This window comes from Saimiri boliviensis, chromosome 1 (assembly GCF_048565385.1).
Source record: "Saimiri boliviensis isolate mSaiBol1 chromosome 1, mSaiBol1.pri, whole genome shotgun sequence".
In the NCBI taxonomy this organism is placed as follows: Eukaryota; Metazoa; Chordata; class Mammalia; order Primates; family Cebidae; genus Saimiri; species Saimiri boliviensis.
This window is the reverse complement of record NC_133449.1, coordinates 128,597,565-128,841,357: the sequence shown is the minus strand read 5'-3', so window position 1 is coordinate 128,841,357 and position 243,793 is coordinate 128,597,565. Positions and strand designations below refer to the sequence as shown.

Sequence of the window (243,793 nt, the reverse complement as noted above, 5' to 3'; positions counted from 1 at the left end):
ATAGGAACCTGACAAATGTTGCCTGTCGAATAAATGTTCAATCGTTCTCTCACAGTTTGAGTGAACAGAACAATTCACATCAGTTTGAAAACGATTGGTTGAGTTGCAGCATCCTGACCATTAAGACCCCCATACCTAGAAGGACTCATAGCCCCGCTAACTGAGAGCAGAAAGATAAGTATTCTTCACATTCAACAATGCTTTAAATGTGTTATTAACACTTTCTTCCTCCAGTACATGTACGGACAGCCCCAGCCTCCACCTACTCTCTTTTACCTAACTTATAATTCTTTCTTAACTTCTTAATCTCCCTTTCTTGAACTTTCTTATTGCACTTAGCCTGGAAGCCCAGGTAAGTGGCTCTACTCATCCTGTAGTGAAGTGGGTCATGGGCACGATAGTCTGTGTGTTTCTAAGGCCTGCCTCAGGGCAGTTAGACTCCTGCAATATCCCTTATTCAGGAGCCGTTCTGACTGCAGTGTTCATGGTGGTGGAGCAGACCCTCCATGGGTCACTTTCCTGAGAGTCAAGCGGGGAATCATCCATTGGCTCAGAACAAAGGCTAGAGGCTGTGCCATGGCAGTCTGTTCTACAAGCAGGAAGGCAGGCAGGGCAGAAGTGAATGCCAGTGGACTGTGCAGACCTCAGCTTGGGGAGGGCATGTTCTCCTGGGAGTGGAGGTTGTTGTTTCATTGCCAGGGAGCTGGAAAGTTGCCTGTGGCTTTGTCTTCCCATTTCCCATACAGCTGCCTTGCACCTTTCTTCACTTGGTGGATGTGGGGAAGGATTGCGTGCAGACTGAGAAACTTGCTACGCTTATGGAAGGACCCAGACCAGACTTCTCTCTCTCCTCAGGGCAATGTACTTTGCCTGTTTCGAGAATGTCCTTTCCATTTCCTGCACAATGCGCTTCCTCTCTTCCTCTGGTCATAAGCCTGAAGAAAGATACTCTCTCCTAGAAGAAGTTTTTATCCCAGGCTAAATCCTTTTTTCCCATATCCTTTGCAATTGGATGTCCCAGAGCAGGAGGCCACACTTGCATCCGTTTGTCGGAAGTGGGATTGGAGTAAGGAGCCAAGTTCACCTGTCATGACCATGTGGCATAGTGGTTTGAGATCATGTGCCATATTGGTATGGGGATCATGTGACATTGGAATGGGGAACAAAGAGCAGGAGACTCAGCATTTCAGGTAAATAACCAATTCAAGAATAACAATTGCTAGTATTTCCTGTTATCTTTTTAAAGCAAATTATCTGCTTTTTATTCACAAATTTAGAAGCTGTTTGGCATAATTTTAGATACCTAGAAACAATCTATCAAAATATGCCTCCTCAGCAACCTGGGGGTTCATTAGGTTAATTAATTAATAGTGGTTAATAAACTCTTTGAAATCCTCTTATTAATGGGGTCACCTAAGTCCAAAGTACTATTATAACCAGGCCTAATGAGGTCAGTGGTTTAAAGAGAGGGTTTTAAACCATATATAAAGCTCCTCTAATGATCGTTGGTACAAGACGAAGGTTAGAAAAGTCAGGTGAGTCTTCATGCTGTTCTTTAAAAGTTTCCTCAACAGCAGTAGAACCCCATTGATATCTACTCAGCTGAAGCCAGGTGCGCAGTGATCTACTGACTAATGGATTCTCCAATTGTTAAACCTGTGTTATAGGACAAAGGCCACTGCTTTGTGAAAGCTTGAAGTGCAGTTTGCTGCTGAGTACAGAAGACCTTTGCAGACAGAGAGGAGGGATTTTCTCTGTAAGGTTGCAAACAAGGTTAGTGCTGGCTTTCTTATATCTTGTGAAACTTAAAAGCTACCATTTCAATGAGACCAAGAATAGACTTGACTGAGGAAGAAATGGAAAACAGGAAACCTCCTCTAAGTTATGTTCTCTGATGCTCCTGTTGTTATTTTATTTTGTTTTCCTTATGGAGACCCCAGTATGAGAATGGGAACACTCAGGCATGGTGGCATGCACATGTGGCCCCCAGCTACTCGGGAGGCTGAGATGGGAGGACTGCTTGAGCCCAGGAGCTTGAGGCCATAGTGAGCTATGATTATACCACTGCACTCCAGCCTGGGTGACAGAGCAAGATCCCATCTCTAAACAAACAAATAAAAAACCAAAACTCATCCTTGAAGGCAAAGGTAGGGCAAGTAACTAGAATGAAAGGATCAGTATTTTTTTTTTAAAGAAAGGGAACAAAATTGTGGGGTCACCAAGCTTAGAGATGGGATAGAAGTGTATATTTGGTTGCATAAGTAAGAAGAAATGCATAGCCCGTGTCAATGTGAAATTGGATTGAAGAGAGCTGGGAGTTTATACTTAGGAAAGAGCGTGATCCAACAAACCATGTACTGAGCCTGTGAGAATACTATCTTGAAACTGGAAAATGAGTATTGAATTGGAAATAACTCTGCATTTTTTAAAATATGAAAGCAAATTTTTCTTTAGGAAACTTTCAAGTTTTAAAATTAACCAGTTTCTATGTCAAATCAGAACAGGTCCTGGAAGATAAGATTCCCCACCATGCTGTCCTCTGTGGTGTTCTGGGGACTAATTGCCCTCATTGGTAAGTCATTGGCTGAGATTCAGCATTGTTCACAGGGTGTCCACGAAAACCTCCAGCACAATCATGAATCAGAAAGAGCAATGAAAGTGGGCTCTCTTTCTGACCAGCTTGGCCATTAATCAACTATTATTTCTATAATTAACAGCATGTTCTGCTTGCTAAGCAGGTGAAAAACAGGATCAAATAATCCTGTGGGAATTTCAAATAATCTCGTATTTATTGATCTGCTTACTTCCTGTCTGACAATATACCTATCAGGCTTGATATCTTACTGAGAGCTATCTGGAACAGGGCCTTGGAAGCAAAACACATGAAGAGAAAATTATCAATGCCAAGCAGTGGATGAGAGTTAAATGTGAACAGGCGGGAAAAAAGCACTAGCCTGGGAGGAGTTTGGGAGGAAGAGCTCACATCCAGCTAGGATACTTAGACATGAAAGGCTTTTTGGGGGGATGTGTCAGTTGAAGAATGCTTGGTGATTTAATAAGAAAAGAGAAGAAGCCGGGCGCGGTGGCTCAAGCCTGTAATCCCAGCACTTTGGGAGGCCGAGGCAGGTGGATCACAAGGTCGAGAGATTGAGACCAACCTGGTCAACATGGTGAAACCCCGTCTCTACTAAAAATACAAAAAATTAGCTGGGCATGGTGGCGTGTGCCTATAATCCCAGCTACTCAGGAGGCTGAGGCAGGAGAATTGCCTGAACCCAGGAGGTGGAGGTTGCGGTGAGCCGAGATCGCGCCATTGCACTCCAGCCTGGGTAACAAGAGCAAAACACCGTCTCAAAAAAAAAAAAAAAAAAAGAGAGAAAAGAGAAGAGCCTGCTGGAGAGGAAGAATGACTTCAGGAAAAGAGCAGAGGCAGAAATGAATGAAAAGTCTTTGGGTTAGTGTGGCCAGGGACAGAAGAGGGGATTTCTGGGGGGAAGGCTGGAAAGTTAGGTTGGTGAGTTGGTAAAGGATCTTGAATAAGAAAATGTTAAAGCTTTGACTTAAGCAAAATGAAAAGCCATTATGAGCAATGTTCAAGTTGTCTTTAATTATAGAATAATGACTGAAAAGAAAGTGTTTCTAAAATGTTTAATTCTAAATTTGGAAAAACAAGGCTACCCAAAACTAATTTCCAGTTACTTATGGTCAAAAGCAGGGCAACATAGTTTTAAATTTTTGCTCCTTTTAAAATTCCCAGGTGAGAGCAGAGTTAAATAGCCAGCAGATTGATTATGAGCTACCATATTAGCTGTGTATAGCTGAAAGGTGACTCTAATTTAAAAAGCACCTGTGTGCTTATAATGCCTGCACAGGCAGTGTAGGGCCCATGGTCATATTCCATTTCCCTTAAAGCAGTGGTTCATAAACTTATCTGTAAGAGTCAACTGGGAATGCTGGTTAAAGTGCAGGTTCTTTGGCCTTATACTGCAAGATTCTGGTTCAGTAGATCTGGTGTGAAGAGCCCAGTGATAAGCATTTTTAATAAGCATCCTGGGTAGCTTGGATGCCTGTGGTCTGTGGGCCACTCAGTGAGCCTGGCAAAGACTGCCTCCCAGTGAAAGGATATTGAACCTGTCAATATATGGACACTTGATCCAGATAATTTGATAATTTAAACAACCCCTTTCTGACTCATTCCTTCATCCATCCAACTATCCATTCATCCATTCAGCAAATGTTTATTGAATGTCTACTTTGTGCCAAGCATTGTTACAGGTGCTGAGGAGGATATAGCAAAGAAAAACATCTAGTATCTGACCTAATGAAATTTATCTTCTAGTGAGATGAATTGGCAGAAAGAGAGTGAGAGGAAAAAAGGGAGAGGGAAAAAATGAGAGGAAGGAAGGAAGATAAAAACATTTCACCTGTAAAAAGTTTTTATGTGTTTCTAACATATAAGGACCAGCTCTAGCACAAAAAATTGTTCCTGGTTCATCTTGAACGTTTCCTGCCCCAGGCCAGCAATCAGCCATTATCCTGAGGAGCACTGGTTCCTCTTAGCAGACAATGGCATTTAGAAACCACAGTATGAGAAGTAGGAGTGCTCCATTGCTATGGAGTTGTAATTTCTTTCAGATGTTTTCAGTGGCAGGAAATAGAAAATACATATTTAAAAAATAAAAACAATTATGCATTAAGATATTTCACATTTATATTAAGGAATGCAAACATTTTACATCAGTTTTATATTTGTACTTCTGCTATCTTACACTAAAAATCCTGTGAGAATACTATCTTGAAACTGGAAAATGAATATGACATTAGCATTGTTACTCATTTACATATAGTAGTGTCTAATGACATTAGACATTAGCATTATTTACATATGCAATTTGTGAATAATGCTAATTTACATAAGTAAATTACTTATTTACATACAATAGTGTCAAAATAACTATGACAGTATTATCAATCAATAATGAGATAGTCAATATAATTTAAGATTTTCTTGTGAGTATTTATGTTCATAGGATGTATTTCTATGTAGCATTATACATGTGGATATATTTTAAAGTCACATGAGATAATTATGCTCTATGTGTTTATTAATCTTTTAATTTGATATGGAGTTATGTTCATTTGTTTTTCTTTTTTGATTCCTTTTTCCCTATTTCATTTAATTTTTAAATGTATGAGAACATTTACATGGTTCCAAAATAAAACTTTAAAAAAGATACAATTAGTCTATCCTCTATCCCTTTTCCCTCTAACTTCCTCTTTCCCTCCCCATAACTAACAATTTTTATTAGTTTCCTGTTCATCCTTGTATTGTTCCTTTTGAAGATATGAGCAATTCACACAAAATAGACAATTGTATTTTCTCCCCTTTCTTACACAAAGAGTCCAGTTCTATAAATAGTATTCTGTCCCTGGAGAGAATTTTACAGGAGTATATCCAGGTCTTACTCATTCCTTTCACAGCTGCATAGTACTCCACTATGGATGTAGCTTCACTTACTCAACCAGTCCCTACATCGATGACATTTGTGTTGTTTGCAGTCCTTTGCTGTTATAAACGGTGCTGAAATGAGCAGCCTATCACAAAACTGTGTTCCACAGCAGTGCATGAGACAGTCTATTTCCTCACAACCTCTCCCACAGCGCATATTGCCAAAGCTTTGAACTCTTGCCAACTAAAGAGTTGTAAAATGCTGTCATAATGTTTTCATGTGACCTTTCTCTTCTTTTGAGTGTGGTTTAACATCTTTTATATCTTTAAAAACCATTTTCATTTTTTGTCTATAAACTGTTTACATATTCTGCTGATAAGGTGATACTTGGACAGAGACCTGAAGGCAGACTCATGTAGATACCTGAAGGAATAGCATTCTAGGCAAAAGGAAGCACAAACATAAAGGCTTCAAGGCTGAAACGTGCCTGGTATGTTGAGGGATAAGTGCAAAGAAGAATGTGGCTGGAGGAGAGTGGGTAAAGGGAAGAAGTGGGAACAGGAGCAGAGGGCTAGATCTAGTAGGTATTGGAGGCTGCAGGATGGACTTGACTGTTCCCTAAAGAGGGAGAAAGCCACTGGAAGGTTAAGAGAGAAGACTGATAGCAGCCCATGCATATCCCATAGGGTCATTCTGTCTACTAGGTAGAGGATGGGCTGCAAGAGTGAAGCAGTGAGGTCAGTTAGGGGGCTGTTAGGAGAGTCCAGATGAGCAGTGATGCTGGTCTGGACCATGGCAGTCACAGAGGTGGGAGAAGTGGCTAGATTCTATTTTTTTAAATGTCAAACATTTTAACTATATATATATATATATATATATATATATATATATATATATATATATATATTAGATTTGAGACAGGGTCTTGTTCTATTGCCCAGGCTGGAATGCAGTGACACCATCAAAGCTCACTGCAACCTCGACCTCCTGGGCTCAATCAATCTTCCTGTCTCAGCCTCCTGAGCAGCTGGAATTACAGGCATATGCCACCACATCAGGCTACATTTTGTGTTTTTTGTAGAAATGAGTTTTGCCATTTGACCTAAGCAAAATGAAAAGCCGTTATGCTTTTCATTTTGCAAAAGCCTGGGCTCAAGCAATTCTCCTGCCTCAGCCTCTCAAAGTGCTGGGATTCTAGGCATGAGCCACCACATCCAGTCCAAAGTACTGTCTAATAACAAATATTTGGATTCTTAAGGTTCAAGTTAACAGTCCTCAAAGCCATTAGAATGAGCTTTTCAGTATTACAGAAAATAACCTTGTATCTCCTTTGGCAAAAGCTCTACCTCTCCTTTAACAGGGAGACTGGGACAGAAACATGTGCTGCCTCCTGCACTGCACAGGGGTTTAAGGACCTAAGAGGGAACAGTAGGGGATAAGGAAAGACACAGACACAGACAGAGAGATATAAAAACCTGGACCAGGCGGTCCGGGAGGTGAGGATGTCAGTCTGTCTGGCCCTGACCTAGCTCAGCATACTTTATTTTATATGTTCACAAAGCACATAGCAGAGGGAGGGTGCCGTTACTTAGAACAGCCTGTGGTTATTATTCTCCTACTTCAGTTAACATACTTCAGCTAAAAACTATGTTGCAGCAAGGTCAGCGAAAGCTAGTTATCTCTCTAGGTCCTTCTGTTCTTCTCTGAGACATACACATCCTCCTATTGTGGTTTCACTTCCCTGAAGTTCAACCAAAGTTCACAGCAGCCGTGAGGGGGTGTGCTACTCCAGCTCCCTACAGAAATCATTTTTTTTTTTTTTTTTTTTTTTTTGAGATGGAGTTTCGCTCTTGTTACCCAGGCTGGAGTGCAATGGCGCGATCTCAGCTCACCGCAACCTCCGCCTCCTGGGTTCAGGCAATTCTCCTGCCTCAGCCTCCTGAGTAGCTGGGATTATAGGCACGCGCCACCATGCCCAGCTAATTTTTTGTATTTTTAGTAGAGATGGGGTTTCACCATGTTGACCAGGATGGTCTCGATCTCTCGACCTCGTGATCCACCTGCCTCAGCCTCCCAAAGTGCTGGGATTACAGGCTTGAGCCACCGCGCCCAGCCTAGAAACTCATTTTTTAATGACAGAACAAAAAACAAGAATAGATTGGACTTAAATTATTTTGGCAAATTCAATTTTTACTTCTAATTTTATTAAATAGACATACATAGGAACTCAGCTTCATGGTAAATGATATAAAATAAGAATATATTTAAATTGCTATGGCACCCTTCTTTCTTATTTTTCTAAACAAAGGCAAATTGTTAATCCAGATGTTCACATCCCCTGAAACATTTGTGTCAGAAGTGTTTTAAAATTCCTCTCAAAACAAGGTGGGCGTGGTGGCTCACACCTGTAATTCCAGCACTTTGGAAGACTGAGGCTTTTGGTCAAGAGATTGAAAAACAACACATACCGGGGATTCTAAAAGGAGAGAGGGAGGGAGGAAGGGAAGGAGGGAGGGAGGGAGGCAAGGAATGAAAAACTACCCAAGAGGTACTGTGTTCACTATTTGGGTGAAAGATCAGTAGAAGGCCAATCCTCAGTATTATACAATAGGCCCAAATAACAAACCTGCACATGTACCCCCTAAATCTTAAAAAAGAAAGAAAGAAAAAAGGCCAAAAACAAAACTCTCAAGGTTCCTGCTGAAAAACCTTCTGTCAGTTTTAATACTGAGTGAGACTATAGCATGGTATGACTACAGTGCCTATAATCCCAGCACTTTGGGAGGCCAAGAAGAGAGGATTGCTTGAGCCCAGGAGTTTGAGACTAGCTTGGGCAACATAGCAAAAACCCATCTCTACAAAAAGATAAAATAAGCCAGGCATGATGGTGTGTTCCTGTGGTTCCAGCTACTCAGGAAGCTGGGGTTCTCAGCAAATGTTTGAGCCCAGGTACTGGGGGCTGCTGTGAGCTATGATCATGCCACTGCACTGGCTTGCGCCTGTAATCCCGCTACTTGGGAGGCTGAGGCAGGAGAATTACTTGAACCTGGGATGCAGAGGTTGCGGTGAGCCGAGATCATGCCATTGCACTCCAGCCTGGGCAACAAGAGCGAAACTCTGTCTCAAAAAAAAAAAAAAAGAGAGATGAATGTCCTAATATTTTGCATAGTGTTTTAGTATTAAGTGCTGTGTTGATACAAAACAAAACAAAAGATCGGAGTAGAGTGGATATTGGGGAACTTCTCTCTGATGAACAAATAATGGCAACAAGGGAGTTGGGCAGTTCTGTCTGTGGCCTTCACCTTTGGTTTAGTGATGTTCATTGCAGCTACCCAAGCAGTATCTTCTCACAGGCTTCATGTGAGTTACGCTTCTGCCTCCTAGGCACTTCCAGGGGCTCGTACCCCTTCACTCACTCAATGAACCCTCACCTACATCCGCGCCTTTACCACGGCTGCTACGGGGACATCATGACCATGAAGACCTCTGGAGCCACCTGTGATGCAAACAGTGTGATGAACTGTGGTAAGCGAAAAGCAAAGCAAACGTTTGGCTTTCCCCCTTTGATCATTTGCAGATTCTTTCTTAGGAACTGACTTAATTTTGAAAAGGTATCATCATCATTATGACAATAGTATCAAAATTAAAAATGAACAAAAAACACAATCCTGACCAACCTAACAATCCGTTTCTTTTCATTTTCCACCCCTATTCTTTCCAAACCTTGTTCAGCTGTGTTTATTTCCACATATTGAAACTACTGCTTGAATAAACTACTGCTTGACTCTGGCTTTGTTTTCTGGGTGGTGCTACTGTGTTTGCTTCATGTTACAGCAGGCATATCTGAAGGAAGCCAGGATGCTCTTCACAACTCCCCTCTTCTGTAATCCTGTTCCAAAGTCTTCTTCATCATGTTACCCTGATTTTAGGGTGTTGGAGCTGGCAGCAACCACAAGATCACATCAGACCCCAACCCCTTGATTTTACAGATCAGAGCCCAGAGATTCAGCAAGAAGGGGAGACTTCCCAGTAGCATAGAACCAGGTAGTGGCAGAGCCAGGCTAAAACATACATTGGCTGACTCCTAGTCCAACAGGTTTCCCAGTGCATCAGTGTGGCAGATTTTATTTTATTTATTTATTTATTTTTTGAGATGGAGTCTTGCTTTGTCACATAGGCTGGAAAGTGATGGCACGCTCTTGGCTCACTGCAACCTCCACCTCCCAGGTTCAAGTGATTCTTCTGCCTCAGCCTCCTGAGTAGCTGGGGTTACAGGCACCTACCACCATGTCTGGTGAATGTTTGTATTTTTAGTAGAGATGTGGTTTCACCATGTTCGCCAGGCTGGTCTCAAACTCCTGAGCTCAGGTGATCCACCTGCCTCAGCCTCCCAAAGTGCTGGGATTACAGGTGTGAGCAATTTGAAGGAGGAACAGAGCACAAGCGGCACCTGTTGGAGGTTGTGGACCTGTTTCTGCAGTCAGAGATCAAAAGGATGTCTTAGAATAGTTGTCCCAAGCCACTAGCAGTGATCAGAGGCTGTGGCTAACTTAGCAAATTTTTAAAAATGGTTTTCTTCTCAAGTAGAAGAAACAGTTTCTTTTCTTTTTTTAATTTTAAATTCTTTTTTTTTTAAAGATGGGTTCTCACTATGATGCCCAGGCTGGTTCCTAACTCCTCCTGGGCTCAAGTGATCCTCCTGTTTCAGCCTCCTGAGTAGAAGGGACTCACTTCAGGCACCCACTCATGCCCAGAAAAACAGTTTCTTTTCTATTTACGTAGGGATCCGTGGTTCTGAAATGTTTGCTGAGATGGATTTGAGGGCCATAAAACCTTACCAGACTCTGATCAAGGAAGTCGGGCAGAAACACTGTGTGGACCCTGCTATCATCGCAGCCATTATCTCCAGGGAAAGCCATGGTGGAGCTGTCCTGCAAGATGGCTGGGACCACAGGGGGCTTAAATTTGGCTTGATGCAGGTATTTAGCTAGAAACTCTCTATCCACCCCACTTCATCCCTCCTCAGAAGCTCAACCCCAACTAGAAATCCATCTGCAGTGCTTCCAAGCCCCAAAATACCCTGCTACCTGGCTACAGGTACTCCAGCATAATTTTTTTTTTTTTTTTTTTTTTTAAGACAGTTTCATTCTTGTTGCCCAGGCTGGAGTGCAATGGCATGATCTCGGTTCACTGCAACCTCCACTCCCGGGTTCAAGTGATTCTCCTGCCTCAGCCTCCTGAGTAGCTGGGATTACAGACATGCACCACCACCCCCAGCTAAATTTTTGTGTTTTTAGTAGAGATGGGATTTCATCTTGTTGGCCAGGCTGGTCTCAGCTTCCTGACTTCAGGTGATCCACCCTCCTCGGCCTCCCAGAGTGCTGGGATTACAGATGTGAGCCTCTGTGCCAGGCCACTCCAGAATAATTTGATCTGAGACTTCTGTAACACATCTTTATATTTCATTCAAGGCTTATTCTTTATTAGATATCTTTTAAAAAGTATTTTAGGAGTTTCATACCTACCATTCTGCAATAAATAATACGTAATATACTAAAACTGAGAAAGTCTTATAAACAGCATTATTGTTACAAGTATTCTCTTGGGGTTCATGAAGTAGTAAATTTCATCCATGTGGATCAAAAAGACTATACAATTAAGCCCTACTTGAAACAACTTGTTCCTCTGGGCAAACTGGAAGAAAGGGATCCAAATTATCTGGATATTTGCTTCCAGGATGGATTTTAAATTGTCTGTAGAAATACAGACTTCTAGTCTTCCCAGTTAGAAGCAAATTTTTAACTGAATTAGCTAAATAATTATTTCTTACTATAAAAGTCATAAATGTCTAGACCAGGCATCCTCAAACTTTTTACGCAGGGGGCCAGTTCACTGTCCCTCAGACCGTTGGAGGGCTGCCACATACTGTGCTCCTCTCACTAACCACCAATGAAAGAGGTGCCCCTTCCTGAAGTGCGGCAGGGGGCCGGATAAATGGCCTAAGGGGGCCGCATGCGGCCCGCGGGCCCGGCCGTAGTTTGGGGACGCCTGGTCTAGACTTTGGGTGTTGTTTTAAAACAACTTTTTGGGCCGGGAGCGGTGGCTCAAGCCTGTAATCCCAGCACTTTGGGAGGCCGAGGCGGGTGGATCACGAGGTCAAGAGATCGAGACCATCCTGGTCAACATGGTGAAACCCCGTCTCTACTAAAAATACAAAAAATTAGCTGGGCATGGTGGCATGTGCCTGTAATCCCAGCTACTCAGGAGGCTGAGGCGGGAGAATTGCCTGAACCCAGGAGGCGGAGGTTGCGGTGAGCCAAGATTGCGCCATTGCACTCCAGCCTGAGTAACAAGAGTGAAACTCCGCCTCAAAAAAAAAAAAAAACAACAACTTTTAAATTCTTTTTTTGTATATTAGAATGTTCAGTTAAAACTGTGCCATGTCCATTTCTCCCAAACCTTACTTCATTTCTCTAACTCTCATCTCTATGAAAGAAAGAACAGTAGAATTGACTCTTTGGGAGTAAAGGCTGGTATCTATGACTTGAATATAAGGAGAGGAAATTAGGAATGGCAGAAAAATATGTTACCTCATCCAGATGCTGACTTTATTATCTGAATTTTCTAGCTTGACAAACAAAAGTACTCCCCTGTTGGTACCTGGGACAGCAAAGAACACCTGTCACAGGCTGCTGGGATTCTAACAGATGGAATTAAGGCAATCCAGAAAAAATTCCCCATGTGGAGTGTGGCTCAGCACCTCAAAGGTAGGCTGTATTCTAAGTACTCTGTTTAAATGAGCAATGAATGAGACCACTGAAGTGTGACCCGAGACTCCTTGGAAGCATTTCCACAGGGTCAGCAGTAGGCCTGGGAGGAGATGTCTAGAGGCTGCATTTGCATTTTCTGAACCACTGAGTTACTTTGAGTGGCCCTCCATCCCCAACCTCCATTTCCCCTTCTGCAGAATGTTGGGGTTCTTATTCATTGTTTATTGAGCCATTGAATGATACCTTGAAACATAGTGAGACCCTGTTTCTACAAAAAAAAAAAAAAAAAAAATAGCTGGGCATGGTGACACACTCCAGTAGTTCCAGCTACTCAGGAGGCTGAGGCAGGAGGATTGCTTGTGCCTGGGAGGTTGAGAGGCTGCAGTGAGCATTAATTATATCACTGCACTCCAGCCCAGAAGACAGAATGAGACCCTCCCCCTCCAAAAAAAAAAAAAAAAAAAAAACAGAAAAAAAAAAAAAGAATATGTTTGTCTACCTCTCATAGTTTTTTTCCTGTAATAAGAAACTGTCGGGCCGGGCGCGGTAGCTCAAGCCTGTAATCCCAGCACTTTGGGAGGTTGAGGCAGGTGGATCATGAGATCAAGAGATCGAGACCATCCTGGTCAACAAGGTGAAAACCCATCTTTACTAAAAATACAAAAAATTAGCTGGGCATGGTGGTGCATGCCTGTAATCCCAGCTACTCAGGAGGCTGAGACAGGAGAATTGCCTGAACCCAGGAGGTGGAGGTTGCAGTGAGCCGAGATCGCGCCATTGCACTCCAGCCTGGGTAACAAGAGCGAAACTCCGTCTCAAAAAAAAAAAAAAAAAAAAAAGAAAAAAAAGAAACTGTCAACAACTTTCCAAATTGTCTGAACAAACTTTTGCTCTGTGAGTATTCTCAGGACTTCAGGTACTATATATTCAAGCGGAAATCTCTGCTTGGCTGACCACAGGTCCCATTAAGGTCAGCATCTCCCAGATGGAATTAACTCACTAGCCTCCCACTATAAATTTGTTCTTTCTTCTGCATTTTAGGTGTCTTTCAGGCACCATAATATAGTCAGTCATCCCAGCCAGAAAACCAGATTGCTTTCTTAGGCTCTCTGGTTCCTTCTCTCTTCATACCCAACCACATCAATTCCTATTACATTTACCTCCGATTGGCCCATGTTATGCCCTCCACACTCTAATGGCTTAATCAGAACTGTGTCTGTTCTCTATTTCAAGGTCCTTGAAGGCAGGAATCAGGACCAGGCATCTTTTTTTCTGGGTATGAGAGCAGAGCACAATTATGTTAAATATATACCTAAGTACTAAAGATAAAATTCTAGGGTAAAACAGCACACACATGCATATGTACACATACCCAAAGAAATAGGTGTGTCTTGGGTACCTTGCAGTCAGTGTGGCACCTCTCCTGGCACACAGTAGGTGGCTTGAAAACATTTCCTGAATGAATGAGTGAGTGAATAAATGAGTGAATTATTCAATAAATGAGAGAATGTTACAAGCATTCTCAGCAGAGGATAACTGGAGGTCTAGTTCTGCCAGGCCTGGATTACATAAAAAAGCAAATCTGATTTTTGCAACAAGAAAAACAAAAGACTTTGGAAAAAGAGAAAGAAAGCAATCTGGAATTTTCCCAGTGATTCTTGGGGTAGCATGTCCTTTCAGAAAATGAGAAAAGGAGGAGGATTTGGGATTGCCTGCTTTGGAAGATTTGCCTGGAGAGCTAACATCTTGGCAATGCTCATTGCTTATTTCTGCTGAAAGTTAACATTTGAGCCTAACTCTCTGTGTTTCATTTTAGGTGGTCTCTCAGCTTTTAAGTCAGGAGTTGAAGCAATTGCCACTCCGGCAGACATAGACAATGACTTCGTCAATGATATCGTTGCCCGAGCTAAGTTCTATAAACGACAAAGCTTCTAGGCAAAGCTCTGCAGGTGGGCCAGGTTGGCAGAGTGCTCAGATGGCCACGTTTGGGAGTTTTATATCAATGTGTTATACTCAACACTGGCAAAGAAATGATTAAAATCATAAAAGAAAATTCATTTCCCGATTTTCTGAATGAAAGTAAGAATTGAAAAAAGGAAAGAAAAATAAATAGATCCACCCAGTTCACAATACGGTTCCCAGGAAGTGTACATATACATACACACACACACACACACACACACACACACACATAATTACTTTGTAGTAAATGTGAATGTCATGGCAAGTGGCATCTACGTATTTCAGTGAGGCTTCATTTTAGCCCATGATTCCAATGCCCACCTACTCCCTGTGGACCACAATTGCTAACAAGTTAAATAAGCCTTACTCAAGCTTTCATCCTTTTCCCAGTATCTGCCCAAACTACTCGGGCTTTGCTTATGAGAAGCTCCTGGCTTGAAAGCCAGCCAACTCATGAGACAATGAAGGAAATAGGGATGGAATTCTAGTTTCATAGGAAACTGAGAGCCAGCTGAGGTGAAGCTGTCATTTAAATCAGGTACACCAAGTCCTTCAAACCCACAGCAGCATCCTGTGTTTTTTATTGTTTGGGAAGATCCAGGGACTGGCTTTTCTTATTTTCAGCAGTTGCTGCCGCTCACTTTCTTTCATGGGGTCCACCCCTCACAAAACATGGCTGAAGATTAGCATGTAGGACGCAAATCAATTACGGTTCTTTGGTTGCAAGCAAAGTAACCACTTATAGAAATTTTAAGCAATAAAAGAAAATTACTGGAAGGCTAACAAAGCCAAGTGAGAAGGTCAAGGAGATGAAGAGATACCAGACAACTTTGGGGTCTGGATAGCCGGAGTGGGTTAACCATATTTTACAGCATCCCCAGTAAGAGAATGAATTAGCACCCTCACCAGTACTCACACATGTACTCCAAACACCTTTTTCTGATTATTTCATCATTCTGCGTCACTTTCATAGTGCCAGGAGAGGTTCGGAGCTGTTTATCTTGGGTCACATATGCACCTACGCCTTGGCTATTTTGCCCACACTACCCATAGCGGAGAAGAGACAACTCTCTAGAAGGAAACCATGTACTATTTGTGGCCTTTACTTCCACAGTCAGGAGAGGACACAAGCACTAACATGTTGGAGTATAAAGTGGACATGTGATGGTGTGGCCCTGCTGGGCTTCTAATTCCCTTTGGAGATGTCCGATGAATGTCTCAGACGGTCACTTTTGTTTCTGAAAAGGATTCAAAATCATGCGCATCTGCTGCTGAGCTCCCTTGGAGAAAGCCAAGTAAATCCTTCTTTGCCCACTGATCTCTCAACCCAGCCTGAAGATCTGACCCAGGCAGAACCAGAAATCCTTGTTTCACTGGGCAGGGCAATGGTCAGTTGGTGTGGCAGCCCCTCAGCGTGTAGGCTGATAGCTTCTATGACAGGTTGAGGCCCATGTTGTACCAGGTGTTAAGTATTTTTATTATCCTCCCTGCATGTGAGTCACCCAGGATGTTCTTCAGATACTCACTTTGCTCAGGAATGATTTCTTTTGGGCTTTCCCTCATATGCATGAATTTCATCTAATCACTAGCCCTTTCGATGTCACTACTTCAACAATAAAGTACATCTAGATGAGATCACTTTCAAGTAATTTGAAAAACAAGAAATGGGACGCTCACGTGTTTCCCAAGCGTATTCCCCTAGTATTCTCTTGGTGACTAGGATGCCAAGAGATATCCCATGAGAGACCTCATATTCAAGTTGTCTTAGTTTGGTTTCCCAGAAGCAGAACTTAAGGCAAGGATTCAAGTGTGGCTAGTTGGTTTTGGAACACTGGTATGAGATGGCTCGATTATACAGGAACAGTAAGACAGCCAATAAAACACGTCATCAAGCCAGCTACCATAGTGGGCACCTGAGCTCAGCCTTGCAGGAAAACTGCTAGGAATAGTGCAACACCCACACCACAGAATTATTCTGCCCAAGGTACAAGGAGTTGGGGCATTTATACATCAACTCTTGAAAGCCATTGCTTTAGGGATCTGCCTGTAGGGCTTTGGGGGAAAGTGTTAATTCTTTGGTACTCTGGTTTGCCTTGCAAAAAAGCAGCACACATTTCTGAATTTCCAAGGAAAAGGGGCTGCAGGCACAGAGGTACAAATACTGGCAGTTGGAAATCAACTGAAAATTCTGAAAGACCTAGTGATATCGGAGGGTGCTAACAGCATCGACTTTACCAGGGTTAGGTACACCTGGAGGTAGGGAATATCCTTTAAACATTGCTTGTTTTCATCTATGATTTAACAATATGGTAAGAACAATCTGAAAATACCACACAAGCTTCTTTATGTCTGGTAATTTTCATGCCAAGATTCTCCACGACCCTTTAGAATTAATAATTAGTTATGATACAGCTATCCCAGTCCTTATCCTCTTCCCATCTCCATCTAGCTCAACAGCTGATTCCCAGGGAATGGCTGAGAACAATGTCAAAGATGTTAGATGCAAATGTGGCACCATTAGATATGCTATCCAGTCATCCTCAATTTTCTTTATATTTTTTGCCTGTGCCCCTTTCAGGCATTATGAATTATTATGTATCTACATTCTATTATGTAAAATAGTGCTTCTTTTATAGTTGTCCAAAACTAGGTTCTTAGGCCAGGTGTGGTGGCTCACACCTGTAATCCCAGCACTTTGGGAGGCCAATGCAGGGGGATTACTTGAGCCCAGGAGTCGCTTGAGCCCTGGAGTTCAAGACCAGCCTGGGCAACATGGCAAAAGCCTATCTCTACAAAAAAATACAAAAATTACCCAGGCCTGATAGCACATGCCTGCAGTCCCAGCTGCTTGGGAGGTTGAGGCTCGAGAATCACCTGAGCCTGGTGAGGTCGAGGCTGCATGAAGTCAGTCATGATTGCAGCATTTCACTTCAGCCCAGGCAACAAAGTAAAACCTTGTCTCAAACAAACAAAAAATTCAAAAAACCAAAACAAAACAAACAAAAAAATGAGGTTCTTACTGCAGGATGAAGAAAAGTTGTCTTATAAATAGTTTTTTTTTTTTTAGATTTTGAAGGGAAGGCGAGGGTTAAAGTAAGACACAAAGAGAGAGAGTGGTGGCTCTATAGCAAGTGCAGGCTTTATGTCCAACGTAAGCCCTTCAGAGGTGGGGACCAGCTTAATCCCGGTGCCCACCGCTGCTTGCAGTCTGGGGCAATTACAGGCTGGGCGGAAGTGGTCTGGAAGGGGTGGGGCATGGCCTGCTGCCTGGGAAAATGTTAACATGTTCCCATGATTAGGCACTTTGGTGCTTGTTCTGGTGAAGTGTGATGTTCCTTACACTTTCTTCCAGCAGAATATAATAAGAGAGTCAGGAGGTTGGGCAGGCTGTTTCTTACAACCTGAACCCCTGCAGAATGTTTCACTTTGACCAAGGTCTGCGAAATGACAGGGGCAGGGAGGGGGGCCTACAGAATGGTACAGTTTGGACTAACAATTTTCAAAGCAAAAAAAAAAAAAACAAAACTGAAAATATTTTCCTTGCTGGACTTATGACTATATTCTCATCATTTCTTTTTCTTGGCCATTAATTCCTCACTTGCTAAGAGAACTGTGACGTAATAAGAAATACATGTTTGGTCTCTGCAGCGTGGTGCAGGGGAAGCAAGGGGAGGAAGTCTCTGCTTCCACACCTGTGACCTCTAAGAACGCTCTCCACCCTGATGATTGAAGTACTGTGTGCTGCGATGCCTTCTATTTTACAATACTAGGTAGGGGAAACATTCCCCAGGCAGACACAATATCCATTCCCACAATACAACCAGGCAAAGATGCAGCAACCACTTCTCATGAAGCCTGTTGAAAAACACTAGTTCGCCTACAAATTTTAATTCCATCAACCACTACATTCTGAACTGTGGCCTCCATTAGGACTTAATTAACAGGTTTTGGTGTTACAATACTAGGTATTAAGAAGTGTTAGGCTGGGTGTGGTGGCTCATGCTTGTAATCCCAGCACTTTGGGAGGCCGAGGCAGGTGGATCACCTGAGATCAGGAGTTCAAGATTAGCCTAGCCAACATGGTGAAATCTCGTCTCTACCAAAAATACAAAAATTAGCTGGGTTCAAGTGATTCTTGTGCCTCAGCCTCCCAAGTACCTGGGACTCCAGGCATGTGGCACCACACCTGGCTAATTTTTGTATTTTTAGTAGAGATGGGATCTTGCCATATTGGCCAGGCAGTTCTCAAACTCCTGGCCTTATGTGATCCACCCACCTCAGCCTCCCAAAGACCTGGAATTACAAGTGTGAGCCACCACACCTGGCCAGATTTTGATTCTTTTTTAATTTTGTGAGGCTTGCTTTATGGCTGATGTGGTTGATCTTAAGAGTATGTTCTGTGTGTAAATAAGAAAAGTGTATATTCTGTGATTTTTGGGACAGAGTATTCTCTAGATTGTTGTTCGGTCCAATTGGTCAAGTGTAGTTTTAAGTCCAGAATTTCTTTGTTAGTTTTGCCTGTTCTATGAATACAGTCATAAAGTTTATGCTGTTTTGTTCCTGGATTCTTTTGTTTAACATAATGCCTGTGAGATGCATGCTATTGGATGGATCAGTGGTTGGTTCATTTTTATGATTGAGTAGTATTCCATTGCATGAACACAGTACAATTTGTTTATGCCTTAGGTTGACAGACATTTTTTTGTTTTTATCCCATAGGCTGATATTTTTTTGTTTTTATAAATAAAGCTAGTATGAACATTTTACTACAAGTCTTTTTGTAGATACATGCTTTTATTTCTCTTGAGTAAATTTGCAGGAATAGAATTGTTGGGTCATAGGGTAGATGTCTGTTTAACTTTATAAGAAACTGCCAGACTGGGCACAGTGGCTCGCTCATGCTTATATTCCCAGCACTTTGGGAGGCCTAGGTAGGTGGCTCACCTAAGGTCAGGAGTTCGAGACTAGCCTGGTCAACATGGTGAAACCCTGTCTCTACTAAAAATACAAAAATTAGGCAGGCATGGTGGCGGGTGCCTGTAATCCCAGCTACTTGGGAGGCTGAGGCAGGAGAATTGCTTGAACCCAGTAGGCAGAGGTTGTAGCTCACTGAGGTCATGCCACTGTGCTCCAGCCTGGGTGACGAGATACATCTCAAAATAACGAGATACATCTCAAAATAATTTTAAAAAAGAAACCACCAAAAATTTTCCTATGTGGTCTTAGCAGTTTACACTCCTCCTAACAAAGTATGAAGAGTTCTAGTTGCTTCATACTTCTCCAACAGTTGCTATTGTCAGTCTTAGTTTTAGTTGTTAGTTTTACTTATTTAGCTATTAGTCTCAGTCTTAGTTTTAGTTATTAGTTTCGGTTATTGGCCATTTGGGGATCCTCTTTTGTTTTGTGCCTTTAAAATCTTTTACCAAGTTTTAGTGGTTTATTTGTCTTTTTCTTATTGCTTTTTAGGATTACTTTATATATTCTGGAAATGAATTCCTTATCTAATAAGTTACATACCTTGTAACTATCTTTTCTCGGCCTGGGATTTGCTTTTTATCTTGCATGTGCCTTGAAATGAACGTACATTCTGTGGTTGCTGGATGTAGTGCCCTGGGTAAGTAAAAATAGAACAGTTGACTAATTATATCATCTTCATCTTTTATTTTTACTAAATGTTTGTCTAAAATGTGTTAAGAGGAGGATATTAAGGTTTCCAACTATAATTTTTAAAGTTTCTATTCCCCCATTTAGTTCTGGTAACTTTTGGGTTCTATATTTCAAAGTTATGATATTAAGGGAAGGATTCTGATTCTGGATAACGTGGAGCAAACACTTTTCTCTTGCACTGAGTACCACTATAAAATCTGGACAAATGCATGGGCAGCTATTTAAAACCTCCAAAAGATAAATATGAGCAGGATTATCAGGGAAGAGCATCAGAATCTGATATGAGACTACCACCAAACTGATGAAGAGTTTGCCCTTATTCTTCCTTCTAGTATCCCCCTGCATGTACTGTAAGCAGCTCAAACCCCAGAAGTGAGAACTGAGTAGAGACAGAGAAACACTGAGGAAAAACTTTCTAGATCTGAATTGAGGGGCCAAATAGAAAAATGCCACAGATAAATATCCCACATATTTTGGTTCTACTTTTTCTCCATTGTCTCATGCCCTGGTCGATAGAAAACCCTTGGCAGGGGTGATGACAACAGCAAAAGCAGTCAGCAAAAACAAAATCACTGGAGTAAGGGAATTCCCTTTTAATTTTGTGGCGCTGCAGCTCTAAGAGAGTGGAACGAAACCCCATTGTTCTTTTACTCTCTCTGTTCTCCTGACATTGAGGCACCAGACATACCTCAGTTGCTGAATTAGTTGGTTTCTGGCCAGAGACCCTAACTGCTTCCAGAGTCTCCAAGCCAACAAACTTCAATAAGATTTATTTATCTGTTTTATTTTTATTTATTTATTTATTTGTTTTTGAGATGCAGTCTAGCTCTGTCATTCAGGCTAAAGTGCAGTGGCATGATCTTGGCTCACTGCAGCCTCTGCCTCCTGGGTTCCAGCAATTCTCATACCTCAGCCTCCCGAGTAGCTGAGATTATAGGCACCCACCATGATGCCCAGTTAATATTTGTATTGTTTTTTTGTTTGTTTGTTTTTGTTTTTGTTTTTTTTTTTTTGAGACGGAGTTTCGCTCTTGTTACCCAGGCTGGAGTGCAATGGCGCGATCTCGGCTCACTGCAACCTCCGCCTCCTGGGTTCAGGCAATTCTCCTGCCTCAGCCTCCTGAGTAGCTGGGATTACAGGCACGCACCACCATGCCCAGCTAATTTTTTTGTATTTTTAGTAGAGACGGGGCTTCACCATGTTGGCCAGGATGGTCTCGATCTCTTGACCTCGTGATCCACCTGCCTTGGCCTCCCAAAGTGCTGGGATTACAGGCTTGAGCCACCGCGCCCGGCCCAAATGAATTCTATAAGGCCAGTATTACCCTGATACCAAAACCAGACAAAGACATACCAAAAAAGAAAAATACAGGGCAATACCTCTGATGAACATAGATGCAAAAATTCTCAATAAAACACAAGCAAACTGAATTCGACAACACATTAAAGTGGCTACTCACCATGACCAAGGGAAATTTATCCCAGGGATGCCAGGATGGCCCAACATATGAAAGATTTCTACAGTAAAAACTAAAAAACACTTATGAAAGAAATGGAAGAAGACACACAAAAGATGAAAAGATAGGCCAAGCATGATGGCTCATGCCTGTAATCCCAGAACTTTGGAAGGCTGAATTGGGTTGATCACCTGAGGTCAGGAGTTAGAGATCAGTCTGACTAACATGGTGAAACCCCATCTCTATTAAAAATACAAAATATTGTCCAGGCATGGTGACACGTGCCTGTAATCCCAGCTACCCCTGGAGGCTGAGGCAGGAGAGTCACTTGCATCCGGGAAGTGGAGGTTGCAGTGAGCTAAGATCGCGCCATTACACTCCAGTCTGGGCAACAAGAGAGAAACTCTGTCTTAAAGAAAAAAAAAAAAAAAAAAAGGAAAGATATTCCAAGTCCATTGATCGAAAGAATCAATGTTAAAATGTTCATGTTGCCTAAACATACAAGGCAATCCCTATCAAAATACCAATAACATTCTTCACAGAAATAGAAAAAATAATCCTAAAATTTATATGGAACCACAAAAGATCCAGAAGAGCCAAATCCATCCAGAACAAAACTGAAATAATACATTATCTAACTCTGAAGTTTACTGTAAAACTATAGTAACCGAAACAGCATAGTACTGGCATAAAAACAGACACATAGACCAATGTAACAGTAGAGAATCCAGAAATAAATCCACACATGTACAATGAACTCACTTTTTACAAAGTTACCAAGAATATACATTGGGGAAAGAACAGTCTTTTCAATAAACGGTGCTGGGAAAACTGGGTATCTATATGCAGAAGAATGAAACTAGACCCCTATCTCTTGCCATATACAAAAATAAAATCAAAGTGGATTAAAGACTTAAATCTGATACGTGAAACTATAAAACTACTAAAAGAGAGCATTGGAAATTCATGACCAGCCTGGGAAACACAGTAAGACCTTGTCTCTACAGAAATAAAATAAAAATAGGCAGGTATGGTGGCTAACACCTATAGTCCCAGCTACTCAGGTGCCTGAGATAGGAGAATCACTTGAGCCCAGGAGTCCAAGGTTGCAGTGAGGTATGAATGCATCACTGTACTCCAGCCTGGGAGATGGAGGGATACCTTGTTGAAAGAAAGAAAAAGAGTAATAAATAAATAAAAGAAAAGAAGAGAAGAGAAAAGACAAGATATTAGGGAAATGTTACAAGACATCAATCTGGGTAAAGACTTCTTGTGTAGTACCTCAAAAGAACAGGCAACTAAAGCAAATACGGATAATTGGGATCACTTCAAGCTAAAAAGCTTCTGCATAGCAAAAGAAACAATTGAGAAAGTGAAGAGATAACCCACAGAATGGGAGAAAATATTTTTAAACTACCCATCTGAAAAGGGATTAATAACCAGAACATATAGAGAGCTTAAACAACCCAACGGGAAAAAATAAAATAATCCAATTTTAAATGGCAAAATATTTGATTAGATATTTCTCAAAAAAAGAAAAGACATATGAAAGGCCAACAGGTAGGTGAAAAAATGTTCAACATCATTAATCATCAGAAAAATACAAATTAAAACTACAATGAGATAATATCTCACTCTAGTTAAAATAACTTTTATCCAAAAGACAGGCAATAATGAATGCCGGCAAAGATGTGGAGGAAGAGGAACCCTTGTACACTGTTGGTAGGAATGTAAATTAGTGCAGCCACTATGGAGAACATTGTGGAGGTTCCTCAAAAAACCAAAAATAGAGCTACGATATTATCCAGTAACGTCATTGTTAAGCATATATCCAGAAGAAAGACCAGTATATTGAAGAGATCTCTGCACTTCATGTTTATTGCATGGAGTGCAGATTTACGTTTACACTGCACAATAGCCAAGATTTGGAATCAGGTTAAGTGTCTATCAGTGGATGAATGGATAAAGATAATGTACATATACATAATGGAATATTATTCAGCCATAAAAATGGAATCTTGTCATTTGCAACAATATGGATGGAACTGTAGGACATTAGGTCAAGTGAAATAACCCAGGCACAAAAAGACAAATGTTGCATGTTCTCACTCATGTGCAAAAATTAAAACAATTGAGATCATAGAGATAGACAGTAGAATGATGCTTACCAGAAACTGGGAAGGGTAGTGGGGATGTGGGAAACTATAGGGGGTTAATGGGTGCAAAAATATAGTTAGATAAAAATGAATAAGCTCTAGTATTAGCACAACAGGGTGACTATAGTCACCTGATGACAGAGAAAACCCTGGTGGCCAAGATGAGGAAGCACATGGTAGAGGTCAGAGGGATGGTGACGAGGACACAGTGGCTTGAGACTCTGGAGCAGAGGTGATAAGGCCATCGGTGGGAGTGAGAAAATGTCAGTGAGAACAGCTGGAGCAACAGGCGAGAAGGCTGTGCTGGCAGAAGGAAAGCCAGGGATGGGGTGGAAAAGAGTGTGGTGGGGCAGGGACCACTGATCAGGAGGAGACAGTGAAGGATAATTGCTGGGAGCCTCGATGAGGGACAGAGTGGGCAGACGGACCTGTGTGAGGCACTCCAGCAGGGATGTGACAAACAGGCCTGGTAGGATCCACTGAGAAGTGAAGGCCAGTGCTCATTGCAGTGAGGAGAATCACATCATGTCCCCATGTGGGGCAGCCCAGGAAAGGGGTTTGGAAAGGATTTGGGCTTTCATCAGATGATTCTTGTGAGTATTCCAAGAAGCAGGGTTTGCTGTGGATTGGATGCTGTCAGGAAAAAGATAATGCTATGATTAGTCTCTTAATTAATGTTATCTAGAAGGAGGGAGAAATGAAATGAAGCTCAAGCTGTAATTGGCAAAGCAGCAGTGACCCGCATTAGCCAGAGTAGGTGGATGCTTGGTTATTTTTGTGACTTGAAACACATTCATGCTTTGGTCTGTGCTCAGAAATGACTATAGAGTGGTCTTAGTTTTGCCTTGAACCATTACATTCAGAGTGGCTTTATCTGATGTTGATGTCCTGTGAAATTGCTTATGTTCAACAGAAGAACAACGCCTGTGAGGCCAGGCCAGCTCCTGGAAACACCAAAGCCTGAGGGTTCCAGGCCACTTCCTGGCTATCAGAAGTTACTTTTTCTCTTCCTCAATCCCCCTCTTTGGTCAAGGGCAGGTGAAATCAGCCCACAGAATCCATGACATGTAGATTTTCACCACCATCAAGACCAGGAGGATGTCCAGGAAGCATTGTCTGCAGTTGGGCTATAGCTAATCCCTCCTCCTATCGCGGGATGAGCTGTTGAGACCTTTGACTTGACAATGGGTACAGAGTAGCATTTCAGATTTTGGACAGCGTATTATCAACCAACTGTACCACAGGCCATTATTGGAAACAAAAGGATGATGAATCTTATGAAGGGTCTTAATGACAGGATCCCAAATTATAAAACCCAGGTGAAGAACCATGTTCCAGAATCCCGATGGGTCTTTTAGGGAGACAGATGGGTTTTTGTTTGTCCTAATATTTGCTGTTTTGCTTGCCCAGTAATGTGTAAGTGCAGCAAGAAATGTTTGTGATAGTATCAACTCCTCCTTGGCTAGCTGACAGAAAATCACCGTGTTCAATGGGCCTCAAGATTCCTAGGCCCTGTCATAACAATCTCATCAGGATTATGTCACTGGCAGGGAGGACACACACTGGAAACATCCTTAGCAATATTCTTAAGTTACCCTATCAACGTTGGTTCAATACTTTTGACAATTCTTCTCTGCTGTTGTGGGTAATATCACAAAATGGTTTTGCTAATTTCCATTTTTAATATGGTCACCTCCTTCCATAGTAGCAAAGCATGTCAGGATTCTTTAATTGTCAATTCTACAAGGGTTCCTGTAGCAATTGGGTGATATTTTTGTTGCTGTTTCTAAAGTATTGCAAAGTCATTCACTACCCCAACATCAAATACCTCCTGTTGTGTCAGTATATTTACTTTTGTAGCTTGGCAGATCTGGGAGGGAACAATTAATTTAGCCCAACTAAATGAATACAATTTCTTAGAAAAGCTTTGACTATGATAAGATAGCCTAAAAAGCTTTTTTTTTTTTTTTTTTTTTTTTTTAGTGGAGTCTGTCTGCCAGGCTGTAGTGCAGTGGCTCAATCATTGCTCACTACAGCCTTGAACTCCCAGGCTGAAGCAATCTTCCCAATTTAGTCGCCTGAGCAGCTGCGACTACAGGCATGTGCCACCACACCCAGCTAAGGTAAAAATTTTTTGTATGTTTTAGATGTGGGGTCCCTCTATGTTGCCCAGGCTGGTCTCAAGCCATCTCCCTGCCTCAGTCTCCCAAGTTGCTGGGGTTACAGGCATGAGCCACCATGCCTGACTATACTTGATAATTTTTAGTTTTACTTTTTAAGTGTGAATAATCTACAACCACAATTAAATCAGTTCTTTAAGGGAATCTTGTGCAGGGTATGGATAGTTCCCTCAGAGGGATAAGCAGTTATGGGCTGTTGCTTTTTTGGGTGAAGGAAGAAAATGGCTGGTTTTAGGGTGTCGCAATATAGGCCAGCAACAATAAAGCAAAGCAACAATAATTCATGAGAGACTAGGTAAATAGCTGAAAAGTGCTGAGAGTTTATTGTCAGTAGAAGACTCTGTATAACACAGCATGGGAAGCCAATAAGTTTAGTGGAAAACCTGGAACTAAATCAACTGAAGTTTTCGCTTTTGTTGCCGCTGCCATAGTTCTCAGATGAGGTGACTATGTCTTGGCTATTGGATCTTGTGAATTAAGCAATGGACCCTGGTGATTTCCACTTAGTTGAATCAGTACCCTAGTGACTGGTCAGCTTTATAATAAAAAGAAAAGAGGTACGGAGGACGTGTGAATCTAGAATAATGGAAATAATCCTTTGAGAGTTAGTTGTTGTACCACTCTTTTTCAATATTTCTCTTTCTTTGTGAGACAGGACTTGGCCCTGTCACCCAGGCTGGAGTGCAGTGGTGCAGTCATAGTTCACCACAGCCTCAAACTTCCAGACTCAAGCGATCCTTCTATCTTGACATCCCAAAGCGCTAGGATTACAGGAATGGGAGTGGGGCAGGGGAGGGGGGCGCAATTCCCTGCTGTTTATGTTATCTTTAAAGTAATCAACAAATTTTCTTTTTCTTAGATAATAAAGAAAACTAGAGAACAGGAAATGAATTGTTTACTTTTCTTCTTGAGCACTTATTTCATGTCTTTTTAATAATTTTGAGGCAAAAAATAAATAATATCCAAATATCCAAATACATTTTCATAGTTTGTTAATTTATTACCATTCTGACACATAAAGGTAAGAATTTTAGGGACCAGTTTATTGTATCTGACTCTTATTTTAGAATTTCCAGTCTTCCAAGGATTCCTTATTAATTATTTACCTCAGGTCTTGAGAGGAAAATTTTGATGTAGAAAAGCAGATTTTGATAGATATACATGAAGAGTGGCAAATGGTTCAGACAGTAATTTGGACTCTTGAAAATTTTAACAAACTGCATGATAAAAAAGCCAGCAATTATTAATCCTCAAAGTATGGAAAGGAAGGAAGGGATATTACCTATGTTAAGTAAAACTATCTCATTTTGAGAAAAACAAGACAATTTCCCTTTCTTTGCTTTTTAAGGTACCTCCCAAAGAAGCAATCTTGTTCATGTCAAAACTCCCTAAAATGGCCTGTGCAACTCCAAACTGTCCTTGGTGAAATTTTGCCAGTTGGATAATAGGCATTCAAGTTTGCATTCTTATGAAAAAAAAAAAAAAATGAAGAAAACAGGCATTTGGGCTGAAACAGGTACAAGTTTAGATTGAGGAGAACCTAAGAGAATTGCAGTGGTCCTTAAGGGTAGTGTTTGGATAACTTGTATTGTTGGGCTTGACCAAAGGCCATGGTCACCACGAGATGCCAGGCAAAACCTCCTGAAAGAAGGCAGGTCACAATAAACAAAGCAATATTCAGAGACACAAAGTCAAGACTGAGGGACACACCCTTATAAGGTTTTGAAATGATGGTATGAGGCAAAGGAATGCCAATCTGAAGAAACTTTCTTAACTACAGTCACCATGATAAGCTCTAGGATCAATTATCAGGCTTGGCTGGCTGACTTGAAGGAGGCCTCCATGAGCCCTGCCTCCTGGTGGTCACACTTTGTGTAATTCCTCCCTTCCTTGAGTGTAGGTAGGAACTGCGACTTGTTCTTAATGCACGGAATGCAAAAAAAGTGATGTGAGATACATGATTGCATTTATTTGATTACTTCAGAGTGTAGTGCCCATCTTGCTAGTCTCTCTCCAATGCTGGTTTTGAAGAAGCAACTTGCCATGAATCCTACATGTAGGGGTCTGACCCACACACCCCGACCCAGCGATGAATGAACAATTCACTCAAACACAAATCTCCAGTGAAAGAGTGGGCTAGGGCCATCTGTGGCCACTCACTGATACTCCTGAGAGAGATAGCAGCCACAGCCCAACCAGGCATTTATTCAGTATACATTTAACAGCAGAGGCTGAGTCAACACACTTGTGGATACTAGTTAAAGGCCAGGTTCCGAGGCCTAAAGCAAACACCTTTTGTGGGTAATAAGCTTCTGCCAACCTCCAAGTAGGAGGCAGTGAATTGTGGATGGGCAAAGGTTGGTCTTAGGACAAGCCATTTAGATAAATTCCTTTGCGTTCTCCTGTTAACTGCCCTATGCTTCAAGTCTCAAGATAAAAGAACTAGCTGCTTTCGGCCCATTCTTTCCTGGTTTTACAAAACCTCCCGGTCTTCCAAGGTTTGCGATTATTCTATAATGTTTACAGTTTTGCCAACAACCCTGATCAATCCCCCATACCTACAGCCATAAGGAAATTCTGTCAACAACCTGAGAGTGCTTGGGAGTAGATCCTTTACCTGTCAAGGATATGATGCGCACCTGGCCTGGGCAGACATGTTTTCCAGCACTGAGATCCTAAGCAGACTTACCCAGCTAAAGCCATGCCCAGACTTCTGACCCACAGACATTGTGAGACAGTAAGTGTGTGTTGTTTTCAGCAGCTAAGTTTGTGGTAATTTGTTCTGCAGCAATAGAAAACTAATGCCACTGGCCTATGCCCATATTCTCACAAAAGACTTTTCTTCTTGTAGACAATTTCATTTCTAAATACTCAACGTTCAGATCCCCTCTTCTAGCTATGTGCTGTTGAGGTTAAAATGTTACTCAAACTTCGAGTAAAAATTGACCATGGTATTTTCCCCAATTTACACAATGTTAATATTAGCATAGTAAGGCCAGGTGTGGTGGCTCATACCTTTATTCCCAGCACTTTGGGAAGCTGAGGCAGGAGAATCATTTGAGATTAGGAGTGCTAGATCAGCATGGGCAACACAGCAAGACCTTGCCTCTACGAAAAAAAATTTTTTTAAGTACTGCCTGGGAGTGGTGGCACGCATCTGTAGTCCTAGCTACTCAGGAGCCTTAGGTGGGAGGATTACTTGAACCTAAGGTTACAGTGAGCTGTGATCATACCATTGCCCTGGAAGCCTGGGTGACAGAGTGAGACCCTGTCTCCAAAGGCAAAAAAAAGTAAGCACAGTAAAAGAGACGGCACTAAATTAGCAGAGGCTGCTTTTGTTTACACAGACATCTTCAACCCCACATAGGCAAGGACACCGTATATTGTGGCATACAGGTTTCTTTCCAACTAGACTGAGCTCTTAGAAGTTAGTGTCCTTTGGCTTTATATTCCCTCCAGGCCTTATACATGCTGGATATTCAATAACTATGGAATGAAAACCACAATTGCCTTTATTTATTAATGGGATCTGGTTTCACTGCGGGTACTACTTCCATTTTGATGCAATGATCAAAACCATTAAGATCTATGACAGGATGAATATTGGACAATAAGCATGACAATGTCATTGTTGCCAAGCCAAATTTTTTAAGAGGCAAAGGAAAGCAAAGGGTGACTAGAATGCAGAGGTTCTTCATCATCTTCTTCAATCAGCTGTCACAGGACTTCCCACTATTAAAACTCCCTTACAATTCTTACTTCTCCCCACCCCCAGGTATCTAAAATAAACAAAAAAGGAAATAAAATAATTCTCCCTGAGAGATTTCTGCCTCCTTTTTTCTTTTCAATAGTAACCTCAACTGTTGACAGAGGTTCCTTAGAATTCAAAGAACAATTCTGAAGCTGAAAACAGAATAGTCTGTTTTTGAATAAATCCTAATACATTTTTATTTCATACCCTTGTGCCATGAGGAAAAAATTTATATAGAGATGAATATGTTTTGTTCAGGCAGTGTGCAATAATAAAGTTTAGGCCAAATTAGATTTATCATTAGAAAATAAATGCTGGTTTTGGTATTAAATTTAGGGATAAAATGAACCCATATTCACATATGTACTTACAGACATTAAAGCACAAAACAGATAATCTAGCCGGCATCCAGTGTTTCTCAACTTTGGATGAATCTCTGTTCCCCAGAACAGACTGTAAGTTCCAAAAGGTGGGGACCATGTTTTGGTCAGCTTTGCATTTCTCTAACACATAGCACAGTGTTCATGTAAAGAGTCACTCACAGAAAGTGTTGAATTCTCTTAAAAAAACAATTTTGACTGAGTACAGTGGCTCATGCCTGCAATCCCAGCACTTTGGGAGGCTGAGGCAGGAGGATGGCTTGAACTCAGAAGTTTGAGACCAGCTTGGGCAACGCAATGAGTCTCTATCTTTAAAAAAGCTTTTAAAAATTAGCTGGGTGTGGTGGCACACTGCCTGTAGTCCCAGCTACTCTGGAGGCTGAGGTGGGAGGATCACTTGAGCCTGGGAGGTCGAGGTTGCAGTGAACTGAAATCATGCCACTGTATTCCAGTTTGGGTGATAGAGCAAGACCCTGTCTCAAAAACAACAGCACCACAATTTTTATAAAATAGTTAATAACACTTGCTAAGGTGGCAGTAGACCCGAAGCTAGATGTTCAAACAATGCCATTCTTACCAGTTTTGGAGTGAAAAAGTGAAAGGGAAAGGACAGAGATTCAACCAAATTACACTAAAATCTTCAAGTCTGTAGTAAAAAAGAATTGTAGCAGGTTTAGTCAGTGAAAACAGTTTTTAAAACATATTTTAATGAAAAGACTTTCTCACTATCTTTCAATAAAAACAATTTGGATTTTACAACTGGAAGCTGCTTGGTCACTAGGCCTCATCTGCTTTCTGCTCCACAGGTTTCAGATGCCACTGCACTACTAATTCCCCAGTGCTTTTGAGGCACGTGTTAGACATGTTCTCCTCTGTTGGAAGTCCTTGTGGCAACCTCAAGGGCTTGATTCTGTGACACAAGAAAATGTCTTTAGATAGTAGGAATAAGTTCTAGTGTGCTGTACCCTACAAGGTAACTACGGTTAACAATAACACATAGTTTCAAATAGCTAGGAGGAGGACATTGAATGCTTCCAACACGAAGAAATGATAAATGCCTGAGACAATGGATATACCAATTACCCTGATTGGAACACTGTATTATATATTGAAACGTCACTATGCACCCCATAAATATGTAAGATTATTACCTGTCAATTAAAAAAACAAAATTTTAGTCTTTAAAGAAGTTTTTGGCCGGGAATCTCAGCACTTTGGGATGCCAAGGTGGGCGGATCACCTGAGGTCAGGAGTTTGAGACCAGCCTGACCAACATGGTGAAACCCCGTCTCTACTAAAAATACAAAAAATTAGCTGGGCATGGTGGCAGGGGCCTGTAATCCCAGCTAGTCGGGAGGCTGAGGCAGGAGAATCACTTGAACCCAAGAGGCAGAGGTTGCAGTGAGCTGAGATCACACCACTGCACTCCAGCCTCGGCAATAGAGCAACACTCTGTCTCAAAAAAAAAAAAAAAAAAAAAAAAAGAATTACACTAGGCAATACATTTTAAAAACAGCTAAGAAGAAACAACAAACCTTATCAAATGCTTAACCACTTTCAATTTTGCATTCACTGAAGGGATATTCTTGTGAACTTGAGGGGTATGTGCCTGTGAACAACAACAACAAATCAATGTTATAAATCAACGTGAAAAGCAGATAGTTCCATGTTTCAGTAAAATGTTAAACTGAAGGCTCATTCTAAGTCAAATTTATAAATATGTTACCCTAAGTAATATACAAGAAACAATATCTTAAAGTTTTAAAAGTATAAAATTTAAAGCAAATGTAAACAACATTAAAGATGATTAAAATAATTGCATACTTTTTCTAATTTAAGCATCTTTATTGTATCTTTTTCCCAATATGGACGTCTTCTTGTACTTTTTATTCTGGTAACAATATGCAGTTTATGAGGGTTCTGTGGATCCCCACCATATTTTTCATGATCTTCAGGTGAGGCCTGAAACACCTAGAAAGGAAGAATTATAAATGGTGAATTTTCAACTTACACAGTTTCTGTGTACCTCCCATTTTTTCTTAAAAGACACATACACATACACAACTACATAATTATCTCATCCTTAATCATTATGTAATCCTCAACCTCAAATAGAACATTTCTATCAGTTTGATTACTCAGATAGATGGAGTTTAACCTGTAGAACAGAGCAGGGGCAACCAGATGACATTAAATAAAGTAAACGCCAGGAGAATCTATAAGCACTGCTGTGAGGTGGGCACTGGGCTACATTCTCTTCCCTCCCTATTCTCAGGTGAAGGGCTGACTGTCAAATGGGAGAACAAACATGTAAGATAAAAATGAAAATAAAACATAAGTATTTTAAAAAGAATCTACAAAGTATTATGAGAATACAAATGACTAATGAACTCTGCCTATGATGTATCAGAAACAGTGCCACAGAGCTAATATTTGAATTAATTATCTAAGAATCAAAAGGTTCTAAGAAGCTATCCCACAGAAACACTCCTCTAAGTACACAAAATGTACCAAATAAGGATGTGTATTCTAACACTATTTGTAATACTCAAAAATTTAAAGGCAACCTATGCTCCTCACTAGGATAATTACATTATGGTGCCTCCATTCTAAATAAAATGATTAATAATAGAACTAAGTAAAATGATGCAAATACACAAATTTTTTTTTTTTTTTTTGACATGGAGTATCATTCTATGGCACGGGCTGGAGTGCAATGGTGCAATCTCGGCTCACTGCAACCTCTGCCCCCCAGGTTCAAGTGATTCTCTTGCCTCAGCCTCTGGAGTAGCTGGGATTACAGGCACACGCCACCATGCCCAGCTAATTTTTGTATTTTTAGTACAGATGGGATTTCACCATGTTGGCCAGGCTGGTCTCACACTCCTAACCTCAAGTGATCCACCTGCCTTGGCCTCCCAAAGTGCTGGGATTACAGGCGTGAGCCACCACACCTGGTGCAAATATACAAGTTCTTTTTTTTTTTTTTTTTTTTTGAGACGGAGTTTCGCTGTTGTTACCCAGGCTGGAGTGCAATGGCGCGATCTTGGCTCACCGCAACCTCCGCCTCCTGGGTTCAGGCAATTCTCCTGCCTCAGCCTCCTGAGTAGCTGGGATTACAGGCACGCACCACCACGCCCAGCTAGTTTTTTGTATTTTTAGTAGAGACGGGGTTTCACCATGTTGACCAGGATGGTCTCGATCTCTCGACCTCGTGATCCACCAGCCTCGGCCTCCCAAAGTGCTGGGATTACAGGCTTGAGCCACCGCGCCCGGCCGCAAATATACAAATTCTAATGTATCCTATAGGATACAATATTACCATTAAAATGAATGAGGTTTTATTATCTTTGCAGGTCCTCACATTGAATGATGGCCATAATATATTCTTAGGCAAAAAAACAAAAAGAAATGTCCACACAATTATGTGTTGTAAGATGCTATGTTCATCTGTACAAAATATGCAACTGTGCATATGTAATATATTCTATAAATACTGTTTCTAAGACTCATATATATATAAAGGTCTCAAAGACATTAGATCAAGAGTCACACATCTGAGGAATCAAACTGAGAAAAAAAATCGACCCCCCAAAAGATGGTATTTTTAATAAAAAAGAATATTATTCAAAGATTAAAAATAGTATTGTAGAAATGTATACAGTGTAAAAGTGTTCCTATTTCTCCACAGGCTCACCAGTATCTATTGTTTCTTAACTTCTTAATAATCATCATTCTGACTGGCATGAGATGGTATCTCATTGTGGTTTTGATTTGCATTTCTCTAATGATCAGTGATAATGAGCTCTTTTTTCATGTTTCTTGGCCACATAAATGTCTTCTTTTGAGAAGTGTCTGTTCATATCCTTTGCTCACTTTTTGATAGGGTTGTTTTTTCTAGTAAATTTGTTTAAGTTCCTTGTAGATTCTGGATATCAGACCTTTATCAGATGAGTAGACCGCAAAACTTTTCTCCCATTCTGTAGGTTGCCTGTTTGCTCTGATGCTAGTTTCTTTTGCAGTGCAGAAGCTCTTTAGTTTAAGCAGATCCCATTTGTCAATTTTGGCTTTTGTTGCAATTGCTTTTGGTGTTTTAGTCATGAAGTCTTTGCCCATGCCTATATCCTGAACGGTATTGCCTATGTTTTCTTCTAAGGTTTTCATCGTTTTACACTGTTGGTGGGAATGTACATTAGTTTTGCTTGTTTATATTTTTCTAGGGATTTTGAAGAGATTAGGATGAGAAGGATGGTGGAGATCGGAGGAAGGGGTAAGTGCATTAAAGAATGGTGAGACTATTTAAAGGAACGTATGAAGGAACACAAGATATTTTGGAAAAGCAAGTGGTTCAGGGTGGCTAATAGAGAAAAGAGCATGAAAAGTCACAGGGGAATCAAGTTAAGCTATTCACAACTATGTTGAGCCTTTACAATGACTTGAAAAATAAAAATATTTCATTATTTTGTTTTGAGACAGGGTCTCACTGTGTTGCCCAGGTTGGAGTGTACCAATGTGACCATGGCTCACTACAGCCTTGACCTCTTGGGCTAAAGTGATCCTCTCATCTCAGACCCCCGAGTAGTTGGGACTACAGACATGCACCACCACACCTAGTTTATTTTTAATTTTTTTTTTGTAGATATGGAGTCATACTATGCTGCCCAGGCTGGTCCTGAATTCCTGGACTCAAACGATCCTCCAGCCCCAGCCTCCTAAAGTGCTAGCAATACAGGCATGAGCCATTGTACCTGGATGAGATTTCTGATAAAAGAACACCAATCACATTAAAGGTATCAAAGTAGTCAATGGTAATACTGTTTTATCTTTTAAGGAAATCAATGGAGAATGATAGTCCCCAAGAGCTAGGGAGAGGGGAAAATGGGGATCTCGCTCCATTGGCCAGGCTGGAGTGCAGCGGCACAATTATAGGTCACTGCAGCTTTAACCACCTGACATTAAGCAGTCCTCCCCACTCAGCCTCCTGAGTAGCTAGGACTACAGGTGTGTACCACAACACCCATCTAATTTTTTTTTTTTAGACTGAGTCTCCCTGTGTTCTCTAGGTTGGCAATTATTACTTAGCAGATATAGAGTTTCAGTTTTGCAAGACAAAAGTAGTTCTGGAGATGGCTGGTCGTGACGACAGTTGCACAGCAATGTCAATGTACTTAATGTCACTGAATAGTACACTTCAAAGTGGTTAAGATGGTAATTATTATATGTATATTTTACCACAATAAAAAATATTGGGAACGCCCTGTCCAAAACAAATAAACAAAAAACGGGCTTTACAAAGCTAAACATAGTCTTTACCATACAATCCAGCAATTGTGCTCTTAGGTATTTGCCCGATAAGTTAGAAATTTATATTCACACAAAAATCTATACATTAATGTTTATGGCAGCTTTGTTCATTACTGCCCAAAACTGGAAGCAATCAAGATGTTTTTCCATAGGTGAATGCAGAAATAAACTGTATGCCCATACAATGGGATATTATTGAGCAATAAAAATAAGCGAGCAAGCCACAAAAAGACATGGAGGAACCTTATAGGTATATTGCTAAGAGAAAGAAGCCAGTTTGAAAGGGCCATATATCATATGATTTCTGGAAAAGGTAAAACTATAGATATAGTAAAAAGATCAGTGGTGGCCAGAGGTTGGGAGTTGGGAGGATAAACAGGTGAAGCACAGGTGATACTTAGGGCAGTGAAACTATTCTGTATAATACTGTAATAGTGGATACATGACATTATCCATTTGTGAAAACCTACAGAATTTCACAACATAAAGAGTGAAAGCTAGTGTAAACTATGGTGTTTAGTTAATGTGTCCTGTTGGTTCATCAGTTGTGGGGGACACTGTGTATGCTGGGAGTAAGGAACATATAGGAACTCTCCATACTTCACAATCAATGTTTCTGCAAACCTAAACCTGCTCTAAGAAATAAAGTCTATTAATTAAAAAACAAACAAAAATAGGCAGGGGGCCTGTAATCCTAGTACTTTGGGAGGCCAAGCTGGGTGGATCACTTGAGATCAGGAGTTTAAGACCAGCCTGGACAACATGATGAAACCCCATCTCTACTAAAAATATGAAAATTAGCCAGGTGCCATGGCAAGGGCCTGTCGTCCCAGCTACTCACGAGGCTGAGGCACAATAATTGTTTGAACCCGGGAGATGGAGGTTGCAGTGAGCCGAGATTGCACCACTGCACTCCAGCCTGGGCAACAAAACAAGACCCTCTTTTAAAAAAATTTTCAACAAAAGTAAATGGAGGGCTTAGTATTATCTAAAAGAATAATAGGTGCACATAAATCAAACAGAAAAAGCTGAAAGATCCAAAGTAGCAATGATTAATACAGAAAGTGAAAATGAAGACTGACATAGTGAGAGCCTGAGTAGGAAGACCCACTGTTTCCTCAGGACAATGGTGAGGTACAAACACATATATACAAACCATAAGCAGTAATAAATAGATATAAATAACAAAAACCCACTACTGTGAAGGCCAGTGACACAAGTGACAGAACAATTTTATTTTTAATAATCACCATTTACATAAATCCCACTATGCTTTAAACTCTGTACCACCACCTACATCCACATATCATTTAATGTAACATCTTTCAATATTATGAAAATAGGTACCACTTAAAACGTATTTTTTTTAAAACAATGCTAACATTAAAAACAACAAAAATCTCCGTTCTTACTTTATCTGGAATTCTTGATTTGGTGAATTTGTGACGAATCCAATCTGTACAAATAAGAGACTCCACACCTTTTGTCACGGTCTAAAATATGATATAAATCATTTGTTTTTTAACAATTCTGTCTAGTACAGAAATCCATACCCACCAATCTTTAGGTAGCAGAAATCTGTTCCAACCTACCTTATAATTATTAAAGGTATATCACAGCTCCCCAGCTAAGTGAATGCATCCCATCTAAGCACTAACATAATATAAAGCTAAAGGCATATAAATTTAGACTTTTAGAGCATGAATTGGTAACTGTTTTCTGTAAAGGACCAGATAGTAAATATTTCCAGCTCTAAAGCTATGTAGCCTCCATTGCCAAAACTCAGCTTGGCCATTATAGAGTAAAAGCAGTCAGACAATATGCAATCAGGTGTGGCTATTTTTCAATAAAATTGTATTTACAAAAAATAGGTGGCAGGCTGAATTTGACCTAGAGGCCATAGTTTATCAACTCTTGCTCTAGACAATGTGCAATAATTCACATTTAACAAGACAATATAAAAGAAATCCAAAATGAGTTTCTAGTTTCCTTTCTAGTCCTAACAATGTCATCACTCCCAGTTCCCATCTCTTGTTCCTGCTCTACATTCCTCCAGTCCCATTTCTCTCAGGTTACTGAAGAAGAAGGATTCACTGCCAACCTTTCATACCAGGATACTGCTCTAGGAATGGGCAACAGTCATTCCCCTCATTCCCTCCCAGCCTTTCCTGCATTGCAGAGGTGGTATAAACCGCTAGAAGAGAGGCACTGGGCTGAGTTCTGCTGCCTACTAGCTGTGAGACATGAGACACTTACCCTCTCAGAGGGTCAGTTTCCTCAGCTCTAAAAAGTAATAATCTTGACCTCACAGGATTAATCTGAGGTTAAGGTAATATATATAAAGCCCCTTACATTATTGTCATCTACAGCCAGGAGCAGGTCTATAGGCGCATCTACGGTCTGGCCCTTATGAGTAGATTAGACTGCACCAGTGCACTTTCTAAAAGCAAGTGTAGAAGGAGATACATGAAAATACTAACACTAATGGTCTCTTAGAGATTATTTATCTTCCTTCTGATTTTCTATAATTTTCTAACATTTTATTATTGAAAATGCATTCCTTCCATAATTGAAGGGAAGAAAACCTAAAACTTTAAGATAGGCCAAGGGGAATCAATGATAGCCATTTTTTATTGGCAGCTTTTCCAGAAAAAGATCTTTTTTGATTCTAGATCTTTAGGGATAAAACAGCAGATAAACCATAAATAAGCAAGATTTACTTCCAACATGTCAAAAATTTCAAAAAAGAACTGGTAAAAGAACTTAACTTGCCTATACGTTTTGTAATGACAAAGAAAAAAATTCATAAGGGGTAGAAAAAGAAGAAGTCGTCAAAAGAAATACTTACCTGTAGTCTGCCTGGGGGCCTCTGAGCAACTAAACGCAAAATCCCAGCCATAAGTGTAGTGATTGCTCTCTTTAGAGGCTGCGAGAAGTAAGAAGCAGACCCATCAGTCTTGGAAATGAACAGGTTTCCCCTTCTCTAGTAATAAAAAACTAAGCAGCAAATTAATTGTAAACGTGACTGAAGTTTAACAGTAAATTAATAATGCCCTTATTTTAATAAGGGCAAGAATTGATTTAGAAATAATGTTTCATTCGACCACAGGTAGTAATTATACCCAACATTAACCCATTTTCATCAAATGAGTCAGACCTGGATTGATTCCACAAAACTGGGAAATGAGAATTTACTATCATTTAAAGTATCTTCTTCAACAATGAAGCCAGATAAAGAATGCCTTGTTATAGAATCACAGAAAATTAAAGACCTAGAAAGGACTGAAGAAATCCCAACTCCTATAATTAGAACTGACTGCCCATACCCTTAACTTTATGAATGAGGATCATGAATTCCAGAAAGTTCAATAATTTATGTAAGAGCATCCAGTTATCAACAGAGTAAGTAGTCTAGAACCCCATTCTCCTAATTCCTAGGCAAGTGCATTTTCACTAAATCATAACACGTTTCTGTTAAAAAATAGAACTTTTTTGCTTATTTGTATTTTTTTAAACTATTTTCAATGCACATGCATTGCATCTAAAACCTAGAAAGGTCATATTTATTTAATTAGACATGAAAAAACTATAGCCTTCTATACTGTCTTATACTGAAAGCAGAAAGATTAAGTTCATGAACTACATGTATATCTCAGACAGGTTAATTAATTTGTGTTACAACTTTTCCCTCAGAAAAGAGAAAATACCTGTCTTGCAGCTGAGTTATTCTACAAAGCACCTAAAACAGCACCTGGCATGTGGGAAGCCCTTAATAAATGGTAACTTTATTATGAAATTATTACAAAGCTAATAAGAATACTCTTAACACTGCGGTCCCCAACCTTTTTGGCAATGGACCAGTTTTGTGGAAGACAATTTTTCCATGAATAGGGAGGGGTGGTGGGGAAGGATTCAGGATGAAACTGTTCCACCTCAGATCATCAGGCATTAGATTCTCAAAAGCAGCAGGCAACCTGATCCCTTGCATGCATAGTACACAATAGCATTCATGTTCCTATGAGAATCTAATGCTGCACTGCTCTGACAAGAGGCAGAGCTCAGGTGGTAATGCTCACTCAACCTCAGCTTGCTGGCTGCTGTGCCACCTGGTTCCTAATGGGCCACCAAGTGGTCTGGGTCTGAGGCCTGGGGGTTTGGAGACTTCTGCTCTAACACATTAAAATAGGTTAAGTGTTGTAATTCAGTGTCCCGCAGATTCTAGCTCATTCAAGTTCTGCAAGTCTTTCCTGTGATGTGGAAAAGCAATGGGAACTCTGAGAATCAATGCAAGATGTCTCCTGTAAAGAGCCAGACCTCAGAAACATTCCTCAGCAACTGAACCTATCTAATGCTAAATTATTTTACCATACTTCCTCCTCTCAAGGTTAGCATTATGTATTAATCCAACTTATTTAGCTTCACACTCTAAAAAATCTTTTTTATCACTTAAGTCTCAACAAAATCCTAACTGAACTTCTGCTTTTATCCCAATTCCCCTAATATCTCTTTTGTATATCAGCAGTAAATCATCTTATTAAATCTTAGATTATGTCATTCTGCTCAAAAAATCTTCCAGAGAGCCAGGATTCTCACTGTTGAAGTGGGAGGTTACACATAAGGAAAAGGGAAAGGATACAGAGATCCTTATATACTAGATTGGCATTGGAACTCATGTTTAGCTTAATATAGATATTGAGGAGTATAGGAATAATTATAGATATGCATGTATATATGGGCTAGTTCTGTTAGCTGACAGGATGTAAAGCAATAGCAGTTAGTAGCAATGAGCACACCCAGAGCCAGATCTGTAATCTGGCTCAAATCTCACCTTTTCAATGAGGTTTACCCAGGTCACTTCGTTTAACATTTTCACCCACACCCCAACTGTCAACACTCCTAATTCCATCTTACTTTTCTTTCTATTGTGTTTATCTTCTAACCTAACTTAATTATCTGCTAGGTTTGTTGTTTAGTGCATGTCCATTCAATAGCATGCTAATTCCATAGGACAAGCGTTTTTAGATCCTGTTGTTTTTGGTCTGTTATATTCACAGAAGTATCCCAAGCATCTACATAAAGCGGTGTCTACCCTATAGTTGCCACATAATATATTTTTGCAGAATAACAAAAGTTTAAATATTTACAGACTTTAGAAGGTGTGACAATCAAAAGTTACAAGTTTTTAGAGACAGAGTCTTGCTGTATTCCTGGCATTGAACTCTTAGCCTCAAGCAATCCTCAATTTTCCCAGTAATTAGAGCTAGGTGTGTGTCACCACGTTTTACTCAAGGAATACGTTTTAATAAAGTAAAAGTTATTATTAATTAGGCACCTGACTCTTGGACCCTGAAGCAATTATAGTCTTCTACTGTAAAAATAGGAAAATATCAGGCATCACATGAGAAGTATGATCCCATTTCTACTTTTTTTAAATGTCTGCGAATGTGTGTATTCACAGAAAAACTCTGGAAGGTCGTCAGAATAACATTAACTCACTCCTGGGGGTATGAAAAAAGGCATTTTTCCTCTCCCCCTCCACCAACGGGTAGTTCTTTTTGTCTTTTTACAATGACCATGCATGCAACAGTAATGTTAAAAAGCGATTTGTTTTTCTAAACTGACAATGTATGTAATTATTAAAGGGGGAAAAACACTTCTGAAATGCAAAACACAGAATCACTCTTGCAGGGATACCAAAGATCTCTGAAGGCTGGAAGCGTGTCTCTTCTCTGAACCCCTAGTCCCTAACAAGTAGTAGGCAGTCCTCATTACTGCCTCTTGGCCAAAAGGGCAGAACAAACAGCTTTCGGTAGGTCTCCATCAAAATGGTAACAAATGAGTTTTTAATAAAATGGCAAATATTCTAACTGTCAACTCTGGAATGTTTGCATTATAAAATGAAGCAATACAAAAATAAAGGCAATTTTTCTGTCTTCATTAAAAAAGGAAAAGTAATCCTAATTCCCAATGGTAACCCTAAGTTATGAATAAAGCAGAAGCACAGAAAAATGCTGCTTAGGTCCCCTTTCCAAAGCTGTCCAGGCTCGGTGGCTCAGTCCTTGAGCTCCAAGAGTCTAGGCACAACAAACCGCGTGGCCCTGGATTCTGCGAATCGGGAAACAGCAAAATGCAGACCAAGGGCCTTTCGGGAGCCAATGTGACGGGATCAGTCGCAGATCCATTAAGGTCGCTGTAACCTGCCAACTCAGAACGCGATAGGGAAAATCAATTAGGTCTGCAGAGGGTTCCCGGATACATACACCTGGCGAAGAATGCAGTACTTTCGGCCACTCATTCCCCACTCACCAGCACCTACTGAACATTCAGCCCGGAAGTTTTCCACCAAAGGGAAGCAGAGCAGAGGAAGAACTACCAAGTGCTACACCCAAAGCCTGCCGTTGCAGTCAGCGCGACCTGCGAACCAGAGCACTTCTATTCCGGCGAAATCTCTCCCTCTCAGGAAACGCCCTAGAAAGAGAGCGCAGGCGCGTGGCTGTCACATGACCACTTCCCGGAAGCGCAGCAGACCCGCCCAACTTCAGCCTGGGTTGAGGAGGAGGAGAGTTCCAGGAATTATGGCGAAGTCTGGGATGGCGCAGGATCCGGAGAGCACAGCTGCAGTCACTGTGCTAAAGCGGGCGGTAGAACTAGATTCCGAGTCGCGGTATCCGCAGGCTCTGGTGTGTTACCAAGAGGGGATTGATCTGCTCCTGCAGGTTCTGAAAGGTGAGCAATGAGGCAAGGCGGGGAGGACCTGAGGAAAAGGAGCTGGTTCCTGCTGTGTCTGGGACGTGAAGGAGTTAAAAACAATTCTTCCACACCACAAAGAAGCAGTTAAATGCAGAAGGTGGGATATTCTACAGGATAACTCGGTCTCTTTGTGTGTGTGTGTGTGTGTATTTTTTTTTAAATTGCTCTTCAGGTTCTGGGGTACATGTGAAGAATATGCAGGATTGTTGCATAGGTACATACATGGCACTGTAGTTTGCTGCCTCCATCTCCATCACCTATATCTGGCATTTCTACCCATGTTATCCCTCCCCAACTCCCTACCCGTCCCACTGTCCCTCCTGTAGTCCCCCCAACAGACCCCAGTGTGTGATGCTCCACCTCCCTGTGTCCATGTGTTCTTATTGTTCAACGCCCACCTATGAATGAGGACATGCAGTGTTTCATTTTCTGTTCTTGTGTCAGTTTGCTGAGAATGATGGTTTCCAGATTCATCCGTGTCCCTACAAAGGACATGAACTCATCATTCTTTATGGCTGTGTAGTATCCCATGGTGTATATGTGCCACATTTTCCCTGTCCAGTCTGTAATCAACGGGCATTTGGGTTGGTTCCAGGTCTTTGCTATTGTAAACAGTGCCGCAATGAACATATGTGTGCATGTGTCTTTATAATAGAACAACTTATAACCCTTTGGATATATACCCAGTAATGGGATTGCTGGGTTAAATGGTATTTCTATATCTAGATCCTTGAGGAATCGCCACACTTGTCTTCTACAGTGGTTGAGCTAATTTACACTCCCACCAACAGTGTAAACGTGTTCCTATTTCTCCACATCCTCTCCAGCATCTGTCGTCTCCAGATTTTTTAATGATTGCCATTCTAACTGGCATGAGATGATATCTCAATGTGGTTTTGATTTCCATTTCTCTAATGACCAGTGATGATGAGCATTTTTTTCATGTGTTTTTTGGCCTTATGTATGCCTTCTTTTGAAAAATATCTGTTCATATCCTTCTCCCACTTTTGAATGGGTTTGTTTTTTTCTTGTAAATGTGTTTTAGTTCTTTGTAGATTCTGGATATCAGCCCTTTGTCAGATGAGTAGATTGCAAAAAATTTTTCCCATTCTGTTGGTTGCCACTTCACTCTAATGATTGTTTCTTTTTTCTGTGCAGAAGCTCTGGAGTTTAATTTGACCCCATTTGTCTGTTTTGGCTTTTGTTGTTTTAGTCATGAAGTCCTTGCTTATGCCTAGGTCCTGAATGGTTTTGCCTAGATTATCTTCTAGGGTTTTTATGGTGTTAGGTCTTATGTTTAAGTCTTTAATTCATCTGGAGTTAATTTTAGTGTAAGGTGTCAGGAAGGGGTCAAGTTTCTCTTTTCTGCACATGGCTAGCCAGTTTTCCCAACACCATTTGTTAAACAGGGAATCCTTTCCCCATTGCTTCTTTTTGTCAGATCTGTCAAAGACCAGTTGGTTATAGATGTGTGGCGTTGCTTCCAAGGCCTCTGTTCTGTTCTCTTGGTCTATATCTCTGTTTTGGTACCAGTACCATGCTGTTTTGATTACTGTAGCCTTGTAGTATAGTTTGAAGTCAGGTAGCATGATGCCTCCAGCTTTGTTCTTTTTGCTTAGAACTGACTTGGCTATGCAGGCTCTTTTGGTTCCATATGAAGTTTAATGTGGCATTTTCCAGTTCTGTGAAGAGGGTCATAAGTAGCTTGATGGGGATAGTGCTGAATCTATAAATTACTTTGGGAAGTATGGCCATTTTCACAATATTAATTCTTCATAACCATGAGCGTGGAATGTTTTTCCATCTGTTTGTGTCCTCTCTTATTTCCTTGAGCAGTGGTTTGTGGTTCTCCTTGAAGAGGTCCTTTACATCCTTTGTTAGTTGTATTCGTAGGTATTTTATTCTCTTTGTAGCAATTGTGAATGGCAGTTTGTTCTTGATTGGCTGTCTTTAAGTCTGTTATTGGTGTATAGGAATGCTTGTGATTTCTGCACATTGATTTTGTATCCTGAGACTTTGCTGAAGTTGCTTATCACTTTCAGGGGATTTTGGGCTGAGAAGATGGGGTCTTCTAAATATACAATCATATCGTCTGCAAATAGAGACAATTTGACTTCCTCCTTTCCTAATCGAATACCCTTTATTTCTTTTTCTTGCCTGATTGTTCTGGCTAGAACTTTCAATACTATATTGAATAGGAGTGGTGAAGGAGGGCATCCTTTTCTAGTGCCAGATTTCAAAGGGAATGCTTCCAGTTTTTGCCCATTCAGTATGATATTGGCTGTGGGTTTGTTGTAAATGGCTTTTATTATTTTGAGATATGTTCCGTCAATACCTAGTTTTTTGAGAGTTTTTAGCATATAGCACTGTTGAATTTTGTCGAAGGCCTTTTCTGCATCCACTGAGATAATTATGTGGTTTTTGTCTTTGGTTCTGTTTATGTGGTGAATTGCGTTTATAGACTTGCCTATGTTGAACCAGCCTTGTGTCCCCAGGATGAAGCCTACTTGATCATGGTGGATAAGCTTTTTGATGTGCTGTTCCAATAGGTTTGCCAGTATGTTATTGAAGATTTTTACATCTATGTTCATCATGGATATTGGCCTGAAGTTTTCTTTTCTTATTCAGTCTCTGCCAGGTTTTGGTATCAGGATGATATTGGTCTCATAAAATGATTTGGGTAGGATTCCCGCTTTTTGTATTGTTTGGAATAGTTTCAGAAGGAGTGGTACCAGCTCCTCTTTGTATGTCTGGTAGAATTCGGCTGTGAACCCATCTGGCCCTGGGGTTTTTTTTTTTTTTTTTGATTGGTAGGCTATTAACTGCTGCCTCAACATCAGCCCTTGTTATTGGTCTATTCAGGTTTTCGACTTCTTCCTGGTTTAGACTTGGGAGGATGCAAGTGTCCAGGAATTTATCCATTTCTTCCAAGTTTACTGGTTTATGTGCATAGAGGTTGTTTGTAGTAATCTCTGAGGGTAGTTTGTATTTCTGTGGAATTGGTGGTGATATCCCCTTTATCATTTTTTATTGCATCTATTTGATTCTTCTCTCTTTTCTTTTTTATTAATATGGCTAGTGGTATACTTTGTTGATCTTTTCAAAAAGCCAGCTCCTGGATTTACTAATTTTTTTAAAGGGTTTTTTTGTGTCTCTCTTTCCTTCAGTTCTGCTCTGATCTTACTTATTTCTTGTCTTCTGCTATCTTTTGAGTTTTTTTGATCTTGCTCCTCTAGCTTTTTCAATTTTGATGATAGGGTGTCCATTTTAGATCTTTTCTTTCTTCTCATGTGGGCATATATAAATTTTCCTCTAGACACTGCTTTAAATGTGTCCCATAGATTCTGGTACGTTGTGTCTTCGTTCTTGTAGATTTTGAAGAACATCTTTATTTCTGCCTTCATTTCATTGTTTATCCAGTCAACATTGAAGAGTCAGTTGTTGAATTTCCATGAAGTTGTGTGGTTCTGAGTTAGTTTCTTAATTCAGAGTTCTAATTTGATTGCACTCTGGTCTGAGAAACTATTTGTTATGATTTCTGTTCTTTTGCATTTGCTGAGGAGTGATTTACTTCCAATTATGTGGTCAGTTTTTGAGTAGGTGTGATGTGGTACTGAGAAGAATGTATATTCTGCGGAGTTGGGGTGGAGAGTTCTGTAAATGCCTCTTAGGTCTGCTTGGTCCAGATCTGAGTTCATGTCCTGGATACCCTTGTTAATTTTCTGTCTCCTTGATCTGTCTAATATTGACAGTGGAGTGTTAAAAGTCTCACACTATTATTGTGTGGGAGTCTAAGTCTCTTTGTAGGTCTTCAAGAACTTGATTTATGTATCTGGGTGCTCCTGTATTGGGTGCATTTATATTTAAGATCATTAGCTCTTCTTGTTGCATTGATCCTTTTACCATTATGTAATGCCCTTCTTTGTCTCTTTTGATCTTTGTTGATTTAAAGTCTATTTTATCAGAGACTAGGATTGCAACTCCTGCTCTTTTTTGCTCTCCATTTGCTTGGTAAATCTTCCTCTATCCCTTTATTTTGAGTCTATCCTTGCATGTGAGATGGGTTTCCTGGATACAGCACACTGATGGGTTTTGACTTTTTATCCAATTTGCCAGTGTGTGTCTTTTAATTGGGGCATTCAGCCCATTTACATTTAAGGTTAATATTGTTATGTGTGAATTTGATCCTGCCATTTTGATGCCAGCTGGTTGTTTTGCCTGTTAGTTGACGCAGTTTCTTCATTGTGTCGATGCTCTTTACCATTTGGTACATTTTTGGAGTGGCTAGTACTGGTTGTTCCTTTCTATGTTTAGTGCTTCTTTCAGGAGCTCTTGTAAGCAGGCCTGGTGGTGATGAACTCTCTGAACAATAGCTTGTTTGTAAAGGATTTTATTTCTCCTTCACTTATGAAGGTTAGTTTGGCTGGATATGAAATTCTAGGTTGAAAGTCCTTTTCTTTAAGGATGTTGAATATTGGCCCCCACTCTCTTCTCGCTTGCAGGGTTTCTACCAAGAGATCCACTGTGAGTCTGATGGGCTTCCGTTTGTGGGTAACCCAACCTTTCTGTCTGGCTGCCCTTAGCATTTTTTTCCCTTCATTTCAACTGACAATTATGTGCCTTGGGGTTGCTCTTCTTGAGGAATATCTCTGTGGTGGTCTCTGTATTTCCTGGACTTGAATATTGGTCTGCCTTGCTAGGTTGGGGAAGTTCTCCTGGATAATACCCTGAAGAGTATTTTCCAGCTTGGATTCATTCTCTCCATCACATTCAAGTACACCTATCAAATGTAGATTAGGTCTTTTCATATAATCCCATATTTCTTGGAGGCTTTGTTCATTTCTTTTTACTCTTTTTTCTCTAATTTTGCCTTCTTGTTTTATTTCATTGAGTTGATCTTCAATCTCTGATATCCTTTCTTCTGCTTGGTTGATTCGGCTATTGAAACTTGTGTATGCTTCGTGAAGTTTTCATCTTGTGCTTTTCAGCTCCATCAATTCATTTATATTCTTCCCTAGGCTGTTTATTCTCATTAGCATTTCATCAAACCTTTTTTCAGTGTTCTTAGTTTCTTTGCATTGGGTTAGAACCTTTTTTCAAGGTTCTTAGTTTCTTTGCATTGCAATAGGATATGTTCTATTAGCTCAGAGAAGTTTGTTATTACCCACTTTCTGAAGCCTGTTTCTGTCAGTTCATCTCAGATTCATTCTCCATCCAGCCTTGTTCCCTTGTTGATGAGGAGCTGTGATCCATTGGAGGTGGAGAGGCATTCTGGTTTTGGTTGTTTTCATCCTTTTTGCACTGGTTTCTTCCCATCTTTGTGGATTTATCTACCTGTGGTGTTTGTAGTTGGTGACTTTCGGATGGGATCTCTGAGTGGACGTTCTTTTTGTTCATGATGAAGTTATTTCTTTCTGTTTTTTAGTTTTCCTTCTAACAGTCAGGCCCTTCTGCTGTAGGACTGCTGGCGGTCCACTCCACATCCTGCTTGCATGGGGATCACCTGCGGCAGCCTCTGTGTTCTTGCTGGGCACTGTACTACAGAGCTGTTCCTATTTGGCCTTCTTGGCTCTTTTAGATCTTTAACAGATTGATGTCATTTTTTAGGCAATATGGTTTTTTTTTTTGAAAACTACCTTTAATTTTTAGAGATGCATACCAAAGTGTTTTTGAAAGAGATGCCATGATGTCTTTAATTTTCCTTAAGCAAAAGTTAATTTTCCTTAAGCAAAAAATTTTTAAAATTGAAGCAAATAGAGCAAAAATGCTAATTTAAAAAATCAAGGTGATGGGTAATAGGGATTTTTATTATACAATTATTTTTAATTTTCTGTTTAAACATTTGCATTTAAAGCAAGTCAAAGTAAAATACAGCAATAGAAGAAAAAAATTTTTCTTTAATGGATGAAGTTCATTGTGAAAATGCACAGGGTTGTGTAGGGGACAGTGAGACTTTTCCTAATATGTAGTTATTCAATGTTGAGAAATACCCAAATATCCTTAACATCCAGTACAGCCTTGGCCCACAGTAGACACTCAATATTTATGTATTAAATTGATAAGATGCCCTGGCACTGATGATCTGGACTAAGATCGCTTCCTCTGTGCTTTCTGGTTTAAGCTTGTTATAATTAAAGTGTTACAGAAGCTTTGAGGCAGCAGAGGGAGTCCTTCATGGTTTGGTGCCTTAGTCAGTACTATAAACATTGCCTGGGGCATTATTTCATGATAATGATTACAACAGCAATAAGTGTAGCCATCACATTTCAGTGCTGAGTGCCAGGTACCGCAGAGAACATTACAAGCATGATCTTGTTTCATCCGTACCAATTGCTCTATCAAGTAGGAGTTGATGGTATTCTCATTTTACAGCATAAAAAGTATTGTAAGCTTTCAAGTTCTGCCACTAGGAGGTGGTAGAGTCACAGCTGGAGCAGGTGGTAGAGTCTTAGTTGGAGCCCAAGGCCTCAATGACTGGTATACTGAATCCCCAAAGAGAGATGGTGTACTGTGTTGGTCAGGCAGAACACTGCTCAAGTTTTGGCTGTTCTAGGAACCTCAAGCAGGAGAATCACAGTTCTGCTCCAGTGTGCTTCACTGATCCCATAGAAGTTACAGAGACAGTGACATGACATAGATGGGTTAAGACCCAAAATGCAAATAACGCTAATACGTAAGTGCCAGGAGAGAGATATCTATAGGTAAGTGCAATGAGGATTTAAACAGTTAAAGGTCATGTGATGGTGGAAAGGTAGAGGTGGAGTTTGATTGGGGCTTTGGAGGAAAAAGAATTTCAGAAGTCAGAAATTCATCTAAGAGTCTTCAAATTTTGCCTGTCTTACCAAATAAGTAGTTAAGTTTGGTTGAGCATGTGTCTGAAGAGGAAGAATGAGAAGTAAAGTTTAAAGGTAGATAAGGGCTTGGGCCACATTGTGGATGGCCTTGACTACCAGGAGATTTTAACTCATTCCACAGGTAAGGAGAAACCATTTAAAGTTTTTATGAAGAAGTAACATAATTTGAGTTGCATTTCAGGGCTGGTCTCTTTCAGGAATATGCTCTTTCTCACAAATATTTGCACAACATATTCTCTCTTCTACTTCAGGCCTTTACACAAATGTCACCTTCTTTGTGAAGCCTTCCTAGATCTCCAGTATAAAATTATAACTCCATCCCAGCACTCCCTGTCATCTTTCATGACTTCATTTAATAGCACTTATTTCAATCTAATATACATCTTTCACCAATTTATTTTTATTGTTCTCTTTCTTCCTACTTGAACAATAGAGGAGAATTGTGTCTGTTTTATTAACCACTATATCTACAGCACTTAGAACAATGCCTGGCATGTTGTTAGTTCTCAATAAGTATTTCTTGAATAAAGGACTGAATATGGCAAGGATGTAAAGTAGACATTAACCTGTAGAGACTGAAGTTAAGCAGATCAATTAAGGAGCTCCTGCTGGGATCTAAATAAGAGGTGAGTATAGCCAGTATAGAAAACGTATGGAGATTCCTCAAAAAACTAAAAAGAGAGCTCCCATCAATCCCATTACTGGGTATATATCCAAAGGAAATGAAATCATTATGTCAAGGAGATATTTGTACTCCCATGTTTACTACAGCACTATTCATAATAGCAAGATATGGAATCAACCCAAGTGTCTATCAATAGATGAATGGATAAAGAAAACGTGGTACATATACGTAGTGGAATACTGTTCAGCCATATAAAATGAAATCCTGTAATTTGAGATACGGACGAACTTGTAGGAAATTGTTAAGTGAAACAAACCGACACAGAAAGACAAATACCACATGATCTCACTCATATGTGGAATCTAAAAAAGTTGATACCATAGAAGTAGAGAGTAGAATGATGGTTACCAGAAGCTGTGAAGAGTTGAGGTGGTAAGAGGAATGGGGAAAGGTTGGTCAAAGGGTATATAATTACAGTTAGAGGCCAGGTACAGTGGTTCACACCTGTAATCCCAGTACTTTGGGAGGCTGAAGTGGGCAGATTACTTGAGGTCAGGAGTTTGAGACCAGCCTGGCTAACATGGTGAAACCCTGTCTCTCTCTCTAAAAAAAAAAAAAAAAATACAGTTAAATAGGAAGAATAAATTCTGGTGTCCTATTACACAATAGGGTGACTATAGTTAATAATATGTTGTATGTTTCAACATAGCTAGAATGATTTTCAATGTTCTTACCACAAAGAAACAGTAAATATTTGAGATAACAGATATGCTAATTACCCTGATTTGATCATTACACAATGTTTACATGTATCAAAATATCACATTGTACCCCATTAATATGTATAATTATCATGTGCCAATTAAAATTACATAAAACCTTTAGAAAAAAAGATGAGATGTGATAAAGGCCTGATTGAACCAGAGAGATGATACCAATATTAAGATAAGGAGGGGGTACTGGCATATGATTAGATATGGGAGTAAGGTTAATGGGAATCAAAGATGGCTGTAAGGTTCCAAGCCTGAGAAAATGTGGCATAATGATTGAAGGATGGGTCTATGTGTGAGACATTGCCAGCTGATAAGGACAATGACTAAGACTACTACATAGTTTAAAGCCTAGCAAAGTTGAGGAAAGGTTATGCTTTGCTTTTATTTGGGCAGGAGAGGGATTGGGGAAAGCTAGAATGAGCTCTGTGGAATCAAAGTTATCAGCATGAACTTAGGGTTTTTAATATTTATACGATGGATAGAAACAAATATAGATGTATGTATGAGTTAACCTACATATACTTCCTAGCTGTATTGACTGAGAGGGTCTAGAAGTAGTGGTGGGACTTCCCCAGTAGCAATGAACACACCTGGCACTCAGATTTTGGTTTCTCAATACCACTCTTCAATAAATGTGACTGAGGCTGCTTGGAAAAGTATATTTCAGGGTTGGGGGAAAAAATAAACAAGATGAGTTTTAACAAATCTTTTGGATTCCCTGGGCCACATTGGAAAAAGAATTGTTGCGGACTACATATAAAATACACTAACACAAACGACAGCTGATGAGCTAACACATACACACACACACACACACACACACACCCCGCCTCATAATGTTTTCATAGAGTTTACGAATTTGTGTTGGGCCTTGTTCAAAGCTGTCCTGGGCCGCATGCAAGGGTTGGACAAGTTTGGTTTAAAACATCTTGTGGCTGTGCATGGTGGCTCATGCTTGCAATCCCAGCACTTTGGGAGGCCTAGGCAGCTGGATTGCCTGAACCCAGGAGTTCGGGACCAGCCTGAGCAACATGATGATACTCTGTCTCTACAGGAAATGGAAAAGAAATACAAAAATTAGCCAGGCATGGTAGTGTGTGCCTGTAGTCTCAGCTACTTGGGAGGCTGAGGTGGGAGGATTCCTTGTGCTTGGAAGGCAGAGGTTACAGTGAGCCGAGATCATGTTGCTGCACTCCAGCCTGGGTGATAGAGCCAGACCCTATCTCAACAAAACAAAACAAAAACAAAAAAATCTTGCATGAAAATGTAAGGACATATTCAATAGCAATGGGAGCTTGACAAAAGGACACAGAAACCAACATGAAGGAGATATCAAAGCCAAAACTGATACAATTTGAGCAGGAAAATGTAGTATTGTATTATGACTCATAGAATAAAATAAATATTCATGAGCCCATACTCTTTAATTGAATAAACAGATTGAGAAGGAATTACGGAAATAGAAAACCACCATTTTGCAAACATCAAAGTCACAGTTGTTGCAGGCAAGGACCATCAATAGATGTTAAAATTAGTGGGAGAAAGAGTAATGAGAAGCATGATATCTTTCCATAAGGTACTTATAAATTACAAAAAAGAAAATAGTGATTTTACAGTGGAGAAATCTGAACTACATCTTTACCAAGTGGTCAAAGTTAATGTTATCAATAGTAAGACATATCAACATCATGTACTCACTGAGCAAGGCACATCACTTCTGTGATTTTCTTACCAAAAATGCATAAACCAAGTCTAATCATAACATCAGACCATCCAAAATGAGAGACATTTCACAAAAATAACTGACCAATATTATTCTTAAAGGTCAAGGTCATAGACGGCAGAGAAAGATTAAGGAACTATCACAGCTTGGAGGAGACTAAGGAGACATAACTAAATGCAATGTGAGATCCTGGACCAGAAAACAAACTTTCATTAATGGGAAAATTGGTGAAATTCAGATAAGGTTTGTAGACGAGTTCATAGTATTGTATCAGTGTTAATTTCTTAGCTCTGATACTTACAGTATGGTTTGTAATATGTTAACATTAGGGGGATCTAGGTGAAGGTTATCTGTGCCATTTTTGCAACTTTTCTGTAAATATAACGAACTCAAAATGCTTTTTAAAGTGAGTGATTAAAATGAAATTATTATGGAAAATATAAGCGATGTTGAAAGGAAGGAAGGGAAGGAACAAGAAGTGATTTGGTGACTGATTTGGCAGGAGGAATGGTTGGGATAAAACTTTATGATCATGTGTATTCAAAAATAACACTTTTGGGGTAGCTGGAAAAATGACTGTGCATTAACTATAATGAGGAGGTCTGGAAGAAAAGCTGGTTTTGTGGAAAATAAATACTCTTTGCTAACTTTTAGTTATGCTAAAACTTCAAACTTATGGTAATTAGGATAAAATAGTGCTCAGACATGAATTCGACATGTAATAAGACATTTTCATCCCACCAGATTTGGTGTCCCAGAGATGAGACACAGTGTCAGGAGTTTCCACTCCTAAACTAAGCTACATCACATGCTTAGTGTAAAAATGAAGGTCTTGTATGTTCAAGACAAATTTGAACTTATTGTGTGTATTTGACTGGCAAACCATACTAAAGGATAGGCAATTTATAGAAAACTTGAGAAACTGAAAATAATGCCTGAATTAAACAGAAAAACCGTTTTGATAACTGATGATATATGTATTTTTAACTTATAGGTACCAAAGATAATACTAAGAGATGTAATCTTAGAGAAAGAATTTCCAAATACATGGACAGAGCGGAAAACATAAAGAAGTACTTGGACCAAGAAAAAGAGGGTAAAGAGGCTGTTTTAGTAAACATGTCCGTAAACTACAGTGACCGTCCGTCCGTTCACCCAGTGTTTCCAGCTCCTGCCCTTTGGAGCTCTGCGTGGTCTGGACCAGTTGTCCCTGGGAGCTTACAGGATTTACTCTGCCTTTCCACTCCCATACAGGAGTTGTTTTTAATCTTTTTTTTTTTTTTTTAGTTGGGGGCGGGGATGTCAGAACCCCTTTGAACGTCTGATGAAAGCTATACATACTGCAGAATGTTACATGCCATTTTTAAGGAGTTCACAGATCCCTATGATGCTTATGTGTACCCTATGTTAAGAAATACCACAGAGGAATACTGAATGTAAATTGTGTATTTTATTTATATTTCCCTTTATGAAATGAACAAAATCATGAAAGAAGCTAAAGAAACTCTTGGGATTTCTCTCAGATTTTGTTGTGAATCAAAACACCTCAGGAATTAAGTATTCCTAATGATTAGAGGTGAGGTAGGTATTGTTCCCTATTGATTATTAGTTACTACTCCTAAGCATCCAGTTTGCAAATGTCTGTAAATGGCCATTTCCACTCTTACCTGAGTGCACACTACTGCTGCTTGTCTATGGCCAAAGGTACTGCTGCCCTCAAAAGCCAGTGCCCGCAGACCCCAGCTGTTCTTACTCTGTGTACTTTCTACACCCCTTTCCCCATCTCTTCCCACTATTCTCTATCAATACATACCCTGGGGACCGCCACTGAGCTCCTTTGTTCTGTGGGGATAACATTTATGTTTCCTTCACTCCAATTTGAAATCTAGAATGAAATTTTACTCCAAAACTTTGATGAAATACAGTGCCATCAGCATTGTGGTTTGAATACATGGAATTAAATTAGCCTTTGTGTGGCTAGCTTGGCTTAAAAAATAAGGCATTGTTGCCAACATTATCTCTGTGGAACTATTTGGAACAGAATCCAAACTACTGATTTTTAAACAAAGTGTGTAGTACAATTTAGAGGATACCATATAATTTAGGGACTACCATTAGGGGACATATTTTTTTAAAACCTTAAAGGTTTCTGATAACTTATTCAGTATTCATTTTGAATTAACAAAAGCAATAGATCTATCCTACTGATCCTGTGACATCCCAGTCTTCAGCTTGGGTTATTAAGTACTATAAATTTCTGTTTAAAACTCTACATATGCCAAGAAAGACTTCAGAGCTCCATATTATACTGTACTCATGTTTTCTTTCTTTTTTTTTGAGGCAGAGTCTCACTCTGTCACCCAGGCTGGAGTGCTGCAGTGGCGTAATCTTAGCTCCCTGGAACCTCCACCTCTCGGGTTCAAGTGATTCTCCTGCCTTGGCCTCCCAAGTAGCTGAGACTACATGTGCTTGACAACATGCCTGACTAATTTTTGTATTTTTGGTAGAGGTGGGGTTTCACCATGTTGGCCAGGCTGGACTCAAACTCCTGACCTCAAATGATCTACCCACCTTGGCCTCCAAAAATGCTGGGATTACAGGCGTGAGCCATTGCTCCTGACCCTGCATTCATGTTTAATATTCACTTCAGTAATTTGATTGCAAGACATAAAAAAACAAGTCTGAAGAGAAGGGCCAGATCGCTACTGAGTTATATAGCATGTGGTGCTACCCATGGTGACAGGAAGTTACTGGATACCTTTATGCATACACTACTCCTTCAACAAACTGCCTGGTCTTTAGGATCCGGCTCAAGGACTTGTTCTAGGAAACCTCATTGGATTTTCCCTATTGCCTAGCCTCTGTGAAGGCAGAAATCACTAATGGAGTGGTTTGCCTTAAATACCTTTGCATGTGTAACATCCTGCAATGTGTATGATATTTAGTAGGCATTCAATAAATATTTGCTCAATGAATAAATTTAAAAATTAATATGTACCTGATGATTAATCACTATATATAAAATACAAAATGTGTAAAAAATGGTCACTGGTTTTATTGTTGAAGCTTGTGTTTTATAGATGGAAAATATCACAAGCAAATTAAAATAGAAGAGAATGCAACAGGTTTCAGTTATGAGTCACTTTTTCGCGAATACCTCAATGAGACAGTTACAGAAGTTTGGATAGAAGATCCTTATATTAGACATACTCATCAGGTATGTGAATATACTAAAATGTAATGAAATATTAATTTCAATGTACTAAGTTAGTAATAATCCATTCTAATGTCTTTTAGCTGTATAACTTTCTTCGATTTTGTGAGATGCTTATTAAGAGACCATGTAAAGTAAAAACTATTCACCTTCTCACCTCTCTGGATGAAGTAGGTATCTGAAAGCACTTACTCTTTCTTAATAACTTTATTCACTTACAAGATGTAGTCCAGTCAAGGAAAACACAGATGCAGTGCTTAAGCTAAATTATTTCCTTGGGAATTAATTTATTATCTAACAGTATGCATAGCATGTCCTGAAAAAAAAGTTACTGATTTTAGGATGCTGATTTTGTATTTGGCCACTTTGCTAAATGCCCTTATTCAAATAGTTTGTTAGTTTAGTCTCTTGGGTGTTCTAGGAGGCGGTCACATTGTCTGCGTTATGGATAATTTTGTTTCTTTACCCATTATTTTATCTGGGGGATGGTAGCATGATATGGTAGTGGGCATCTCTATCTTGGTTTTGACTTCAAACAGGAATGCTTCTAAATAATTATGATATCTATGATTGATTTCCAAAGAAGCCCACTCCACCTGGATGACAAACTATTCTAAACTACATTTAAGGAGACAGGATGGAGTTACATTCACATTAGAAAAAAAAAACAAAACAATTATCTTGATTAAAAACAGTTGCTCTTTAAACTATCTCACATTGGTTGCTTCTTTGAGATAATAGAGACTGAAACTAGTATAGAACATTTCCATCTTAATCTACCTATGATATTCATTAGATAGCTTAGGGATAATCTAAGATATCAATAATAACTGAGGCAGATAATCATAATTTTGCTGTTAACAGGGCAGTGAGCAGGTGCAGCAAAGTAGGGGCCTGAAAGAAATAGAAGAGTCACTCAGGAGTCATGGAGTGCTGTTGGAAGTACAATACTCTTCTTCAATACATGACCGAGAAATTAGGTTAGTCTACAATAATGTTTCAATTTTTATTCAGTCTTTGATACATACTTTAAAAATGTCTCAATGTTTTATATAATTTCATATAAATATTTAATATTTATAAATATTTAAAATTTAAATAAAACTCCATTAAGTAATTTTTCACTTTTGAGAAGAAAAAAAACAGTTTGCTTACTTTGTCCAAAACTAAGCCAAGTGTTTTGTGTGTGAGTTTAATATTTCCTAATGGAATACTATTTATATGTTCTGTGTCATGTAGAAAGAGAATAGTTTTCTGTCTACTCAACTGTATATATAGTGTTACGATATTAGGATAATTTATTTTTTAGTGAACTTAATATTTAATGTGGTTTTACTTTTTATAGGTTATTAAATATTCTAGTAGGCATGACAATTTGCTGAGTCTATAAAAAAACAATATATGAAGTTATTTTAGTGATGTCTTCCTTTTGTTTAGCACAGTGGTTATATGTTTATAGCAAGGGAACTCAGTTTGAATTTAAAAAATCACAAACTAAATATGCAAAATGGATGAAAATGCAGCTGCTATAGCAGAGGCCAGGGTCCAGAGCTCTTCCTGCACATTCCCCATCTCTAGGTAGGGGAACTCTTGAAACACTACCAGTTTCCCTGAATACACTTTGCCACCACTTGTTAGCAGAACATGAAAAAGTTTTATCAACAAGCTGAAATTCAAGATTAAATTTTAATTGTTAAACTATCAGATAATTAAATCAACTGATGTTTCTATGACTGTTTTCATTGTGAACACAGTTCATAATGAACCCCAGGTTTGATTCAATTCATACCACTGGTGGAAGTGGTTTACTTTGTTAGGGGGAATTTTGCTGACAGTTAACTGCAATTTTATTAATGGTCTGACTTAAATGTCTTGAATATAATGCTATATACTAATTTCAACAGGTTCAACAATGGATGGATGATTAAGATTGGAAGAGGACTTGATTATTTTAAGAAACCACAGGTAGGATTTAATCTTATGAGTAAATGTGTAGCACTGTCTTTGTATCATTTTTAATGATACTCTTTTCTTCTCTTCTCAGAGTCGTTTTTCTCTTGGATATTGTGATTTTGATTTAAGACCATGTCATGAAACAACGGTGGACATTTTTCATAAGAAGCATACAAAAAATATATGACGGGCAGTAGCCTAATTTATATTATTTCTACTTTAAGTGAATATTGGATTTTTTTTAACAGATCACTTTATAATGTATGAATTTAACAATAAACTTTTATATTTCTACTAATTAATAGATCCATTGTTCAGTTGTGGGAACAATCCTAAATATTTTTGTAAATACATTACCGAGTAGATTTACAATGTTTCTTTCAAGTAATACAGCTAATTTAAACATTTTACCAGCTTTTCTGTTATTTGGCTGTGGGATCATGTCAATAAATTATGAGCAACTATTAGGAAGATAAATTAGTTCTTAACCTTGCCTGTGGGAGTTTTGAGTCCAGGAGGGAAAGATACCATGAATTAGGGTGCTTTTAAAGAGACAAATGGAGCAACCTGTTTCTGGGCAACCTGTTTCTGCAAAAAAAAAATCAAACTGCGTCCCAGCTACTTGGAAGGCTGAGGCGGAAGGATCACTTGAACCTAGGATGAGGCTGCAGCACTACACTCTAGCCTGAATGATAGAGCCAGACCCTGTCTCAAAAAAGAAAAAGGAAAAAAAACAGAAAAAAAAACAAACAAACAAACAAAAAAAACCCAGATGGGCTTGGGGTCTAATAAACAGGAAAAAAATAAAATGTTAATTTTGTCACAACTAAGGTAATTGTCTTTAGTAAACATTTACCATCTTGCAGTTGCCCTCCAAAGAGGCAAATCAACCCATTCAGTCATCTAAATGTATTTTGCAGCTTATTCACTTTGGCTGGCACATTTGTAAGGCCCTGTGGTGGAGAATCAACTGTTCTGGGTAAGCTTTTCATCCAGATGCCAGTTGTGTGGTTGGAGACAGATTAGATTCCATGGAGACAGGCTGGAAGAGGGGATGTATGCTAGAGATAGTGGGCAGTCCACAGCTTAAAGAAAAAGCTAAGCTAACGTATGTAAGAGGAAAATTACAGTACCAGTGTTCAGTATTGGAGAGTGCACATATAAATGTCACCTCTGAGGACTATTCAACAGAGTTAAACAGTGTGGAGGACCAAAGATAGAGACCATGGGAATAAGGTTGGACGGAGTGGTCTTGTGCAAGCCTTGGACACCGTTTTGCTTTTGTGGGACAGCTGATAGGTACAAGATAGAGCTGGCATAAAAGGACAGGAAGGGCTTCCAGAACAGTTCCTGATTTTGTTTTTTTTTTTATGTTTTCAGGTTTAGGTGCTGATAATACGGAATCTGAATTTAGATTCTTGCTAAGCTTTATCATACGGAAATTCAGAGTCTCAGGAAAACACCTGAACAAGTGTTGGCCTGATCCAAAGTTCCTTTCTGTGGAGTATCTTAGCTTATATTGCCTGGTACCCAATGCCATGTGGAAATGAAGCAGCTATTAATTAAGGTGAGAACAAGTGTTAGGCCTCTTTACCTTCATGTTGAAATAACAATTCTGATCTAAAGCATATGAATCTGTTACTATGGAGAATTAGCAATCCACAACCCCATGTAATTAACTTTTATCCAACTCCTATTAAAGTCCTGGATAAGATAGTGATATTTAAAGAAAATAGTCTACAGACATGCTATCCATTCTAGATATTTGGAGTTCTATCCCCAGAGCTAATTAGCGCACCAGAAGCCTACCAGGTGCAGTTTAAATATATCAAATGTATAAGAACTATTTGAACAACTATAAACTTTATGGAAGGATATAAAAGAAAATTAGGGTAACTAGAAAGATAAATTATATTTCTGAATGGGAAGACTTAATGTCAGTTCTCTCTAACTTAATTTATAAATTAAATGACAAAAGACACTGATGCTAGACTTGCTTGACCAGCTGTAAAGACACAGCTACAATAATTTTCTAAAAAATGTATGGGCATAGGCATGGGCAAAGAAATCAGTGGGATAGAATAAAAGAATCCAGAAACACATTTGAAAGAGAGAAAGTAAATGTGTATGAATGGATATTTAATATATAATAAAGGTAACATTTCAAATTAGTGGAGATATTAAATGGTTGGAAGAAATAACATTAAGCCCACAATCTCACTCCACATACAGAAATTTTTCTATAATGATGTTGACATATAAAGAAATAATTCTAAATGTACTATAGAGCTAATTAATGTTATATATATGTGTGTGTATATATATATATATATATATATACACACACATATATATTAAAATCCCACTTAATGAACTGAGTATAACAGAAGGCCCCAGAACTATTAAGGAAAGAGCAAAAGACTTGATCATGTAAATATATTAAACTTGAGTGAAAGGAACCATAAACTAAGTTAAAAAAAAAAAAAAAGAGAGAGATCAAATTGTAAAATTAGAAAGAGTCAATATTCCTAATATATAAGGATGATGGCCACATTTTTGGCAGTGACCTTGACCTGACCTCGTTTAGCCTCCCACAAGGACTTGGTCCTTAGAGCAATCTCTCCTGCTGTACTGCATCATTCCTATCAGTACACACATCTTGAGCCAGATGCCACCCAATTTTTTCGTTCTTCATGAACAAACTTCTTGAAAGAGTGCTCTCTGTATGCGTTTTTTGTTTGTTTGTTTGTTTGTTTTTAATTTCCTTACCACCTATTCACTTTAACTTACTTCAGTCTGGCTACTGCCCCAGTCACTCCGCTGAAATCATTTTTGCTAAGGTCAGCAGTGATCTCTATACCATCATATCCAATGGGCACTTTAAATCTTTTGTATTATGTGACGTTTCAGAAGCATTTGACCCAGTTGGCTACTGCCTTCTTGAAACTCTTGACTTGCATGAAACATCCTTTCTTCCTCCATTCTTCTTACCTTTTAAATACTGAAGTTCTCCCAAGCTAGGTATTAGGTAGTAACCTCTTTTTTTTTTCTTTTTAATTCACACTCTTTCCCTAAGTGATTACATAGTAAGTATTCCTAGTAAAAAGCAACAAAAACTGCTCCTACCTGATGCGAGCAAAAAAGGGATTTATTATCAGAATAGTAGGTAGTTGAGGTATGGACAGAGACATAGAGGTTTTGCAGTGAAAAATCGCATCTAGAATCGCCACCCAGAATGGATCAGATGACACCCCTGCCGACACTGATGCAAGGGCTGGATGCAGCAGCCTACATCACTGGCATCACCAGCACAGACACTACCACTGCCAGCCTCATTGCCTTTGTTACCCCAGAAATTTTGGCTCCTGTCGCAACTTCCAGAGAAGGGTTCTTATCATTCCAGATTTTCTGCATCACTAGTGTCTAATTCGAAGTATGGAGCAGGTGCATCTGATTGGCAGAGTAAGTCATGTGCCCACACCTGTGCTTCAAGCAAGGCCAGGAAAGAGTATAGTAATCTTTTGTTTCCATGGCAGGAAACAGGCTCTACCTCCTACCAGGTCTTATAAGGTAGAGAAGTCCCCAAACTATAAGGGGACTCATGCTGAATATTTAGTTTAAAATTTAAACTTTAGATTATAAAAGTCCCAAATTATTCTCATGACTTCAAATACTTTTTATATGCTCTCAGCCCTCAGATTTACAAATTAAGCCAAGACTTCTCCTTGGAGTTCTTATTCAGCTGCCTATATGACATCTCAGAAGCACACAAACATCTCACAAGCACACATACCCCAATTGAACTTTTTTATATACTCCCCTACTCCCCATGTAAACTCCCATCCATCCAATCTCAAATAAGAAATCTAGGCATAAAGGCCGGGTGCAGTGGCTCACACCTGTAATCCTAGCACTTTGGGAAGCTGAGGCAGGCAGATAACCTGAGGTCAGGAGTTCAAGAACAGCCTGACCAACATAGTAAAACCCATCTTTACTCAAAATACAAAAATTAGTGGGGCATGGTGGTGCAGGCCTGTAGTCTTAGCTACTTGGGAGGCTGAGGTGGGAAGATCACTTGAACCTGGGAGGCAGAGGTTGCAATGAGCTGAGATCACATTTCTACATTCCAGCCTAGGCGACAAGAGTGAGACTCTGTCTCAAAAAATAAATAAAATTATATATATATATGAGCCATTACATATATATGTGTGTGTATACACACACACACACACACACACACACACACACACACCCCATTTTGACTCATCTCTCTCATCCCCATATGCAGACATTCAGAAATCTGGAACTCGAAGCTCTTAATACCCATCACCTGATGATATCCTCTCTGGAGAAACAAATGATATTACTGCGGTAAAGCACATCATATGAAGATTTTTGACCTTTTTCAGAAAATAATTTTCACATGTGGCAACAAGTGCAATATGCCCATGAGAAATCTCTTCAAAGCTGTGTTTGCTTGGTATTTAATATTGCTTCTAAATAACAAAAGGAACTGCCCATTAAACCTGCTAAACTGCCACTCGTGTTTGTCCCAAGAACAACTTGAAAAGTAAAATCACATACCCCACCCCCACTCTGAGATAATCAGTGGTAAGCAAAACCCTGTGTCCATGCCTGCTCTTCCTAAAAATAAAAAAAGGGCCTGGAACTGAGATATATTAAAAGAAATAACTCATAAAAAAAAAAAAAAGAGGGAGCTGGGCATGGTGTTGAGCACCTGTAGTTCCAGCTACTCCAGAACCTGAAGCAAGAGGATCACTTGAGCCCAGGAGTTCAAGGCAGTCGTGAGCTGTGAGCATGCCACTGCATTCCAGCCTGGGTAAGGGTAAGACCCTGTCTTGAAAGAATAGAAGGGGAGGGGAAAAGGGAGGACAGGGGTCACAGCAGGTGGAGGGGATCATTTCTGAAGGCCTCAACTCTCACCAAATTATGAATAAAGGTTTGTGACAAGATAAGAGTAGTGGAATTCTGAGCTTGAGAAGAGTGGAAACATTTAGGAGTTAAGTCCCCTCAAGAATGAGTGGTACTCAACCAGAGATGAATTATATCTGACATCAGCAGAAAGATACGTAAGTTGAAAATTATATATACCAAACTGGGCTATCTCCAATGATTATATGATCTTTGCCCCTAGCATCACTGCCAAAAAGAGTAGAAAACCAATAGTTTAGACTAAAAAAGTGGCTATGGTAGAAGGTCAAAGGAGAGAAGCAAATGAGAATACTGGTAAGAAAGCACAATATAAAGCAAATTTCAGGCTGGGATAGAAGGGAAATGATGCAAGGAGGGATTGGGGAAGGGTTAAGAGCTTAGAAAAGTGCAACGGCCTTGATTTTTAGTGGGAGAGAATAAAAGATAAGAAAATATAACTAAAAGGGAAAATTTTAGAGTTAGAGATATAAGGAGAGGAGGCAAGAAATCTGGGTTATATCCCTGAGAGGTAAGAAAAACAGAGAAGTAATTCTGAGGTCACAGTGTCCAATATTGTATATATCCTCAAGACAGTAAAAGCAGCAGCAGCTGACATATAAATATGTGCCAGATATTAAAATCAGTGAACAGACAGAGCATGGTGGTTCATGCCTGTAATCCCAGCACTTTGGGAGGCTGAGGCCGTCAGATCATTTGAGGCCAAGAGTTCGAGACTAGCCTGGCCAACACAGTGAAACCCCATCTCTACTAAAAATAGAAGTGGTGGCACAAGCCTGTAGTCTCAACTACTCGGGAGGCTGAGGCATGAGACTCATTTGAACTCAGGAGATAAAGGTTGCAGTGGGCCAAGATTGCGCCACTGTACTCCAGCCTGGGTGACAGAGTGAGACTCTGTCTCAAAATAAATAAAATAAAATCAATGAAAAAAGAAAGAGAAGAAAGAGGATCCTAGAGGTCAAAAGAAATACACAGGGCCGGGCATGGTGGCTCACGTCTGTAATTCCAGCACTTTGGGAGGCCGAGGCGGGTGGATCACGAGGTCAAGAGATGGAGACCATCCTGGTCAACATGGTGAAACCCCGTCTCTACTAAAAATACAAAAAATTAGCTGGCCATGGTGGCACATGCCCATAATCCCAGCTACTCGGGAGGCTGAGGCAGGAGGATTGCCTGGACCCAGGAGGCGGAGGTTGTGGTGAGCCTAGATCGCGCCATTGCACTCCAGTCTGGGTAACAAGAGTGATACTCCGTCTCAAAAAAAAAACAAAACAAACAAAAAAAGAAGTACAGAGATCAGAGATAGGGATAGGTTATAAATAATTTCAGATGGAGAGAAGTTACTGAGAGACTAGGCTTTTTTTTTTTTTTTAAAGAGACATAACAATGTGCATGTATGAGACATTTTATTTTCTAACTTAACTGTATTAAGAAATGTAGTTGGAATCACATTATTCCTTTAATTTTTTCACAGAGAATATTCCATTTACTGTGTAGTTTGTGGTCTTGTGGACATGTTCTAAGTAATATATTTGTTAGCATGGTAGTTTCAGTTGGACAAAACTTACTGCCAACAAGACTTGAATTTAATTTGTCAAGTATTTCTAATGGCAACCAATGATCAGGTGCTTCAATATTACAGATTTCAATTCTTCCATTCTTTATGTCTATGAATACTTTAATGTTCAAGTGTGACTGCTCATATAACACATTAAAGGAAGTATTTATACTAAACTTTGGAGTTTTGCCATATATCCACTCCCAGGTTTGTAGTTCCTTGGCTTTGCTATTTATCCCAGGAAACAGTGTCTCATCCGCTGGGTTTATTAGGTGAATGTGATTATCAGTTTGATGATAAGCAGCATACTCTGTAGCGACAGCATTGATTAGTACTTCACAGGTCAGAGTGGGATCCTTTTCCAAAAGATTTTTCACTAAGGAAGGTATGCTAGCAGTGGCATTGCTCCTGATCCCTTGGTAAGGGCTCTTTAGCAAAGAAGACAAGAACGTCCCATCAGTACTACATAATAAAGTGCAATGGTGATAGGCAGTAGTCCGGCCAATCTTAGAAGCTGTTCCTGAGATTTTAAACTGTCCATCAAGTAAAAGGTCAAACCTTTTGGTAGCCTGCACATCCAGCTGAGGATGGACAGCATTCAGAGCTCTCACAATTAGTTTCAGATTTTCCATTCTATCATACTTTTTTTTGGTTGTAAAGAAAGTCAAATTGATATTACCCATATCATGGTAGACTGCTCCTCCTCCACTTCTTCTCCGAGCCAGTTTTATACCTTCTTCTCTCATTAGATTCAGGTTACATTCCTGCCAAGGATTCTGATGCCTACCAATTACAACAGAGGGAGAATTCCGCCAAAAGAATAGAATTGGTTTGTCTTCTAGATTCATATGGTCATGGATCCAGTCTTCTACAGCCAGATTTTGATAGACATCATTGGAAATTGAATGTATAATGAGTCCATTTTTTACTGTTTTCTTAAAGCCAGCTGCTGGGACCTGGTGGTTATAAAGTAACTGGAAGCAATTCTTCATTGAAAATGGGATCAGCATGCTTTTAAAAATGGAAGACAAATAAATTACTTCATCAAAAAAAGGAACATTAAATTCTATTTTCTAGCTATCAATTATTGGTTATTCAATCCAAACTTATCTCTAAGTATCCAGTGCAGTTGCTTTTGGCTTTTAGCTTTATAATTAGTCTTCAGCAATGCTATAACCGAGTATTCAAAAGAAATAAAGACAAATTTCAAATAATTGCAGTTGAAATAGTTTTACAGTTTTCGAACAGTAAGTCTGCTGCAAATACATTATGTAATATATCTTTTTTTCTCTTAGAGACAGGATTTCACCATGTTGTCCAGGCTGATCTTGAACTCCTGGGCTCAACTGATCCTCCTACCTTGGCCTCCCAAAGTGCTGGGATTACAGGCGTCAGCCACTGCACTCAGCCACATAACGTATATCTTTTTTTTTTTTTTTTTTTTGAGACAGAGTTTCACTCTCGTTGCCCAGGCTGGAGTGCAATGGGAGGAGCAGATTCCAGGCATACACAAAGACAAAGAGTCATCTAATAGTAAGGTTTTGGGGATTCCCTTCTAAGATAAAGAGTTACACTACTGGTCTTCGAGTTCCACTAAAGCCTATGGCTATACTGTCCTAGGAAGCCTCTGCACTGAGACTGCATTACTTCGGTTAACCTCTTTGTTCTTGGTTCTGTTTGACTGACTTTGATACAGTACCACATTCATTCAACAAATATTTATGGAGTGCCTACTAGGTACAAGGGAATAAGGAGATAGAAAATGGGAGGAGATAGATTCATGTAAATAACTACAATATTTGGACTTTTTAAAAGGCAGCTAAGCTCCACTGCAGTTTTAAGCAGGAATTGTTCAGTCAGCCATTATACAAATCTGCCTCTGCGGGTTGAGCATGGATTAAAGAAAGGATGGACTAGGGACAGGATGAACAGTTAACGGACTAAGGCAGTTGTCCAAGCTAGAGATAATGGGGGCCTAAAGTACAGCAGTAGAGAAAGAGAGAGGCAGAGAGAGAAGGGGATGGATATGAGTGATATTAAGAAGGTGAACTGGTCCTTGCCTACAAGAAACAAGTATCTCCATAATCTAGTGGAAGATACTAAAAAACAAGTAAGGCAATAATTAAAATACAGTGTACAAAATGCTGTGATAGGTGTTAAGTACATTAGGGGCCATCTGACGCTCTAATTAGTGGATGTGACATTGAAGCTGAGACATAAAAGGGGTAAAGAAAAGAATTCTAACAATGTGCAACAGCTTAGTGGAAAAGGAGACAGGACCCATAGAAATAATTTAATTCTACTTGCTATTACTTAGGAATACAAGGATGGGAGTTAAAAATAAGGCAAGAGAAGATTATAAAGAGCCTTAAATCCATGTTAAATGCTTGAACTTTACCCTGAGAATCATGGGGGAGGTGTTGAAGTTTTGTTTTGTTTTTTGTTTCACGCTTTTGCCCAGACTGGAGCCGACCTCCTGGGTTCAAGCAATCCTCCCACCTTAGCCAGTATGTGCCACCATGCCTGGCTGTTTTTTTTTTTTACGGTAGAAATGAAGTCTCACTCTGTTGTCCAGGCTGGTCTCAAACTCCTGGGCTCAAATAGTCCTCCCCCTTGGCATCCCAAAGTGCTGGGATTACAGGCATGAGGGCCTAGCCAAGTGCTGGTTTTAAACAAATGGAAGATTGGATTTATACTTCAGAGATGTTGCCCAGAGATTTAAGCATGGAGAATATACAATACTCGGTAACTGGTTGAATTAGGCTAAGAGAAAGAGAAGAATCATGTCCTTTATGATATACTGATTACAAGCTCAAACCAGACTGCCTTCATTGAAATCCCAACTCTAGCCTTTATCCATTGAATGACCTAAGGCAGATTACTTTTCTATGCCTCAGATGTGTTATTTAATGTATGGATAATGATGGTACTCATCTCATATCAGGCTGAGTCTGATGAGCTAATACATATAAAGTGGTTAGAAGAGTGCCTGGCAATGAAGAAAGTACACAATATGTGTTAACTATTTTATTAATATTATGCCCTGATTTCTGGCCTGGCAAAAAGGTGGAAAGAGGTGAAATTTCCTAGAACAGATTTTATAGGAAGAAGTATGGGGTTAAGATAATTGGTTCACTTTGATTGTGTTGAACTAGCTGCCAATGGCATAGAGCTCAATGGATGGTAACTCAGGCCGTAGGAAGATGATTCAGTGAGAAGATTTAAGGGCCTGTGACATAACCCTGAAGAGCAGCAACATTTAAGGGACATACAGAAGATGGAGGGAGAACTGCCAAAGGAAGCTAAGCATAGAAAAAAAGGGAGAAAATTTTAAAATATGTTATTATGAAAGTTTCAAGGAGACAAGATGGTTAATGGTGCCAAATGCCAAAGACTGAGCAAATAAGATGAGGGTTGAAAGGATCTATTACAATTAACAGTATCAAGAAGGTTATCAGTGATCTTGGTAAGAATCATATGTACTGAGTAAACAGGAGGCCCAAGGTGGATACAATGAATGTATTCTAGTTGTGAAGTGGAAAAGCTAGGGCAGTAGTTAGAAAGCAATGTGGAATTAGGAGAGGATTTAAGATGCAAAAGATCTGAGCTTGTTCAGATGCTGGTAGGGGAGTCAAGAGGGCAACATTGGAGAAGGGAGTTTCCTTCGGAAAGTGGTGGTGTTGGGATCCAGAGTTCAGGTTGGGGGAGCCTTAAAGGTGAAAGTATCAAAGACGAGTGGTGGACACTAATAAACTGGATGGTGTCTATGAATACAGAGATTGTCAAAGATCTTGTGAAATATCTTTTCCTAAGGTTAAGGCTCTCACTCTTGTCTGCATATGCAGAGTGTGGCAGGATAACAAAGTAGTTAAGAACTTACATTTTTTTATCCTGGCTCTGACACTTAGCTGAATGACTTTAGGAAACGGTTTAACCCTCTAGCTGCTTCAAGGGCCGCAGACCTCATAAAATGGTTGAGAGAATGTGTTCATATGCATAAGCCATTCATGTTTGGCAAACACAGGGTTCCCCCTTTCCTATCTCTATTCTGTGCTTACTGTTCCTATTATATAACATGTATTCCCTCAGTTGAACAAGGATTCCTAACCAAAACACATCAAAGTGGCATTTACCTTGATAAATTAACTGTAGTCCAAGATTTTGACTTTAGCCAAAATATGATCTTGTTAAGGCTGCAGATTTGATCCAATTCATGTATTGGGCCAATGCATGTATTTTAATAGTGCTCAAAATATCTCTAGTCATCAGGTATTGTATATACAGTGTGAATGAAACACAACAAAGGTATTAATTCAACAAAGTTTTCTTCAATTACATGACAGACATTCCTAGCACTGGAATTCATCAGTGAGTCAAACGAATAAAGGTGATAAAAAGGGCTATTAAAAAAAGTAGATGACTGGGCGCTGTGGCTCACGCCAGTAATCCCAGCACTTTGGGAAGCCGAGGCGGATCACGAGGTCAGGAATTGGAGACTAGCCTGGCCAACATGGTGAAATCCCGTCTCTACCGAAAATACAAAAATTAGCTGGGCCTGGTGGTGGGCGCCAGTAATCCCAGCTCCTCGGGAGGCTGAGGCAGAAGAATCGCTTGAACCCAGAGGTTGTAGTGAGCCTAGATCGAGCCACTGCATTCCAGCCTGAGCAACAGAGCGACTCAGTCTCAAAAAAACCCCACAGTATTTCAGGATATTTCACAGTCGTCGGGATAGTGTCAAGTCTTTGAAGGTCTGGGTAAATTTTGTTCCTTCAACATCACTTTGCATCTCTCGACTCTCACCCTTTAATGGCCAATTTTATAAAGTTTTTCCTCAGAAGACTTCCTTAACTTCCACGTTCTTGGGACACTTCGCGACCTCTGCACTGCCAAACACGCCTCCCCATCACTGAACTGAAAGTGAAAACAGCACCATCTCATTTATCTTTCTAGGCAGGCGCAGCTTCTTCTTAAAACTTTGCCAAGAACCAATTATTTTGCCCCTCTCTGATAATATATAACTTACTCAGAATCTCATTATGATCGTGTTCATGTTTTATTTCGCCCTTTTGGCTCTCAGGAGACGTGCACACAGCTGGCGCGTCCCTCTTCCTGTGTTCATGATCAACAGTTCCTAACAGTGAAATCAGGTCGTCCCAAGCGCTGAGGGGAAAGTGTGCAGACAAGAGCCTTCAGCACCGGCGGCGGCGACCTGCAGGTCCTGGCTCACCGCCAGAAACCCCGCGCACGCACGAGGGCCCACACCCGCCCACGCGCCACGGCCCGCAGCATCCCGATTAGAAGCGCTTCCGCTTCACCCACCTGCTGCTTCCGGTCTTTCTCACGGCCTTGCGATGGCTCGAGCTGGAGAAGGCGCTTCCGATCCCGAGCACCCGGCAGGCCTTGCGCACGACCACGTCCCGCCCCCTCAGCGCCAGCACCCGGAAGCGCCGGAGAAGGCGGGGCGCGCAGGGATGACGCTGGGCTTCTTCGTCTGTGGGGTCGTGGGGTCCAGGCATCCCGCAGAGGTGTTAAGTAAGGGTCCTTCAAGGCAGGAACTGTGTTCCATGCAGGGACGTAGCCCACGTTCAAATAAAAGTACCGAAAATCATAAGGCCCCAGTTCCCAGTTCAGATGGGAGTTACCCGCGTGACGCACAGAGATAACGGCCATCCCTGGGTGAAGGTAGGAGAGCGGGTGTGCCAGGATGGAGAGGGCATTTCGTGGAGCGAGTTTAGGGGGAGCCCTCAGAAGCCCAGAGCAGCCAGGTCACAGGCCGGGGAGGAAGAAGTACCAGCAAATGTTTTTTACTGAGGATACAGGCATTACGCTGGGTCTTTACCTATCGCCTCCAAATAGGTGACTCAAAATGGCAGGTAACTCCACTTGAAAGGTGAGGACATTCAAGTCAGTTTTGAAAGACACATTGCATTTAAAGGAATAAAGGGCATTTGCAGTATAGAGATGACAACAGAGGATGGAGTGGATCAGAAAACACACAGGCCAGTGATCATCATTCCCATTTGCCAACTCATTGCAGTCGGCAAGAAAACCCTGTGGCTCCATGAGATGAGAAATTACCCCAGCAGCCAAGGTAGCAAGGTAATAGTTTTAGCTAAGTACTGCTGCATGACGAACTGCCTCAAACAGTGGTTTATGTCTCTAACTTGTGGGCAAAGTCGGAGATTCCTCTGCTGGTTTCTCTTAGGCTTATGCATGTGGCTTCATTCAGTACAGGTTGGCTATGCTGGGTGGTCCAAGATAGCTTTATTCACCCTCTGGCAGGTGGTGCCTGGCTGCTGGGGGACCTCAGTTCAGGCCTCATCTTGGAAGCAGGGCCTCAGCCACATTCCGTTGGTCAAAACAACAACAAAGCCAGCCCAGAGTTAAGGGGTACTGGACTTTACCTCTTGATGAGAGAAGCCCAAAGAATTGATGGTCACCTTTTTCATTCTTGCACAGAAACTAATCTCTCCTTCAGTTAAAATAGAAACCACTAAGACTTGTCTCTTGGAGTAAAAATCATTAAGTGTTCAGTTTGGTGACACTGATAACAGTAAATGACCAGGGCTTCATATAACGCTACAATGAAGACATAATGATATCTCATTTCTTTATGATTACACCTTTTTCTAAGGTCACTCTGAGTTAAGTCTATTTTGTATTATGCAGGTGGGAATGAATTCTGTTCAGAGTTAACTCCAGTAGGAATTTTCCTTGTTATTAAAAACACAGAATATTGTTGCTCTTTACTTACATACTTCCTTCTAAATTCTCTTTCTCTGAAATCTGAGATGGTAGAGTTTGGGTTTTTTTTTCCCCCTAGTTTCTTGCTCAAGGTGTTTTAATTAAGAATCCCATTGCCTCCTCCCTGCTCCAAGACTTCTGTCCCTTGGTTATTCTTACCTTTACCTACTTCTTTAGCTTCGCCACTGGAACCTTCCAGTGACACTCAAAGTTGTGTGAGCCTCTTTAACAATCCTCCAATGACCTCATTTCTCTTTCCACTTTTCATCCCATCTATTACCCTTCTAAGCCAAAACTTCTTGGAAAAACTGCTACACATCAGAATCTACTTCTTCACTTCCCATTCATTATTTCAACATACCCTAAAATGGCTTCCCCCATTATTCCAGCAAAAGTGCTTTTGCTAAGGTCATTGGTGACATTCATATTGCTAGATCCAGTGGACTTTTCAGTCCTCATGTAACTGTTCATTTGGCTATTTCAATCTGGAAAGATTCCTGTGGACAACTGACATTACCCTGTAAACTCCTCAGTCCCCTTTGCCAGCTACCCTGATCTAGTCAGCCCCTAAATGTTGTAGTTCCTCAGATCTTTATCTCACACTACATTCTGCTTAAGCAATTTCATTCATTCTATGGCTTTAAGTACCATTTCTGTATACAACTTCAAAATTTACACTTTCTACTTCCATGGATACAACTACCTTGTAAACCTGGTAAGCCGAAAAACCATGCTCCTGAACTCACTCTTTTTCCTCAGGGATCCTGCATGCATCTAGCCTTTTTTTTTTTTTTTTTTTTTTGCTAGAAACCCTTTCTTCCTCCTCATGTTCCACTTCCAAACTGTGACTACATTCTGTCAGACTTCACCTGGACTCTGTCCCCTTCTCTCCATTTTTATGATTATCACCATAAATGTCCATGGAGTAACCATTCTGTGGTTTCTTTACTTTCTTAATAAACTAGCTTTGAAAAATGTCCTGACATACGCTTTCCCATTTCCCACAGTTAAAATCAAGTTTATGGCCCAGCAGGAGGATCATCTGAGGCCAGGAGTTTGAGACTAGTCTGGGTAACATTGTGAGTCTCTGCCTCTAAAAAAAAAAAATAGAAAAACATGCTGGGTGTGGTGGCACATGCCTGCAATCCTAACTATTAGGAGGCTGAGGCAGGAATTCCACTTAAGAACAGGAATTCGACACTGCAGTGAGCTGTTATTGCTCCACTGCCCTCCAGCCTGGGCAACACAGTGAGACCATCTTAAAAAAACAAAACAAAAACACCCAGCTTTATGTGGTATGTCTTGAGTGTGCTGTGTCTCTCTGCATGCTATACTTTTTCTTCATGTCATATCACAATTTGTATCTTAGATAAGTACTGTATAATGTCCTGTCTTTCCTAGTAGACAGGCACAAAACTCTATAAGGCAGTTACTATTGTATTCACTACTGTATCTCTAGCGCCAAGCACAGTGCCAGGCTGGGTGAACAAATGAATGATTTGTGTATTTTTTTTTTTTTTTTTTTTGCCTCCCAAAGAATTATGTTTCTTAGATGATAAAAAGCATTGTCTTTTTGGCTTATGTCCCATTCAACATTTTTTTTTCACTCTTAATATTCCCTACAAACTCATTTATTTAGTATTTTTCTGATTAATAAAATATAGCTTCCCTCTGGAAAAGATGCCCTTTCCTCTTTTAAAATGAATATTAAAGAGATTTCCAACTACCAGATATTTTAATAGCTGATATACAAAACAAAGTTTTTAAACTCCAGGTGGTTTTTCTCATACTAAATATTGGTGACATAAAATGGTACTATGTGCAAGATAACTATTAACACTTGGAAAGAACTCTTTTTCTAACTCAAATGGATTCTATGTTGGGGAAAAAAGCAGTTTTAAAGTCACAATTCAAAATGTGAGATGCTTCTGAAGACAAACAATTTATTGGTCTTTTGCAGTTTATCTGCAGTGATCTTTTACAGAACAGAAATGCAAAATGTAAAAAGTAAAGTATCCTAAAGCAGAATCTCAAAATGGAAATGTAATATACAAAACTGGTACATCAGAAATAGTGTGAAATACAGAGGTTACATTGCTTGGCACTTTTTTGTTTGTTTTTTGAGACAGAGTTTCGCTCTTGTTGCCCAGGCTGAAGTGCAATGGTGCAATCTTGGCTCACTGCAACCTCCATCTCCCAGGTTCAAGTGATTCTCCTGCCTCAGTCTCCCAAGTAGCTGGGATTATAGGTGCCTGCCACCACGTCTGGCTAATTTTTTTGTATTTTCAGTAGAGATGGGATTTCACCATGTTGACAAGGCTGGTTGTGAACTCCTGACCTCAGGTGATCCACCCGCCTCAGCCTCCCAAAGTGCTAGGATTACAGGTGTATGCCACCGTGCCTGGCTGCCTGGACACTTTTTTTTAACCACTTTTTTTTTTTTTGAGACAGAGTTTCGCTCTTGTTACTCAGGCTGGAGTGCAATGGCGCGATCTCGGCTCACCGTAACCTCCGCCTCCTGGGTTCAGACAATTCTCCTGCCTCAGCCTCCTGAGTAGCTGGGATTACAGGCACCCACCACCATGCCCAGCTGATTTTTTGTATTTTTAGTAGAGACGGGGTTTCACCATGTTGACCAGGATGGTCTTGATCTCTTGACCTCGTGATCCACCCGCCTTGGCCTCCCAAAGTGCTGGGATTACAGGCGTGAGCCACCGTGCCCGGCCTTAACCACTTGTTAAAGAAATACATTAAAATGAAAATGTTTTGGTGCCATTCAGATAGTGTTACTAAAAAACTCTCATTTTTAAGAAAGATAGAATATCAGAGAAATCTGCTTTGAATTTGGAAGGCTTTTTCTCCCTAAAGCAACTGCCTTTTGAATAGGCATCATCAAAAAATGCAGGGTAAGATGACTGATAAATAGTGAAAAATAAAGCAATAGTCTTCCATCATTTTGTTAGGGTTTCCTAATAAGATTAAGTTCTCTTTCAATACCCCGTTAATAAAAGGCAATATGTACAAATTGGTAATATGTACACATGGCTTCATTCCACATCTGTCACTTCTAGTCCATCATTTTCTTTGACGTATACCACTGAACCCAAGGCTTTCTCAGAAAGAGATCCTGTGCCAGTCCCTTCAATCCTTGTAACGTTTTCTTGATTTGTGTCTTCTAATCCTATTTTCTTGGTGTTTTGAAATAACCGAGTCATTGGTTCCAGCCTGCTTTTTTCAGTCCCTCGTAGTAGGTGATCATCCACTTTTGAATCCATATGCATAGCAGATACCTGAGTAGCAGATTTACTAAGTGAAAATCCCATTGGGATAGCTGAATAAATATGAAAGTAATTTGGAGGCACCTTTTTAAGTAGTGGAAACGTTTCTTCAACTTGATTGCTGAAAAAAATGTGACAAGTGAATGCAGCAGGCATTTTTCTAACTTCATGGCAATGTTTGTTTGAATAAAATGCCATGGTGATATTAGATATATAAAGTAAAATTGCCTCCCACCTTTCAGTGTTTACATTTTCTTTGTGGAAGGGTTTGCAGGTTCTAAAGATTTCTTTGAAAGTCTTTAAAAAGGAATCAGATTTTATGTTTTATTACCTTTCAGAAATTAGTAGAACTTCTCTTAATCCTTTCTTTCATTCTTGCTAGCAAAACTTTTTAATTCATTACTAATGGGCTAAAGAAATCTAGCAGGCCAAGTACTCTGCTAGATGTTCTGCAAAAAATGAAGATGTCCTATAAAGATACTTGTGATTGGCTGGGTACAGTGGCTCACGCCTGTAATCCAGCACTTTGGGAGGCTGAAGCCGGTGGATCACTGGAGGTCAGGAATTTGAGACCAGCCTGGCCAACATGGTAAAATCCTGTCTCTAGTAAAAATACAAAAATTAGCTGGGCATAGTGGCCTGCACCTGTAATCCCAGCAACTCAGGAGGGCTGAGGCAAGACAATCACTTGAACCCAGATGACAAGAGGTTGCAGTGAGCCGAGATCGTGCCATTGCACTACAGCCTGGGTGACAAGTGAGACTCTGTCTCCAAAAAAAAGAAAGAAAAAGAAGAAAAAGATACTTGTGATTAAGGATGCCCAGTCTGTTAAGAGAGATGATCATGCAGCATGGAGGGAGGCCTTGGGAAGTTTCCCAAAGGAGGGGAGCCTAGGTCAGGGTTGCGCTTTCAAAGATGGGCAGGAATCTGGTAGGCAGAGTTGACTAGGATGGCAGAAGGGACAGGCTTCTTGCACAGTAAAGGTTAGGGAAAGCCCAGGGCTTACTGGAGAAGGGTGATCTACCCAGGATGCTCTAGTAGCAACCTGAGATGTGGAGCAGATTCCATGGCTTTGAGTGAAAGCACTCACCCACTTTTTTTTTTTTGAGACAGAGTTTTGTTCTTTTTGCCCAGGGGGGTGTGATCTGCCTCAATCTCGGCTCACTGCAACCTCTGCCCTCCAGGTTCAAGCGATTCTCCTGCCTCAGCTTCTGGAGTAGCTGGAATAGATGCCTGCCACCATGCCCAGCTAATGTTTGTATTTTCTTTTCTTTTTTTTTTTTTTTTTTGAGACAAGGTCTTGCTCTGTTGTCCAGGCTAGAGTGCAGTGATGCAATCTCAGCTCACTGCAACCTCTGTACCCCAGGTTCAAGTGATTCTCCGGCCTCAGCCTCTCAAGTAGCTGGAATTACAGATGTGTGTTATCATGCCCAGCTAATTTTTGTATTTTTAGTAGAGACAGGGTTTCACCATGTCGGCCAGGCTGGTCCTGAACTCCTGACCACAGGTGATCCACCCTCCTCAGCCTTCCAATGTATTAGGATTATAGGTGTCAGCCACCACACCCAGCCTCACCCACATTTTAGAATGTGTTATGTCTTTCATATTTAGCTACTATATCTTTGGTAATTTACAATCCATACTCATCAAGCTCTAATTACAATCATCTTGAAACCCTCTTTATCCATATTTGTAACTGAATATCAGTGTTTGTAATAAAACAGAGTCCTAGGCCTACTGTAGTAGCCTAAATATAGTAGTTACTCAAATGTTAATATAACAATTAGGTAAATAGTATATATTTGGCTTTCTGGGAATCAAATACAATGTAGCTAAATTTTTAAAGATTTCTTGATGAAATTCTGAAATATGGGTATACTTGTTTCTTAGATTTGGAACCTGAAGATGAATTTTTCTTCCTCATCAAAGGAATATCTAATACTGCCTTCAAATTAATAAAATTGAGTTTATTCTAGTCTTTGGTTTCTCTTTTTGTTAGAAAGGAACTACTACTGTCAAATGCATAACTTGAATCTAAACATGAGGAAAAAATTAGATAAACCCAAACAGAGATATCTTCTATGAAACAAATAGCTTCTAACTAGAAATGTCAATGTTATGAAAGACACAGAGAGGCTGAGCAACTGTTTCAGATTAAAGAAGGCTAAAGATACATGATTTCAAATGCAACCCATGCTCTTGAATTGAGAAGGGGATGGAATATACTACAAAGATCATTACTTTGATAACTGCAACATTTGGATATGGGAGATTTATTAGATACTAATATTGGATCAATGTGATAAATGCCTTGAATATGATAATTGTATTGGGGTTATATAAGTTAATGTCCTTGTTCTTAGGAAATACATACTGAAATAGGGGTGAAAAATCATATTTGCAACATGCCCTCAAAATTGTTTAGTAATAGATAGGTAGCTAGATAGATACAGCAAGAGAGTTAAAATATGCAAAATGCTAACAACTGATAAATCTAGGATATAAAGCATTAAAAAATGGTTCTACCTATTATTATTATTACATTTCTGTAGGTTTAAAACTTTTTTGAAAAACAAAATTGAAAAAAGTTTTTAAAAAACAAAACTCTATCAAACATTGCATTTGAAAATCAACAAATGTAAAATAACTTACATAATTATCAAGTTGCATATTAAACTTCATTCGGATAAAGGGACTGAGGAGGAACCAAATACAATAGGGTAGACTTGGTGCCCTGTGAGTCCCACCTTAAATTCCTCAGAGTTGAGGACATGAAGGGCGAACAAGTCTATTGGGGCCTCTTTGGCATTTAGGTTGCCATTCAGGAAGAAATCTGGAATATATATATATAAGAATAAAGGTACATACAGAGATAAATCAATCTGGACAAAAAGAACAAAGAGGCTTTCTTTACTAGATATTAAGATATGCTTCTGTGCTACTGAAATGAAAAAATATATATATATGCTACACAGCTGGGCACAATGGCTTATGCCTGTAATTCCAGCACTGTGGAAGCCAAGTTGGGAGGATCTCTTGAGTCCAGCAGTTTGAGACCAGCCTGGGCAACATAGGGAGACCTTGTCTCTATCAGAAAAAATTTTTAAAAAAAATATGCCACAAAGTGAAAGTAATAAAAATAACCTTGTACAGGTACAGGAACAAATAATCAGTAGAATATGACAGAGCTGCAACTTGGACTTAGGTTCAGGAACTTCACATATGTTACAGGTGGCACTATCAGGCAAAGGAGATAGAACAGACTAAGTTTAGTATGATAGTATTGTGAATGCTGGCTCACTATGAAGACAAAAGTAAAGCAGGATCTTAAATACAGAAGTGGAGTGCAAATGCATTAACGACCTAAATGTGAATGGCAGAACTGTAAATGCAGTAGAAGAAAATGAAAGACAATATATCTGTTACCTTGGGGTGAAGTAGGATTTCCTGAACAAGACCTAAAAAGCTTAAACAATAAGGGGGGAAAATAGGTGAGTCCGATTACTCATAATTGAGAATTTCTATTCAATGAAAACAATATAAACAGTGGCGTGATCTCTGCTCACTGTAACTTCTGCCTCCCACATTCAAGTGATTCTCTACCACAGCCTTACCAGTAGCTGGGATTACAGATGTGCACCACCACACCTGGCTAATTTTTGTATTTTAAGTAGACATGGGCTTTCACTGTGTTGGCCAGGCTGGTCTTGAACTCCCGACCTCGGGTGATCCGTCCACGTCAGTCTCCCAAAGTGCTAAGATTACAGGCATGAGGCACCCTGCCACAGAGGGAAGGAAATTTTTACTTTCTCGGGTTAGGGGAGAAAGTCAACAGTCCTTGGTAGGAAAAAAAAGAGTCTTTTCACCCTCTTCACCTTAAAATGATCATTTCCCTACATTCCAAAGAATCTTCAGTACCATCTAGGTGGCATACATAAGTGCTTAAATTTTTCTTATTCTTTCCGTAAGGGAAGTTTCCTATTTCCTATATTAATAATCTCCCCACCCCCTCAAGTCTTCAACTCCAACTGATAGTTTTAAACTTAGAACATTCTTTCCTATTTGTTTTTTAATAATGCTAGATAATGTATTCAAAATAATCTTAGTATCTGAAGAGGAAATGAGATTGTCTGTTATTCCGTCTAACACAACCTCTCAGTTTGTTATTTTGTCAACTAAAAATATTTCAGAGGATATGTGCTCCTTGTGTTCTCCAACCTCTTAATCTAAAGTAACAGGGACACTTAATTTTTTTTGGTATCTAATTAAACTTACAAAATATATGCTATCCGAAAATAAATGTGACAAAATATATGACTGTGATAACGATGAAGAGAGATTAGAAAAACAAAGCACTTATATTAAATGTATTTTTATGACTAAATTTGTTCTAACATAAAAGTTTATCCCTGCCAATGATATCTTGTGGGGAAAAAAATGAGTACTCACCTGGCAAAAACAGGAATTGTTAGTCTCCTCAAATGAGAGCCTACTTTTGAAATACACAGCGTTCTACCATATCAAGGTCATCAGAGAATTGCTGTAAAAACCTGGTATCTATATCATCTGTAGGAAAAGGAGATAAAGTCACCATTATTATCCAGAAACTCTTGGGTTATTTAAGAAGGGACATGGTAGATATTAAGAAATATTAAGAAGAATTTCTTTTTCCATGCTGGGCTCCAAAAAAAAAAAAAAAAAAAAAAAAGGTAGAAGAATGCAGCCCTCTTTCTTTTTCACCAAAAAGCTCACTTGTGCACTTCAAGGTAACGGGATTTGGAAAAGGACTGGCATGTGGAAAAGGAATATCGGTCAGGAATCTAGACTTTCGTTGCAGTTCTGCTACTTTCTGATTCAGCCCAGATCGTGCAGAGCTAACTGAGACGGTGGTCCCCAGGCTCCCCTAACTGCAGGCTGCCCGTGCTCACCCGGACAGGTCGGCTTGCTACCAGCAGGCTGCAGCGGGAGGACTGGACCTGGAAGGCTCCCTCAAAATGGACCCTGGCTGCAGTTCTGGGAGTAACCGGTTCACCGAACGTGGGTCCAGAATGACGTCCAAGCCCTGGGAAAAGTGGCACAAAGCCACTGCCGCAAAGCAGCAGGTGTTCCAAGCTGAAGGTAGGAGGCGCAGCGACAGACAGCCTTGCGCATGCGCGTTCTATCCAGGTGCGGCCGCCACAGGCAGGGAATAAAAAATGAATCTCGGAAAAGGGGGCTCGCGACTGGTTACTAGGAGACGGAACGCTCGGGTCGGGCGTCTAGGCGCTGCGTGGGCGTGCGCCTGCGCGGCGCGGACAGGCCAGGAAGAAGCCCCCCAAGACGCCTTGTAAGGCAGGCAGGTGGACGTACGCGTCGCTCTGTGCGTAGGTGCGCGCACACGGCCTGTAGTCAGCGCGAGAGGGAAGATCGAGCCAGGTACGCGTGCGCACGGAACCTAGGGGCGCGTGGGACGGAAGCAAAGCTGGGGCGCCGGGGAGGTGGAAGACGAGCCCCACTCCGGTACAGAGCGTGAGGGCGGGGCCACGGCGGCGCCGGCTGGCGCTAACCGCCCCCTCCTCCTTCCCTCAGGCTCCCTCCTTCCTCCGACTCCGCTGGGGTGGGGCCAAGACGACTTGGGGGTGGGAAGGAAGAAGAAAGGGGCGGAGGATGGAGACGGGGCGGTTCTGGTATCCCCGGCGGAGGCCGAGAGCTGGCAGTCGCGGGGATGAGCTCTGGGGAGGACAGCGGGCCACGGAGCTCGGGGAGGGACCCGGAGCTCCAGGTAGAAGCTGCGGAGATGCGCAGGGTGGGGAGAGCTGCTCCTGCGCCGGAAGGTCTCGGAAAAGCAGGCTGCAAGCGGGCGGGAGTGGCGGGTGCGGGGCCTTGGCGGGCGGAGGTGGGCGGGAGCCGGGGGAGCCGCTGTGAGGGGCGGCGGCGGGCCGGAAGCCCGGCAGCACGAGTTGCCCCTGTTTCTTGGGAAGTTAGGTTGAAGCCCAGTTCCTATGGTCACCGCTTTGCGTCCTGCCGCAGCTTTCCGCTTGGTTGTTGGGGGTACTGTTTTATTTAGAAACGCTCTGGAAGCTCTGGTGGAGCGAGGAATTTGGAAATCACAGATTTGGGAGTTAAACCTGACTCCTGATCGCTCACTTCTGAGCCCCTTTCTAGACTTGGGGTGGTGAAAGACCGAGATTACGTAGGCATTTGCATGGAAATCTCAGATAAATTTCAGGAAGAGTTGTACACAGTAAAGGCAGGGAAAGCTGGCTTTTGTTGAAAACATATTTGAGACTTCAGTTGGATAACTAGGTGATCATGGACTTGATACCTAAAAACTCACAGAAATAAGTACATTTTTTCACTTTTTTTTTTTTTTTTTGAGGCTTCAGGAAAGTTTGCATAGATGACAGTGTCTCAGCGTTTTCCTTCTTCCATTCCAGTCCTTTATATCCTAGGAGATTTTCTTGTTTAAAATTTTCTCTACTGGTTTTCAGCGTTTCAAATATGCTTTGTTTACGTGTAAGGACATAAATAGAATAACAATCGGTTTGTAAGTAGGAAAAAAACAGACTAGTTATAAATATGTAAGTAGAATGTCTCTTTCGAATCTGCCTCCAGGATAAAACAGATTGTTTGTCTTTTAATTGATTAGCCAAACTCTTCAGTCGTTATTAGTGATAAATAACTAGGAAGGTACATTAATGAAATATTAATTTTAAATAATAAACTTCGGCATTATTTAATGGCAGCTTCCAGAATATTTCACGCATTGTTTACCTTCTGAAGAAAAATCACTGCTTGTAGCCCAGAATATAATCAGGTGTAGAGTTTCACTGGGGTCTCTATTCTGTCTTCTTTTTCAGTTGCTTAGACTAGTTTGTTTAGGACCATTTGGTTTTGAAGTCCTCCCTACACAGAGGCAGTTAGAGGTATTACTATATATCACCTTTTCAGATTACATGTTCCTTTCCCTCCCCAGAGATAGCTACTTCCTCGATTTTCCTTAATGTTTCACATCATTGTGTGTGAACATGCACATTATAGTTTGGCTTGTTTTTGAACTTCCTATAAATGGAATTGTACTAAGTATTCATTTACATCTTGCTTCTCTACTCAACATTTTGTTAAGATTAATCTTTATCGTTGCCTGCAGCATTTAGTTTGCTGATTGTTTCCCAAAATATCTCACTCTGTTGCCCAGGCTGGAGTGCAGTGGTGAGATTATGACTCACTGCATCCTTGACCTTCTGGGCTCAAGTTATTCTCGTACCTCAGACTCCCAAGTAGCTGGGACCACAGGTGGGTGCCACGAGGCCTGGCTAATTTATTTTTCATTTTTTTTTTGTGGAGACAGGGACTCACTATGTTGTCCAGGCTGGTCTCCAATTCCTGGGCTCAAGTGATTCTATGGCCTTGGCCTCCCAAAGTGCTGGGATATTGAGATTACAGGTGTCTAAATCTTCATGTATCCTTGCTTTTTCTTGTCTCAGGGCAATACATCTTTAATTCTGAAAGAGGATCCTTATGTAAAGAGAATGAAGGAGCAAGTTTTTCTCCTTTTGTAATGACCTTTCCATAACCTTGGTCGTCTACCACCTTTTGCTATACCTCTCTTCCTCTCACAATCATGTTTCCTAAAAGAAGTTTACATTTATTTATAAATTAGTCCTCTTCAGATTTGTTTTCACCCATCATTGAAACTGCTTTGTTTCAATCATTAAAATTTCTTATTTTGGAAATGTTTTATTGAGTTTCAACTTTGTGCTGGGCACTTGTAAGGCAATAGGGATATAGCAGAAGACAAAAGCCTAGGGCTCTTGAATTTTATACGCCAGTAGGGGGAGACAGACAGTAAACAAGTGAGCAAATAAAATGGTACCATTTCAAGAAGTGATAAGTGCAAATAACTTAACACTTATTTGAGAGAGCGACTGGGAGAGAGGCTACTTTAGGTAAGAAGTCAGGGAAGACTTTCTGACATTTCAGCCAAAGAGTTGAGTGTGAGAAGATAGCCATGTGAAAGGCTGGATAGAAAGGGTTCCTGAGAGGAAAAGCAAGAGTAGAGGACTTGAAGGCGAATGCTATTGGCACATACCTTAGTCCTTTCAGGTGCTATAATGAAATATATAAGCAACATTAATTTAATTCTTATAGTTCTGGAGACTAGGAATTCTAAGATAAGTTGCCAGCAGAATCAGTGTCTGGTGAGGGCCTGTTTTTTTGTTCATAAATGATACTTCAGACTGTGTCCTCATACATTAGAAGGGGTGAGGAAGCTTTCTGGGGACTATAATATACGGGCAACTCATCATGATCTAATCACCCTCTAAAGACTATGCCTTTTTTTTTTTTTTGGGGGGGTGGGGGATGGAGTCTCACTCTATCTCCCAGGCTGGAGTGCAGTGGTGCGATCTTGGCTCGCTGCAACCTTTGCCTCCTGGGCTCAAGCTGTTCTCCTGCCTCAGCCTTCCAAGTAGCTGGGATTACAGGCCCACCACCATGCCCAGCTAGTTTTTGTATTTTTAGTAGAGGGGGTATTTCACCATGTTGGCCAGGCTAGTCTCGAACTCCTGACCTCAGGTGATCCACCCACCTCGGCCTCCCAAAGTTCTGGGATTATAGGTGTAAGCCACCATGCCCAGCCAAGACTGTGCCTCTTAATGTGATCACTTTAGGGGTTAGGATTTCAACTTAAGAATTTTTTGAGGACACAGACATTCAGACTGAAGCAGCACATTAGAGGAACAGAAAGAAAAAGTTAGTGGGTGAACAAAGAAGGGAGTACTAGATCTTGACAGTGAAGACAAGGGCCAAATCATTTAAGGCCTTGAAAAGTTTGGATTTTATTCTTAATTGCAGTGGGAAGCCACTGGCATATTTTTGAGCCAGTATCATCTTACTGTAATTTTCTTTTTTGTTTGTTTCTGTTTCCCTCTCTTCTCCCCTCCCACAGGATTTCATTATTTTGAAGTGATTGATTTGATTTCAGTGTGGTGAATAGGTTGTAGAGAGCAATAGTAGAAGCAGAAAGACAGTAAGGAATGGTTGCAGTGTTCTAGGTGGGAAATGATGGTGACTTGGACTAGAGAGGTGATAACAAAAATATAGAGAAGTTGATGGATTTAGGATATATATTTGAAGGTAGAATCAACAAGATTTGCTAATCAATTAAATGGGAATCAGGGAAAGAGAAAACTCAAAAACAACTCCTCAGCTTTTTACCTGGGGCAAGTGCCTACACAAAAGATGGTACCATTTGACGTGATGAAGGCAGGGAAGGAACACAAGGGAGGCAGAACAGAGATCAAAGGTGCAGGTGGGGAAATTAAGAAGTCTGTTTTAGACATGTTAAAGTAGCCATGACTTGGACATCCCATAAAAGTAATATAATGTGTTAAGTGCTCCAGTAAGGATATGTTCATAGTTCTTATGGAATGGGGAGTAGATCCTAAGTCTTTTTTGAAGAAGTAAAAGTCAGAAATACTTTTTTTGTAACCTCTTTCTCAATGTTACCTTATTATCTATATGTATTACTCTGATATAGCAGTAATCATGCTGTGCTGTAATTTTTGATTCGTTGTGGACTTTTCTAGATTCATTTAGGGTTGAAATTCTAGAGTTCTATTTGTCTTACATCTTTTTATTCCCAGAAACATGTATCTGGTTCATTTTTATTCTAGCTATTTATAAGTTTACTTGTAAAGTGAATACATGTGACTGCTACAGTCTGAAAACATGAGCTAAAACAGTGATAGTAGGGATGGAAGAAATGTTGCTGAGAATTTTTATTGAAAAGATCAGTAGGACTTGATAGCCAATTAAATAAGTTGACTCAGTGAGAGGAATTAATAATAATAGTAAATAATATATGTAGTGCTTATCGTGTGCCAGGCACTATTCTAAGTGCTAAAGTTAAAACATATATTAATTCATTTAATCCTCATGTAACTCTGTGGTGCAGACACTTATTATCCCCCCTGTTTTGTAAATGAGGAAGCCATAGAAAAGTAACCAGGTCACCCAACGTCACACAGCTAAGATGTGGCAGAACTAGGATAATGAATGTAGGTGGGCTGATGCCAAAATACATGCTGTTAACCACTCTGCTGTGTGACGTCCTAATTGAGAATGAAGGTTCTTCCTTATTTTAGACTTCACCTTGAAAAAAATAAAAAAATAATAAATTAAAAATAGTTTTTTAAAAAAGAAAAGTTCTTTTACTTGCCTTCTCTAAGAACTATATAGGAACACAGGTTCCATTCTAATTGATGTTAGAGATTGCAGCAAGGTGGAAGATATTCAGGTGGCCTGAGCTGGGGAAACTGGCAAGCTAGGCATAGGAATTTCAGATACACTGATGTTTTTTTCCCCCAGTAATACTGCCTCCAAAGCTGGTAGAAGGAGGGTAGCAACTCCAACATGATTGCTTAGGGTTGTCAGGTGGACTTATGGTCTCTCCCTATTTTCAGTTCCTAGCCGGGCCTGATAGATAATTTTGCAAAAGCCTCACTTTATTCGGTTTACCAAGGAGAAGGAAGAAAGTTTAATTTTTTCTGCTTTATCACACTGCTTTATTTAACCAATCTCAACAAATTTTTATTACATAAATAACTGCAGGTTTAATGGGGATATAGAGAGCTTTTGGACATTGCTCGTTCTTAAGATTCCAATAAATGTGTGAGGAAGACATCCAGAAAAGTTTAGAACATAAATTGTTCTCTCTATATGAATATCAATGAAGGCATGATCATTATGCAATGGAGAAGACAGAGAAAACCTAGAGAATGTGGAATTCAAACTGAGCCTTGGGAATGTCTTAAGTTAAGTGGAGAAAAGACTGAGGTCAAGGCTCATTGAGCAGATGACAAAATGCTTTTGAGTATATGTATTAATAATGTGTTGGCTGGGTGTGGTGGCTCATGCCTATAATCCCAGGGAGACCTAGGTGGGAGGATCTCTTGAGCCCAGGAGTTCAAGACCAGCCAGGGCAACATAGGGAGACCCTGTTTCTACAAAATTTAAATCAATTAGCCAGTTGTGGTGGGACGTGCCTGTGGTCCCAGCTATTTGGAAGGCTAAGGTGGGAGGATTGCTTGAGCCTGGGAGGTCGAGGCTGCAGTGAGATGTGATTATGGCAACCTGGGTGACAGAGTGAGACCCTCTAAAAAAAAAGTGTTGCATAGATTGTCTTTCATAGAGGGGTTCTTGGAGGTGTCAAGTAAGAGATAAGTTTGGACAAGTAGGAAGAGACTAAATTACAAAAGTACTCTGAGTTTAGACTTTAATTAAATAGATTTTTGCTATTTAAATAAATCAGAATTTACAGCACACCATGATTCAGCATGTAGTCTCTGTACTAACCAAATTGGGATCTCCAAGCAGCTTTTTAGAAATGTCAAATCTCAGCTTGTGAATAAGAATCTGCGTTCACACAGCATTCCCAGATGATTCTTAACATTCAATAAAAATTAGAAAGTACTGCTCTAGTGAGGAGTCATTTCACTCTGTTATTCTAAATCAAATGTTTATAACTAGGAATACATTTTTCAGCAGAAACTATGTAAGAAATGGGTTAAACCTCAGCTCCTAGGGGTTTAAATGCTTCATAATTTGAAATATTCTGTGAGATCTAATGCTGAGGTTCCAGGTGGGGCAGTAACTGCTGCAATGAAGAACAATTGGGTCTTGTTTAGGGAAGATAAAAAAAAAAAAGGAAATAAATCTACCCGCCTGTTTAGGTGCTGAGTTACACAGAGTGCAACATAAGGTCAGTGACTGGGGAGATCCTGATTCTGTAATTCCCTAGGTGGGACTTTGGAGAAAAGAAGCTGTGTTTTGAGGAAAGATCTGAGATGCTCATAACAAATTTTGTTTTAACACAACGATAGCCTTGATTCAAGGAAAGAAAAATTATTTTCCTAAGTTACACAATCTCTAAGATAGGTTGTCAAGTAAAACAGCATGATGCAGAGTAGTATGTATAGTATGCTAAAGTGAAAAGTCTCTAACATTTGTTCTTTTGCATATGTGTATGTATGTGTTTCTGTAGTATAAATTCCTAGAAATGAGATTATTTGAACAGAAGCTATGTGCATTTGTCATGTTGATAGATTTTTTATAATTGTTCTCCATAAATACTGTGTCAATTTACACATTGGTGATGTGTAAGGATGCTAGGTTATATATACAACTTACTGATCTTTGCTGTGTGATGGTTAAAAGGGGTATCTCAGTGTTATTTTAATTTGTGTCACTAAAGGTTGAGATTGAACATCTTAAAATATATTTAAAAGCCATTTCTGTAAATGTTCACATTCTTTGCCAATTTTCCTATTAGAGTATTTCTTTATCTTTTTTATTTCTAGAAATTATTTATATATTAGGAGAATTTTGTGATATGAATTGCAAACCTTTTGCTTATATAGAGTAGCAACGGCAAATGTAGCTAGCTAGTAGCTATTTTGGACAACACAAGCCTCTAGAGGTAGACTGCTTAATTTGCTACTGACCCATATTTCTGTAGAACCATGATTACCAAAAGGATAGGGTGGGGAATATCTTTGAAAACATGTTCAGTACCATTTGGACAACACACAGAAAAAGCTTTATAAATTTTAGGAAGGTCAAGTTTGATGAAATCCTCTTAGCTAATGGGAAATGGCTAAAAACCTATCTAAGAATATTATTATTTTTCAAAATTTACTGATGTGGGAAATCACAGAGCTGTTTTAAATCAAATGCCTCCATATTATTTCCCATTCTTTCTACTAGGTTACCACCAAAGAACATGATTTTGGTCTAGGGGCTCCAGTTTCTGAAGCTGAAAACTACCAGAATACTCTCCATCTAGAACGAGAAGTGAGAAACCAAGACAGATTCATCTCGACACTGAAATTACAGGTTGCATTTAGTTACAACATGTTTTCCTGAGTCAATTTGGGATGGGAACCTATTTTGAAACAAGAAGATAGAGAATAAATAACTACTAATTCAGAGCTTGTTTAAATGTTATGGGTCTAAAATCATTCAATTTTTAGCTTAACTATTTTGATAAACGTAAGAGTCAGAGTCAGTGAGTACAAACTATGTGCCAAGTGTTGTGTTAGGTGTTTTCAGGTACACAGTTTTTACTTAATCAGGTGTTTTCAGGTACACAGTTTTTACTTAATCATCTCCAACTTGTGAAAAAGTGATGCTGTCTCCATTTATAGATGTGGAAGCTGACATTCTAAGAGGTTAAATAATTATGACATCTGAGTAGTAAGTGACAGAACTGGGATTTCTCCGAACTCCCATGTTAGCTAGGATTTGAACTCAATTCTCTGAACTCCAAGTTTAGTATTGTTCCTGTTCTACTGATGCTTGACATGTGGTATGGCTATTAGTAAAGAGATTTCTTTTTCCAGGAAGATAGACTTACTTTTTCTTATTCCTTCTGCTAAGTACAGCAAAAACTCTGAACATTATGTATAAAACAATTTAAGACTTTGAAAGGTGGAGACTGGCAACTGGAATTAAAAATGGGTACAAAAGAAAGAGCCAAGAAAAACCATCCCTCCCTAGGCAAAGGACCAGGAAAGGAGCGGCCTATCAAGGCAGATAACTTTTTTTTTTTTTTTTTGGTACAGAGTGTTGTCCAGGCTGGAGTGCAGTGGCATGATCTCAGCTCACTGCAACCTCTGCGTTCAGGGTTCAAGCGATTCTCCTGCCTCAGCCTCCTGAGTAGCTGGCATTACAGGCGCATGCCACCACGCCCGGCTGATTTTTATATTTTTAGTAGAGACGGGGTTTCACTATGTTGGCCAGGCTGGTCTTAAACTCCTGAACTCAGGTGATCCACTTGCCTTGGCCTCCCGAAGTGTTGTTACAGGTGGGAGCCACTGCACTTGGCCTTGACAGACAACTTTTAAAACAATAACTGTCCACTCCAAGCAAATACCTCAGAAAAAGCTATAGCCCCATTTCACATTTCTTTATGGCACAGGCCAAATAAAGTGCCTAGGCTTTCCACGCTAACAGACTGTAACAAGGAGCCCCACTTGTGCCTCAACCCCTTTTCTTCTCTCCTCACTCGTCCCACACCAGGGTGATATCAGAGAAGGCTAAGTGGAAAACTAGGACTTCTATCCTCACCAGGGGATAAAGAGGCCCTGAACCCCATGATGTCAGCAGAGACAACATGAGAAGCCAAGCCATCTACTCCCACCTTGATAGTACTCGTTCTTGCTGTGGTGGTGTCAGAGGAGACCTGAACTTTTACCACCAATCAGCAGTGAAGGCCACCCACCCGTTGTGTCAGTGGGAGACACATGGGGAACAGTAATGAGGCGCCTCTGGGATTCCTCCCAGGCTGGTGATAATGGCAGAGACCTAGTGGGGAGTCTGAACACTCTTGCTTAGCACTGTCTAGAAGCACTACCCTTTCCGGGTATCAACAGATGACAAATAGAGGAACTGGACTTCTACTTTGACCTAGCAGAAATAAGCCAACGTCCCCGCTCCTTTTTAGTTGGAGCAATGTCACAGGAGGTTTACTAAAACGTAAGATCCAGAGTCTTATAATGCTAGGTCTCAATTTTTAAAAAAGGCATTGTCATCCGAAGAATCAGGAAGATTTGAGAAAAGACAGTTAAGAGAAGCCAACACTGAAATGGAATGGATGTTGCAATTATCTGGCAAGGACTTTAAAGCAGTCATAAAAATCCTTCTGCAAGCAATTATGATCATGCTAGAAATGAATGAAGAAAAGTCATCTCAGGAAAAAATAAGAGATATAGGAAGAATCAAATGGAAATTTTGGAACTAAAAAATAACTGGTTCACATAAAAATCAGCATGTGAATGTTTATAGCAGCTTTATTAAAATTGCCAAAAACTTAGAAGCAACCAAGATGTCCTTCAATAGGTGAATGGATAAGCAAACTGTTGTACACCCATACAATGGAGTACTATTCAGTGTCTTTTAAAAATGAGCAATGTAGCCATGAAAAGACACAGTGGAACCTTGAAAGCATGTTGCAAACCTGTAAAGGCTGTGAAATGCATGATTCCAACTACTTGAAGATTATACAACTATAGAAACCATAAAAAGAGCAGTAGTTACCAGGAATTGGAGGGAGAGGGGATGAATAGGTGGAGCACAGGATTTTTGGGGCAGTGAAACTATTCTGTATGATACACTAGTAGTGGATACGTGTGACCCTATGTATGTCAAAACTTACAGAATGAATAACACCAAGAGTGAATCCTAATGTGAACTATAGACATTAGTTATTAATAGTGTAACTATATTGTTTCATCAATTGTGACACATATACCACATTAATACAAAATGTAAATAATAGAGGAAACTATGTGTTGAGGGAGAGAGGAGTATGTGGGAACTCTTAGTACTTCCTAATCAATTTTTTGTAAGCCTAAAACTACTCTAAAAACTTAGTCTATTGACTACATGAGAGCAAATATTTCTAAATTACCTATCTGAAAAGGGCTTAATATCCAGAATATACAAAGGACTTCTACAACTAGCCCCTTTTCCCCAAAAAACTGTGATTCAAAAATGGGCAAAGGACTTGAACAGACGTTTCTCCAAAGAAGATATACAAATGTCAATAAATACATGAAAAAGATGCTCAACATCACCAACCATTATAGAAATGCAAATCAAAACCATGAGATACCACTTCATCCCCATTAGGATGGTTGTTATAATGGAAAATAACAAGTGTTGGTGAGGATGTGAAGAAACTGGAAAACTTGTGCATTGCTGATGGGAATGTAAAATGGTGTCACCATGGTGAAAAATCTTTTGATAGTTTCTCAAAATTTTAAAGACAGACTAACCGTATGATCCAGCAATTCCACTCCCAGGTATACACCCTAAAGAATTGAAAACATAGACTCCAGTAGATACTTATATATAAATGTTCATAGCAGCATTACTTACAATAGCCAAGAGGTAGAAAAAACCCAAATGTCTATCAACAAATGAATGGATAAACAAAATATGGTATGTGCTTACAAAAAGGAATCACATTCTGATAAATGCTGCAAAATGAATGAACCTCAGAAACATTATGTTAAGTACAATAAGCCAGACATGGGAAGACAACTAATGTTTGATTCTGCCTATACGTATGATAGGCAAATTCAAGGAGATAGAATTATTGTTTAATCAATACTGAGTTTTTTGGTTGAAGGGAATGAAAAAATTCTTTAAATAGATAGTAGTGATTGTACAACATTGTGAATATACTTAATGCCACTGAATTATATACTTAAAGTGAAAATTATGTATATATATTTTATGACAAAACAAGTTTTAAAAATGGAGTAACTGAGAATAAAAACTCAGTGTTCTCAATAGAATGGAGGAGAGAAATGAATCAATGAATATGAGAATAGAAAAATAATTACCTGATGTGAGCATCAGAGAGAAAATAAATTGACAAAAATGTGAGTAGAGCTTCAGAGACAGGTAAAACTGTTCGACAAAAAAGTGAGAGAAGGTGGTACTGAAAAAATATTTGAAGAGATAATGGCTGAATATCCCACAAATTTGGCACAAAGACATAAAGCAGATTAAAGAAGGTGAGTGAATATCTAACAGGGGTCACCAAAAAAAAAAAAAAAAAATCCATGCCAAGACACTTCATAATTAGACTTTTGAAAAGTAAGCTAAAAAAAAAAAATCCCAAAAGAAACCATGCATTGTCTATAGAGGAACACCAATTCAAGTGCCAACAGATATTTTTCATCTGAAAGATTGAAGGTAAGAAAGTGGCACAACATTTTTCAAGTGCTAGAAACAAACAAACAAAGCTGTCAACCCAGAATTTTATATCCAGAGAAAGTAGCCTTGAAGGATGAAGGGAAAGTAAAGACACTCTCAGACAAAGGAAAATTAAGATAATGTGTTGCCAGCTGAAAGAATAGCTAAAAGAATTTTTCGAACCAGAAAGGAAATGATAAAAGAAGTAATCTTGGAGTAGTAGGAAGAACAATATGTAGAGCAAAAAATATAGGTAAATGAAATAGATTTTCTTTTTTTGGAGACAGGATCTTGCTTCATCACTCATGCTGTCATACAGTAGTATGATCTCTGCTTACTGCAGCCTTGGCCTCCTGGGCTCAAGCAGTCCTCCTGCCTCAGCCTTTCAAGTAGCTGGGACTGCAGGCATACACATCTATTCTGGGCTGATTTTTGCATTTTTTTGTAGAGTTTGGGTTTCGCCATGTTTCCCAGGCTGTCTCGAACTTCCAGACTCAAGTGATCCACCTGCCTTAGCCTCCCAGAGTCCTGAGATTACAGACTTGAGCCACTACTCCCAGCCAAATTTTTTTTTAAGTTTTCAGAATTATATTTAACTGTTGAATGTGGTTCTAAATGCATGTAGAGGAAATATTTAAGACAATTATTTTATTGATAGGGAGAGTAAAGGGATCTAAAAGAGGTAAAGTTTCTGTACTTTAACTTGAACTGTTAAAATATAGGCTATGATAAGATATGTATATATAACGTAATGCCTAGGACAACCAGTAGAAAAAGATCAAACAAGAGTTACACACAAAAACACTATAAATCAACACAGAATTCTAAAAAAATGTTGGGGTAATCCACAGGAAGGCAGCAAAAACAAAACTCTCCATTATTTCAACACTTAGTACTGCAGTAATCAAGACTGTGATGTTGATGGAGGGATAGATACATACATGAATGGTACCGAACGGAGAATCTGCAGATAGTCCTGTACAAGTACAGCCAAATGATTTTTTGACGGAGATCAAGATGCAGTTCAACGGAAGATAGTCTTTTCTTGTTTTTATTTTTTTTATATTTATTTATTTATTTATTTATTTTTTGAGACAGAGTCTTGGTCTGTTGCCAGGCTGGTGTGCAGTGGTGTGATCTCAGCTCACTGCAACCTCTGCCTCCTGGGTTCAAGCAGTTCCTCTGCCTCAGCCTCCCGAGTAGCTGGGACTACAGGCGTGCATCACCATGTCCGACTAATTTTTTTTTTTTTTTTTTTTGCATTTTAGTAGAGACAGGATTTCACCGTGTTGGCCAGGATGGTCTCGATCTCCTGACCTCGTGATCTGCCCACCTCGCCTCCCAAAGTGCTAGGATTACAGGCGTGAGCCGCCGCTCCCAGTATAAGACAGTCTTCAACAAGTGGTGGTGGAACAATTAGATACAGGGAAAACAGTTACCCTCCACGTAAACCTCACACAGCATAAAAAATTAACTAATGGACCACAGATTTAAATGTAAAACATAAGACTGAGTCTTTTAGGAGGTAACATAGGAGAAAATTTGCAGGATGTTAGACTTGGGTGGAGCGTTCTTAGATATGATACCAAAAGTATGACTCATAAAAGGAGAAATTGCTAATACGGACTTAATCAAAATTGAAGTTTTTGTCCAGCTGTGGTGGCTCATGGCTGTAACCCACACACTTTGGTAGGCGGGTAGATCACATGAGGCCAGGAGTTTAAGACCAGCCTGACCAACATGGCAAGACCCCATCTCTACTAAATATGACAGAAATTAGCTAGGCATGGTGGTGCATGCCTGCAGTCCCAGCTACTCAAAAGGCTGAGTTGGGTGGATCATGTGAACCCAGGAGGCAGAGGTTGCAGTGAGCTGAGATTGCACCACTGCACTCCATCCTGGATAAAAATGACACTCTGTTTAAAAAAAAAAAAAAAAGTTTTTGCTTTGCAGAAAACCCTGCTAAGATGATGAAAAGACAAGCTGCAAACCATACATTTGCTAAAGGATTCATATCTGTTGTATCAAATGAAGAACTCTTAAAATTTAATAATAAAAAAATTCAATTAGAAAATGAGCAAAAGACATGAAGAGATAACTTCACAGAAGGATGTGTGGTATAGAAAAAGATGTTCAGCCTCTGTAAACACCAGGGGAATGCACATTAAGGCCATGATGAAATAATACAGTTCTAGGAATGACTAAAATAAAAAATAGTGAAAATACCAAATGCCGGCAAGGATGAGGAGAAACTGGATCACCCATTCATTCCATTCATTTCATAAGAATATGAAATGGTATAGCCAGTCTGGAAAATAATTTGGTACTTTTTGGTAAGACTAAGCATACATTTACTATATAACCCAGCAGTTGCACTCCTGGGCATTTGTTGCAGAGAAATGAAAACTTGTATCTACACAAAACTTACATCCTACTCAGTTGTTCATAGTAGCTTTGTTATATTCCCAAACTGTAAACAACCTAAAATGTGGCATTCCATATATTATTTAGCGATAAATACGAATGAACCTATTTGATTCAGATAACAACTTGGGTGGATCTAAAGGATGTTGTGCTGAGTGAAAAAAAAAATCTTAAAAGATTACATGCTGTATGCCTTTATTTAGATAATGTTCTCAAAATGACAAAATTGTACGCATTGGTTGCTAAGAATTGAGGTGGGGAATGAGAACATAAAGGAGCAGCAAGAGATTAGTCTTGTGGTAATGGAACAGTTCTGCATCTTGAGGTGGTAGTTATAGAGATCTGCAAGTTTCAGAAAAATGATATAGAACACCACGCACATGGTATATCTGGGTTCGATACTGACTATGTTGTTTATGACCCAACTGTAAGTGGAAAATGAGTAAAGGATGTATGAGACTTCTCTGTACTACATTTGCTTCCTGTTACTTAAAAATTAAAAAAAATACTGAGTACTTACACTGGAAATTGTACTTGAGCTCTTATATAATGTCTAATGACAATTCTGCAAATTGTAGGCATTCTGTCCATTTAACAGAAGAAACTCGCGAGACTCCCATTTTTTTTTTTTTTTTTTTCTGGAGTCAGATGCATTTCCTAGGATCACGAAAATAGGGTAAATTGCCCAGTTACATAACTGGTAAAGAACTACAACAGGATTTAAACCTAACTCTGCCGAAGTCCAAAGCCCACATCCTTTGTATTGCTCTAGACTGCCTCTTCTAAAGTTCTTTTGTCTTGGAATTGAGTAAAAGTAGAGTTTCATGAGAGAAGTGAGGGGAGTGTTCATTTATATTACTGATAATTTATTTGCTTAAAAATTTGAGGATTATGTGAGATACATAATAAATGATGTAGAAATGAGTGATACATTGATACATAAATGAGACATACAGCCCTTTAAGTTGTTTAGAATTTAGTGGAAGGGAAAGGGAAATAAATGATTTTAATGCATCTTATAAAATATTGAGATAAACTTATATAAAAGGCTTTATGGGCATACATACTGGAAAGGAGAAGCATTTAACATCTCCTGGTGCATGGGAAGTTAACAGACATTTTTAGTGTGCTCTTGTTGCTGAGAAACATGGCATAGGAGAAGCCATGAACAAAGGTGAAAAACATAACTTGGACTTTATGCGTTTGCTTCACATACTATAGCTTGTTTTAAAAGAAGGTAACTGAAATAATAAGGGTAGGATAAAATAAGGAAACGGTGATGGCCTGCGATGACAACAAACATCATTGTACATAGTTTCAGTACAAGTTGCTAGAGGTGGGCTTTAGATTTAGCTTTAAAATTTCTAAAGGCAAAGACAAATGGAAATATTAGTTAAATAATTAATGAGCATTAGGGTAAGAACGAACCAGGTATCCAAAAAAAGGCATATATTTCCCTGAAATTGAAGCCTAAGCAGGGTTTTTCTTGAAGATTCTCAGAGGGTTCTGTGATAACCTTTCAATTTCAAATGTGTGCATTTCAGTAAGTCCCCTAAAATAAGTTTTTAATGAGATTGTTTTTTATAGTGTGTCTGGTGGTGGGAAGTTAGGCCAGACAGGTAAGTAGAGTTGCGATCATAAATGGCATTTAAAAAATTTTATTCTTAATGTCATGAGGCAACAAAAGATTATAGGAATGACCTCAAATTTGCATTTTCAAAGAATTTTTAAGAGTAGATGGGAAAAGGCCAAGAGAGAAGAAGAGAGTAGGAGATACTGGATTAAAATAACAACTTTAATTATGCTTTTTTTTTTTTTTTTTTGAGACGGAGTTTCCCTCTTGTTACCCAGGCTGGAGTGCAGTGGCGCGATCTCGGCTCACCGCAACCTCCACCTCCTGGGTTCAGGCAGTTCTCCTGCCTCAGCCTCCTGAGTAGCTGGGATTACAGGCACGAACCACCATGCCCAGCTAATTTTTTGTATTTTTAGTAGAGACGGGGTTTCACCATGTTGACCAGTATGGTCTCGATCTCTCAACCTCGTGGTCCACCCGCCTCGGCCTCCCAAAGTGCTGGGATTACAGGCTTGAGCCACCGCGCCCGGCCCCTAATTATGCTTCTTGATGTGCTGTTTACTGCATACAAGTAAATGGCATTTTCGCATTTTAAAAATGATTCATGACTTTTTTTTTTTTTTTTTTTTTTTTGAGACAGAGTCTTGTTCTGTTGTCCAGACTGGAGTGCAGTGGCACAATCTTGGTTCACTGCAATCTCCACCTCCCGGGTTCAATCAATTCCCTGCCTTGGCGTCCTGAGTAGTTGAGATTACATGCCAGGCTGAATTTTGTATTTTCAGTAGAGATGGGGTTTTACCATCTTGACCAGACTGTTCTGACCTTGTGATCTACCCGCCGTGGCCTCTCAAAGTGTTGGGATTACAGGCGTGAGCCACGGCGCCCAGCCAATTCATGACTTTTAGGATATTTTTTACGTAGTGACAACTTACAAAGTTTTTTGAAGACAGCTGTTTATTTTGATGGTTTGGAAGATGATACCTCTGTAGCTATTTGAAAAGGGCAACCTCAGGGCAAGAATAATGCTAGAACTAAGAGGTCAGGGATTTGCAGTTTCAGATGCTCCTTACAGACTGAAACTTCTGTGTGTGAGTATGGTTTTTGTTTTGTTTTGTTTTGTTTTTGCATCTGCTACAGCATACCAACACAGTATCTTAAACACAGTAGGTGCTCAATAAATATTTGTTAAATACACAATGAGAGACAAGTACTATGGAAAAGTATTTGTACCACAACTTTACCTCATAATTATTTTTGTTATTGTACTTAACATATTATATTTGTATTTCCTCAAATAAATAACAGATTCCTTGAGGGCAGGTATCTAACCTATCTTTATATCTTTGGAATTTAATACAGTTCCTGACATAATCATTGGTCAATAGGTCTAATTTTTTTTTTTTTCCTTTAAAGGCATTTGGATACCTTCGTGATAGAAAAGGCCCTTTTCTTCATCCATTGATGGTTTGATAGTGGGCTGGGAAGGAAAGCTGTGGTCCTCCACATTAGGCAGCAAATACTTGATTGATTTGGTATTTAGCTTAGTCAAGTAAGTTACTGATACATTCAAATGGACTTTTTAAAAAAGAGTTAATAATATATATATACATATATATGTATGTACTTTTTTTTTTTTTTTTTTTTTTTAGATGGAGTCTTGCTCTGTCACCCTGGCTGGAGTGCTGTGGCAGGATTTGGGCTCACTGTAACCTCTGCCTCTCAGGTTCAAGCAATTCTTGTGCCTCAGCCTCCCTAGTAGTTGGGACTACAGGTGCATGCCACCATACCCAGCTGATTTTTGTATTTTTGGTAGAGATGGGGTTTCACCATGTTAGCCAGGCTGGTTTCAAACTCCTGACCTCAGGTGATCTGCCCACCTCAGCCTGCCAAAATGCTGGGATTACAGGTATGAGTCACCATGCCTGGCTTAAAAGAGTTAATATATTTTAATAACAATAATTGGAAATTTAATTATAAAGAACTCTTAATGGTAGTAAAACTAATTTCAAAAGTATTGAAGTTTCTTTATTGCAGATATGAATATTTGGCCATTTTTCTAATAGACTGGTTAAAAATCAACAACAAGTTCTTTTTAAAAGAAACTATAAGTTGAAAGACATCGCTATAAAATTTAAAATTTTTATTTAACATATTTTTTCAAAAAAGTAGAACATTCACATGGTACAAAATTCATAAGGCACAAAAAGGTATACAGTTAAGTTTCCTTGGCAGGGAAGCAAATCTCCCTTCCTAATTGCAGTCACATAGTTATTATTTTCTTTCTAATCATAACAGATTGAAGATCTCAAACAGACAAATCATGGCTTGGAAGAATATGTTAGGAAACTCTTGGATAGTAAGGAAGTGGTAAGCAGTCAAGTAAATGATTTAACCAGCCACAATGAGCATCTTTGTAAAGAACTGATTAAAATTGACCAACTTGCAGAGCAACTCCAAAAAGAGAAAAATTTTGTGGTGGATACCGCCAACAAGGAACTTGAAGAAGCCAAGGTACCAGATTTACCACTGATCAGGATTTTAATTCTACTTTAAATATCACGTAATTATTAAATACAATGGAAAAAGTAGCATTCTCATTTGTATAATTTGGGAGCTTTTTAGATTTGACAGTATGTATATTTATATGTTCTAAGGATTGAATTGTTTCTCACATTTTACTTCTTTTAAAAAATTTTACTCAAAACATTTTGTAAGTAATGTGTAGTCATTGCAAAAAAAATTCAAAGCAACAGAAATACTCTGTGATCCGAATGCAATTTCCCCTTCCCAGTTCCTCTCTACTCCGCAGAGATATTTATAAACTAATAGATTTATTTTCATCTATTTTCACATATATGACTGATTTGAATACCCTTTGAAAAATAGTTTTTACCAAACTAAAAGCAGAACTGCCATATGATCCAGCAATCCCACAGCCGAGTATACATCCAAAAGAAAGGAAATCAGTATGTCACAGAGGAATCTGTACTTTCATGTTTATGGCAGCACTATTAACAACAGCTAAGATATGAATCAATCTAAGTGTCCATTAACCTATGAGTGAATAAAGAAAATGATGTATATATATGCAGTAGAATGTCATTCAGCCATAAATAAGGATAAAACTCTGTCATTGCAGCAACATTAATGAGCCTGGAGGACATTATGTTAAGTGAAATAAGCCAGACACAGGAAGACAAATATTGCATGTTCTCACTCATATGTGGAATATGAAGAAATCGATCTCATGGAGATAGAGCATAGATTGATGGTTACCAGAGGCTAAAAGGAAGCAGGCAGGAGAGGATGAAGAGAGACTGGTTAATTGGTACAAAAATACAGTTAGAGAGAGGGTATAAATACTAGTCTTTGATAGCATGGGTGACGGTTGTTAACAATTTATTGCATATTTCAAAATAGCTAAAAGAGAAGATTTGGAATATTCTCAGAACAAAGAAATCTGTAAGGTAATGGATATTCCCATTACCCTAATTTGATCATTATACATTGTATGCATGTATTAAAATATCACATGTACCACATAAATATGTCCAATTATTATGTATCAGGAAGTCAATTTTAAGTGTTTTTTTTTAAACTAAAATTTTAAAATTTGCCAATCCTTTTTTTTTTTCTTACTGATTTCTGAGTTTTGGTTCTCGTTCAGGAAGGTTTTTTTCACCTCAAGAATTACAGATATACTTTCTAAAGTTTTCTTTTAATAGTTTTTTAAGTTTTGCTACTTTTAATACTGGCAGAGTTTCTTTTTGTTCTAATAGGAGATAGGGTCTAGTCCTTTCTTTCTCTACTGATTTGAAGTATCATTTTAACAGGTATTAAATTCTAAGATATCTGTTAACTATGTATATTTCTGGACTATTTGTTTTCATTGATCAATTTGCATTTTCCTGTGCCAGCACCACATTGTTTTAGTTACTGTAGCTTTGTGATCTTTTAATCAACATTTTATTTCTTGTTTGAGTACTCTGTTATGAAACTTAGAAACTAGAGATTTACATACAATTATAAAATGACAATTTCACTTCTCATTGCTGCCTAATGGCTTATAAGCGAGATAGAGCATATTTAAAGGCCAAAAAACAACCTGTTGACTTCTAAAATGATAACGTGTTAACATGCTTACTTGTCTTGATTTTATTAATCACCAAATTAGTAAATTGTTTCTGTAATAATTTCCCAAAGCTAATTGTTACTACATGTTATTTCTTTGCTTTGCTTTTCCCTTCCTTTATTTTCTTTTCTTCTTTTTGATGGAGTCTCGCTCTTTCGCCAGGTTGGAGTGCAGTGGCTCAATCTTGGCTCACTGGAACCTCCACCTTCTGGGTTCAAGCAATTCTCCTGCCTCAGCCTCCCGAGTAGCTGGAACTACAGGCACATGCCACCACACCTAGCTATTTTTTTAAAAGTATTTTTATATTTTCCTCTTTTGTTTTTTATTATACTTTAAGTTTTGGGATACATGTGCAGATCTTGCAGGATTGTTACATAGATACACACATGCCATGGTGGTTTACTGCCTCCACCCTGCCATCACCTACATTATTAGGTATTTCTCCTAATGTTATCTCTCCCCAAACTCCCCACCCCCTGCTATCCCCCCCCAGCACCCCACCCCTTAACAGACCCCAGTGTGTTATGTTCCCTTCCCTCCCTCCATGTGTCCATGTATTCTTATTGTTCAACTCCCACTTATGAGTGAGAACATTCAGTATTTGGTTTTCTGTTCTTGTGTCAGTGTGTTGAAAATGATGGTTTCCAGCTTCATCCATGTCCCTGCAAAGGACATGAACTCATTCTTTTTTATGGCTGCATAGTATTCCATGTGCCACATATTCTCTATCCGGTCTATCATTGATGGGTATTTGGGTTGGTTCCAAGTCTTTGCTATTGTAAACAGTGCTGCAGTGAGCATATGTGTGCATGTGTCTTTATAATAGAACAATTTGTAACCCTTTGGGTATATACCCAGTAATGGGATTGCTGGGTCAAATGATATTTCTATTTCTAGATCCTTGAGGAATCACCACACTGTCTTCCACAATGGTTGAACTAATTTACACTCCCACCAACAGTGTAAAAGTGTTCCTATTTCTCCACATCCTCTCCAGCATCTGTTGTCTCCAGATTTTTTAATGATTGCATTCTAACTGGCATGAGGTGATATCTCATTGTGGTTTTGATTTGCATTTCTCTAATGATCAGTGACAATGAGCATTTTTTTATTGCATTTTAGGTTTTGGGGTACATGTGAAGAACATGCAAGATTGTTGCATAAGTACCCATGTGGCAGTGTGATTTGCTGCCTTTTTCCCCTTCACCTCTATCTGGATTTCTCCCCATGGACAATGAGCATTTTTTCATGTGTTTGTTGGCCACATAGATATCTTCTTTTGAAAACTACCTGTTCATATCCTTTTGCCTGCTTTTTGATGATCTTGTTTGTTTTTTTCTTGTAAGTCTGTTTTAGTTCTTTGTCGATTCTGGATATTAGCCCTTTGTCAGATTGGTAGCTTGCCAAAAATTTTTTCCATTCTGTTGGTTGCCAGTTCACTCTGATGATTGTTTCTTTGTTGTGCAAAAGCCCTTTAGTTTAATTAGATCCCATTTGTCTATTTTGGCTTTTGTTGCCATTGCTTTTGGTGTTTTAGTCATGAAGTCCTTGCCTATGCCTATGTCCTAAATGGTTTTGCCTAGGTTTTCTTCTAGGGATTTTATAGTATTAGGTCTTATGTTTAAATCTTTAATCCATCTGGAGTTAATTTTAGTGTAAGGTGTAAGGAATGGGTCCAGTTTCAGCTTTCTGCACGTTGCTAGGCAGTTTTCCCAACACTATTTATTAAACAAGTAATCCTTTCCCCATTGCTCATTTTTCTTCGGTTTGTCAAAGATCAGATGGTTGTAGGTGTGTAGTGTTACTTTTGAGGCCTCTGTTTTGTTCCATTGGTCTGTATCTCTGTTTTGGTATCAGTACCATGCTGTTTTGATTACTGTAGCCTTGTAGTATAGTTTGAAGTCAGGTAGTGTGATGCCTCCAGCTTTGTTCTTTTTGCTTGATTGTCTTGGCTATGCAGGCTCTTTTTTGGTTTCAAATGAAGTTTAAGGTGGTGATGCCTCCAGCTTTGTTCTTTTTGCTTGATTGTCTTAGCTATGCAGGCTCTTTTTTGGTTTCAAATGAAATTTTTTCCAGTTCTGTGAAGAAGATCAGTTGTAGCTTGATGGGGATAGCATTAACTCTATAAATTACTTTGGGCAATATGGCCATTTTCATGATACTGATTTTTTTAAACCATGAGCATGGAATGTTTTCCCATCTATTTGTGTCCTCTGTTATTTCCTTGAGCAGTGGTTTGTAGTTCTCCTTGAAGAGATTCTTCACATCCCTTGTTAGTTGTATTCCTGTGGCAGGTGTGAGTGGGAGTTTGCTCATGATTTGGCTCTGTTTTTCTGTTATTGATGTATAGGAATGCTTGTGATTTTTGCACACTGATTTTGTATCCTGAGACTTTGCTGAAGTTGCTTATCAGCTTCAGGAGATTTTGAGCTGAGATGATGGGGTCTTCTAAATATACAATCATGTCATCTGCAAATAGAGACAATTTGACTTCCTCTTTTCCTAACTGAATACGTTTTATTTCTTTTCCTTGCCTGATTGCTCTGGCTAGAACTTCCAATACTATGTTGAATAGGAATGGTGAGAGAGGGCACCCTTGTCTAGTGTGTTTTCAAAGGGAATGCTTCCGGTTTTTACCCATTCAGTATGATAAGGCTGTGGGTTTGTCATAGATAGCTTTTATTATTTTGTGATACATTTTATTGATACCTAGTTTATTGAGACTTTTTAGCATAAAGCGTTGTTGAATTTTGTCAGAGGCCTTCTCTGCATCTATTGAGATTATCATGTGGTTTTTGTCTTTGGTTCTGTTTATTTGATGGATTACATTTATAGATTTGCATATGTTGAACCAACCTTGCATCCTCGGAATGAAGCCTACTTGATGATGATGAATAAGCTTTTTGATGTACTGTTGCATTTGGTTTGCCTGTATTTTATTGAAGATTTTTACATCAATGATCATCATGGATATTGGTCTGAAATTTTCTTTTTTAGTTATGTCTCTCCCAGGTTTTGGTATCAGGATGATGTTGGTCTCATAAAATGAGTTAGGGATTCTTCCTCTTTTTGTATTGTTCGGAATAGTTTCAGAAGGAATGGTACCAGCTCCTCTTTGTATGTCTGGTAGAATTTGGCTGTGAACCCCTCTGGACCTTGACTTTTTTTGGTTGGTAGGCTATTAATTGCTGCCTCAACTTTAGACCTTGTTATTGGTCTCTTCAGGGATTCAGCTTCTTCCTGTTTTAGACTTGGAAGGGTGTAAGTTTCCAGGAATTTATCCATTTCTTCTAGATTTACCGGTTCATGTTGCATAGAGTTGTTTGTAATAATCTCTGATGTTAGTTTGTATTTCTGTGGAATCGGTAATGATATCCCCTTTATCATTTTTATTGCATCTATTCTATTCTTTCTTTTCTTTTTTGTTAGTCTGGCTATCGGGCTATTTTGTTGACATTTTCAGAAAACCAGCTCTTTGATTTATTGATTTTTTTGAAGGGTTTTTTGTGTCTCTATCTGCTTCAGTTTTGTGCTGATCTTAGTTATTTCTTGTCTTCTGCTAGCTTTTGAATTTGTTTGATCTTGCTCCTCAGTTCTTTTAATTTTGATGATAAGGTGTCGATTTTAGATCTTTCCTGACTTCTCATGAGGACATTTAGTACTATAAATTTTCCTCTAGACACTGCTTTAAATGTGTCCCAGAGATTTTGGTATGTTGTGTCTTCATTCTTGTTGGTTTTGAAGAACATCTTTATTTCTGCCTTCATTTCATTATTTATCCAGTAGTCATTCAGGAGCAGGTTGTTCAGTTTCCATATAGTTGTGTGGTTTTGAGTGAGTTTCTTAATCCTGAGTTCTAATTTGATTGCACTGTGGTCTGGGAGACTGGTTGTTAGATTTCCATTCTTTTGCATTTGCTGAGGAGTGATTTCCTTCTAATTATGTGATCAATTTTAGAGTAAATGCAATGTGGTACTGAGAAGAATGTGTATTCTGTGGATTTGGGGTGGAGAGTTCTGTAGATGTCTATTAGGTCTGTTTGGTCCAGATCTGAGTTCACATCCTGGATATCCTTGTTAATTTTCTGTCTCCTTGATCTGTCTTATATTGACAGTGGGGTGTTAAATTCTCCCACTATTATTGTGCTGGAGTCTGTCTCTTTGTAGGTCATTATGAACTTGCTTTATATAACTGGGTGCTCCTGTATTGGGTGCATATATATTTCGGATAGTTAGCTCTTCTTGTGGCATTGATCTCTTTATCATTATGTAATGCCCTCTTGTATCTTTGTTGGTTTAAAGTCCATTTTATCAGAGACTAGGATTGCAACTCCTGCTTTTTTTTGCTCTCCATTTGCTTGGCAAATCTTCCTTCATTCCTTTATTTTGAGTCTATGTGTGTCTTTGGACGTGAGATGGGTCTCCTGAATCACAGCACACTGATGGGTCTTCATTTTTTATCCTATTTGCCAATCTGTGTCTTCTGATTGGGGCATTTAGTCCTTTTACATTTATGGATAATATTGTTATGTGTGAATTTGATCCTGCCATTTTGATACTACCTGGTTTTGCCCGTTAGTTGACACAGTTTCTTCATCGTGTTGATGGTCTTTACCATTGGCTATATATTTGCAGTGGCTTGTACTGGTTGTTGTATCCCATGTTTTGTGCTGCTTTCAGGAGCTCAGTAGCCCTTGTAAGGCAGTCCTGGTGGTGACGAAATCTCTCAGCAATTGCTTGTCCATAAAGGATTTTATTTTTCCTTGGCTTATGAAGCTTAGTTTGGCTGGATGTGAAATTCTAGGTTGAAAGTTCTTTTCTTTAAGGATGTTGAATTTTGGCCCCCTCTCTCTTCTGGCTTGTAGGGTTTCTGCTGAGAGACCTGCTATGAGTCTGATGGGCTTCCCTTTATGGGTTACCCGACCTTTCTTTCTGGCTGCCCTTAGTATTTTTTCATTCATTTCAATCCTGGGGAATCTGATGATTATGTGTCTTGGTGTTGCTCTTCTTGAGGAGCATCTCTGTGGTGTTCTCTGTATTTCCTGGATTTGAATATTGGCCTGCCTTGCTAGGTTGTGAAAGTTCTAGATAATATCCTGAAGAGTATTTTCCAGTTTGGATTCATTCTCTCTGTCACATTCAGGTACACCAGTCAAACGTAGATTAGGTCTTTTCATATAATCCCATATTTCTTGGAGGCTTTGTTTATTTCTTTTCTCTGTTTTTTCTCCAGTCTTGCCTTCTTGTTTTGTTTCATTGAGTTGATCTTCAATCTCTGACATCCTTTCTTCTGCTTGACTGATTTGGCTATTGAAACTTGTGTATGCGTCACAAAGTTCTTGTGCTGTTTTTTCAGCTTCATCATTAATTTATGTTGTTCTCTAAGCTAGTTATTCTAGTTAGCATTTGTTTAACCTTTTTTCAAGGTTTTTAGATTTCTTGGCATTGGGTTAGAACATGTTCCTTTAGCTCAGAAAAGTCTGTTATTACTCACCTTCTGAAGCCTGCTTCTGTCAATTCATCAAACTCATTCGCCATCCAGTTTTGTTCCTGTGCTGGTGAGGAGTTGTGATCCTTGGAGAAGGAAAGACATTCTGGTTTTTGGTGTTTTCATCCTTTTTGCGCTGGTTTCTTTCCATCTTCATGGATTTATCTACCTTTGATCTTTGAAGTTGGTGATTTTTGGATGGGGTCTCCGAGTGGACTTCTTTTTTGTTGATGTTGAGACTCTTTCTGTTTTTTTTTTTTTTTTTTTTTTTTTTTTTAGTTTTCCTTCTAATAGGCCTTTCTGCTGCAGGACTGCTGGAGGTCCACTCCAGACCCTGCTTGCCTGGGAATCACCTGCAGGGGCTGCAGAACAGCAAGGATTGCTGCCTTTTCCTTCCTGTGGTAGCTTCATCCCAGAAGAGTTACCTGCCAGATGTCAACCAGAGCTCTCCTGTATGTGGTGACTCTTTGGATATACAGAGATCAGGGAGCCTCTTGAAGAGTCAGTCTGTTCCTTGTTAGAGCTCAAGTGTTGTGCTGGGAGCTCCGTTTCTCCCTTCAGAGCTGCTGGGCAGGGACATTTAAGTCTGTTGCAGCAGAACTCAAAATGACTCCTTTTCCCAGGTGCTCTGTTCCAGGAAGCTGTGGCTTTATTTTTAAGTCCCTGATGGGCTGCTGCCTTTTTCAGAGATTCCCTCTCCAGCAAGGAGGGAGTCTAGTCACAGTATGCTTGCAGAGGTGTTGTTGAGCTGCTGTGGGCTACCCCCAGCTGCTCTGTAAACTTCTTTGAGCTTTTGTTTACATAGGTAAGATTAGAGTTGCTTCAGTAATGGCGGACACCCCTCCCCACACTGAGCTAGACCGTCCAGGGTTCAGCTCAAACTGCAATGCTAGCTGTGAAAATTTCAAGCCAGTGGGTTTCAGTTTGCTGGTCTCGGTGGGGATGGGACCCACGGGGCCACATCTTCTGGCTCCCCACCTTCAGCCCCCTTTCTCTTAGAGGTATGGGCAATTTTGTCTTGCAGGCACTCTAGGTGCCAGTCAAAACTGCTGCTCAGATTTGTGTTGGGAACTCACAGCCCTGGCTGAATTGGCCGCCTAGATTTGCCCTGGAAACCCATGGTGCCTGTTGGTATGTGGGGATCTCCTGATCTGTGGGCTCCAAAGGTGCGGAAGAAGTACAGCATCTGAACGGGAGCTGTGGAGTGGCCGGAAATGTCCCTGATGGCCTCCACTGGGTAGGAGGAAGGGCCCTCCAGCCTGCTGCACCTCCCGGGTGAGGTAGTGCCCCACCTTGCCTTGGTTTGCCCTCCTTGGGCTACACTCACTGTCCAACCAGTCCCATTGAGATGAACCTGGTACCTCAGTTGGAAATGTGGAAATCACTTGCCTTCTGCATCGCTCTCGCTGGGAACTGCGCTCCGGAGCTGTTCCTATTCAGCCATCTTGGTGGAAGTCCTATTTTTTGTATTTTTAGTAGAGACAGGGTTTTATCATGTTGGCCAGGATGGTCTCGATCTCTTGTGATCTACCTGCCTTGGCCTCCCAAAGTGCTGGGATTACAGGTGTGAGCCACCTTGCACAGCCTACATGTTATTTCTTAAATATTATTTTAATATAACAAGACTCCTGTAACGTGTAATAAAACAATTCAGTAAATGATCGGAATGAGAATGTTACTGAAGGCATTGTTAGAGTAATTTGAAATTTGAGTCCAATTGTTGAACTCTAGGAGTGTATGTATTTTTATGCAGTAACCTCTCATTTAGACCTTTAAAGGATAAATTCAAATCAGTGGAAAGTCAAATAATACAACTTTTTTTTGTTGGTGGTGAGACAGAGTTTCCCTCTGTTACCCAGGCTGGAGTGCAGTGGCATGATCTCGGCTCACTGCAACCTCTACCTCCTGAAGCAATTTCCTGCCTCAATCTCATGAGTAGCTGGCATTACAAGCACCCGCCACCATGCCCAGCTAATTTTCATATTTTTAGTAGAGACAGGGTTTCAGCATGTTGTACAGGCTGGTCTCGGACTCCTGACCTGAAGTGATCTGCTGGTCTTGACCTCCCAGAGTGCTGAGATTACAGGCGTGAGCCACCGTGCCTGGCCATAGTAATGCAGTATTTAAATACATGAGTTTATTACTTTGAGGATACAGTCTTCTCTAACTATGTTGTCTGAAACAGGTCCTTAGAAGTACTTGAAATCCTAGATAAGAATGGTTTGGTTTTGACTTTTGAATTATTTATCTTCAAATGAATGCTGTTAAAGTATTTGAAGGATATTGAAAAGTAGCTTGAATATTTTAAACATTTTTCAATGCACCTTTGAATTGTTAACTTCTTTAAAAATTTTTTTAACTTATTTTTTTAATGCTACTTCAGGTAGAATGTATTGTTATTTTTTTAAAGACTAATTATCCTTCATTTGCATTTTAATCATAAATTGAGCTCAATCTGTCTTAACAATTATCAAAATTGGGCAAGGCATGGTGGTTTATGCCTATATTCCCAGCACTTTGGCAGGCCCAGGTGGTGGATTGCTTGAGGTCAGGAGTTCAAGACCAGCCTAGTGAACATGACAAAACCCAGACTCTACTGACATACAAAAAAATAGCCAGGCATAGTGTCATACACCTGTAATCCCAACTACATGGGAGGCTGAGACACAAGAATAAAGAGGCAGAGGTTGCAGTGAGCCGAGATCGTGTCACGCTCCAGCCTGGGTAAAAGAGTGAGACTCAGTCTCAAAAAAAAAAATTATCAAAATTGAAGAATTTTATGTCTTCCTTGTTTTTGTCTTCAGATTAAAAATTAACTGCATTCCTTTCCAGACTGAGGGAAACCAAGCCTTGTTTAGAAGTCATCACTTTTAAAGGGTTGTTAGGGTTTATCTTCTAGAGAGAGTAGGTAGATTCTCTGCTATCAAAAGGGAGAATTTGGGGAATGGAAAACATCTAAAATATGAGAGCTAGGATTTACCTAAAACTGTATTAAATTTACAGATGGAATTTTGCTGAGCATAGCAGAGTATTTAGAAATAGATATCCATAAATAATGTGGAATGCTGAGTGTTTTTGAGAATTGGAAAGCTATTGGGTAAAAAAGAGGTAAGCAGCAGTCTTGGAGTGGAGATACCATTGCTGACACAGGGAAAACATGGGAAACTTAATAAAGAGAGAACAAAATGGAAATAAGGCCTTTGGGATGGTAGAATGCCCTGAAATGAGGAAATCACCAACCTCAGTGAATGTCCCAGAGTAGAATAGGGAATAGAATAGAAAGGTGCATAACCAACACTGGGGATATGAACTTCAATGAGTGTTGTCATCATCCTAAGAATGCATTTTAGGTTTATATTTATGGGGGAGAGATTCCTTGCCTAATTGTGGGGTAGCACTTGAAATGAGATTTCTAATTTGGTTGCTGAGAAAAGAATGGGTTTTTAGTGTTTGAGATTATACTCTAGATATACAGAGGTAGAGTCTGAGGCTAAGGGTACTGTTAGTTTGTCTGGAATTGAGATAGTATTAAATGTATTCACTGAGAGTTATTTACTTTTAGTCTTATTTTTAAAGGTCAATAGTAACTTTCATCATTTACTTCATTAAAATGTTTTCATTATTAACTATTGGCTATTGCTATGTAATAAATTACTTCGAAATCTTAATAGCTTCGAACAACAAATATTGGTATCTCACAGGCTTTTGGGTTGGGAATTCAAGAGTGGCCTAGCTGGGTTGTTCTGGTTCACTATTTCTCAGGAAATTGTAATCAAGATAATGGCCAGGGCTGGTAGCTTACTCCTGAAATTCCAGTACTTTGGAAGGCTGAGGTGGGCAGATCACTTCAGGTCAGGAGTTCAAGACCAGCCTGGCCAATATGATGAAACCCTGTCTCTACTAAAAATACAAAAAATTAGCCGGGCATGGTGGAGGGCACCTGTAATCCCAGCTATCTGGGAGGCTAAGGCAGGATAATTGCTTTATCCCGGGAGGCAGAGGTTGCAGTGAGCAGAGATCACACCACTGCACTCCAGCCTGGGTGACAAATTGAGACTCAGTCTCAGAAGACAAAAAAGATAATGGCCACAGCATGGCTTGACTGCTACTGGAGGATTTACTTCTGAGGTGGCTCACTCAGATGGCTTTTGTCTATTGGAAGCAGGCCTGTTCCTTGCCAGGTAGATCTGTCTCTAGGGTTGCTCCATGTATTCTTTGTGGAAGCTTGTTCTCCCTCCACCCTCTCTCCCAGCCAACAATCCAAGAGATAATAAGGAGGATCTGCAGTGCTTAGTATGACCCAGTCTCAAAAGTTATATCTCGTCAGTTCCTCCATATTCTCATCTTTAAAAGTGAGTCAATAAGTATAACCCACACTCTAGGGGAGGGAAATTAAGCTCCAGCTTTTGAAGGAAGGAGTATTAGAATTTGTGGATGTACATTAAAACCACCTCAACTATATGCCTCTGTTGATTCTCTCTTCTTGAGTTATCATTCATGCATTACTATGGTGTTTACCAGATAATTGAACATGATATTTTGAAATGTGAAGCAGAATTACAATTTTACCATTATTAGTTTCTTCATACAATTTATATTTTTAATGGACATAGGGGCTATATCATTGTACTGAATCTCTGATAGTCCTTATTATTGTTAATTTTTTATGTGATTCAATAAAAAAATTTCAGAGCCTGCTGTGTGGAAGACATTGTGTAAAGTCTTTTTTTGTCCCCCACTCCCATCCTCCCCATTTTCTGCACACACTCCCTATCTTTCTCCCATGCTTTATTTTTCTCTGTAGCACTTTGCTGTTCCTTTCTCCTTTCCTCACTATGTTCCAGCCATGCCCGTCTCCATACATAGAACCTACCAGACATTCTTTTGCCTTAGGACCTTTGCTATAGTTGTAACTTTTGCCTGCAGTGGTGTTCTCCCAAATTTTCACGTTTGACTTCCTTTCCTCTTAAGTTTTTGGTCAAAGGTCACCTTTCAATGAGGACTTCTTGACCACCCTATGTAAAATTCCAACCTGTTCCTACATAAATATTCCCAGTATCCTTAACTCTGCTCTTCTTTTTCTAGCATACTATATAGTTTATTTGTTAGGTTTATTATTGTTGATTCTAGCTGGAATGTAAGATTCCCCAAAGGCAGAAATCTTTATTTTGTTTACTTACCTCAAGTACCTAGAATGCAAATGCTTGTTATATTATTTTTTGAGGGGTGCAATCACTAACATATATTTAAACTATTATCTTTTTTTTTTTTTTTAGCTAGAATGTAAACTCCATGAGGGCAGAGATTTTTGTCTATTTTATTCATTGCTTTACCCAGCACATAACACAATGTCAGGCATGTAGTAGGCATTCATTAATTGTTAAGTAAATGAAAACACTGGGTTAGCAGTTTTTCATTTGGGCCAGTTATTTTGTTTTTCAGAGTGGAATCAACATTTTTTTTATCTTTGTAAAATTAATACATGTTTATTATGTAAAATTTTAGTCCATATAGAAAAGTAAATGAAGAAAATGACATCTACCCTAATGATACCTTGTTATACCTAGACATAATCTTCAGTTTATGTATTATTGGTTATGTTTATATGTCGGATGTCTGGGTATAAATTTATTTTTTATAAGAATGTGTCATACTAGATATTCTGTTTTGCAGAGTGAATTTTTATACTTAATGTGGAAATCTTAACACATTCAAAGTAGAACCATGTCTTTTTAGTGTCTACTTAGCAGTATGTATTAAAACATTGAAAATTGTCTATTCAAAACTATAAAGTTATCCAAACTGTACATAGGTCATATTCTATTCCTAAGTATTTTACTTATGAGAAAAATGTTCCAAATAATAGCACACCTTAATATTTCATAAACTTTAAAATATGACTGTTAGAAAAATCATGCAAGAGAACTTTGGTCTAAAGAGCAAATGAAGTATAATAATTCCAGAAAATTCAAATTTAAAATGTAGGCAAGATCAGGATGAAGTTTAGAATAATGAGGGAAAGGTTGATGAACTGCAAAATATATTAAGTGAATATTCTATTGGCAAAGAAATTTACTACTTTGAATAAAAACTTAGTAATTGTCCTATAGAATATGTAATGTAGTCATATGCTAAATATATGACTATAGGTAGCTATCCTATGAAACTTTGTATGTTCACTGTCATAAGTTGATTTGAAAAGTATTTTGTGGCCTAAATTGAACTAAGCTATTAAATGAGTTCAGAAGAGGAAGCAATCTTCCTGAATGGGATAATTTGGGTCAACTTATTTTATTCTAGTCATTCTTTTATTGCTTTCCTATTATCTTCAGAATTATAATTAGTATTAATATTTTCCAGTTTATGGGGAATAATTTGGTAAAACATTACCAATTAACATTTTATACAAAACTTTGGGTAATTTAAGGGAATTGCCATTATTTCATCCTGGGTAAATCATATTTTATCTTTTACCATTGAAGGTAGCTAAACATAAGAGATAGGTTATTTCTTCTTTAAAATATTCATTGTCTCCATGTTTTTAATTTGAATGGTTTCTTTTTTTTTTTTATGTTCTTTCCCCAATTGGTTTAAGCATCTTTAAATACTTTTTTAAACTTTTTCTTCAGATTGAACTCATTTGCCAGCAAAATAATATTATAGTATTGGAAGATACAATAAAAAGACTTAAATCTGTAAGTATATTTTTCATAAATATATGTTGAGGAATTATTATTTGATCAGTAAAGTATAAAAAATTGTATCTTTTTGTGAGCAATAAAATGTTTGTTTTCTAAAATCTGCACCAGCTGCTAGGGACACATCTGTAAGAGTGACTTTTTTTGCTTCTTTCATCACTATTCTTTTTTTTCCTAGAGGCAGAGGACAACTTTTGGTTGGCTTTATTAATGTCTGTATCTGTTAATTGATTTAAAATGACTGAATAATTCTCAAAATATAAAGTATATTTGTTTACACATTAACTTTTATCCCCTTTAGTAATAAATATTTTTAAGCTATACACTTTGTTACATAATTCCAAACAATGTTTTATTTATCTAACAATGTGAAATGGAAAGTGCTCTGTTTAAACATTTTAATGTTATTTAAAATATTTAAAACCATCTGTTTGTAATTATATCTATAATTTTCTCCCAATAAAGTATTGTTAAGTAAATGTCAAAGAAGTGTTTCTAACTATATTAAAGTGAATGGAAATTCGTGGGAATGCTTACAAATATGGAATATCCAGCCTTCACTTAATTTATTCATTCATCAAACAATATTAGACAAAACTTTCATGCTATAACAGATGCTTTAATAATAGCATGTGTTTGTCTAAAGCAAATCCATTCCATTTGTAGGATGTTTGCTAGGCCTGTGGACATTTCTGGCCTTTCTAAAATATCTTTACCATTTTTTTGTCCAAAATTATTGAGCAAATTTAAGGGTGGGTGCTTTTAGTTAAAATGTAGCATACTCAGAAATGCTGAAAAAGGAAGATAACTTAAGTGCTTTTTAAAAATTATGGCTATATAATTTTTTTAATGTTCTATTTTAAAAATACCAAATTAAATGTTCTTAAGGATCCTATTTGTATTCAATTTTACTTAGAAAATGATGCTATAGTTTAGCTTGAAATAATGGCCTAATTTTTTCTTCCTTGGCAAGATAATTTTAGAGACGGAAAAAGCACAAAATAAATCTCCTTCTAGACTTGATTCCTTTGTCAAGACTTTGGAAGCAGACAGAGATTACTATAAGAGTGAAGCTCAAAATTTAAGAAAGATGATGAGAAGTAGGTCTAAAAGTCCAAGACGCCTGTCACCAACTGCCCGGGTAGGTTTTAGAAACTTACAAATATTTTGGAGTTTGTTGCTCAGACACTAGCTTTTATTCTTTGTTTTACCTAATCTGGAAATAATTCATTTTGATTTGGTGTGAATTGCTATATCAAAGGGGTTGAGGGACAGAGATCTCTTCGATGGCACAGTAGACTGCTGATACTGGTTCTTTATCCTCAGCATAAGTAGTGCTTGGGTGGTAATCAGACAAATTTGGGATGAAACTTTTAAAAAGGTGTGGTTTTTAAGCTTATTTTTTATAATTTCCCTTCATTATGTAGTCTTGTTTTCTTAAATAGAAATCGTGCATTGCCATCAGTGCACCTTTCTGTCAGTGTACCTTTCTATATCAGCACCTTTCTATCAATACTATATATCAAAGAAGAATTTCAAATTCCTTACTTAATTGTAGGGTACAAACTGTGATGTAGAACTTTTGAAGACAACAACCAGAGATCGTGAAGAACTTAAATGCATGCTGGAAAAATATGAGCGCCATTTGGCAGAAATTCAGGGTAATGTCAAGGTTCTTACATCTGAGAGAGACAAGACCTTCCTTCTTTATGAACAGGTAAACTTATAATAAACAAATTATATAAGTAATAACATTGAATTCTAGAGGTATGTAATTCTTCTTTGAGATCTATGAGAGTGCTTAAACCTGCCAATCAAATTAGTCCGACATTTGGGAATTATATGTTTTTAAGATATTCTTAAAGAAATGTAATACATTTCCAATACAGGAGGTATGTGAGTACACACATTTGTTGTCCCCATAACCAAAAAAAGATCACACACATGCATAAGAATAGTCTTATTTTTGGAATAAGATACGGAGAAAGCATTACATGATAGGGTGTGGTGAGTTCAAAAACTCACCACACCTTATCACTTTGGGAACTTAACTTTCGAGAATAAAATAAGTGTGTAGTTTATCTCTGCTTTCTAGCTTAAAATTTTATAGGTTTTATTAATCAAATAGCTTCTTTATCTAACAAGTATTAAATCGTATAAATCATCCATATAACTTCTTTTAAAAGTATCACAAGTTTTTAATGAATTATTGCTACTGTATACAGGGCTCTAGGCTTACTACTCTAAGGAATAGAAAAATGATAAGATGCTGACCATGTTTTTCTGTGAATTTACAGTCTAGTTGGGAAGATAAAGTATATTGTATTTATTGATTTTTTTTTCTTTTTTTTTTTGAGGTGGAGTTTCGCTCTTGTTACCCAGGCTGGAGTGCAATGGCGCGATCTTGGCTCACCGCAACCTCCGCCTCCTGGGTTCAGGCAATTGTCCTGCCTCAGGCTCCTGAGTAGCTGGGATTACATGCCGACCATGCCCAGCTAATTTTTTTTTGTATTTTTTTTTTTTATTAGAGACGGGGTTTCACCATGTTGACCAGGATGGTTTCGATCTCTTGACCTTGTGATCCATCCGCCTCGGCCTCCCAAAGTGCTGGGATTACAGGCTTGAGCCACCGCACCCAGCCTGTATTTATTGATTTTTATTACTAAAGTAGTCTAGAATATATTGTAAGAAACAAAAGAAGTGGGCATTTTTAGATACGGTGATCAAGGAAATCTTTGTTTGAAGATACGAAGTTTGAGCCCTGAAAAACCAGTGAAGTTTCTATTATCCTAAAAGGGGCTAAAAGGAACATTCCAGACTAAAGGAATGGTATGAGGCAAAGAACAAAGGCAGGAAAATCAACAGATAAATAAATTGGTTTAAGACTAGAATAGAGGGTATGTGTCAGTGGAGTAGGAGAGAGCTAAGACTTGAAAGGTAGATTGCACTAGAGCAGGAATCAATATACTTTTTCTGTAACACCCAGACAAAAAATACTTTCTGCTTTGCCGGCCATGGGGTCTCTGTTGTGACTATTAAGCACGATTGTTGTAGGGTGAAAGCAACTTTGGATAATACATGAATGAATAACTTTGACTGTATTACAGTAAAACTTTATGGATACTGAAATTTGAATTTCACATTATTTTTACTTGTTATAAAATATTCTTTTGATATTTTCCCCAGCCATTTAAAAATGCAAAAATATTTCTCCACTTACAAACTTACGAAATCAGGAGGCAGGATAGAGATGGCCTGTGAGTTATATATAGTTTGCCGACTTCTGGACTAAATGGTGGAGCCTGTTCTGTGGGACTTACATGGAGTTTGTATTTTGCTTTGTAAGCAGCAATCTTTTTTTTTTTTTTATTTAAGGCAGGAAAAATATGACCAAAGTAGTATTTTTACAATTTTAACCTTGTGGCAATTTTTTATTTCTCACATAATCCTTCTATATTATCTTTTTATATAATAATTTCTCCTTTGAGAGAATTAGAGGAGAGTGAGACCATGGACTCCTCCTTAGAAGACTGTTACAGTAGTGTACATATAAGGCATTAAGGAACTAAGCAAGGGTGCTTTCAATGGAAATAAATATAGGGACAGATGCAAAAGACACTGTGAAGAAAGATTTGACGTGATTTGATTTTAGGAAGAAGGAGGATTGAATGGCAATTACTAAAATTCTGTCTTGAATGACTCAGCATTGTGGTAGTAAAAGGAGAAATAGAAGAGTCATTGGTGGTTTGAAGGAAGAGATGTGAGTTTGTTTTCAGACAGATACAGTAAGATGATGGTAGCACATTCAGATGATAATTGCCATCAGGCAGTAAGAAATGTGGGCCTGGAGTAGAGAGAGGCAAGAGTTAAATAGGTAGCTTTGGAAGTCATCTGCTTAGAGGTGAGTTTTGAGCATTCAGAGTGGATGAAGTCTCTGAATGAGAAAGCTGTACATAGAAGAGCAGAAGAGTCAATATATAATATTCAAGAGGCAGAGGGAACCTTTGAAAGAGACAAAGATGACAGAGCTAGGGAGGAACAGTGTTAAAAGGGAGGAAGGAATCTCAAGAAGAAGGATGTTGTAAATAGCAATAGATACCACTGAAATCTCAAGGAGAACAGGAACTGAAAAAAAGGCCATTATATTTGGTTAGGTCTTTAGTTGAAATTCCACAGAGGGTAGGAGGGTGGGAGCCAGGTTATTCTGGGATGATAGAGTAGATGGTAAGGAACTATTGGCAATAGTTACAGACCATGGGACTTTTTTTTTAATGTGTCAAAAGGAAGAAGAGACATAGGTTGGTAAATGGGTCAGCAGGTCAAGTGACAGGTTTTCAAGATAAGGGAGCCCTGTACATGACAGAAGGCAGGGGAGAAAGTGCCAGTGGAGAGGGCACTATTCTAGATGAGAAGAAGTAATTATAATTGAGTCAGGGAGATCATAGAAGACGTTTTAGGAGCTGAGGCTTGGGCTTCTGGTGAAGGCTTAGCTATGTAAATTGAGAAGTAATGTATTCTCCTCTGAGGCTTAGAGACTATCTAAATAGACAGTGATCAAAATCAAGAGAAGGAAGATAAGGAGATGTGTGCAGCAAACTAGGATATTAAATAATCTGCAGGTGTGGAATAGATTTGGGACCCAAGGATGGTTGAACAGATGTGCAGAGAGTATGTTGGTTTATCAGTAAGGATTGGTGGACCTTTCTGTCAGGGTAAAAGTAATCAAGACATAGAAATGGCATATACATTTATATTTAGAAAGACTGAAACACTATGATAATATTCATTAAACCGGGCCGGGTGCTGTGGCTCAAGCCTGTAATACCAGCACTTTGGGAGGCCGAGGCGGGTGGATCACGAGGTCAAGAGATCGAGACCATCTTGGTCAACATGGTGAAACCCCATCTCTACTAAAAATACAAAAAACTAGCTGGGCGTGGTGGCACGTACCTGTAATCCCAGCTACTCAGGAGGCTGAGGCAGGAGAATTGCCTGAGCCCAGGAGGCGGAGGTTGTGGTGAGCCGAGATCGCGCCATTGCACTCCAGCCTGGGTAACAAGAGCGAAACTCCGTCTCAAAAAAAAAAAAAAAAAAAAAAAAAATTCATTAAACCAGTAGTCTGCCTAAATTGTGCTGAATTTAAATTTATACCACAAAATGAATAAATAGAGTATACCAAATATATTTCTTAGCAAAACATTCTCTGTTGCAATGACTTCTTCCAAATTAATTTTAGTTTAAACTTTTGGCAAAGATATTGTAACATGAACTTCTATTTAAATAAATTCATTTTCATATATTTGTATAAACTCATTTTAAAATTTATACCATTACCCTGCTGCATGCATGTTGATATAGGTTTGCCTTTTTACTGCCTAGATATAAGATAGCTATATTTATGTTTTCTAAAGCTTGTTAAACCAAATTCTATGATTTCAATAATAGGCACAGGAAGAAATTGCCCGACTTCGACGAGAAATGATGAAAAGCTGTAAGAATCCTAAATCAACAACAGCACATGCTATTCTTCGGCGAGTGGAGACTGAAAGAGATGTAGCCTTCACTGATTTACGAAGAATGACCACAGAACGAGATAGTCTAAGGGAAAGGCTAAAGGTTGGAAAGGATTTTATTTATGTGAACATATGTGAAACACAAATGCAGGGATATTGAATTCACTTTATTTTTGCTTTTTAAACAGATTGCTCAAGAGACAGCATTTAATGAGAAGGCTCACCTGGAACAAAGGATAGAGGAGCTGGAGTGTACAGTTCATAATGTAAAAAAAAAAAAAAAAAACTCTTCTGGCTATAAACACTCAATGGCTTTCCCCTTTCCCCGCTTTCTGTGTTCAGAGAAGTTTTTTTTATTTCTCTAAGATAGTGTTTATAGTCCTAAAATACTTAAGGTATTTTATGGTGTAAATTGTCACTTTTTTACTTGCTTATTTCCTTCTAAAAATGTGAGTAAATTTTTTTTGTTGTTAGGTTGCAAAGTATGTACTTAAAAAAATCATTAGGAATTAATTTTCAGGGATCTTAGCAACCTTCTCATCTCCATATTTTGTTAAAGATAATATTGCCAGATGTAAAGAAAATGGTTTTTTCTACCTAAAGAGTGGATAAGGTAGAGAAAATTATGAAGTAAAAATTATAAGCAAAATATATTAAAACTGAGTTTAAATGTGAAACATCACATTTTTCCTAAAGATTTTATATGCTATGAATATGTATTGATGATATTGTCACTATATAAACATAATTAAGGGAATTTAACTTTCTATTAACAAATAGAATATATTTATAAATTAATCATTCATTATATTTATAATGAATAAAAAGCACTAGACAGGGACTGGACGTGGTGGCTCATGCCTGTAATCCCAGCACTTAGGGAAAGCCAGGGCAAGTGGATCACCTAAGGTCAAGAGTTTGAAACCAGCCTGACTAATATGGTGAAACCCTGTCTTTACTAAAAATAGGAAAATTAGCCAGGCATAGTGGCATGTGCCTATAGTCCCAGCTACTTGGGAGGCTGAGACAGGAGAATTGCTTGAACCTGGGAGGTGGAGGTTGCAGTGGGCCAGGATTGCGCCACTGCACTCCAGCCTGGGCAAGAGAGCAAGACTACATTTCAAAAAAAAGAAAAATACTAGACAAGAGAAAACATTTTTTATTTTTATAATCCTACATGATAATGTACAATTATGTAATCCTACATAATTTATTAATATTGGGCAAAAAATCCTTTTGCAAATAGGATATGTATACTATAGTAAAATTGAACCAGACTGAAAAATACAGACTGATAGACTGTGGTAAGCTTTATAGAAAAGCTTTGCAGTGGCTTCTTCTTGGTCCTACTTCGCAACAGCTTATCCATAAAACCTACAGCAGTTAGGTCTAACCTGATCATCTCATGTCAATCTTGCCATAAACCAATTTGTACAGAGGGAGTATGTCCCTTTAGGAAGATTACTAAGGCGTTTTTCGTGATGTCAGTAACCTTGTCATTCTACTTGTATAGCTTGATGATGAACGTATGGAGCAAATGTCAAATATGACTTTGATGAAGGAAACCATAGGCACTGTGGAAAAAGAAATGAAATCACTAGCAAGAAAGGCAATGGATACTGAAAGTGAACTCGGCAGACAAAAAGCAGAGAATAACTCTTTGAGGTAAACTAAATTACCTTTAAACAACCAACAGTTTATTATAGCTACAGCTCTGCTGCTTATAGTATATTTTATAATGAAAATTATTTGTTAAGTTCAGTTTCTCAGAGGGTTATTGCTAAGCAGTTGTAGGAACCTCAACATGCAGTAAACAATTCCTGAGTTCAGTCACAGACTGGCAATGCTACACTTAACTAGGAATCACTCTTTTAGTATTCTTACCTTACATTTGCAAAAAAACTTCAACTTTTAACTGAAATAGCTTTTACAGAGCTCTTCTGGGTATGGAATATATTTGACTTTGATTTACCTTTATAACTTTAAATTCTATTCTTGGATATGAACAGTATAAGAAAACACAAAGCACAGGTTTGGCAGTTGCTTAGAAAAAGGGTGATTTTGAATATAATGAAAGGCCATAACAGAGAAATAGGAGCATGTGGTGGAACATCTGTTAATTGAATGCTTAGTACTATAGTTAGCCTTTCTTATGTACTTATTTGGTAGCCGAAGATAGCAGTTGAAGCAGCCTACAGCAGTAAGCTTGGGAGAATGAGTTTTTGAAGACCTGTTCGTTAGTGGTTTTACTTTTAGTATCTGTTGATGTGAGAAACAGAGGTTCTACAGATTCAGTAAGGTTGAATTTCATTGCATCTATGAACATTGAAAAATAATAAAAGCTTAATACCTAGGTGATAGGTTGATCTGTGTGGCAAACCACCATGGCACATGTTTACCCATGTAACAAACCTGCACATCCTGCACTTGTACCCTGGAACTTAAAGAAAAAAGAAAAATGGTAGTTCACACTTAATATTAATGCTGAGATTATGGGTGTGAACCACCCGGCCTGGCCTCTCTTAACAAATTTTTAAGTGTATAAACTGGTATTGTTAAGTAAAAGAACAGTGTTGTAAAGCAGATCTCTGGAGTTTTTTTATATTACATAACTGAACCTCTGTATCCTTTGAACAGCATTCCCTATTTCTCCCTCTAGTCTGCCCCTGGCATCTACCATTTTACTTTCTGTTTCTGAATTTAACTATTAAGAGACGTAAGTGGAGTACTGAGTAGTATTTGACCTTCTCTGGTTGTGTTATTTCACTTAGCATAATGCCAGTGTTGGTCCATGTTGTAGCATATGACAGGATTTCTTCCTTTCTTGAGGATGAATAACATTTCATTGTATTTATATAACATTTTCTTTATATCTTCATGTGTTTATAGACATTTGTTTCCATCTCGTGGCTATTATGAATAATGCTACAGTGAACATGGGAGTGCAGATCTCTCCTCTAGGTCCTGATTTCAATTCTATTGGATAAATACACTGCAGTGGGATTGCTGGATCATGTGATAATTCTGTTTTTAATTTAAAAAAAAAAAATCTTTTTAAAAATTTGTCAAGGTAGAATTGATGAATAATAATTATATGTATTCAAGATGTACAACATTATATTTTGATATATATATAGTGAAATGATTACCACAAGCAAGCTAATTGTTATATCCATCACTTTACAGAGTTACTTTTTTTGTGTGATAATATTTAAAATAAAATCTACTCTCTTAGAAAATTTCAAATGTACAATACATTATTATTAACTGTACATCAGGTCTCTAGAACTTACTTCTCTTATAACTGCAAGTTTGTATTCTTTTGCCAACTTCTCCCCATTTTCCCTGATATGTAGTAACCACCCTTCTACTATGTTTCTCTGAGTTTGACTTTTTAGATTCCACACATAAGTGGATATCATGCAGTATTTGTCTTTCCATGTCTATCTTATTTCACTTCTTCCAGGTTCATCCATGTGTCACAGATGGCAATATTTCCTCTATTTTTATGACTGAATAATATTCAATTGTGTATATACCACAATTTATTTATTCATTTATCAATTGATAGTTACAGGTTGCTTCCATATCTTGCTTGTTGTGAATAATGCTGCAATGAACATGAGAGTGCAGTATCTCTCTGAGATAGTGATTATATTTCTTTTGCATATATACCCAGAAGTGGGGTTGCTAGATCATATGGCAGTTCTATTTTTAATTTTTTGAGGAACTTCCTTACCCTTCTCCATAATGACCGCACCAATTTACATACCTGCCAGCATTGTGTAAAGGTTTCCTTTTTGCCACATCCCTGTTAATATTCTCTTTTGTCTTTTTGATAATAGCTGTCCTTAAAGGTATGTGGTGATATCTCATTGTGGTTTTGATTTTCATTTCCCTGGTGTTTAGTGATGTTGAACATCTTTTCATATATCTGTTAGCAGTTTGAATGTCTTCCTTGGAAAAATGTCTCTTCAGGTCCTTTGCCCATTTTTTAATCAGGTAATTTGTATACGTATTAAATTGCATAAATTCTTCATATATTTTTTATATTAACCTCTTATCAGAAATCCATTTTGCAAATATTTTCTTCCATTTGTGGGTCATCTTTTCATTTGCTGTTTCCATTGCTATGCAGAAACCTTTTAGTTTAATGTAGGCCTCCTTGTTTGTTTTTGTTTCCTGTGCTTTTGGTACCATATGCAAAAAAAAAAATATTACCAAGATCAGTGTCATGGAGTTTCCTTCTGTTTTGTTTTTGGTGTTTTATAGTTTTAGGTCTTACATTTGATTTGTTAATCCATTTTGGATGGACTTTTGTGTGTATGGTATAAGTTAAGGATCTAATTATTATTTCTTCTTCTTTTTCTTTCTTCTTCTTCTTCTTCTTCTTCCAGCTTTTCCAGCTGCATTTTTCCTAATAATCAAAAGATACCACATACCAAGTGTTGGTGAGACTATGTAAATATTGAAACACTAATGCAGTGCTGGTGCAAAACTATGCTATTTTGATTATTTTAGCTTTGTTAATAAAATTTGAAATAAGGAAGCATGATGTCTGTAGCCTTGTTCTTTTTGCCCAAGGTTGTTTTTTCTACATGGGATCTTTTGAGGTTCCATATGAATTAATGCTTTTTTTCTATTTCTGTGAAAAATTCCATTGGAATTTTAATGGAAATTATACTGAATTTGTAGATTGCTTTGGGTAGTTTGTAAATTTTAACAATACTGATTCGTCTGATTAAAGAACAGTATGCCTTTCCATTTATTTGTGTCTTCAGTTTCTTTCATCAATAGTTTATATGGTTTTCAGTGTCCAGATCTTTTACTTTTAGGTTAAATTCCTAGGTATTTTGTTCTTTTTGATTCTGTTATAAATGGGATTTTTTTCTTAATTTCTTTTTCATATGGTTTGCTGTTATTGTATAGAAATGTGACTGATTTCTGTTTGTCGATTTTGTATTTTGAAACTTTTTGAATTTGTTTCTTAGTTGTATAATATTTTGGTGTAGCTTTTAGAGTTGTCTAAGAGTATATCACCTGCCAGCAGAGACAATTTTACTTCTTTTTTTTTTTATATTAGGATGCCTTTATAAAAAATGCATAATATTATAATTATAACCACATACTTTAAATGCTATATGAATGTGATCTCTCTCTTTTCAGTTGACTGTGATGAGTAACTGAAACAACAGAAAGAGAAACCACGGATAACACAGATGCCTTTTATTTCTTTTTCTTGCCTAAGTGCTCTTGCTAGGACTTCCAGTACTATATTGAATAAAAATTAGAGTGGACATCCTTGTTCCTGATCTTAGAGGAAAAGATTTTAGCTTTTCACTAATGTGTTACCTATGGCCTTGTGATATATGGCATTTATTTTTGCTCTGATTTTTGTTATTTCCTTTTACTAACTTTAGGTTTGATTTTATTTTAATTGTTTTTAAAAATTATGGCTGGTATATAAAATTGATTTTTGTATTTCGGTGTGGTATCCAACAGTCTTGCTAACTTTTCATTAATGTTAATAACCCATCTACAGAAGATTTTTTTCCATTTGTTTACATAGAATCATGTTATCTGCAAGTATTATTTTTTCAGCCTCTGTAATTCTCATACATTTTATTTTTCTTGTCTTGTTATATTGTGAATTACTTCTAATTAACTATTTAATATATTTTTTGTTTTTTCGATAACTATGTAATGTTAGATTCAACAACATTTTCTTCTATTTTTATTTTGCCCAAGTATTAAAAAAATCATACGTGAATGTTGAAATTGATCTGATAATTTTTATTCATATATTTAAATGGTTACATTATTTTTCTCCTTTATTTTGTTAAAATGTGAACTTACACTGGTAATACTAAACCAACCTTACAGAGTAGAATAAATACAGATTGGTCATGCTATATTATGCTTGTTACTTATTATTGGTCTATGTTAACTACTATTTTTGCTTTGTATATTTATATCTATTTTTTATAATTGACATTGGATGATAATTTACCTTATGGCTTTTTTAAATCAGATTTTGATATCAAGGTAATGTAAACCCACACTATAATATTCTTTTTAATTCATTTTGTCTTCTGTCATTTTGTGGAACACTTTGTATAAGATTGGAGGTGTAGAACTTACCAATAAAGTCATTTAGATCTCATCTTTTAAGGGAAGGTTTTATTTCATTTGTTTAATTTTAAAAATTAGAATTTTCTTCTTATGCCAGTAAGTATATATATATGTAAGCATTTATTATTTTGTCTAAATTTAAAAAGATGTTTGTGTTATTTATAATATCCTATAAATATTTTAATGTACATAGAGTCTGTGGTTATTTCCTGTTTTTCTACTCTGGAATTAGTGGTTATCATTAGTTTTTTCCAAAGACCAACATTTTGCTTTGGTTATGATCCTCTCTATTTTTTTTTTTTTTTATTATTTCATTAACTTTTGTTCTTATTATTTCCTTTCCTCTATTTTCTTTAGATTTCTTTTTTTCCTGAATTTTCTTCAGATGAATACTTACATTTTTACTTTTTTCTGCATTTTTTTCAATAGAAACATGTAAAGCCATAAATTGTCCTCAAAATACTTCTTTAGATATATTCTAAAGATTTTAATATTTACTATTTTCTGTATAAAAATTTTTCTAATTTCAACTATGATTACTTTCATCTATTTGTTATTTATCGTGATTTTAAATGTTTAAAACTATAATCAATTTCTAATTATCTTTTTGTGACTGATATTTTGCTTATTTACATTGTTTTGCAGAACATAATGTTATATTTCATTTTTCTGACATTTGGTGACCTTTATTATATGTTCAGTTTCTGGTAGTGATCTGTGCATTTTTGAGAAATTATGAAGTCGTTGGGAGCAGTGTTTTTTGTTTATTAAGTTTGTAACTATGTTATTCAAATATTCTATATTCATACTGTATTTTATATCTATTACTGACATGTATTAAAGTTTTCTGCTATGATTGTAGATTTTTTTTGTAGAACTGTCAACTTTTTCATTATATATTTTGATGGTATGTTATTAGGTGCATATAATAGAATTTTTCTATTACTAAGTGACTTTCTTTACTCATGTTTTCTTACCTCTTTTGTGTGATATTAACATAGCCATACAAGTTTCTTTTGGTATTCATTTTCATGAGCTTCAAGTAAGGTCAAATCCTTCTCCGGTGGTCTGGACCTTCAGGTTCCCCAGTGAAGGTGTGTGTTTGGGAGTGGATGATCCTCCTTTCCCACTTTCACACTTTGGGCACTCAGAGTATTTGGGCTGTTTCTCGGGTCCTGCAGGAGCAATCACCTTTCTTCAAAGGGTCTGTGGATTCTCTTGGCTTCCCTGGTATGTTCCTGCAGTAGTTCTTGGAGCAAAAGTTCACACTGTGTATCTCCACACACTGCTCTGTTTGTCTGAGTGGGAGCTTTAAATTAGTCCTGCCTACTATCTACCATTTTCCTACCCCCAATCTTTTTTTTTTTTTTTAATTGCGAAGTAGTAGTCCGTAGTATAGATAAACCACATGTTTTTATTAATATTTTATTGATAGATATTTGGATTAGTTACCCACTTTTAGCTGTAATTAATGAGTAAGACTGCTGTAAAATTTTTGCATATGCCTTTTTATGGACATGTTTTTATTCTCTTGAATAAAAAAAGAGTAGAATTATTGGGTTACATGGTAAGCATGTGTTTTAATTTCATAAGGAATGATCAGTTTTCCACTATGACTGTGTGATTTTACAGTCCAAGTAACAATTTATAATGTAGCCCTTTAAAATCAGGCCTTTGAGAGAATTGAGTTGTAATTTGCTAAGATACCTTTGTATGTATAGTAGTCCCCTCTTATCAATGGGGGATGTGTTCCAAGACCCACAGTGGTTGCCTAAAACCACAGATATTAATAGTACTGAACCCTATATGTACTATTGTCTTTTTTCCTAAATATATATACCTATGATAATGTTTAATTTATAAATTAGGTATAGTAGGAGATTAACAACAATAACTAATAATAAAATAGGATAATTATAACCGCATATTTTAAACACTATATGAATGTGGTCTCTTTTCAATTGACTGTGGTGGGTAACTGAAACCACAGAAAGAGAAACCACAGATAACACAGATAAGAGGGGATTACTACACTGAATTATCATCTCTTCTAGATTCACAGGAATCTAGAATCGTACTAGCTTTGGGCTATCCTTGAGAGAACTGAGAAAATAGTCACTGAATTAATTTTATCTAGTTTTTTTCCCCAAAGAACCCCACTTGAGAAAGGTTGTATAAGAGTTTAAATTGTTCCACCCATGTCCTTGGCAACATTTAGTGTTTTCAGTCTCTGATTTTAGCCATTTTGCTGGATGTGAGGAGGTATCATTGTGTGGTTTTAATCTGTATTTTCTTGATTCCTAATGATGTTGAGTGCTTTTTGTATGTGCCATTTGTAGATACAGAGTCTTGCTATGTTGCCCAGGGTGGTCTTGAACATCTAGCCTCAGTTTTGGTAGATTTTATAAGATTTCCTATGTAGATTATTATGTCATCTGTGAACAAAGAGTTTCACTTGTTTTCTAATCTTAATTCCTTGTGTTTCTTTTTCTTTCCTTATTTACTTGATAGAACCTCTGGTACAGTGCTGAACAGAAGAATGAGAACAGTCATCCTTGTTTTGTTCCTGATTTTGGAAGGAAAGCAATTCAGCCTTTCGTCTTTGTAATGTTAGCTATAGGCTTTTCGTAGATGCCTATTATGAGATTGGAAAAATTGTCTTCTGTTTGTAATTTCTGAGTGTTCTTTGTCAAAGTGGAATTTGTCAAATGCTTATACTGCATCTGTTAATGTGATCATAATTTTTTTCTTTTTCAGTCTGTTAATATGATGAGTTATTATTGATTAGTTTTCAAATTGTAAACCAACCTGGCATTCCTGGGTAAACACCACGTGGTCATAGTAGATTCTGACTTTGTTGGATTTGATTACTAGGATTGGTTAAAACTTTTAGCATATTTGTTCATGCTTTCTCCAAAAGCATTGTAATTTTACATTATGGTTAGGTTTTGTGTATGGCGTCATGTAGTGGTCAGAGTTCTTTTTTTTTTTTTTTTGTCTACACAACAATACAATTGTTTTTTTTTTGTTGTTGTTCATTTTATTTTATTTTTCAACTTTTGAGTTCAGGGGTACACGTATAGGTTTGTTATGTAGGTGAAACCCTGTCATGGGTGTTTGTTGTACAGAATATTTTGTTACTCAGGGCAATGCAGTTGTTTTAGCATTAATTGTTTCCTTTCCCCACTGGATTACTTTGATATGTTTATTAAAAAATGACCATATATCTGTGGTCTATTTCTGTTCTCTGTATTCTGCTTTATTAGTCTAATGTGTTGATACTTACACTAATGTCATACCATCTTGAATACTGTAGTAAGTCTCAAAGTCAGCTTGGTAAGTCCTTAATTTATTTCATGTTTCTATTTCTATTTATTTAATGTTTCGTTTTTCTGAAATTTCTTCAGTTTGATTGTCAGTGTGCTAATTCATTTATCAGGTGTATCCATTCTCCTATTTACACCATATATTTTTTTAACTTCATCTACATTTCTCAAGACTGTTATTTGTGCTTTTTCCTTGTCTTTTTTCATACTGTTAATATCTAGCACTTTTATTTAGTTTTAAAAATTGTTTTCTAGAACCTCCAGAAAAAAATACTACTTTTTAATAATTTTTTATTTGAGACTGATCACACTATTGCCCAGGCTGGAGTATAGTGGCACAATCACAGCTCACTGCAGCCTTGACCTCCCAGGTGCAAGTGATTCTCTTGCCTCAGCCTCCCAAGTAGCTGGGACCACAGATACGTGCCACTTTGCCAGGCTAATTTTTAAAATTTTTTTTGTAGAGACAGAGTCTCCCTATGTTGCCCAGGATGGTCTTGATCTCCCAGCCTCAAATGATCCTCCCACATTGGCCTCCCAAAGTGCTGGGATTACAGACATGAACCACCATGCCTGGCTTCTCCTTTATTTTAATGTTTTTTTTGGGGCTAATTTTTTGGATACATTTATTCTAATATACCTGCTTCTGCTTGATTTTATAATCAGTGTGTTTTGTTTTTAAATGACTGGCCTTCTCAAATGTCTTACGATTTTGGCCCTGGAACACATTTTTCCATGAAGGTATAAGTTATTGTGTAAAATGATGCTTTTGGGTGAAGATAATGTCAGCCTCTTTGAGTTCATGGTATCAGGAGATGGGAGAGACTCTGATGCCATAAAAACACTATCATTTTCTGCTTCATATATAGCTGCTTTGCCAGTTTTTCACGCTTTGCTCCCCTGAGTGAAGAGACACCAGGAGGCTCTATTAGTCTATTCTTGTGTTGCTATAAAGAAATACCTGAGTGTGGGTAACTAAAAGAAAAGAGATTTATTTTAGCTCACAGTTCTGCAGGCTGTACAGGAAGCGTGGTACTGGCATTTGCTTTTGGTGAGGGCCTGAGGCAGCTTACCATCTCGGTGCAAGGCAAAGAGGGAGCCAATGCATCACATGACAAGGGCTGAGCAAGAGAAAAGGGGAGGTTCCAGACTTCTTTAAACAACCAGATCTCATGTGAACTAACTAGCAAAAACTCACTGATCACCAGGGGAAGAGTGTTAAACCCTTCATGAAAGACCTGCCCCCATGATCCAATCATCTCCCAGGCCCCTCTTCCAACATTGGGAATCACATTTCAACATGAGATTTGGAGGGGACAAACCTCCAAACCATATCATTCCTTAGCAACCTTGGTTGCTTATTGGAATCAAATGAGGAGCTTAAAAAAAAAAGTGATATTGATTCTCATCCCCAGAGATTTAGTTTAATTGTTGTAATTTTGCAGCCTAAGTCTAGTACTTTTTTTTTGTTTTACTGCTTTAAAATAATTTTGTAATTTGTAGGAAGTTGCAAAAATATACGGAGAAGTTGATGTATACCCCTCACTCACTTTCCCACAGTGATTACATTTTATATAACTATGGTACAAGATCAAAGCCAGAAAACTGACACTGGTTCAATGTGTGTGCATATTTCTTTATAGTTCTGTCATTTTATCACACGTGTAGTTTCATGTAACAACCACTACATTCAAGACACAAAAAGTCTGTTACCACAAGAATATCCCTCATGCTTCTCCTTTATAGTCACATCTCCTCTTCCCCACCACAATCCCTAAACCTGACACTAATCTGTTTTCCAACTCTGCAATTTTGTAATTTCAAGAATGTTCTAGAAATAGAATCATACAGATACGATTTTCGAGATAGGCTTGAAAACTCAGAATAATGCCATTGAGATCCAGCCAAGTATGAAATTTTGCTACTTTTTAATATTGTTGAGTAACATTTTATGGTATGAATGTACTATAATTTGTTCAGCTATTAACCTGGTGAGGGACATTTTGATTGCTTCCAGGTTTTGGCTGTTGTTCAGTTATTAACCTGGTGAGGGACATTTTGATTGCTTCCAGGTTTTGGCTGTTGAAAATAAGGTAGACCATATGCATTTAATATAATTATTGGTAGGGCTTAATTCTCCATGTTATTTTTTAGGGGTGTTTTTTGTTTATTTCTTTCCTCTGATTCTCATGTCTCTGTTTTTGTTTTCCTGCCTTTTCATAGATTACTTGACATTTTTTAGAATCCCATTTTTTATATCTATAGTATTTTTGTAGTATTTTGAGTGTCTATAGATTTTTCAGTGGTTGCTCTGTGAATTGCACTTACCACGATCCACTGGTGTCACATTTTATCACTTTGAATAAAGTATAGAAATCTTGCCTCCTTTTAAGTCCTTTTATCTTCCCCCATTTATAATTGTCTTAATAGATAATCTTAATACTTCTTTAGTCTGGCATTTCATCTTTTATTAGCTATTATTTTGTTGAATATTTTCTTTACTCTTCCCTACTGGGATTTTGATTAGGTAAATATTGGATCTTCTTATTCTGTCTTTTATGTCTGTTAACCTCTGTTTTGTATTTTTTCATTGTTTTATCTGTGCTCTCATATAAGACCTCTGATCTACTTTTTTCCCTCCAGTTTACCAGTTATCTCTTTGGCAGTGTCTATTATGTGTTCTTAACTTGTCCACTGAGTTTTGCAATTTTTAAAATTTTGATATTAGTTTAATTTTGTGAAGTTCTATTTGGTTCTTTCCCAAATTTGTTGGTTATTTTTTCTTTACATATACTATTACTTATTTTATGTCTTTGTATTTAAACACATGTATTTATTTTTGAAATCAATTAATATTTTTATTATACTTTAAATTCTGGGGGTACATGTGCAGAATGTAAAGGTTTGTTACTTAGGTATACATGTGCCATGGTGGCTTACTATACCCATCAACCCGTCATCTACATTAGATATTTCTCCTAATGCTATCTCTCCCCTAGTCCCCCCACCCGCCAATAGGCCTCAGTGTCTGATGTTTCCCTCCCTGTGTCTATGTGTTCTCATTGTTCAGCTCCCACTTATGAGTGAGAATATGCAGTGTTTGGTTTTCTGTTCTTGTGTTAGTTTGCTGAGAATGATGGTTTCTGGCTTCATCCATGTCCTTATAAAGGACTTGAACTCATCCTTTTTTATGGCTGCATAGTATTCCATCATGTGTATGTTCCACATTTTCTTTGTATCCAGTCTGTCATTGATAGGCATTTGGGTTGGTTCCAAGTTTTTGTTATTGTGTACAGTGCTGCAATAAACATATGTATGCATGTGTCTTTATAGTAGGATGATTTGTAGTCCTTTGGGTATGTACCCAGTAATGGGATTGCTGGGTCACATGGTATTTCTATTTCTAGATCCTTGAGGAATCACCACACTCTCTTCCACAATGGTTGAATTTACACTCTCACCACCAGTATAAAAGTGTTCCTATTTCTCCACATCCTCTCCAGCATCTGTTATTTCCTGGCGTTTTAATATTCGCCATTCTAACTGGCATGAGATGGTATCTCAGTGTGGTTTTGCTTTGCATTTTTTTTTTTAGTCTCATTCTGTCACCCAGGCTGGAATGCAGTAGTATGATCTTGGCTTACCACAACTTCTGCTTCCCGGGTTGAAGTGATTCTCCTGCCTTAGCCTCCTGAGTAGGTGGGATAACGGACATGCACCACTACATCCAGCTGATTTTTATATTTTTAGTAGAGACAGGTTTTAATCATGTTGGTCAGGCTGATCTTGAACTCCTGACCTTAGGTGATCTGCCCATCTTGGCCTCCCAAAGTGCCACCATGGTGGGATGAGCCACCATGCCCAGCCTGATTTGCATTTCTCTAATGACCAGTGATGATGAGGTTTTTTCCATTTGTTGGCTGCATGAATGTCTTCTTTTGAGAAGTGTTTGTTCATATCCTTTGCCCACTTTTTGATGGGGTTCTTTATTTTTTTCTTGTAAATTAATTTACATTCTTTGTGAATTCTGATGGTAGCCCTTTTTCAGATGAAATGATTGCAAAAATGTTCTTCCATTCTTTAGGTTGCCTGTTCGCTCTGATGATAGTTTCTTTTGCTGTAAACACATGTATTTCTAAGTTTCTATTTGATAGTGCTGTAGTCTGAAGTTCTTAAGGATCTAATTTAGTTTGTGTGTTTCTTGGCTCCCACTAAGGTTGGATTGTTTATTAATGTGTTTTTAAATTTTGTATTATGAGATTTTCTGTAGGCTTTTATCTGGGGTTTAGTTCTCTGCTTGGGTTGGGAGCATGCCTCTAGAGTTTTGCCAGGAGTACCTGATTATATGACCAATCGGGAATCACATTTTATTTTGATGTCGTAGATTAAGACTATCTGTTATTATTATTTTCCTGAGTGTATCAACAATTGACAAGGTGTTTTTCTCTAGTCTGACCTTCTCACTAATGGCATATCTCTCCATATTTACCTGGGACACCTTAGTTCTATTCTTTGTGCTGTAGGCATCTCTATGGCTTCATCTTATTGTCTGAATTAAAACATAAGACCTTAGACTATTGAGACAGACAAACCCCAGCCATAGCTAACGTAACAGTTCCTAAAATGATTGCTCTGATTTGGCCTTAGGGGATTTAGGGAAGGTACTATTGCCAAAATATAAGCTAATAGTAGCTTATATTGGAGTGATGGATTGAAGATCCCTTCTTATCCTTTATTTTTTAAAATTCCTGGTTTTTTAATGAAAATATTAAAACTGTATTAAAATATTAAGAGGAAATAAGTATATTAGTGTCCTTAAAAGTTTTTAGATTTAAACACACTACAAGATGACAAAACAAAAATTTCAGAATTAGTTTCATTATATTTGTAGACTTTTATATGAAAACACAGAAAAAGATCTTTCTGATACTCAACGACACCTTGCTAAGAAAAAATATGAGCTACAGCTTACTCAGGAGAAAATTATGTGCTTGGATGAAAAAATTGGTGAGTTTTTTTTTCTCCTGATATTACTTTTATTTTTTCTTAAGTCTGGTAGCAAAGAGATGTTTTCTTCTCTTTAGTATAATATGAATAAACTTGGAAACAAACCCTTAACTAAGTTTATAAATAAAAAAGAATAGAAAAATGGATTTTTCTTTGACAGCAAAATTTTTTTAGCACCATAAGTACTTAGCAATAAGTTAACATTTGTCAATGAAGTAATAGTTAAACTAAGCAGCAACAGTTTATAAACGTATTATGATAACTTTTAAATTTGAAATATTTTTAGTACTATTGTAGCTTGTCCATAGCTGCTATGATGAAATATAGTACCTATAACTTTTGGTCGAAAGTATACATATGTTTGGCTATGTCTATGGTATTACTGGGGTTGATAAAGAAAGTTACTTTTTTAAAGTCTCCTCTTTATGTTTCTTATTAGTGATTAGTAAGAAAATATGGTCGTAACTTAATCTTATAAGGTATGATTTTGGTCAGGGTTATAAAAGAACCTATTTTAAAGCAGAGAAAATATTGTTAACACTTGCTATTATATAGTTCAAGAATGTTTGGTATAAATTAGGTAGGTGGTGATAGTATTTATCAAACCAGGAAATATTAAAACAGAAATATAAAAGCTAATATTGAAGGAGAACTCGCATTTGGATATTTTAAGTCCAAATAAGGATCTAAGGTAAGCAGTTGAATATTTAAGTTTGTGTCTCAGAAGAGAAAGATACACATTTGGGACAAATCAGCATATAAATGATATTTTAAAACCATGAAATTACCTAGGGAAATGTAGAGAATGAGAAGAGGACCCAGGACTGAGTAAGAAGCCAAAGAAGTAGGAAGAAGACCCAGAAGTGAGTGTTATTTTGGAAGTCCAGAAAGCAAAGTGTTTTTTAAAGGGAGGGTATGATCAATTATCAGACACTTGTGAAAAGTGAAATAAATGAGGCTAAAAAAATTATTGATTGGTTTTGACACATTGGAAGGTTTTGTAACACCAAAAAACGTTTGAATGGAGTGTTGGTTGTAGAAGATAGAGTGGGTTGAGGCATAAATGGGAAGTGAAATGCAGACAGAAAAGAAGTCTCTCAAGTTTGGCTATTTAAGATAGCAAGAAGATAGGGCAATTGTTTGAGTGGGCTGTTAGGTTGAAATTTTTTTAAGCTAGGGGATACTAAAGCTGTTTTAGAGATTGTTCGATTGCCAGTGGGAGTGAACTCAGATATCAGGACACACAAAACGTGGGTTGCCTTAAAGGCAATACCGCCTGCAAGAAGAGACATGGTGTATTCTCTAGTACTATATAGATCATGCCCTTGGCATATGAAAATATGGTATTACCTCCCTTAGCACTGCTCCCGGATGACCCTCACAAGTATTAACCTAGTGGGGATTAACCAACAAGTCTAGTCTAACAGAGCTTTCCTTGTAGAGCTCTAGATCAGTGGTTCTCAAACTGTTATCTGTGTCAGAATCACCTTGAGAGCTAATAAAGATCATTGGAGCCAGCCTCCTTGAAGTATGTGAGGACCAGAGCTTTTGTGTCTCTGTCAATTTCTGTAGGTAAATCTAATACCTTAGAACCCCTACTCTCTATCAGTTTCTGTAGGTAAATCTAATACCTTAGAACCCCTACTCTAGATGAGTGGTTCTTACTCCTCATAATACATTAAAATCACTGGGGAAAGAAGAGGTTTTTAAAACATAAATTGCTGTGCCTACTCCTAGAATTTCTGATTCAGTAGGTCTGGAGTAGAGGTCTAAGAATATATGTTTCCCAGGTGATGCTGATAGTGCCGGTTGAGAAACCACAATTTGAAAACTATTCTTCTATACTAATTATTCAGGCCTTCAACATTGAGATTGACTTGCAAGAGTTCTCACAAATTGAATCATACCTCCTGGGATGATTTTTTTCCTAGGAGTTTTTATAACACTGTTTTAGAAATTTCAGAATATTAGAAGACATTTGATTTTAAAGATAACTTAATTGAATATTTTATTAAGATGTGTTACCAACTTTAGGCTATAGGAATGGGAGGGGAAACTAGAGGGGAGAAATGCCACAAATTGTTTCACTATTCCACTTATTTCACCCACTCTTCCCCTGCCATACATATAAATCTACTTTGAGAGCAATATAGAGCTTTCCTTTACTATTCTGAATCAGTGATAATGTGCTTTTGTGTTATGCATCATTTAAGAGTGTTGTGATTCATTGTAGTTTTTAATTTAAAAATTTTTTTAAATTTGGGATATAGTACTCATTTTAGTAATTAAATATATTAGAAGTAAGGAGACTTTACTTCAAAAAGTATGATAATCTGCTTGGAATAGAAAAAAGATTTTATTTTGATTAAAATAACACTTTTATGATTACATATTTAGATAATTTTACAAGGCAAAATATTGCACAGCGAGAAGAAATCAGCATTCTTGGTGCAACCCTCAATGATCTGGCTAAAGAAAAGGAATGCCTGCAAGCATGTTTGGATAAAAAATCTGAGAATATTGCATCCCTTGGAGAGAGTTTGGCAATGAAAGTATGTTCTGAGAACTGTGGTTTATAAGAAATGTTTAAATAAAATGTTAAATATTAAAGTATGGTTTAAAAGAACCAGAATCTGAATAAAATATTCAAATTTTCTCAAATTCTTTTCTAGAGAGTTGAAAGTTCAAAATCTGACTTTGAAATATTTTAAGATAGTCTTAGGATGTATGTGTACGAATCCCATAGTTAATATTTTAAATTGATTTTTCTGTTATGAATTGGTAATTAACATTAACTGACAAAAACTCATTCAAATATCAAAATATAAAGCATGATAATAAAGTAATGAGACTAATTTCTTTTTAAAAGGATATTTTCAGGTAGTTACCTTGGGAGATAATATGCCTGTTTCATTAAAACTGCCTTTTGTAATTGTGTTTAGAACTAGGAGCACATTTTTACATCATCCTCAGGCTTTGAGAATAGATCTTGTAGGGCTGGTGAATAAAGCTAGATGATAACCTCCATCCCACATATTTTTTTGTTTTTGAAAAAAGATGTTGCCAACAAGGTAGAGGGATACTGATATTATTTTCTAGCTTATAAATTGATTCTGAAAGCATTTCCTAAGCTGTTTTCACAAATAAGCAAAAGCAACATCATTGGAATAAGGGCTTTTCCTGCTCTAAGGTAACTAATTTGTTATGTTTCCACCCATCCATTCATTCTTTAAACAAACATTTGTTGATAATGTACTAGTTGTTATGTTAGAAGCTGAGGTTGAGGCTAGACGTGGTGGCTCATGTCTCTTATCTCAGCACTTTGGGAAGTGGGAGGATCACTTGAGCTCAGGAGTTCAAGACCAGTCTAAGCAATATGGTGAAACCCTGTCTCTATGAAAAATACAAAAATTAACTGAACATGGTGGCACATACCTATAGTCCAAGCTACTTGGTAGGCTGAGGCAGGAGTATTGTTTGAGCCTGGGAGGTGGAGGCTGCAGTGAGCCAAGATTTTGCCATCCTACTCCAGCCTGCATGACAGAGCAAGACTTTGTCTAAAAAAAAAAAAAAAAAAAAAAAAAAAAGGGTTGAATGATCTACCTTCTCAAAGCCTCTAGTGTAATAAGGAGAAAGATAAAGATATTATTATGATAGAATGTATTAAGTTAGAGTTTGGCAAAAACACACCTGATTCACCCTGGGAATTGGGTTAAGGGAGGACGAAGGTCTGGAAAACCTTCCATTAAGTGATGGTGCCTGGACTACCCTGAAAAATGACTAGTTAGTAGTCAGGAGAATATTTAGGGGAAGAAGACAGTGAGAAAGGGTGATCCAGACAGGTTGAACAGCTTAAGTGAAAGTCCAGTGGCTTTCATGAGAGAATTTCATGAGACTTCCTGATAGTTTAGCATGCCCAGAGAACAGGTTGTAGAGAGATAGATGTAGGAGGGCAAAGAAAAGATGGGATAGGCAGACAGTCCTTTCTCTGCTGTGATGCACATTGCATACTGTGTGTGTGTGTGTGTGTGTGTGTGTGTGTGTGTGTGTGTATTTTCCATCTCCTTATATATCTATGTCTACATACATGGATGATAGCATATATAGATATATGAAGAAACGGGATAGATAAGCAAAAAATCATGAAAGTGCATGTGATGTTGAATGTGAGCTCTATCATTATGGATATAGAGGGTCACTGAAATAATGATGAAATGTTACAATTAGGTCTTTATAACAAATATTCTGGCATTTGTAAATTCATGTAAAAGATAGATTATAGAGAAATTAGAATAGTGACAGGGACACTAGTTAAGAGAACAGTGTTGAGACCTATATTAGGATAGTAGGAGTATCAATGAGAGAAATAGATCTATTAAGGAAGTAAAATTGACAAGGTGTTGTTTCTGGCTTAAGAATCACATGGATAGTTCCTATGTATGAAGGAAGAAACAGAAATTAGAACAGGCTTAGAAAGGAAAGTTATTGGCTGGGCGCCATAGCTCACGCCTGTAATCTCAACACTTTGGGAGGCCAAGGTGGGTGGATCATGAGGTTAAGAGATCAAGACCATCCTGGCCAACATGGTGAAACCCCATCTCTAGTAAAAATACAAAAATTATCCGGGTGTGGTAGTGCATGCCAGTAGTCCCAACTACTAGGGAGTCTGAGGCAGGATAATTGCTTGAACCTGGGAGGTGGAGGTTGCAGTCAGCCGAGATTGGGTCACTGCACTCCAGCATGGTGACAGAGCAAGACTCTGTCTCAAAAAAAAAAAAAAAAAAAAAAAAAGGAAAGTTACTGGCATGTTGTGTTTTAATTGTCTTTGGGATATTTAGATGAAATATTCAAAGGCTCTTGGATTTTTAGGTTTGGAGGAAAATTGAATTAAAGTTAACAGATTTAGGAATCAGGAACATAATTGAGCTCATCAAAGGGCATGAGATAGTAAATACTTGTGGAAAATGCTGGCTCATTATTTTTGAAATTTTAGGTTTTTTTAGGTGGAATTTTGCTTCTCATTATGTTTAAAACATTTTCAAAACACTAACATTTAGAAACAAATTCTTCACATCTTTCAAAATCTCATTTTCTTGTGCTATATCTAATATTTCACATTTTTTTCCATTCTGCTAACTCTACCGGTGTTATCTTTCCTTCACAAGGTATACTGAGTTACAGGTCTACTTCGAAATCAAGAACTTTGTATAAGATTTTATGAAAGTAAGCACATCATCCTCTGTATGGAAAGTAACTTGTAAGGCAGTGTTAGAGGAAATGTTTTCTACAGTGATATTTCAGAGCTAAACTAACAAAGGTCACTCATTGAAAACTGTTTATATGGAGATTACAGAAATAAATTAGTGTGGAAAAGTCTACATTATAGTTAATAAAGTGATTTTTTTTCTGGTATTCATGGTTTAAAAAATGTTTTACTACTCACTACCAATTAAAATTAGAAAACTCAATAGCAAATTCATAGATTTTTGGGTAAGAAAAGCCAGAATTATTTGAATAAAGTTATAGTTTGTTTATTTTTCTAAATATACTTAGCACCATCCTGTCCAGACTGAATTTTGACAGTTAACGTGAATCTACATGCCTAGTTGGACAACATATGAGGTTAAACAAGAAATATTAAATATTATTTTAAAAGTTGCTAAACATTGAAGTTGTACAGGGAATATATCTTAGAACATACTGAGGTTGTACAAGGAATGATGGTACATTTGAGAAATGGTGGTATTAGGGTCATATTAAGAGAAAAATAGGCTAAGAAGATATATTATTGGATTCAATCCAGAAATTTTGTTGCCTTGGATACTTTACAGTGTTTCTAGTAAATCTTTTTCTTTAAGATGCACTTCTGTTGATGAAGGGAAGCCCTTTTTAGGCTTATGAAACATTTTAAGATTAATCGAGTGAGGAAGTTTCAAAAGCACTAGTTCAACTAGTTTTTCAGAATTTGTTTAGAAATGTATTAAGTTATATTTCAAAAACATGTAAACCTTCCATTTTAAGCAGTATTTTGTTTTTTAGTTTTCCTTTGTTGTTGGCTTGTCTGTCTTGAAGAGGTTTAACTTTTTTTTTTTAATGGATATTTTAACAACACACCAATACTGCCAGTTGTGGAATTTGTACCATTCTATGAAAAAGCAGAATGGGAAACTAACTAAAAATACCCCAGAGAAGAGCACATGAATAAAGGAAGATAGCATGCACACACACAGTCACACACACACAAGTGTGTGCAAAACTAATACTAAAGAGAGGAACAGAGTTGGTTGGAAAATATAGGTTTGAGTTTTAAAAAATCTTTTTACTTGGTTACTTAAGATGTGAAAATTCAGAGGGCAAGGTGAAATCCAGTTATTACTTAATGAAATAATTTTCTTACTTTTTTAGGGATAATGTTAGCTCTAAGTATCTGTTTATAGTTGGACTAGTTCAGGCTCCATGGAAGTTTTAAAAAGAGGTGTAAGAATGGTATTAGGGCATTAAGATATTCAAACCCGTTTCTGCCTTGACTGACTCCACTAATTCTACTCCCTCACCTCGCCTTTGAAAAACGAGAATATAGTTTATTTTTCTTATCTTTTCTCTAAGCCTAGTGCTTACCTCCTTATTAGCTCATACCTAAATATCAGTAGTATACTTTAAAAAATAATTAGATTGGAACAGCTTTTTGAAGAGTCTGTTTGCTGGCTAATATAAATAATATACTTAATCAAAATTATTAAAAATTAAATTTAGTTATACATGATTGACTTCTCTGGGTTTTATAACATAAAGGATGTGAGCAAGCAAACCAGTTCTAATCTCTACATAGAATACCAGTAGTCCAATGCCAAACCATTAGTTTGCCTCCAAAGAAAGGTGTTTATTGGGTTCTTGTGTTGCTAGGTGACTGCACAAAATATCTTTTAACAAAGAATTTGATTACTGATCTCATATAATTACACCTAAGTATACCCTTTACTTTAATGAACAATCTATTTTTACCCAGTGCAAATATTTACATTGAGATACTAGGCTTTAAAGTGTGGAAAAGAATAGGACATACATGTTTAAAACAAAATGAAAACCTAAAGGGAAGGGGAAATTATTTTTTTGTTCATTCAGTTTTAACAGAAGTAACAGCTTAAGATAATTTTTTATTTAATACTTATATTACTTTTCAAGGAAAAGACCATTTCAGGCATGAAGAATATCATTGCTGAGATGGAACAGGCATCAAGGTAAATCAGTCATTCAACAAATATTTGAGCACTTACTGGGGGGCCAAGTACCATGTTGGGTCCAAAGATAATAAGAAACAAGGGCTTAGTGATACATGTAAGGTGCTAACTCTCTCATCAAAAGGGTGCCTAAGTCTGTCTAGGGAACTAAAAGAGGGGATGGTGTTTGCCAAGTAAAATAAGAGGAAGGGAAGGGCATTCAAATTAGAAAGAATAGCAAAGAACCACAGATCATGTTCACAAGCCTCTTGATCTGCAAGTAGGTGAGTGTTGTTGAAACCTAGACAGTGAGGGGAGAAGTGAAGGGAGGAGGCTAAATAGGCAGGTAGAGGCTTGTGTTATAGACAAATGAGTATTGCTTATATCCTTTGGGCATTAAGAAATCATTAAAGAATTCTGAGGAGATTTTTGTGTCAGAAAGATAACCAAGCAGAAGAGGTGATGATAAATTTGGGGTTTAAGAGTGCTTTAATGTGAAGGAAAGACACTAGGAAAATGCCAGGTTTCTGGCCAGGGACAAATACTGAACATGAAGAAAGTATGAGGAGAAAAGGTGATTTTACCTCTGAATTTGAAGAACCTTCGGGACCTTATTGTAGACATGTCTAGTAAGCAGTAAAATACAAGTCTGGGGTATAATAGGAGCTAAGGCTGCAGATAATTATTTTGGAGACATTGGGTATAGATGGGGTTGGGAACCATGGCTATGAATATTATTTGTCTAAGAGAAGGGCTAGAGGGACAAGAATTGGGAGGCTAGGGCTTGAGCCCTGGAAAGCATTAATTTTTAAGCGTGCAGAGGAAGAGGAATCTGTAAAGGAGACTAAACCCTAACAAAAAGAGGTAGGATGAAAGCCTTCTTAATACTTGATGTCAGAAGTTTTGAAATACTTGGCAGATCATTGACTTACGTATATTTAATATCCTTTTCATAGTGAAATAATGGCAACATAGAGTAACTCTAATGCACTGTCTTTCCAGTATTTATTCCTATAAATTCAAACGTGTTTCAAATCTCTCCAAATGTTTTCATACTAACTGTCCAGCTTATGTCTTGTGAGAATTGGTTGCTCTGTTTCAGTAAAATGTCTTTTCTTCTGTACTCTTTGATTTGTGAAATAGACAGTCTACTGAGGCCCTAATTATGTGTGAACAAGACATTTCCAGAATGCGTCGGCAATTGGATGAGACAAATGATGAACTGGCCCAGATTGCCAGGGAAAGAGATATCTTGGCTCATGACAATGACAATCTCCAAGAACAGTTTGCTAAAGCTAAACAAGAAAACCAGGTACACTTGTTCCTAGAATCATTTTCTCCAAGGAAAAAAATATGAATTTCTTCTGAGGAACAGCCCTCATTTCATTTTGTAGAAGAGCTCAGACCCTGGAACTAGGCTTTTTTTTTTTTTTTAATACAACAAAATAGGTCACATAATTTTTAAACGGAATTCTTAGGCATAAAGAATTAAATATCAAAGAAAAGAGAGAACAGGGCTATATTTGTATTAAACCTTAGTACTTCTTTACTGAAGGATAAATATTTGAATAAATCAACAAATGAGAATAAAAACCTTGATAAACCTTAAAAGAATAGCTTTTTTTAAAATGGACTACGTATTATTCTAAGTATGACTGTTTGGACTGTGCCTTGTGTTTTGGTCCTCATTAGCACTGTGATTGTTTTTAGGAAAAATCCTCTTATAATTACGCTTTCTCTCTAAGGCAATATATTTAAGTCTAACCCACAGTTCTCATTTCCAATAATATTTATTTTAACTTGAACATTTAAAAATCCTATTTGGAAAATTCCTTCCCTTCTCAAAAATTTTTAGTACAAATGATTTTCCCCACTTGAATATCACTTACAGTGTGTTGAGTTTGCATCATGAAAGTCTATATTCTTTAACTGTTAAAGATTATTAATTTACTTAAACAACTATGAAGATGTAATGCTTTGTTAATCATAAAAAATTATCTGGGATGTTCAAGTACTTTGTTTAAAAGTTAATTAATAGTGGAATCCTGGACATTATGTAAAAATGAAGGAAGTTTGAATAAAGTGTGGACTTTAGATAATAATGTATCACTATTGGTTTATTAACTGTGATATATGTGCCATAGTAATGTAAAATGTTAACAATAGAAGTGCTCTTTGTACTCTGTTTACAATTTTTCTGTAAATCTAAAACTATTCTAAAATAAAGTTTATTAAAAAATTAATGAATAGCAATAAAAAACAAAAGATGAGAATTTATAAGATCTGCCTTTGTGTACTCTTTACAGCTAGATCATATGGGCTAAAGGTGGATATATTTTACTTATGAAAACCTAGAAATTTAGTTTCTGTTTTAGAAATAGAAGCTTATTATAGAAAGTCTTTTTTTGTAAACAAAAAGTTAAGAAAGTTTTAAAAAGCCCCCAAGTTTTTAACACCCAGTTTGTCACTGTTACATTTGACATGTTTTTTTACTGCTAATCAGTGCACTTAAAATTTTTAACACTATTTTTATACACACTTTCTAATGTAGTAGGATAAAATTACATTCCACTTTATATCATGCTTCTTCCATGTGAAGCGGCAGTAGAGTTGAGTAAGATTCACCTAGACTGAATCTCACTGTCTCCTGTGTGGATAGTAAATGAGACTATACATGGAAAACACATACTGTCCAATATATCACTCTATAAATATTTTATAGCTATTATTAGCTTACTGTAATATTATAAGCACTTTCCTGCCTTGTTCAAACTTTGTAGTCATTTTTTTTTGCAAACAGAAGAAAACTTGTCATAACAGTTTACATATGTTCAAGAGTAGTTTTTTTCCTTCGTTATGGTCATAGGCCCAAGGTAGAAGGGAGGTCTCTCTCTGTGGACCATAGGTTAAGAACTAGTATTGCAGAAGACTAGAAAGTGGAAACTTTAAAAAATTTTATCCTTGATACCACAATTTTTAACAAATTGGAATAATGAGGTATTTTTGTGTTTTAGCATGATTTTTTTCACTTAACATAGGTGAACATTTTCCTGTATTATTAAAAATCATTCCAAATGTTTCTCATAATGTCGTATTTCATTATGTGGTTATGCCACTATGTAGATATGCTATTATTTAGTTCATGATTCACTTAATGAGAATAAATACTGTCAGTGTAACAAAAATGCCTTAATGACAGTATCTCATTAAATTTTATTAGATTTCATTTCAGACTGAATCATAGCATATGAGGATTTTTAAAAATTATTTATTTTTTTTGTAGAGATGGGTTCCCACTATGTTGCTCAGGTTGGTCTCAAATTCTTAGGCTCAAGAGATCCTCCCAAAGTGCCAGGTGGCCAGGAATGAGCCACCACACCCAGCTGAGGTTTCTAATTTAAATTAAAAAAAAAAGTAAATGGACATTTTCAAATATATTGAATCCCCATGTGCCATCTCCCACCCTCAACAATAGTTAACATTTTTGTCTTTCTTGTTTTTATGAGCATTTAAAAATTATCTCTTGTTACACCAGATACATGATCACAAATTTGCTTTCTGCAAACCTACATTTACTCCAACTACATGGAAATGCCCATTCTTTGCCATAGCTGAATAGCTTTAAATCTTTATGAATTTGATACGCAGGATAGTAATTCATTGTTTTAAGTAGCATATCTTTGATTGCTAGTTTAGTTTTTTTCAGGTCTTACCTACTTATGCTTCCTTTTTTGAATTGCCTGTTTGGGTCATTTGCCAACTTGCTGTTGGGCTCATGTGTTTTCTGCTTTTATATGAGTTTACATATTAGGTATGTTAATTTTATTTGTTCCAAGTATTTAAAATTTTATGGTATTTTTGAGATATAGAAATTTTTTTATAGTTGAATATACCTATCTTTTTTCCATAGGCACTGTCCAAAAAATTGAATGACACTCATAATGAACTTAATGACATAAAACAGAAGGTTCAAGATACTAATTTGGAGGTTAACAAGCTGAAGAATATATTAAAGTCTGAAGTATGTATATTTTTTTCTTTTTGCTCATGATACTTAGTTTTCACTAGAGTTTAGAATTGAGTATACTCAGAGGGACAGGTGAATCAAATTCTTCTTTAATACATAGTATAGTTTAGTTGTGACAATTGTGGATTAACTACATATTTAGAATGTCCCAAAAGATGCCTTGAGAATATGCCCTTCTTGTTTTGTGACTCAGCCACTCTAGACAAGCAGAATCTTCCTGACTGAATGACAGACAAAGGGCCAGAATCAACTTGACCTCACTTATAATTAATTGAAAGTGGTGGGGTTTTCAATTACAAACCTCTGACAAAGAGGTTCCACCTAATTATGTATCAGATCAGAATTGATTACCCTGTTACGGGGCCATCTATTTTTTAGGACCACAGGACAGATGGTTTTCCTCACACTTCTCTGTTAGCAGTCATTTGACCAGGCACTTGTATGTGAGATCAGATGACTCCAAATAAATGTGGCGCACGTGTGTCAACTCAGGAATATACAAGCAGCTTGACTGAGGATTTTAGATACGTCTATTAGGTAAAATATTTCTGATATTGAGGGAGGATGCATTAATGGTTTGAGTGGTATGTAGGTAACAGCATACCTATTATAATAATCCACCTGCACTATTTTATTTATCATCTTGTATCAGTCCACAAATATATCTTGAACATTTATTTATCGTATGCATAGTACTCTTAAGGACTTTGACACGAAGAGATTCTAAGGATTCCTAAATTGCAATCCTTGCTTTTAGGCAGCAAGCAGCCTGTGTAGGAAAAGCATCTGGTTTCCTACACTTTTTGATTTTAAGGTTCTAGCAATGTAATACCATAAATGAACAGAAGGCTTTTTATTTATGCAGGCTACTCAACCTGTCTGATTCTTCCCATCTGTAATTGGGAACAACACCCAAGTAAGTGAGATAATTTAAAACACCTAGCACAGTGAGCCATCTGAATCTATTCTGGAATAGGGCAGAAATAGATAAATGAATATCTGAGCAACTTTTTTTTTTTTTTTTGAGACAGGCCTACTGTGTTGTCAGGTTGGAGTGCAGTGGTACAATCTCAGCTCACTGCAACCTTTGCCTCCCAGGTTCAAGTGATTCTCCTGTCTCCTGAGTAGCTGGGATTACAGGTGCATGCCACCATGCCTGGCTAATTTTTGTATTTTTAGTAGAGACTGGGGTTTCACCATGTTGCCCAGGCTGATCTCAAACTCCTGACCTCAAGTGATCTGCCTGCCTTGGCCTCCCAAAGTGCTGGGATTACAGGCATGAGCCACCATACCCAGCCCAGAGCAACAGTTAACATAGTAAGTAAGCTTTTAGCCAGTGTTACACACTTCCCTTTATCTCCCTAGTCTGTTAGTCACATTACCTGAAATTCTGCCTTTAGGGATTAGAACTTTTAGATTCTAGAATTATATTTTCAGACATCACCCATCATGCTTCTTAGGCTCAAGTAATCCTCTCACCTTGGCCTTCCAAAGTGCTGGAGATTTTAGCATCCTAGTATGAGTTTGTTTATGAGATTGCATAACACTGAATGAATGCAGGCCCTGAAAGAATGCACCACGGATCCATTTTGATAGGGATAGACCATCAAGAAGTGTGGAGTACTTCATTCATTCATGCATTCATGCAGTGTGCTAGGTGCTGGAGTGCCAGAGATGAAAAACAGAGAGGAAACAGAATGGCTCCCAGGCAGTGGGAACAACATGAGCAGAGGTGTAGGGGAAAAAATAGGTCCCGTAGGTAGAGTGTACAAGTAGATGACAGAGGTAAGAAGGCCTTTCTTTGAACCCTATTTTCAGAAGCTTTTGTTAGAACTAAAGCATAGAATTTATTTAAGGATTGCCTTTTAGGAAGTTTATTTTGGAGATGTCAAGAATAAACCAGAAAGGTAACAAAATCAGAAGTGGAGATAGCAGCTAGAAGAGGTTGTAACCATAATTTAGACAAGAAATGCAAAGGATTCCAGCTGAGGCCTATGGAGTGCTGCAGTGAGCCTTGTGGGTGGCCAGAGGGAGCTGTGGATACAGGGGAGGCACCATATAGAAGTGAAGAGATTCCGAAAGCAGGAAATAGAGAATACAAAAGAACAGTTTCACTCTCAGGCTCAACACTGCTCTGGCCTCTATGGGAAGATATGAAAAGTGGTAAAATAGGTTTCTGTTTGCCAAGAAGGAGGGAGCACTGGATGGTTGGAGTATGGGAGAGACATTCTAAGGAATCCTTTTTCACTTTGAGCAATGTACTCCCTGGTCACAAAACTAAATTTAATATTAAAAGGGGAGGCTTTACATCCACACCTAACACCACAAAGCCATAAGACAGTTTTAATTGAATGACATGGACAGTAAGTACCACAAAAAGTTAAAGAGGGTAAAGATCGATGAGAGTAAAATTCCGTTTAAGTATATTGTACAAGTACCTTCCAAGTACATACTCTGTACACAACTATTATTTTTAGTACAGTCATGGAAAACACATACCAGGTTCCTACTGACACATTCGGAGTATCTGAATCTTGAAAGCCAATAAGGTAGTTTGGTATATTGTTGACTAACACAGACTTGGCAAAGATCTTTCACATTAGAGGCCACAAGGTGGCAATATTAACTGAATTTCCACCAGTAATCATAACCGAGAGATGGTTTGTCTGATTTGAAGGAGTATTGGTCAGACATTATTCATTACAATTTGGTCGTGTTATTTAGCCCAGGATTTCTGCTAGGGAAGTGCACTATTTATTAACAGGAGAGAAAGAGATCTAGTACCTTTAAAAAAATTAATTACCAAAATTACAGCTAATTTTTTAGAATTAATTTACCAAACCATAATAGAATGTTTTTTAAAATAGCCTAATAATGATTACTCAGTATATTATATTGTTTGTGGAGCTGAATTTTTTTCCCTCCTTATTTCTCTGCTAGAAATCAGACCCTACTTCAGTTAATCTGCTCATGATAGAATTTTCAAAGTTTAAAATATCTGGTCCTTATTTAGTATATTTAGGGTAAACTGATACTTTAGATACTTTATAAACTGATACTTTAGTATATTTAGTATAAACTGGTACTTTAATATAAACTGATACATTTAGTATAAACTTATTTAGTATAAACTGAGTCAGTTTATACATTGCATATTTGTGACTAGTGTTTATTGGCATAGGTTTGATAGTTCACTTCTGAGCAATTTCAGGAAAGTTACTAGACTGGCAGGTAAAAGATCATCATAGAACAGTTTATGATCAAGATAATTAAGGCTGGGGCTATGAATAAAAGGCAGAAACCAGACAAGAAATTATCAGAAGTTGACACTTAAAATATGCAAGTACTCAGAAGCTCTATAGCCAGCACAATTGGTCAGGAAGTAAATTGGTCAGGAAGAAGGGAATACACCAATACAAAAAGTCAGAGGCTCAGAAGCCAGCCCAGCAAGTAGTCAGTGAGCAGACATATGGGAAAATCAGGCTGTGGAGGACTTTGAACAAAATGAAATATAAAAACAAATTCATTCAGGTCTTGAAGAAAAGAGTAATTTACTGTTTACTAGTGTTCACTGAGTGTTACTCAGGAGCCAGGGCAGATCCTGATTGCTCTGTCTTTGTTACTTACAGGATGACCTGTTTCTAAACTAAGATTATAGACACATTTCCTCGGGGCTCTATTATAAATGCTTCTCATGGCAAGTGAATTCCCAATGACCTGGAAAATAATGTTTAATTGTTATCATATGCAGAACATTTTAAATGTTTTAAAATAATAGCTAAAGTTTGCTTTGTAGGAATCTGAGAACCGGCAAATGATGGAACAACTTCGAAAAGCCAATGAAGATGCTGAAAACTGGGAAAGTAAAGCCCGTCAATCAGAGGCAGATAACAACACCCTAAAATTGGAACTTATCACTGCTGAGGCAGAGGGTAACAGATTAAAAGAAAAAGTAGATTCCCTCAACAGAGAGGTTGAGCAAGTAAGTTTGGGAAAATATGCTTATAATACATTCTGCATCATATTTAAAAGAGAATTGTTTGGCCTTCCATCAATTAAATTAAATGTATGAACAAACACTTAATTAAATACACTGAATTGTAGCATGATAACCATTCTCCTTATACTTTGATTCTTCTATAGTTTCTTATCTCCCCTACATCCAGAACAATCCTTAGCATTTGTTAAAATTAGAAACTATTTCAAACATACCCAAAAAAGTGGTTAAAAAAAAAAAAAGGTAACAAAACAGATAAACATATCCCCACCTCCCACTTGTAAGGATACTAACATTTTGCCATATTGGCTTCAAATGTCTCGTTTTTTAAAGAAATAAAACATTACAGATACAACTTCTCTTATCCTTTTCCCTCCTACTTCCCTAATTGCTGGTGTGCCTAACTTTCCTATCAGCATGTCTAACTCCTTTGCATGTGTTTATAGTTTTTTTACAATCCCATTACCCACAAATAATGTATAATGTCGTTTTGTATGTTTTGGTTTTTATTTAAGTGATAACAAACATGCTTGGAGATAATTCATTTGCAACTTTCCCTCTTTGCTCAATATTATAATTTTGACACTTCTATTTTGATATGTATAGTGTACTGCTTTAATCAAACAGTTCTTACATTCATTGTATATATATTTCCTTGTTTAAATTCATTCCCATATTGAAGGAAATTTAATTTAATTTTTTTTTCACTTTTTTCTGTGATAAAACACTGCAAAAAACCTTTTACATTTCTCCTTGACTACATATTTCCCTAGGTTTATGCCTGGACATTAATTTTAAAAAGCTATATGCCTGGAATAGATCTAAGATATGTGCAATTTCAACTCTTCTAAGTATTGTCAAATTGCTCTCTATAAAGTGTCATTCTGCCATTAGAAGTTATGAGTTATTTTCTCAAACACGAATCAATATTTGCTCTTGTCAGACAATTATTTCCATGCTTTTTGCTTGTGCTTCCTTGATTACAAGTGAAATTGAGGATCTTTTAATGTTTCTTAGCCATGCAGGATTCTTCCTCTATCAATGTTTTCTTGAATTTCTCTTCAACGAAAGTTTTGTAAACTTTGCCCATTTTTCAATTGGGTAGCTTATCTTTTTCATATTGATTTTTAAAGGTGTTCTCTATATATTCTTGATAATAATCCTTTAAAAGATATTACTATCATCTTGTTCTTATCTGTGGCTTGTTTTTTCACTTTCCTTGCAATATAAACAGACATATTAAATTCTGATGTACTCAGAATTATTATCGATCTTTTTCTATATAGTTTGTATTTTTATGTCTTCTTTAAGAAATCCTTTACAATCCCAAGGCCAGAGAGGTATTTTCCTATATTTTCATTTAAAAGTTCTTCTAAATGTTTGAAAGTATGTGAAATCTTGCCCTTTACATTTAGAACTTTAACCTACTTTAGATTGATTATGTGTAATTTGAAGTAGACATATGATTTTTATTTTTGTGAATAGATATCCATCATCCTTTCTTCTCTGAAATATAAGTCAAGTCTACTTCATCATAAAAATAAGTTCCCATGCACACTCTTATAGGTACTATAATTTTATGTTGGGTCTTGATATCTAGGAGAATTAATGTTCCCTCAAATTGTTTTGACTGTACTTAGTCCTTATTAAACTATCTCAAATGAATTTTTGAATAAATGTATCACATTTCATGATTTTATGTCTTTCTTCTTTTTTATGCATTTAAGACTGGAAATTTCTGGTTTTTTGGATGCAGCCACAAGTTTTGAAGTAATGCTTTCATTGCCATTCAGCTTTTAATATCATCTAGTTTCATTATGATTTATTTTTAATTACTAAAGTTTTTTGTTTGTTTGAGACACAGTCTCACTCTGTTCCCAGGCTGGAGTGCGGTGGTACAATTATAGCTCACCACAGCTTCCAGTTCCTGGGCACAAGTGATCCACCTGTCTCAGCCTCTAAGTGGCTAACACTACAAGTGTAAGCCACCACACCCAGCAAACTTTTAATTTTTTTTTGTAGCAGTGGAGTCTTACTATATTGCCCAGGCTGGTCTTGAACTCCTGGCCTCAAGTGATCCTCCCACCTCAACCTCCCAAAGTGCTGGGATTAGAGGCATGAGCCACCACACTTGGCTTGAAGTTTTAAGAAACTTTCCAATGTACGGGGGACTTGAGGTTACTAGTCTATTTTTACTTTGTTGTGCCTCATATCTTATTGTCTAATATTTCTAGTATTGTGATCAGATAAAATGGCTTGTGACATTACTTCTTTGCTCTCTGCTAAGAATTGCTTAGTAGCAGAGTATGTAATCAATATTTGATAATATCCTACTTGAGCTTGAAAAGCGTCTGTGCTCACTTCTTGGTGGAAGCATATATATGTGTTATATTGTATATATATTTACATATTAGATTATGCTTGTTAATAGTGTCAGTCAGGTCTTATAAATTCTTACTAAATTTGTATTCTTGATCTCTCATTGTTGAAAGACATGTTAAGATCTTCCTCTGTAATTGTGGATTTGTTTATTTTCCTTTGAGTGATTTTCTCACAGTTCTGGAGACTGGAAGTCTAAGATTGCAGTGCCAGAAGGTATGGTTTCTTCTGGGGCCTGTGTTCTTGGTCTGCAAACATCTGCCTTCTTGCTCCATCCTCACATGGTTTTTCTTCTGTGCATGCACATTCTTGGTGCTTCTCCCTATTCTTATAAGGACACCAGTCATTTTGGGTTAGGACCCTACCCTTATAACTCCATTTAACCTTTATTATCTCTTTAAAGGTCCTGTCTCCAAATACAGTCACACTGTGAGGTTAGGGTTCAACATGCGAATTTGGAGGGGACACAGTTTAGTCTACAACAGGTTGTTTCTAGTTTTTGGCCATTAGGATTATAATTTTTGTGAACATTGTGTTCAAGTCTTTGTGTGCATGTAAGTTTTCATTTTTCTTGGATAAATAGGAGTGGAATTGCTGGATTATATGGTAAGTATGCTTAACTTTGTAAAAACCTGACAAATGGAATAAATAATATCTAGTATTTGATAGTACAACAGGGTGACTCTAGTCAACAGTAATTTATTGTACATTTAAAAATAACTAAAAGAGTATAATTGTATTGTTTGTAACACAAAGGAAAAATGCTAAAGGTGATGGAGACAAACAATAAATCAAAATTGTTGTATCACTTTACACTCCCCCTTATACTGGGTGATAGTTGTAGTTGCTCTAAATCCTCTTTTCCCACACTTGGTGTTGTTCTTGAATGAGTAAGATTATCACATTAGTATTTTAGTTTACCTTTCCCTCATGACCAACGATATTGAACACCTTTTCATTTGCTTATTGGTCATTAATCTGTCTTCTTTTGTGAAGTATCTGTTCAAATCTGTTGTCATCTTTTTATTGGCATGTTTATCTTCTTCTTATTAAGTTGCAGACAATTTTTGACCACTTTGGATTTTGGATACTTTCTCCCAGTCATTATCTTACCTTTTAGTTTTCTTTTTTCTTTCTTTTTCTTTTTTTTGATTGTTAAAGCTCTTTATTTTCTTCTATCTTTTTTCACATTTAACATGAATTTATTCTTTCTGTTTGCTTCTTGGCAAATATTAAAAACCAACATTTATTTTTGGAAAAAGCCTTCTTTTTTTAAATTGCATTTTAGGTTTTGGGGTACATGTGAAGAACATGCAAGGTTATTGCATAGGTACACACATGGCAGTGTGATTTACTGCCTTCCTCCCCATCACCTATATCTGACATTTCTCCCCATGCTATCTCTCCCCAACTTCCCACTCCCCACTGTCCCTCCCCGTTTCCCCTCAACAGACCCCAGTATGTGATGCTCCCCTCCCTGTGTCCATGTGTTCTCATTGTTCACCCGCCTATGAGTGAGAACATGCGGTGTTTGATTTTCTGTTCTTGTGTCAGTTTGCTGAGAATGATGGTTTCCAGGTTCATCCATGTCCCTACAAAGGACACGAACTCATCGTTTTTGATGGCTGCATAATATTTCATGGTGTATATGTGCCACACTTTCCCTGTCCAGTCTATCATCAATGGGCATTTGGGTTCGTTCCAGGTCTTTGCTGTTGTAAACTGTGCTACAATGAACATTCGTGTGCATGATAAAATAATTCTAAGAGCAGAAGTCTTACATTTTTGATTAAGTCCAGTTTACCCATTTTCTTTTATACTGATAAATCTTTGCATGCACCAAGATGCATAGACTTTCTTTTAGGAATTGTATACTTTTAGATTTTATATTTAGATCTGTGCTACAATTGAACTAAAACTTGTGTATGATATAAGATAAGGGTCAAGGTTCTTTTTTTCCCATATGGATATGAAGTTACCCAGATCCATTTATTGAAAAGACTTATTTCATCAATGAATTATCTAAGAATTTTTTCCAAAAATCAAATGATCATATATGTGTGGTTCTGTTTCTGTACTCTCTTCTGGGTATACATCTATTCTTAGCCAGTAACCCAGTGACTTGATTAATATATCTTTATGGTAGATCTTGAAATGAGTTAGTGTAAGTTCTCCAAATGTGTTCTTTCCCCAAATGTTTGGCTGCTATGGGTCCTCTGTATTTCCACATAAATTTAGAATGAGCATATCATTTTCTACAGAAAAAAAAAACCTACTTGGAGTTTGATTAGCATCATTTTGAGAATACAGATCAGTCTGGAAAGAGTTGAGATTTTAACAATATTGAGTCTTCCCATCCATAAACATGGTGTATTCACCCATTTATTTATTTAGGTGTAGGTCTTTTATTTCTCTCAACAATGTTTTATACTCTTCAGTGTGCAGATATTAAATATATTTTGTTAAATATATTTCACGGGCTTTTTTTTATGACCCTTGTAGAATATCTCTTGGGTTTTTACAATGCCATTGTGAAAATACTTTATTCTTGAATTTTACATTATAGGTTTTGATAGCCTATACACAAAAGTAGAATAGAATTTTGTGACCTTTTATTCTGTAACATTGCTTAAATTCAATTTTTCAGTCCTAGAAGGTTTTTGTAGATTTTAAAAGGATTTTCTACATATGCAATTATGACTTAAATGTATAAAGATATTTTTACTTCTCTTTTATTCTTCTCAGACTGCCCTTTACTTCTGCCTAGTACTTCAAATACCAGTATTGAATAAAAGTGTTGAGAGTGGATATTTTTGCCTCATTTATAGCCATAAGGGAATAGGACTCAGTGTTTCATCTTTGAATATAATTTTAGCTGAAGGTTTTTTGGTAGCAGCTTTTTAATTTTTTTTTTTTTTTTTTTTTTTTGAGATGGGGTCTCACTCTGTCACCCAGGTTGGAGTGCAGTGGCATGATCTTGGCTCACTGCAGCTTCCACCTTCTGGGTTCAAGGGATTCTCCCACTTCAGCCTCCTGAGTAGCTGGGATTACAAGGGCATGCCACCACGCTGGGCTAATTTTTGCATTTTTAGTAGAGATGAGGTTTCATCATGTTGGCCAGGCTTGTAGGAGCATTTTTTCAGGTTGAAACATTCCCTTTTCTTACACGTTTACTTAGAGGGGCGTGTGTGTGTGTGGGGGGGGGGGTGTGTGTGTGTGTGTGTGTGTTTCCCCAAGATAGAGTCTTGCTCTGTCACCCAGGCTGGAGTGCAATGGCACAATCTTGGCTCACTGTGACCTCTGCCTCCTGGGTTCAGATGATTCTTCTGCCTCAGCCTTCCAAGTAGCTGGGGTTACAGTCCCCTGCCACCATGGCCAGCTAATTTTTTGTGTTTTTAGTAGAGACAGGGTTTCACCATGTTGGCCAGGCTGGTCTTGAACTCCTGATCTCAGGTAGTCCACACACCTCAGCCCAAAGTGCTGAGATTATAGGTGTGAGCCACCGTGCTTGGCCTAGGTTTACTTAGAGTTTGTATCATGAATGGGTATAAAATTCTATCAAATGCTTCTTCTGAGCTATTGAGATGGTCTTATCACTTTTATTTTTCAGTTAAACTGTTTCATATATTGCTTAAAAAACATATTCCTGTAATAACTCTAGCAGGTCATGGTGGTTTTCCTAGTAGGTCATAGTGGTTTTGTTTTTTGTTGAGACAGGTTCTAGCTCTGTTGCCCAGGCTGGAGTGCAGTGGTGCAAGGTCACGATGTATTTTTAAAAATACATTATTAGATTGCTAATATATATATTTTATAGAAATATATCTATATAATATACATTAAAATATAGAACAAAGATTTAGAAATATATATATTAGCAATCTAATAATGGATTTTTAAAAATATATTATTAGATTGCATATATATGTGTGTGTATATATATGTGTGTGTATATATATAGATGGGATCTCACTCTGTCACTCAGGCTGGAGTGCACTGGTGTGATTCTGGCTCACTGCAACCTCCGTCTCCTGGGTTCAAGCAATTCTCCTGCCTTAGCCTCCCGAGTAGCTGAGAGTAGCCACCATGCTCAACTAAGTTTTGTATTTTTAATAAAGACAGGATGTCACCATGTTGGTCAGGCTGGTCTCGAACTCCTGACCTTGTGATCTGCCCGCCTGGGCCTCCCAAAGTGCTGGGATTACACACCCGAGCCACTGCACCTGGCCTAGATTGCTAATATTTTTAAATAAATAGATTGCTAATCTTTTTTTTTTTTTGAGAATCATCGCTTCTGTATTTATGAAGTATATAGTTGTCTTATAAGGTGATTGTCAGATCTGCACATGTACCCTAGAACCTAAATTTTAAAAATATGTAATTTTAAAAAAATTATACTTTAGGTTCTAGGGTACATGTGCAGATCTTGCAGGATTGTTACACTGGTATACACATGCTGTGGTGGTTTGCTGCCTCCATCCCCCCGTCACCTACATTAGGTATTTTTCCTAATGCTATCCCTCTCCAACCTCCCCACCCGCTGCTATCCCTCCCTTAGCCCCCTACCCACCAACAGTCTCAGTGTGTGATGTTCCCTTTCCTGTGTCCATGTGTTCTCATTGTTCAATACCCACTTATGAGTGAGAACATGCAGTGTTTGGTTTTCTTTTCTGTGTCAGCTTGCTGAGAATGAAGGTTTCTCCCTTTATCCATGTTCCTGCAAAGGACATGAACTCATCCTTTTTTATGGCTGCATAGTATTCTATGGTGTATATATGCCACATTTTTCTTGTCCAGTCTATCATTGATGGGCATTTGGGTTGGTTCCAAGTCTTTGCTATTGTAAACAGTGCCGCAGTGGACATACATGTGCATGTGTCTTTATAATAGAAAGATTTATAAACCTTTGGGTATATACTCAGTAATGGGATTGCTGGGTAAAATGGTATTTCTATTTCTAGCTACTTGAGGAATCATTACACTGTCTTCCACAACGATTGCACTAATTTACACTCCCACCAACAGTGTAAAAGTGTTCCTATTTCTCCACATCCTCTCCAGCATCTGTTGTCTCCAGGTTTTTTAAATGATCACCATTCTGACTGGCGTGAGATGGTATCTTAATGTGGCTTTGATTTGCATTTCTCTAATAACTAGTAATGATGAGCATTTTTCCATATTGTTGGCCTCATATATATCTTCTTTTGAAAAGTGTCTGTTCATATCCTTTGCCCACTTTTTAATGGGTTTGTGTGTTTTTTTCTTATCAATTTTGGCTTTTGTTACCATTGTTTTTGGTGTTTTAGACATGACGTCCTTGCCTATGCCTCTGTCCTGCATGGTATTGCCTAGGTTTTCTTCTAGGGTTTTTATGGGGTTAGGTCTTATGTTTAAATCTTTAATCCATCTGGAGTTAATTTTTGTATAAGGTATAAGGAAGGGGTCCAGTTTCAGCTTTCTGCACATGGCTAGCCAGTTTTCCCAACACCATTTATTAAACAGTAAATCCTTTCCCCATTGCTTGTTTTTGTCAGGTTTGTCAGAGATCAGATGGTTATAGTTGTGTGGCATTACTTCCAAGGCCTCTGTTCTGTTGCATTGTTCCGTATCTCCGTTTTGGTACCAGTACCATGCTGTTTTGATTACTGTAGCCCTGTAGTATAGTTTGAAGTCAGGTAACGTGATGCCTCCAGCTTTGTTCTTTTTGCTTGATTGTCTTGGCTATGTGGTCTCTTTTTTGGTTCCATATGAAGTTTAAGGTGGTTTTTTCCAGTTCCATGAATAAGGTCATTGGTAGCTTGATGGGGATAGCATTGAATCTATAAATTACTTTGGGCAGTATGGCTGTTTTCAAGATATTGATTCTTTCTAACCATGAGCATGGCATGTTTTCCCATCTTTTTGTGTCCTCTCTTATTTTGTTGAGCAGTGGTTTGTAGTTCTCTTTGAAGAAGTCCTTCATATCCCTTGTTAGTTGTATTCCTAGGTATTTTATTCTTTTTGTAGCAATTGTGAATGGAATTTTGCTCATGATTTGGCTCTCTGTTTGTCTGTTACTGGTGTATAGGAATGCTTGTGAGTTTTGCACAGTGATTTTTGTATCCCGAGACTTTGCTGAAGTTGCTTATCATCTTAAGGAGGTTTTGGGCTGAGACGATGGGGTCTTCTAAATATACAATCATGTCATCTGCAGAGACAATTTGACTTCCTCTTTTCCTAACTGAATACACTTTATATTTTATTTTTCTTGCCTGATTTCTCTGGCTAGAACTTCCAATACTATGTTGAATAGGAATGGTGAGAGAGGGCACCCTTGTCTAGTGCCAGTTTTCAAAGGGAATGCTTCCAGTTTTTGCCTATTCAGTATGATATTGACTGTGGATTTGTCGTAGATAGCTTTTATTATTTTGAGATACGTTTTATTGATACCTAGTTTATTGAGAGTTTTTAGCATAAAGGGCTGTTGAATTTTGTTGATGGCCTTCTCTGCATCTATTGATTGTCAGATTTTTAAAAATCAGGTTAATGTTGGCCTCATAGAATGAGTTTAGAATTCTTCCCTTCTGTGTATTTTATATTAATTTGTATGTTAATTTTTTAAAAAAATATTGACAGAATTCACAAGTAAAGCCCTATGTATCTGGAATTTTTGTGGGAAATTTTTAATTAAGAATTAAAAATTGATATACAGCTATTTGAGTTTCTGATTTCTTAAGTCATTTTGGTAATTTGTATTTTGCTAAGATTTGTTCATTTCATCTAAGTTGTCAAATTTGTAGGCAAATTTGTTCTTACTTTGTAGATACATTCTTTTTGCATACTTGTTATTGGTAATTTGTAGCATTTCTCTATTCTCTTCATCAGTCTAGCTGGAAGTTTATAATTTATGTTTATCTTTCCAAAGAAGGAGTATTAATATCATTGATTTTTCTGTATCAGTTATGTAGGATACAGTGCTTTCGCTGTATCCTACATATTTTTGTGTTACTATTTTTTATAACAACTTTGTTGATAATAATTAACATGCCATACAGTTTATCTACTTAAAGTGTACAATAGTGTTTAGTATGTTCATGGAGTTGTGCAATGAACACCACAATACATTTTTAAACATTTTCAAAGATCAAATGGTTGTAGATATGTGGCATTGCTTCCAGGACCTCTGTCCTGTTCCATTGGCCTATATCTCTGTTTTGGTACCAGTACCATGCTGTTTTGATTACTGTAGTGTAATTTGAAGTCTGGTAGCATGATGCCTCCAGCTTTGTTCCATTTGCTTAGGATTGTCTTGGCTATGTAGGCTCTCTTTTGGTTCCATATGAAATTTAAACTTTTTTTTTTTTTTAAGCTCTGTGAAGAAGATCAATGGTAGCTTGAGGGGATAGCATTGAATCTGTAAATTATTTTGGACAGTATGGCCATTTTCACGATATTGATTCTTCCTAACCATGAGCATGCCATATTTTTCCATCTGTTTGTGTCCTCTCTTATTTCCTTGAGCAGTGGTTTGTAGTTCTTCTTGAAGAGATCTTTTACAACCTTTGTTAGTTGTATTCCTAGGTATTTTATTCTCCTTAAAGAGGTCTTTTACAACCTTTGTTAGTTGTATCCCTAGGTATTTTATTCTCTTTGTAGCAGTTGTGAATTGCTCTTGATTTGGCTCTGTTTGTCTGTTACTGATGTATGGGAATGCTTGCGATTTTTGCACAATTGATTTTTTATCCTGAGACTCTGCTGAAGTTGCTTATCACCTTAAGGAGGTTTTGGGCTGAGATGATGGGGTCCTCTAAATATATGATCATGTTGTCTGCAAATAGAGACAATTTGACTTTCTTTTTCTTGCCTAATTGCTCTGGCTAGGACTTCCAATACTATATTGAATAGTAGTGGTGAGAGAGGACATCCTTGTCTAGTGCCAGTTTTCAAAGGGAATGCTTCCAATTTTTGCCTGTTCAATATGATATTGGCTATGGGTTTGTCGTAAATAGCTTTTATTATTTGAGGTACATTCCATCAATACATAGTTTATTGAGGGTTTTTAGCATAAAGGGCTGTTGAATTTTGTTCAAGGCCTTCTCTGCATCTATTGAGATAATCATGTGGTTTTTATCTTTGGTTCTGTTTATGTGATGGGTTACATTTATAGATTTGTGTATGTTGAACCAGGCTTGCATCCCCGGGATGAAGCCTACTTGAATGTGATGGATAAGCTTTTTGATGTGCTGTTGTATTCAGTTTGCCCAAATGCTTTAGGGTTTTCTATATCTAAGATCATGTCATCTGTGAATAGAGATAGTTTTTACTTTTTCTTTTCCAATCTGGATGGCTTTTATTTTATTTTCTTGCCTAATTACCCTGGCTAGAACTTCTAGTACAGTGTTGAATAGAAAGGACCAGAAGGAGCATTTTTATCTTGTTCCTGATTTTAGGGGGAAAACATTTCATCTTTTACCATCAAGTATGATGTTAGCTGTTAGTTGTTTTAAGAGATAACCTTTATGAAGTTGAAGAAATTCCCTTCTATTCCTACTTTGGAGAGTGTATTTATCAAAAAGGTTTTTGAATTTTGTCAAATGCTTTTTCTGTGTCTATTGAGATGATCAGGTAGTTTTTCTTTATTTTATAGATATCTTATATTACCTTAATTGACCTTCATATGCTAAGTCAACTTTGCATTTTTTGATAAATCCCACTTGGTCATGGTATATAATTATTTTTTATGTTGCTGGATTTGTTTTTCTAGTTTTCTTATGAAGGATTTTGTGTCTGTATTTTTAGGAGTATCTGTAATTTTATTTTCATATAACATGTCTGTTTTTGATATCTGAGTGAGACGGGCCTCACAGAATGAGTTAGGAAATGTTTTCTCCTCTTCTGTTTCTCAAAAGAGTTTGTATATAATTGGTATTGATTCTTTTTTAACAGTTTGGTAAAATTTACCAGTAAAGCCATCTGGTAGAGAATTTTTTTTGTTTTTGTTTTTGTTTTTGTTTAAGATGGAGTCTCACTGTCACTAGGCTGGAGTGCAGTGGTACGATCTCAGCTCACTGCAACCTGTGCCTCCCTGGTTCAAGTGATTCTTCTGCCTCAGCCTCCCAAGTAGCTGGGACTACAGGTGCGTGCCACCATACCCTGCTAATTTTTGTATTTTTAGTAGAGACAGGGTTTCACCATTTTGGCCAGTATGGTCTAGATCTCTTGACCTTATTGGTCTAGAACTCTTGACCTTGCAATCCACCCACCTCAGCCTCCTAAAGTGCTGGGATTATAGCTGTGAGCCACTAGACCTGACTAGGAAGTTTTAAAATTACTTTATGGAAAATGTTAAAATTACTAATCACTTTCTTTGTTGTTAATACAGATAATCTATATTTCATGAGACAGTTTTGCTAGTTTGTGCTTTCTAGGAATTTGTTCATTTAAGAGACTTAATTTATGGACATACAGTTGTTTATAGTATATTTTTATGATCTTTTTATTTCAGTAAGGTCACACTACTACTAATGCAGTATGTAAACTTTGCATTACTACATTATTTCATTTCTCATTCTATTAATTGACTATTTTTTTCTAGATCAGTCTAGCTACAGACTTGTCAATTTAGTTGATCTTTTAAAAAAACTAATTTGGTTATGTTGACTTGATTTTTTTTTTTTAGTAATTTTTTTTCTTTCTTCTTTTATTTTTGGTAATTGGAGACAGGGTCTTGCTCTGTTACCCAGGCTGGAATGCAGTGGGCAGTCCACTGCCCGCTGCAGCCTTGACCTCCTGGGCTCAAGTGATCTTCCCACCTCAGCCTTTCAAAGTGTTGGGATTGCAGGTGTGAACTACTGTACCTGTCTATTTCATTCATTTCCTTCTCTCTCTCTCTCTCTCTCTCTTTCTCTTTCTCTCTTTCTGGCAGTAGGAGCTCTGCCTGACTTTATTCCCCTGCCAGTTCTATTAAGGTATAATTAAAGTATAATCCACCAAATAAAAAACTGTATGTATTTGTAGTGTACAATGTGATATTTTAATATATGTATAAATTGTGAAATGATTAAATCAAGCTAATTAACATATCCAGCATTTCATGTGCTTGTCATTATTTTGTGTTAAGAACATTTAAAATCTACCCTCTTACTAATTTTTTAATGTATGGTACATTATTATTAACTATTATCCCCAAAATTTATTCTTTCTGTCTATCTGTAATTTTCTCTCACCTCACCTTGCCCTATCAGCTCCAGGTAATCACCATTCTACTCTCTGCTTCTATTAGTTCAACTTTTTTAGATTGCACATATAAGTGGGATCAAACAGTGTTTGTCTTACTGTGCCTGCTTATTTCACTTAGCATAATTATTTTTAAGGCTGAATAGCATTTCATTTTATATCTATATGCCACAGGTTTGCTATCCATTCAGCCATTGATGAATACTTAGGTTGATTCTGTATCTTGGCAATTTAAAAATAGGCGAAGAGCCTGAATAGACATTTCTTAAAAGAAGTCATACTCAAAATAATGCAGTGAACATGGGAATGCAGATATCTCTTTGACATACTGATTTTATTCCCTTTGAATGTACACCCAGAAGTGGGATTGCTGGATTATGTAGTAGTTCTGTTTTTAATTTTAAAAGACACTTTTATACTGTTTTCCATAATGGCTATACTAATTTACTTTCTTACCAATGGTGTGCAGGGGGTTCCTGTTCTCCATATCCTTACCAACATTTATCTTTCGTCATTCTTGTAATAGCCATTCTAACAGGTGTGAGGTGGTTTTGGAATTTTGATAGGGATTACATTGAACCCTGCAACCTCTGGATTGCTTTGGTAGTATGAACATTAACAATATTAATTCTTTTGATCTGTAAGTATGAAATATGTTTCTATTTGTATCTTCTTCAATTTTTTATCAATGTTTTATAGTTTGCAGTGAACAAGTATCGTCTTTTTTCTTATGCTATTATAAATAGGATTGTTTTATTGATTCCCATTCTGTCAGTAAACATTACCAATCTTTGTATGTTGATTTTATATCCTAAAATTTACTGAATTTATTGGTTCTAACCGTTTTTTGTTGCAGCTTTTCACCACTGAGTATGATGTTAGCTGTGGGCTTGTCATATATGGTCTTTATTGTATTGAGGCACATACTTTCTATACCTACTTTCTTTAGAGTTTTTTTATGTTTATTATGAAAGAATATTGGTGTTTGTTAAATGTATTTTCTACATGTGTTGAGATTAGCATATGATTTTTATCCTTCATTATGTTGATGTGGCCTTTCTCATGGATTGGTTTACATATGTTGAATCATCCTTGTATCTCGGGGATAAATCCTACTTGATTATGGTCCAAGATGGACTCTTGCTCTGTCATCCAGGCTGGGGTGCAGTGGTGAGATCTCAGCTCACTGCAACCTCCACTTCCTGGGTTCAATCAATTCTCCTGCCTCAGCCTCCCAAGTAGCTAGGATTATAGATGCCTACCACCACACCCAGCTAATTTTTGTATTTTTTAGTAGAGATGGGGTTTCACCATGTTGGCGAGGCTGGTCTTGAACTCCTAACCTTGTGTTCTTGGCCTCCCTAAGTGCTGGGGTTACAGGCATGAGCCACTGTGCCCAGCTGGTGTATGATCCTTTTAATGTGTTGTTTAATTTTGTCTGCTAGTATTTTTTTTTTTTTTTGCAAATTTTTGAATTTGTATTTAGAAAGAATATTGGCACGTAGTTTTCTTGTAGAAAACATCGTCTTGCTTTGGTATCATGATAATGCTGACCTGTAAAATGAATTTGGAAGTCTTCCCTTCTTTTCAATTTTTTTGAAGAATTTGAGGATTGATGGTAATTCTTTAAATGTATAGTAGAATTCACCCATTAAGCCATCCGGTCTGGAGATTTTCTTTGATGTAAGATTTTCTAAAAAAATAACTATCAGGAATACACTTTGTTATTTATTTATTTAATCTTTGAGACAAGGTCTGGTTCTGTCACCCAGGCTGGAGTGCAGTGGTGCCATTGAGGCTCACTGCAATCCACATCTCTCAGGCTCAAACCATTTTCCCACCTTAGCCTCCCAGATAGCTGGGACTACAAGTGTGTGCCACCGTGCTCAGCTAATTTTTGATGGCCATGTTGCCAAGGCTGGTCTTGAACTCCTGATCTCAAAAGATCCACCTGCCTCAGCCTCCTGAAGTGTTGGGATTACATGCATGAGCCACTGTACCTGGCCAGATTTATCTTACTGATTTAATCTCCTTACTTGCTTTGGTCTCTTCAGACTTAAAAAAAAAATTTTTTTATGATTCAGTCTTGGTAGGTTGTATATTTCTAGGAATTACCCATTTCTTTTAGGATATCCAATTTGTCAGCATATAATTATTCATAATAGTCACTTATGATCCTTTGCATTTCTTGTAGTGTCTCTTCTTTCATTTATAGTTGTATTTATTTGAGACTTCTTTTTTTCTTAGTCTAGCTAAAGTTTTGTCAGTTTATCTTTTTCAGAAATCAACTCTTATTTTTATTGATACTTTCTACTATTTTTCTAGTCTTTGTTATTATAATTTCTGCTCTAAACTTTATATTTTTATTTTTCTTCCTTCCGCCTGCCTTAGATTTTGTTTGCATTTCTTTTTTAGTGTCTTAAGAAGTTAGGTTTTTGATTTGAGATTTTTATTCTTTTTAAAGATAGATACTTACCTGTATCAGTTTTCTTCTCAGCACTGCTTTAGAGGCATCTCATAAGTTTAGATATGTTGTATGTTCATTTTAAGTTATCTCAAAGTATTTTCCAATTTTCCTTTTAATTTCTTCTTTGTCCCATGGTTATTTCAGACTATATTTTTTATTTCTACCTATTTGTGAGTTTCCCTTTCTGTTACTCATTTATAATTTTATTACATTATTATGGTTGGAAAACATACTTTATATTTTTACAGTTTTAAAAAAATTTCTTGATTTTGAGTTATAGCCCAATGTAGTGTCTATTCTAGAGAATGTTTCATGTGTACTTGGAAAAAAATGTTTATTCTACTTTGTTTGATGAAGTGATCTATAGATGCTTGCTAGGTCTAATTGGTTTATAATATTGTTTAAGTCTTCTATTTACCTGTTCTCTTCTGCCTATTTTGGTAACATTATTGTAAGTGAGGTATTGAAATCTGAACATTAGCTTTGAATTTTATCATTTTCCCTTTATTTCTGTCAGTTTTTTGTTCATTTACTTAGTGCTTTGTTACTGAGTTCATATATACATATATTGTTATGCACTTCTGATGGATTGACCCTTTATCATGGTATAATGTCCTTCTTTATCTTTAGTAACATTTTTTAAAGCTCTGTTTTCTCTGATATTATCACAACCACCTCAGCTTTCCTATGTTGTTCTTTGCATGATACATTTTTTTATCCTTTTAGTGTCAATCTATTTGTCTTTGAAAACTAAAGTATGTCTCTTTAGACAGCACATAGTTGAACCTTGTTTATTTACTTAGTCTTTCACTTTCTGTGATTAAATTGCTTCATAAGTTTACATTTAATATTATTGATATACAGTCATGTGTCTCTTACTGATGAGAATATATTCTGAGAAGTGTGACATTAGGCAGTTTTGTTGTATGAACATCATAGAGTGTACTTCTGGAAACCTAGATGGTATAACAGGAAACCTAGAGGGTATATTAAAGGTATGGAATAGCCTCTTATGCCTAGATTACAAACCTGTACAGCATGTTACTGTACCGAATATATAGGCAATAGTAATACAATGATAAGTGTTTGTGTATGTAAACATAGAAAAGGTACAGTAAAAATATGATGTAATCTATGGGCCCACCATCACATGTGCTGGTCCATCATTGACCAAAACGCTATATGTGTCACAAGACTGTAGTTGGATTTACATCTGCCTTTTTACTTTTTTCTATATGACTTATGCCTTTTTGTTCCTCTGTTCTTCATTTACTGTTTTCTTTTGCATTAAGTGTATATTGTCTAATAAAACATTAGAAAAATTCTTTTGGCCAGGCACGGTGGCTCACGCCTGTAATCCCAGCACTTTGGGAGGCTAAGATGGGTGAATCACAAGGTCAAGAGTTTAGGACCAGCCTGGCCGGCATGGTGAAATCCCGTCTCTACTCAAAATACAAAAATTAGCTGGGCATGGTGGCATGCACCTGTAGTCCCAGGTACTTGGGAGGCTGAGGCAGGCAGGAGAATTGCTTGAATCCAGGAGGCGGAGGCTGTGGTGAGCTGAGAGCATGCTACTGCACTCCAGCCTGGGCAACAGAGTGAGACTCCATCTCAAAAAAAAAAAAAAAAAAAATTGTGATTTTTTTTAATCCCTGCCTTTTGTGAATTATTTTTGTTTGCCATATGCCATTTTACTTACCAGAATCAAATTCTGATGAAATGTGAAACTATTACTCTTATATAGTTCTATTCCCTTTTCCTCCATCTTGTTTTATTACTGTTATACATTTTACAAGGTGAGTATCCCTTATTCAGAATGCTTGGGACCAGAAGTGTTTCAGATTTTGGATTTTTTTCTGATTATGGAATATTTGAATTTTACTTACTAGTTGGGCATTTCCAAATACATATGAAAATCTGAAATTTGAAATGCTTTAATGAGCATTTCCTTTTAATATCATGTCAGTACTCAAAAAGTTTCTGATTTTGGATTATTTTGGATTTTCATATTAGTATGATCAACCTGTACTTCTGTATACTACACAGCAATGCATTGTTGCTATTCTAACTTTATAGACTTGTGTGTCTTTTTAAAAAGCTGAGAGGAAAAATGAGGGCAACTTTATATTTATAGATTTTTGTTATGCTAGCCTTCCCCTGCCCTCTTGTTTCTGGGAGTCTTCATTGTTACTTTGACTTTGCACTAGTCTCTTTTCATTTCCTTAGTACAATAAAGCTTTGCTCTCACCCACATTCTTTGTGCTTTTATTGGTAAATATATTTTATATGCTATAGAACCAATAGTATAATTATATTTTATCATCTTATATAATATTATATAATTGATTTTAAAATCAGTTCAGATGGAAAAGAGATACGCATTTATACTGTCTTTTATAATTGAATAATTACTTTTATTACTGCTGTTTGCTTTTTGTGTGTGGTTTTGAATTATCATCTGTGATCAGTTACTTTCAGTTTGAAGAACTTCCTTTAGTGTTTCTTATATGGTGGATCTGCTAACAAGGTATGCTCTCACTTTTTCTTTCTCTAGGAATGTATTTTTCCTTTATTCTGAAAGGTAGCTTTCCTAGGTGTAGGCTTCTTGGTTGACAAGAATTCTTGGTATATTGGGTTGTTTTATTTTTTGAGCTCTTTGAATATGTTAGATCACTGCTTTCTGGATTCCATTGATTCTGCTTGGAAGTCAGCTGTTAATATTATTGGAGTTCCTGTACAATTGACAAGGCATTTCCCCTTGCTTCTTTCAAGATACGTTTCTTGCTTTCAGCATTTTTATAATTATATATCTGATTGTAGCTCTCTTAGCCTTTATCCTACTTATTTATTTAGCATCATAAATGTGAAGATTGGAATTTCCTGTGAAATTTCCAGCCACTATTTTTTCAATTATTTCTTCTACCCCTTTCTCTCTATATATCCTCTCCTTTTAGTACTATCATTATATGTAAGTTGGTGTCCTTCATTTTTCTGAGGTTTGTTAATTTTTCTTCATTCTGCTTTTCTTTCTTCATCTAGTTGCATAATCTCCATCAATCTTTTTCAGATTTGCAGAGTGTTTCCCCTGCCAGTTCAGAATCTACTGCTGAGACCCTCTGGGAAATTTTTTCATTTCAATTATTATAATTTCAAGTTTTAGACATTCCATTTTAAAAAAATGATTACTATATATTTTTTGATAGTCTTTATTTGATGAGACATAGTCATTATATCTTCCTTTACTTCATTAACCATGTATCATTTAGGTCTTTGAACATATTTTTAATGCCTACTTTGAAGTTTTGGTTGTTAAATATGACATCTGGTTGCTAGAAAATGTGTTATTCTCAATCTTCCAAATTAAAGAATGTGGCTCATAATCCCAGCACTTTGGGAGGCCAAGGAGGGTGGATCACCTGAGGTCAGGAGTTTGAGACCAGCCTGGCCAACATGGTGAAACCCTGTCTCTACTAAAAGTACAAAAAAAAAAAAATTAGCCAGGCATGGTGCTGCATGTCTGTAATCCCAGCTACTGAAGAGGCTGAGGCAGGAGAATCACTTGAATTTGGGAGGCGGAGGTTACAGTGAGCTGAGATTGCGCCTCTGCACTTCAGCCTGGGCGACAAAGCAAGACTCTGTCTCCAAAATAATACTACTACTACTACTACTAATAATAATAATAATAATAACAGTAAAATAAAATAAAATAAAGGTGGCTGGCAAGATGGCCGAAATAAGAACAGCTCTGGTCTGCAGCTCCCAGCAAGATCAATGCAGAAGGTGGGTGATTTTTCCATTTCCAACCGAGGTACCAGCTTGTCTCATTGGGACTGGTTAGACAGTGGGTGCAGCCCACAGAGGGTGAGCAGAAGCAGGCTGGGAGATCTCTTCACCCGGAAAGTGAAAGGGCTCTTCTGGCCAAGGGAAGCTGTGAGGGACTGTGCCACGAGTATCCGTACACTCCAGCCCAGATACTATGCTTTTCGCATGGTCTTCACAACCTGCAGACCAGGAGATTCCCCCCTTGCATGTCTACACCACCAGGGCCCTGGGTTTCAAGGACATAACTGGGTGGCTGTTTGGGCAGACATGGAGCTAGCCACAGGAGTTTTTTCAAACCCCAGTGGTGTCTGGAGCACCAGAGAGACAGAACCATTCATTCTCCTAGAAAAGGGGCTGAAGCCAGGGAGCCAAGTGGTCTAGCTCAGCAGATCCCACCCCCACAGAGCCCAGAAAGCTAAGATCCACTGGCTTGAAATAATCGCTGCCAGGACAGCTGTCTGAAGTCGACCTGGGATGCTGGAGCTTGCTGGGGTAGGGACATCCATCATTACTGAGGCTTGAGTAGGTGGTTTTCCCCTCACTGTGTAAACAAAGCCACAGGGAAGTTGGAACTGGGCAGAGCCCACCTCAGCTCCACAAAGCTGCTGTAGCCAGACTGCCTCTCTAAATTCCTCCTCTCTGGGCAGGGCATCTCTGAAAGAAATGCCCTAGTCAGGGGCTTATAAGTCAAATTCCCATCTTCCTGGGACAGAGCACCTGGGGGAAGGAGCAGCTGTGGGTGCAGCTTTAGCAGTCTTTAATGTTCCTGCGTGCCAGCTCTGAAGAGAGCAGTGGATTTCCCAGCATAATGCTTGAGCTCTTCTAAGGGACAGACTGCCTCCTCAGTTGGGTCCCTGACCCCCATTCCTCCTGCCTGGGAGACACCTCCCAGCAGGGAATAGCAGAGATGTCATACAGGAGGACTGCAACTGGGACTTCACAGGTGCCCCTCTGGGATGAAGCTTCCAGAGGTAGGAACAGGTACCAGTCTTGCTGTTCTGCAGCCTCCACTGGTGATACCCAGGCAAACTGGGTTTCGAGTGGAACTCCAGAAAACTCCAGCAGACTTGCAGCAGAGGAATATAGAAGGAAATAGGGATAGAAGGAAAACTAACAAAGGAAGGGATAGAAGGAAAACAAACAGAAAGAAATGATGTCAACATCAAATAAAATGATGTCCACACATAAACCACATCTGAAGGTCACCACCATCAAAGACCAAAGGTAGCTAAATCAGTGAAGATGAGGACAAACCAGCACAAAAAGGCTGAAAATTCCAAAAAACAGAATGCCTCTTTTCTTCCAAAGGATCACAACTTGCCAGAAAGGGAACAAAACTGGATGGAGAATGAGTTTGATAAAGTGACAGAAGTAGGCTTCAGAAGGTGGGTCATAAACTCCTCTGAGTTAAAGGAGCATGTTCTAACACAATGCAAAGAAGCTAAGAACCTTGAAGAAAGGTTAGAGGAATTGCTGACTAGAATAAGCAGTTTAGAGAAGAGCATGAATTACCTGATGGAGCTGAAAAACACAGCATAAGAGCTTCATGAAGCATACACAAGTATCAATAGCTGAATTGATCAAGTGGAATAAAGGATATCAGAGATTGAAGATCAACTTAATGAAATAAAGAGAGCAGACAAGATTAGAGAAAAAAGAATGAAAAGGAATGAATAAAGCCTCCAAGAAATATGAAACTATGAAAAGACTAAACCTACATTTGATTGGTGTACCTGAAAGTGACAGGGAGAATGGAACCAATTTGGAAAACACTCTTCAGGATATTATCCAGGAGAACTTTCCAATCTAGCAAGAAAGGCCAACATTCAAATTCAGGAAATACAGAGAACACCACAAAGATACTCCTTGAGAAGAGAAACCCCAAGACACATAATCATCAGATTCAACAAGATTGAAATGAAGGAAAATATATTAAGAGCAGCCAGAGAGAAAGGTCGGGTTACCCACAAAGGGAAACCATCAGCCTAACAATGGATCTCTCTGCAGAAATGCTATAAGCAAAAAGAGAGTGGTGGCCAATATTTAACATTCTTAAAGAAAAGAATATTCAACCCAGAATTTCATATCCTGCCAAACTAAACTTCATAAGTGAAGGAGAAATAAAATCCTTTACACACAAGCAAATGCTGAGATTTTGTCACCACCAGGCCTGCCTTACAAGAGCTCCTGAAGGAAGCACTAAATATGGAAAGGAACAACTGGTACCAGCCACTGCAAAAACATACAAAATTGTAAAGACCATTGACACTACAAAGGAACTGCATCAACTGACAGGAAAAATAACCAGCTAGCATCTTAATGGAAGGATCAAATTTATACATAACAATATTAACCTTAAATGCAAATGGGCTAAATGCCCCAATTAAAAGACACAGACTGGCAAATTGGATAAAGAGTCAAGACCAATTAGTATGCTGTATTCAGGAGACACCTCTCACTTGCAAACACACACATAGGCTCAAAATGAAGGGATGGAGGAATATTTACCAAGCAACTAGAAAGCCAAAAACAAACAAACAAACAAACAAAACCAAAAAACAAAAAAACGGGGTTGCAGTCCTAGTTCTGATAAAACACACTTTAAACCAACAAAGATCAAAAGAGACAAAGAAGGGCATTACATAATGGTAAAGGGATCAATGCAACAAGAAGAGCTAACTATCCTAAACATATATGCATCCAATGTAGGAGCACCCAGGTTCATAAAGGAAGTTCTTAGAGACCTACTAAAGAGACTGAGACTCCCACACAGTAATAGTGGGAGACTTTAACACCCCACTATCAATATTAGACAGATAAATGAGACAGAAAATTAACAAAGATATCCAGGACTTGAAGTCAGCTCTGGACCAAACAGACCTAATAGATATCTACAGAACTCTACACTCCAAATCAATAGCATACACATTCTTTTCAGCACCACATGGCACTTATTCTAAAATTGATTACATAATTGCAGGTTAAACACTTCTAAGCAAATGTAAAAGAATGGAACCCATAACAAACAGTCTCTCAGACCACAGTGCAATCAAATTAGAACTCAGGATTAAGACATCCACTCAAAACTGCACAACTCCATAGAAACTAAGCAACCTGCTCCTGAAGACTACTAAATAAATAATGAAATTAAGTCAGAAATAAATAAATTATTTGAAACCAATGATAACAAAAACACAACATACCAGAATCTCTGGGACACAGTTAAAGCAGTATTTAAAGGGAAATTTATAGCACTAAATGCCCACAAGAGAAAGTGGGAAAGAGCTAAAATCAATACCCTAGCATCACAATGAAAAGAACTAGAGAAGCAAGAGCAAACAAATTCAAAAGCTAGTAGAACTAATAGCTAAGATCAGAACAGAACTGAAAGAGATAGACACATGAAAAACCTTTCAAAAAAATCAATGAATCCATGAGCTGTTTTTTTTTTTTTGGGGGGGGGGGAAGATTAATAAAATAGACATTAATGAAGAAAAGAGAGAAGAATCAAATATATACAATAAAAAATGATAAAGGGAATATCACCATTTATCCCACAGAAATATAAACTCCCTTCAGAGAATACTATAAACACCTCTAGGCAAATAAACTAGAAAATCTAGAAGAAATGGATAAATTCCTGGACACATACAGCCTCCCAAGACTAAAGCAGGCAGTAATCACATCCTTGAATAGACCAATAACAAATTCTGAAGTTGAGGCAGTAATTAATAGCCTACCATCCAAAATAAGCCCAGGACGAGATGATTCACAGCTGAATTCTACCAGAGGTATAAAGAGGAGCTGATACCATTCCTTCTGAAACTATTCCAAACAACAGAAAAAGAGGGACTCCTTCATAACTCATTTTATGAGGTCAGCATCATCCTGATACCAAAACCTGGCAGAGACACAAAAACAAAAAAATTTAGGCCAATATTCCTGATGAACATCGATGTGAAAATCCTCAATAAAATACTGGGAAATTGAATCTAGCAGCACATCAAAAAGCTTATTCATTGCAATCAAGTCAGCTTCATCCCTGGGATGTAAGGCTGGTTCAACATATGCAAATCAATAAATGTAATCCATCATATAAACAATACCAATGACAAAAACCACATGATTATCTCAATAGATGCAGAAAAGGCCTTTGATATAATTCAGCACCCCTTCATGCTAAAAACTGTCAACAAACTAAGTACTGATGGAACATATCTCAAAATAATAAGAGCTATTTATGACAAACCCACAGCCAATATCATACTGGATGGGCAAAAGCTGGAAGTATTCCCTTTGAAAACTGGTACTAGACAAGGATGCCCTCTCTCACCACTCCCATTCAACATAGTATTGGAAGGTCTGGCCAGGACAATCAGGCAAGAGAAAGAAAGAAAGAAAATAAAATAGGAAGGGAGAAAGTCAGATTGTTTCTGTTTGCAGATGACATGCTTGTATATTTAGAAAACCCCATCATCTCAGCCCAAAATCTTAAGCTGATAAGCAACTTCAGCAAAGTCTCAGGATACAAAATTAGTATGCAAAAATCCCAGGCTTTCCTATATACCAATGACAGAGAGCCAAATCATGCGTTAACTACCATTCAAAATTGCTACAAAGAGAATAAAATACGTAGGAATACAAATAACAAGGGATGTGAAGGACCTCTTCAAGGAGAGCTACAAACCACTGTTCAAGGAAATAAGGACACAAACAAATGGAAAAACATGCTCATGGATAGGAAGAATCAAATCATGAAAATGGCCATACTGCCCAAAGTAATTTATAGATTTATAGTGCTATCTCCGTCAAGCTACCATTGACTTTCTTCACAGAATTAGAAAAAAACTGCTTTTAAGTTTCATATGGAACCAAAAAAGAGCACATATAGCCAAGGCAATTCTAAGACATAAGCATGGGCAAAGACTTCATGACTAAAATACCAAAAGCAATGGCAACAAAAGCCAGAATTGACAAATGGGATCTAATTAAACTAAAGAGCTTCTACATAGCAAAGAAACTTATCATCAGAATGAACAGGCAACCTACAGAGTAGGAGAAAAATTTTGCAATCTATCCATATGACAAAGGGCGAATATCCAGAATCTACAAGGAATTTAAACAAATTTACAAGGAAAAAAACCATCAAAAAGTGGGCAAAGGATATGAACACACTTCTCAAAAGAAGACATCTATGCTGCCAACAAATATACAAAAAAAAAAAAAAAAAAAAAAAAAGCCGAGGCAGGTGGATCACGAAGTCAAGAGATCGAGACCATCCTAGTCAACATGGTGAAAACCCGTCTCTACTAAAAATACAAAAAAATTAACTGGGCATGGTGGCGCATGCCTGTAATCCCAGCTACTCAGGAGGCTGAGGCAGGAGAATTGTCCGAACCCAGGAGGTGGAGGTTGCAGTGAGCTGAGATCGCGCCATTGCACTCCAGCCTGGGTAACAAGAGCAAAACTCCGTCTCAAAAAAAAAAAACTCATCATTACTGGTCATTAGAGAAATGCAAATCAAAACCACAGTGAAATACCATCTTATGCCAGTTGGAATGGAATGGTGATTATTAAAAAGTCAGGAAACAGATGCTGGAGAGGATGTGGAGAAATAGGAACACTTTTATACTGTTGGTGTGAGTGTAAATTAGTTCAACCATTGTGGAAGACAGTGTGATTCTTCAAGGATCTAGAACTACAAATACCATTTGACCCAGCAATCCCATTACTGGATATATACCCGAAGGAGTATAAATCATTCTAATATAAAGACATATGCACACATATGTTTATTGAAGCACTATTTACAATAGGAAAGACTTGGAACCAACCCAAATGCCCACCCTCTTTATAGACTAGATAAAGAAAATGTGGCATATATACACCATGGAATACTGTGCAGCCATAAAAAAGGATGAGTTCATGTCCTTTGCAGGGACATGGATGAAGCTGGAAACTGTCATTCTTAGCAAACTAACACAAGAGCAGAAAACCAAACACCACATGTTCTCACTCAGAAGTGGGAGTTGAACAATGAGAACACATGGACACAGGGAGGGGAACATCACACGCTGGGGCCTGTCAGGCATTGGGGGGGGGGCTAGCGGAGGGATAGCATTAGGAGAAATACCTAATGTAGATGACAGGTTGATGGGTCCAGCAAACCACCGTGGCATGTGTATACCTATGAAAAAACCCTGCATGTTCTGCACATGTATCCCAGAACTTAAATAAATAAAGCTCGCAAAACAATGCAGATATTACCTTTTTTTGGGTAAATATGTACTTTTGCACATATACATATGTAGGTATAGTCAGTATATCACAGACAGAAGTTTGGAGGTCCATGCCCCAAATGTTGTAAGAGATCCGCTCCTGTTCCACCCCCAGGCTTAATGGTAGAGACTGTTACTGAAGCAGCTGGTCTCAGGCCATGTAACACAGTGGCCAAAGAGCAGCCTGACCAAGGCGAGGCAAATCTCAAGTCTTGTTGGAGCCCCAGACAGCTGACCAGCCTTCTCTGTGCTACCTGCTGGGCTCTCTTTGCTGGATAGCCTGGCCATGTCATCTTATATCCTGTCTACAGGGCTTCCTCCCCTACCAAGGATCCCTTTTAGGATGCCCCAGGTCCCACAAAATCCACCCATTTATTTCTGTTCTAGAATGTGGTATTACATAAGCCCCGTGCACCAGCACACCTCAACTCAAAAACCTGTCTTGGCTCCCAAAGACTGTGAAGAGAGCAAGATAACACCATTTTTTTTTCTTCTGCTTTTCAGTTTGGGAAGTCTGTAGTTTCTGTTGACTTATTTTCAAACACACTGACTCTTTCATAGGCCGTATTCAGTCTGCTGATGAGCTCACCTAAGGCATTCTTTATTTCTGTTACAGTGTTTTGAGTTTCTAGAATTTCCTTTTAAGCCTCCCCTTTTTTTTTAGAGTTTTCATCTTTGTCCTATCTGTTCTTGGATATTGTTCACTTTTTTCCTTACAGCTCTTAGCATATTAATCATAGTTATTTTAAATTCCTGGTCTGATAATTTCAAAATATCTGCCATATACAAGTCTGGTTTTGCTGCTTTCTTTGTCTCTTAAGATTATACTTATCTGCCTAGGGTTAGGTAGTTTATTGTTTACAGTAGCTATATGTATCAGAGGCTGAGATTTCCTCTGGATTTCTAATTTTGTCTCCCCTGTTGTCTCTGGGTTTCTCTAGAGACTCCTTTTAAATAGAATCATAGCCTTGCAATTCTTTCAGCTGTAATTCCATTATTATACAGGAGCCCTATTGATGTGGTGGTAAAATGTGGGTGAAGGAGTAGCATGCTGTAATCCTGTGATTTGGTCTCAGTGTTTTACAGGGAATATGTTTTAGTTGGCTGTGACTATCACAAATGTTTCTCAGCATTTTTTCCTTATTAGGTGAGACAGAAAGGCAGAAGAGATCTGAATTGGATGTTTCCCTGTCTGCACATCAGTTAAGATCTGTTAAAACCATGTTGGTTAGTGTCTGGCAAAATCATTTCCCTTAAGGGCAGATCTTTGTTTAGAACAGAATGCTCTGGACTTATTTTTAAAAGGTTACTTACCCCCTCACCTTGCCAGAAGCATGAGGGGATTTTTCTTTGATCTTTGCCTTGAAAACCTATTGAGGCCTCTGGAGGTAACACTAATGAAAGTGGGGGCCTCTAAGGCTGGCTCCCTGAGAGTTTTTATCTCTCAAGTCCATGCTCAGTCTCCAGGAATTACTCACTCTTTTTAGTTGTTCTACCAGCTCCTAACTCCAGCGATACCTTCTGCTCCTAGTAAGCTGTGATTCTCTGTATTTGCCTTTCTCTCCATTTTACTGGGCAGCAGTTGTCTCTTTGTCCTTATTTATTTAAATGGTATATGTTTTTCCTTTTTAATTTTTCTATGTCATTATATTTAAAGTAGTATTCCTTAGATCTGATGGATCTAAGAAAAGTTGTTGAATTTCAGTTGTTCAGCTTTTTCTTGTTACGAGGTTGGGAGTGATGACTTTTAAGTTCTTCACATACTGGAACAAACTAGAAGCCTGTTTGCTTATATGCTTAGTAACTGATTCAGTTATTTTGATGAAGTCTAGTATCCCCTCTGCAGTGTGAAGCCTGTGATGTTGCTCCTCAGAGGGTTCAGCCTTGGGTATTTTCACGGACACCCTGGGATGGCAGTGGTTTTAAGCAAGGCCCTTTTTGACTGTCTCTTTTCCTCACTACACCCAGCTGTTAAGCTCCACTATGTTCAGTGTCACACATGAGATAGATCCCCCATTCCATGTGTGGGGGCAGAAGGGAACCCCACCCTCTCAGCCATACATGTCAAGAATTTAGCTTCTGAAATGAGTAGGTGGGAGCAGGATGAGTAATACTGTTACCTACCCCTTCTGGGAAAATATTGTAAACCTTGATTGGGAGCTGGGGAATGAATGAGCTGTCTCTTCTTAGCTGTTCCCATCTTGAGTGGTGTTTCAATTAGCTGAGCTGGGAGTGGGAGGAGAGGGAGCAGATGCTACAGACTTTTACTCTTCCTGGTGAATTTTAGTAGGTTTTCTTGAGTAAATGTCCCTTTATCTCCTGTATGTCCTCAGGATTTCCAGAGAGCATTTATAGGCAATTTAAGGTTTTTAAAAATAATTTTCATTAGCTTCATTAGGGAATGGTTTCATGGAGTTCTCATATTGCCATATCAGAAATGGAATTCCCATTCTACACATTTGATATGTTGTGTTTTCATTTTATTTTGTGTCAAAATACTTTTAAATTGTACTGTTTTGTAATATTTCTTAATTTTCAATATTTGGAGCGTTTTGAAAATGGCTCTTTATAGTTATTGATTTGCCAGTCTTTTACATTTACTGAGACTTGTGTTATGGCCAGCATATAGTCATCTTGCTCTGTGTTCTCTGTGTTCTGTGTGTACACAAAGAAATGTACCAGTAGTACAGATTCAAATGGATCAAATTTATCACTTAATAGAAAATGGTTTTGATTATCAGTTCTTTTTTTTTTTATTTTTATTGAGACAGAGACTCACACTGTTGCCCACGCTGGAGTGCTGTGGCTTGATCTCAGCTCACCACAACCTCTGCCTCCTGAGTTCAAGTGATTCTCCTGCCTCAGCCTCCTGAGTAGCTGGGATTACAGGCCCACAGCACCACACCCAGCTAATTTTTGTGTATTTAGTAGACACAGGGTTTCACCATGTTCGTCAGGCTGGTCTCGCACTCCTAACCTCCTGATCCGCATGCCTTAGCCTCCCAAAGTGCTGAAATTATAGGTGTGAGCCACCACGCCCAGCTGATTATAAGCTCTTCTTAAGCAAATGTTTTCCCCTTCTGGGGGAATCTTGTGTGGCCTGGGTGTGGTAATGTCCTTCCAGGAGGATGGATTATTTCTACTAAGTATTCTCATGGACTTGGGTCAAACTTCATGTTAAAGTTTAGAATTGAGGATAGGTAGTGTAAAGTCAGACTCTAAAATTGAGTGAAGTCACACCTAAGGTTTCAGTTTCTTACAGAAGAAATTTTTTTCCTATCTAGAGTCTGGGTGAAGATAAGTTTTTGCAGTCTCTCTGTGGGGGTAAGTGGATTTTTCTTTTTTTTTTTTTTTGAGACAGAGTTTCGCTCTTGTTACCCAGGCTGGAGTGCAATGGCGCGATCTCGGCTCACCGCAACCTCTGCCTCCTGGGTTCAGGCAATTCTCCTGCCTCAGCCTCCTGAGTAGCTCGGATTACAGGCATGTGCCACCATGCCCAGCTACTTTTTTGTATTTTTAGTAGAGACGGGGTTTCACCATATTGACCAGGATGGTCTCGATCTCTTGACCTCGTGATCCACCCGCCTCGGCCTCCCAAAGTGCTGGGATTACAGGCTTGAGCCACCGTGCCCGGCTGCTGGAGCCTCCATTCGTTTAGTTTATAGCCTTCAAGAATCCCAGATTATGTAAAGGTCTCATTTCTAACTCTCCGTGAGTCCTAAATTCTTATCTCTTATCCTTGCTTGAATGCTGAAGCATAAGCCATTCATTGATACTAGGTCTTCCTATCCTCAGCCTTAGCTTCAGGGCTGCTCATTTGCTTCCTGCTCTGGTTTTATTTCCTGTTTTGGGTAGTGAAAATTTCTTTTACTTCCCTGCAAGCTCAGCTTTGAATTGCAAAAACAAAACCAAAAAAAGAAATCTATTTTATCCAGGTGATTTTCCTCTTAGCTTAAGCATCCATCTTACTAGAACCTGAAACATCCAGAGTGATTATTTCAAAACAAATCTGACCATATCACCTTCCTATTTAAGATCTTTCAGCGGGTTTTCATTGCACATAGGAAGACGCATCTCTAAAAACACCAAAAAATTAGCCACAGAGGGTCGCACATGCCTGTAGTCCTACCTATTCAGGAGGCTAAGGCAAGAGAATTGCTTGAGCCCAGGAGTTCAAGGCTGCAGTGAGCAATGATGGTGCCACTGCACTCCAGCCTGGGCACCCCATCTCAAAAAAAAAAAAAAAAAAAAAAAAAAAAAAGAAAGAATATCATTGTACACCGGATAAAGACCAAAATTTTAACATGCCTCACTAGGCCCTGTCTTGTAAGTTTTGTATATCTTTTCAGCTGCGTCTCCTTTCACTCTTTCATTTGACTCTTAGCTCCAGCCACACTAGCCTTCTTTCAGTTCTTGGAGCATGTCATTCTTCCTGCGTCCCTAGGACCTTTGCACTTAGCATTCCTTTGATTTGGGAAGCTCCTCTCCCACCAGACTATATATCCACTAACTGTTCAGATCTCAACTCAAGTATCATTTACTCAAGGAAACCTTTCCTGACTTCCAAGACACAGTCTAGGGCAGTTTCCTTCCTTCCTTCCTTCCTTCCTTCCTTCCTTCTTCTCTTCTCTTCTCTTCTCTTCTACTCTTCTCTTCTTTTTCTCTCTCTCTTTCTCTTTCTCTCTCTCTCTGTCTCTTTCTTTCTTTCTTTCTTTCTTTCTTTCTTTCTTTCTGGTCTTGCTTTGTTGCCCAGGCTGGAGTGCGGTGGCACCATCATTGCTCACTGCAGCCTTGAACTCCTGGGCTCAAGCAATCTTCTTGCCTTAGCCTCCTGAATCGGTAAAACTACAGGCATGTGCGACCTTCTGTGGCTAATTTTTTTTTTTTTTTTTTTTTTTAGAGATGGATCTTGCTGTGTTGCCCAGGCTGATCTCGAGCCTTAAGTGATCCTCTTACTTCAGCCTTGCAAAGTGTTGGCATTACAGGCATGAACCACTGTGTCTGGTTCAGTTTCCTTTGTTATAACTTTTTCTCCAGAAATATTTTCTTTATATATGCATTTATATAGTTATCTGTATCATTATTTGATTAATATATGACTCCTCTAGTAGTCTACATGTTTTATTAGAGCAGATACCACTTACCATTGAATGTGTACCTAGGCTTAGTGACTGGAACACAGAGTATATTCAATAAATATATGACGAATAGGTGGGTGGACAGAAAGATGGATAAAAAGTTGGCTTGAAGAATAAGAAAGAGTGAGTAAGGAAGGAAGGGAAGAGATAGAGAAAAAGTAGGAGTGAATTATGACCAAATAACTTATAATGCGAGCAAATTGTAGTGCTTTACACTTATAAAATTACTTGTAAAAACACATAAATTTCTTTGCTTCTCAGTTCTCCTTGTCTTCACATTATAGCAAACAACTACTTCTCTGTAGGTGGCAGTGCACTTACGTAAGACATATTTTTCTGAAAGAAAAGGGTGGGGGTGGAATTATCTTGAACATTTGAAAGCATTTATGTAAGTTGTGTCTCATAGTTTTAAAAACCATGCTCTTATTTCCTATAATCTGGATGTATACATAATTTATACTTGCCCTTAGTCTTTTTCTCTCCAAGGTATTAGTAAGTGTCAAACAGTTATCAGTTCTCATTTTATAACATGATTGAAATCGACATGCCTGTCAAGAATTTGGAAACGGGTGTTGTGAATAAAACAGTGGCTAGCATTTTAACAACAATGATAGCATTTGTATTATAAAGTAATTGAAACTGTGGCTAATATAGGTAGAACTGTTGGTCAAACGATATGTCTCAACTAGCTTTGGAGCTGGAGACTTTTAAGTGGAAAAGTTTTTTTCTTTTTCCTGAGTATGTTAAAAAGAATGACCAGTTGACCACCCCCGCTCATGGGTTTTATGTAAACAAAAAAAATCGAAACTTGAATTTATCTTTCTTAGAGTGTTTTGTACATATTGTTACCATCTATATTATCTAAAACTTCATACAATCTTAAATGTACTACTCTGAGATTAGCCCCACTTTGTTTTCTGTGTTGTAGTTTTATTCCAGTTTAATATATATGTATACATATCTCTATATATAATTTTAATTATATTAAATTTAAATTATATATCTATATCATATATAATTTTATTTTTGCAGCACTTAAATGCAGAAAGGTCTTACAAGTCCCAGATTTCTACCTTACATAAGTCTGTTGTAAAAATGGAAGAGGAGCTTCAGAAGGTTCAGTTTGAAAAAGTGTCTGCTCTTGCAGATTTGTCTTCTACTAGGGAACTCTGCATTAAACTTGACTCAAGCAAAGAACTTCTTAATCGACAGCTGGTTGCTAAAGATCAAGAAATAGAAATGGTATGTAATACATTTTTTAAAAAATTGCTATTACTGTGAAGTTAGCATAATTTTGGGAAAATAAATTCTTTTTTATGAAATATTACATCAAGCCATATCTTTGAACTTAGATTTTATTTTAGAAGTCTAAGAGATTAGTTTATGACAGCTGTATTCCAGACAACTTAAGACTGTAACAGAAACTCTTCCTTTTAGCGTGTAATTTGCATTTACTTTTAGCCAGAAGAATCATAAAACACATTGACATAGCAATCAGCAAGGAACCATGAGGTTGAGGTTTATTCAGCTAAACTTTAACTTTAATGATACTCTTTTGCGCTAAATTTATTTACTAATGGGCCAGATTCTTTTAACTGTAACTCAGTTGATTGTATCTACTTTGTGCCTGACACTGTACTTGCCACTGGGAGTATAATTTTCAAAAGATATAAATTTCTGTCCTCAGGGATTTCCCATTGACATGCAAATAATTTGTAATGAATGATATGTTAATAAGAGATACCGAAAGCTTTCTTTATAGAGGAAATTTCTATTCAGCCCAGGAATATCAGGGAGGAGTACACAAAAAGGTACTGCTGAGCTCTAAAGGAATGAGGCATCCCAATCAGGAAAAACAACATAGGCAAGGATATGGAAGTATATATAGATTTCTGAGTGAATAACAAGTACTTTGTAATGGCTAGTGTAGTGTGCACAGGAGGAAGTGACTGGAGAGATAGAGCTGGGATCCTAAAAGGGTATGTATAGAAGATGGATAGTGTATTTGAAATAGTGGCAAATTTTGGTGATGTTTAAATTTCTGTTATTACCAAACCCTGTTGAACCTTTTATTTAATTTATTTATTTATTTATTTAGAGATGGAGTCTGTTTCCATCACCAGGGTGGAGTGCAGTGACGCGATCTCGGCTCACTGCCTCAGCCTCCCAAGTAGCTGGGATTACAGGCACGCACCACCACGCCCAGCTAATTTTTGTATTTTCAGTAGTGACAGCGTTTCACCATGTTGGCCAGGATGGTCTCAATCTCCTGACCTCGTGATCCACCCACCTCAGCCTCCCAAAGTGCTGGGATTAAAGACATGAGCCACCATACCCGGCCGAACCTTTTGTTAGTCTGCAGTTGCATGATGCATTTGAGAATCATGTATCTAATTTGTTTCTATCAGAACCACTGCTAATATTTTAATGAAGTGGTATATGCTAGAATTCTCACTCTTCAAATTATTTTTTATTTAAGTAAGTACCTTTTAATTATGAAACTAACTCAAGAATAGTTGATCACTATAAAAATTCAAACAATACATTCTGTAAACGTTTTTACTGATGTTTTTAAATTGGAAAAGCTTACATGTTACTCAGACTGACACAATATGAAGTAGAAATATCAGAACATACACCAAAGCTTATTAAAAAACACACTATGCCTAGGTAGGGTATATTCTGATAATCCTCTTAAAGAGAATTGAAATCATTTGAAATCATTGCCCTTAGCAAAACAATATAAAAATCTTGATAATGATTTATATTAATTAAAAAAATTTAAAGATGTTTACTCCAAGTTTTCTGGCTTATTTCCTGTTCCCAAAGTGCTTTAAGTTACCCTGCCATTAATATTTTTTTTTTTGCATTGGAATTTGGTTATTTATGTTTGTATCATTATCTCCTCAAAGTAACAATCTCAACCATCCTATTTATTTTTGTATTTCTTAAGCTGTACTTTATATATAGGAGGCACTCATAATTTTTTTCTAGATTAAACTCTTGATTTTGAGATAATGGTAGATTTACATGCAATCATAAGAAATAATATAGAGAGAGCCCGTGTAACCTTTACCTGGTTTTGCCCAATGGTAATATCTTTCAAAATTATATATATCACAAGACTATAATATATTGGATGTTTGACATTGGTTCAGGAAGATGCAGACCATTTCCATCACAGGAACCACTGTGATGCCCTTTTGTAACCTTGTCTACTTCTCTCCTATTCCCAAGCCCTCCTTAATCCCTTTGCAACCATTAATCTGTTTTCCATTTCTATAATTTTGCCATTTCATGAATATTATATAACTGGAATAATACAACATGTAACCTTTTGGGAATTGACTTTTTCCACTCAGCGTAATTCTCTAGAGATTCGTCTAGGTTGTTTAATGTATAAATAGTTCCTTTTTATTACAGAGTAATGTACAGAGTATTACAATAATTTCCTTTTATTACAGAGTATTGTTCAGCCTATTGGTGTAACACAGTTGGTTTAACCATTTACCCACTGAAGAATGTCGGAGTTATTTCTAGTTTTTGGATAGTACAAATAAAGATTTGTACTATCCAAAAGATTATAAACATTTGTATTTAGGTTTTTGTATGATCATGTTTTCATTTCTCTGTAAATGTCCAGAAGTATAATTTTGGGTTCTTATGTTAGGTGCATGATTAATTTTTTAACCAAGTGCCAACCTGTCTTCCCAAGTGTCTATACCATTTTGCATTCCCACCAACGGTGTATGAGTGACCTAGTTTCTCTACATCCTTCCCAGTGTTTGTTGTTGCTACTATTTTTTAATTTAGCCATTCTGAAATGTGTATAGTACTTTGTTGTGGTAGTTTTAATGTGTAATTTCCTTAATGACTAACGAACTTGAAATTCTCTTTGTGAGGTTTTCATCTCTGTATCTTCTATGGTGAAACATCTCTTTGTCTTTTGCGCATGTTATCACTGGGTAGATATTTTTCTTAATGTTCAGTATGGAGAGTTCTTTATATATTCTAGATACTAGTTCTTTATCACAGTGGCCCTCAACTTTATTGGCACCAGGGACCAGCTTCATGGAAGACAGTTTTTCTACAGATTGGGTGTGGGGGCGGGCAGGGGATGGTTTTGGGATAATTCAAGAGCATTACATTTATTGTGCACTTGATTTCTGTTATTATTACATTATGATATATAATGAAATCATTATGCAACTCACCATAATGTAAAATCACTGGGAGCCCTAAGATTGTTTTCCTGCAACTAGACAGTCCTATCTGGGGGTGTTGGGAGACAGTGACACCCAAAAGGTGTTGCTTATGTCCAGTCTATAATCTTGTCTTGGTTGCTGTCACTGAAGAAAACCCTGCTTCACAAAGATAGGATGTTGGAAATGGAAGCAGCCTTTTCAGTGCTTTTGTGGCAATATCAGGATAATCAGGCTTGACTGTAATCCAGAACATCTGGAGATCTGAAGTTGTCTCAAACATACTTTTAAAGCCGCCATCATTTGCATCTCAGGCAGTTGATCCTTTTCTAGCATGGACAAAATCGATTCACCTGGCATACTCACAAATGGATTGCGGATCAATTCTTTCCAAATTTGGGGGTATTTCGTGATTAGGAATTAGCTCAAACTCTTTTGAAAGCTGAGAGAGGTGATCGTGCACCAGCTGGGAGAAAGAAGGCCCTGGCTCAGCCTCTTTCAAAATCTCTGCTAATGTTTGAAACATGTCAAAAATCCCAGTGTTCACTCGTTGCCCCCAAAATTCCAGTTTGGCTTTGTTTTTGTTTTGTTTTGTTTTGTTTTCACTTTGCTGCCCAGGCTGGAGAGCAGTGGCACGATCTTGGCTCACTACAACCTCTACCTCCTGAGTTCAAGTGATTCCTCAGCCTCCGAGTAGCTGGGATTACAGATGCCTGCCACCACACCTGGCTGATTTTTGTATTTTTAGTAAGACGGTATTTCGCCATGTTGGCCAGGCTGGTCTTGAACTCCTGACCTCAAGTTATCTGCCTTTCTTGGCCTCCCAGAGTGCTGGGATTACAGCATTTTAATTTTGAATGCAACCACTTTATCTGCCAACTTGAACACAGTTGTCATTCTCCTCTGAAGTGACAGATGGAGTTTTTCGAGCAGGTTGTATATGTCACACAAGTAAGCATGTTTTGAGACCCATTCTGTGTCACTCAAATGTGCTGCTAGTGGTGACATTTTCTAAAAGAAATGTGGCTCTCATAACTCAAAAACGCTGGCCAGTGGTACACCTTTAGAAAGCCATCTCACTTTTGTGTATAAAAGAAGATATGTTTGCTCTGCATCCATTTCTTCACTGAGCTATGTGAACAGATACGAGTGAAGGGCATGTACTTTAATGTGGCTGATAATTTTATTGTTATTATTATTTTGAGATGGAATCTTGCTCTGTTGCCCAGGCTGGAGTGCAGTGGTGCGATCTCAGCTCACTGCAACTTCCACCTCCCAGGTTCAAGTAATTCTCCTGCCTCAGCTTCCTGAGTAGCTAGGATTACAGGCACATGCCACCATGCCCGGCTAATCTTTTTTTGTATTTTTTTTTAGTAGAGATGGGGTTTCACCATGTTGGCCAGGATGGTCTTGATTTTTTGACCTCATGATCTACCCACCTCAGCTTCCCAAAGTGCTGGGATTACAGGCATGAACCACTACACCTGACCGGCTGATAATTTGAATCACATCCTGCAAAACATTGTTAAGTTCGGGTGACAATTTTTGGATAACCAGCATTTCTCTATGGATGACACAGTGTGTAGACTCACATTCAGAAGCAACCTCTTTGACCTAAGTAATGAAATCAGAAAGCTGTCCAGTCATGGCAATTGCTCCGTCTGCGCATATGCTGACATAAAACGACCAATTCAGTTTTCCTGATATGTAATCATCCAAAGACTTGAGTGGTCTGCAGTTGTGACATTGGTTGGCAACAAAAGTGCACATAACGTATTCAGTTAGGAAAAGAGGAAGTCAAATTGTCTCTATTTGCAGATGACGTGATTGTATATTTAGAAAACTCTATCGTCTCAGCCCAAAATCTCCTTAAACTGATAAGCAACTTCAGCAAAGTCTTAGGATACAAAATCAATGTGCAGAAATCACAAGCATTTCTATACACCAGTAACAGACTAACAGAGAGCCAAATCATGAGCGAACTCCCATTCACAATTGCTACAACGAGAATAAAGTACCTAGTAATACAACTAACAGAAGATGTAAAGGAACTCTTCAAGGAGAACTACAAAAAAACTGCTCAAGGAAATAAGAGAGGACACAAATGAATGGAGAAACATTCCATGCTTATGGTTAGGAAGAATCAATACCATGAAAATGGCCACACTGCCCAAAGTAATCTATAGATTCAGTTCTATCCCCATCAAGCTACCAATGACCTTCTTCACAGAACTGGAAAAAAAAAAACACCTTAAACTTCATATGGAACCAAAGAGAGCCCACATAGCCAAGACAATCCTAATAAAAAAGAACAAAACTGGAGGCATCACGCTACCTGACTTCAAACTATACTACAAGGCTACAGTAATCAAAACAGCATGATACTGGTACCAAAACAGCATGGTACTGGTACCAAAACAGAGATATAGACCAATGGAACAGAACAGAGGCCTTGGAGGCAATGCCACACATCTACAACCATCTGATATTTGTCAAACCTGATAAAAACAAGCAATAGGGAAATGATTCCCTGTTTAATAAATGTTGTTGGGAAAACTGGCTGGCAGTGTGCAGAAAGCAGAAACTGGACCCCTTCCTCACACCTTACACTAAATTTAACTCCAGATGGATAAAAGACTTAAACATAAGACATAGCACCATAAAAACCCTAGAAGAAAACAGGCAAAACCATTCAGGACATAGGCATAGGCAAGGACTTCATGACCAAAACACCAAAAGCATTGGCAACAAAAGCCAAAATAGACAAATGGGACCCAATTAAACTCCAGAGCTTTTGTACAGCAAAAGAAACAATCATTAGAGTGAACTGGCAATGAACAGAATGGGAAAAAGTTTTTGCAATCTACCTATCTGACAAAGGGCTAGTATTCAGAATCTACAAAGAATTAAAACAGATTTACAAGAAAAAAGTGAACCCTATCCAAAAGTGAGAGAAGGATATGAACAGACATTTTTCAAAAGAAGACATATATGAGGCCAATAAACACATGAAAAAATGCTCATCATCACTGATTATTAGAGAAATGCAAATCAAAACCACATTGAGATACCACCTCATGCCATCTAGAATGGCGATCATTAAAAAATCTGGAGACAACAGATGCTGGAAAGGATGTGGAGAAACAGGAACACCTTTACACTGTTGGTGGTTGTGTAAATTAGTTCAACCATTGTGGAAGACAGTGTGGTGCTTCCTCAAGGACCTAGAAAGAGAAATTCCATTTGACCCAGCAATCCCATTACTGGGTACATACCCAAAGGATTATAAATCATTCTGTTAATAAGGACACATGCACACGTATGTTCATAGTGGCACTGTTTACAATATCAAAGACCTGGAACCAACCCAAATGCCCATTGGCGATAGACTGGACAAGGAGAATGTGGCACATATACACATGGAATACTATGCAGCCATAAGAAATGATGAGTTCATGTCCTTTGTAGAGACATGGATGAATCTGGAAACCATCATTCTCAGCAAACTGACACAAGAACAGAAAATCAAACACCACATGTTCTCACTCATAGGCCGGTGTTGAACAATGAGAAAACATGGACACAGGGAGAGAGCATCACACACTGGGGTCTGTTGGGGGTGGCCAAGGGAGGGACAGTGAGGAGGGAGATGGGGAGGTTAGGGAGGGATAACATAGGGAGAAATGCCAGATGTAGATGATGGGGGGATGAAGGCAGCAAACCACCTTGCCATATATGTAACTATGCAACAGTCTTGCATGATCTGCACATGTACCCCAGAACCTAAAGTAAAATTAAAAAAAAGAAAAAGTACAAAACAAAACAAACAAAACAAACAAACAAAATATCCTCATGCACTCGCTCCTGAAAAATATATGACACAGAAACAAGCATTGTTGCCTTGCTGTCAACATCGGTAGACTCATCAACCTGGATTGCATACCACAGTGACTCATTAATCCTCTCTAACAGTTGTGTCTAAATATCCTCTGATATTTCATCTAGTTATGATGCTAGCTGAAAGAGGAACACGTGCCACCTTTTGAACTTCAGCCTCTCCTAAAATTTTATAACAGATACCCTTATCAGTAGGCAGGATCAACTCTTCACAATAGCAAAGGGCTTCTTAGCATTAGCAATGCGTTTAGCCACTAAGAATAATGCTCTCAGTGGAAACGCATTTGATGAGGTGGTGGCCTTTAATAATGGCTTCTGTTCTTTGTGTTTACATTTTTTTTTCTTTTGAAAAACTCCGAAGGCTTGTCTTTTAATGCGGGGTGCTTGGTCTCCATGTGGCAAAGCAGTTTTGAAGGTTATATGGTTTCACTGGATATACAAAGCAGACTTGGAGAATGTGAGTCACCTGTTGAAATGAACCCGTAATTTAAGTAGGGCTTGGTATTTTCTTTTAAATGCAGCTTTCCTTTTTTGGCAATCTTAGAGTCTTCTGCTGTCTCATCATTTGGTCTTTTGCCCTTTTCAAAGATGCTTTCTAAGGATGCTTGTTTTTTACTCATTTTGGCTAGGGTTAACTTGTGGGCTTACCAAAGCGGTGACTGAGATAAGTACTCAAATAAAGGAAAGAGACCTGAATGGAAGTGGTAAATAAAATGAATAGGCAGGCTGTACAACTGAAGCACATCAACTCACTTGCCACTATAAAGCCTACCACCAGATGTATTTTAATTGTCACTTGCCACTCAGCAATAGGGTTTTGATATTAGTCTGCAAGCAATTGATTTATTTTGGTCTCTGTGCAGTCAAACCTCTCTGCTAATATTAATCTATATTTACAGCCGATCCCCAGAGCTAACATCAGTGCCTCAGCTCCACCTCAGATCATCAGGCATTAGATTCTTTTAGAGAGTGCACAGCTGAGATCCCTGCCTGTGCAGTTCACAATAGGGTTCTGCTCCTATGAGAATCTAATGCTGCTGCTGATCTGACAGGAGGCAGAGCTCAGGCAGTAATGCAAGTGATGGGGAGCAGCTGTAAATACAGATGAAGCTTTGCTGGCTCGCCTGTGCTCACCTCCTGCTGTGTGGCCCAGTTCCTAACAGACCATGGACTGGTAGTGGTCTGTGGCCTGGGGGGTGGGGACTCCTGCTTTATCAGACATGTGGTTTGCAAATATGTTCTTTCACTAAGTATGTGGCTTGTAGTTTTTATCCTCTTAACAGGGTCTTTCTCAGATAAAAAGTTTTCAGTTTTGATGAAGTCGCATTTATAAATTTTCCTTTTATGGATTGTGCTTTTGGCTTAAGTCTAAGAATTATTTGCTATAGCTCTAAATCCCAAAGATTTTCCTACTCTTATTCTAAATGTTTTATAGTTTTATTTTTGACATGTAATTCCATGACCTATTTTGAGTTAATTCTGCAAGAAGTGTGAGGTTTACATAGAGGTATCTTTTTTTTTTCTTTTGCCTTTGAGTATCCAACTGCTTCAGTACTATTTGTTTAAAAAGCTATCTTTCTGCCACTGAATAGATTTTGTGAAAAATCGGTTGGGCATATTTCTTGGTTTTCTCTTCTTTTACATTGACCTATATATTTGTCTTTCCACCACACAATTTTGATTACTCTAGTTATGTATTAAGTCTTTAATTCAGGTTCATCTGCTTTATTCTTTTTTTTTTTTTCAAAATTATTTTAGATATTCTAGTCTCTTTGATCTTTCACATAGGTTTAAGAATAATCTTTTTATATCAACAAAAATCCTATTTGGATTTTGATAGAACTTGTATTAAAATTCCGTTCTCTTGGGGAGAATTAACATCTTTGCTATGCTAAGGCTTCCAGTTCATGAATGTGATATGTCTTACTTAGATCTTCCTTGATGTCTTTTGTTAACTTTGTGTAGTTTTCAGCATGCAAGTTCTGCACATGTTTATATTTCTACCTATAAAATAAAAAGTATTTTTTTTAGCTATTATAAGTGGTATTTTAGTTTTTTTTTGTTTTTGTTTTTGTTTTTTTGAGACGGGGTTTCGCCTGTTACCCAGGCTGGAGTGCAATGGCGCGATCTCGGCTCACCGCAACCTCCGCCTCCTGGGTTCAAGCAATTCTCCTGCCTCAGCCTCCCTAGTAGCTGGGACTACAGGCGTGCACCACCATGCCCAGCTAATTTTTGTATTTTTAGTAGAGACGGGGTTTCACCATGTTGACCAGGATGGTCTCGATCTCTTGACCTCGTGATCCACCCGCCTTGGCCTCCCAAAGTGCTGGGATTACAGGCGTGAGCCACTGCGCCCGGCCTAGTTTTAACATCATTGTCAATGTGTTTCTTGCTAGCACATAGAAGTACAATTGATTTTTATTCTTCTGTTTTCTTTTGGTTTGGTTTTAGAGATTGGATTTCACTCTGTCACCAATAGATTGGTGGCACATAGATTAGTGCAGCCTTGAACCCCTGGGCTCAAGTGATCCTTTCACCTGAGCCTCCCAAGTAGCTGGGTGGCACTACAGGCATGTGCCACCATGCCTGGCTAATATTTTAATTTTTTTAGAGATGGGGTCTTGCTATGTTGCCCAGGCTGGTCTCGAACTTCTGGCCTCAATCAATCTTCCTGCCTCAGCCTCCCAAAATGCTGGGATTACAGGCATTAGCCAGCATGCCCAGCCAACACTTTTAATTTTTTTTTAAATATGGAGTCTCGCTCTGTTGTCCAGGCTGGAGTACAGTGGCATGATCTTGGCTCACTCTAACCTCCACCTCCCGGGTTCGAGTGATTCTCCCACCTCAGCCTCCCGAGAAGGTGAGATTACAGGCACACGCCACCACACCCAGCTAATTTTTGTATTTTTAGTAGGGACAGAGTTTCACCATGTTTGCCAGGCTGAACTTGAACTCCTGACCTCAAGTTATTCACCTGCCAAGGCGTCCTGGGATTAAAGGCATGAGCCACTGTGCCTGGTCAACAATTTTAATTTCTGAGTGTTTATCTTGTGTCCTGTGAACTTGCCAAATCTACTTATTAGTGCTAGGAGTTTTCCTGCAGATTCCGTGGGGTTTTCTAGGTAAACAACCTTTGTATTTGAAAATAAGAACAGTTTTAATTCTTTCTGATCTGTGTGCCTTTTCTTACCTTTTTGCGCTGTTTCATAATTAAGCACTATGTCAAATAAGAGGGGTGCAAGTGGACATCTTGCCTTCTTTCCAGTATTAGGCAGAAAGAATTCAGTGTTTCACCACTAAGTATACTGTTATCTGTAGTATTTTGTAGTTGCTCTTATGAAGTAGAGAGAGTTCCCCTCTATTCCCATATTTCTAAGAATTTTTAAAAATCATAGATGGATGTTGAATTTTGCCAACTGCTTTTTCAGCATCTAATTATCAGATCCAGTTATTTTTCTTCTTTAGCCTATTAATATGATAGATCACGTTGTTGGTTTTTGAATATTGAACTAACTTTCCGTCCCTGAGATCACTCATAATTTTAAATAAGAAAGGAGAAGTTAGGGTAAAAAATATCTATATTGCTACCTTCAGTCGCCTACAAAAGTAGTTTAAAGCACTGTCTGGACCTTTTTTCAGTCTTAGTTTTCTTTTCTTTTCTTTTTTTTTAAAAAATATATTTACTGAGATATATTTATTGGGATATAATTCACATAATATATAGTACACTCGGGTCTTGATTTTCTATTTCTAAAATAATCATATATCTATGAACTAACTCAAGAGGAATTTTGAGAACATGAATTCCAAATATTCTTCCTTTAATTAATACTTATGTTATAGATGATTTCTTTAGGCATAACAAGTGCTTTGGAGAATCTCATATAATTTTTGAAGAAAGCAAAGGATTTTTAAAAGTGTGGTCATCACCTTAGGCCAAAATGGATTTCAGAACCTAAAACTAGAATAAGATACTTTCTCCCACTATAGACATTTTGTTACATTTCCTTCTAGCCCTTTTCTTTTCCTAGCCAGATTTTTGTGTTCTTTTGCATATTTGTAAATAATGTATTAAATGGATTATTCTACTTTTTACCATTTCTGTATACAAATTTTAAAATTTTTAACATGAAAAATTTTTTTTACATAAAACTTTTATCACATTTTGCATTATATCCTTAAGATGGATTCCCACAAGTGGAAATTTTGGCACATACAGCCAATGAGCTTTCAAAAAGCCACTGCTTCACAATTAAGAGGAAACTTCATGAAAACAAAAATGGAAACAATAGACCACTTAGAAGTTGAATAGAGAACCATGGACAGCAGCAGCTAACGAGAACCCTTCTGGGGTCAGAGCAAACCTCAATAACTTGCCTCAAAACTACCCCTTCTTCTGTGAGTTTGACAGAGAGTGGAATGGTGGTGATGAGGGGCTGGGGGTGAAGGGAGTAGGGGAAGAAGAGAGACGTTGGTCAGGGTGTAAAAATTTTCAGTTACAACGTGAGTAAGTTTGGGAGATCTAATGTACGGCATGGTAACTATAGTTAATATACTGTATAGTTGAAATTTGCTGTGAATAGATCTCATGTGTTCTTATCACACACCTACAATAGTAACTAGGTGAGAGAGAGGTGATGAATATGTTAGCTTAATTGTGGTAATCATTTTACAATGTATGTGTGTATCAAAACATCATGTTACATACCTTAAGTATATATAATTTTTATTTGTCAATCATACCTCAACAATGCTTGGGTTGGGAAGTAGTACCCCTGCAAAGGGATCAAATGTAATTGGATCAGACTGTGAAACAAGTTAACCCACAAGTGATTGTCAAAATCAATAGAACATTCAGCTAGCAATTAATAGAGGCTAATAGTTGGATTTGATACAAGTAGGGCCAGACCAGTCAGACTTAAGAGACAGTCAAAGAGAGCCTGGCTAAATCCATTGTCATCCTAGGGGGAGGAGCTAGGGTGACTGTGCATGCCCGTGGAAGGGAATTGGAGTAACTATGTGTATACCCTGAAGAGCAACATCAGAGGCTATATACTGTAAGGGAAATAGACATCATAGAAACAGTCCAGAGAAATAAATAAGAAAACAAACCAAACATAACAAGTCCCAAGATGGGGAGGATCAGTATTTAGAGGTGCTACAATATATTATTTAAAATCCCTAATTTTCAACAACAACAAAAATTTAACCTTCAAAAATACAAGAAAATGCCACCCATCCATATGAAAATAAAGCAAACAAAAGAAACTCTCTTTTAGAGCAGCTTCTTATTTCTTTATTATTAGTTATTTGATGAGACATTGTTATTATCCCTTCTTTTTCTTTCTTATTTTTTTAGTTGACAAATAATTGTGTATATTTATGGAGTACAGTGTAATGTTTTGGTCTATATGTGTAGAAAGATTTGATGTATGTATGGTAGACAGGTTTAATTAAACTAATTAACATATCAAATTATCAACTTGCTTTTTTGGAGTGATATTAAAATTTTATTCTTTTTGAAATTTTGAATTATACAGTAGATTATTATTAACTGTGGTCACCATGCAGTGTAATAAATCACCAAAACTTATTTCTCCAGTCAAACTAAAACTTTGAACTCTTTGATCAACATCTTCCCTCTTTCAATCCTTCCTCCTTTCACCATTCTACTCTCTGTTTCTATAAAGTCAGGTTATAAGTAAGATCATACCATATTTATAAGTAAGATTGTAAGTATTCCACTTATAAGTAAGATAATACAGTATTTGTCTTTCTGTGCCTGGCTTATTTCATTTAGTATGATGTCCCTAAATTCCATCCAGGTTGCCATGAATTACAGAATTTTTTTCTTTTTAAAGCCATATAGTAGGAGTCCCCAACCCCTGGGCCACAGACTTGTATGGGTCCATGGCCTGTTACCCCAACTGGTACCAGTTCCACCCACACAGCAGGAGGAGGTGAGCCGTAGGTGGGTTAGTGAGCATTACTGCCTGAGCTCTGCCTCCTGTCAGATCAGCAGCGACATTAGATTGTCATAGGAGCGTGCACAATATTGTGAACTGCACATGTGAGGGATCTAGGTTGCACACTCCTTGTGAGAATCTAACTAATGCCTGATGATCTGAGGTAGAACAGTTTCATCACAAAACCGTCCCCACCCCACTGCTGTCCATGGAAAACTTTTCTTCCATGAAACCAGTCCATGGTGACAGAAAGGTTGGAGATCGTTGCTGTGTAGTATTCTATTTTGTATGTATACCACATTTTCTTTATCCATTCATCTATTTATGGCCTTACTTTACTTCCTTAAATGTGATTTCCTTTGTTTCTTTGAACATATTTTTTAAAGGGCTGCTTTGAGCTATTTGCTAAGTCTGACTATGTATGTTTGCTGTCCTTCTAACAATTTCTTTAAAAGCTATAAAATTTAAAAGTAATAATTGTAATAATATATCATTGGACTTGTGACATACGGAGATGTAAATGTAAGCAGTAATATCACTAATGAGAGAAGGAGTAAATACAGCTAGGTAGAAATAACATTTCTGTGTTGAGCTGGAAATAATTCAACAGTAATAGTTGCAGACATCAGTACCTCACTTTCAATAATGAAGAGAGCAGCTAGGCAGAACATCAACCAGGAAATACAGGATTTCAACAACACTGAAACCAAGTTTGCATTAACATAAACATATGAAACACTCTTCCAACAACAGTAAAATACATAGTCTTCTCAACATGGAAGATCCTCCAGAACTGATCATGCATTAGGCCATAAAACAAGCCTTAATAGGTTTAAAAGGATTGAAATTATGCAAAGTATGTTCTCCCACCACAATGAAATTGTTAGGGATTGATAAAAGAAGAAAATTTTGTAAATTTACAAGTATATAAAAATTGAGCAGCACATTCCCAAACGGTGAGTCAAAGAAGAAATCACAAAGGGAAAAAAGAAAATACTGAGATTAGCAAAAATGAACATATATTGTGTCAAAACATACAGGATGCAGTTAAAGCAGTGCTTTGAGGGAAATTTATAGCTCTAAATGCCAATCTATATTTTTTAAAAAAGAAGAAAGATCTTAAGTCACTTACCTAGCCTTCCACTTAGAACACTGGAAAAAGGGAACAAACTAAACCCACAGTAAGAAGAATGAAAATAATAATCAAGATTAGAACAAAAACTAAGTCAAGAGAGAACAACTGAGAATCAAAGAAGTCACAAGCTTGTTCTTTCAGAATATCAACAAAATTGACAAATCTTTAGCAAATTGACAGAGTCAAATTACTAAAATCAGGAATAAGAGAAGGGACATCACTACTAACCTAATAAAAAAGTGTCATAGGAGAATATTATCAACAATTGAATTCCAAAAATTAAACGCTTGGATAAAATCAACAAATTTCCAGCAAAACACAGACTATTAAAACTGACTGAAAGAAAAGTAGAAAATCTGAATAAACCTACAACCTAAAGAGGTCAAAATAGAAAATTTTAAATTTCCATAAAGTAATATCGAAGCCCAGATGGCTTCAATTCTGAGTTCTTCCAAATGATTCAAGATGCATTTATCCAAAATGTTTGCAAACTTCCAAAAGTAGCAGAGAACATTCCCCAATGCATTCTATGAAGCCATTATTGCCGTGAGACCAAAGCCAGACAAAGATCTCACAGGAAAATAAAACAGCAGACCAGTATCTCTTATGAATACAGATGAAAAATTCTCAAGAAAATACTATAAAACTGAATCCAACAACACATAAAATGCAATTTACACCCTCAAGTAGGGTTTATTCCATGAATGCTGGGTTAGTTTAACACCTGAAAATCAATTAATATATCATCATATCAATAGAATCAAGAATGAAAACCACACGGCCTTCTCAATAGATGCAGAAAAAGCATTTGGCAAAACCCAACATTCTTGCCTTTATAAAAACACTCTATAAACTATAAATAGAAAGAAACTTCTTGACCTCATAAAGGGCATCTATGAAAACCGCACAGCAAGCCCTGTACTCAGTAGTGGTAGAATGCTTTTGTCCTAAGATCAGTATCAAGACAAGAATGCCAACCTTGCCTCTTCTATTCAACATTGTAGCAGAGGTTCTAGGCAGGGCAATTAGGCAAGAAAAAGAAATAAAAGGCATCCAGAATGGAAAATAAGTAAAACTATCTCTGTTTGCAGGTGACATGATCTGAAATACAGAAAATCCTAAGATTCAACTAAAAAACTTAGCAAAGGATATTAATAGACATTTCTCTACATAAGACACATAAATGGCCAATAAACACATGAAAAGATGCTGAACATCATTAATAGAAAAATGAAAATCAAAATCATACCATTTCACGATGACTAGGATGGCTATAGTCACAGAGAAGATAAAAAATGTTGACAAAAATGAGGAAAAGGTGAAACCCTCATATATTGCTGGTGGAAATGTAAAATAGTGAGGCAACTTTGGAAATCATTTTGGCAGTTCCTCAAAATGTTAAAAATTAGATTACCATACAGCTCATAAATGTCACTTCTGTGTGTTCAAGAGTAATGGAAAACATGTCCATGCAAAAACCACTTTATGGCAATATTATTTATAGTAGTCCCAAAGTATAATAAGTCACATACGTTTAACTCATGAATAGATCTGTGGTTTATCTATGCAATGGAGTGTTATTAGGCAATACAAGTAATGAAATTTTTATAACTGCTAAAACATTGATAATTCTTAAAAATATTATGCTAGGCCGGGCGCGGTGGCTCATGCCTGTAATCCCAGCACTTTGGGAAGCCAAGGCAGGCGGATCACAAGGTCAAGCGATCGAGACCATCCTGGCCAACATGGTGAAACCCCGTCTCTACTACAAATATAAAAAAATTAGCCGAGCGTGGTGGCGTGCACCTGTAGTCCCAGCTACTCGGGAGGCTGAGGCAGGAGAATTGCTTGAACCCAGGAGGCAGAGGTTGTGGTGAGCCGAGATCACGCCACTGCACTCCAGCATGGCGCCTGGTGACGGAGTGAGACTCTGCCTCAAAAATAAAACAAAACAAAAACCAAACAAAAAAACAAAAAAAATTATGCTAATAAAGGAATCCAGTCACAAATGACCGCATACACATTGTTTCTGTGTATATGAACTATCCAGAATGAGGCAAATAGTATAAAATAGTTTAGGGGTTGCCTAAGGCCACAGAGGGTTCTGTGTTGGTTTTTTGTTTTGTTTTTGTTTTTGTTTTTGTTTTTTTGAGATAGGGTCTCCTCCAGTAGCCCAGGCTGGAATACAGTGGTGCCATCTTGGCTCACTGTAGCCTCGACCTCCTGGGCTCAGGTGATTTCCCACCTCAGCCTCCTGAGTAGTTGGGACTATAAGCCTATTGTCACCATGCCTGGCTAAGTTTTTTGTATTTTTTGTAGTGATGGGGTTTCACCGTGTTGCCCACACTGGTCTTGAACTCCTGAACTGAAGCAATCTGCCTACCTTGGCCTCCCAGAGTGCTGGGATTACAGGTGTTAGCCACCATGCTTGACCTTGAGTTTCTTTTTGAGATGATAAAAAAGTTCTAACATTAGATTGTGGTAATGATGGTACAACTGTGTTAATATGCTAAAAATAATTGATGCCATGTGAATTACATTTCAAAAAAGCTATTGTCAAAAAAAAAATCATGGTTCATTTTCTACTGCCAGCAAAGTATATGAGATTGCCATTGCCCAATGTAATGTTTATTAACACAAACTAACAAATTTTTCCACTAGATAGACTAGAATAGTGTCTTTGGTAGAGTTTTTATGGTTCAGCTGAAAGAGATTTTGCTCTCAGTGTGCATTTAATAATGACCTTTTTAATGGTCATGACTAGAGTGGGGAATACTGGTGGCATCGATTGGGCAGAGACCAGGAATACTGCTAAGCATCCTGTGATGCATAGTGCTGTCCTCACTCCAAGTAATGATCCAACCCAAAAGATCAGTAATGTCAAAGTAAAAAAACCCTGGGCCGGGCTCAGTTGCTCACGCCTGTAATCACAGCACTTTGGGAGGCTGAGATGGGTAGATCTCGAGATCAGGAATTCCAGGCCATCCTAGCTAACACAGTAAAACCCCATCTACTAAAAATATAAAAATTAGCTGGGTGTGGTGGTGCATGCCTGTAATCCCAGCTACTCAGGAGGCTGAGGCAAAAGTGCTTGAACCCAGGAGGTGAAATTTACAGTGAGCCAAGATGGTGCCACTGCACTCCAGCCTAGGTGACAGGGCAAGACTCCATCTCCGGGCAGGGGGTAGGGGGAGGTGTACCCCAAACTAGTAATGGCATCTTGTTATAATTTATTTTATTACTATTAAGGGTAAATTTTCCCCATACATATACAATTTAATTGTATTTCTTCTTTAGTAAATTTTCTGATCGTTATCATCTAGCTCATATTTCTCATCAGTTCATAAGTTCTTTATGTTAGTAGAGATATAAACAATTAACTTTATTTACTAAGTTTATTTGTCTTCCAGTTGTTTCCCTTCAAATTTCGGTTAAGTTCATATTGGCTATCAAAATGTGTGTGTGTGTTTTTAATGTGACCATACTTTTTTTTTTTTGCATTGTATCTAGCTTAGAAAACTATTTCCCTGACTGCCTATCTCCCTTCCCTGTAATTTCACTTTTATTTCTTCTTACTGGAATTTAAACTTTACCTTTTCACATTTAACTTTTTAAATACATATAGGATTTATTATGTACATTACAAGATAAGGATTTTTTTTTTTTACTAGTGATTGTTCTTCCTCCTTTTGAAAAATATTTGTGTCACCAAGCATATTTTAAGGCTCAAGATAACTTTTTTTTTTTTTGGAGACGAAGTCTCACTCTGTCACCCAGGCTGGAGTGCAGTGGCATGATCTCAGCCCACTTCAACCTCTGCCTCCCTGGTTCAAGCAATTCTCCTGTGTCAGCCTCCTGAGTAGCTGGGACTATCAAGATAACTTTCAAAAAAGGAAGCTTTCCACAAATTTATACAAGAGAAGGAATGTACAATTACTCCTTGTGTTCCTTAATTATGGAGTCCAATGACATTCTATAAGCATGTAGCTCACCTGACTCAGGACAAAGCAGTACTCACAGATATCATCCTGTCAGTCTTGCAGGAGTATGTAAAGAAATATCAAAGCTGGTAGTAGAAACTGGTTGCAGTTTGAAATTAATAAGCCTTTTCTTAAGGAATTTTCTGATGTGATCAAAGAGATGGAGAAAGTGATACTATACATACATGTGTGGTGTGTTTATTTGGTGAGAAGGAGGGACACAATTTCAAATCACATTAAAAGTATTTGCCAGTTTATAACAGATTATGAAAATTTTGTGAGTCTCTGATAATATAATAGTTAAGTAAATTAATGGGAACAAGTGTAGATATCTTTTTATTATTGTACAGATGGAGAATGAGTTAGATTCTGCTCGTTCTGAAATTGAACTCCTGAGGAGTCAGATGACAAATGAGAGAATCTCCATGCAGAATCTAGAAGCTTTGCTGGTGGCCAATCGAGACAAAGAATATCAGTCTCAGATAGCACTTCAAGAAAAAGAATCTGAAATTCAGCTTCTTAAGGAACACCTTTGTTTGGCAGAAAATAAAATGTGAGTTGTTTAGCAGTGTAAAATCATACATCTTAAATTTCTGGTCTTTAGAAGAATTTTAAGACCAGAATTTAAACAATTTGCCTCCTATATGCCATTAATTAAACAGAGGATCAGAAATATTATGATTTGCCTAAGAGATAGTGCTTTTGCTATTATATTTTTCTTATCTAAATTTAAGTTTAATGATCTCTATTCTTTCCAACAGAGTTTTGAGTATAATAGAATATCTGATCTAAAATATTGACTTTAGGAAATATAACAAAATGAGAAAAAAAATAAGCAGTCTGAAACCAGAAGAATTTTCATATTTAGACCAAGATATTGCAACCTAATGTTTGCATTTGCCATGTCATATTTTCTTTTGTACCTATAATGTGTACTGTGTACCTAGAAGAACACCTGCATTCACAAAATACAGAAGACTTCCCAGGACGTTGATTTTGTTTTCTTCTTCTTCTTTTTTTTTTTTTTTTTTTGGATCTCTAACACTCCTAGCACCTTATTAGAAGACCTTTGGCTGGAGAATTGGGCCAAAATGCCCACCTGTATAGTGATTTTTTTTCTATTAAACTTAGTCACCTCTCACAAAAACTGATAGGGGACACTTAACCTCTGTCCTTACCTGTCCCATCTATAACACTTTGTATCCATCCTCCACTTTGTCATCGCATAAGAGCTCAGGATATGGGGAAGGATAAGATGCATGGTCTCTGCAGTCAGCCATTCCTAGGAACCCCTGACTGACTAGGCAAGGGCTTCAGATCCAGGGCCAGTTTCCTCTTTTTCAGGTTATGGTGGCAGTGACTGTCATTCTTTCCCATTCCAAGAGCTAGACTATTACGATTTCTTCAACTGGTTTTGCAAGATTTCTTTCTCAAGGTGGTAGGTGGCAATCTGCCTTAGTGAAATATGCCAAAACTTCCACCCTAAGAGCTATGCTCTGTTTTAGACTGACCGGTAAATACTAACATGTACAATTAGCATGAGAAACGTTTATGTTATTAGTCTCAAACTTTAGATTTCTGCAGTCTATGATACTATCCTGAAAGCAAGCAAAGAGGATAGAATGTTCTGTGTGAATGACATTCATCAGTGTTTACCTTTCTTATGATATTGTGCCTTATCAAAGGGTTTTTGAGCCATTGTTTAGCCTTAAGGAAGATCCTATTAAATTAAATATTGTGTATATAAAATTTTATTATAAGGCACTTGGTTGAATAGATATATATAAAACTGAACATATTAATCATGGAGCTAGTGAATTCCAGTGTTAATTATTTGATCATACTACTACTTTATATAATACCTCTAAGTACTTACATAAAAAGCTATTTATAGTAAATAGTATAGATAGATGATATATAATGTGATCCCACAGGGAAACTGAAACAGAAAAGGTTTAATTGCATTAGAATGGGATTGCTTAGGCTTTTCAAGTAGTCTTCTTTGCATACTTACCATGTCTCTAACATTGACATATTTTAGATGCACTAATAAATCTGGCCATGAAAATCACATTGTGATTTGGATCCAGCTGACAAACCACTGTAAATATGGTTTCATGTACCCCAGGAATCATAGCCATATTTTAAGTTTAGTCAACTGTAACTCTTGTCTTCTTTTAAATAGGGCCATCCAGAGTAGAGATGTGGCCCAGTTCAGAAATGTTGTCACACAATTGGAAGCTGATTTAGACATTACCAAAAGACAACTAGGAACAGAGCGCTTTGAAAGGTAAATTTATCTTGATGCAAGCTCAAAAACAATGCTTTTCAGCATGGGAAGCATTATTTCTTAGGTTTTAGTTTTTTTGTGATGTTAGATTTTAAAGTATAAATCAAGCTACAGTTTTACAATACTTTTAATAATTTTGCTGGATATAAAATTTTAAAGCATCACTATTTTGCTTTAGGGAGAGGGCCGTGCAAGAACTTCGCCGCCAAAATTACTCAAGTAATGCTTATCATATGAGTTCTACAATGAAGCCAAATACAAAATGTCATTCACCAGAACGTGCTCACCATCGATCTCCTGACCGAGGCCTAGATCGATCATTAGAAGAGTGAGTCTGTTTAAGGATCCATTCTCTTGAGACCAAATAGCAATATCTAGTATAGTGAATATTTGGGGTAATAAGGAAACTCAATAGTCTATCTTCAATAGTAATATTTAAACATGATTACCAAGATATAGTGATATAAAAATAAAGGATTTTGATAATTTAATTAGAATTATATATACTAAAGAAAAAGGTCTAATATTTTATCTGTTTGCATAAATTATATATTTTTTATTTCCAGAGTTTTGGGGGAACAGGTGGTTTTTTGTTGCACAGATGAGTCTTTTAGTGGTAACTTCTGAGATTTTGGTGCATTCAATACCCAAGCAGTGTGCACTGCACCCAGTGTGTACTCCTTTATTCCTTACCCTTCTCCCACTAGGGAAGAAACTTTGAGATCCTTCCCCCTGAATCCCCAGAGTTCACTGTATCATTCTTAGGCCTTTCATCCTCATACCTTAGCTCTCACTTAACATAAAAACATGTGATATTTGGTTTTCCATTCTTGAGTTACTCCCCTTGGAATAATGGTCTCCAACTCCATCCAGGTTGTTGTGAATGGCATCATTTTATACCTTTTTATGGCTGAGTAGTATTCCCTAGTATATTTATACTACATTTTCTTTATCCACTTGCTGGTCAATGGGCATTTAGGCTGGTTCCATATTTTTGCAAAAGCAACTTGTGCTGCTACAAACCCGTGTACAAATATCTTTTTCATATAATGACTTCTTTTCCTCTGAGTAGATACCCAGTGGTTGGATTGCTGGGTCAAATGGTAGTTATACTTTTACTTCTAAAAGGAATCGCTGTACTATTTTCCTTAGTGGTTGTGCTAGTTTACATTCCCACCAGCAATATAAAAGAAAACATTCCCTTTCACTACATCCATAACAACATCCACGATTTTTAAATTTTTTAATTATGGCCATTCTTGCAGGAGTAAGGTAGGTATCCCACTGTGGTGTTAATTTGCATTTCTCTGATAATTAGTGATGTTGAGCATTTTTTCATTGGCCATTTGTATATATTCTTTTGAGAATTGTTTATGCATGTCCTTAACCCACTTTTTGATGGGATTATGTTTTTTTCCTTGCTGATTTCTTTGACTTCCTTGTAGATTCTGGATATTAGTCTTTTGTTGAATGCATGTTTGGGAAGATTTTCTCCCACTCTGTGGGTTGTCTGTTTACTCTGCTTATCATTTCTTTTGCTGTGCAGAAGCTTTTTAGTTTAATTAAGTCCCATCATAAATAGATAATATATGTAACATAAATAATTTGGTTTCGTTTCATTTGCTTTTGGATTCTTGGTCATGAAGTCTTTGTGTAAGCCAGTGTCCAGAAGGGCTTTACCAATGTTATCTTCTAGAATTTTTACAGTTTCAGGTGTTAGATTCCTAAGTCTTTGATGATAAGGTGAGAGACGAAGATCCAGTTTCATTCTTCTACATGTGACTTGCCAGTTATCCCTGCTCTATTTGTTGAATAAGATGTCCTTTCCTCACTTTAGTGTTTGTTTACTTTGTCGAAGATGAGTTGGCTGTGATTATTTGGCTTTATTTCTGGGTTATCTATTCTGTTCCATTAGTCTATATGCCTATTTTTATTGAGTACCATGCTGTTTTGATAACCATAGTTTTGTAGCATAGTTTGAAGTCAGGTAATGTCATGCCTCTAGATTTGTTCTTTTATTATTATTATTATACTTTAAGTTCTGGGGTACATGTGCAGTATGTGCAAGTTTCTTACCTAAGTATACATGTGCCATGGTGGTTTGCTGCACCAATCAATCCATCTACATTTGGTATTTCTCCTAATTCTATCCCTCCCCTATCTTCCCACCCACAAAAAGGCCCTGGTGTGTGATGTTCCCCTCCCTGTGTCCATGTATTCTCATTGTTAAGCTCCCACTTATGAGTGAGAACATGTGGTGTTTGATTTTCTGTTCTTGTGTTAGTTTGCTAAGAATGATGGTTTCCAGCTTCATCCATGTCCCTGCAAAGGACATGAACTAATCTTTTTTATGGCTACATAATATTCCATGGTGTTTATGTGCCACATTTTTTTTTTAATCCACTCTATCATTGATGGGCATTTGGGTTGGTTCCAAATCTTTGCTATTGTGAACAATGCCACAATAAACATATGTGTGCATGTGTCTTTATATTAGAATGATTTATAATCCTTTGGATATATATCCAGTAATGGGATTGCTGGGTCAAATGTTCTAGATCCTTGAGGAATCATCACAATGTCTTCCACAATGGTTGACCTAATTTACACTCCCACTGACAGTGTAAAAGCATTCCTATTTCTCCACATCCTCTCTAGCATCTGTTGTTTCCTGATTTTTTTTAATCATCACCATTCTAACTGGCATGAGATGATATCTCATTCTGGTTTTGATTTGCATTTCTCTAATGACCACTGATGATGTCTTCTTTTGAGAAGTGTATGTTAATATCCTTCACCCACTTCCTTGCACAAGGTGTAAGGAAGCAATCCAGTTGTAGATGCATGGTATTATTTCTGAGGCCTCTGTTCCATTCCATTGGTCTATATATCTGTTTTGGTTTTGGTTACTGTAGCCTTGTAGTATAGTTTATAGTCAGGTAGCATGATGCCTTCAGTTTTGTTCTTTTTGCTTAGGATTGTCTTGGCTATGTGAGCTCTTTTTTGTTCCATATGAAATTTGAAATCTTTTTTTTCCAATTCTGTGAAGAAAGTCAGTGGTAGCTTGATGGGGATAACGTTTAATCTATAAATTACTTTAAGCCATATGGCCATTTTCACAATATTGATTCATTCTATGAGCATGGAATGTTTGTATCTTCTCTTACTTCCTTGAGCAGTGATTTGTGGTTCTTGAAGAGGTCCTTCACATCCCTTGTAAATTGTATTCCTAGGCATTTTATTCTCTTTGTAGCAATTCTGAATGGTAGTTCACTCATGATTTGGCTCTCTGTTTGTCTGTTATTGGTGTATAGGAATCATTGTGATTTTTGCACATTGATTTTGTATCCTGAGACTTTGCTAAAGTTGCTTATCAGCTTAAGAAGATTTTGGGCTAAGATGATGGGGTTTTCTAAATATGCAATCATGTCATCTGCAAACAAAGGCACTTTGACTTCCTCTTTTCCTAACTGAATACCATTTATTTCTTTCTCTTGCCTGATTACCCTGGCCAGAACGTCTAATACTGTGTGGAATAGGATTGGTAAGAGAAGGCATTCTTGTCTTGTGCCAGTTTTCAAAAGGAATGCTTCCAGTCTTTCCCCATTCAGTCAGATATTGGCTGTGGGTTTGTCATAGATAGCTCTTTTTATTTTGAGATACATTCCATCAATAACTAGTTTATTGAGAGTTTTTAGTATGAAAGACTTTTGAATTTTGCCAAAAGCCTTCTCTGCATCTATTGAGATAATCATGTGTTTTTTGTCATTGGTTTTGTTTATGTGATGGATTACGTTTATAGATTTGTGTAGCTTGAACCAGCCTTGCATCCCAGGCATGAAGCTGACTTGATCTTGGTGGGCAAGCTTTTTGATGTGCTGCTGGATTCAGTTTGCCTGTATTTTATCGAGGATTTTCACATCGATGTTCATCAGGGATATTGCCTAAAATTTTCTTTTTGTTGTGTCTCTGCCTAGTTTTGGTATCAGGATAATGCTGGCCTTGTAAAATGAGTTAGGGAGAATTGCCTCTTTTTGTATTGTTTGGAATAGTTTCAGAAGGAATGGTACCAGCTCTCCTTTGTACATCTAGTAGAATTCGGCTGTGAATACGTCCGGTCCTGGACTTTTTTTGGTTGGTAGGCTAATAATTGCTGCCTCAATTTCAGAACTTGTTATTGGTCTATTCAGGGATTCAGCTTCTTCCTGGTTTAGTCTTGGGAGGGTGTATGTGTCCAGGAATTAATCCATTTCTTCTAGATTTACTGGTTTATTTGCATAGAGGTGTTTGTAGTATTCTCTTATGGTAGTTTGTATTTCTGTGGGATTGGTGGCAGTATTTCCTTTATCATTTTTTATTGTGTCTATTTGATTCTTCTCTCTTTTTTTCCTTTTTAATCTGGCTAGTGATCTGTTTTGTTGATCTTTTCAAAAAAAAACAGCTCCTGGATGCATTGAGTTTTTGAAGGGTTTTTCATGTCTCTGTCACCTTCAGTTCTGCTCTGATCTTGATTATTTCTTACCTTCTGCTAGCTTTTGAATTTGTTTGCTCTTGTGTCTCTAGTTCTTCTCATTGCGATGTTAGGGTGCCAATTTTAGATCATTCCTGCTTTCTCTTGTGGGCCTTTAGTGCTATAAATTTCCCTCTACATGCTGCTTTAAATGTGTCCCAGAGATTCTGGTACGTTGTGTCTTTGTTCTCATTGGTTTCAAAGAACATCTTTATTTCTGCCTTCATTTTGTTATTTACCCAGTAGTCATTCAGGAGCAAGTTGTTCAGTTTCCATGTAGTTGTATGATTTTGAGTGAGTTTCTTAATCCTGAGTTCTAACTTGATTGCACTGTGTTCTAGGACTGTTTGTTATGATTTCCTTTCTTTTACACTTGCGGAGGAGTGTTTTACTTCCAATTATGTAGTCAGTTTTAGAATAAATGCGATGTGGTGCTGAGAAGAATGTATATTCTGTGGATTTGGAGTGGAGAGTTCTGTAGAGTTCTGTAGATATTAGGTCTGCTTGGTCTGGAACTGAGTTCAAGTCCTGGATATCCTTGTTAATTTTCTGTCTCATTTATCTGTCTAATATTGACAGTGGGGTATTAAAGTCTCCCACTATTATTATGTGGAAGTCTAAGTCTCTTCATAGATCTTTTTGAAATCGCTTTATAAATCTTGGTGATCCTGTATTGGGTGCATATATGTTTAGGATAGTTAGCTCCTCTTGTTGCATTGATCCCTTTACCATTATGTAATGCCTTTCTTTGTTTCTTTTGATCTTTGTGGTTTAACGTCTATCAGAGACTAAAATTGCAACCCCTGCTTTTTTTCCTTGGTAAATATTCCTCCATCCCTTTATTTTAAGCCTGTGTGTCTTTGCACATGAGATGGGTCTCCTGAACACAGCATACTAATTGGTCTTGACTCTTTATCCAATTTGCCAGCCTGTGTCTTTCAATTGGGGCATTTAGCCCGTTTATATTTAAGGTTAATATTGTTATGTGTGAATTTGATCCTGTCATTATGATGCTAGCTGGCTATTTTGCCTGTTTAGTTGATGAAGTTTCTTCAAGGCATCAATGGTCTTTACAATTTGGAATGTTTTTGCAGTGACTGGTACTGGTTGTTCCTTTCCATATTTAGTGCTTCCTTCAGGAGCTCTTGTAAGGCAGGCCTGTTGGTGACAAAATCTCAGCATTTGCTTGTGTGTAAAGGATTTTATTTCTCCCTCACTTATGAAGCTTAGTTTGGCTGGATATGAAATTCTTTGTTGAAAATTCTTTTCTTTAAAAATGTTGAATATTGGCCCCCACTGTCTTCTGGCTTGTAGGGTTTCTGCAGAGAGATCTGCTGTTAGTCTGATGGGCTTCCCTTTGTGGGTAACTTGACCTTTCTTTCTGAGTGCCCTTAACATTTGCTAGGTTGGAGAAGTTGTCCTGGATAATATTCTGAAGAGTGTTTTCCAATTTTGTTCCATTCTCCTTATAACTTTCACGTACACCAATCAAACATAGATTTGGTCTTTTCACGTAGTCCCATATTTCTTGGAGACTTTGTTCATTTCTTTTCACTGTTTTTCTCTAAACTTGTTTTCTTCCTTGATTTCATAGAGTTGATTTTTAATCTCTGATATCTTTTCTTCTGCTTGATTGATTTGGCTATTGATAGTTGTGTATGCTTCATGACGTTATTGATTCGGCTACTGATAGTTGCCTAGGCTCCATGAAGTTCTTGTGCTGTGTTTTTCAGTTCTATCATGTCATTTATGTTCTTCTCTAAGCTGGTTATTCTAGTTAGCAATTCCTCTCACTTTTTTTTTTCAATGTTCTTAGTTTCCTTGCCTTGGGTTAGAACATACTCCTTTAGCTCAGAATAATTTGTTATTACCCACCTTCTGAAGCCTAATTCTGTCACTTCTTCAAATTCATTCTTCATCCAGTTTTGTTCCCTTGCTGGTGAGGAGTTGTGATACTTTGGAGAAGAAGAGGAGTTCTGGTGTTTAGAATTTTCAGCCTTTTTGCACTGATTTCTCTTTGTGAATTTATCTACCTTTGGTCTTTGATGTTGGTGATGTTGATACTATTCCTTTCTGTTTGTTAGTTTTCCTTCTAACAGTCAGACCCTTCTGCTGCAGGTCTGGTGTAGTTTGCTAGAGGTCCACTCCAGACCCTGTTTGCTTGAGTATCACCAGTGAGGGCTGCAGAACAACAAAGATTGCTGCCTGTTCCTATCTCTGGAAGGTTTGTCCCAGAGGGGTACCCAGCAGATGCCAGCCAGAGTTCTCCTGTATGAGGTGTCTGTTGACCCCTATTGGGAGGTGTCTCCCAGTCTGGATACATGGGGGGTAGAGGTCAGGGATCTACTTGAAGAGGCAGTCTGTCCCTTATCAGAGCTTGAACACTATGCTGGGAGAACCACTGCTCTCTTCAGAGTTGTCAGCCAGGAATGTTTAAGTCGGCTGAAGCTGCACCCACATCGCTGCTTTCCCCAGGTGCTCTGTCCCAGGGAATTGTGCCCACTTCAAACTTCCTGGTGGCTTTGTTTACACTGAGGGTGAAAGCACCTACTCAAGCCTGAGCAATGGCAAAGGCCCTCCCCCCACCAAATTTGAGTGTCCCAGGTCGACCTCAGACTGCTATGCTAGCAGCAAGAATTTCAAGCCAGTGGATCTTAGCTTGCTGGGCTCCATGGGAGTGGGAAATGCTGAGCCAGGCACTGGAGAGAATCTCCTGGTCTGTCGGTTGTGAAGACCATAGGAAAAGCACAATATCTGGGCCAGAACTCATCATTTCTCCCAGTACAATCTCTCAAGGCTTCCCTTAACTAGGAACGGGAAATCCCCCAACCCCTTGCACTTCCCAAGTAGGGCATTACCCTGGTTAGCTCTAACCATCCTGGTTAGCTCCCTCTCCATGGTCTGTATCCACTGTCCACCCAGTCCCAATGAGATGAACCAGGTGCCTCAGTTGGAAATACAGGAATCACCCACCTTCTGCATCTGTCTTGCTGGGAGCTGCAAACTGGAGCTGTTGCTATTTGGCCATCTTGCCAGCTCTCTCCAGATTTGTTCTTTTTGCTTAATCTTGCTCTGTGGGGTCTTTTGAGGTTCCATATGAATTTTAGGATTGTTTTTTCTAGTTCTGTGAAGGATGATTCTGGTACTTTGATTGGAACTGCATTGAATTTTTATATTGCTTTTGACAGTATAGTTATTTTTACAGTATTGACTCTCCACGAGCATAGGATGTGTTTCCATTTGTTTGTGTCATCAATGACTTCTTTCAGCAGTGTTTTGTAGTTTTCCTTGTAGAGCTCTTTCACCACTCTGGTTCGGTATAGTCCTGAGTTTTGTTTTTGTTTTTGTTTTTGTTTTCCGCTGTTGTAAAAGGAGTTGAGTTCTTGATTTGTTTCTCAGCTTGATTGCTATTCGTGTATAGCAGCACTACTGATTTGTGTACATTAATTTTGTATCCTGAAACTTTATTGAATTTATTTGTCAGATCTGGGAGCTTTTTGGATGAGTCTTTAAGGTTTTCTAGGTATATGATCATATCATCAGTGAACCTTGACAGTCTGACTTTCTCTTTACTGATTTAAATGCTGTTAACTTCTTTCTCTTGTCTGATTGCTCTGGCTAGGACTTCAGGTATTATGTTGAATAGAAGCGACGAAAGTGGGCATCCTTGTCTTGTTCCAGTTCTCAAGAGGAATGCTTTCAACTGTCCCCATTCAGTATAATGTTGGCTGTGGGTTTGTCATAAATAGCTTTTATTATTTTGAAGTATGTGTCCCTCCTATGCCAATTTTGCTGAGGGTTTTAACTATAAAAAGATGCTAGATTTTGTCAAATGCTTTTTCTGCATCTGTTGATATGATCACATGATTTTTTTTTAAATTTTGTTTATATGGTCTATCACATTTATTGACTTGCATATGTTAAATCATCACTGCATACCTGGTATGTAACTCACTTGATCGTGTTGTATTATCTTTTTGATATGCTGTTAGATTCAGTTAGTAAGTAGTATGTTGAAGATTTTTGTATCTGTGTTCATCAGGGATATCGGTCTATAGTTTTCCTTTTTTATGTCCTTTCCTAGCTTTGGAATTAGGGTCATACTGGCTTCATAGGATGATTTAGGGAGGATTCCCTCTTTCTTTTACTTGTGGAATAGTGTTCTATAGAATTGGTACCAATTCTTCTTTGAATGTCTGATGGAATTCAGCTGTGAATCCATCTGGTCATGAACTTTTGTTGGCATTTTTAAAATTACTGTTTTAATCTCTCTACTTGTTATTGGTCTGTTCAGAGTTTCTGTGTCTTCCTGATTTAATCTGGGAGGGTTGTATATTTCCAGGAATTTATCCATCTCCTCTAGATTTTCCAGTTTGTATGTGTAAAGGTGTTCATAGTAGCCTTAAATGATCTTTTGTATTTCTGTGGTATTGGTTGTAATATCTCCCATTTCATTTCTCATTGAGCTTATTTGGATCTTCTCTTTTCTTGGTTAATCTCACTAGTGGTCTATCAATTTTGTTTATCTTTTCAAAGAACCAGCTTTCTGGTTGATTTATCTTCTGTAATTTTTGGTTTCATTTTTAATCAGTTCCACTCTGATCTTTGTTATTTCCTTTTCTTCTGCTGGGTTTAGGTTTCATTTGTTCTTGTTTCTCTAGCTCCTTGAGGTATGACCTTAGGTTGTCTATTTGTGCTGTTTTAAACTTTCTAATGTAGGCATTTAATGTTATAAACTTTTCTCTTAGCACCACTTTTGCTGTATCCCAGAGGTTTTGATAAGTTGTTTCACAATTATATCTCAGTTCAAAAAAGTTTTAAATTTCCATCTTGATTTCATTGTGGACCCAAAAATCATTCAAGATCAGATGATGATGATGATGATGATGATGATGATGATGATGATGATTTGAGATGGAGTACAGTGGCATGATATTGGTTCACTGCAACCTCTGCCCACTGGGTTCAAATGATTCTCCTGCCTCAGCCTTCCAAGTACCTGGGAATACAGGCATGTGCTGCAGTGCCAAGCTCATTTTTTCTTTTTGAGATGGGGTCTTGCTGTGTTGCCCAGGCTGGAGTGCAATGGCACAATCTTGGTTCACTGCATCCTCCATGTCCACCTCCCAGGTTCAAGTGATTCTTGTGCTTCAGGCTCCCAAGTAGCTGGGATTACAGATGTGCTCTACCATGCCCAGCTAGTTGTTTTTGTATTTGTAGTAAAGATAGGGTTTCACCATATTGGCCAGGCTGGTCTTGAACTCCTGACCTCAGGTGATCTGCCCATCTGAGGTCTGGGCTTCTCAAAGTGCTGGAATGACAGGCTTGAGGCACTGTGCCCAGTCTTAATTTTTGTATTTTTAGTAGAGACAGGGTTTCAACATGTTGGCCAGGCTGATTTTGAACTTCTGACCTCCAGTGATCTGCCAGTCTTTGCCTCCAAAGTGCTGGGATTTCAGGCATGAACCACCACACCCAGCCTCAAGAGCAGACCCATGTATTTTTATAGTTTTGAGGGTTTCTTTTGGAGGTAATTTCCAGTTTTATTGCACTGTAGTTTGAAGATAAATCTGACTTTCTTAAATTAATATTGAGATGTGTTTTGTGTCCTATCATATGTTCTATCTTGGAGATTGTTCCATGTACTAAATAAAAGAATGTATATTCTGCAGTTGTTGGGTAGAATGTTTTGTAGGTACCTGTTAAGTCTATTTATTCTACAGTGTAGTTTAAGTTCATTGTTTCTTTGTTGACTTCCTGTATTGATGACCTGTCTAGTACTATCAGTGGAGTATTGAAGTCCCCCACTATTATTGTGTTGCTGTCTGTCTCATTTCTTAGGTCTAATAGTAATTGTTGGCTGGGCGCAGTGGCTCACGCCTGTAAAATCCCAGTGCTTTGGGAGGCTGAGGTGGGTGGATCACGAGGTCAAGAGATTGAGACCATCCTAGTCAACATGGTGAAACCCTGTCTCTACTAAAAATACAAAAAATTAGCTGGGCATGGTGGTGCTACTTGGGAGGCTGAGGCAGGAGAATTGCCTGAACCCAGGAGGCGGAGGTTGCAGTGAGCCTAGATTGAGCCATTGCACTCTAGCCTGGGTAACAAGAGCAAAACTCCATCTCAAAAAAAAAAAAAAAAAGTCTGTTTTATCTGATATAAGAATAACTACTCTTGCTGACTTTTGGTTTTGTCTGATATAAGAATAGCTACTCTTGCTCACTTTCCATTTGTATGGAATATCTTTTTCCATCTCTTAACCTTAAGTTTATGTGAGTCCTTATGGTGTTAGGTGAGTCTCTTGAAGATAGCAGATACTTAGTCAGTGAATTTTTATTCCTTCTGCCATTCTGTATCTTTTAAGTAGAATATTGTAAGTGGAATGTTCAACAGTAGTATTAAGATGTTGGATAAGTCCAGGTGCAGTGGCTCATGCCTGTAATCCCAGCATTTTGGGAGGCCTAGGCAGGCAGATCACAAGATCAGGAGATCAAGACCATCCTGGCTAACATAGTGAAACCCCATCTCTACTAAAAATACAAAAAATTAGCCAGGTGTGGTGGTACACACCTGTAGTTCTAGCTACTCGGGAAGCTGAGGCAGGAGAATCACTTGAACTTGGGAGGTGGAGGTCGCAGTGAGTTGAGATTGCACCACTGCACTCCAGCCTGGGTGACAGAGTGAGACTCTGTCTCAAAAAGAGCAATAGCAACAACAAAAAATGATATTAGGTACTGTTCTATTTATCACATTAGTTGTTGCCTTAATACCTTGTTTTAGTGGGGGGTTTTCCCCATTGTGTTATTGTTTTACGGGCCCTGTGAGATTTATGTTGTAAGGAGCTTCTATTTTGATGTATTTTAAGGTTTTGTTTCAAGATTCAGAGCTCCTTTAAACACTTCTTGTAGTGCTGGCTTAGTAGTGGCAACTTCTCTCAGCATTTGTCTGAAAATGACTTGATCTTTCCTTCATTTACGTAGCTTAGTTTTGCTAGATACAAAATTCTTGGCTGACAGTTATTTCGTTTCAAGAGGCTAAAGATGGGACCCCAGTTTCTTCTGGCTGTAGGGTTTCTGCTGAGAAATCTGTCACTAATATGGTAGATTTTCCTTTATAGGTTATCTGATGCTTTTGTCTCATAAGTCTTAAGATTCTGTCCTTCATCTTAATTTTAGATATCCTGATGACTGTGTGCGTAGGGGATGATCTTATTGCAATGAATTTCCCAGGTGTTCTTTCAGCTTCTTGTGTTTGGATGTCTAGATCTCTAGCAAGGTCAGAGAGGCTTTCCTCAATTATTCCCTCAAATAAGTTTTTTAAACTTTTAGATTTCTCTTCCTCAGGAAAATCAATTATTCTTAGATTTGTCCATTTAACATAACCTCAAATTTCTTGGAGGGTTTGTTTATTCTTTAAAATTCTTTTTTCTTTTTCTTTGATTGGGCTGTTTTTTTGTTTTTATTTATTTATTTATTTATTTATTTATTTTGAGACAGAGTCTTGCTCTGTTGCCCAGGCTGAAGTACGATGACACAATCTCAGCTCACTACAACCTCTGCCTCCCGGGTTCAAGTGATTCTCCTGCCTCAGTCTCCCAAGTAGCTGGGACTACAGGCATGCACCACCACCCTGGCCAATTTTTTGTTTCACCATGTTGGTCAGGCTTGTCTTGAACTTCTGACCTTATGATCCACCCACCTTGACCTCCCAAAGTGCTGGAGTTACAGGCATGAGCCACCACACCCAGCCTGATTGGGCGAATTTTAAAGACTTGTCTTTGGCTGGGCATAGTGGCCCATGCCTGTGATCCAGCACTTTGGGAGGCCAAGGTGAATGGATCACTTGAAGTCAGGAGTTCAAGACCAGCCTGGCCAACATGGCAAAACCTTGTCTCTACTAAAAATACAAAAATTATCCAGGTGTGGTGGCATGTGCCTGTAACCTCAGCTACCTGAGAAGCTGAGGCAGGAGAATTGCTTGAACCTGGGTAGCAGAGGTTGCATTGAGCCGAGATATGCCAGTGTACTCCAGCCTGGGCAATAGAGCAAGACTCCATCTCAAAAAAAAAAAAAGACTTGTCTTAAAGCTCTGAAGTTCTTTCTTCTACTTGTTCTAGTCTGTTGAAACTTTCCACTGCATTTTGTATTTCTCTAAGTGTATATTTCATTTCCAGAAGTTATTATTGTTTATTATTCATGTTATCTATTTCTCTAGGCATTTTTTCATCCATACCCTGTATTTTAAAAATTTCTTTAAGTCGTATTCCATGGAATGATCTCTTGATGTGGTGTTCTCCCCCTTTTCCTAGGGATGGGGCTTCCTGAGAGCCAGACTGCACCTCACTGCAGTCAATTGTTATTGCTCTTCTGAGTCTTGCCACCCAGCAGAGCTCCCAGGCTCCAGGCTGGTGCTGGGGGAATGTCTGCAAAGAGTCCTGTGATGTGATCTGTCCTCAGGCCTCCCAGCATGGATACCAGTACCTGCTCTAATAGAGGTGATGGGAAAGTGACACAGACTCTGTGAGAGTCCTTGGTTGTAGATGTTTAGTGCACCGACTTTCTTGAATGCTGGTTATGCTAGTGATGAAGTTGTCATGTAAACAGACTCAGGGCCTCTGGTTAGCCAGGACCTTGCAGGCAGTGGAATTAGGCATTGTCTTCTTCCTGAGATCAGGGTTATTCTGTCATGAGTTGTCGTAATGGCCTGTGTTGATTGGCCTCCAGCCAGGAGGTGGTGCTTTTAAGACATCACCAGCTGTGGTAGTAGCAGGGGGCGCTAAGCTTGCCCTAAGATGACCAGGGTAAATATCTTGGTTTCTCAAGGGATGGGCAGGGCCATAAAGCTTCCAAGAGTTTCTGTGTTTTGCGTTCAGCAACCAGGTGGGTAGGAAAATATAATACCATTAGGTGGGGGCAGTGTTAGGTGGGTCCAGGCTCAGACTCCTTGGGCAAAGCTTGCCACAGCCACAATGGGGGATGGGAGATTGTTCTCAGGCCAGTGGGGTTATGTTATAGAGGGGATCTTGGCCACCTCTGCTGTATCATATAGTTCGCCAGAGAAGTGGGGGATAGCCAGTAGCAAGAGGCCTCACCCAACTCCCATGCAGTTGTCGAGGCTGGCCTCGCTCCTGCAGTGCCTTGCTCAGATTTTGCCCAGGCTATGAGCTACCCTGCTGAAAAAGCAAGCACAGCAATTGAACCTTCCTTGTCTAGCTATTCCTGCTCTGGCTCCTATCTGCAGTGGCTTACAGTCATCTGCACTTTGCTCAAGAAAATTTGCGCACAGTCAAAACCACTACCAATTTCAGTTGGGAGCTTCTTTCACTCTCTGACACCTCCCAATTCCACTGGCTGCCTTCCCAAGGACCCCTGTGAGATAGTCATTGCTGGCTTCCTTGGACTTGAACTGGAGACTGGGAGTGCATGCAAGGCACTTCCTACTTCTACTTCTACTTTTATATTTTGCGTGACTCCATAAATCCCTTTCATCTCTAGGTAAGGTTCAGTTTTTCTCCCGCGATCTGGATTTTCAGATTCCCTAATGGGGACCTGTGTTCGGAGGTAGGTTTTCTTCGCTCTCACAGTTTGAGAACTCACAGTTTTTCACCTGTTTCATGGAATTGGCAGCAGCATACCACTTCTTTCGAAGGATCTGTGAATTCTTTTGGTTTTCCTGTAAATTCCAACAGTCTCTAACACTGTTCTGTCCTTCCACATGGAGCTGCACATTAGCCCCCTCTCCTCTCTGCCCCATAAATTGTATTTTAAAAGTTTGATTTTTCTCTTTATTTCTACAACATAAACTGCTTTCATTTAATTACAAAATGTTCATTATATTATAGCACCATAAAATTTATATTTTCGAGGAAAGTAATCAGCTAGTTTTTCAGAGGAAAATATTTTAGATATATTTCTATATGTCACAAATTTCATAAAAATCTTTTTATTTGGAAACAATTTCAACCTTACAAAAAGTTACAAAGATAAGAAGAATACAAAGAACATCTACACGCCTTTTACCCATACTCAGTATTTTAAAAATTTTACCCCATTTGTTTTCTTATATACACATGTGGTGGCTCATGTGCTTACACACTTGCATCTTTCTTCTCCCGCACTGCACAGACACACACACTTGCACACACACTCTCACACACTCATAGAGGCACATTTAAAAATATAACCCAAAACTCCAGTTCCAAACGATGCCCACAGGTTTCATGCATGCTTTCTTCCATTCCTTATGTATATGTTCTTTCTTCTATAGTGAGAACCCTGGCTCAACATTAACATGTTTACTCAACAATATCAATGTAGTTACTAATTTTCTCAATCCCAGAATGCATCTACAGTAATTTCAAAATTTCTTCACCAATGTCACCACAGTAACAGGCCAACTTTTTAAAAGTTCAGAATCTGCAGTTCTTCCTTCTTACACCTGTTAACGCTACCTTGTCTAAAGTAAGGGCATATAGTTAATATTGAGTTTGTAACTTACTTGGATTAATTTTTTTCCATCTTTTGCTTTGGTCATAGTATTCATTTGAAATAACGTTGGATTCATTTGTTTCAATTTGCTTTCATTTTTCATTTTTCCACTTCCTAGTTTTTTTTGCAACGTCATTTTATTTTTGAATATGTAGGTTAGTATGCTTTTCAAGGTCAAAACTCTGCAAAAGCTAATGCTTAGAGAAGTGTCACTTTCTCTTTATGTCTTCCATCCCATCATTCATGCCTCCACCCCCTTTCTTTGTGGTTTTATGCTAACGATACACAGAATATATGTCTTTTTTATTTATGCAAAAAGTAGCATGCTTCTTTGTACTTTGCTTTTCTCACTTAACACTATCTCCTGGAAATCTCTCCACATTGATTCATAGAGATTCTCCTTATTCCTTTTTGTCAGGTGCATACTATTCCAGTATATGGATGTACCCTAGTTATGTAACCCACCTCCTAAACTTGGACATTTAGGTAGTTTCCAATAATTTGCAAATATAAACAAGGCTGTAATGAATAATCTTGTACATATGTATTATCATGTTGTTGGAGTATCTTCAGAATGAATTCCTAGAAGTGGGATTGCTGGGTCAATGGGTAAATACACATGTAGTTTTGTTGGACAGTGCCACGTACCCCTCCATTCTGCAATCCCTTCAGCAATGTGTGAAAGTACTGTTTCCCCACAGCTGCCTGACTAACAGAACACACTGTCAAGCTTTTGAATTTGTGCCACTACAGCAGATGAGAAATTGTATTTCACTGTAGTTTTAATTTGCATTTCTCATATTATGAGTAAAGTTGAATATCTTTTCATAGGTTTAAGGGCTATTGTTATATCTCTCTTTCTGAAATGTCTATTCATTTCTTCTGCCTATTTTCTAATGGGCTTTTGATCTTTTTATGAAAAAAATTTTTTAGTAAATTTGAGAAATTAGGTCTTCATTGGTGATATATGCTACAAATATTTTCTCACTTCTCACTTTTTTTGACATTTGCCTTTTATTTTTACTGTATGAAGAGTTTTTATTTTTGTGTAGTCAGACTTTAAACCTTTTCCTTTAATGCATCTGGATTTCTATTCATAGTTAGCAAATCTTTCTCTCTACCCAGCTAGTAGAGGAATGTTTTCTTTTAGTACTTGTATAGTTTTATTTTTAACATTTAGATATCTGATTCATTTGAAGTTTATGTATGGTTTGAGAAATTGATCTAATTTTATCTTAGTCCAACTGACTATCAAGTTGTTCCAAGATCATTGATTTAAAAGACTGTTAGTCCCAGTCATTCAGATCTCTTTTTGGACTTTCTATTTCTATTCCATTGATCTGTCTGTTCACGTGCGGTCCCACACTATTTAATTATAGAGGCTTTGTGGTATTTTTAATTCTGTAAGGCTAGCTCAGTGGTGTGCTGGTAAACTGGATTCCCAAAGGAGAGGAGGGGGAAGCCCTGGTCTGTAGCACTTGCCAATTTTTGTGGTGTAAATACCTCCACTTTTTCATTTTTTGTAGAACTTTTGTATCATTGTTTAATATTTGTTTATCTGACCTTTTTTATTATTGTACTTTAAGTTCTGGGGTACGTGTGCAGATCGTGCAGGATTGTTACACAGGTATACACATGCCATTGTGGTTTACTGCCTCCAGCCTCCCGTTGTCAACATTAGATATTTCTCCTATTGTTAACCTTCCCCAGTCTCCTCATTTCCTGCTATCCCTCCCCTAGCCCCTTGCCCCTTACCCCCCAACAAACCCTAGTGTGTGATGTTCCCCTCCTGGTGTCCATGTGTTCTCATTGTTCAACATCCACTTATAAGTGAGAACATGTGGTGTTTGGTTTTCTGTTCTTAGTTTGCTGAGAATGATGGTTTCCAGCTTCATCCATGTCCCTGCAAAGGACATGAACTCATCCTTTTTTATGGTTGCAAGTATTCCATGGTGTATATGTGCCATATTTTCTTTATCTAGTCTATCATTGATGGGCATTTGGCTTGGTTCCAAATCTTTGCTATTCTAAACAGTGCCACAGTGAACATACATGTGCATGTGTCTTTATAATAGAATGATTTATAATTCTTTGGGTATATACCCAGTAATGAAATCACTGGGTCAAATGGTATTTCTATTTCTAGATCCTTGAGGAATTGCCACACTGTCTTCCACAATGGTTGAACTAATTTACACTCACCAACAGTGTAAAAGTGTTCCTGTTTCTCCACATCCTCTCCAGCATCTGTTGTCTCCAGATTTTTAAATGATTGTCATTCTAACTGGCATGAGCTGGCATCTCAGTGTGGTTTTGATTTGTATTTCTCTAATGACCAGTGATGATAAGCATTTTTTCGTATGTTTGTTGACTGCATAAATGTCTTCTTTTGCAAAGTGTCTTTTCATATCCTTCACCCACTTTTGGATGGAGTTATTTTTTTCTTATAAATTTGTTTTAGTTCTTTGTAAATCCTGGATATTAGCCCTTTGTCAGATGGGTAGCTTGTAAAAATTTTTTCCCATTCTATTGACTGCCAGTTCACTTTGATGATTGTTTCTTTTGCTGTGCAGAAGCTCTTTAGTTTAATTAGATCCCATTTGTCTATTTTGGCTTTTATTACCATTGCTTTTGGTCCTTGCCTATGCCTATGTCCTGAATGGTATTGCCTAGGTTTTCTTCTAGGGTTTTTATGGGGTTAGGTCTTATGTTTAAATCTTTAATCCATCTGGAGTTAATTTTTGTATAAGATGTAAAGAAGGGGTCCAGTTTCGGCTTTCTGCACATGGCTAGCCAGTTTTCCCAACACCATTTATTAAACAGGGAATCCTTTCCCCATTGTTTGTTTTTGTCAGGTTTGTCAGAGATCAGATGGTTGTAGATGTATCGCATTACTTCTGAGGCCTCTGTTCTGTTCCATTGGTCTATATCTCTATTTTGGTACCAGTACCATGCTGTTTTGATTACTGTAGCCTTGTAGTATAGTTTGAAGTCAGGTAGCATGATGCTTCCAGCTTTGTTCTTTTTGCTTAGGATTGTCTTGGCTGTGTGGTCTCTTTTTTGGTTCCATATGAAGTTTAAGGTATTTTTTTCTAGTTCATGAAGAAGGCATCTGACCTGTTTTATATTAACATTGGTGTTCTAAAGTCTCCTGTTATTAGTATGTTTTCATTTATTTTTGCATATTCTCTAAATTTTGCTTTATATAGGTGGTTTGCTGTTTTATTTGTTGCATTGATATTCTGAACTGTCACTCTTCATCATGGAATGTGGCTTTTATAACATATCCTTTTCAGATGCATTTAGATGTTTTTCTTTTGCTTGACTCTACTTTGGTATTAGAGTTGCAACTTCTATTTTCTTATTGTTTCTATTTACCTTGTAAATATTTTTATTTTTAGCTTTTTGGGGTAACTACATTTTAAGTATATCTCTTATATGCAGTGTGGATTTGAGTTTTGCTTCATGAGTCATTGTGATTTTTTTTTTTTTTTTTTTTTTTTTTTTTTTTTGAGTCAGAGTTTCACTCTTGTTGCCCAGACTGGAGTGCAATGGTGTAATCTTGGCTCACTGCAACCTCTGCCTCCCAAGTTCTAGTGATTCTCCTGCTTCAGACTACCAGGTAGCTGGGATTAGAGGTGCCCATCACCATACCCAGCTAATTTTTGTATGTTTAGTAGAGACAGGGTTTCGCCTGTTGGGCAGAGTGGTCTTGAACTCCAGACCTCAGGTGATCCACCTGCCTGGGCCTCCCAAAGTACTGGGAATACAGGCATGAGCCACCATGCCCAGCCTAGTTTTTCTATTTTTAATAGAGACAGGGTTTTACCATGTTGGTCAGGCTGGTCTCGAACTCCTGACCTCAGGTGATCCACCTGTATCAGCCTCCCAAGGTGCTGAGATTATAGGCATGAGTCACTGCACCTAGCCATTTTGAAAATCTTTTTTAAAAATAGGTGAGTTAAGAGCTGGGCGCGGTGGCTCAAGCCTGTAATCCCAGCACTTTGGGAGGCTGAGGCGGGTGGATCACGAGGTCAAGAGATCGAGACCATCCTGGTCAAAATGGTGAAACCCCGTCTCTACTAAAGATACAAAAAATTAGCTGGACATGGTGGCACGTGCCTGTAATCCCAGCTACTCAGGAGGCTGAGGCAGGAGAATTGCCTGAACCCAGGAGGCGGAGGTTGCAGTGAGCCGAGATCGCGCCATTGCACTCCAGCCTGGGTAACAAGAGCGAAACTCCGTCTCAAAAAAAAAAAAAAAAAAAAAAAAAAAATAGGTGAGTTAAACTGGGCATGGTTGCTTACTCCTGTAATCCTAGCACTTTGGGAGGCTGAGGCAGACAGATCGCTTGAACCCAGGAGTTAGAGACCAGCCTGGGTAATGGTGAAAACCCATCTCTACAAAAAAAATACACACACAAAAAAATTGGCCAGATGTGGTGGCATGTGCCTGTATTTCCAGCTACTTGGTAGGCTGAGATGAGAGGATCACCTGAGCCTGGAAGGTCGTGGCTGCAGTGAGCCATGATCGTGCCACTGCACTCTAGCCTGGGCAAAAGGGTGAGACCCTGTCTCAAGAATAGAATAGTATAAATAAAATAGATGAGTTAAAATCTTTTACATTATTGACATGACTGTTATGTCACATCAATAGTAATGGTCTCAACCCAGTTATAATTACTGTCTGTACTATGTGATATTTGTTGTATTTCTTCATTCGGTCGGTCTTCTTTGCTTCTTAACCAATTTCTTTTGGCATTTAGGAAGATTTTATTTTATTTTAGTTGTTATCTTTCTATTAATACTTTTAACAGTGCTCTTAATCATCTTTCTTCTTACTTAACCTTTTACTGTCAGTTTCAAATGGTGTCCTTTGACTGCCACTTATTATCTAGACAACAGGTATCACACTGAATTTACTTTCCTCTAACCACTGCTCTCTTCCCCATCCCTCTAGTTTTGCCTTTCCCAAGTTGTCATATAAATAGAATCATGCAGTATGCAGCCTCTAGTTGTTGACTTTACCCAGCACAATATATTATTTCAGATTTATCCAGGTTGTTGCATGTATTAGTAGTTGTCACATATTCCTTTTAACTGCTGAGTGGTATTCCATAATATAGATGTACCACAGGAACTTTTAAAAAATGATTATATCATGGCTGGATGCAGTGGCTCTTGATTGTAATCCCAGCACTTTGGGAGGCTGAGGCAGGTGGATCATTTGAGGCCAGGAGTTTGAGACCAGCCTGGCCAACATGGTAAAACCCCATCTGTACTAAAAATGCAGAAATTAGCTGGGTGTGGTGGCATATACCTGTAATCCCAACTACTCAGGAGGGTGAGGCATGAGATTTGCTTGAACCCGGGAGGCAGAAGAGGCAGCAAGCTGAGATTGCACCATTGAACTCCAGCCTGGGTAACAGAGTGACTCTGTCTCAAAAAAAAAAATAATTAAAACATAAAAAATAAAATGACTATAGTCTTATAAGTAGTTACAAAAATAGTACAGACAGGTCCACATATCCTTACCCCTATTTCTATAATGAAATATCTTGCAAACTGGGATATTGACATTGGCACAATGTGATTAACTAGTCTATAGGCTTTATTCAGATTTCACTAGTTTTTAGATGCACTGTACACAATGTTTGTATGTGTACTTTATTTTTTACACTCCACACACAGCACCAGTATGATAAAGATGCAAAACTGTTCCATCAGCCCCAAAGAATTCGCTCCCTCATTATGCCTATTTATGGTTGTAGGCCCACACTTCTTCATCTCCCTGTCTCCTGAGAAACACTGCTTTCTTCTCCATCTCTATAATTCTGTCACTTTAGGTAACTTTTTGTGATTGACTTTTCTCATTCAGCATAATGCCCATGAGATCCATCTAAGTTGTGGTATCAATAGTTCATCCCTTTTAATTGTTGAATAGTATTCTATAGTATGAATATACCAGTTTTTGAAAACTGAGTGAAAAAAATACATTGTTTTTTGTTTTCCTTCATAGAAACTGAAGAAAACTCTTAGGTTTAGCAAAAGTGATAGACTTATGAGAATACATTTGTTACACATGTTGAAAAAGTTGAACTGAAAATGTTAATCAGCATAATTTGTTCTCTTATAGGAATCTTTGCTACAGAGATTTCTGACACGTGAAATGATTCTTCACATCCCTGAGAAAGGTCAAAGTTACAAACTGATTTTTTTTTGCTACATGATTGCATTTATCTTTTAAATGCTTGGCAATGTTGAATGTATTTATTAACATTGTGTGTCTGAATCTCTGTTCTGATGTGCCATGTTGCAGTGATCTGAGATACTTATAAAAACAAAAATGCATATGGCTCTTTCTATCCGTGCAGTAATAGTGAGTGTAAAATTTGCTTACTTCACTATTGAACACTGTTATGTTCACTATCCGGAGTAAATAAAGAAGCTTATTAAAACAGGGCAAAGTGTTTTTACAAAACTGATTTCCTTTCCTTTCTTGGTATCTCAAATAATTGGTTGGTTAATATTTTTCTTTGTGATTTGTGCTTTCATGGCTGGAAAATTTGTGCCAAAACGGGTACAATTTACTGATACTGGCCTGGGATCTGATATTCCGTTTTGGAACCAACCTTACATAAATTCCATGTCATAATCTGATATTGAAGCAGCAGAAAGTAGGAGTGTTGTCAGGGTTTTAAAATCTATAGTATTGTACCACTCAAAGACTAAGTAACATACATTTTCTACAATTGTGTTTACTACTACTATTTTAGAAAGGTAGGTGATGATATATCTGTCAAGAATGTAAGATTTCTTTTTAAATCTGTATTTTTAATAAGTTTTCCTTAAAGTACTGCAATCAACTTAATTGCCATTTTATTTTATTGTCTGTGGCAGCTGTCTGTAATCTGGAGTAACAAGACAAGTGATGTTTCCTTCCTCCCCCAATTTCCCAAATCTTTGACCTTATCTTTCCATAGGCTTTGATGTAATGTTCATATTAAAGCCTGAATACTACTGTATTTTACTGATATAAGCTATTTGTATTCTTGCCATTTTAATAAAAAAAGGCTTGTCATTAATAGTATTCATATGATGTAGACAGTTTCTCATTTTATGTAGTCACAATTCAATATGACTATAGTGATATAGGAAAGTGCTCTGATTTGGGTTTTGTTTAATCACTAGCACACTGATATTTGCTATAATTTCATGCTATATATTCACTTTAGTTTGATTCTTTAAAGCCTTCAGGTTCATGCATCTGGTTTAAGACATTAAGGATTGGTTAAAAATTAATAATTTAAAGTAAAATACTCTTTTATAAGTATTTTAAAGAATAATATGCAAAAAATTGTCCTTGCTATATAAGATGTTGATGAACATAAAAAATTTATCTTTGTTAGATGACTCAATGACCTTATTAGCACGAGGTCATCACGTTAACTTTATTCACCTACAAGAGCTGACAAAGAGCTGAGTGTTACTGTCATATGCACTTAACACTTGCTATATGTGGAGGGCAGTATGTGAGAAGGGAGCATGAGAGAAGCAAGAATGAAGTATGTAATACAATATTTCCATGTTTGACTAAAAGTATGCTATACTTGCCTTGTACCATTAATTACAGAACATTTAAAGGGACAATTATATGGTAAGTATAACAGAACCATCATTACCTAAAGGAAGGAGAAAACATCTGCATTCTATGTTAAAATTTCAAAGAAAATATTTTTGTTTTGGTAATATTCAAGAACATTTGTTGTATTAAATGAGATTCGAATTGCTTGATATAAATATTTAATAGCCCGTTGCTATGGTAGAGATTGCCTAATGTAAACACGATATATGAAACTATACCAAACGTATTCTTCCTTGGATGACAAGGAAGTCTCCTGAGAAACAGTTCTCAGGTTTCAAATATCATGTTTAATATAAAACACCTACTCCTGCTAAAGTAAGGGTGTTTGTGAAAAAAGAATTGTTAACCCTCTGAGTAATTTAAATCTAAAATTTGTTGTATATAAATCCTATTTTGAAATTCCAAGCACACCAGAACTCCGTCTTTTCTTTGGTTTACCTGAGACGTCACACAACTTTCTGTTGCAAGTAGGAGAAGGGAATTGACGTGAGGATCCATTCTGAAGTTCATAAACTAGAGTTTCAAAAGAAGCAGGTGTTAGCTTTTTGATCTTTAGTATATTGCTGTTTGAGTTCCTCTCCCCTATTACAGTTTAGCAACCAGTGGGCATAATGAATTAATTAAATATGTTCTGATAATAATATCAGCTACTAAACTTAGATTGGAATCAACTGAAAGTGTTAATGATATAAAGAAAATTTCCAGCTGACACTCTACAAATACTGGCTACAGTGATTATAAGTGATTCACCCTGGAACAGTAGAAGAAGGAAAAAGGAATATGAGTGGAAGCTACTGAATTTGAAGTCAATTATGATTCCTAAACAATTATTTCTTCAAAAATTATTTGAAATGATGAATTCAGGTACTTGAAATATATTAATATTTTACAATAACACTATCATAAGAATCTGCTACTTTTCTCTTTCCTGTCTTCCTATTTTCTTATAAATCTTTAATGGAGTCTCCTTAGCTCCCTAAAGGCTATGCTCAAAGTTGCGTTTCTCGTGTAATAAGTATGAGTTTGTGACCCAATTCTGAAGACTAACAAATTGTTCTTCTGAGTTTTGTGAACCTAATTTAAATATATGATTATTATACTACTCTATCAAATTATTTTATACTGGTCCCTTTCAAATGCATTTCAGTGTTCTTTTTAATTATTTTTTTGAGACAAGGTCTCACTATGTCACCCAGGCTGGAGTGCAGTGGTGCGATCATGGCTCCCTGTAGCCTTGACCTCCCGGGCTCAAGCTGTCTTCCCTCCTCAGCCTCCTCAGTAGCTGGGACCATAGTTGCATGCCATTAAGCTCAGCTAATTTTTTAAAATTTTTGTACAGATGGGGTCTTGCTATGTCGCCCAGGCTGGTCTCAAACTCCTAGGTTCAAGCAATCCTACCTCAGCTTCCCAAAGTGCTGGGATTACAGGTGTGAGCCACTGTGCCCAGCTGTTTTGTTTTGTTTGTTTTGTTTTGTTTTCCTGGTAGAGTTTGTGCATTTTTGTTATGCTGCTTGCTTTGATTCCCTAGGATCATAGGGTGGCTTCTCTAACACACTTATCTATTTTCTGGTTTTGTAGTATTACTTTGGTTTTACGCATTACTATAAATGGTCTTTTCTAGTCTGTTTCTGAAGTGAATTATGTACCTTTGTGTGCTAGCTATGGTGGTAACTTCAGAAACGAGTGAATCTTGGTTTGCTCTTTTGTAAAGCATGCAGCCTTATAAAATAAAATCTCTCACAGTAGAAAGGCCAATGATTTTAAGCAAAATTCTTACATATTAGTATTATCTCTTTACTGTGCTCGTCTGTATTTCTTGGCTCAGTACCACAGCGTTTGTTGAGTAAGGGAGGTTTATCCAGATTGATACTTGTAAGCACAGCATGTGAAATATTTTTTCCTGAAATGATATCATCGTTAAAATGATATAATGCTGAAACTCAGACATGCTGAGAGGAAAGTCAGACTGTAATGTGCTGCTTTAATATGGATTGACATTTTCTTCATAGCCCTACCTTTTTAATAGTCTACTCATCATTTCCTTGAGTGAATTTTCTTATGGCACAATGGTTTGGTCTATTATTACCGAATCTATATGTACTCTTCTGTATAAATTAAATAACTAAATAAATTATACCATGAAATTAATGTGCCCCTCTCAAATCAGTACATGCTCTCTCTAGATTGAAAGCATTTTGTTAACATTTTCAGATATAACCCAGGGATTTTGAGGCCAACTGAGAAGAAAGGGGGCACTGGGTCCCAGCTGCAGCCCAGAGTCCTTTGCATTTGCAAAACTGGAGAGTACAGAGGCTGGTTAGGGGAACCTGAGGAGAGATTCCCCATGCACATAAGATAAGGAGTTTTTGGAGGACTAAGATGACTCATAATTATAGCTAACAGCAGAAATACATATATACTTATATATACACACAATGTGTCTTTGTGTGTGCATATATACACACATCTATATACAAAAATGTGATTCTTTTTCGCTTTCAATAAAGATACAATATTTAAACTTACTTTTGCCTAGATAGCTCATCCTCGAGTAAGTAACAGAGGTTAACATTCAAAGGGAAAAATGACCTAGACATTCCAATAGATGACAAGTTAATAAAAGCCAGTACAAATGTGACTTTTTAAAAATTAATGCCAAAAAATTAACACTATGGCTTGTTAAAGTAGAAGTAAAATGCTCATTTTAAGAATAGTTATAACTATGCTGTGATCATTTAATTTCTCTGAAGACAATGAGGTCAAGCTACAATTACGCCAATTTCGTTGATATTTTGTAAGAACCAACTTATGATTTTGTTGCTTTTCTCTATGGTTGTTCTATTCTCTATTTCATTTATTTCCATTGTGATCTTTATTAATTCCTTCATTCTGCTCGCTTTGGATTTAATTTTCTCTTCCCTTTTACAGTTTCTTAAAATGAAATGTTATGGTATTTATTTAAGTTTTTTTTTTACTTAAATCTAAATGCCTGTAGCTGTAAATTTTCCTCTACTAAATAAATTTTTTAAATTCCCTTTATTGCTTTAGCTGCATACCACAAATTTTAATATATGGTGTTTTCTCTTACATTTATCTCTAGACATTTTCTAATTTCCCTTGTGATTTCTTCTTTCCCCTATTGATTATTCAGGAGTAATCACTAAATAATCATATTTAATTTTCACATAGTTTTGAATTTCCTAAATTTCCTTCTGTTACTAATCTCTAATTTATTTTCATTGTGGGTAGAGAACATACTTTATACGATTTAAACCTTTAAAAAATCTGGGGTCAGGGGATTAGGGAGGGATAACAATAGGAGAAATACCTAATGTAGATGAGGGGGGATGGATGCAGCAAACCACCATGGCATGTGTATACCTATGTAACAATCCTGCACGATCTGCACATGTACCCCAGAACTTAAAATATAATAAAAAAGAAAACTACCTAACTAAATAATTTATTGAGGTTTGTGTCATGGCCCAACACTTTGCCTATCCTGAATGATCTTCCGTGTGCACTTGAAAACACTGTGTATTAAACTGTTTTTGTGTGGAGTGTTCTACAGATGTCAGTTGTCTTCTTGATTTATAATGTTGTTCAGATTTTGTGTTTCCTTGTCTATCTTCTGCCACTTGTTCTATCCACTATTGAAAGTGGAATATTGAAGTCTCCAACTATTATTATTGAATTGTGTATTTCTCACTCCACATCCATCAGTTTTTGCCTTATATATTTTAGGGCTTCATTGTTAGGTGGGTGTGTATATGTTTATAATTCTTCTATAATTATAAATTTTCTCTCTTTGCCTCTGGCAGTATTTTTTGTTTTAATGTCTGTGTTGTCTGATATTTTACAGTGATTCAAGTTCTGTTGTGGTTGCTGTTTGCATAATATATTATTTCAGTCTTTTTGCCTTCAATCTCAACATATATATATATATATATATATATATATATATATATATATACACACACACACACACACACACACACACACAATGTTACCTATATATATTTTATATATATATATATATATATTTTTTTTTTTTTTTTTGAGGCAGAGTTTTGCTCTTGTTGCCCAGGTGGCACGATCTTGGCTCACTGCAGCCTCCGCCTCCTGGGTTCAAGCCATTCTCCTGCCTCAGCCTCCAGAGCAGCTGGGATTACAGGTGCCTGCCACCACACCTGACTAATTTTTTGTATTTTTAGTAGAGATGGGATTTTTGCCATGTTGGCCAGGCTGGTCTCAAACTCCTGGCTGCAGGTAGTCCACCCGCCTCGGCCAATCTATTATATTTTTAAATCTAAAGTGTATTCAGTAGATAGCGTGTAGATGGATCATTTCAACACACTCAGTCTGTCTCTGCCTTTTGATTAAATTGTTTGATTTATGTTCACACTTAATATTATTATTGACATTGTTAGATTTACCTCTGCTATTTTCTATATATCTCATGTTTTGTTTTCCCTGTGTTCCTCCTTTTTTGTTGTTTATTTATTTATTTTTTGCATTAAGTGAATACTTTCTAGTTAACATGTTAATTCACCTAATTTTTATGTGATATTTTATAAGTTATTTCATTAGTGGTTGCTCTAGGGCTTACAGTATACATTTTAATTTATTAGACTGTACTTCATGTTTTCACTAAATTCTAATGACTTACAGCAGTGCTACCCCATATAACTCTTTGCCCTTCCCTGTGTATACGTATGTGTGTATATGTAGTATTTATATGTTAAAAACTCAGCAATACACAGTTATAATCCTTACTTCTTATAATTTTGTGTCTTTTAAATAAGCTAAAGGGAAAAAAAAGCACAAGTCTTATAGAGGGTTTTTAAAAATTAACCTATTTATTTTTTAATTTTGGTTCTCCTTATTTTTCCTTTTGACTTCAAATTGCCAACTAGTGTTATTTCCTTATTCCAATAAAGTTCTGTTCCCACACACCTCCTTTGTGATATTACAGTAGTCCCTCAATATCTGCAATTTTGCTCTCTGTGGTTTTGGTTACCCATGGTCAAACATGGTCCAAAAATATTAAATTGAAAATTCCAGAAATAAACAATTCATAAGCTTTAAGTTGCATGCCATTCTCAACAGTGTAATGAAAACTCACATCATCCCTTTGTCTAGCATATCCATGTTGTATAGGCAGCACACCCATTAGTCACTTAGTAGCCATCTTGGTTATCACATCAAAAAAAACATGATATATGGTTTGGTGCTATGTCTGATTTCAGGCATCCACTGGTAGTCTTGGAATGTATCCCCTCCCTCCTGATATTGGGGGACTACTGTTTTTTCAAATATATTTTATTTCTGTATGTTACAAACCCAATAACGCAATTATATACATATTGTTTTATGTAATTGCTTTATAACTCAGTTCAGAGAATGAAGAACTCTACAGTTACACTGTCTTTTGTAATTAAGTACTTACAGAGTTCCTTTTACTGGAACTTTCTGTTTTTCTGTGTGGATTTAAAGTACTGTCTGGCATCATATTTTTTTCAGAGTAAAGAACTTCCTACAGTATCTCTTTTAAAGCTGGTTTGCCACCAACAAATTTCTCTTCATTTTAGGGTAGCTGAAATGTATTTATTTCTCTTTCATTTTTGAGAGATAGTTTTGCTGGATATGGGAATCTGGTTTGTCAGGATTTTTTTTTTTTTTTTCAGCATTTTGAATTTTTCATTTCACGGCCTTCTGGCCTCCATTACTTCTGATAAGAAATAAGCTGTTAGTCTTTTGGGACTTCCTATAATGGCCTGGAAGTCAACTGTTAATCTCATCAGAGTAATTTTTCTTTTGCTGCTTTCAAGTTTTTCTTTTTATATTTAGCTTGAATATTCTATGTTGTGTCTGGGTGTGTATCCATGTCTGTTTATCTTACTTGCAGTTAGTTGACATTATTGGGTATGTAGATTGATGTTTTCCGTCAGATTTTCGACTTTTCAGCTATTATTTCTTCAAATATATTTTCGGCTGCTTCTTTCTCTCCTATACTTTCCTGGCGTACCCTTACACATATGTTTCTGAGAATAATGGTGTCCCACGTTTCTCTGAGGTTCTGCTCACTTTTCTTCATTCTTCATTCACCCTGCTCTTCAGATTGTGTATGCTGTTGATCTGTCTTTATGTTTGCTGATTGTTTCTTCCGCCAGCTCAAATCTACCATTGAGTCTCTCTAGCAGTTTTTCTTTGTAGTCACCAGAATTTTCAGTTAGTTCTTTTTTTTAAAAAAAAGGAACAACTTCTACCTATTGTTGATATTCTTTATTTTATAAGACATCATCATCATTTCTTATGTAAATTCTTTAAACATGATTTCATTTAGTTATTTGAACATATTTTGCTGCTTTGAAGTCTTTGTCTTCTAAGTACAACATCTAGGAACCCTAAAAAGCTATCTTATTTTCTGCTCTCCCCCACCCCCCATGAAATAGTCAAGCTCCTCATCCTTTCATTTGGGAAGTCCTGCCCCAATTATTTTTTTAATTGGTTCTTAATAGTCACCACTTTTTTTTTTTTTTTTTTTTTTTTTTTTTGAGTTGACATCTTGCTTTGTAGTCCAGGCTGGAGTCCGGTGGTGCAGTGGCGTGATCTTGGCTCACTGCAACCTCTGCCTTCTGGGTCCTGATTCAAGCAGTTCTCCTACCTCAGCCTCCCGAGTAGCTGGGACTACAGGCACAAACCACCATGCCCAGCTAATAATGACTACTTTGCAGGATTTTGATTTAACAAACTCTCGGAGTATATCAAAATAGATTTTTAAAGTTTTTGCTACAACTACTGATGAAAAGTATGTGGGGGGGGGGTTGTTTGTTTGTTGCAGTTTTTTTTTAATGGTAGCAAGATGGCAGAATAGAAGATACCTGGCATCATTAACCTCACAAAAATACAATTAGACACTATTCAAAGATAAGAATGCTGCTGTGATTTCACCAGAACTTAGGGGAGAAGTAGAGAAACCCCCTAGGCCTACAAAATCTAGAGAAACCATGATCAGCAAGAGAAACAGTCATTTCAGACTTTGCCACACCCTCCCCCAAACTGGCATAATGCCACTCACAGAGAATTTCCCTAGACTCGCAGTTTCTGAAATAAGAGGACGAAATTGAAGGTGAACATTCACTCTCCCCATCAGTCTGGGAATCTTCAAAGGAAACTCATTCTGGTCTTATTCCAAAGGAACCATTGGAAGGGTCAGAAGGGCTGAACCACCTGGGGTGAGTTAGGAACACAGAGCGGGGCACTCACTGCAGTGACTGGGGCATTGCTCTTGGTGGCTACTATGTGCCACATTGAAGAAACTCACTGATGCCATAGAACTCCAGGGGGTATAATCTGTGGGAAGTCTTGAATAGCTGGCCAGGTTTTTCCACAAAGCTCAGATGCTAATGTGAGTTTCTCGTTGACCTAGAAACAACTAAAAGGTGAGGATTAAGTTCTCTTGCCCATTTAAGTCTTTCCCCAGACTGTGAAACAGTGGCAGAGCAGCAGTATAGTTCCTGGATAATGTTTAACTTCTGGCATTCACTATAAGTCTTCCTCAGACCATGAAACAATGGCAGGGCAATGAGTTACTTCTAGGCCAGTGTTTTAGTTCTGGTGCTCATTATAAGTCCTCCCCAGAAAGTGAAGAAACAACAGGCCACTACTTAAGTTCTGATACTAAGTAGGAAAGATCCGGCACCACCAAAGAACACCTGCAAAGGCTGGAAGAGGTGGATATCTTCTCTAATGTGCAGGCATCAGTGTAAAGAAACAAAGATTTTGAAAACTCAGGGAAATACGACACGACCAAAAGAAACCAACAAAGCTCCAATGGGCCCAGAAGATCTGAAGATCTATGACATGTCAGAGAATTCAGAATAATCTCCTTAAAGAAGTTAAGGGAATCACAAGAAAATATGAGGAGAAAACTAAATGAAATTTGCAAAACAATCCAGGAACAAAATGAGAAATTTGACAATGAAATAGAAATAATTTAAAAATCAAATAGAAATCCTAGAAATAAAGAATGCAATAATTGAAAAACTCAGTAGAAGTCTTCAACAGGAGACTTGATCAAATAGAGAAAAGAATTAGTGAGCTTTATTACCCAATCAGAGAAGCAAAAATAAAAATAATAAAGAACAAGGCCTACAAGAATTATGATGCACTTCCAAGCAAACTAATGTCCACCATTCAGTAGGAATTTCTGAAGGAGATGAGAGAGAAAAATGCCTAGAAAGCATATATAAGGAAATGATGGATGAATGTTTCATAAACCTGGAGAAAGATGACACTAGTTAGGTACAGGAAGCTCAGAGATCAACAAAATGCAACCCAAAGAGGAAATCCCCAATCATATTATAATCAAATTAGCAAAAAATAAAAAACAAATAACCAGCAAGAGAAAAGAAACATATCACATTCAATGGAGCCCTAATACAGCTTTCAGCAGATTTCTCAGTGGGAACCCTCCAGGCCAGGAGAAAATGGGATGCTATATTAAAAGTGCTGAAGGAAAAAAGGACTGCTGGCCAAGACTACTGTACCCAGTAAAGCAATCCTTTAAACATGAAGGAGAGATAAAGACTCTGCTGCTGAAGGAATTCATAAACATCAGCCCTTTATTAAAGGAATTGCTAAAAGGATTTCTTAAATCTGAAAAAGAAAAAAGAAGGCTAACATGTTGGGTCCAGCCCTACAGGGTCCTTTGAGCCCCTCTCTGCTGGTGTGGAGATGAGAAACTGGAAATAAAAGCCACAAGACCCAGAGATAGAGAAAAGGGAGTTTGGGCCCAGGGTTCCACTGCCAACGAAAGCAAGGAGTCCAGCAGTGGCCCTGAGTGCCTGGATGCTCTGACTTTTATTGAGTACAAAGCTAAGGACAGGGTAGATAGGGCATGGTGCAAAGCTAGGGGCAGGGTCAGTAGGGCATGGCATTGGTGGTCAGTGATATAGGGTCAAGTACATCACGTGTCATATAGGTAGGGGCCCAAGGCTTTCTAGTAGCTGAGATGAGGTAAGGAGTGTAACACATCAGCACTTTTCCATAGTTGTCAAGAAAGAACAAAGACATTAAGATTTATATTACTTTTACTGATTCTCTCTTTTAAGAAAAAAGGAACCAGGTGCAGAAGTGGAACATGAAAGTGGACATGGAACATGACCACTGAAGCACAGCATCACATAGAGACAATTAAGCCCCTAGATGTCTGCGGGCCTACCTGACAGCCATCAGGCCTACCACAAGAGCTTGGACGAGTGGAGTTTTCTCCTAACTTCTCCAAGAAAGGATACTTCTCGGCCATCTTGGATGTCTCCTTCCCTAACTGGCTAAACAGCAGGTGCTTTCCCAGTACTGGCACTGCCACACAGCTGAGGCACCCTCCAGCAGCCCTTACAGGGGCATGGCAGAGGGCTTACAGAATCTTGCCTTAGGGTCATTCCTTTCACAATGTCTCTCCAGGTTCACACTTTGAGACCTGAAAGGCATTAGTAAAAGAATTAAAATCACCTATGAATAACTAATAACTACTATGGTTATATCTCTAGTTATTTTCTTCTTAATTATTTATATGGAAATAAGCTGAGGCTTCTGACTCCTGCCTCGGCATTTATGGGGTTTCCCTCCTACACTAAGATGTAACAAGAACACATCTGAAGGTATTAAACTTGCTAGTAAAAGAAAGAAAATAGGCAAATTCAGAATATTCTAATACTGTAAGTAAACAATTTATATATTAAATATGAAGACTTAAAAATAAAACTATATTGGTTAAAAGATAGGCAATACAGAAATATGTAACAAGGATACCACATGCAAATAGAAACCAAAAAAGATCATGAGTAGCTATATATAAATCACATAAAATGGACTTAAGAACAGTTTTAAAAAGACAAAGAAGGCAAGTACATAATGATACAGAGGTCAATGCAGAAAAAGGGTATAACAATTGTAAATATATATGCACTCAACACCAGAGCACCCAAATATATAAAACAGATATTAATAGACCTAAAGGGATATATTGACTGGAATACAATACTAGAAGTGGTCTTTAACACTCCACATTCAACAACAAACATATCATCCAAACAAAAAGATCAATTTAGAGATATTAAACTGCACTGTAGATCAAATGAACCTAATAGACATTTACAAAACATCCCAGTCAACACTTGCAGAATACACATTCTTCTCATCAGCACATAGAACAGTCTCCAGGACAGACCTTATGTTAGGTCACAAAACAAGTCTTAATAAATTTTTAAAAACTGAAATCATATCAGGTATCTTAACGAACATACTACTGAACAAGTGGTCAATGGAGAAATTTAAAAGGAAATTTAAAAATTCCTTGAAACAAATGAAAACAGACACAATATACCAAAACCTATGGTATACAGCAGAAGTAGTTCTAAGAGGTAAGTTTATAAAAACAAATGCTTATGTCAGAAAAGCAGAACAATCTCAAATAAACAACCTAGTGATAGACCTCTAGGAACTAGAGAAGCTAGAAGAAACTCAACCCAAAAGTAATAGAAGGAACGAAAGAATGAAAACTACAGCAGAAATAAAACTATATATATATATATATATATATATATATATATATATATATATACAAGGGATCAATGAAAAGGAAGTTATTTTTTGAAAAATAAAATTGACAAAACTTTAGCAAAACTAAGAAAAAAAAAAAGGAGAAAGCCCAAATAAAATCAGAGATGAAAAAGGTGACATTAAAACTGATACCACAGATATACAAAGGATCACTAGAGACTATTCTGAACAATTATATACCAACAAATTGGTAAGCCTAGAATAAACAGATAAATTCCTGTACACATACAACCTACCAAGATTGAACCACGAAGAAATAGAAAATCAGAACAGACCAATGATAAGTAACAAGACTGAAACAGTAGTAAAATGTATTCTACCAAAGAAAAACCCAGAATCTAATGGCTTCACTGCTGAATGTCCCCATACATTTAAAGAATGTCAATTCTGCTCAAAATATCCCCCAAAATTGAAGAGAAGCAAATACTTCCAAACTCATTCTATAAGACCCACATTACAGTGATACTAAAGCTGCACAAGGACACACATGCAAAAAGAAAACTACAGGCTTATATCCGTGGTAAGCATAGATGCAAAAATCACCAACAAAATACTAGCAAGTCAAATTCAACAACACATTGAAAAGATCATTCATTGTGATCAAGTGGGATTCATCCCAGGGATGCAAGGATGGTTCCAAATACACAAATCAATAAACATGTCATACTAACAGAATCAAGAACAAAAACAAGTGGCCATTTCAATAGATGCTGAAAAACTATTTGATAAAATTCAACATCGCTTTATAATTTAAAGAAAAAACTCTTCAACAAACAGTATAAAAGGTGCATACTTTAGAACAATAGAAGTCATATATGACAAACTCACAGCTAACATCCTACTGAATGGGCAGAAATTTGAAAGCCTTTCCTGTAAGATCTAGAACAAAACAAGATACCCACTTTCACCAACTTTGACACATTTTTGGAAGTTCTAGCCAGAACAATTAAGCAAGAGATAGAAATAAAAGGCATCTAAATTGGAAAATAAGTCACATTATCCTTGTTCACAGATGACATGATCATATGTTTAGAAAAACCTAAAGATTCCATTAAAAAACTGTTAGATCTGATAAATTCAGCAAAGTTTCAGCATACAAAAATCAGCATACAAAAATTAGTAGCATTTCTTTACACCAGCAGCAAATAACCTGAAAAATAAATGAAGAAAGCTTCCCGTTTATAATAGCTTGTAAAGAAAAAATACCTAGAAGTAAACTTAACCAAAGATGTGAAAAATCTATACAATGAAAACATAGAAAATCACAGACATGCCCCCAGCTCTGAGTGGCCACTACCACCAGAGTGAATGTGCACAGAAGGTGTACATAGTCTTGTGCCCACCAGTGCCCTACCCCCATGCTAACACCACCATCATTGCAATTGTGTACTCTTATACATCAGTATTATAAACTCTTATACATCAGTATCATAAAACACTGATGAGAGAAATTAAAGAAGACACACAAAATGGAAAGATATTTCTTTCCATTTCAATCCATGGTCATGAACTGGAAGAATTAGTATTGTTAAAACGTCTGTACTACCCATGGCGATCTGCAGATTCAGTGCAACCTCTATCAAAATACCAATGACATTCTTCACAGGACTAGAAAAAGCAATTCTAAAATTAGTGTGGAACCACAAAAGACCCCAAATAGCCAAAAACAATCCTGAGCAAAAAGAACAAAGCTGGAGGCATCAAACTTCTGTACTTCAAGATATACTACAAAGCTATAATAACCAAAACAGCATGGTATTGGGGAAAAAAATGGACACATAGAATAATGGAGCAGAATGGAGAACCCAGAAATAAATCTATGCATTTACAGCCAACTCATTTTCAACAAATACACCAAAATCCATTCACTGGGGAAAAGACAGTCTCTTCAATAAATGGTGCTGGGAAAACTGCATATTAGTATGCAGAAGAATGAAACTTGACCTGTCTCTCACCATATACAAAAATGAAATTAAAGTGATTTAAAGACTTAAATGGAAGACTTGAAGCTATGAAACCACTAGGAGAAAACACTGGAGAAACACTTCAGGTCATTGGTTCTGGGCAAATATTTTATTAAGACCTCAAAAGACCTTCTAAAATATAACACAAGAGTGCAAAAGTACAGACAAATGGCATTACATCAAGCTTCAAAGCTTTTACACAGCAAAGGAAACAATCAGCAGAATAAAGAGACAGCTTACAGGATGGGAGAAAATATTTGCAAACTCTTCATCTGATGAGGGATTCTAACACAGACTATATAGAGAACTCATTAGCCAAAAAATTTGATTAAAACATAGGCAAATGATCTGAATAGACATTTCACCAAACAGACATACAAATGGCCAACAGAGATATGAAAAAATGTTCATCTCTAATCATCAGGAAAATGCAAATTGAAGCTACAATGAGATATCATCTCACTCCAGTTAAACTGGCTATTATCAAAAAGACAAAAAATATGCAGATGAGGATATGGAGAAAGGGAAACTTTTATGCACTTGCTAAAAAAAATTTCAGACACATTTAATGGAGTTTAATTGACCAAGAAAAAAAATGATTTACAAATCAGGCAGCCCCCAGAATCACAGCAGATTCAGAAGGACTCCAGGGATGCCTCATGGTTGGAACAAATTTATAGACAAAGGAACGTGATGTACAGAAATTAGAAGCGAAGTACAGAAACAGCTGGATTGGTTACCAGTTAGTGTTTGCCTTATTTGAAAGCAGTTTGAACACTGAGGAGTACATGAGTGGTTGACGTATGGCTGCTGGGATTGGCCAGGACTCAGCTATTGTTACAGGCACATACTCCTAAGTTAGGTTTTCAATCTTGTCTACCGATTAAGTTATGTTACAGTTCATCCATAAGGATTCAAACATAGAAGCACATAGTCTTTCTCAGACCATTTAGTTTGCTTTAACATACCATTGGTAGGAATGCAAATTAGTATAGCCGCTATGGAAAACAATATGGAGGTTCCTCAAAAAAAAAAAAAAAAAATAGCTCTACCACATGATCCAGCAATTCCACTACTCCACTATTGGATATATATACAAAAGAAAAGAAATCACTGTGGAAGAGCTATCTGCACCCCACGTTTATTGCAACATTATTCACAGTAGCCAAGATACGGAATCAACATTAAGTGTCAATCAGCAGATGAATGGGTAAAGAAAATGCAGCACTTATACACAGTGAAATATTATTCAGCCATAAACGGTGATGAAATTCTGTCATTTGCAGCAACATGGATGGAACTAGAAGACTTGTTAAGTGAAACAAGCCAGACATCAAAAGACAAATATCACATGTTCTCACTTACATGGAAACTAAAAAAGTTAATCTCACGGAAGTACAGAATAGAATGGTGGTTACCAGAGGATGGGAATGGTACAGGGGAAGAGCGAATGAAGAGATATTGGTTAATGAGTACAAAAACACAATTAAAAAGAAGGAACAAGTTGTAGTGTTCAATAGCATAGCAGGGTAATTATAATAAACAATAATTTCTTGTATGTCTCAAAATAGGTAGAGAAAAAGATTTGGAATGCTCCCAACACCAAGAAATGATAAGTGTTTGAGGTGTTAGATATACTAATTACCCTTAATTTGATCATTACACATTATATGCATGTATCAAAGTATCACATGTGCCTGCATAAATATGTACAATTACTATATATCAATAAAAATATCAGATATCAAAAACACATATTCCATATAATCATCACCAACAACAAAAAAAGAGAAATCAATAATGTTGAGAACAGACTGCTGCTGAGTCAAGAAGATCAGGCAGCCTGCTTGTACCCACCCTCCCCTACAGCCTTGCCATGTAGCCTTTGCCCACAGCCAGCTACTCACCCACAGCCACCCACTACATTGCTTTGCTGACGCACGTGTGCACAGGTGGACCTAGCCTTCCCTTCCCTGCCAGTGCACCTGTGTGTGTGCACCCTGTCATGCCACTGCTGCTGGTGTCAGTGCACCCCCCCACACTGCCATTGTCATGGGAGTATTGGCAGGCATGGAATCCACCAGTCCTACCCCACCAGCACCCCAGCCCTGCACCAGGGCAGCTGGCACAAAACTAGGCACAGAAAACAGCAGACCTGCTCCCAGCTCTGAGCGGCCACTGCCACCAGAGTGAATGTACACAGAAGATGTACATAGTCCTATGCCCACCAGCACTCTGCCCCATGCTAACACCACCAGCAGTGCAAATGTGTACACAATTGCTGGCAGGGGCTCCCATCCCCCAGCCATACTGCCACCATCACTGCTGTGAATGCCTGCACAGAGGCCAGCATCCCAGCACCCACTGGCACCCTGCCGCAGCTGATGAGTGTGCATCTTAGTGTGCTGCTGCTGCCACTGATGCTAGCACATGCAAATGAGGACAGATCCTGCTGCCACTGCCCTATGAAGTACTTTGGCTGGCACCAGCCATTGTAGCATTGTGACTAGCAGTCTGGGAGCACCTCTGCATCTCCAGCACAGCAGATTCCTAACCTCAGGGAGACAGAGATCAAGGCTAGGGTCAATACCAGTCCCCAGAGTTAGAGTCTTAAGTAACTTAAAGTCTTCTGGTAACAAAGCCAGTAGATTGAAATCACCTTATATGATGATCAAACCCCCAAGATTATCAAATAGGATAAAATTTTAAAAATCCAAACAACAGCAACTTCAAAGATTGAGAGAACATCAGCCCACAAGGATGAGAAAGAACCAGCTGAAGAACTCTGATAACTCAAAAAGCCAGAGTGTCTTCTTTCCTTCAAGTTACTGCACTAGTTCTCCAGCAATGATTCTTAACTGAGCTGAGATGGCTGAAATGACAAATATAATTCAGAATATGGATAGGAATGAAGATCAAAATTCAGGAGAACATTTAAATGTAATCTAAGGAAGCTAAGAATCACAATCAAATGATACAGGAGCTGACAGACAAAATAGCCAATATAAAAAAGAATGTAAATGACCCAATAGAGCTAAAAAATACTCTACAAGAATTTTGTAATATAGTCACAAGTATTAACAGTAGAATAGACAAGCTGAGGAAAGAATCTCAGAGCTTGAAGACTGGATTTCTGAAATAAGACAGTAAGTGAGAAGAAAAAAGAATCAAAAAGAAACAAACAAAATCTCTAAGAAATATGGGGTTATGTAAAGAGACTAAATCTATGACTCATTGGCATCCCTGAAAGAGATGGGGAGAATGGAAGCAATTTGGAAAACATATTTCAGGATATCATCCATGAAAACTTCCCCAACCTAGCTAGAGAGGCCAACATTCAAATTCAGGAAATGCAGAGAACCCCTGCAAAATACTTCACAAGAAGATAATCCCTAAGACACATAATCGTCAGATTCTCCAAGGTCAAAATGAAAAAAAAAAGTTAAAGGCAGCTAGAGAGAAAGAACAAGTATGTATAAAGGGAAGCCTATCAGACTAATGGTGGACCTCTCAGCAGAAACCCTACACACCAGAAGCAACTGGGGGCCCATGCTCAAAATTCCTAACGAAAAGAAATTTCAACCAAGAATTTCATATCCAGCCAAACTGAGCATCATAAGCAAAGGGGAAATGAAATCCTTTTCAGACAAGCAAATGTGGAGGGAATTTGCTACCACCAGGCCTGCCTTACAAGAACTCCCGAAAGAATCACTAAATATGGAAAGGAAATAGTTATCAGCCACTACAAAAGCACAAAGTACACAGACCAGTGATACTATAAAGCAAACACACAAACAAGTCAGCATAATTAGCAGCTAACAACATGATGACAGGATCAAATATGCACATGTTAATACTACCTGTGAATGTAAATGGGCTAACTATCCCAATTAAAAGGCACAAAGTGGCAGGCTGGGGAAAGAAGCAAGACCCAACGGTATGCTATCTTCAAGAGACCCATCTCACATGCAGTGATGCTCATGGAATTAAAATAAAGGAATGGAGAAAAATCTACCAAACAAATGGAAAACAAAAAAGCAGGGGTTGCAATCCTAATTTTAGACAAAACAGACTTTAAACCAACAAATTAAAAAAAAAAAAAAAGACAAGGGCATTACATAATGATGAAGGGTTCAATTTAACAAGAAGACCTAACTATCCTCAATATATATGCACCCAACACAGGAGCACTGAGATTCATAAAGCAAATTCTTAGAGACTTTCCAAGACACTTAGACCCTCACAAAATAATAGTGGGAGACTTTGGCTGCGTGCGGTGGCTCACACCTGTCATTCCAGCACTTTGAGAGGCTGAGACAGAAGGAATCATGAGGTCAGGGGTTCAAGACCAGCCTGACCAAGATGGTGAAACCCTATCTCTATTAAAAATACAAAAAATAGCCAGGCATGGTGGCAGGTGCCTGTAATCCCAGCTACTTGGGAGGCTGAGGCAAAGAATTGCTTCAACCCGGGAGGCAGAGGTTACAGTGAGTTGAGATCACCCCACTACACTCCAGCCTGGGTGACAGAGTGACACTCTGTCTCAAAAGAATAAAATAAAATAGTAGGAGACTTCAACACCCCACTGACAGTATTAGACAGATCATCAAGGAAGAAAATAAACAAAGATATTCAGGACCTAACTCAACACTGGACTGAATGGATCTGGTAGAATCTACCATCTAGAACTCTCCACACAGAAGCAACAGAAGATACATTCTTCTCATCTGCACATGGCACATACTCTAAAATGAACCATACAATTAGACATAAACCAATCCTCAGCAAGTGCAGAAGAACAGAAATCATACCAACCACTATTTCAGACCACAGGACAATAAAAATAGAATTCAAGACTAAGAAAATTGCCCAAAGCCATAAAACTATATGGAAATTAAACACGCTCCTGAATGACCTTTGGATAAATAATGAAATTAAGGCAAAAATCAAAAAGTTCCTTGAAACTAGTGAGAACAAAAATACGACAAACCAGAATCTCTGGGGCACAGCTAAGGCCGTATGAAGAAGGAAGTTTATAGCACTAAATGCTCACATCGAAAAGTAGAAAGATATCAAATTAACAACCTAATATCACATCAAAAACAACTAGAGAAGCAAGAGCACACCAACTCCAAAGATAACAAAAGGCAAGAAACAACCAAAATCAGAGCTAAAGTGAAAGAAATTGAGACATGAAAAGCCATGCAAAACATAAGTGAAGCCAGCAGCTGATTTTTTGAAAAAAGTAATGAGACCACTAATTAGATTAATAAAGAAGAAAAGAGAGAAGTTCCGAATAAGCAATCAGAAATGACAAAGGGGATATCACTGACCCCACAAAATCCAAATAACCATCAGAATATTATGAACACCTCTATGAACACAAACTAGAAAATTTTGAAAAAATGGATAAATTCCTGGACACTCCACACCCTGCCAAAACTGAACTGGGAAGAAATTGAATTCCTGAACAGACCAATAATGAGCTTTTGAAATTGAAACAGAAATAAATAGCCTACCAATCAATAAAAGCCTTGGACCAGATGGATTTACAGCTGAATTTGCCAGATGTACAAAGAAGAGCTGGTACCATTCCTACTGAAACTATTCCAAAAATTGAGGAGGAGGAATTCCTCCCCAGCTCATTCTCTGAGGCTAGCTAGCATCGTCCTCATACCACAACCTGACAAAGACACAATTAAAAAAAAAAAAAAGGCCAATATCCTTGATGAACATTGATTCAAAAATCCTTAACAAAATACTAGCAAACTTAATCCAGCAGCATATTAAAAAGCTAATTCACCACAATCAAGTAGACTTTATCCTTGGGATACAAGGTTGGTTATGCAAATCAATAAACATGATTCATCACATAAACAGAACTAAAGACAAAAATCACATTATCATCTCAATAGATGTAGAAAAGACTTTCAATAAAATTCAACATCCCTTCATGTTAAAACCTCCTAACAAACTAGATGTTGAAGGAACATAGCTGAAGATAATAAGAGCCATCTGTGACAAACCCACAGCCAATAACATACTACACTGAATGGGCCAAAGCTGGAAGCATTCCCCTTGAAAACCAGCACGAGACAAGGATGCCCTCTCTCACCACTCCTATTCAACATAGTATTAGAAGTGCTGGCCAGAGCAATCAGGGAAGAGGAAGAAATAAAAAGCATCCAAATAGGAAGAGAGGCAGTCAAATTATCCCTGTTTGCAGATGACATGATTCTATCTATATCTAGAAAACCCCATTATTCTCAGCTCAAAACCTCCTTAGGCTGATAAACAACTTCAGCAAGGTTTCAGGATACAAAATCAATGTACAAAAAATTACTGGCATTCCTACACCAAAAAGAGACGAGCAGAAGGCCAAATCAGGAATGGACTTCCATTCACAATTACTACAAAAGGAATACAATACCTAGGAATACACCTAATCAGGAAGGTGAAAGATCTCTACAGTGAGAACCACAAAACACTGCTCAAAGAAATGAGAGAAGACGCAAACATGTTGAAAATCATTCCATGCTCATGGAGAGGAAGAATCAATATCATTAAAATGGCCGGGCGTGGTGGCTCAAGCCTGTAATCCCAGCACTTTGGGAGGCCGAGGCGGGTGGATCACGAGGTCGAGAGATCGAGACCATCCTGGTCAACATGGTGAAGCCCCGTCTCTACTAAAGATACAAAAAATTAGCTGGGCATGGTGGCATGTGCCTGTAATCCCAGCTACTCAGGAGGCTGAGGCAGGAGAATTGCCTGAACCCAGGAGACGGAGGTTGCGGTGAGACGGAGGTTGCGGTGAGCCGAGATCGCGCCATTGCACTCCAGCCTGGGTAACAAGAGCGAAACTCCATCTCAAAAAAAAAAAAAAAAAAAAAAAAAAAAAAAAAATCATTAAAATGGCCAAAGCAATTTATAGATTCAATGCTATTCCTGTCAAACTATGACATTCTTCACAGAATTAGAAAAACTATTTTAAAATTTACATAGAACCTTTAAAAGGCCCAAATAGTCAAGGCAATCCTAAGAAAAAAGAAGGAGACATCACACTACCAGGCTTCAATCTATACTACAGGGCTACAATAACCAAAACAGCATAGGAATGATACAAAAACAGACACATAGACCAATGGAACAGAATAGAGAGCGCAGAAATAAGGCTGCACACCTACTACCAGCTGATCTCTGATCTTTGACACAGCTGACAAAAACAAACTATGGGGAAAGGACTATCTATTCAGTAAGTGGTGCCGCATCTGGCTAGCCACATGCAGATAATTGAAACTGTACCCCTCACACCATATGCAAAAATCAACTCTAGATGGATTGAAGACTTAAACGCAAAACCCAAAACTATGAAAACCCTGGGAGACAGCCTAGGCAATGCCATTCTGAACATAGGAACAGGCAAAGACTTTATGATTAAGATGGCAAAAGCAATTGCAACAAAAGCAAACATTGACAAATGGGATCTATTTAAACTTAAGAGCTTCTGCACACCAAAAGAAACCATCAACAATAGTAAACAGACAACCTATAAAATGAGCAAAAATCTTTCCGAAATATGCATCTGAAAAGGTCTAATATCCAGCATCTATAAGGAACTTAAACATATTTACAATAGACAAACCCATCCCCATTAAAAAGTGGGCAAAGGACATGAACAGATACTTTTCAAAAGAAGACATACGTGCAGCCAACAATCATATGAAAAAACTCTCTGCATCCACTAATCATTAGAAAAATGCAAGTCAAAACCACAATGAGACATCATCTCACAACAGCACAACCAATCAGAATGGCTATTAGTAAAAATTAAAAAAAAAAAAAAGATGCTGGTGAGATTGCAGAGAAAAGCGGACACTTATACACTGTGGGAGTGTAAATTCGTTCAGCTGGAGTGGAAAGCAGTGGGATAATTTCTCAAAGAGCTAAAAGCAGAGCTACCATTCAACCTAGCAATCCTATTACAGGTACATACCCAAAGAAATATAAATCATTCCTTCATAAAAACATACACATGAATATTCATTGCAGCACTGTATTCACAATAGCAAAGACAGAGAATCAACCTAAATGCCCATAAATGGAAGACTGGATAAAGAAAATGTGTTACATACACACCATGGAATACTATGCAGCCATAAGAAAGAATGAAACTGTGTCCTTTGTAGGAACATTGAGGGAGCTGGAGACCATTATCCTTAGCATACTAACACAGAAACAGAAAACCAAATACCACATGTCCACTTATAAGTGGGAGCTAAATGATGAGAATGCATGGATGCATAGAGGGGAACAACAGTCACTGAGGCCTAGTGGAGGGTGGGAGAAGGGAAAGAACCAGAAAAAAATAACTATTGGGTAATAGGCTTAGTACCTGGGTCTCAAAATAATCTGTACATCAAACCCCAATGACATGAGTTTACCTATGTAAAAAAACCTGCACTGTATTCCTGAACCTAATATAAAGGCTTTAAAAAAAAATAAAGGAATAGGCCTTACAAAAGTACATGCACTTGGTGGTCACAAAAAGAAAAGATGCCAAATCATGGACCATAGGAGCTCCGTGAACTTGGTTGGGCTGTGGTTGAGGAGCTCATGTTTATTGCTTTCAGTTGAAGTGGACAGAGAGGTGCGGCATGTGGAGTCAAACGAGGGGCCAGTGAAGCTGAGAGGGCTACAGTCACCCCTTGAACAATGCAGGTGTTAGGGCCACTGACACTCTTCCTCCCCCACTCAGCCAAAAATCTGTGGCTAACTCTTGAATAGCTTTTGACTCTCTCCAAATTTATCTATTAATTATTGTTGACCGGAGGCCTTACCAAGAGCATAAAGAATCGATTAGCACATTTTGTTGACTGTGTGTATCATATACTGTATTCTTACAATAAGGTAAGCTAAAGAAAAGACAATGTTACTAAGAAAATCATAGCAGAAAATATATTTACTGCTATGATTCGTAAATATATTTATATACTTATATATATAATATGTATACTAATATATATTAGTAAATACATTAGGTGGAAGTGGATCAACATGAAGATCTTTGTCCCCATCGTCTTCACATTGAGCAGGCTGAGGAGGAGAAGGAAGAGTAGGAGTTGGTCTTGCTGTCTGAGGGGTGTCAGAGGTTGAAAAGCGTGCAGGAGAGGCAGGCACACTCCATGTAACTTTTATGGAAAAAATCTGTGTATTAGTGGGTCTGCACAGTTCGAACTCACGTTGTTCAAAGGCCAAGGCTCATTCCAGAGGCAGCCGATGCAGGGAGGGGAGTTGGGAGAAGCTCTCCCTAGGAGAAAGACCAGCTCTTCGGTTGGGAAACAAGCTTTCGTTATCCTTTCTGAGCCCCTTTCCCTTTCTTAGTGTTGACTAAGAGTTTGTAATTTAGAGTTAGGGAAAAAGCCACTTCCCTTTGTATTTTAAAGTTTTTGCTGTATTTACAGGAAATTTTGTATCTTACACCCACACATGTAGTAAAATGAAGGCCAAATGACATTTTAACAAACAAGAAAAGAGAAACTATATAAATACTCCACTCTTGTCTCTCAGGAAACGAAGAATTATTTTATTTTTATTTTGCTTTTTAAGTAATGCTAATGGTAATACCGAGCTTGTATCTATTTAGGCAAGACAAATATGACGTCATATTTTTTGTTTTTGGTTTTTTTTTTTTTTTTCAAAACCCAGTCTCAGTCTTGTCTGCCAGGCTGGAGTGCAGTAGCATGATCTTGGCTCACTGCAACCTCCTCCTCCTGGGTTCAAGCGATTCTCCTGCCTCAGCCTCCCCTCCTGAGTGGCTGAGATTAGAGGTGCCTGCCGCCATGCCCGGCCAATTTTTGTCTTTTTAGTAGAGATGGGGTTTCATCATGGGGTTTCACCAGGCTGGTCTCGAACTCCTGACCTCAGGTGATCCACCTATCTCGGCCTCCCAAAGGGCTGGGATTACAGGTGTGAGCCACTGTGCCTGGCTTTAAAGAACCTTGGTCTCCACAATCTTTTTATTTTTTTGAGATGGAGTCTCACTCTGTTGCCCAGGCTAGAGTGCAGTGGCATGGTCTCAGATCACTGTAACCTCACCTCTCAGGTTCAAGCGATCCTCCTGCTTCGGCTCCCCTAGTGGCTGGGTTTACAGACATGAGCCACTACGCCTGGCTAATTTTTGTATTTTTAGTAGAGACAGGGTTTCACCATGTTGGCAAGGCTGGTCTCGAACTCCTGACCTCAATAATCCACCTGCCTCGGCCTCCCAAAGTGCTGGGATTACCGGTGTGAGTTATGTTTTTAAGATTTAAGAAAAACTCTATATTCTGTTTGCCACCTATATAAAAAACCTGCACATTTATTCCTCAACCTAAAATAAAGGCTTTTTAAAAAATAAAAAAAAAAGATTAGGCCTTAAAAAGTACATGCACTTGGTGGTCACAAAAAGAAAAGATGCAAATTCATCGACCGCAGGAGTTCAGAGGCTGGAGAACGTGCAGGAGAGGCAGGCACACTCCATGTAACTTTTATTGAAAAAAATCTGTGTATTAGTGGATCTGCATAGTTCAAACCCATGTTGTTCAAGGACCAAAGCTAATTCCAGAGGCAGCAATGCAGAGAGGGGAGTTGGGAGACGCTCTCCCGAGGAGAAAGCCCAGCTCTTCGGTTGGGAAACAAGCTTTTGTTACCTTTTTTGAGCCCCTTTCCCTTTCTTGTGCTTAGTTGAGCTCAGTTTAAACAGTTTTATCTTAGAATAAAACAGACATTATAGTAATTACTAACGCATCTGCATTATCTGTTAAACTGTAACATCTGATAGGATAGAGATGCTATTTTGCAATATTCTGACACAGAAGACTTCGACTGTTTGCTCCCTTTGCTTCCTCAGTTTTCTTACCAGGCTGTGGAATCTCAGCGATTGCTATTAAAGGTCAGCTTCTTTAATGATGCTTCCATCAATGTCAGGGCAGTGGGAGGTAAGCCTAGCTCAAGGGCAGCTAATTAACTCCATCTGTGCCT

General features: G+C 37.9%; 5 protein-coding genes and 1 long non-coding RNA gene across 28 annotated transcripts; 3 read left to right on the top strand and 3 right to left on the bottom strand.

Annotated features, from left to right (window-relative positions):
• The first annotated feature begins 1,588 nt into the window (after positions 1 to 1,588).
• Positions 1,589 to 14,267, top strand: LYG2 (lysozyme g2). 2 transcript variants are annotated; one of them, XM_003941303.3, is made up of 6 exons: positions 1,589 to 1,773; positions 2,505 to 2,572; positions 8,835 to 8,975; positions 10,233 to 10,429; positions 12,079 to 12,217; positions 14,037 to 14,267. In XM_003941303.3, exons 2-6 carry the CDS (start codon positions 2,530 to 2,532, stop codon positions 14,153 to 14,155), a joined length of 639 nt encoding a protein of 212 aa, XP_003941352.1. In that variant the 5' UTR covers positions 1,589 to 1,773; positions 2,505 to 2,529; the 3' UTR covers positions 14,156 to 14,267. The 2 variants fall into 2 exon arrangements, with proteins under 2 accessions (XP_003941352.1, XP_039316800.1); XM_039460866.2 differs by having other exon boundaries at positions 2,500 to 2,572.
• A 14,868-nt stretch (positions 14,268 to 29,135) lies between these two features.
• On the bottom strand, positions 29,136 to 72,053 carry MRPL30 (mitochondrial ribosomal protein L30). 4 transcript variants are annotated; one of them, XM_074404022.1, is made up of 6 exons: positions 68,796 to 72,053; positions 37,925 to 38,002; positions 36,489 to 36,569; positions 31,597 to 31,743; positions 31,308 to 31,381; positions 29,136 to 30,682 (listed from the first exon to the last, which is right to left on the bottom strand). In XM_074404022.1, exons 1-6 carry the CDS (start codon positions 69,144 to 69,146, stop codon positions 30,550 to 30,552), a joined length of 864 nt encoding a protein of 287 aa, XP_074260123.1. In that variant the 5' UTR covers positions 69,147 to 72,053; the 3' UTR covers positions 29,136 to 30,549. The 4 variants fall into 4 exon arrangements, with proteins under 4 accessions (XP_074260123.1, XP_039331544.1, XP_039331540.1 ...); XM_039475610.2 differs by lacking the exon at positions 68,796 to 72,053 and adding an exon at positions 41,383 to 41,549; XM_039475606.2 differs by lacking the exon at positions 68,796 to 72,053 and adding an exon at positions 41,337 to 41,548.
• On the top strand, positions 41,573 to 57,266 carry MITD1 (microtubule interacting and trafficking domain containing 1). 5 transcript variants are annotated; one of them, XM_039475598.2, is made up of 8 exons: positions 41,710 to 41,923; positions 51,903 to 52,044; positions 52,796 to 52,897; positions 54,882 to 55,018; positions 55,099 to 55,185; positions 55,880 to 55,995; positions 56,920 to 56,980; positions 57,060 to 57,266. In XM_039475598.2, exons 3-8 carry the CDS (start codon positions 52,849 to 52,851, stop codon positions 57,153 to 57,155), a joined length of 546 nt encoding a protein of 181 aa, XP_039331532.1. In that variant the 5' UTR covers positions 41,710 to 41,923; positions 51,903 to 52,044; positions 52,796 to 52,848; the 3' UTR covers positions 57,156 to 57,266. The 5 variants fall into 5 exon arrangements, with proteins under 5 accessions (XP_074260140.1, XP_003941351.4, XP_039331529.1 ...); XM_039475600.2 differs by having other exon boundaries at positions 41,717 to 41,802; XM_003941302.4 differs by lacking the exon at positions 51,903 to 52,044 and having other exon boundaries at positions 41,574 to 41,802.
• Positions 63,121 to 68,772, bottom strand: LIPT1 (lipoyltransferase 1). Of its 3 annotated transcripts, none has more exons than XM_074404003.1 (3): positions 68,500 to 68,772; positions 67,610 to 68,387; positions 63,122 to 64,487 (listed from the first exon to the last, which is right to left on the bottom strand). In XM_074404003.1, the coding sequence occupies exon 3, from the start codon at positions 64,484 to 64,486 to the stop codon at positions 63,365 to 63,367; it is 1,122 nt and encodes a 373-aa protein (XP_074260104.1). In that variant the 5' UTR covers position 64,487; positions 67,610 to 68,387; positions 68,500 to 68,772; the 3' UTR covers positions 63,122 to 63,364. The 3 variants fall into 3 exon arrangements, with proteins under 3 accessions (XP_003941350.1, XP_074260104.1, XP_039331551.1); XM_039475617.2 differs by having other exon boundaries at positions 68,277 to 68,387; XM_003941301.4 differs by lacking the exon at positions 67,610 to 68,387 and having other exon boundaries at positions 63,121 to 64,487.
• A 93-nt stretch (positions 72,054 to 72,146) lies between the features above and the next one.
• LOC101041078 (uncharacterized protein C2orf15) lies at positions 72,147 to 79,022 on the bottom strand. Of its 5 annotated transcripts, XR_012518746.1 has the most exons (5): positions 78,427 to 79,022; positions 77,948 to 78,064; positions 77,113 to 77,277; positions 76,925 to 76,964; positions 72,147 to 73,619 (listed from the first exon to the last, which is right to left on the bottom strand). It is a non-coding gene; the product is annotated as an uncharacterized protein C2orf15 (long non-coding RNA). The 5 variants fall into 5 exon arrangements; XR_012518744.1 differs by having other exon boundaries at positions 72,147 to 76,964; XR_012518745.1 differs by lacking the exon at positions 76,925 to 76,964.
• TSGA10 (testis specific 10) lies at positions 78,912 to 219,630 on the top strand. Of its 9 annotated transcripts, none has more exons than XM_074403997.1 (20): positions 78,930 to 78,997; positions 86,246 to 86,374; positions 96,537 to 96,752; positions 110,490 to 110,555; positions 111,532 to 111,699; positions 112,117 to 112,275; positions 116,004 to 116,174; positions 116,260 to 116,337; positions 117,585 to 117,736; positions 130,421 to 130,536; positions 132,934 to 133,088; positions 137,719 to 137,774; positions 138,897 to 139,065; positions 141,664 to 141,774; positions 145,577 to 145,762; positions 177,106 to 177,315; positions 195,604 to 195,806; positions 197,439 to 197,543; positions 197,722 to 197,871; positions 218,676 to 218,774. In XM_074403997.1, exons 5-20 carry the CDS (start codon positions 111,649 to 111,651, stop codon positions 218,698 to 218,700), a joined length of 2,097 nt encoding a protein of 698 aa, XP_074260098.1. In that variant the 5' UTR covers positions 78,930 to 78,997; positions 86,246 to 86,374; positions 96,537 to 96,752; positions 110,490 to 110,555; positions 111,532 to 111,648; the 3' UTR covers positions 218,701 to 218,774. The 9 variants fall into 9 exon arrangements, with proteins under 9 accessions (XP_074260095.1, XP_074260098.1, XP_010350358.1 ...); XM_010352056.3 differs by lacking the exon at positions 78,930 to 78,997 and adding an exon at positions 79,125 to 79,259; XM_074403994.1 differs by lacking the exon at positions 96,537 to 96,752 and having other exon boundaries at positions 78,912 to 78,997; positions 218,676 to 219,630.
• Positions 219,631 to 243,793: the final 24,163 nt, after the last annotated feature.

What these genes read in the sequence shown, in the direction of transcription:
- TSGA10 (XM_010352056.3), top strand. Translation starts at nt 79,203, where the DNA reads ATGAGCTCTGGGGAGGACAGCGGGCCACGGAGCTCGGGGAGGGACCCG. An exon ending in CCTTCCTTCTTTATGAACAG is followed by an intron (nt 112,276 to 116,003) that starts GTAAACTTATAA and finishes TTTCAATAATAG; the next exon opens with GCACAGGAAGAAATTGCCCG. An exon ending in GTCTAAGGGAAAGGCTAAAG is followed by an intron (nt 116,175 to 116,259) that starts GTTGGAAAGGAT and finishes CTTTTTAAACAG; the next exon opens with ATTGCTCAAGAGACAGCATT.
- LYG2 (XM_003941303.3), top strand. Translation starts at nt 2,530, where the DNA reads ATGCTGTCCTCTGTGGTGTTCTGGGGACTAATTGCCCTCATTG. An exon ending in GGGACTAATTGCCCTCATTG is followed by an intron (nt 2,573 to 8,834) that starts GTAAGTCATTGG and finishes TCTGCCTCCTAG; the next exon opens with GCACTTCCAGGGGCTCGTAC. An exon ending in TTAAATTTGGCTTGATGCAG is followed by an intron (nt 10,430 to 12,078) that starts GTATTTAGCTAG and finishes TGAATTTTCTAG; the next exon opens with CTTGACAAACAAAAGTACTC.
- LIPT1 (XM_003941301.4), bottom strand. Translation starts at nt 64,486, where the DNA reads ATGCTGATCCCATTTTCAATGAAGAATTGCTTCCAGTTACTTTATAAC.
- MRPL30 (XM_074404022.1), bottom strand. Translation starts at nt 69,146, where the DNA reads ATGGCCGTTATCTCTGTGCGTCACGCGGGTAACTCCCATCTGAACTGG. An exon ending in AATCAAGAATTCCAGATAAA is followed by an intron (nt 31,744 to 36,488) that starts GTAAGAACGGAG and finishes CTTCCTTTCTAG; the next exon opens with GTGTTTCAGGCCTCACCTGA. An exon ending in AGATGCTTAAATTAGAAAAA is followed by an intron (nt 31,382 to 31,596) that starts GTATGCAATTAT and finishes TGTTGTTCACAG; the next exon opens with GCACATACCCCTCAAGTTCA.
- MITD1 (XM_003941302.4), top strand. Translation starts at nt 41,577, where the DNA reads ATGACCACTTCCCGGAAGCGCAGCAGACCCGCCCAACTTCAGCCTGGG. An exon ending in ATACATGACCGAGAAATTAG is followed by an intron (nt 55,996 to 56,919) that starts GTTAGTCTACAA and finishes TAATTTCAACAG; the next exon opens with GTTCAACAATGGATGGATGA. An exon ending in ATTATTTTAAGAAACCACAG is followed by an intron (nt 56,981 to 57,059) that starts GTAGGATTTAAT and finishes TTCTCTTCTCAG; the next exon opens with AGTCGTTTTTCTCTTGGATA.